Source organism: Dermacentor andersoni, unplaced genomic scaffold (genome assembly GCF_023375885.2).
Source record: "Dermacentor andersoni unplaced genomic scaffold, qqDerAnde1_hic_scaffold ctg00000039.1, whole genome shotgun sequence".
Lineage (NCBI taxonomy): Eukaryota > Metazoa > Arthropoda > Arachnida > Ixodida > Ixodidae > Dermacentor > Dermacentor andersoni.
In genome coordinates this window covers 23569277-23857634 of record NW_027314752.1, presented here as the reverse complement: position 1 = coordinate 23857634, position 288358 = coordinate 23569277, and the positions used below count along the sequence as shown (strand labels likewise).

General features: G+C 48.3%; 1 long non-coding RNA gene across 1 annotated transcript; it reads right to left on the bottom strand.

Annotated features, from left to right (window-relative positions):
• Nucleotides 1-72487: 72487 nt before the first annotated feature.
• Nucleotides 72488-257572, bottom strand: LOC140214346 (uncharacterized). Its single transcript, XR_011891296.1, has 3 exons — nucleotides 257489-257572; nucleotides 214045-214092; nucleotides 72488-72561 (listed from the first exon to the last, which is right to left on the bottom strand). It is a non-coding gene; the product is annotated as an uncharacterized lncRNA (long non-coding RNA).
• Between the last annotated feature and the right edge of the window lie 30786 nt (nucleotides 257573-288358).

Below are 288358 nucleotides of genomic sequence, written 5' to 3'. Positions count from 1 at the left end.
TGCCTTTCTTTAGTTTTAAGATATGTAGCAAATGAAGAATATATGCTTTTTTCATGGTCATAAAAAGTACTAAACTTCTTTGTATATGCTGAGCAATACTAAAACATATTCAACTGGTTCCTACTAGATACTGTGATTTATTAGCGGGCTCCCCGCTGCAACAACAAGTGAACCAGGTGGAACTGCTTACTTAGTGCAGGGAATTGACTAAAAAGCCAGTTGAACTGGGAAGTGATATAAATCTGAGTTCCCAACTCATATTGCAATACCAACCGTCTCAAGGCTCATTGCAAAGTGCAGTAATCATGTAGCCGAACAAGCTCTAGGCAACTACAGTGAAAATATTCTTTGACATTGCAATGAACACAAAGCAGTCCACAGCACAAGTGACTGAGAGGTTGTTGAACACAGTGCTTTGCTCACAATTTTGTTGTGTACCAGACTATCAGGAAATCGATTGCAAATTTATGCAACCTAAAGGGTGAACTGAAGCACACAGAATGCAACAGGCCAACAATTCAGGAGGGTACAACTGATTTTAATACTGGGTGTTCCAGCAAACACTTTAAAAAAAATTTAAAGATTGCCTGATGCAATAAGCACATTTCTAGTTCATGAGCTGGTCTACTCAAAGGCGGATATTATTTGCCCAAAAAAGTGAAATGCATAATCGACTAGTTAACAATAATCACTAATTAACTACTTTCTTAACAAAACATCGTTTTATGTATTCAAGCACAAAAGTATTTGGAACGCCAATGCATTTCTCCACAAATTTCGGGAATCAATATCTCGAAACTGGTGTCATCCTGAGAATTCATTCCAATTGAATCCGCCTTGCGAACTCCACGGCTACAATTTGTAAATTGCAATATGGCCCGTAAGGTAACTAGTTAAAAAAAACTGAATTAGTGCACTTCCGTCACTTTGTCGAATAGGCATTTCAATTTTTTTTGCATGCCCACCTCTTCGAGTAGACCAGCTCATGAACTAGAATTGTGCTGTCTGCCACAGGCAACCATTAAATGTGTTTGTAAGTGTTCACTAAAATACTCTGTATACTGCCTGCAGTAGCATTCCAATAGCAACAAAAAAGTGCTGAGCCCAGATAAGCAGAAGCACTTATTCTCAGGCTAGTTGGTTCATAACTTAAAAACAAAACAGCTTCACAAAAAACCCACACAAGGGGGAACATTTAAAGTGCCACTGATTTGATTACTGATGCCTTTCACTGCATAAAGAAAACGTGAAATACATCCGGCGTAGTCATTACAAATGTGCCAGCGTAGCTTCTTTTGTGCTTGCTAATGAATAAATTTAGTTTCTAGATGTATATTTGGGTGGCTCTTGTGTGCATTGCCTAGTCCAAGTGCTGCTATGTGGGTCTAGTTTTTGTAAGTATGTGTCAATGCTACTGCAGACAGCTGCATAATAATGCGGCTATATTGTTGTGAATAAAATAAGTTGGAAGGCGGCACCTTCTTGGTTCCACGTGTTCTTACACCACAATGTCATTTCACACATAAGTTCTGCTTCTGCAAGGTGGCTTGCAGGCACAATAGTCTCACTACCTTAGAAGGTTATAATGTAAATGCCAAAGAGTAGTAATTGAGTAACAAGTCATAGCCCCTTCAGTCACGAATAAGACTAGCAGAAATTACTTGTGCAAGTTAATTATAGGTTGCAAGCATTACTAGAAAGAAAAGAATTCCGCAATTGCTACAGAAACGTCCCCTGTTACAAGACCCGTCAAACACTATAGTGCATTCTCCAAAGCGACCTTCGGTGACGATAGATTTTCCCCAATACAACGGAGGTACTTGAGGTAAAAAAGAGTTCAATTTACCTTAAGCGTAATTTTTATGATCTATTCCTTCTCACAACTGCACAGATATGGCAAAAATAAGTCATGTCTACAAATGTGTACAGTGACCGAAGAGGATACGTTGCATGCCCTTTACAGAGGCGTAGCGCCACCTGCATCCTGCACTTTTATAAACAGCTTACTGCATTGCCTATGTATGTGTGCATGTGTGTATGTTTAAATGCTTGCATTCATGGGTGTAGGAAACTGAAGTTGTGTGGTGTATTTCCTGAGTTCCTTGAAAATGTAACTTTTTCTCTGACATCAATCTTTCTTTTAGCTTGGACATAGAATGGTTTGCAGGTTGGCCTATGTTGAGTCAGGGGCTGATAAGCAATTATCATTTCTTTAAGCATTTATATTATACCTAAAAATAATGATTGCGTTAAGTGGCTTTTTGAAGATTCTTTAAAACTTATCCCTACAGCATGAAAACATCTCAGGAAGCCACTAAACATATTGATACATCTCTTCTGAATAGGTATCCTTCTAAAGAGCTTCATTGCACTGCTGTGGAGCAACTAATTCAAAAATATCCGCACTTCTGTGACAATGTGAAGAAAAACAGTGGCATGGTGAATAAAACTTTCCCCATCTCTCCCTTCGCATTTTAGTACATAGCTGCAACATTGAGGTCTTATGCAGTGGTTGTGACAGCTGGATTGATGTGGTGTGGCAGAGCTCATTGCAGGGTCTTATAATCAGGCAAGGGCAATAAGGAAGATGGGCAGTTTATTAAATGCAATGATGAGATGAGGATAGGCATTAGTGATTCAGTATTTATGAAACTAGGAAGCCTAATTAAGAAACCTTGAATATCGTGCAACTTCACTCAGGCACCTGAAATAGCTGAGTCTTTTTATGTAATATGCAACAAGCTCAGATTATATCCAGGAAATGGATAGAATATATCCAAATCTGGGAAACTCATGCTACAAAGTTCAAAGCTCTGGTGGTGTGCTGATACCATACATCACTAAAAGCTTCATGGAGTTCTCTGTGTTATGTATCCTCTGTGCACTTACAGAAGTAAAAGAAGGAAGACCCAACAGAATTAAATGGTAGAAACAAAACTGGTATAGAACGACAGAAAGCTGAGCTAGTTGGTAAGGATTCATTATGCGAAAAAAGTCAGGCGTATTGTCCACTTCTCTTGTGTCCTGTCTGCAGGCCTCACTTTTTTTTTGCTCCACAGAACTAGTACTTAAAATGGTTTTTTTTTATGCACAGTAACATTATTATTTCTTTTGAAAGCATACCGGGTGTTTTAGCGAACACTCTAAAAAAATTTTATTGGTTGCCTGTGGCAAATAGCACAATTGTAGTTCATTCGAAAGGCGGATTCGCTTGGAAAGAATTTTCAGGATGACACCACTTTTGAGATATTGATTTCCTACCTTTGCGGAGAAATGCATTGGCATTCGAGGTACTTTCGTGATTTAATGCATATAACGACGTTTCTTGAGGAGAGTACCTGGAATGCGATTGCATTTTTCCGCAATGTTCGGGAATTAATGTATTGAAACTGGTGCCTCACTGTGAATATGCTCCAAATGGATCTGCCTTCCGAACACCACTGCTAAATTTGTAAATTGCAATACAGGCCTCAAGGTAATTAGTTCAAAAACGTTATTAGTGAATGGATAGTAATTATACGATTATGCATCTTGGGTACTAGTGGCAAACGCACAAGACACAAGGGAGGAGACGGGACAGGGCGCCACTTACAACTGCTTTATTTGGAGGCACACCACACACTTATATAGCCGTCTTAGACGCAAGGAACACAATCAGATCGAGACTGATATGGAACGGAACAGGTTAAATATTTCTTTTCAGCCATATATAAATATATTGATGGGTCGCTGACGCAAATGCTTCCTTTCTTTCTAATAAAAAAAAGCTTCAATAACTTCCCGAGCTTTTTTATCTTCACTCTTTGCTAGAATACGCGCCCCTGCAAAACATGGCTCCCAAGAGCGTGACGGGCAGGAGATAATGTGCTTGGATATGTTTGGCCCTTCTTTATCTTGCTCTACATTTATTTCATGTTCCGATTCGGTCGTTAACGCAGCGCCCTGTTTGCCCTATGTAGGAGCGGCCCCATAAGAGGGAGATTTCGTACACGACACCTTCGGCGCACTTCATAAACGGTTGCCCATGCTTGGTGCCGCAACCATTTTTATCTTCACATATTCTTCCGATACGAAAACAAAGGCTTCCTAGCTTTTGGGGGGCTGAAAACACAAGTGGTATCCCATGTCTGCTAGCAACTTTCTTTAAATTGTGGGCCATCTTGTGTACATAGGGCGCCACCACAGGCCTCACCACCTCATCTCGAGGGGCATCTTCCTCAGCTCTCACAGCCACACTCATTTTTTGGACTGCGCTTTTAGCGGTTGCCATCACAAAAGAATCGGGAAATGTAGCGGAAGACAGCCTGGCCAATTGGTTCTGGAAGCTAAACTGCATCATGTGAGGGCACGATTTTCCGAGGCCGGATTTCAGGCAAAGTGAAGCCATCCCCCTTTTTATTAACTTCAAATGGGCGGAGTCACATGGCAGCAGCCCTATTTTTTGCCCGAGGTGCATATGCCCAACAAATCTGATCTACACAAAACTAAATGTTTATATCTAGAAACTGTAGGCAGTTACCCTCAGGCACTTCCATGGTGAATTGTAAGCCATTTCTTTAACGGAAAGAAAGGAAGTATGGTACGTCAGCGACCCATCAATATATTGATATATGGCTGAAAATAAATATTTCATCAGTTCGCTTCCACATCAATCTTGATCTAATTCTGTTCCTTGCGTCTAAGACGGCTATATAGGTGTGTGGTGTGCCTCCGAATAAAGCAGTTTTAAGTGGCTCTCTGTTCTGTCTCCTCCCTTGTGTCCTGTGTGTATTCGCGCCTAGTACTCAAGATGAGTTGTGGTCAACTCGCCCAACAAGACGTCCTTTAAAGTCGATTATGCATTTCAACTTTTTCGCAAGTAATGTCTGCCTCTTTGACTAGACCAGCTCATGAACCGGAATTGCGCTATCTGCCACAGGCAACCTTTGAAAATTTTTTAATGTGCTTGCGGAAACACCCTGTATATATACTAGCGAGGAAAGGGATACGAAGAGCAGGCTGGCAGTGGCCACAGGAAGGGGCACAACGCCTGCCCACTCTTCAGAAAGCAGGAGACAGCAACAGAAATAGAAGATAGGAAGAAGGGGATGGAAGATAAAAGAAAGAGAAAGATTACATATCTCAAAGAATTAGGTAGAACGCCCACAATACATGTCACACACAGCAGGGCCGGTCACTGCAGGTCGCGCCACTAAATATTGTTAAAATAGAAAAAGATAGTGTCCAAGTTCCGGTCCCCCGAACACAAAAATAGGCTACAAATGTGAACCTAAGATAGATTCTTCTACAAAAGTAAGAGTGTGATGCACCTGATTGTGTCGAAACGCACAATCACTGGGATACAAATATTCGTTGAGTGTCGTACAATGCAGGCCAAAAAGGGGACAGTCTCTCTCAAGCGACGTGCGCTGTGCAATGGAAGAAGGCACTACAATATCAACGCACACGATGGGCCGGCCACATATCCTTGTCATTATAAGTGTTCGCACACGTTTACACAGCCAACCCTTAGCTTGAGTAGTAGTGCTATAGTGCGACAAGGCAAGCCTTGATCGCGAAGACGGGGTGGGAACATTCCATTTGCGAAACGTGTGTCTGGATGCTGCTTGAATAGGTATTGACAAATCAGCAGACGAGCTTCATCAAGCTTGCACAATATTTCATGGGCAGGCACAGCTGTTATGAGCGCAAGTGAAGCCAGCCGAACAGCCTCGTTATTTCTGGCGATCTTTATGTGTGAAGGTATTCGTTGGGTAACGAGACATATGTCATATGAGACAGATTTGTTGGCCGAGTCATTAATGCTGCGCACAACTGCACAGTCAATCTGACTGCGTTGTAATCTGCTAAGGGCAACGTGAGTCTGTAAAATGGCAATCTTACACTTATATAATTAAAACAACCAAGATCCAACAGAATGAAATGGTTTAAATAGAACAAGTACCTTTGAAAAATTTTGTTTGTGATGCACAGTAATAAGTAACGGGCGTTTGTTCTAGGTATGCATACACAGTTCCTTAGCCAACTGGACTTCGTGTGTGCTTTTATGCAGTAAAGTAGCGAAAGTTATGTCTTTTATGCATCTTTGTTCAAATAATCTACATGAATCATGGAACATTGCCTTCAAGAATAAGTTTAAGAACAACAGAAAGAAGGTGGTGAATGTGTCCACGTAAATGCAAGTGGTTCGCGCCCAGAGCTACCGCAAGAGTCCCAGGGATGCAGTGGTGGGGGTGTCAAAAAGAAGCTATTTCGCCTGTCTGTTAGTGTTTGGAAAATATTTATGTTTTGCTTTGCATGCCCCTCTGAAAAATGCAGGCAAAGTGTTGTCAGTGGTGCAAATCTTTTGGCTCTTTTTTGTTTCACTTATATTTTTTTTCTCTTACCTACCAAAGTTTTGCCACTGAGTTGCTGGTTTTACATATTGCAGGACAACAGTGACGTCATCATTTATGGGGAGACCCTGGAGTCACGGCAAAACATAATGAGTGGCTATAGGAAAATTTTGCAACTGCTGATCCCGAAGATTTGCGGCAATGTCTGCTCGCAACAGCCAAGGAACGGCACGAGTGTCTTCGGCGAATCACGTTATCGGAGGTGCTCCTGCAGTAACCGTTCCTAGCAATAGAACACTCGGTATGCTTATGTTCAACATTTTCATGCCATTCATGCTAATCATAATGGTCTCTGTTTTCAGCTGCTGATGGAGTTCAATATATTGTTGCAGGAAGAAAGCAGGCCCACTAGTGTAAAATAATGTATATTTACAACTGAGGGTATTGGCGTTCAGGTAACTGCCAGACTTCGTCTTCCTCTCGTCCTATCCAACTTCCTCCTTTCCTTCACCGTAACATCACCCTCCCAGTGGAGTAGCTCCGTCCCGGTGCTAGTTATAGAGCATCACTTAATGGAGGGTCATAGGGCTTCAGCCTGGTGACGTGAACAACATCGCTAGTGACGCTGTGAGGCACTGAAGGCTGACCGACTGGGGCGATCTCGTATGTCACGTCGGACAGTTAGCGTAAGCTCTGGTACGGACCAGAATAACGGCAAAGTAGTTTTTCCGACAAGCCGATGCGACGTGAAGGCATCCAGAGAAGGACAAGGGAACCAGGTGAAAAATGGGAGTCTTGGTGCCGAAGGTCGTAGCATCGCTTTTGAGAAGCTTGCGAGACGGTGAGCCGATGACGGGGGACTTCTCGGGCCTGGGCGGCTAAGCCAATAGTATCGCGAGCGTAACCAGTGCTGGGTCAATGTACTGCGGAAGGTAGCAACGTGTCAAAGGGCAAGGTGGGTCGCGGCTATACAACACGTAAAATGGTGAAAATCCGGCAGTGTCGTGACGGGACGAGTTGTATGTGAAAGTGTGGTATGGTAAAGCGACGTCCCAGTCGCGGTGATCGTCGGAAACGTACATGGCCAGCATTTAAGTCAGCGTGTGGTTGAGTCGCTCGGTGAGGGTGGTACGCGGTAGCAATCTGGATTTTTGTAGGACAGGAGTGGAGGAGATCGTCGACAACCTTCGACAGAAAGTAGCGGCCGCGATCCGTCAGCAGCTGGTGAGGGGCGCCGTGGTGCAGGATGATGTATAGTAAGACGTCGGTGGCATCTCTAGCGCAGCTGGTTGGTAGCGCTCGTGCGATGGCATATCTCGAGGCATAATCGGTTGCTAGAGCAATAAATTTGTTTAATTTGATGGAAATTGGAAAGGGGCCAAGGAGGTCTAGGCCCACCCGGAGGAAGGGCTCTGTAGGAATATCAATTGGTTGCAGCAAACCAGCGGGAGGCATAGCAGGCGTCTTCCGGCGCGGACACAGGTCGCAAGTAGGGACATAACGGCGCACAGAACGACAAATGCCGGGCCAGAAGAAACGTCGCCGCAGGCGGTCATATGTACGAGTGATGCCCAGATGTCCAGCAGTAGGAGCATCGTGAAGTTGCTGGAGCACGGCTAGTCGAAGGCGCTTGGGAACGACTAGGAGGAACTCCGGGCCGTCAGGACGAACGCTACGATGGTATAAAGTTTCATCGCGCAAGGTGAACATCTGAAGGGACGGGTCATTCGGCGAGGAGGTAAGGCGTTCCATAAGTGTTCGAATAACAGGATATTTGCGCTGCTCGTCGCCATTATGGAGGAAGCCGGAGAGGTATAGAACACTGATGTCCGAGTCTGCATCGGTATCGTCCGGTTGATCCACGGGATTGCGGGACAGGCAGTCAGCGTCTTCATGTAGGCGTCCTGATTTATACATAATAGAAAATGTATATTCTTGTAGACGCAAGGCTCAACGTGCAAGTCGTCCAGTTGGGTCCTTCAAGGAGGAGAGCTAGCAGAGGGCGTGATAACCAGTTACGACGCAGAAGCTCCAACCGGAAAGGTACGGCCGAAATTTCGCGACCGCCCATGCGAGCGCGAGACATTCTCTCTCAGTAATGGAGTAATTTCGTTCGGGCGTGGAAAGAAGGCGGCTAGCGTAAGTGATGACACGGTCTTGGTCCTGTTGACGCTGAGCGAGGACAGCGCTGATGCCATGACGACTCGCGTCAGTTCGTACTTCAGTGGGCGCAGAAGGGTCAAAGTGCGACTGAATTGGGGAAGTTGTAAGCCGCTCAGTCAATGTAGAGAACGCTTTCTCGTGCAGTGGACCCCAAGAGAAAGAGACGTCTTTCTTAAGAAGGCCAGTGAGAGGGTGAGCTATGTCGGCAAAATTTTGCACAAATTGCCGGAAATAAGTGCATAAGCCCAGAAAACTACGGACATCGTTTGTGGAATAAGGTACAGGAAAATTTCGCACGGCGTGAACTTTCTGTGTATCAGGTTGGATTCGGGCGGCGTTTACGAGGTGGCCGAGCTTGTTAATTTCAGGGCGACCGAAATGGCACTTGGAGGAGTTTAGCTGAAGGGCAGCCCTGCGAAACACGGAGAGTATCTTTGTGAGGCGCCGCAGATGGCTCTCAAAGTTCGGCGAAAACACAATCACATCGTCGAGGAGGTAACAGAGGCATGTAGGCCACTTCAAGCCGCGCAAGAGAGAGTCCATCAGCTGGTGCATTACATAATCCAAAGGGCATGACTTTAAATTGGTACAGACCGTCCGGTGTGACGAATGTGGTTTACTCGCGGTCCATCTCATTGACGCTAATCTGCCAATAACCGGAGCGAAGGTCAATTGATGAAAATTATTGGGATCCGTGAAGGCAGTCAAGAGCGTCATCAATGCGAGGCAGGGGATAAACATCCTTCTTTGTTATCCTGTTGGGGTGACGGTAGTAAACGCGGAAGCGCCACGAGTTGTGTTTCTTCTTCACAAAGACACCTGGTGATGCCCACGGGCTACTTGAAGGTTCAATGATGTCCTTGTCCATCACCCTGTCTACCACATTTTTTTATTATGGCCCTTTCTGTAGCGGAGGCACGATATGGCCGCCTATGCATGGGGCTGGCGTCACCGGTGTTGATACGATGCGTGACAACAGATGTCTGGACATTGATGCGCGGGCGCTACATAAAATTTAAAAATTAAAGCCAACACTTGATTTTCTCTCCTATTAATGGTCTTATTGCCACATTGTTCATGAATACAAAGTTCTGAAAGATTGTTTTATCAGTCTAAAAGGATTTACTGTTTCTATTTATGGCTCTATATTGGACCTGTAGCAACAAAATGTTAGTATACGACTGGTATTCTCAGCGGGGGCAAGAGCACGAGCATCATGCGCAGTGGTTCTGTACCAACTGAATATTTGAAGGATGCCCTGTGCCACCAGGGTTAGGCCAACGTGGCTCTGTGTTAATCACCACAAACGCATTGTGCAAAACTTAATGGGACAACTTCCCGCAGACAACTTCCCACAGGTGGAGAACGATCCCACCTCATCTCAATACGCGTGCCATACTCTGCCAATTGAGATAGTGCAGTCCATCATCCATCATCAGCCTGGTTACGCCCACTGCAGGGCAAAGGCCTCTCCCATATTTCTCCAACAAGCCCGGTCATGTACTAATTGTGGCCATGCCGTCCCTGCAAACTGCTTAATCTCATCCGCCCACCTAACTTGCTGCCGCCCCTGCTACGCTTCCCTTCCCTTGGAATCCAGTCCGTAACCCTTAGCGACCATCGGTTATCCTCGCTCCTCATTACATGTCCTGCCCATGCCCATTTCTTTTTCTTGATTTCAACTAAGATGTCATCAACTCGCGTTTGTTCCCTCATCCAATCTGCTCTTTTTTTATCCCTTAACGTTACACCTATCATTCTTCTTTCCATAGCTCGTTGCGTCATCCTCAATTTCAGTAGAACCCTTTCCGTAAGCCTCCAGGTTTGAGCCCCGTAGGTGAGTACTGCTAAGAGACAGCTATTATACACTTTTCTCTTGAGGGATAATTGCAACCTGCTGTTCATGATCTGAGAATGCCGGCCAAACGCACCCCAGCCCATTCCTATTCTTCTGATTATTTCCGTCTCATGATCCGGATCCGCAGTGAGTTGCTACTCTAAGTAGATGTATTCCCTTACGAATTCCAGTGCCTCGCTGCCTATTGTAAATTGCTGTTCTCTTCCGAGACTGTTAAACATTACTTTAGTTTTCTGTAGATTAATTTTTAGACCCACTCTTCTGCTTTGCCTCTCCAGGTCAGTGAGCATGCATTGCAGTTGGTCCCCTGAGTTACTAAGCAAGGCAATTTCATCAGCCAATCGCAAGTTACTAAGGTATTCTCCATTAACTTTTATCCTCATTTCTTCCCAATCCAGGTCTCTGAATACCTCCTGTAAACACGCTGTGAATAGCATATTAGCGATCGTATCTCCCTGCCTGACGCCTTTCTATATTGGGATTTTGTTGCTTTCTTTATGGAGGACTATGGTGGCTGTGGAGCCGCTATAGATATCTTTCAGTATTTTTACATACGGCACGTCTACACCCTGATTCCGTAATGCCTCCGTGACTGCTGAGGTTTCGAGAGAATCAAATGCTTTCTCGTAATCATTGAAAGCTATATATAAGGGTTGGTTATATCCCGCACATTTCTCTATCACCTGATTGATAGCATGAATATGATCTATAGTTGAGTAGCATTTACGGGATCCTGCCTGGTCCTTTGCTTGACAAAAGTCTAAAATGTTCCTGATTCTATTTGCGATTACCTTAGTATATAGTTTGTAGGCAACGGACAGTAAGCTGATCGGTCTATAGCTTTTCAAGTCTTTGGCGTCCCCTTTCATATGGATTAGGATTATGTTAGCGTTTTTTCCAAGAGTCTCGTACGCTCGATGTTATGAGGCATTGCGTATACAGTGTGGCCAGTTTCTCTAGAACAATTTGCCCACCATCCTTCAACAAATCTGCTGTTACCTGATCCTCCCCAGCTGCCTTCCGCCTTTGCAAATCTCCCAGTGCTTTTCTCCAAACCACTTTCTTGCGTAATTTGTGTTACTATTTGAAATTACCCTTGGAGTGTTAGCCAGGGCCGCCACTCGCAAACATGAGCGGTGGAGGTGGCACATTGATTCTGCTGCAAGTGTCACGAGTACGTGAACATTTTGGGTGAAATAAATTTGAGACCCTCGTTATGTTGTGAACGAGAGGAAACGTAGTTAAACGAGGCAACCGATATTTATTAATAATACCTAACGAGCCAACAGACACCAAGGTGAATGTAGGTTAAATTAGTTGTGGCTACCTAATCAAATGAATAAATAAGAAAATTGGAAATGAAAGTGGGTGAAGAAACAGCTTGGCCCAGGTTGAGAACTGTCACACCTCATCACAATTCGCGTGCGATACTCTACATATTGAGATAAAGCAGCGCTGTTTTCCAAACCAATTTCTAGTGTAATTTTGTGTTACTATTTGAAATTACCCTGGGTGTGTTAGCCAGGGCCGCCACTCGCAAACATTAGCGGTGGATGTGGCACATTCATTCTGCTGCAAGTTTTACGAGTACGTGACCTTTTTGCGTCCAAGGAATTGATCAATAAACACAAATGTGCTGCCTGAAAACATAAAAGTTGCCCAATTCGACACCCTTGTTATGTTGTGAATGAGAGAAAACGTAGTTATCCGAGGCACCCGATATTTACTAATCATACCTTCAGAAGCGAACAAAGACCCCAAGGAGAATGTAGGTTAAATTATTTGTAATTACTTAATGAAATGAAGAAATAAAAATATTCCAAATGAATGTAGATAAAGAGACAACTTCCCGCAGTTAGAGAATGACCACACCTCTTCTCAATACACGTGCGATACTCTACCAATTGAGATAGTGCAGTGCTGTTCTCCAAAACACTTCCTGTTGTAATGCTGTGTAAGTATTAGAAATTACCTTGGGAGTGTTAGCCAGGGCCGCCATTCGCAAACATTAGCGGTGGATGTGGCACATTGATTCTGCTGCAAGTGTCACGAGTAAGTGATCCTTTGGCGGGAAAGCAATTCATCAATAAACCCACACGTGTGACCTGAATACATCAAAGTTGCTGAATTCGAGACACTCGAGATGTTATGAACGAGAGGAAACGTAGTTAACCGAGGCACCTGATATTTATTTTTTGCAGCATTAGAAGTCAACAAAGAAACCAAGGCAGACGCAGGTGAAATAAGCTGTAGTTACTTACTGAAATGAAGAAATAAAAATATTGCAAATGAAAGTAGATGAAGAGACAACTTCCCGCAGGTGGAGAATGATCACACCTCATCTTAATACGCGTGCGATACTCTACCAATTAAAATAGTTCTGTGCTGTTCTCCTAACCACTTTCTAGTGTAATTTTTGTTACTATTATAAATTACCCTGGGAATGTTAGCCAGGGTCGCCACTGGCAAACATTAGCGGTGGATGTGGCACATTGATTCTGCTGCAGGTGTCACCAGTTGGTGATCTTTTTGCGTGAAAGCAATTGATGAAAAAACCCACACGTGCTACGTGAAAGCATCAGAGTTGCCCAATTCGAGAACCTCGTTATGTTATGAACGACAGGAAACGCAGTTAACTGAGGCAGCAGATATTTATTAATCACAGGATAAGAAGTCACCAAAAAAAAGAAGGCGAACGCCTGTGAAATTAGTTGTAGTTACTTAACGAAATAAAAAAATAAATATATTGGAATATATTGGAATTCGCCCATGTGGAGAACGATCACCCCTGATTTCAATACGCCCGCGATACTCTTCCAATTGAGATAGGGCAGTGCTGTTCTCCAAACCACTTTCTGGTATAATCTTGTGTTACTATTAGAAATTATCCTAGGAGTGTTAGCCAGGGTCGCCACTCGCAAACAATATAGGGGGATAGCAAATTTATTTTGCTGCAAGCGTCACGACTACGTGATCTTTTTGCATGCAAGCAATTCATGAATAAACCCACACGTGCTACCTGAAAACATCAAATGTTTCAATTCGAGACCCTCGTTATGTTATGAACGAGAGGATACGTAGTTAACCGAGGCACCCATTATTTATCAATCATACCATAAGAAGCCAACAAAGACACCAATGCGAATGGAGGTGTAGTTAGTTGTAGTTGCATACTGAAATGAAGTAATATATATATTACAAATGAAAGTGGATGCAGAAGCAGGTTTACCCATATGGAGAACGATCACAACTCATCTCACTGCGTGTGTGATTCTCTACCAATTGAGCTACTGCGGTGCTGTACTCCCCACCACTTTCTGGTGTACGTTTGCGTTACTGTTAGAAATTACCGTGGGAGTGTTAGCCATGGCGGGAAAACGCAAACCATCAATGGCGGATGTGGCACATTCAATCTGCTGCAAGTGTCACGAGGAGGTTCTCTTTTTGCGTGCAAGCAACTCATCAATAAACCCACACGTACTAGCTGAAAGCATCAAAGTTGCCCAATTCGAGACTCTCGTTATCTTGTGAACGAGAGGAAACGTAGTTAACCGAGGCACCCAATATTTATCAATCATACCATAAGAAGCAGACAAAGACACCAAGGCGAACGCTTGTGAAATTTGTTGTAGTTGCTTACTGAAATGAGGAAATAAATATATCGCAAGTCAAAGTGGATGCAGACGCAACTTGGCCTAGGTGGAGAACGATTACACCTCGTCTCACTACGCGGCGAAACTCTGCCAATTGAGCTGCTGCGGTGCTTTGCTCCCGACTACTTTCTGGTGTGCTGTTGTGTTAGGGTGAGAAATTACCCTGGGCGTATTAGCCATGGCCGCCACTCGCAAACATTGCCAGCGGATATGGCACCTTGATTCTGTTGCAAGTGTAACGAGTACGTGATATTTTGCGTGAAAGCAATTCATCAATATTCCCACACGTTCTACCTGAAAGACGCTAAGTTGCCCAAGTAGAGACCGTTGTTATGTTTTGAACGAGAGGAAACGTAGTTAACCGAGGCACCCAATATTTATCAGTCATACCGTAAGAAGCAGACAAAAACACCAAGGCGAACGCTTGTGAAATTTGTTGTAGTTACCCACTGAAATGAGGAAATAAATATATCGCAAGTCAAAGCGGATGCAGACACAACTTGGCCTAGGTGGAGAACGATTACACCTCGTCTCACTGCGCGGCGAAACTCTACCAATTGAGCTGCTGCGGTGCTTTACTCCCGACTACTTTCTGGTGTGCTGTTGTGTTAGGGTTAGAAATTACCCTGGGAGTATTAGCCATGGCTGCCACTCGCAACCATTGCCAGCGGATGTGGCACCTTTATTCTGCTGCAAATTTGACGAGTACGTGATATTTTCCGGGAAAGCAATTCATTAATAAACCCACACGAACTAGCTGAAAACATCAAGGTTGCCCAATTCGAGACCCTCGTTATGTTGTGAACGAGAGGAAACGTAGTTAACCGTGGATGCCGGTATTTATCAATCATACCATAAGAAGCAAACGAAGACACCATGGCGAACGCAGGTGAAATTAGTTGTAGTTACTTACTGAAATGACCAAATATATATGTATTGCAAACCAAAGTGGCCCAGGTGGCCCAGGTGGAGAACGATTACAATTCATGGCACTTCGCGGCGATACTCTACGAATTGAGGTGCTGCGGTGCTGTACTCCCCACCACTTTCTGGTGTACTTTTGCATTACTGTTAGAAATTACCCTGGGAGTGTGAGCCATGGCAGCTAAACACAAACATTAACGGCGGATGTGGCACCTTGATTCTGCTGGAGGTGTCACGAGTACGTGACATTTTGCGTGAAAGCAATTGATCAATAAACCCACACGTGCCACCTGAAAGCATCAAAGTTTCCCAATTCGAGACCCTCGTTATGTTGTGAACGAGAGGAAACGTAGTTAACGGAGGCACCCGATAATTATATATCATACCATAAGAAGTCAACAACGACACCAAGGCGAACGCAGGTGAAATTGTTTGCAGTTACTTACTGAAATGAAGGAATAAATATATTACAAATGAAAGTGGATAAACAAGCAGGTTTGCCCAGGTGGAGAACGATCACAACTCATCTCACTATGCGTGTGATACTCTACCGATAGAGCTGCTGCGGTGCTGTACTCCCGACTACTTTCTGATGTACTTTTGTGTTGCTGTTAGAAATTACCCTCGGAGTATTAGCCATGGCCACCACTCGCAAACATTACCGGTGGATGTGGCGCCTGTATTCGGCTGCAATTGCCACGAGTACGTGAACATTTTACGTGAAAGCAATTCATCAATATACCCACACGTCCTACCTTAAAGCATCAATATTGCCCAATTCGAGACCCTCGTTATGTTGTGAACGAGACGAAACGTAGTTAACCGAGGCACCCGATATTTATGAATCATGCAATAAGAAGCTAACAAAGACACCAAGGGGAACGCAGGTGAAATTAGTTGTAGCTACTTACGGAAATGAAGAAATGAGTATATTACAAATGAAAGTGGATGAAGAAGCAGGTTTGCCCAGGTGGAGAACGATCACAACTCATCTCACTACGTGTATAATACTCTACCAATTGAGCGGCTGCGGTGCTGTTCTCCCCACCACTTTCTCGTGTACTTTTGCGTTACTGTTAGAAATTACCCTGGGAGTGTTAGCCATGGCGGCCAAACGCAAACATTAACTGTGGATGTGGCAAATTTATTCTGCTGCAATTGCCACGAGTACGTGAACTTTTTGCGTGAAAGCAATTCATCAATAAACCCACACGTTCTACCTGAAAGCATCAATGTTGCCCAATTTGGCACCCTCGTTATGTTGTGAACGAGAGGAAACGTAGGTAACCGAGGCACCCGATAATTATCAATCATACGATAAGAAGCCAACAAAAGACACCAAGGTGAAGCCAGGTGAAATTAGTTGTAGTTACTTACGGAAATGAAGAAATAAATATATTGCAAATCAAAGTGGATGAAGACACAACTTGGCCTAGGTGGAGAACGATCACAACTCATCTCACTATGCGTGTGATACTCTATCAATAGTGCTGCTGCGGTGCTGTACTCCCGACTACTTTCTGGTGTACTTTGTGTTACTGTTAGAAATTACCCTGGGAGTATTAGCCATGGCCACCATTCGCAAACATTACCGGTGGATGTGGCGCCTGTATTCGGCTGCAATTGCCACGAGTACGTGAACTTTTTGCGTGAAAGCAATTCATCAATAAACCCACACGTTCTACCTGAAAGCATCAAACTTGCCCAATTCGAGACCCTCGTTATGTTGTGAACGAGAGGGAACATAATTAACCGAGGCACCCGATATTTATCAATCATTCCAAAAGAAGCCAACAACGACACCAAGGCGAACGCAGGTGAAATTAGTTGCAGTTACTTACTGAAATGAACAAATTAATATATTACAAATGAAAGTGGATGAAGAAGCAGGTTTGCCCAGGGGGAGACCGATCACAACTCATCTCACTACGTGTATGATACTCCACCAATTGAGCGGCTGCGGGGCTGTTCGTTCGACCACTTTATGGTGTACCTATGTGTTACTATTGCTACGGAACAGCCGCCACAGTGCGGCTGCACTGAGGAGAAGGAAGACGACGGGGCCACCGCTTTATATAGCGTCGCCATCATTGCCACCGTTTGTCTACGTGTAAATATATTGTAAATAGACTCGTACGTCAGCTACACGTAACATTATTTTGGCGGAGGTGGACATTCCCCGTACCCGTCATGGAGCTTCGCAGCGGTCTCAACGGTGACAGTGCAAATTCGGCTCCTGCTGGCGGCACTTCATCTAGGCAACCGTCTCCGCCTGCAGCCCCGACCTACGTCGCCATTACCCCACCTCGGGGTCCTGGTGTTTTCAACGGAGTCAGCAGTCCTGATGTTGACGACTGGCTCCGCTCATACGAACGTGTCAGCACCAGTCACAGGTGGGATTCGACTATTCTGCTGGCGAACGTTTTTTTCTACCTCGACGGAGCTCCACTTGCATGGTTCCAGACTCACGAAGAGGTAATCTCGAGCTGGGATCTCTTCAAAGAGAAGCTCCGTGACCTTTTTGGCAATCCCTTCGGTCGTCAAATCATTGCCAAGAAAGCCCTAGCCACACGTGTACAGACGTCGACCGAGTCCTACGTGTCCGACATCCTCGACGTCTTGGCCCTTTGTGCCAAGGCTGACCCGACCATGTCTGAGGACGATAAGGTAAATCACGTCCTCAAAGGGATTGCTGATGACGCCTTCAATTTACCGGTGCTTACCAATGTCACCAGCATCGATACGATCATCAAGGAGTGCCCCCGTCTTGAGCATGCTAAAAGCCGCCGGGTATAGCATCACATCACGCGACTTCCCAACACAGCTGCTATGTCATCCTGTGACGACCTCTTCCATCAGCAGTCGCGATGTGACAACTTGACCCGCATCATTCGTCATGAGGTCGACGCAGCACAACCGGTGGTCCCTTCATTTCCGTCACCTCATCATTCTCCGGTGACAATCTCCTTGATCCAGGCCATCGTCCGTCAAGTGTTATCCAACGTCGGCCTGCACTCCATTCGTTCCGCATGCTCTGAATCTCTCTCTCCACGCACAGCCCCACCGCGCCCTTCTTACTGTTATGGACAGCGCAACCCCTCCGAATGGCGAATCGTGGACGACAAGCCGATCTGTTTTAACTGCCGACGCATTGGACATGTCGCTCGCCACTGCCGCAGCAGCTGGACTTCTCCGACACGCTATTCTCCTAATTACCACCCTCGCCCCCTAGTGCATCCTTTTCCTTCGCCCCTTCTATGCCCACCCCATCATCTGAACCTGCGACGCCTTTGACACGACCCCGCTACTCCCACTTGCCTTCTCCCTCCCGTCGTCAATCTCGCTCGCCCCCCCCCCCCCCTTCGCCGTGCTCCTTCTCCTACCTACTCGCCGCACCCCCTACCGGAAAACTAGACAGCGCAGCTTCTGGAGGTGAAGCTGCAAAGACGACATTGGCTCAAAATCCTCGCTTCATCTTACCGAAGAACAAGAATCTTTTGGACGTTCTCGTCGACAATGTTCCTGTGTGTGCTTTGATTGACACCGGGGAGCATGTGTCCATTATGAGTGCTGCTCTTCGCCGTCGGCACAAGAAAGTTCTGACGCCTGCCCCGAACCGATTTGTACAAGTCGCCGACGGAGGGATGATGATGATGTGTGGTATTTTGTGGCGCAAGGGCCAGGTTTGGCCAAAGAGCGCCATGACCGATGGTGGTGTTAACGATGTATTATGGAAGATGTGACTTGGCCGTAAAGTGGCCTAAAAATAGTCGCTGTAAAATGCGTAAAATCTACGTGCTATAAAATTATGGCGATGACTAATGACGAAGACTGTGAAGATTAAAATCCATCGTAACAGAATGATGCATTGTTTAAAATATGCGAGACGTTAAATTGCTTACAGCCCTACTGCCTCGCCAGAGCCCTTGAACCACAAGGGCCTAGAGGCATGTGCTATTCAAAATAATTATCGCAGCGGCATCCTCTGAAGAGAGGAAGCGCTACGAACGTGTGGGGCTAATAAAATGCAACACAACATCTTTCAAAAAACCTAAGATGGCGTTGGTGTGAAAGAGTGGTTCTGGACCAAGTAACATCACATGATGAAGGGGGATGTGGTGCCTGTATGCTAAGAGAAAATGTTTTTTTCTTTCGTGTTCGGCTTCCCGACACTCCAGTAGGACGTGGAGGACGGTCAGCTTCTCCCCGCATCTACCACAGGTTGGAGGCTCGTTTCCCGTGAGTAAGAAGTTATGTGTGCCAAGAGTGTGTCCTATTCTTAGACGGCAGAACAGGACATCTGTCCGGCGGGATATTGTTACAGGAGGCCAGAAACCTAACTGTGGCTTTATTACATGCAGTTTATTATTTGTTTCCATGTCCCACGAGCGTTGCCAGTAGTTCCGCAGTTTTCTGCGCAAGTAGGGCCTCAGATCTGTGACAGAAACTGCTGCGGTAGGATTTACAGAATACGATGCAATTGATGTGGCCATCTGGTCCGCCAGAACATTGCCTTCGATGCCCCTATGACCGGGCACACAGCATATGATGACATGCTGGTTACATATATACGTTTTACATAGGACGGAATAGAGTTCGTTGATTGGGTTTTTGTGCTTAGAAAATGACATTAAGGCCTTCACAGCACTTACGCAGTACGTATATATAACTGATTTCTCGAGTTTTGATTTCCTGATATGCTTCACTGCCGACAATAGTGCGTAAGCCTCAGCCGCAAAGATGCTTGTTTCCGGATGCAGTACATCGGATTCCGAGAAGGATGGGCCGATGGCTGCATAGGACACCCCGTCATGTGACTTTGATGCGTCTGTGTAGAACTCCGCGCAGGAGTGTTTGTATTGGAGTTCCCGGAAATGCATTTGTATTTCAATCTCTGGAGCATGTTTTGTGACTTGCATGAAAGATATATCGCATTGTATCATCTGCCACTCCCAAGGAGGTGGCAGCTAAGCTGGAGGCATTAGGCGAAGCTCGAGCAGTGGAACATGCATTTCATGACTAAGCTCGTTAACACGCAGCGAGAAAGGCTGTCTTACGGAAGGACGATTACGAAACAGTGTAGCATATGTCATATCATTAATGGTGTTAAAACAGGGATGTTCGGGATTAGAGTGGACTTTCAAAAAATATGTTTGGCTGATGTATGTTCTCTGGATATGAAGTGACGACTCATTCGATTCTGCATATAAACTTTGTACGGGACTCATTCTGAAAGCTCCTGTGGCTAAACGGATACCCAGATGGTGAACAGGGTCTAGCATCTTTAGCGCGCTCGTGGCGGCAGAGTCATATACCACGGCACCGTAATCTAATCGTGACCGGATGAGGCTCTTATAGAGATTCATTAGGCACTTCCTGTCACTACCCCACGTAGTCTGGGATAGTAGTTTCATTATGTTCATTGTTTTTAGACACTTTTCTTTAAGATGTTTAATGTGTGGGACGAAAGTGAGTCTATTGTCGAGTATAACACCTAGAAATTTGTGCTCTTTGTTTACAGGTATTTGTTGTCCACACATTTCTAAGCAGGGATCCGGAACCAGGCCTCTCTTCCTTCTAAACAAAATACAGGAACACTTATGAGGATTGATTTTGAATCCATTTTTCTCTGCCCACCCTGACACCTGTTCAAACCATGCTGTACCTGTCTTTCGCACACTACGAGGTTACAGGATTTGAAACCTATTTGAATGTCGTCCACATAGACGGAATATAAAATAGCCGGTGGTAAGGAAGCATGAAGTGTTGTCATCGTAACAATACAGAGTGTGCAACTGAGCCCGCCACACTGGGGTACACCGGTTTCTTGTGTAACAGGACGTGACAGCACATTGCCTACTGTCACGCGGAAAGTACGATTGGACAAGTAGCTTTTTATTACGTTTGGCATATTACCATGAATGCCCATTTCTGACAAATCTCTCAAGATTCCGTAGCGCCAGGTCGTATCGTACGCCTTCTCCATATCGAGGAATATCGATAAGAAAAACTGTTTGCGTACAAACGCGTCACGAATATGTCCTTCAATACGCACAAGATGGTCGGTTGTGCAGCGCGCTTCCCAGAAGCCACACTGATAGGGATCAAGCATTTTGTTTTGTTCAAGGAAATGGATGAGTCGCCGATTTATCATTTTTTCAAAAACCTTACACAGGCAGCTTGTAAGAGCTATCGGACGATAGCTTGCCGCCATGGATGGGTCTTTCCCCTGCTTCAAAACAGGGACCACAATTGCTTCTTTCCATGCAGTTGGAAAGTATCCTGCAGCCGAAATAGTGTTGAAAATTGTGAGTAGTGTAACTTGGGTGTCATTGTGTAGGTTTTTGATCATTTCATACACGATTCAGTCAGAACCCGGTGCGGAGCTCTTGCATGATCTCAAGGTAGCTCTGAACTCGGCAATACTAAATGGACAGTTGTATGGTTCATTCTTTCGACATTTTCAATGAGTGGCTTACATTATTCTATTTGTTTGTATTTGAGAAAGGATTCTGAATAATTTGTTGAATTTGACACGCTTTCAAAGTGCTCCCCAAGTGAGCCTGCCTGGTCTTGCAGCATATCACCCTGTGTGTTTACCAGAGGGAGTGAACATGTTTGTCGCCCTCTAATTCTATTTACGTGGTTCCAGACTTTCGCCTCATCTGTAAACGAGTTAATACTTCATAAAAAGTTCTGCCAACTTTCTCTTGTGGCCTGCCTGCGGGTTCTCCTGCCTTGAGATTTTACTTCGTTAAAGTTGATAAGATTCTCTGCAGTGGGGGAATCGCGTAGCAACCCCCACGCTTTGTTCTGTTTCTTACGAGCAATCCTACATTCGTCGTTCCACCACGGAACACGCCGTCTGCATGCCAAACCACTTCCTTCAGATATGCATTTAGATGCGGTATCAATTATGAATGCTGTAAAATACTCCACAGCGGCATCGATTTCTAGAGAAGACATACCAGCCCATGAGATGCTAGATAGATTTCGAAATTTCTCCTAGTCGGCTGTATCTATCTTCCACCTAGTAGCTTGTGGGGGAAATTCATTTTCTTTAGATGCTCTTAGCAGTACGGGGAAGTCATCGCTCCCGTAAGGATTGCTCGTAACTTCCCATTTGAGTTCGGGCAGTATAGACGCGGAAACTATACTAAGATCTATTGACGAAAAGGATCTGTTTGCAAGAGAGTAATATGTGGGTTCTTTCTTATTTAGAAGGCACGCTCCAGAAGAAAAAAGGAACTGTTCAGCGAGGTGACCTTGCGCATCGATGCGAGAGTCTCCCCACAAGGTGCTATGCGCATTGAAATCGCCAAGAACAATATAAGGTTCTGGCAATTGATCTACATAGGATTGAAATTCATGTTTCGTTAATTTGTAATGTGGGGGTATGTAAAGAGAGCTAATGGTGATGAGTTTGTTCAGGAGAACAACTCGAACTGCCACTGCTTCGAGAGGCTTTTGTAGCTGTAAAAGTTGACACGCAATGCTCTTATGGATAACAATGGCGACGTCGCCCGATGATGCGACGGCATCATCGCGATCTTTGCGATAAGTTATTTACTGTCGGAGAAAGTATGTGTTTGGATTTTAGGTGTGTTTCCAGTAAACACAGCGCTTTTGGATTGTGTTTTTAGATGAGTTGCTGCACATCATCTAGGTTTCTAAGAATACCGCTGATGTTCCATTGAATTATTTGTGTATCCATATTGGAAGTGAATAGGTGCTGTGTGTAAGGAAACGGATGTTATGCCATAGATTACAGAGCTCTTTCGAGGCCCTATAATCGGGGTTTTGCCCTTTCTGGAGCGTTCGAGGGAGCCTCGCCGCTCCTTAGGCGCTTGGCGCGCCGTGAGGACAGGTGTAGTGTCCATTGCCTCTTGTGAGGCGCCGGACACATGCTCTTGTGAGCGAGTTTTCTGTGAGGGTCCTGCCTTGGAAGGCAAGACCCCTTCGCCCACCAGCCCGGAGGTCGATGGGGCTTCCTGAGGGATCTGGCTGCGCTGGCGGTTGTCAGCGCTGGATGGGGCCGGGGAGGTAGGGGTAGCCTCGGCTGCGCCCACCTTCGGGGTCGATGGCCCCGTCTGCTGTGTTGGCGTAGCAGCGCTAGCTGCAGCCGCCGGGGGGGGGGGCGGATGGCGTCACTGCCGCCTCACTGGGTGTGGGACGGTCAGCCACCAGAGACCGTTGTGGCACTGCCCCCTGACGCACCACTTCGGCAAAAGTGTTTTTAGGCAGGTATGCCACCCGCCTTCGTGCCTCCTTTAACGATATATTTTCTTTCACTTTGATCGTTACAATTTCTTTTTCTTTTTTTCCACGACGGGCACGACCGCGAGTACGCGGCGTGCTGGCCTTCACAGTTTACACAATGGGGAGATTTTTCACAAGATTCAGAGGTGTGCTCATGAGCACTGCATTTCGCGCAGGTTTGGCGGCCTCGGCATCTCTGTGAGCTGTGACCGAAACGCTGGCATTTAAAACAGCGCAGGGGATTAGGAACATACGGGCGAACACGGAGCTTGATGTACCCGGCCTCGATGGACTCGGGCAGAACACTTGTGCCAAAAGTAAGTATCAGATGTTTGGTCTGTATTTCCTTATTATCACGCCTCATCTTAATTCGCTTAACATTTATGACATTCTGCTCACTGAAGCCCTCCAAGAGCTCAGCCTCAGTCAGCTCCAAGAGATCATCATCGGAGACTACGCCACGGGTGGTATTCATGGTACCATGAGGAGTTGCGGTTACTTTGGCGTCACCAAATGAAACGAGATTGGGTAGCTTTTCATATTGTTTCTGGTTGCGGAGTTCCGAGAGGAGATCGCCGCTTGCCATCCTGGATGCTTTATAACCTGTACCAAACACTTGGGTAAGAGACTAGGAGACGAGGAATGCTGAGATTGCTCGCACGGGTTTGTCTGGTGTTTCGGAGTGCACTACGAGGAAACGAGGAAAAGTTTCTTTTTGACGGGCAAAGAATTCGAAGACATCATAGGTGCGCCCCCTCTTGAGGGAGCGATCAGGTAAGGGGGGAAAAGAAGAAGCCATAAGAGATTGTAATTTCGGCAGTAACGCCAGCCACCCACCGTGGAGTCCTACAAGGGGACGTTGCAGGACCTGTGAAACACGGCCTGCAAACGCCAGCTGTACATTACCACTATGACTAAATATGATATAACCTAGGCTGGCTATTCACACAAGGTTAACCCTTGCTGCCTGGAAAAATCGGAAGTAAGCGGAAGCTAGGAGAAGACAGGAAAGCTGAAAAGTGAGAGAAATACGAAGACTAGAGGTCGAGAGAGACAGGAAAAGGCAACTACTGATTTCCCCCGGGTGGGTCAGTCCGGGGGTGCCGTCTACGTGAAGCAGAGACCAAAGAGGTGTGTTGCCTCCGCCGGGGGCCTTAAAGGTCCGAGCACCCGGCATCGGCTCAACCTCCAGGATCCCCCTTTCCCCGGACACGGCTAAGCCGCGCACGGCTACACTCGGGAGGGTCCAACCCTCATGTGCTCGGGTCCGTGGTGTCGCAACGCACCAAACGCTTGCTGACGCAGACGCCCCTGTGGGGGACGGAGGGACTGTCGCTATTGTTGGAATGTGCTCTGCCCGACTCACCATTGCTGAGAGACACACCGTCGTTCTCTTCACCGTCATCGAGCATTGCCCTCTCGAACTCATTCTCGGTCTGGATTTTCTTGCCCATCATTCTGCCCTCATTGACTGTTTGGCCGGCTCACTTCGCCTTGACTTGCCCCTTCTTGCCGACCCTGTGGACCCGCCACCCAGCCATCTGAGCTGCATAGACTTTATTCGCTTACCACCTAACTCTATGACACACGTAGACTTGTCCTCACCAGCTGTACCTGACAGCAATTACGTAACCGCACCAATTCCGGCCGTTATGCTTACACATGGTGTTATCGTGCCGCACACTGTGCTGAAAATTACTGGCAACTGCACCTGCCTTCCACTCGTCAATTCCACTCGTCAGGGGATCTCCTTGGCTATAATTCGCGCTTTGCAGGATGATGAGGTCGAGCCATTCACAGTGGAAAATCGTTACAGCTCAGCCCCTACCGTGACGTCATCGCACAGTACTGACGTCGGCATTAAAAAGATGGTCTCCTCTGACCTTACACCTGCTCAAGCTGCAGCCCTTTGCCGCGTTCTTGAAGGCTATCGCGACATTTTTGACTTTGAAAATCGACCCTTAGGTCAAACGTCCGTCGTGACCCATCGAATAAACACTGGTGATGCGAACCCTATTCAGCGACGTCCGTATGGTGTTTCTGCGTCAGAACGAGCTGTTATCCAACAGGAAGTCAAAAAGATGCTTGCAAAGGACATTATCGAGCCTTCCTGTAGTCCCTGGGCTTCTCCCGTCGTACTTGTCAAAAAGAAGGATAGAACGTGGCGTTTTTGTGTAGATTATCGCCACCTGAACAAAATCACAAAAAAAGGACGTGTACCCTTTGCCACGTATTGATGACGCTCTAGACTGCCTGTACGGTGCCACCTATTTTTCGTCTATCGAATTACGGTCCGGATACTGGCAGATATCCGTTGACGACATGGGCAGAGAGAAGACTGCATTTGTTGCCGCTGACGGCCTTTATCAGTTCAAGGTGATGCCTTTCGGTCTCCGTAACGCGCCCGCCACCTTCGAACGAATGATGGACTCTTTGCTTGAGGGGTTCAAGTGGTCCACCTGTTTGTGCTATCTGGACGACGGCATCGTTTATTCACCCACATTTGACACGCATCTAGAGCGCCTTTCGGCGATTCTTGATGTGTTCCGCCGGGCCGGTCTCCAGTTCAACTCTTCAAAATGTCATTTCGCTCGCCGCCAAATCACCGTCCTTGAACACCTCGTGGACGCCAGAGGCGTGCGACCTGAGCCGGACAAAATTCGCGCCGTTACGGACTTTCCTGTTCCGAAGTCTACCAAGGACCTTCGTAGTTTGGCAGGGCTGTGATCATATTTCCGACGCTTTGTGAAGGATTTTGCAACCGTCGCCCGTCCCCTTACCGACCTCTTGAAGAAAGACGCTCTATTTCCTTGGGGACCTGACCATGCCGCATCTGTTTCGCAGCTCACTACTTTCCTTACCACGCCTCCAATTCTGGACCATTTTGACCCGTCTGCTTCAACGGAAGTTCGAACTGATTCCAGTGGTCACGGCATAGGAGCAGTATTAGCACAACACCAGCGTGGACATGATCGCGTTATAGCCTATGCCAGCCAACTTCTATCACCCGCCGAGCGCAATTATTCAATCACAGAGCGCGAGTGCCTCGCTCTTGTGTGGGCTGTTGCCAAGTTTCGTCCATACTTGTACGGACGCCCCTTCTGTGTCATCACTGATCACCACGCGTTCTGCTGGCTATCCTCGCTCAAGGACCCCATGGGACGACTCGCTCGCTGGGCGTTACGCCTGCAAGAATATACCTTCTCCGTGGTATACAAGACGGGACGCTTGCAACAAGATACAGACTGTTTGTCCCGCTACCCCATCGACGACACGGCTGATGCGGACACCATCACTTGCGTTTTCTCTGTGTCCCACTTGCTCGAAATCGGCAATGAGCAACGCCGCGATCCTTCATTACGAGCCCTCATCGACCATCTAGAGTCAACGCCTGGCGACGCCTCTCTCCGGATGTTTCGCCTTAAGGAAGGGACACTATACCGCCGCAGTCTCGATCCACACGGCCTAGACCTTCTGCTCGTAATTCTATCACACCCGCGTTCGACTGTCCTCGAAAGACTTCACGACGCTCCCGTGGCTCCACACTTGGGCGTCTCGCGCACATACGACCGTGTACGCTGTCGATTCTTTTGGCTGGGCCTCGCCTGCTCCGTGCGGCGCAACGTTGACGCTTGGGAGCCCTGTCAGCGCAGGAAGAAGCCCTCCACAGCCCCAGCTGGATGTCTTCAGCCGATCGACATCCCACCGGAACCCTTTTTCCGTGTTGGTATAGACCTTCTTGGACCGTTTCCCCACTCGGGCTCCAGAAATAAATGGGTCGCCGTCGCTACTGATTATTCTACGCGGTATGCAATCACCAGAGCCCACCCGACAAATTGTGCACTGACGTTCTGACTTTCTGCTCTATGACATCATTTTAGTGCACAGTGCCCAGCGCCAATTACTCACTGACCGTGGCCGCAGCTTTCTGGCGGCAGTCGTCGAGGACATCCTCCGCTCCTGCTCGACTAAGCACTAGTTCAGCACGTCCTACCACCCACAGACCAACGGCCTCACGGAGTGCCTCAACCGGACCATCACCGACATGCTATCCAAGTACGTCGCGACCGACCACCACGACTGGGATCTTCACTTACCATATGTGACGTTCGCTTATAATTCATCGCGTCACGACACCGCCGGCTATTCACCATTCTATCTCCTGTATGGCCGAGAACCCGCGTTGCCCTTGGAGACTTTGTTGCCCTCGGCCACACGTTCAACCACTGAATACGCCCGCGACGCGATCGCACACGCCGACCACGCGCGCCAGCTCGCCCGCACCCGTCTCGAGGCCTCGCAGTAGCATCAGAGACGCCTCTATGATTGGCACCATCACGACGTACAATTTACTCCGGATTCTCTGGTGCTTGTCTGGTCCCCCTTTCGACGTGTGGGCCTTTCCGAAAAGCTGCTGTCGCGCTACACTGGCCCATAGCGTGTGGTGCGACAAGTTACCGATGTTGCGTATGAAGTCATCCCCGCCAGCCACTCAGCGTCATCGTCGGCTGCAAGTGACATCGTTCACGTGGCGAGCCTAAAGGTATATCACACATCTTTCGCCGCGGATGTGTAGATTAAGCACCGGGACGGCGCTTCTACTACCGGGGGTGATGCTACAGAACAGCCGCCACAGTGTGGCTGCACTGAGGAGAAGGAAGACGACGTGGCCACCGCTTGATATAGCGTCGCCATCATTGCCACCATTTGTCTACGTGTAAATATATTGTAAATAGACTCGTAGGTCAGCTACACGTAACAATATTGCAAATAACCCGGGATTGATAGCCAGGACCGCCACTCGCAAACACTAACGGCGGATGTAGTACATTGATTCTGCTGCAAGCGCCTCGAGTACGTGAACTTCTTGTGTGTAAGCAATTCATCAATAAACCCACACGTGCTACATCAAAACATCAAAGTTGCCCAATTCGAGACCCTCGTTATGTTGTGAACGAGAGGAAACGTAGTTAACCGAGGCACCCGATATTCATCAATCATACTACAAGAAGCCAACAACGACACAAAGGCGAACGCAGGTGAAATTAGTTGTAGTCACTTACTGAAATTAATTCACATATATATTACAAATGAAAGTGGATAAAGAAGCAGGTTTGCCCAGGTGGAGAACGATCACAACTCATCTCACTACGTGTGTGTTACTCTACAAATTGAGCTGCTGTGGTGCCGTACTCCCCACCATTTTCTGGTGTACTTTTGCGTTACTGTTAGAAATTGCCCTGGGAGTGTTAGCCATGGCGGCCAAACGCAAACATTAACGGCGGATGTGGCACATTCAATCTGCTGCAACTGTTACGAGTACGTGACCTTTTGCACGAAAGCAATTCATAAAAAACCCACACGTGCTACCTGAAAACATCAAAGTTGCCCAATTCGAGACCCTCGTTATGTTATGAACGAGAGGATACGTAGTTAACCGAGGCACCCGATATTTATCAATCATACCATGAGAAGCCAACGACACCAAGGCAAATGCAGGTGAAGTTAGTTGTAGTTACTTACTGAAATGAAGAAATAAATATATTACAAATGAAAGTGGATAAAGAAGCAGGTTTGCCCAGGTGGAGAGCGATCACGACTCATCTCAGTACGTGTATGATACTCTACCAATTGAGCTTCTGCGGTGGTGTACTCCCCACCACTATCTGGTGTACGTATGTGTAACTGTTAGAAATTACCCTGGAAGTGTTAGCCATGGCGGCCAAACACAAACATTAACGGCGGATGTGTCACATTGAATCTGCTCCAGGTATCATGAGTACGTGATGTTTTGCGTGAACGCAATTCATCAATAAACCACACGTTCTACCTGAAAGCTTCAAAGTTGCCCAATTCGAGACCTTCGTTATGTTGTGAACGAGAGGAAACGTAGTTAACCGAGGCACCCGATGTTTATCAATCATACCATAAGAAGCCAACAACGACACCAAGGCGAACACAGGTGAAATTAGCTGCAGTTACTTACTGAAATGAACAAATAAATATATTACAAATGAAAGTGGATGAAGAAGCAGGTTTGCCCAGGTGGAGAACGATCACAACTCATCTCACTACGTGTATGATACTCCACCAAATGAGCGGCTGCGGGGCTGTTCTTTCGAACACTTTATGGTGTACCTATGTGTTACTATTGCTACGGAACAGCCGCCACAGTTTGGCTGCCCTGAGGAGAAGGAAGACGACGTGGCCACCGCTTGATATAGCGTCGCCATCATTGAAACCGTTTGTCTACGTGTAAATACCCTGTGTAATGGACTCGTACGTCAGCTACACGTAACAATAATTTGGTGGAGGTGGACGTTCCCCGTACCCGTCATGGAGCTTCGCAGCGGTCGCAACGGTGACAGTGCAACTTCGGCTCCTGCTGGCGGCACTTCATCTACGCAACCGTCTCCGCCTGCAGCCCCGGCCTACCTCGCCATTACCCCACCTCGGGGTCCTGGTGTTTTCAACAGAGTCAGCAGTCCTGATGCTGACGACTGGCTACGCTTATACGAACGTGTCAGCACCATTCACAGGTGGGATTCGACAATTATGCTCGCGAACGTTCTTTTCTACCTCGACGGAGCTCCACTTGCATGGTTCCAGACTCACGAAGAGGAGATCTCGAGCTGGGATCTCTTCAAAGAGAAGCTATGCGACCTTTTTGGCAATCCCTTCGGTCGTCAAATCAATGCCAAGAAATCCCTAGCCACACGTGTACAGACGTCGACCGATTCCTACGTGTCCGACATCCTCGACGTCTTGGCCCTTTGTGCCAAGGCTGACGCGACCATATCTGAGGACGATAAGGTAAATCACGTCCTCAAAGGGATTGCTGATGACGCCTTCAATTTACTGGTGCTTACCAACGTCACCAGCATCGATACGATCCTCAAGGAGTGCCGCCGTCTTGAGCATGCTAAAAGCCGCCGGGTATAGCAGCACGTCACGCGACTTCCCAACACAGCTGCTATGTCATCCTGTGACGACCTCTTCCACCAGCCGTCGCGATGTGACAACTTGACCCGCATCATTCGTCGTGAGGTCGAAGCGGCACAACCGGCGGCCCCTTCATTTCCGCCACCTGATGATTCTCCGGAGACAATCTTCTTGATCCAGGCCATCGTCCGTCAAGAGTTATGAGGTCGAGCCATTCACAGTGGAAGATCGTTAGAGCTCAGCCCATACGATGATGATGATGTGTGGTGTTTTATGGCACAAGGGCCAGGCTTGGCCAAAGAGCGCCATGACAAGTGGTGATGTTGACGATGTATTGTGGAAAATGTGACTTGGCTGTAAAGTGGCCTAAAAATAGTCGCTGTAGAGTGCGTAAAATCTATGTACTGTAAAAATATGGCGATGACTAATGACGAATACTATGAACATTAAAATCCATCGTAGAAGAATGATGCAGAATAAAAATATATAGGATGGTAAAATTACTTGGAGCACTGCTGCCTCGCCAGAGCCCTTGAAACACAAGGGCCTAGAGGCATGTGCTACACTAAAGAGCTATCGCAGCGGCATCCTCTGAAGAGAGGACCCGCTACGAACATGTAGGGCTAAAAACATGCAAGACAACATCTTTCAGAAAACATAGGACTGCGTTGGTGTCAAATAAAGGTTCTGGGCCGAGTAACATAACAGGATGAAGGGCGATGTGCTGCCGGTAAGCTAAGGGAAAATGTTTCTTTCTTTCATATTCGGCTTCCCGACACTCCAGGAGGACGTGGAGGACGGTCAGCCTCTCCCCGCATCTACCGCAGGCTGGAGGATCATTTTCAGTGAGTAAATAGTTATGCGTGCCAAATGTGTGTCCTATTCTGAGACGACAGAATAGGACATCTGTCCGGCGTGATCTTGTTACAGAGGGCCAGAATCCTAACTGTGGCTTTATCACGTGGAGCTTATTATTTGTTTCCGCGTCCCACAGGCGTTGCCAGTGGTTCCGTAGTTTCCTCCGTAAAAAGGGCTTCAGATCTGTGACGGGAACTGCAGCGGTGAGATTAGCAGAATGCCATGCAACTGACGTGGCCATCTTGTCCGCCAGAACATTACCTTCGATGGCCCTATGACCTGGCACCCAGCATATATTCTCATGCTGGTTAGATACATAAGCTTTACATAGGACGGAATAGAGCTCAATTATAACGGGATTTTTGTGCTTACAGAACGATATCAAAGCCTTCACAGCACTTAGGGAGTCCGTATATGCAACTGATTTTTTTAGTTTTGATTTCCTTATATGCTTCACTGTCAACAATATTGCGTAGGCCTCAGCTGTGAAGACACTAGTTTCCGGATGCAGTACGTCGGATTCCGAGAAGGATGGACCGACGGCTGCATAGGACACCCCGTCGTGTGACTTCGATGCGTCTGTGTAGAACTCGGTGCAGGAGTGTTTGTGCTGGAGTTCCCGAACATGCAATTGGATTTCAATGTCTGAAGCGTGTTTTGTAACCTGCATGAAAGATATATCGCATTGTATGAGCTGCCACTCCCAAGGAGGTAGCAGCTTGGTTGGATGCATTAGCTTGGCTGGAGCTCGAGGAGTGGGACATGCATTTGATCACTAAGCTTCCTCACACGCAACGAGAAAGGCTGTCTGGCGGGGGGACGATTATGGAAGAGTGTAGCATATGTCATGTCGTTAATGGTATTAAAACACGGATGTTGAGGATTAGAGTGGATTTTAAGAAAATATGTTTGGCTGATGTATGTTCTCTGCAGATGAAGTGACCACTCATTTGATTCTGCATATAAACTTTCAATGGGAATTGTTCTGAAAGCTCCAGTGGCTAGTCGGATTCCTAGATGGTGGACCGGATCTAGCATCTTTAGCGCGCTCGGGGCTGCAGAATGATAGATCACGGCACCGTAGTCCAACCGTGATCGAATGAGGCTCTTGTAAAGATTCATTAAACATTTCCTGTCGCAGCCCCATGTTGTGTGGTATAATACTTTACGTAAGTTCATTGTTTTTAAGCATTTGACCTTGAGGTACTTTATGTGTGGAATAAACGTTAATTTCAAATCAAGTATGATGCCTAGGAACTTGTGTTCTTTGTTCACAGGAATTCGCTGACCATACATTTCGATACTGGGTTCTGCAATGAGCCCTCTCTTTCTTGTGAAAAGCACACAAGAACTCTTGTTGGGGTTAACTTTAAATCCGTTTTCTTCTGCCCATCTAGACACTTTGTTCAAGCCCTGTTGAACTTGCCTCTCACATACAGTAAGGTTGCAAGATTTGAAACCCATCTGTATGTCGTCTACGTAAACAGAATAAAAAATGGCTGGCGGTAATGAAGAACGAAGGGTGTTCATTTTCACGATGAAGAGCGTGAAGCTAAGTACACCTCCTTGAGGTACACCAGTTTCCTGTATAAAAGGTCGCGACAATACATTGCCGACTTTCACGCGGAATGTACGGTTGGACAAATAGCTTTCTATTAGGACGAGCATATTGCCACGGATGCCAATTGCCGACAAGTCTCTCAAGATTCCATAGCGCCACGTAGTGTCGTACGCCTTCTCCATATCGAGGAATACGGATAGGAAATATTGTTTATGTAGAAAGGCGTCGCGAATGTTTCCCTCAATGCGCACAAGGTGATCGGTTGTGGACTGCCCTTCTCTGAAGCCATACTGAAAGGATCGAGGATATTGTTGAGTTCAAGGAAATGTACAAGTCTGCGGTTAATCATTTTCTCAAAAAGCTTACAAAGACAATTTATAAGAGCTATCGGATGGTAGCTTGCCACCAAGGAAGGGTCTTTACCCTGCTTAAGAACAGGGACCACAGTCGCTTCTTTCCATGCGGATGGGAGGTATCCCGTAGCCCAAATAGCGCTGAAAAGTGTGAGTAGTGTAAGTTTGGTGTCAGTGTGTAAGTTTCTGATCATTTCGTACATGACTCTATCAGGTCCCGGTGCAGAGCTTTTGCATGTGGTCAAAGCAGCTCTCAACTCTGCAATACTGAACGGCCGGTTATAAGGTTCATTCTGTCTCGATTTTTGTATTATTGGCTTACATTCTTCTATTTGTTTGTATTTCAAAAATGATTGCGAATAGTGGTTTGAACTCGACACGCTCTCAAAGTGTTCTCCAAGTGTGTCTGCCTGATCTTTCAGTGTTTCACCTTGTGTGTTCACCAAAGGAAGTGAATATGTTTGTCGCCCTTTTATTCTATTAACCCTGTTTCAGACTTTGGCCTCATCTGTATAGGAGTTGATACCAGATAAAAACATCTGCTAACTCTCTCTTCTGGCTTGTCGGCGGGTTCGCCTGCCTTGGGATTTTACTTTTTTTAAATTGATAAGATTCTCCGCAGTGGGGGAGGCGCGTAGCATCCCCCACGCTTTGTTTTGTATCTTACGAGCGATCCTACAATCGTCGTTCCACGACGGGACTCGCCGCTTGCATGCCAATCCATTTACTTGTGATATACATTTAGTTGCGGCATCTATTATAAAGGCTGTAAAATATTCCACGGCAGCATCAATTCCTAACGAGGACATGCCATCCCATGATATACTAGTTAAGTTTAGGAATTTCTCCCAGTCTGCTGTCTCAGTCTTCCACCTAGGAGCCTGTGGTGGATATTCTTCTTTAAGTGTTCTTAATAGTACGGGGAAGTGGTCACTTCCGTAAGCATCGTTCGTAACTTCCCATTCTAGTTCAGGCAGTATGGACGGAGAAACTATGCTCAGATTAATTGAAGAAAAGGTATTGTTTGCAAGACAGTAATATGTGGGTTTCTTCTTATTCAGAAGGCACGCACCAGAAGAGAAAAGGAACTGTTCAACAAGACGACCTCGCCCATCTATACGAGAGTCGCCCCACAGAGAGCTGTGCGCATTGAAATCGCCAAGAACAACGAAAGGCTCTGGCAATTGATCAATAAAGGATTGGAATTATTGCTTCGTTAATTTGTAATGTGGGGGTATGTAAAGAGAGCTAATGGTGATGAGTTTGTTTAGGAGTACAGCTCGAACCGCCACTGCTTCGAGAGGCGTTTGTAGCTGTAAAAGTTGACATGCAATGCTCTTATGGATAGCAATGGCAACACCGCCCGATGATGCGACAGCACCATCGCGATCTTTGCGAAAAGTTATATTCTGTCGGAGAAAGTTTGTGTGTTTGGGTTTTAAGTTTGTTTCTTGTAAACACAGCACTTTGGGATTGTGTTTGTGGATTAGTTCTTGAACATCATCAAGGTTTCTAAGGAGACCTCTGACGTTCCACTGAATTATCTGTGTATCCATATTGGAGGTCAATAAGTGCTGTGTGTACAGAAAGAGAAGTGGTGATTATGAAACTTACAGAGATTAAATTACAGAGCCCTTTCGAGGCCCTGTAACGGGAGTTTTGCCCTTTCTGGAGCGTTCGAGTGATCCTCGCCGCTCCTTAGGCGCTGGTTGCGCCTTGAGGATAGGTGTTGTGTCCATTGCCTCTAGTGAGGCTGCGGACACGTGCTCTTGCGAGCGAGAAGTTTTCAGAGGGAGTTCCGCCTTGGAGGGCAAGACCCCTGCGCCCACCACCCCGGAGGTCGGTGGGGCTCCCTGAGGGATTAGGCTGCGCCGGCTGTTGCCAGCGCTGGAAGGGGCCGGGGAGGTTGGGGCAGCCTCGGCTGCGCCCACCTTCGGGGTCGATGGTCCCTTCTGCTCGGTTGGCGGAGCAGCGCTAACTGCAGCCACCGTGGCGTCAGATGGCGTAACTGCCGACTCACTGCGTGTGGGTCGGACAGCCGCCGGATGCCGTTCTGACGCTGTCCCCTGACGCGCCACTTCGGCAACGCTTTATTTTGGCAGGTATGCTACCCGCCTGCGTGCCTCTTTGAACGATATATTTTCCTTAACTTTGATTGTAACTATTTCTTTTTCTTTTTTCCATGATGGACAGGACCGCGAGTACGCGGCGTGTTCCCCATCACAGTTCACGCAGTGTGGAGCATCCTCGCAATTGTCAGATGGGTGTTCTTGGGCACTACATTTCGCGCAAGTCTGGCGGCCTCGGCAGTTCTGTGAACTGTGGCCAAATATTTGACACTTAAAGCATCGGAGAGGATTGGGGATGTACGGTCTGACTCGGATCTTTATGTAGCCAGCCTCAATGGTCTCAGGTAGCATACATGATGCAATAGTTAGAATTAGGTGCTTTGTCTCAATCTCCTTGCCATCGCGCCTGATCTTTATTCTCTTGACATTGGTCACATTCTGATCGCTCCAGCCCTCCAGTAGTTCGGCTTCACTCAGTTCAATGAGATCGGCATCGGAAACGACTCCGCCAGTGGTGTTCGTTGTGCGGTGCGGTGTGACCGTCACTGGAAGATTCCCAAAGGATACTACATTAGAGAGTTCCTCGTGCTGTGTCTTATCACGCAGTTATAAGAGGAGGTCGCCACTTGCCAATTTAGAGACTTTATAACCTGGGCCAAAAGATTCACTAAGTGTCTTTGCAAGAAGAAAAGGTGAGATCATTCTCGCTGCCTTTTCTTTTTTCTCTGAAAGCACAACATAAAATCTTGGAAAATTGTCATTATTTCGGCCAAAAAACTTGAAAACTTCTTCGGTGCGCCCTCGTTTGTGAGGGCGATCAGGAAGTGTTGGAAAAGAACTTGCCATAGATATGTGTGAAAATTCGGCAGCGCCGCCAGCAACCCACCGTGGAGCCCAACAAGGGGACGCTGCCGGACCGTGAAAAGACGGCCTGCATGCGCCAGCTGTACGACACTACTATAACCAAATCTGTTATAACCAAGGTTGGCTATCCCACACAAGGTTAACCCTTGCCGCCGAGGAGAATGAAGTAAATGGAAGAGAGAAGACAGGAAAGGTGAAAAAGTAAGAGATAAAGACGAAGATTCGAGAGGAAGAGATAGGAAGAGGCGACTGCCGATTTCCCCCGGGTGGGTCAGTCCGGGGGTGCCGTCTACGTGAAGCAGAGGCCAAAGAGGTGTGTTGCTTCCGCCGCGGGGCCTTAAAGGTCCGTGCACCCGGCATCAGCTCAACCTCCAGGATCCCCTTTACCCGGGACACGGCTAAGCCGCACACGGCTACACGCGGAAGGGTCCAACCCTCGTGTGCTGGGGTACGTGGTGTCGCAACGCACCAAACGCCTGCTGACGCAGACGCCCCTGCGGGGCGCTCAGCCCATACCGTGACGCCATCGCACAGTACTGACGTCGGCATTAAAAAGATGGTCTCCTCTGTCCATACACCTGCTCAAGCTGCAGCCCTCTGCTGCGTTCTTGAAGGCTATTGCGACATTTTTGTCTTTGACAATCGACCCTAAGGTCAAACGTCCGTCGTGACCCATCGCATAAACACTGGTGATGCGAACCCTATTCACCGACGTCCATATGGTGTTTCTGCTTCAGAACGAGCTGTTATCCAACAGGAAGTCAAAAAGATGCTTGTAAAGGACATTATCGAGCCTTCCTGTAGTCCCTGGGCTTCTCCCGTCGTACTTATCAAAAATAAGGATGGAACGTGGCGTTTTTGTGTAGATTATCGCCACCTGAACAATATCACAAAAAGGGACGTGTACCCTTTGCCACGTATTGATAACGCTCTAGACTGCCTGTACGGTGTCACCTATTTTTCGTCTATGGACTTACGGTCCGAATACTGGCAGATATCCGTCAACGACATGGACAGAGAGAAGACTGCATTTGTTGCCCCTGACGGCGTTTATCAGTTCAAGGTGATGCCTTTCGGTCTCTGTAACGCGCCCGCCACCTTCGAACGAATGATGGACTCTTTGCTTCAGGGGTTCAAGTGCTCCACCTGTTTATGCTATCTTGACGACGTCATCGTTTATTCACCCACATTTTACACGCATCTAGACCGCCTTTCAGCGATTCTTGACGTGTTCCGCCGCACCGGTCTCCAGTTGAACTCGTCAAAATGTCACTTCGCTCACCGCCAAATCACCGTCCTTGGACACCTCGTGGATGCTTGAGGCGTGCGACCTGACCCGGACAAAATTCGCGCCGTTACGGACTTTCCTGTTCCGAAGTCTACCAAGGACGTTCGCAGTTTCGTAGGGCTGTGCTCATATTTCCGACGCTTTCTGAAGGATTTTGCGACTGTCGCCCGTCCCCTTACCGACCTCTTGAAGAAATACGCTCTATTTTCTTGGGGACCTGACCATGCCGCATCTTTTTCGCAGCTTACTACTCTCCTTACCACGCCTCCAATTCTGGCCCATTTTGACCCGTCTCCTTCAAAGGAAGTTCGAATGGATGCCAGTGGTCACGGCATAGGAGCGGTATTAGCACAACACCAGCGTGGACATGATCGCGTTATAGCCTATGCCAGTCAAGTTCTATCACCCGCCGAGCGCAATTATTCAATCACAGAGCGCGAGTGCCTCGCTCCTGTGTGGGCTGTTGCCAAGTTTCGTCCATACTTGTACGGACGCCCCTTCTGTGTCATCACTGATCACCACGCGTTCTGCTGGCTATCCTCGCTCAAGGACCCCACGGGACGACTCGCTCGCTGGGCGTTACGCCTGCAAGAATATACCTTCTCCGTGGTATACAAGACGGGACGCTTGCACCAGGATGCCGATTGTTTGTCCCGCTACCCCGTCGACAACCCGGCTGATACGGACACCATCACTTGCGTTTTCTCTGTGTCCCAGTTGCTCGAAATCGGCAATGAGCAACGCCGCGATCCTTCATTACGAGCCCTCATCGACCATCTAGAGTCAACGCCTGGCGACGCCTCTCTCCGGATGTTTCTCCTTTAGGAAGGGACAGTATACCACCGCAATCTCGATCCACACGGCCTAGACCTTCTGCTCGAAATTCCATCACACCAGCGTTCGACTGTCCTCCAACAACTTCATGACGCACCCGTGGCTGGACACTTGGGCGTCTCGCGCACATACGACCGTGTACGCCGTCGATTCTTTTAGCCGAGCCGAGCCCGCTCCATGCGGTGCTACGTTGCCGCTTGCGAGCCCTGTCAGCGCCGGAAGAAGCCCTCCACAGCCCCACCTGGATGTCTTCAGCAGATCGACATCCCACCGGAACCATTTTTCCGTGTTGGTATAGACCTTCTTGGACCGTTTCCTCTCTCGGGCTCCAGAAATAAATGGGTCGCCGTCGCTACTGATTATGCTACGCGGTACGCAATCACCAGAGCCCTCCCGACAAGTTGTGCGACGGACGTTGCTGACTTTCTCCTCTATGACATCATTTTAGTGCACGGTGCCCAGCGCCAATTACTCACTGACCGTGGCCGCAGCTTTCTGTCGGCAGTCGCCGAGGACATCCTCCGCTCCTGCTCGACTAAGCACTAGTTCAGCACGTCCTACCACCCATCGACAAACGGCCTCACGGAGCGCCTCAACCGGACCATCACCGACATGCTATCCAAGTACGTTGCGACCGACCACCACGACTGGGATCTTCACTTACCATATATGGCGTTCGCGTATAATTGATCGCGTCACGACACCGCCGGCTATTCACCATACTATCTCCTATATGGCCGAGAACCCGCGTTGCCCTTGGACACTTTGTTGCCCTCGGTCACACGTTCAACCACTGAATACGCCCGCGACGCGATCGCACACGCCGACCACGCGCGCCAGCTCGCCCGCACGCGTCTCGAGGCCTCGCAGTAGCATCAGAGTTGCCTCTATGATTGGCACCATCGCGACGTACAATTTACTCCGGATTCTCTGGAGCTTGTCTGGTCTCCCATTCGACGTGGGGGCCTTTCCGAAAAGCTGCTGTCGCGCTACACTGGCCCATACCGTGTGGTGCGACAAGTTACCGATGTTACGTATGAAGTCATCTCGCCAGCCACTCAGCGTCATCGTCGGATGCAAGTAACATCGTTCGCGTGGCGAGCCTAAAGCCATATCACACATCTTTCGCCGCGGATGTGTAGATTAAGCACCGGGACGGCGCTTCTACTGCCGGGGGTGATGTTACGGAACAGCCGCCACAGTGTGGCTGCGCTGGGGAGAAAGAAGACGACGTGGCCATCGCTTGATATAGCGTCGCCATCATTGCCACCATTTGTCTACGTGTAAATATATTGTAAATAGACTCCTACGTCAGCTACACGTAACACTAATACAAATAACCCTGGGATTGATAGCCAGGACCGCCACTCGCAAGCACTAACGGCGGTGGTAGTACATTGATTCTGCTGGTGTCATTGTACATTGGTACATTGATTCTGCAAGTGTCACGAGTACGTGACCTTTTGCGCGAAAACAATTCATCAATAAACCCACACGTGCTACCTGAAAACATCAAAGTTACCCAATTCGAGACCCTCATTATGTTATGAACGAGAGGAAACGTAGTTAACCGAAGCACCCGATATTTATCAATCATACCATAGGAAGCCAACAACGACCCCAGGGCGAACGCAGGTGAAATTACTTGCAGTTACTTACTGAAATGAAGAAATAAATATATGACAAATGAAAGTGGATGAAGGAGCAGGTTTGCCCAGGGGGAGAACGATCAGAACTCATCTCACTACGCGTGTGATACTCTACCAATTGAGCTGCTGTGGTGCTGTTCTCCCCTCCACTTTCTGGTGTACTTTGGCGTTACTGTTAGAAATTACACGGGGAGTGTTAGATATGGCGGCCAAACGCAAACACACACAGCGGGTGCGGCACATTCAATCTTCTGCAAGTGTCACGAGTACGTGATTTTTTGCGTGAAAGCAATTCATCAATAAACCCACACGTTCTACCTGAAAACATCAATGTTGCCCAATTCGAGACCCTCGTTATGTTATGAACAAGAGCTAACGTAGTTAACCGAAGCACCCGATATTTATCAATCATACCATAAGAAGCCAACAATGACACCAAGGCAAACGCAGGTGAAATTAGTTGTAGTTACTTATTGAAATGAACAAATAAATATATCAGCAATGAAACTGGATGAAGAAGCAGGTTTGCCAAGGTGGAGAACGATCACAACTCATCTCACTGCGTTTATGATACTCTGTCAATTGAGCAGCTGTGGTGCTGTACTCCCCACAACTTTTTGGCGTACTTTTGCGGTACTGTTAGAAATTACCCTGGGAGTGTAAGCCATGGCGGCCAAACGCAAACATTAACGCGGATGTGACACATTTTTTTAGCTGCAACTGCCACGAGTATGTGAACTTTTTGCGTGAAAGCCATTCATCAATATACCCACACGTTCTACCTGAAAGCATCAATGTTGCCCAATTCGAGACCCTCGTTATGTTGTGAACGACAGGAAACATAGTAACCGAGACACCCAATATTCATCAATCAAACCATAAGAAGCCAACAACGACACAAAGGTGAACGCAGGTAAAATTAGTTCTAGTTACTTACTGAAATGAAGAAATAAATATATTACAAATGAAAGTGGATGAAGAAGCCGGTTCGCCCAGGTGGAGAACGATCGCAACTCATCTCACTACGAGTGTGATACTCCACCAATTGAGCAGCTGGAGTGCTGTTCTCCCCATCACTTTCGGGTGTACTTTTGCGTTACTGTTAGAAATTACACTGGGAGTGTTAGCCATGGCGGCCAAACGCAAACATTACGGCGGGTGTGGCACAATCAATATTTTGCAAGTTTCACGAGTACGTGATCTTTTTGCGTGAAAGCAATTCATCGATAAACCCACACGTTCTACCTGAACGCATCCATGTTGCCCAATTCGAGACCCTCGTTATGTTGTGAACGAGAGGAAACATAGTTAGCGAGGCACCCGATATTCATCAGTCATACCATAAGAAGCTAACAAAGACACCAAGGCGAACGCAGGTGAAATCAGTTGTAGCTACTTACTGAAATGAAGAAATATATTACAAATGAAAGTGGATGAAGAAGCCGGTTTTCCCAGGTGAAGAACGATCACAGCTCATCTCACTACGCGAGTGATACTCCACCAATTGAGCTGCTGCGGTGCTGTTCTTCCGAGCACGTTCTGGTGTACTTTTGTGTTACTATTACAAATAACCCTGGGATTGATAGCCAGTGCCGCCACTCACAAACATTAACGACGGATGCGGCACATTCAATCTGCTACAAGTGTCACGAGTACGTGATCTTTTTGCTTGAAAGGAATTCATGAATAAACCCACACGCTCTACCTGAAAGCATCAATGTTGCCCAATTCGAGACCCTCGTTATGTTGCGAACGAGAGGAAACATTGTAACCGAGACACCCAATATTCATCAATCATACCATAAGAACCAACAACGACACAAAGGCGTACGCAGGTGAAATTAGTTGTAGTTACTTACTGAAATGAAGAAATATATTACAAATGAAAGTGGATGAAGAAGCCGGTTTTCCCAGGTGAAGAACGATCACAGCTCATCTCACTACGCGAGTGATACTCCACCAATTGAGCTGCTGCGGTGCTTTTCTTCCGAGCACGTTCTGGTGTACTTTTGTGTTACTATTACAAATAACCCTGGGATTGATAGCCAGTGCCGCCACTCACAAACATTAACGACGGATGCGGCACATTCAATCTGCTACAAGTGTGACGAGTACGTGATTTATTTGCGTTAAAGCAATTCATCAATAAACCCAAACGTGCTACCTCAAAACATCAAGGTTGCCCAATTCGAGACCCTCGTTATGTTGAGAATGAGAGGAAACGTAGTTAACCGAGGCACCCGATATTTATGAATCTTGCAATAAGAAGCAAACAAAGACACCAAGGTGAACGCAGGTGAAATTAGTTGTAGCTAATTACGGAAATGAAGAAATGAGTATATTACAAATGAAAGTGGATGTAGAAGCAGGTTTGTCCAGGTGGAGAACGATCACAACTCATCGCACTATGCGTGTGATACTCCACCAATTGAGCTGCTGTGGTGCTGTTCTCCCCACCACTTTCTGGTATACTTTGGCGTAACTGTTAGAAATCACTCTGAGAGTGTTAGCCATGGCGGCCAAACGCAAACATTAACGGTGGGTGTGGCACATTCAAACTTCCGCAAGTGTCACAAGTACGGGAACATTTTGCGTGAAAGCAATTCATCAATAAACCCACATGTGCTACCTCAAAACATCAAAGTTGCCCAATTGGAGACCCTCGTTATGTTTTGAACGAGAGGAAACGTAGTTAACCGAGGCACCCGATATTGATCAATCATACCATAAGAAGCAAACAACGACACCAAGGCGAACGCAGTTGAAATTAGTTGTAGTTACTTACTGAAATGAACAAATAAATACATTACAAATGAAAGTGGATGAAGAAGCAGGTTTGCTCAGGTGAAGAACGATCACAACTCATGTCACCACGAGTGCGATACTCCACCAATTGAGCTGCTGTGGTGCTGTTCTTCCCACCACTTTCTGATGTACTTTGGCGTTACTGTTAGAAATTACACTGGGAGTGTTAGCCATGGTGGCCAAACGCAAACACACACGGCGGGTGTGGCACATTCAATCTTCTGCAAGTGTCACGAGTACGTGATCTTTTTGCTTGAAAGAAATCGTCAATAAACCCACACGTTCTACCTGAAAGCATCAATGTTGCCCAATTCGAGACCCTCGTTATGTTATGAACAAGAGGTAACGTAGTTAACCGAAGCACCCGATATTTATCAATCATACCATAAGAAGCCAACAATGACACCAAGGCGAACGCAGGTGAAATTAGTTCTAGTTACTTATGAAATGAAGAAATAAATATATTACAAATCAAAGTGGATGAAGAAGCAGGTTTGCCCAGGTGGAGAACGATCACAACTCATCTCACTACGTGTGTGATAGTCCACCGATTGAGCTGCTGCGGTGCTGTTCTTCCGAGCACGTTCTGGTGTACTTTTGTGTTACTGTTACAAATAACCCTGGGATTGGTAGCCAGTGCCGCCACTCGCAAACATTAACGACGGATGTGGCACATTCAATCTGCTACAAGTGTGACGAGCACGAGATTTTTTTTGCGTGAAAGCAATTCATCAATAAACCCACACGTGCTACCTGAAAGCAACAAAGTTGCCAAATTCGAGACCCTCGTTATATTGTGAACGAGAGGAAACATAGTAAATGTAGCAACCGATATTCATCAATCATACCAAATGAAGCCAACAACGACACAAAGGCGAACGCAGGTGAAATTAGTTCTAGTTACTTATGAAATGAAGAAATAAATATATTACAAATCAAAGTGGATGAAGAAGCAGGTTTGCCCAGGTGGAGACCGATCACAACTCATCTCACTACGCGTGTGATACTCCACCAATCGAGCTGCTGTGGTGGCGTTCTCCCCACCACTTTCTGGTGTACTTTGGCGTTACTGTTACAAATTACACTGGGAGTGTTAGCCATGGCGACCAAACGCAAATATTAAGGGCGGGTGTGGCACATTCAATCTTCTGCAAGTGTCACGTGTACGTGATCTTTTTGCGTGAACGCAATTCATCAATAAACCCACAAGTGCTACCTGAAAGCACCAAAGTTGTCCAATTCGAGACCCTCATATGCTGTGAACCACAGGAAACTTTGTTATTCGACGCACCCGATTTTTAATAATCGTACCATAAGAAGCCAACAAAGACACCAAGGAGAATACAGTTCAAATTATATGTTGTTACTTATCAATGAAGTAAAAATATCGCAAATGAAAATGGATGAAGAGACAACTTCCCGCATGTCGACAACCATAACGCCTCATCTCAATGCGCGTGCGATACTCTATCAATTGAGACAGTACAGTGCTGTTCTGCAAACCACTTTTTGGTGTAATTTTGTGTTACTATTAGAAGTTACCCTGCTAGTACTAGCCATGGCCGGAAAACGCAAACATTACCGGCGGATGTGGCACATTCATTCTGCTGCATGTCTCACGAGCACGTCATCTTTTTACGTGCAAGCAATTGATCAATAAACCCACAGGTGCTACATGAAAGCACCAATGTTGTCGAATTCCAGACCTTCGTTATGATGTGAACGAGAGGAAACGCAGTTCACCGAGGCACACAAAATTCATTGAACACAGCATAAGAAACCAGCAAGGACACCAAGGCAAACGCAGGTAAAATTAGTTGTTGGTACTTCGTGAAATGAAGAATTAAATATATTGCAAATGAAAGTGGATGAAGAGGCAACTTCCCGCTGATAGAGAACGCTCACACCTCCTCTCACTACGCGTGCGATACTCTACCAATTGAGATATCGCAGTGCTGTTCTCCAAACCACCTTGTGGTAAAATTTTCGTTACTATTAGAAATTACCCAGGGATGAGCCAGGGCCGCCACACGCAAAGCTTAACGGCGGATGTGGCACATTCATTCTGCTGCAAGTGAACCGGGTACGTGAACTTTTTGCGTACAAGGAATTGATCAATAAACCCACAAGTGCTACATGAAAGCATGATTGTTGCCCAATTCGAGACCCTCGTTATGTTGTGAACGAGAGGAAACGTAGTTAACCGAGGCACCCGATATTTATGAATCATGCATTAAGAAGCAAACAAAGACACCAAGGCGAACGCAGGCGAAATTAGTTTTAGCTACTTACGGAAATGAAGAAATGAGTATGTTACAAATGACAGTGGATGAAGAAGCAGGTTTGCCCAGGTGGAGAACGATCACAACTCATCTCACTACTCGTGTGATACACCACCAATTGAGCTGCTGCGGTGCTGTTCTTCCGAGCACGTTCTGGTGTACTTTTGTGTTACTGTTACAAATAACCCTGGGATTGATAGCCAGTGCCGCCACTCGCAAACATTAACGACGGATGTGGCACATTCAATCTGCTGCAAGTGTGACGAGTACGTGATTTTTTTGCGTGAAAGCAATTCATCAATAAACTCACACGTGCTACCTCAAAACATCAAAGTTGCCCAATTCGCGACCCTAGTTATGTGGTGATCGAGAGGAAACGTAGTTAACCGAGGCACCTGATATTTATGAATCATGCAATAAGAAGCAAACAAAGACACCAAGGCGAACGCAGGTGAAATTAGTTGTAGCAACTTACGGAAATGAAGAAATCAGTATATTACAAATGAAAGTGGATGAAGAAGCAGGTTTGCCCAGGTGGAGAACGATCACAACTCGTCGCACTACGCGTGTGATACTCCACCAATTGAGCTGCTGTGGTGCTGTTCTCCCCACCACTTTCTGGTGTACTTTGGAGTGACTGTTAGAAATCACTCTGAGAGTGCTAGCCATGGCGGCCAAACGCAAACATTAACGGCGGGTGTGGCACATTCAAACTTCTGCAAGTGTCACGAGTACGTGATCTTTTTGCGTGAAAGCATTTCATCAGTGGGTGTGGACATGGAGCAGCGATACGATGTTGTTCACCAACGTCTTTCGTTTTTTCATCCTTCAGTGTCCGGTCTTCTTCACTGGCAGCATTGCTTCAGATCCAGTTCTGTGCTACGACGGAATCCCACCGGCGCTTTTCGACGGGAGTGCGCCTGCGTCAAGTGACAAATGCTCCGCCGGCCCATCGAATGCTTTCATGACGCTGCTGGTGACCGCTTCGCAAGATTTCTACCCCGGATCGGCATCGACGTCAACCATCGCACAAGATATAAATGGGCTGCACCGTCGCCGCCCCTTCAGTGGGCATGGGAGCAGCGATACGATGTTGTTCACCAACGTATTTCGTTTTTTCATCCTTCAGTGTCCGGTCTTCTTCACTGGCAGCATTGCTTCAGATCCAGTTCTGTGCTACGACGGAATCCCACCGGCGCTTTTCGACGGGAGTGCGCCTGCGTCAAGTGACAAATGCTCCGCCGGCCCATCGAATGCTTTCATGACGCTGCTGGTGACCGCTTCGCAAGATTTCTACCCCGGATCGGCATCGACGTCAACCATCGCACAAGATATAAATGGGCTGCACCGTCGCCGCCCCTTCAGTGGGCATGGGAGCAGCGATACGATGTTGTTCACCAACGTATTTCGTTTTTTCATCCTTCAGTGTCCGGTCTTCTTCACTGGCAGCATTGCTTCAGATCCAGTTCTGTGCTACGACGGAATCCCACCGGCGCTTTTCGACGGGAGTGCGCCTGCGTCAAGTGACAAATGCTCCGCCGGCCCATCGAATGCTTTCATGACGCAGCTGGTCACCGCTTCGCAAGATTTCTACCCCGGATCGGCATCGACGTCAACCATCGCACAAGATATAAATGGGCTGCACCGTCGCCGCCCCTTCAGTGGGCATGGGAGCAGCGATACGATGTTGTTCACCAGCGTATTTCGTTTTTTCATCCTTCAGGTTAGCCCAGTCTCATCCAAGCGTCCAAATGATATATTCCTCGTTATGCTCCCTTGCCCACAAGTGCTGTTAGAAATTGTATGCCAGTGTTATTGGGTGCTCAAATTGCTTTTGTCCGGTGATGTTGAATTAAACCCTGGCCCTGGCCATAGCAGTCGTAACAACCCTCAAAACCCGATGTCCGAATCTGACAGTGGCGCCATACGCGCCCTTTTAGAGGATCTAAGAACCCGCTCAACAAACATTGAACAAGGGCAGGTCGAAATATTGAACTCGGTTAAGTCTATTACATGCAGTCAAGAGGAACTAGACGTGAAGGTTTCTGATATTTCAAACCGGCTTATAAATGTTGAGGCCGAACTAGCGGGTCTTGAATCCGTCCGTCAGGACCTTAATGCTCTTAAGTCAACTGCTGAACGACTAGTCAAAGAAAATTATTCATTAAGGGCCCGAATGAACGACCTGGAAGATAGATCCCGTAGAGATAACCTCTTATTTTTCGGTATACCTGAAGTCGCTGGGAGCACCGAAACATGGTTGCAGTCAGCGGAAAAAATTGTGAATATAATACAGCAAAATATGTCAATTACCCTTTCTAGTACCGATATCGTCCGGGCCCACCGAATCGGTATTGCAGAGTCTACGAAAACGCGGCCAATAATAGTGAAATTTTCCAACTACAAAACAAAGGAAATGCTATTAAATGCTCAGTCTAAACTCAAAGATTCAGATGTTTCTATGTCTGAAGATTTTAGTCCATCTTCAAGACATGCCAGAAAAAGACTGGCGGATTTTGCGAAGGCAACGGCACCTAACACGCGCTTCAAACTGAGGCACGTAAGGTTATTCTTAAACAAGAAATGCTATACGTATTGTGCTCAAAGTGATAGCGTTTGTGAACAAACTAGCGTGCATGCTACTACTTCACGTGTTGATCCCAGTGCCGCAGGTGGTTCTGATGATTCGAGATAGCTGGCTGGGCGCCTCCGTCAGCGTGCGCAGCCGATCCCTGGACTTTCAGTGCTGTTCACAAATATACGCAGTGTTGTTCGCAATCGCGATGACCTTTGTTGTGCCGCCGATACCCCATCGGCCGACATTATTGTCCTAAACGAAACATGGCTGAATGATTCTGTTAGAAGCACGGAAATCCTCGCTACCCAAAAGCGGTATTCCATATTTCGCTGTGATCGCGCAGCCGCACGTGGTGGCGGTGTTTTGGTCGCTGTCTCTGATCATCTCGATAGCCTTCACATTGATATTCATACGACGCTAGTGTTTTTATGTCTGCAGATCACGACGAATATGAAAAGCTTCTATTATGTGCATGCTACGGTTCGCCCTCTACAGGGATTGGTTTTTGCAGTGACCTTCATGACGCGCTGAGCGCTGTGTGTGCCAAATTTCCGAATATTCCAGTTTTTTTATTTGGTGATTTTAATTTACCTAATATTAAATGGTCTAGCACTTCGTATACCACTATCAACTCTTCGACAGAATCGTCTAATTTTGTAAATCTTTGTTCCGAGTATTGTTTAACACAAGTAATAACGCAGCCTACGAGGGTCACATTTTCAACATCCAATGTATTAGACTTTTTGCTAACAACGGCTCCTGATGCTGTTTCCAATATTTCCTATTTATCAGGTATAAGCGATCATTCGTTACTACATGACATGTTGAACTTCCCTGCTCGAACGTCGCATAACAATATAAAAGTAATATATGATTATGCTAAAGGAAATTACACTGCAATTAATAAAACACTTGCAAACTTCCTTGACGAATTTCTGGTTAACTTCAACGAAAGATCCGTAAATACCAATTGGCAACTTTTCAGAAACAAGCTTTGTGAATTGGTCGACTTATATATTCCTCGAAAAAAAGCTTTTAACTAACTGCCACTATACATGGTACAACCGCTCATTAAAATTTCTTGCCAACAAAAAAGGAGGCTTTTCCGCAAAGCTAAGTCTTCAGGAAAGCGTGAGCACTGGTCAGCACTGAAAAAAACTGTTACTAGCTACAAGAAGTCTTTGAAGGAATCGAAGCACTACTACTTCAATGTGACGTTGCCAACGTTTTTAACAAGCAATCCAAAAAAAATTTGGAGTAGTGTCAATAAACGAGAGCAATCACTTATATCTCTCGTTGCCCCTCAGTCAAACCCTACTTCAAGCACAGATGTCGCCGAGATCCTTAACGAGACCTTTTGTGCCGCTTTTTCAAGTACCGTAACTAACATTACTAATGTTAGAGACTATGCATGTAACATAAGCTTTCCAATTGACCCTGTCAGGTTTAGCTATGACGGTATTATCAACATAATAACCAATTTGAAAATCTCCTCTTCTTGCGGGCCTGATAACATTAACACCAAAGTCCTGAAAAATACTGAAGTGTACTCCGCAATTTTTTTACTAAAGATATGTGAGCAATCGCTTGAAACAGGAGATATACCGCACGAATGTAAAGTGGCTAAAGTGATTCCACTCCATAAATCTGGCGACAGGCATTCACCCCTCAATTATTGTCCCATATCATTAACTTCCATTTCATGTAAAATCATGGAGCATTTAATCTTTTCTCAATTATCTCATTTTCTTGAATCATTTTCGTTTTTTACGCCTACACAACATGGTTTCAGGAAGCAGTGTTCCTGTGAAACAGTTATTTTCTTTCAGCAACGACATTTATTCCATTCTTGATGAAGGTTCAGAGGTCGACGTCATCTTCTTAGATTTTTGCAGGGCTTTCGATAATGTACCCCATAGTCTGCTGTTGTATAAGCTTGCTCATCTTCACATCGACCCGAATGTTCTAGCATGGATTCGTTGTTTTTGTCTAACCGCACGCAGTTTGTCCACATTATTGGTCTTCAATCATCTTCAATGCCGGTTAGGTCTGGGGTACCACAAGGATCGGTACTCGGACCCTTGTTATTCCTTGTGTACAATAGTGATCTGCCTAACAATATAAAATCTTCCATCAAACTCTTTGCAAATGATTGTATACTATACCGCGAAATTAAAAACACTAATGATTTCCACTTATTGCAAGCAGATCTTAACTGCGGTACTTATGGTGTGCTAAATGGAAAATGGTTTTAAACACATCAAAATGCAAATCCATGCGCTTTTCACGTCAAGGCGTGTCGCCACCAGCCTCTTACAGCATCAACAATGCTTCGTTAGCCCCGGTTACCTCGTATAAATACCTCGGTGTACATCTGACATCAAATTTGTCCTGGAATCAGCATATCACCTACATTACTGGTAACGCAAACCGCATGCTCGGCTACATAAAAAGAAACTTTTCTAATGCGCCCATTTCCATCAAACTCCTACTTTATAAAACACTGGTTCGTTCAAAGCTTGAATACGCCGCGTCGATATGGGACCCTCAAGCTAAGTCACTTATATCTGTGTTGGAAGCTGTTCAGAACCGTGCCGCTCGTTTTATCCTCCACAACTACGACCGCACATCAAGTGTAACACTAATGAAAAACACTTTGTCACTACCATTACTTTCATTGCGCAGGAAAATTTCACGAATCTGTCTTTTTTTTAAGATCTACAATCTGAATCCTGTTTTGAAAAACGCTTTGCTCCTTTCACCCGCCAATGTTTCATCGCGCATTGACCATCCACGCAAAGTGGGCGTTCCACTTTGTCACACTACCGCTCGCTTAACTTCTTTCATTCCAACTACGTCATCCGAGTAGAATCACTTGCCAGCAGATGTGGCACTCGCCGATGATCTCGAGCATTTTAATAATAAGTTAAGTGTCTACGTTTCTTCTTCATGACATGCGTGCCTTTCGTTTCGTGGTCCCTCACGAACTCTTTGTTGCTGATTTTCAAGTTTGCGTTGTTAGTTGTTTTTTTTCTCGTTTTTTTTAACCTTCAATGAATGTGCACAATTGCTGAAATCTGTGAAATCTGTAAAACTCAGTGCAGTGGGCTATGAAATGTTATGTATGCAATGCTATGCTATATTGCAATGACATGTATTGCTGTGACCCATGAATGTATTTACATATCTTGTTATCTGTATTATTGTATGTCTTGTTCCACTCCTCTCAATAATGCCCGCAGGGCCATGAGGGTACTTAAAATAAATAAATAAATAAATAAATAAATAAATAAATAAATAGATAAATACACCCACACGTTCTACCTGAAAGCATCAATGTTGCCCAATTCGAGACCCTCGTTATGTTGTGAACGAGAGGAAACGTAGTTAACCGAGGCACCCGATATTTATCAATCATACCATAAGAAGCCAAAAACGACACCAAGGCGAAAGCAGGTGAAATTAGTTGTAGTTACTTAGTGAAATGAACAAATAAATATATTACAAATGAAAGAGGATGAAGAAGCGGGTTTGCCCAGGTGGAGAACGATCACAACTCATCCCACTACGTTTATGATAATCTGCCAATTGAGCTGCTGCGGCGCTGTACTCCCAACCACTTTTCGGAATATTTTTGCGGTACTGTTAGAAATTACCCTGGGTGTGTAAGCCATGGCGGCCAAACGCAAACATTAACGCGGATGTGGCACATTTATTTCCCTGCAATTGCCACGAGTACGTGAACGTTTTGCGTGAAACCAATTCATCAATAAACCCACACGTTCTACCTGAAAGCATCAAAGTTGCCCAATTCGAGACCCTCGTTATGTTGTCAACGAGAGGAAACATAGTAACCGTAGCAACCGATATTCATCAATCATACCATAAGAAGCCAACAACGACACAAAGGCGAACGCAGGTGAAATTAGCTGTAGTTACTTACTGAAATGAACAAATAAATATATTACAAATGAAAGAGGATGAAGAAGCGGGTTTGCCCAGGTGGAGAACGATCACAACTCATCCCACTACGTTTATGATAATCTGCCAATTGAGCTGCTGCGGCGCTGTACTCCCAACCACTTTTCGGAATATTTTTGCGGTACTGTTAGAAATTACCCTGGGTGTGTAAGCCATGGCGGCCAAACGCAAACATTAACGCGGATGTGGCACATTTATTTCCCTGCAATTGCCACGAGTACGTGAACGTTTTGCGTGAAAGCAATTCATCAATAAACCCACACGTTCTACCTGAAAGCATCAAAGTTGCCCAATTCGAGACCCTCGTTATGTTGTCAACGAGAGGAAACATAGTAACCGTAGCAACCGATATTCATCAATCATACCATAAGAAGCCAACAACGACACAAAGGCGAACGTAGGTGAAATTAGTTGTAGTTACTTACTGAAATGAACAAATAAACATATTACAAATGAAAGAGGATGAAGAATCAGGTTTGCCCAGGCGGAGAATGATCGCAACTCATCTCACTACGTTTATGATACTCTGCCAATTGAGCTGCTTCGGTGCTGTACTCCACACAACTTTTTGGTGTATTTTTGCGGTACTGTTAGAAATTACCTTGGGAGTGTAAGCCATGGCGGCCAAACGCAAACATTAACGCGGATGTGGCACATTTCTTTTGCTGGAATTGCCACGAGTACGTGAACTTTTTGCGTGAAAGCAATTCATCGATAAACGCACACATTCTACCTGAAAGCATCAAAGTTGCCCAATTCGAGACCATCGTTATGTTGTCAATGAGAGGAAACATAGTAACCGAGGCACCCGATATTCATCAATCATAACATTAGCAGCCAACATTGACACAAAGGGGAACGTAGGTGAAATTAGTTGTAGTTACTTACTGAAATGAAGAAATAAATATATTACAAATGAAAGAGGATGAAGAAGCAGGTTTGCCCAGTTGGAGAACGATCGCAACTCATCTCACTACGCGTGTGATACTCCACCAATTGAGCTGCTGCGGTGCTGTTCTTCCGAGCACGTTCTGGTGTATTTTTGTGTTACTATGACAAATAACCCTGGGATGGAAAATCCAGTGCCGCCACTCACAAACATTAACGACGGATGTGGCACATTCAATCTGCTACAAGTGTGACGAGTAAGGGATTTTTTTGCGTGAACGCAATTCATCAATAAACCCACACGTGCTACCTCAAAACATCAAAGTTGCCCAATTCGAGACCCTCGTTATGTTGTGAACGAGAGGAAACTTAGTTAACCGAGGCAACCGATATTTATGAATCATGCAATAAGAAGCAAACAAAGACACCAAGGCGAACGCAGGTGAAATTAGTTGTAGCTACTTACGGAAATGAAGAAATGAGTATATTACAAATGAAAGTGGATGAAGAAGCAGGTTTGCACAGGCGGAGAACGATCACAACTCATGTCACCACGAGTGCGATACTCCACCAATTGAGCTGCTGTGGTGCCGTTCTCCCCACCACTTTCTGCTGTACATGGCGTTACTGTTAGAAATTACACTGGGAGTGTTAGCCATGGCGGCCAAACGCAAACACACACCGCGGGTGTGGCACATTCAATCTTCTACAAGTGTCACGAGTACGTGATCTTTTTGCTTGAAAGGAATTCATCAATAAACGCACACGTTCTACCTGAAAGCATCAATGTTGCCCAATTTGAGACCCTCGTTAGGTTATGAACGAGAGGAAACGTAGTTAACCGAAGCACCCGATATTTATCAGTCATACCATAGGTAGCCAACAACGACACCAAGGCGAACGCAGGTGAAATTAGTTGTAGTTACTTACTGAAATGAACAAATATATATATCACAAATGAAAGTCGATGAAGAAGCAGGTTTGCCAAGATGGAGAACGATCACAACTCGTCTCACTACGCGTGTGATACTCCACCAATTGAGCTCCTGTGGTGCTGTTCTCCCCACCACATTTATGTGTACTTTGGCGTTACTGTTAGAAATTACACTGGGAGTGTTAGCCATGGCGGCCAAACGCAAACATTAAGGGTGGGTGTGGCACATTCAATCTTCTGCAAGTGTCACGTGTAGGTGATCTTTTTGGGTGAAAGCAATTCATCAATAAACCCACAAGTGCTACCTGAAAGCACGAAAGTTGCCCATTTCGAGACCTTCGTTATGCTGTGAACCACAGGAAACTTAGTTATTCGAGGCACCCGATTTTTATTAATCATACCATAAGAAGCCAACAAAGACACCAAGGAGAATACAGTTCAAATTATATGTAGTTACTTATTGAAATGAAGAAAAAAATATCGCAAATGAAAATGGATGAAGAGACAACTTCCCGCATGTGGACAACGATAACACCTCATCTCAATGCGCGTGCGACACTCTATCAATTGAGACATTACAGTGCTGTTCTGCAAACCACTTCTTGGTGTAGTGTTGCGTTACTGTTAGAAATTACCCTGGGAGTGTTAGCCATGGCGGCCCTACGCAAACATTAACGTCGGATGTGGCACATTTATTCTGCTGCAATTGCCATGAGCACGTGAACTTTTTGCGTGAAAGCAATTCATCAATAAACCCACTCGTGCTAACTGAAAACATCAAAGTCGCCCTATTCGAGACCCTCGTTATGTTGTGAAGGAGCGGAAACGTAGTTAACCGAGGCACCCGATATTTATCTATCATACCAAACACTAAGAAAAAAAAGAGTACCTCTTATTCTTTTAGCAGAGTCTGTTCTCGCCACGTATACGACACACTTTGTGGGAGACTCCCGAACTCTCTTTCGGCAGAGAGTCCCGAGACTATCTGTGCTCAATACAAGGCGTTTGCGTGACTCCGCACACAATAGTCATGCACACTCTGTTGTAATAGTCGCCTATACCCTCTCAAGAGGGTTACAAGACTAGTGCTCAGGGAGTCCGTTAACAATTCTCAATGAGTCGAACGACTCAAGATAAAGGGTGACATGACCACTGCTGAAGGATTCGAGTAACTATTTTTGATGAGTCTGATGACTCCACCAGTGTGTGTCAAGTTACCCTTAGTGCGTGGTGCAGGACTCTTGTAAATGGAGTAAAATAACTATTCCATGTAAGTCGTTTGACTCTCGGATGGCAGTGTCGAGCCGCTTTTCAATATGTGTCACCAACTTTTGCTGTAAGTACACACGACTACGGCTAGTTCTCAAGATGGCTACTGTGAAAAGACAACATATAAGAAAGAACCCATAGCAAACTTGCCAAAAAGAACGTGGCAGGTTAGCAACAAAATGTTAACATTTCATCACCCTTTGTTGTCTTCTGGAAAATTCAAATGTATTAGTCAGCACAGAATGACCATGAAAGCAAGACAGTTCTCATTACTATTAAACTGGACTCAATAGCCAACCAAGCAAAACAGTCTTAAATAAACATCCAATATGTAGCCTGCAGGTGCATATGCATGACACTGCAATGCAACTCAGAACCATAATGAGACCCCAAAGTATTATGCAACTCATGTATAAGTTCAATTCAGCACTGCACAGGTCTTTAATGTCAAAACATTTATAAGTTAAACCTATTTCACTCTTCTTCGAGACGTTTTTTTATTTAGAACTTACGATTTAACGTTTTAAGCAAGTAAGCTACACATAACAAATAAAGAAGGCCGCACTTATGTACAAAGAGACCCAGATAATCAAGTGCAATAAAAAGAATATTCCAACTTAGATTACATAATCTATGCGTTATACTATGCTTGCTGAAAACAACTGGTTGGCAATTGATAATCCAACCTAACAGTAAGAAGAGCTGTCTTATCTTATGGTACTCTTGTTGGCACTTTTCCCCCACAACTTGTGCGTGTTAGCGTCAGTTGAAAATTGATCTGAAAAATACCACATTAAAAAGTTCTGCATCAATTTTATTGTCATACAACATGCAAAGTGTATAAAAGCTTCGCAACAGATAATATTACAAAAATAAATAGAGCAAAATTTATACTAATTGTTTATTTATGTTGACAAACATACTTTTCAAGACGAGGTATAATAGCTGACAGACAATTTTGCAGATCGCAATAACCACTAATACAAAACTTGCCATAATGCAAACATGCTGACAAAATATGTAGCACAGGTAGCTGTATTTTGTTACGGCAAAGATAGCACATGAATAATGAGGACAAGGGAGGTAGCAGAACACAAACTATACCCAGCTGCATGCATGCAGCTGTAACAATACACATGGTGCACCAAGGTCCAAAAGAAACAAAGAGGAAGATGTGAGGACGGCTTCTTTTACTCATCACAAGCTATCCTGTAAGAGCAGACATATTATGCACTGGCTGTAATGTACCCTCAGCAAATACGTAAATAAGTTCCATTAGGTGCCACATTTACAAATCACTCATACAATGTTCTTGTGATCGTCCTTATTCCGATTTTTAACTTGGAAAGCATGACTGAGTTATGTAATGCTTCCCTACGGTTTCGCACATATACAGAAAGAAGTGTTTCTATAAACACGGGAGATCATGGAAGGATGACTGACACATACTTCTTTTAATTCTTTTGTCTTGGCCTTTATGATTATCTACCACAGTAGTCTTTTGTAGAGTGAAACACATTCAGATAATACACTGTGGGCAACAAAGTGTGAATACCTGTTCTTGATTTCTACCTTTCTCAAGTCTCCCGCTAAGGTAAGATTGGTGCAAAAAATTGTCTTCCCAATGTATGCGTTCCCACAAAACAGGAGCAGATGATAAGCCACATTAATGGTGAGTGAAATAAAACATCTGTTCTTAACTTACCACTGCCATTTCAATCTGGTGCGATTTTCTGCTTTGTTGTGTACTCTAGCACAGGTGCTATGCAGTTCACTTGGTGGCCAAAGCAACTCTCACACTATAGCAGGATGTCAATATTGTTTTTCAAATACTAAGCGAAACTCAGGTTATGGGGGACAATTGTAAATTTATAGTTTTGCTTTGTATCTTCATAATGTTGTAGAGCAGGGTAGAAAGCAAGAACAGATATTTATAATTTGGGTTCCCACTGTGCATTGCATGAATATGTTTCAATGAATGATAAAACTACTTGGTAGAGAAGAGAATTAACTTCGAAGTCTACCATATCGGTAACTGGAAATTTTATGTGTAATTGAAATTTTGTGATTCCCAGTGATGAAGAAACAGTTTTGACAATATGTGCCAAGGCAACTAAGTCACTCATGCTCACAAAGGAAACAAGATAAAAACAACCAAGATTGCAATAAGTTCCAACTTGCAACCTAAAGTGAGACACCTCACATGACTGACTTATGAATTTACTGAGCATAATTTACATCTAGCGCATAATCTGCTTGTACAAGATGACGAACAATTAGTTACGGTTGCTTTCTCTCTGGGGCATTTGGCTCTTCTGAACACATGCACATTGTGTGGCAAAGCTGCGTTGATGTAGCTGGGCACAGCTGTTATTTAGCATCAGTCTGTTTTTATGGTCCTGTACTATTATCATTGTAATTTATAATTAGCAAATAGCCTAACTATTGGGTTGATCAGCTCCATTTTAAACAAAACATACTGGCAGGTTTTCCTGTTTATCGCTAACAAAATGATGGGTACATCATTTCAGATTTAAAGAAACAGCTGTGGAACAGAACAAATGCTGAAGACAGAAAATCTACAATGACCAGTACCTTCTTTATTAAATGCCATGTACTAGCTCTTTCTGCAATTAATACCATTATTACCAAAAATTGTAGCCTGAAACAATAAGTGGGAAATATTTACAAAGGCGACAGAGATTAGAACTGCATGTTAATTACATATGTCTTCTTAAACAAGATCACAATAATTGAAGTTTCATTAGTTTTAGCACAACACTGGCATCCCATTATTGAAGCTAGTCAGTGCTGAAGGTATTGTTAGTTTGTAGGAGTCCTCACACTGGCAGCTCTGAAATATATGTCACCATACTTGGTGGAACATGCTTTGCTCTTTCGGATATAACTTTGCCAAAAAGCCTTCTGTAAGCCTTGTTGGACAATTCTGTGTGGAAAAGAAATCTATTTGATCATTACTTTTTGGGTATGTGTATCTCAGAACTGGTGCTAGTCTGAGTTCTTACAAAGTAGACGTTATTGAGTACTCTAATTCTAATGCCTGCCACAGCTAAAATTTATGTTAGTGAAAATTGTCGCACTGTCATGAAGCAGTTATGTTCAATAATTAGTGGCAGTCACCGGTGAAACACTCAGTACAAAAGACAAATATATGGAGTCTAAATTTAAGTGTCCAACAAAGTCACGTCTCAAGTCTACATTTCACAGAACTGTCTTTTTTTTCTGTTAGTGTGCCAATACCAATTGCACATTCAAAAACATTTTAGTATTGCACTTCTGGTAAGTGCAGGAAAATTCACCGTCTTTAACAGAAGCCCTTAGGAAGACGGCCCATATTCGCTTCGACAAGAGGACATGCCTTAAGCTTTGCGTCGCTATGTTGTAGGTCACTGTAGCAAGGGGAACGTTTTGCTGATTGAATATTACTCGAAATATCTTTATTATTTGTACTAGAGGTTTCAAAAGAGAGCCAAATGTAGAGTTCTTCATGCAGATTTCATATATTCCATTAGTTTTTGTTTAGCTGCTTCTTGAGTTATGTCCTATACAACGGCAAAATACATAGTGATATTTGCGGGCACTTTCTTGAGTATTAAATTTTCACAAAAAAGCAGTGTGCTGCAGCTAACTCAGCTCCCTGTAGACTGCAAGGTGCCGATATCTATTCAAACGGCACGAAAAGTTACTAGAAGTATGCAAGATTAGTAGGCAGGCAGGCAGGCAGGCCTGCTACTGAAATTATTGAGAATACTTCAATAATTTTTTCTCACAATAGCGTGAGAATAACCTTGTGTTTTATAATTGTCCTTTACAAATTAAATTTGGCATACATACTCTCCAAGATAAGCAGAATACCAGTATCTAATTGAAATTGCAATCTAAAAATGATTTAAAGTTGCCTAATATTTTTTGCATAATTCCAGTAATTGTACAAGCTGTTTGGATAGGTATCGCCACTTTGCGGTATACACCTAGCTAAATAAGATACAGCATGAAACCATTTGCGAAAGTTTTACACACAAGTGCCCCCAAAAATATATTGCCACTATGTAGGACATAACTAAACAGCAGCTACACAAAAACCAATGACAATTCAAATCTACATAAAACTCCCTATGAATAGCAGTACATTCAAATTTCTAGTACAAATTAAAAAAGTTGTTTCGAGGAGCATTTCCCCTTAATAAGTGGGTGCCAGTGTTTCTACCAAAGGGTTACAAAATGCCTTGAGGCATACCATAGGGAGTTTTATAAATAGCACACGCATGCATCTGTCTAAAAAGTCCCATGCCCTGCTTGCATTCCTTAGACATTTTTCTGCATTCTGTTGTATGTCACCAATTTATGAACTCGCGGATTTTTTATCCGGTGCAAAATTGTGCGTAACCGAGATTTGAACCACAGTCCTCTTTCACACGAGGCGGATGTTCTACCTCTACGCCGCCGCTGTCCTTCTATATTAATGGAGAAGGAATCAAGTTGATAGAATGGCGAACGCAGTATCACGTCGGCTTTACGACAATGGAATAACGTTTCTGAAACGATGATGATGGTAAGACGACAGCGTGACGACGACGGCACGGTGACGATGACACTGTGGCAATAGTGTGACGTCGGCGGCATGCAGAGAATTAGGACAATAATTACAATAGCCTGACAACGGTATGAGAATGATATGATGAGAAGTGCAAGGCAACAATGGTGTGACAACAACAGCATGACGAGAGGGATGGTGAAGCTTGGGTGAGAACGATAACACGGCCACGACGACTGTATGACAATGTTTGTCTGCCGACTGCATTACAAGTATCGCTACCGCCATGACACGGCGTCAGTATGATAATGGAAGCTTGGCAGCGACTGTCTCATGACGATGCGATGAATACAATGAGCTTACAATGGTGGTATAATAACGACGGGATCACGACAGCTTTAGCACGGTAAGACAACGGAGATGTAATGACGTGGATGAAACACTGACAGCTAAACGACGGTGGGATGACGTTTCTGTAGGTATTACGATGATAAAACGAAAGCGTGACAATTAGGGAATGACAGAAATCGTATGATGACTCTGCGACGACAAACGCTGGCGAGTGTGGAAGCACGAAGTTACAACGGTCAGGATAAAATGACCACAACGGCCTGTAGGTGAACGTGAGACAATAAACTCATGGCGACAAGCGCAGGACGACGATCCCATGAAGACCACGCAATGACAATGACGGCACGATATTTGTGTGAAGACGACGAGCGGACGAGTGTATGACGACCGTGACATTATGTCTATGGTATCATTAATTGTGTATGACAACGCTGGTATGGCGAAAATAGCGCGATCACGAGAGCATGACTAGAGTGAGATGAAAGAGGAAGTGATGGCGGTATACTGACCATGATGGCATCACGGAGATGGCGTGACCAAGAATGCCTGACGACTGCATATTGACAATGGCGTGATGACAACGGCATGACCAGTGTCCAATGACAAACACAAACTGACGAGGATCCATGCAACGAAAAGGGTGGTATCACGACAACGAGCAGACACGCAGTGGCCGAAGCTATTATACAATTTTGGTCTCTGTAGGCGCAGTGGTAGTCACGATGACAGTATTGATCCAGTCAGACGAATAAGCTGGAACGATGACGACGCCTCATGACCGTGACCACTTACCTAAATGTTCAAGTTGGTAGACAGCTTGGCGCCACTGGAGGCTACGTAATACTATTATCATTCTTCGAACGTCGCTATCTAATTAGCATCATGCCGCCATCGTCATGCAGCTTTTGTCGTACAATTGACGTAATGTTTTGTCCTTCCATCGTCGTCGGTGCGTCGTCGTCATGCAGCCGTCGTCAAAGCTTCACCTTTATGGGTGACATCTGGTAGTGAGTGCCTCAGCGAATTGGGCCGATATAGGACACACTGTATGCCGCATGTAGCGCAGGCATTAGGAGTCTCAGAATGACCACTAGAGATTTTAAATTAACGTGACTTCAGCAATAGAGTGTGTCACTGCATTGCTTGAATGCTAATTGGCTTGCTGTCGACAGTCAGCGCAAGATGGATTCTGTGATAATTATGAGGAAAACTCGAAGCGGTACGAAGAAGACGAGAACAAAATCAGAAACGCACACACACAGCATGATATAAAAGAGGCCTAGGTCAGAAAAATGGTGACATATTCGTATATCCAACGATAGGCTTCAGTTATTGGTTCAGGAAGGTAAAGACCCCTTCATGGACTCCCGTTCTCAGCAAGGATAGATTGTTTGAAGGCAGTGAACCTAATTCTTGTGGCAGGGAGTAGCGCTTTCATTGGGGACGCCAAATCCGAAAGCTAGGCCGTCTAATAACGTCGCCATTCTTCGTGGAGTGGGTCTCTCTCATAGCATGAAGGTTGTTCTCGGCAAAGTGCGAAAATCAGCTCTGAACCAAAATTTCCTGCTGATCAGTTTCTATCCATGACAACAGATATGGCAGAGAAGGCCTGTGAACATGAACGGGATCACGCAACCAGATAAAGCGTTGACATTGTTATTAAGAATGTTCAACACAGGATGCAACGTATAGTACCATGTAAAAAAGTGTTATGCCGGATGAAGGACAACAGCATAAATGCCCCTCAGTCCCACAAAAAAGGCGTGTTCGTCCTTTTACCAGAACGCCTCTAAAGAGCGAAAATCTACGACGCAGTTACGAAGAATTTTAAAGCAGTCAAATTTGATCCGTAAAAGCAATGAAATGCTGCTCTCAATTGCCTGGAGATCTCAATGTTGAACCTATAAAGAAGATGACTAGCAAAGCAGAATTTCGGTATCTCGAAGGGTTTTTTCCGTTCAAAACAAATAAGGTGAGCCAAACTAGTCACTAAGGGTTATTGTACCTGAAAAGACTTGAAGGCAATTGCATGTCGGATGTTTTTTGCAAGGTCATGTAAAGAAGCTGCCGGTGAATGACCCCTACCAAGTGAGAAGTTCCGAAGAATTTGTGAGTGAACTGATGGTACCTTGTGGTGCAAATCTTGTAGGCGTCAACAGGTTTTCTGTCTATTTGGAAGATCTGCCTCATTCACTTCCTTGTAACAGTTTGCTGGTTGCCGGACGTGGAATAATAATGAAACATGTAAACAAGAAGTTCACAACTCAGTAGGCCTAAACGTGGATGATTTCATATTACTCCTAGGATTTTATCTTCAGTCAACAGCCATTAATTATCACGCAAATGTGTATATAATGGAAAGCGGTATTTCTATCAGTTCATCCATAGCACCCTTGCTTAGAAATGTATTTTTATGCAGCATTTACGAACGCATTTCCGATGCATTAGTTCACTCCCCATTTACGCGCATAAATGGCTACTTGGACGAGCACCTCGTTCTTCTAAAGCAGCGACCTGGTTATTTATTCGACGAAGAAACGGAAAATGCTCTGAGAACCTATAGTATGCACGGTGGTGAGTAGCGTTCACCTTTGAAGGGCTGAATAACGCTGACATACAATTCTTAGATAACATACTTTAATTTACTTCAAATCACAATGTTTACTCGGCTTATCAACCTAGGTCTAAGAAGGGCATGCTTCCCTGTAATAGTGCTCATTTAAAACTCGTGAAATGGGGAATAGCCGTCTCCTGTATACAAACTGCAATGAACAGACCCTGACAGCCTTAAATAAAACATAGCCTACTACTGCAGATAGAACGCCTATAAACAGTTATGTACCCGTCTTATTTCAGCATAGCAGTATGTGAAACACTCCTGCAAAAACAAAAGTGCTCTGGAAGAAAAACTGAAAAGCAGGAAAAAGAAAAGAGATCTTTTCATATTGTGACTCGCTGAGGAACATCTTGTCAGCTTGGTCGGAAGAAGACGACGCTCTTGACTTCGCGCACTGTCTACCATATTGTCAGCCGCTAGGATTATTGTAAATATCCTATAAATATGCGCCGCACTCTTTGTAACCCCGTAACATTTTTGGTGGAGGTTGCGGGATCATTATCATGATGGATTTACCAGCGGGCGCTCCTAGGCTGCGTCTACAATGCCAGCACAAGGCGAGGATGCTTCGGGCCCGTCGGCACCCACGCCCACCGTCATTCTAGCACAACCCCGCGACCCAGGAACCTTTTCTGGCACCGACGACACTGATGTTGAAGCCTGGCGTCAACTATATGAGCGGGTGAGCTCCAGCAATTACTGGCATCAGACCATCATGCTCGCTAATTTGATATTTTACCTCGCGGGCATAGCATGCGTCTGGTTTCAGACCCACGAGGCGGAACTTACCAGCTAGGACATTTGTAAAGAGAAGCTGAAAGATTTGTTTCGCAAGCCTGTTGGACGTCTGCGCGCCCCCCAAAAAAACCTCGGTTCTCTTGTCCAGACGTGCACTGAATCCTACCTCACGTACATCCAGGACGTGCTCGCTCTGTGCCGCAAAGTGGATCCGAGGATGTCCGAACCTGATAAAGTTGCACACGTCATTAAGGGCACAGCAGATGATGCCCTCCACCTCCTTGTTTTCAATAATTTTTCCACTGTGCAAGACAATATTACCGAATGCCGGTGGTTTGAAGAAGCTAAGAGTCGCCGCGTTGCCCAGCCATTTCCCCGCCTTCCCAGCACGGCTGCTACATCCACCTGCGACGGCCTCCGCAGTCCGCCTACACCCGATCACTCTGATGACGTCCTACACATCATCCGACGGGAAATAGAAGCCTCAGCTCCTATCTTAACCACAACGTGTAGCCCCTACAATTGCCAGGCGACCGTCTCACTCATACAGTGCGTCGTGAGCAAGGAATTGGCCAACATTGGCTTGACCACCTTGTGCTCAGTTAATCGGCCTCTCTACACTCCGTCCAGCACTGCCATACGCACCCGCAGCCTGAATGCCGCAACGCGGTATCGCAATCTGGCCGAATGGTGCACTCCAGACAAGTCTATATGCTTCACTTGTGGCCATATCGGCCACATTTTACGTCACTGCTGGTCTTCGTGGATTTTGCCCCCCTGGCCCTACCATCCATCCCACGGCCCTCAATTCTGGCGACACTTCTCGCCCTATCCGTTCTGGCCGCTCTCCTTCGCCACGTCACCACTTCTCCCGATCACCCCCATCTCGCCGATCACCGTCCCCTAGCTCCTTCCGGCGCACCCTTCCCGAAAACTAACGGGTGCAGCACCTGGAGGGGATGCTGCCAAACCGACCCGACGCAAAAATCCTCTTCTGACCCACACATTGGAATCTCATTAAAGTGAATGTGGATGGTGTACCTGTTACGGCTCTGATTGACACTGTCGCGCACATATCTGTGATGAATGCTCAGCTTCGGAATCCTCTCAAGTCCTTACTCCTGCTCCGTCGCCTGCGCTCCAAGTCGCCAACGGTGGAACACCAGCCGTTATTAGCATGTGTCCGGCTCGCGTGAGTGTCGCCGGACATCATACTTCTGTTTATTTTATGTTCTAGAGCACTGCCCTCGCAACCTTATTCTCGGCCTTGACTTTCTGTCTACACAATCCGCTTTGATAGACTGGTCTCCTTGTGTTGTGCAACTCGCTCTACCTGCTGCTATTGACCCTCCCGATAATGCTACGATACGGCTATGTTCCACAGAGCATGTTCGCCTCCCACGCCATGCCGTTACCTACACAGGTATCTCCCCTGTTCCACCTATACCAGACGGTGACTACGTCGTATCCCCTAATCTGGATGTGCTGCTCTCGCATAACGTCGCTTTTCTTCACACCGTCATTACCATTTCGGACAACGCCTCCTGCGTTCCAATTTTGAACTTTGGACTTTATACACAAGTACTACCGCGCGGAACATCCCCGGCGCAAATAACGCAGGCCAGAGACTACAACATTTCGGCTTTACCTTCTAACAGCTCCTCGTGTACAACTCTTGCTTCGCCCCCTGTCCCTTCAGACTTGAATGCCTTAACAAAAATGATTGCTCCCGACCTTCCGTCCCAGCGTGCTAATGAACTACGTTGCCTCCTTACCTCATGCTGGGACATATTCGGTCTTGGAGAGCGCCTTCTAGGACAAATAACTGTCGTAAAACATCGAATAAACACCAGTGATGCGAGCCCGATCCATCGGCGACCCTACCGGGTCTCACCTACTGAGCGACAATTCATCCAACATGAAGTTGACAAAATGCTTTCTCGAGACGTCATTGAACCTTCTTGCAGCCCATGGGCATCCCCTGTTGTACTAGTTAAAAAGAAGGACAACAGTTCGTGATTTTTAGTGTATTATCGACACCTTAACAAGGTAACCAAGTGGGATGTCTATCCACTACCACGCATTGACGATGCCCTGGATTGCCTGCATGGAGCACAATATTTTTCGTCCATCGACCTTTGCTCCGGATACTGGCAAATTGCCGTCGACGACATAGACCACGAGAAGACAGCATGTATTACTCCCATGGCCTGTATCAGTTCAAAGTGATGCCTTTCGGTTTATGTTGTGCGCCCTCCACATTTGAACGAATGATGGACGCCCTGCTAAATGGTTTCAAGTGGTCCATCTTCCTCTGTTACCTGGACGACGTGACCGGTTTTTCTCCGACTTTTGTGACACACCTCGAACGCCTATCAACGATCCTATCTCTTTTCTGTCAGGCGGGGCTACAATTCAATTCGTCCAAGTGCCACTTCGGTCGTCGGGAAATCTCTGTGCTCGGGCATCACGTCGATTCTTCTGGTGTACGCCCTGATCCCGATAAAATACGGGCAGTCGAAGACTTTCCCGTGCCAACATGTGCCGAGGATGTTCACAGTTTCTTGGGCCTTTGCCCCTACTTCCATCGGATTGTCCGAAATTTCGCCAACGTTGCGCGCCCTCGCACTCAGTTCCTCAAGAAAGACGCCGCATTCATTTGGGACCCTGAGCAAGCTGGTTCTTTCACTGAGCTGATTGAGCTGCTTACGTCCCCGCCCATTGTCGCTCATTTTCATGCGTCAGCTCCAACAGAAGTCCGTACCGATGCCAGTGGTCAAGGTATTGGCGCTATCTTGGCACAGAAACAAGGGCGAGAACGTGTTATTCCCTACGCCAGCCGCCTTCTTTTTTCTGCTGAGCGCAATTATTCCATCACCGAACGCGAGTGTCTGGCTCTCGCTTGGGCAGTGGGTAAATTCCGCCCCTAGTTGTACGACGACCAATTCGCAGTCCTCACTGATCACCACGCTCTGTGTTGGCTTTCGTCCCTCAAAGATCCTTCAGGGCGCCTTGGTCGCTGGCCTTTGCGCCTTCAAGAATACAACCATTCAATTGTGTACAACACCGGCCGGTTACATCAAGATGCGGAGTGCTTGTCGCGCCATCCCGTCGACCCTCCTGACATTTCTGCCACCGGCATACGTGTCACTGTTCTCTCTCTGGCAGCTTTTCGCGATATTGCAGCCGAACAACGTCGGGACGCCTCCCTACAAGACCTTATTCTACGGCTCATTTCAATGACGCCCGATGCTTCGCTTCGCATGTTTGAACTTCAAGATGGTATATTGTGCCGCTCTAACATGCGCCCGGATGGCCCTGCCCGACTCTTAGTTGTGCCTGAGCATCTGCGTCAGACTGTCCTCGCCCACCTTGATGATGTCCCGACTGCCGTTCACCTTGGCGTGTCACGGACCTATGACCGCGTTCGTCGGCGCTTCTATTGGCCTGGTCTCTACCGTGACGTCTGCCGTTATGTCGCGGCGTGTGAGCTTTGTCAACGAAGCAAAAAACCGACCAAACTCTCTGCTGGTCGCCTTCAGCCACTTGACGTACCATCAGAACCATTCTTTCGTGTAGGTGTTGATCTTGTAGGCCCTTTTCCTACGTCTGATTCGGGAAACAGGTGAATTGCTGTACCAATAGACTACACCACCCAGTATGTAATCACACAGACTCTTCCGACAAGCTGTGCAACCAATGTCGCCGACTTCCTCCTAGAGAACGCCAACCTTCACACGGCGCCCCTCGGCACCTCCTCACCGACCGCGGCCGCTACATTCTTTCTAAAGTTGTCAACGACCTTCTGCATTCGTGCGTGACTAAACACAAACTTGCTACTGCTTACCATCCAAAAACGAACGGTCTAACCGAGCGCCCTAACTGCACACTTACTGAGATGCTGTCCATGTATGTCTCCGCTGACCATCGTGACCATTATGCCTGCTGGCCTGAATTACATGTCCCTGTACGCCCGTGGAGCCATACTCAAAGCTCAAGAAGCACGCCATAGTGCCCGACGTAGCCTTGTGGAGTCGCAGGACAATCAGCGACGCTTATATGACGTCCACCATCATGACGTCCATTACACACCGGGCACCCTGGTTCTCCTTTGGTCGCCGTCGCGACGCGTTGGCCTCTCGGCGAAGTTACTTTCACGCTACTATGGCCCTTACCATATTTTGCGTAAAGTAACTGACGTCACGTACGAAATTACCCTTCTTGAGCCAACCGTGGCTCAGCATCGCTCCGACGTGGTCCATGTCGCGCGCCTTAAATTGTATCACTCGCCCGCGTCCTAACCAGCACCGAGCCAGTGCTTCGGCCACCGGGGGTCATTTGACACGCTGACGAAGAAGATGTCATCTTGGTCGGAAGAAGACGACGCTCTGGACTTCGCGCGCTCTCTACCATCTTGTCAGCCGCTACGATTATTGTAATTATCCTGTAAAGGTACGTCTAACTGTTTTCACCCCGTAACAATATATTAGCATATGTTCACAAGCTATCCCATATTCTAAAAAAAGCGGCCAATAGGCACCAAATCACCTTGTTGTTTTCCACTACCTGTCAACTCGCAAAATTATGTAATGGCATGAAAAATTGAAAACGCCAGGAATTCACGAATCGCGCAAATGAATTCACGAAATGTACATCTGACGTCATTTACGATATACCTTTAGATTGCGGAAAAGTGTACATTGGACCAAACGGTCAATGTTTTAATGACAAAGCTACGCAGCATAAAAACAATATAAAACAGGTACGATAGTCATTTAGCGTCGCATTGGAACAAATGCTCGACTGCTCCAATGTTCTATGGCGCTAGGATTATGAAGCACGCAAAGAATAAAAAATTAAGAGAAATTGTAGAAGCTTACAGCATTACCAAAGCAGGACATAAATGCGTTAGCACAGGGTCGCTCAGCCTAACAAAACATGAGAGCATTTTTAAAGCGAGAGCTTTACCGGCCGCAAATTTGGGATTTCGCCGTGACCGTGCTCAGAGGAGGCACATGACGTCACACCGTGTTCTTCGTTGTTGCGCTCGCCTCTGCTCGCTTTGCCAGCTGCGTCGCATGCTTGATAACGTGTCGGAGGACTGAAAATCAGAGCTCGCGTGCCGCAACAACAGTTGAGGTGGAAGTATAAACGGCAACAATTCTGATAAGCAGCAGGAGGCCTGAAATTGACATCGTAACGAGATGAAGAGGAAACGAATCGCCCAGGAAACAGACGAACAGAGCGCTGAACGTCTGGCTAAACGCCGCAACATATCTAGACAACCAGACTAACCTGGGCTTGCAATGAAGATTAACCAGGGCTAATCATGCTATGCCATTATATCCTGGTTATAGCCGAGCTAAGCCACTGCCATTTTTTTAGATAAGCACCAATACTTTGAAGAGTACGCATGCATTTCAGCCTTCTGTTTATTGATGGTTTTTGACATATAAAAGTTCTGTGAGCTTTAAATAAATTATCCAGTTAGCATTACAGCGCTCGTCCTGTTGCGCATGTTTGAGATTGCTGTCTTGGATTTTTTTTTTTGTGCCACTTCATGTTTTACTCAAGATGACCCAACTCGCCCAAATCAATTTTTTGCCGTAATTATATTCTCGCGCGCAACGCCATCATATGCTTCGCAATTTTTCCTGCACAGATTGTTTTCTTATACTTGTCAAAGCTTTCAATAAAGTACGCTATAAACTTTTTTTAGTAGCTTGGTAACCTGAATCTTGATCCGAACCATTTTTGATACCTTCAGCACTTTTTATTTCACCAGAAAACCCTTCTGTCTATTTAGCCCTCTTGAATAAGGTGCTCCCAAAGAATCCTTTATTGATGCACTTCCTTTTCAGGCGTATTGATTGCCAGATTTTATCGACGATTTGATGGCATGTTTTCATTTTTTTTAAATTGCGTTCTACAGTCACATTTGCTTTCCTTAAACGGTGCTGCAGTTAGCCCCCTTAGAATGTACGCTAGTTATTCTTTTCAGTGTTTAGAAAGTCAGCGCATCGGTAGGTTGCTTTGCAGCTTAGTAATAGAATAGGTCCGAGATTTGCCGGTTGCTCTGATAATGCCCTCATGTCATCGTCTACGCCCTTGAATCAAATTAAATCAAATCATATCAAATTTTCATTTCATCTGTCAAGAAAGAGAGGAAGAGGGTGGCTGGATAAAAGCAGCATTATTGCCGCTTCACTAAGCCAGGCCTCCTATGGTAAAATTCGCCAGTGTGAAGCAACAATATAGGTACATACCTACCGTAGAATATTCCATGGAGTCGGCATGTTAACATTTTAGAAAAGATAAAACGAAAGCGCTGACGCAAAGCCTATTAGCAATACTGCTGCGTCTGGTGGCAGACATGTGGAAAATAATGCTGTCAACACGAAAACCAAACACAGAAGGTCGGCGCAAGATTCAGATTTCTCTTGCATCTCTTTTATTAGCGGGATGATTGAGCGACTCGTGCTGGCGAAACCGATAAATAAACCATATGAGCATTGGGTTTCAGGTGGTATATTCTTGAAATGCAGCGCGTCTTTATTCTTTAAAGCTAACTGAATGCTCACATGCGCTATCGGTATTTCGTCATTAATTCGGTTGTTCCTGTACTGCTGAAATAATTGATGTGTTATGGAACTTGGTGACGCAGATCTGAAATGAAACAAGCATGACATTTTGCATTGGTACATTGAAATCAAAGAGGCGTTATCACCTTTTGTTTGCGTCACCTGTGTCAGTTTTTATTCTGGTCGTCCCTGCTTCATAGCACGGAATCAAGAAACTAAGTTTTCTCAGTTATGGACCCTGAAACATCCAGTGCAGGAACGTACCGACGCTGCCACCAACCGCAAAGTGCATGACAGGGCGCAAAGAATGCTTCCTTGCAAAAAATGATAACATGACATTAGGAGATTTTCATTTTTAGGGGTAAAATAAAATAATAGGTCTTTACCATATGGACATATGCTGTTTTCAGACATCCTAAATATTTCGCTGGAATACATTCCCTTAAACCACTTTCTATTTTTTCCTTCGGTAGTGTACTGTCATCACGTCATGGCGCACGTGCTGGTCAATTTAGTGCCGAGCTTAGTGATGTTTTGAAATGTTCATGGTCATACGTTCACCTCCTGTGCTGCTACATTGTGCTGCGTAAAAATGAAATAGCAATACGTGACTTAGCGAGCCGAAATAAGTGCCAAACGTTCATCGTGTGTACTTCGGTGGCGCCAACCTCTGCAAACTGATGTGATGACAGAAAAAATAACCAACAACGGAATTTGCATAATAATATATGCATAGTACAATTATTGATACAAGCTGCTCAATAAATGTAGTTTCTTTCTTTTTTTAGCACTAGTGCCTGCATCCGAAGCAAAATAAAACCGAGTCAATTCAATAAATACGTCAGCAGTCATAAACGTTCTTATATGTATTCTGGCAGCTGTTCTTTATTGGTAATGTGTTTTTTATATAATGTGATTTACGTTTCTCTGCTAAGACAAAATAGCAAACCGACATCGCAGCCCTTGTTGGGAGCATGGTTTTATTGGACGCTTGTCGATGGCATCATCCCGTTATCATTTTGGGAAATATATCTGTCTACATGATCAATAAGAACCTCACTTCGCGTAATGACCCCTACACAATCTGGCCGATGAAAAATTTTTATTGGTGTTCCATCAACTAACGTAAAGTGTAACATGTATTTTACGATACTAAAAGGAATGCCCTGGTAATTTAGCATATTTCTCACTCTTGATGGGAACAAAAACGTTTGCCTCATAATATCATAATTTTATTAACGCGGAACCTTATATGCGCCATTACGTGATAATCCGCAGCGATTGTGTGGCCGACGCCAAGAAGAGTAAAAACATACGTGGAGTGACCTCAAAGTTCTAAGGGTGGTTCCTGAAAAAAACATAAATTATTCGCTTCGAGAAAAATGTGGTATGTTTGGGCCTGAGTGGGAATCGAGCCCGTGCCTCCTAGGTGCGAGACGCGCATGCTTCGTTGGCCATATGGTGGCTCCATTGTTCCGCTTCCCTAAAGGTACGCCTAGTCCATGCGCCCTTGCACACTTCACATCGAAACCATTTAGCAGACTAAAGGTGTGGCCTAGTGCGTACCTCATTGAGCACGTGACGGCGCAGCGAATGGGAAAGAGGTGGCGCCACCTTATGAGTGCATGTAATAAGTGCCGAAAAGAAAAGCATTTAAGCAATGCGACTAAATTGCTTACGCATTCCCAAACGTAAGCAGTCCTAATTGTCTCTGTCATATTTATCTGCTCACATGAGAGGTCAGTTACCATGTCCAGAGACATGATCAGTGACGTTTGTCGGGTGAAGTACCATTGAAGGGTAGATCTGGTCGCTGCTATATCATCCGCACGAGGTCACATACACGGGGATTCATAAATAGGAGCGCCTTGTCTGTACACGTGAGAGTTAAGCTTATTGTCGGCTTGATTTCTATAGAAACTGTGCACAGGTTTGTTTGTTAGCAGTGGCTTTCGTTGAACGTTAGGTTTGGGAGTGTGAAATTATCAGAATTCACACAAAAATGAAAAAAAAATGGAGGACGCTTAAGCTTCGTCTTGAAGAGTGGAACGCGATAGCGTTATCGCACCCCGTTCGCACCGCCTACTCAAACGCGGTGCGCCAGCCAGACGTCGCCATCGGCACAGATAGCCGGGCCCCGACACGCCATGAAGGCGGAAGCGATCACGGGGCGAGTGGCGCGCCACGTGTCGGGGCAGCGCCGTACATTCCGAGGGGGGGGATCTTCTGTTTTTGCCGCAAGATGGCTCTGCGTGTGCGCAGAGCGCAGAAGAAATTTAGCGGAAACGTACTTCGCTACTCGTGAAACTGCGACTAGTGTAAGTTACATGGTCATAATTACCGATATAAACCGCAGTATAACTTTCTACTGCACGTTTCTAAGGCAACACTGCATTCACTAGAGGCGATTTTGTCCCGTTTTGAAGGAACGTGTGGTTAACAATGACGGGGGTGTGCCCTATGACATGTTCATGGTATTAGGCATGCACAGCATGTGGAAAACAAGAATGGCTGTCAGACATGCAGATCCTATTGTAAGATCGGTAAGAGAAAACTTCATTGAAAGCATTGCCTATATCTGAGATGTGTACCAGTCCCAGGACTAACAGCCAACGTGGTATCCTGTACTTAATGACCTAGTGTCATTAAAACGTTTTTAGCGATGTCGCATCACCAAGCTACTGGTTGGCGCTTTTAACATTTTTGTGGTGGTTTCTCTGTTTTGTGTTGTCATATTAGAAATAAAGAAAAAAAAAACTCCTGCCTGAGTGGTACCGTCTCCGTCTCAAACTCCGGAGACCCTGGTTCGATTCCCACCAGCCCATCTTGCAAGATGTTTTTTATTTATGAAGTGCCTTCTGGGATTTATCGCTCACGGCAAACGCCGCGGACGCTGACACCCGACGCCGACGACACCGGGTTTTCTGCGACACGAGCTCCTTAACGCTGTCGCGTTAATATTGCAGTGGTGGAGTGGTGCTCCCATCCCTCGTTGAATTGTTGCAAGGTACTTTTATCTTATTTTTCAGCATCATAAGAGGTATCGCAGGAGATGAACACTTCACTTTGTTTTTCTCATGAAACAAATAGAAAAAAAAATATTCACACATGTCACGAAAATCATCAATAGTGCGAAATCTCATCAGCAATCAGTCAGTAGTGCAACTGTTATTACTATGTAAGCATGGCGTTTATATTTATGGAAACTTCAGCAAATTGTTCAAAACATACTTAACTTTTTAACATGTTTATATATGCAAGGATCGACAACGTAGCTTTCGGGCAGCATCATTATATAAATTTTGAAACTATTGCGAACGTTAAACTCACCTCAATTTTCCGAATATGTGTCATGAGTTTTTGACTTTCATTCTGCAAAGCGTGCAAAAATAATAATGGCATTGTGTTAAGAATTACCACAGCAAAAGAATAAGGTTAAGGAAAAAAAGCCAAGCAAATATTTCACTTAATAGTGGTACACGTAATTTGCGACATTGCTTTCTATACGATTTCGAAAGCGGGGCTCTTTTGTACGGCGGGTGTCCTAAGGCTCAGATTCACATCATGCAGGCATGCAAAACACTTGATAGCGTCATGTTTTCAACATCATACATAAATCAAGAGCGCGGCTTGCTATTGCGACCCGATTCTACTCGGTGACGCCAAGCCAGAGGAGACGTGTAACAAGGCGGTTTCCATGTTTTTTTCTTCTTGAAGAATTTTACATGCAAATGAGTGTTTGCTCTGCTTACATAACTTTTTAGTATTGCTGGGCTCTCCCATTCTTATGGTTATAATAATTCTAATGACTAAATGCATGGCATGGCAGTAAAAAAAAGTGGCGCAGTTTCGCCCAAAACACGAAGCACCGACTGCAATTGGTCGGTAGCTACTATACTTACTAAACTATACTAAATTCGTAGATGGCCATATGAAATAAAGATTGTAGCTTTATCGGCCGTACAAACTTCAAACATTTCCTTAATTACTAAATTAACAAGCACGGTGGCACGGGCACACAGGTAAACATGAACACATCTCACTCGACGACCGTGCAAACTAGCAGTCAAAGTGCTGGAGTGAGACACCGTGGCACCAGCAGCCAGTGAATGGACCTCCGTACATCTGTCGCTTCGACGCAACGGAAACGTCCAAACCACAGCGCATACGAAGCTACCGGAACTGCACGCACTCTGCAAAAATCACAGATCGCATTGAAGATGAGGCCGGCGCGGGCGGGCACTGTGACTACGTCAAAGGTCGCTTTCAAGATATGGCGCCCGCACGGCCGCGCACTAAGGAGCAGCCGCTCAAGAAGAACGCCCCTCCTTAGTCGTCGCTGCTTCGTTTCCTATAAAACGTTGCAAATGAGGCGTAAACCAAGTTTAGCCGACCACAAATCGAAAATATTCATAGAGGCTTGCAAAACAAAATTATTAACTAATGCAAAGCCTTCACATGGAAACCGACCACCTAATGGGCGTCTTGCGCTGGAGTTTGAGGTATAGTAGCGGTGCCTGGTGGCGGCACGGGAAACGACATCTGGGTCGTACCTGCTTGGGTCGTATTGAACCCTGGCTGTGGCGAAGCACGTTTCTAGGCCGAGTTTTGCGTCGATTCGCACCTCTTTTTCTGCCCTGTTGCGAGTGCGAAAAGGCTTGTCACTTCTCACAGACGGCGCCGACCACGCTGCGAGCTCGCCGCAGCCTATAGTTTAACGAAAACGGACTCTCCGTGTGCCATGGGACGTAATGCTAGGAGCAGAAGGAATCGGTGACGCCGATCTGGAGAGGCCTAGCCCAGCCTCGAAAAGTCGTCACCGTCATTATTCTGCGTCGTGGGCTGCCATGAACAAGAATGCCTGAATCCCAACATCAGATTCTTCGGTTTCCTTCAAGGCCTCACGAAGTGGAGCGTCGGGCGCGCTGCATAGCTGCAGTTCGTCGCGCTCAGTAAGCGAAACTTCGCGCCTTGCTGACTGCTTCACCTGTCTTGAAGCTTGCTTGATTATCTGCGTTCTAATGTTCGCTCTTTTGCACATACAGTCCCAACAGCAGACCGACATAGCAGCAGGCATGGCTGGCAATTCACGATTCGAGACCCGGACGCAGCGACAATTAACAATTCAACCGATACGAAGTGGTGAAGTGACCAGGTGTGTGCAAATGAGCACAAATGGTCGGGCTCATTCGATGACAATTCACTACTCCACTACGAGCAGCACAGGTTAAGAGAGTTAAATGCGCTCATCCTTGATCTCAAGCTAGCACGTTGAGGCAGCGCAACAAGGCAGTATTGATTGCAGCACACCGTTGTTCGAGCGCTGTCATTAAAACCTACATCAAGCGAGCAGCGCACGAGCTCGCGCTGCAGCGCGATTCGCACGTACGCGCGAGCTCATACATTGCATCAGTTATTAGCAGTTACTAAAAGGGACAGATGGCCGCTACTACAACGCTGGCATAACTACTTGTTTAGCGGCATGCAGTCAACGAAGATTGCAGGAGGCCCGCCGTTTCGCGGCATGTCGAAAGACCACTGCCATCACGGCGCGTACGATCGTGCGCTCGAGCAGTTCGTACATCGCGGCGCGTACCGTCGTGTGCTCGAGCAGTTCCGTACCCATGATGCCTGCTTACCGCTGCTGTGGATTCATTTATAGGAAGCATTTCCTCACGTTTGTGCGCCTGAATCTAGCAGCTAGCGTGCAAACCTTACCTGAAGTTCCAATTCGTACGCGACTTGCTTCACTTGCGATTGACACGGTGCTAAAACTGCGCCGCCTAATTCTTGAACGGCGCACACGTATTCGGCACTGCATAATTTCTAGCTTTTACGCAGCTTGCCCACCTGAAAAAATATTCGGCGCCCGATATTCGCTGCAGCCGTGAAACAACACAACCGAAAGTGGCGGGTCCATATTGTAAACGTGCTTTCCGAAGCAGACGACCGAGCTTGGTACGACCCATTTGAGCACAGAGGGCGCTTTTTAGCACCTTTTTGCAGCGCCCCCTGGGCAATGCAAGAACACCATATCCAGTTCTCACCGCCGTAGTTTCTCGGCCGCAGGCGCATACGCTGTAATATGTTGGCGCTGTAAATTACTGCGCATTACTGCGAGAGTGGCGCTGACGAAGAATGTGTTAAGGGAGATATGTGGCGGTATTATCTGTACTTAAACGCATCAACAAGCAGTAATAGGCCTACACCGTCCATGTCTTCTATTTGGTCATTGTGCCACAATAAAAGCTTGGAGCGTTCACGCCTGAGCAGGTGAACAGCTGTATCGACCATGCTGATGTCGTCAAGGCTCCTCCATGCCCACTTTCGGAAGAAGGTATTCATTATCGACATGTTATTCAGTTCTGAAAACTCTACTAATAGCACTCCTCTGTTATTCCTAGAGCCTATACCATATCCCCCACGGACTTGTTTCCAGCCTGCTTCTTGCCTACCCTGGCACTGAAGTCGCCCATCGGTATAGTGTATTTTGCTTTGACTTTAACCATCGCCAATTCCACGTCTTCATGGAAGATTTCGACTTCCTGGTAATCAAAACTGGATGTAGGGGCGTAGAGCTGTAGTACCTTCAATATGTACCTCTCATTGAGTTTCACAACAAGACTTGCCACCCTCTTGTTAATGCTATACAATTCCCATATGTTAACAGCTATATCCTTATAATCAGGAATCCGACTCGTAGTTCTCGTCTCTCCGCTAAGCCCCTGTAGCACAGGACGTGCCCGCTTTTCAGAATTGTACATTCTTCTTTCTTCCTCCTAACTTCACTCAGCCCAATTATATCCCATTAACAGCCCTCTAATTTCTCCAACAGCACTGCTAGACTCGTCTCACTAGATTACGTTCTAGCGTTAAACGTTGCCAGGTTAAGATTCCAATGGCGGCCTGTAAGGAACCAGGGAGTCTTTGCATCCTCTGCTGCGTCACAGGTCCGACCGCCGCCGTGGTCAGTCGATTCGCAGCTGCTGGGGACTGAGGGCCGAGGTTTGATTTTTCAGTACATATAGGAGGTTGTGGCCAAGTACTGCACCAGTGTGGCCAATCCTTCTCTGGTATGAAAACATGTTACCGGTTCTCCTCACCGAAATCAGGCCACACTCCAGGCCTGTTTATGCAAATTTATGAACTCGCGGATTTTTTTATCCGGTGCAAAATTGCGCGTAACCGGGATTTGAACCACAGTCCTCTTTCACACGAGGCGGATGTTCTACCACTATACCGCCGCTGTCCTTCTATAGTAATGCAGAAGGAATCAAGTTGATAGAATGGCGAACGCAGTATCACGTCGGCTTTACGACAATGCAATACCGTTTCTGAAACGATGATGATGGTAAGACGACAGCGTGACGATGGCGGCACGGTGACGATGACACTGTGACAATAGTGTGACGTCGGCGGCATGCCGAGAATTAGGACAATAATTACAATAGCCTGACAACGGTATGAGAATGATATGATGAGAAGTGCAAGGCAACAATGGTGTGACAACAACAGCATGACGAGAGGGATGGTGAAGCTTGGGTGAGAACGATAACACGGCCACGACGACTGTATGACAATGATTGTCTGCGGACTGCATTACAAGAATCGCTACCGCCATGACACGGCGACAGTATGATAATGGAAGCTTGGCAGCGACTGTCTCATGACGATGCGATGAATACAATGAGCTTACAATGGTCGTATAATAACGACGGAATCACGACAGCTTTAGCACGGTAAGACAACGGAGATGTAATGACGTGGATGAAACACTGACAGATAAACGACGGTGGGATGATGTTTCTGTAGGTATTACGATGATAAAAGGAAAGCGTGACAATGAGGGAATGACAGAAATCGTATGATGACTCTGCGACGACAAACGCTGGCGAGTGTGGTAGCACGAAGTTACAACGGTCAGGATAAAATGACCACAACGGCCTGTAGGTGAACGTGAGACAATAAACTCATGGCGACAAGCGCAGGACGACGATCCCATGAAGACCACGCAATGACAATGACGGCACGATATTTGCGTGAAGACGACGAGCGGACGAGTGTATGATGACCGTGACATTATGTCTATGGTATCATTAATTGTGTATGACAACGCTGGCATGGCGAAAATAGCGCGATCACGAGAGCATGACTAGAGTGAGAGGAAAGAGGAAGTGATGGCGGTATACTGACCATGATGGCATCACGGAGACGGCGTGACCAAGAATGCCTGACGACTGCATATTGACAATGGCGTGATGACAACGGCATGACCAGTGTCCAATGACAAACACAAACTGACGAGGATCCATGCAACGAAAAGGGTGGTATCACGACAACGAGCAGACACGCAGTGGCCGAAACTATTATACAATTTTGGTCTCTATGTAGGCGCAGTGGTAGTCACGATGACAGTATTGATCCAGTAAGACGAATAAGCTGGAACGATGACGACGCCTCATGACCGTGACCACTTACCTAAATGTTCAAGTTGGTAGACAGCTTGGCGCCACTGGAGGCTACGTAATACTATTATCATTCTTCGAACGTCGCTATCTAATTAGCATCATGCCGCCATCGTCATGCAGCTTTTGTCGTACAATTGACGTAATGTTTTGTCCTTCCATCGTCGTCCGTGCGTCGTCGTCATGCAGCCGTCGTCAAAGCTTCACCTTTATGGGTGATGAGAGTGGCGATGACGTAGAATGTGTTAAGGGAGATATGTGGCGATATTGTCTGTACTTAAACGCATCAACAAGCAGTAATAGGCCTACACCGTCCATGTCTTCTATTTGGTCATTGTGCCACAATAAATGCTTGGAGCGTTCACGCCTGAGCAGGTGAACAGCTGTATCGACCATGCTGATGTCGTCAAGGCCCGTTGGCGCACAATTTTACTGCCACGTGGCAATTAAAGCAGCACGCGAGTGCTGACGACGTTGCGAGCTGGCGCCATAGCAAGCCTCATTGACTTCCCGAACAATGCACACAACACAGAGGGGTTGTCTGCGAATGCTCTCTCCTATAGTGCAGTAGTAGAGGGTCTTGCAGGATGACAGCTTGACCATGGCGGAATATTGACACGTGTTTATCTTTATCGAGTGACTATGTTTCATTCCTAACAAATGTTGTCGTACAAGGCATGACGCACCTTCATGTACAAGAAGTTTCTCGAATTTTATCAATGGTTCTATCCTCTGTGTGTTACCACCGAAACTTGTGTAATGTGATTTCATGCATGCACGACGTGACTGTTGTAGAACATTCTGGAAGAGGCGCAGGCATCAGCGATTACTCAGGAACATTCGATGACTGATGTACGAAAGCCGACGCGCTTAACCCACTGGTCAAATTTTCGACGATCGCCGCAATCGCCGTTCTTTGAGTGTAGCCCGTTTTTGAGGGCACAAGTTCGCCCGAATAAACGCTAGTTTCGTCATTTCCATTATTGCTGCTTTCTTCCGCATCACTACCACGTGACATCTGGTGTAGGTGCTAGTTCGTTCATGTACCGGACGCCCTCGACAAGCTGTGATCGAAGCCGGGACCACAAAGACAACGCCGACGTCATCCTGGAATATCGAGCAAGCCGCCTACTGCAACAGATGCCCCCGTAGCATGGAATTCTACCGAAGAAGACCAAAACGATCGTGTGTAAAACACACTCCAATGGCTCCCCAGCGTCCCCATTCGGCTGCAACACCCACGGGACCCACCATCTTTTCATGGATCGTCGATCTACGTGGGCATCGCGTCTTTCAACAACTGGGTCTCCAAAGACATGCTGCGGCATGTATACTTCGGCTTAGAAGGCGCCACCAGAACGTGGTTCGAGAACCGAGAGTCAACCCCAACAGTGTCGGAGCGTCTTCCTTCGGACCTTTACGAACATGGTGCGCAAGTGGTAGAAGCCCGCGTAGAATTACCCAAAGAAACCATATCGACCTTCACCGAGAAGATGACGCACCTGTTCCACCACGCCGAGCCTGATATGCCTGAGGAGAAGAAAATTCCGTTCCTCATGCGTGGAGTAAAACAGGAGCTCTTCGTCAGATTCATACGCAACCCCCCTCCCCCCCGCCCTCCAGGACAGTTTTGTTAAATTTGTTTCCGAATCAACAACCATTGGGAAGACGCTCGATATGCGGAGAAGGCAGTATAACCGCCAAAACTACACCGATGTTCAATCACTTGGAAGTGATGGCCTGCCATGAGAGCGGTCGTTCGCGGGGAACTGCAGAAGCTCTTCTCTAGGTCGCAGCGTTAAGTAGCCTCAATCACCGGCATCGTCAAAGAGGATGTTACGGTCACTTGGGATTGCCGAAGTGCAGCCGTCATCGCTAGAGCTCCAGTCGGAAACGATGACTTATGCAGCCGCCGCCCGCCATCAAGGTCTCCCTCCGTGATCAGGCCAGGGCCTGTAACACCGCAATTCCGTCGTCCACCGCCGCCGCCGCCATCGCGCCCACCCACCCCCCAGCGAAGCTACGCGAGCAAGACGGACAAATGGCGAGCCCCAGACCACCGCGCGCTCCGCTGTCACTGCAGAGAAGGCGGTCAAGTGTACCGCCAATGCACATACCACGACTTGGGACGCCGAGGGTTCGCCGTCAAGGCGCCGCCTCCACAGCTTGGGTAGCGTCCACATGACATCGCCGACTACCCCGCCGCCACTCAGTAGAATTCTCTACGACCGTCCCGTTCACCCTCACCAGGCCACTTCCTGTCGCCGCAACACCAATTATACACTGGCCCAGCCTGGTGCCGGTCTGCGAGCCTATATCCGAAAAACTAAAAACAGCAAACCAAAAAGGTGTGGTCACTGTTCTTCGAACTGATGAAGATCTTCGGCCGCCGATAAGTCACTGAAAATTCTGCGTCGAGGACATACCAACAACACGCCGCCATCCCGATCTGGAAGCAAAGAATACGCCAACGAAAGTCGACCTGACGACGCCACGTGCCAGTCACAGATCAACGCGAAGCAGCCGTGATCCCACGCCAAGCATGGACGCCATTTGCACGGACAAATATTGTCCATGCAAGTATGTCACGAGGGCTTGGTATCATATGTAAATTGCGAAGCTTGATTCCAGTGTGGTTAAAGAAACAGTTATACTACACTTTGGTAACTCACACATTCATTACTGTCTACTTGGGTGGGGCACCACGACAAAACCTAACATGGAAAGTATACTTCTACTCCAAAAAAGAGTATTACGTATTATGGAAGGTCAACCATACCATTGTCACACAGCTACAATATTTGAAAAGCAACGAATCCTGACCATTCGTGATATCTTCAAACGGAAATTAGCTACTATAATATACAACAAAAGAGTATCTGATCCACCTGGTTTTGTAAATAAATACCTTCAAACAGAACACTGCCACAACTTGCGACAAACGTTTAATAAAAAGAAAAGCTGCGCACAAACTACGGCAGCCACAAGCTTGACTACCTAATACAAGATTTCTTGCACAAACGCCCTATTGCATTGTCCATTATCGAACCAAGCACTTCTGTCCGCGCCCTGAAACAACTACAAATTATCATTTCAGTAGGGACGGACTCTGTAGGCAAGTGATCACCTTTATTGTACGGAATTGTTGTTGTCATCGTTTCCTTGTTGTTCATTATATCGTCTAGTCTTTGTGTAATTTCTCTTGAAGTCACCATATTTTACATATATTGCGTATCCTTGCAGTTACATGTGGTTTCCACTACTTTCTTAACTATTAATTCCTGTTTTTTTACTGTTCTCTTTTTTCTTATTCTAGCTGAGTGTTTGTGCTAATGGGTAGCTAGCGCTTTGTCAGACATTTATTTCCCTTTTCGCCAGAGTCCACGGTAAATCTGCACATGATTGCCAAAAAATAAAAACTTCCAACTTCCAACTTCAGACTGCAATGCACGACAAAGAACCACCGACCTTGACCTACTTTTCGAAGGCGCACGCACTCACTACCATAGTGGACACAGGAGCTGATTACTCATTCACAAGTGGACCCATCGCCAGCCCAGTTGAAGAAAGTTAGGATTGCATGGGAATGCCCTCAAATTCGGACAGCTGGAGGAAACTAATAACGCCGACTGGAATCTGCACGGCGAGAATTACGGTTCATGACCACACGTACCCTGCCACCTTCGTTAATCTCCAATTGTGTTCACGAGACATCATTCTCGGCATGCACTTCCTGAACTAACACGGAGCAATCATCGACCTGAAGTGTAAGTTGATAACGCTGTCGGAAGGTCAAGCGATACCATCGCAGAGCTGTCGTAGTCACCACGCCATCAGTGTGCTCGAATATCAAGTAAGCGTCCAGCCTCGCTCCAGCAGTGTTATTTCCGTCGGCACAGAAGCACCCGATGACGTGGAAGGCGTCATCGAGGGCGACCAGCATCTACTGCTCAACCGTGAAATTTGCGCCTCAAGAGGGATCGCTGGACTGCACGGATGGAAACCGAAAGCGATGCTGACAAACTTGAGCCAGGAGTTCAAGTACATAAACAAGGGCACGACGATCGCGTACATCGGGGAAATTGTGGAAACCAGCAATGCGTTTGTCTTCTCGGATTCTGCCGCATCTACCCGACGAATGTAGTTCCCGAACCAGGCCTCAACATAAGTACAAGTTTCCCCATGAAACAGCTCAGAAGTCTCCTCTGACAATACGAAGACTCCTGTTCGACGTCACCAAGGATTCGACAAACACCAGTCGCAAAGCATCTCATTATAGCCGAAGAGTGCACTGAAACAGTCCGCCAGAGCTCTTACCGTGTTTAGACGCGAGAACGTGAAGCTATAAGACAACAAATCGGCGAAATGCTGCTCGACGACGTCATCCAACTGTCGGAAAACTCGTGGGCATCTGCTGTAGGTTTGGTGAAGCAAAAGGATTGAACCCTACATTGCTGCGTGGATTATCGTCGATTGAACAAGATCACGAAGGCGGACGTATACCTTGACCCAAGAATAGATGACGCATTGGATCAGCTCTGCAATGATAAATACTTCTCGTCGATGGATCTAAATTCTGGCTACGGCTAACTAGAACTCGACTAGAAAGAGGGCGAAAAAGCCGCCTTCATCACGCCAGACAGCCTCAATGAATTTAGGGTCATGCAATTCGTACTGTGCTCAGCGCCTGCAACGTTCCAGTGGGTCATGGACACGTTGTTAGGAGGATTGAAGTGGTAGACCTGTCTTGTTTCCTTGAATGACGTCGTCGACCTTGCCAGAAACTTCGAAGGTCGAGTACTAGACGGCATGAAGTCATCTGGGCTCGCTCTGAAACCAGAAAAGTGCCGCTTCGCTTACGATTAGCTTCTGTTCCTGGGCCACGCCATCATCAAATCTGGAGTACGCCCTGAAACGCAGCAGACGCCTGCCATCGCAAATTTCCAGTAGCCCATCGACAAGAAAGCAGTGCGTAGATTCATTGTAATGTGTGCCTACTACCGGCGTTTTGTCAAGGACATTTCACGCATCACTGCACCGCTGACGCATCTAACTAAATGTAATGTCGCTTTCAAGTGTGAAACGCCGCAGGCCGACATATTTCAAGAACTCAAAGGAAGCATGCACTCGCAACCGGTATTTGCACACTTCGACGAGGACGCCGATTCAGAAATGCACACGGAAGCCTGTACTCTATGCCTCAGTGCCGTCCTAGTTCAGAGAAATGAGTTACATGAATGGGCCATTGCTTACGCTAGCCGGTCGCTGTCTAAAGCGGAAGACAATTATTCTGCAACCGAAGAGGAATGCCTGGCCATCAGTCAGTGTGAGGCTAGATAGAAGGTCTTGCTGTTTTTGTGTTGCCAAGTTTTGGCGAATACAGCAAAGTGCATGACGATTCCACACGCTGCTGTGTCGGCCAATAACCGGAAACGAAGGATGCAAGTGAGTTCCGCGAAGAGGGTACGGGGGAAATATCCACGCATAGGAAGAAATAGTATTAGCGGCTTGCTTTACCAACACTTAGCCGGCTACGACCAATGGATGCTTTTGTGGACGATCGCCATCGGGTCCCAATTGTGATCTTTGGATTACAAGCGATGCGACCCACAGCTGCACGTTGGACAGTGTTTTCTCACTAATGTTCAGTGCAACCCACCATCTGGCAGAGATGCCATCAAAAAGCCATGGTTTCAAGGAAACATTTTCATAACTTGCATGGCGGCCGCTTGCAGGAGAAAAGGGGACGACTTGGAGCATAACGTAGAGGAGAGGGAAATGACATGCGTCTTTGAGCCATTCTATCCCCTGGCATGCTGTAAAGAGTGCCGCTATTTCCACCAATGCGTGGGCGGCACGAAGGGGGTTGTGCTATTGGTTGCAATGATGTGAACTCGCATGTGTGAATGGCTGGTTTGAGACTGCTTCATGCAACTCAGGGTTCAAAAGGCGATGTTTTGGTTCTGTGCGTGGGAGTAGAGCTTCGGGCTTAGACTCAGAGAGATGCATCGGGTTTGAATAAAGCGTCTCTTTACCGGACAACGGCTCTGCCTTCGCGCTGCACCGTGGGGCGCCGACTTCGGACCACAAACACATTCCCTCCTTAAAGGGATGGTGAATAAAAAAATTTGTCGCCGAGATTTTTGTCTCCAGTGATAGCTGTCGCACCGAGAGCTACCAAAAGAACACTCTTTCTGAGGAGAATCGAGCGAAAAATAATTAATTTAATGAATATTTCTCAAATCACAGCACCTACCGGCCTCCTCTGAAAGCTCTGGCAAAACCGGATGTCACGTCACGCTTACCCACCTCGAGGCCCATTGCGAGCGATCGTCCACACTGAGCGCGCGAAGGGGTGAGTTGACGTTTGCAGCAACACGCTTTCTTTGTTCGACTGCCCTGTTCGTACCGCTTCCTCGTGTCAGCTGTTCGAAAACCTCGTCTTTCATCTCGTGGATTTGTGGTTTGATGTGTGGAACAGCTGTGTCAACGCCGCAAAATGCCGAGGGTCTGCTGCGCGCAGGTGAAAACGGCAGGCAGCGGTAGTCTTTTTCTCGCATACTTGTTCACGCTGTAGTTTTGTGCAGAGGTGCCGTTTGACCGTAATTTCTCATTTGTACGACGTTCTGAGCCACATGTTTTGCCAATTCTGCCATAATGAACCGAAAAAAAAAATTCGTCGACATGAGACTGGTGGCGCCATCTCGTGTGCACCAAGGGAAGGAGTGCTCGACTGCGATGCAACAACGGGACGCTGAAACCGCTGCGCATGTACTCGTTCACTTCGTGAAAACAAGACGTTCCCTGCTTACAGAGGCGTGTTTAAATCACTGCACATGCCTGGCTTCAATCCTCACCCGTTGCTTCATCGCACCTATTCTCAATAACAGCTACTTGCGCGCATCAAGCAACTGCCGCGTGAGAGTCGGCAGCCGACTGTTATGCTCACGCCGCCGGACACACCTGCTCCGATGGCGTAGGTACAGGGAGGTCAACACGCGTCAATACCTTCAGCGATTTCTACGTTTTTTTTGTACAGTGTGTACTCACGGCCTCTGTATTGTGCATTGGTGGCTTTCATGTTTTACGCGCTAGCAGCTACCCATCCAAGCGGGCGGAGCAAAACGCTTTGCGCAGAACGCAGAGTAAATTCCTTACGTCGCCTAACATTGCATAGCCTGAGGCATAGGCGTCCTCGCTCTGTTGAAGCCAAACATGGCAAAGCGTTTGCGTGAGTGAATCACACTGGGCGCACCGCCACGGATGCAACACTGTCAATGAGGCATGCGCCTCTGGTCTCGTAATTCATTCGTGACAGGTGCGAGCTTGCGATCCGAGCCGCAGGAACCGCGTTTATATCTGGCTTCCACCTATGATGCCACCCCTGATCTCTCGAGGCCAACGCGTGTACATGGAATACACAGTGTAAACACCACTTTGCTGGTCCAGACTCTCGGCACCGCGGAAGGGGACTGCTGCGGCGGGTCGTCGTCAATTTCGCTTGATGACGCGGACGGATCGTACGCATACGCCTTTATCGCTCGTGGTCGTTCAGTAGGCCGCTCATCCAAGTCGGAGTCATAAGTTCCGCTCATGCTATCGCTCTCACTAGAACTTTTCATTTTGCACTGCGCAGCGCGAGGAAAACAACACTGCGCAGCCGGCCAGCTCGCTCCGCGGCTGCTGAAGGTAGGTGTGACGTCAGATCCGCCGGCTTGTTGTCGGGAGCGCTTTGCGAGTGACGCGGTGGCCGCTCATAGAGAGTCAAAAATAAAGCCATCCGCTCAAAAGTAACCCGAATAATGACTATATACTATAGCAATCGTGTCTTAGGAATGCAATTGTGGGGCTTTCTCTATATTCTTCGACTTTTATTCTGTATCCCTTATAGGGGTATTACTCAGGCTCGAGCGCGCGCACCTGACCCTTCTCTGGATCGCACAGCGTCGGCGGACCGGCAGTCGCTCCCTAGCACTTTCGCAGCAGCCCTAGCAGTCAGAGCTGTGACCCCTAACCCGCGGTTCGCAGTGAGTTGCGACCACGGCGGGTTCAGGCCAGTGGGGACAGGGCGAATCTCGACCTAAGGTGTTTATTCACCTTAGAGTACAAATATTCCAACAGACCACAACAGCCACAACACATACAAATACAACACAACACAAAACCTCAGCGGCGGAGCATTCCGCACGTCTGGGGTGAAACAAACCGCACAATGTGGGAACCACAAAAGAGGCTGATAAGCGTTCAGCTCACCCAAAGTGGATCCGCGCTCGGGCCCTGGGGCGGTGAGTCGCACACAAAGGCCGGGCGCAACAGGCGGACGGCGTGCGGCTGTCTCAGCGGCTGAATTGAGATGCGGCCTTTCGCAAGCTCTTCCACCGTGAGACAAAGATGCATCGGGGGAATAGCGCTTCTCCCCGAGCGGCGGAGAGGAGTCTCCCCGGTTCCAAGAAAGGGAAAGGAGGGAACGGGGTGCCTTGGCTGCAGCGTCGCGGCCAGGCGCGAAGAGCAGCGGGAGCGGCGAAGGTGCCCTCTCCCCGCTACCCTCCGCGAGCGAGCACGTGATTATCGCGTGATAACCGCGTGGCCGCTCCGGAGATATCGGGATGCGCGTGCGATCCCCACACCCTTTAAGTAGTATTGAAGCTGCCAGAGGATAAAGGTAAATGAAATTAATCGATGCAGTTGACCCTAGGATTGGACAGCCCGCAGTGTAGAAAGTGCTTAAGTCCGGTGAATCTGACGCTCGCTGCAACTTGGACCGGCCTGTACGCTGCGAGGAGCAGTACTTGCAAGGGAGCAAGGAACGTTGACGCGACCGAGAGACGCATGGCCAGTGGTGGTCAAGTGGAGCATTTGGAGCACCGAAGTACTCCATCACGACGAGCCTCGGGGACAAGACTAACGCAGCTAACAGCAGCACTGGGTGACGCATCATGGCAGGGTGTGGCTCATTTTGTCCTCTCTCGAGATCGTTTTCACTGAATGCAGTTGCATGCAGGCACACTCTGGGAGGAATTGGATTGCACCCGCGCATTGATGCTTGAGATAGAGGCGTTAAAGCTCAAGCTAGAGCCGGACAAGATGAGGTCGTCGCGTGTCTCGTCAAAGGAACCGGAGAACCGCAATCAACAGCGGAATGGCATGATACGCAACAGAGTTGAAAGCAGTCCTTGCCCCCATGCACACTAATGAGCCAATTACTCTCCCCTTGTTCCAGAACGTGGACGCTCTTTTTGCGGCATTGAGTGTATCTAAAGAAGTACAGGTCACTATTATATTACCATTCTTAAATGAGAACATGTGAACATTCGTTGACAATCATTCGGAGCCTGGTGTAATGCATTACTGAGACCTAAACTCTAGAGTATAGAAGGAACTGCAGATGACTGCAACTGAGCACCGGCGATTGTTTCTCGAAATGAAGAGGAAAGCAGACGAGTTTTGGAGCCAAGTTGCGGCAGGCCTTGAGACAATGTTCACGTAGAGAGGTGTATAGGCGTGTGAGAAGTAGAGATGTGCTGTCGTTTGAGAGACTGGAGGAACTACTGACAGCTGATATGCCAAAGCAGTTAATGCCGAATGATCTCCGCTCAATAATCACCCCGCAGGAAGTAGAGGGTTCGTGAAAGCCAAAGACATAGCAGAGTTAGCCGCAAATATAGAAGAAAGCATTGACATTAGCAGGCAAGACCGTTTCCATGGTACTGAATCCGGAAATTGCTATAGACTGCAAGCTAAACAAATTACTGGGTCGAGCATCAGCCCTACTTCTATGGTGGGTTTAGGATGTGGGCAACAGGGTCCCCTTAAAATAGATTATGACGCTTCACATCACACTACTGCCAAGAAAGCACAAGTTTGGCGTGCAGCACCCCAGAATGAGATGTCAGTTGAGAGCCCTGCCACACGACCGCGACACACTGCCTTTGGAAAAAACGCAATGACGGGTGACCCGAGAATCGAGATTTTAGTGGGAGGCGAATCCTGCGTCGCGCGCATTGATTCAGGTGCAGATATCAGGGTGATACGAGTGAACGCGGTAAAAGCAGAGATTCTGAGTGAGAGCAGCGGCAGAATAAAGCTAACTGGTGCTTTTAGACAAGGTGTCACCATACACCTAATGTATGTGCCTCTCAGTATTCCGCGCTCATCAGTGAGCGCGACTCAGCGTGTGTCATTGCGTTACACAGTAACTGATGAGGTAACACCATGGCGGCAGTTTTACTCACTCCGGAAGATTACGAATGCCTTCGTCACTACCGGTAAGAGCTACTGAATGATCTCAAGCAATGTGGTTGCCGTACAGATTTTCAAGTGAAGGAATTGGGACCAGTTCAGTATTATCCGATGAGAGAGCAAGAGAAGGTTACTGTATGCCGTAATGCTAACAGCGTGCAGCGCGCATTTGAAGAACCATCGAGCAATGAGCGCCAGACGACTAGCACTGAGAGTGGGGCAAACGCCTTATTAGAACATGAAGCAGAGAAGGTAGAGGGCGCACAAGCATTCGAGCCGCGAAATTCTAATCCCACGTCAATTCAGGAGCAGCAGCAATCGGAAAGTCGGGATGCTGTAGGGACGGATAATATAGGCGACAGCGAGCAACTTCAGCCAGTCACAGAACGTTATTTCGCGGAAGAGCAGAAAGATCAATCATTGGCCGATCGTCGGCGCCAGACGAAAGAGGGGTCGCACGCCATGGTAACCTATAATCCCCTGCTTTATCACTGGGAGAGAAATTAGATGGGAGACATTGCCTGCAGTTGGTAATACAAAAATCGCGCCGAGCTGAAGCGTTAGAGTTAGCGCACGACAGTACTTCGGTGCTCACTTCTTAAAAAAGGACAAAAAAGCGTATTAAAGGGGCCTTCTTTTTGCCATCATTGGCGTCAGATGTGAAGCGAATTGTCGGAGTTGCGATGGGTGTCAGGTTCATGCACGTAAGTTGAAAACTGATCGGGTGCCCATAACTCCCCTGAACAGACCGCAGACACATTTTCATATGAGTTACCTTGACTGGACAGGCCCCCTTCAGCAAGGTTCGTCATAAGGTCATAAGTATGCTTTAAGTGTGGTGGATCTTCGTGCTCAACGGGCAGAAGTGATTCCACTGCGAGCTTTGACAGCCAAGGCAACTTAATAGGCGGACTTTATTAAGCGGGATTCTTCGATGCGGAACGCCAGAAGTGATATGTAGTGACCAAGGGACAAATTTCACCGCTAAATCACCACGACGCTGATGGATATATTAGGCATAAAAATGAGGTTCGCGACTCCTGACCACCCGCAAAGTAACGGTATCGTTGAACGATGGAATGATACTTTCCAAGGTATACTGCGTCACCTATTCTGGACGCACGAAAGACATTGGCACCGCTACGTACCTTGCTTGCTGGGGCGTATAGCGGAGTGGCACACGATGTCACTGGGAAGTCACCATTTGAACTAATGCATGCTAGCGCACCACATTTATTTATTTATTTTATTTATACAATATTGCAGGCCCAAATGGGGGCCCAAACAGGAGGGGCAGAATATATAAATATTCACATATGCACGTATATATAGACTTAAACACATGAAATGAAAATACAAAAGCAATGCTACATATGTAAATATAAGAAAAAATATCAAAGCGACCACTCATAAGATTAAGAGAAGGTACACTGAAGGAAGACAGGTTGACAAGCAATAGAGCAGCATCACATGCATATATGATTACTTGCAACCACTATCGAGTGAGGGAAAAAAACAAGTAGCAGAAGTTCAACCAGCGCCCATTACAAAATACTGAAAATATTATACACGTGCAAAAAAAGAAAAAAAAACTGTAACAAGGCTTGCCGACATGGTGATACCCTTAGTATTAAAGACACATGCACTCAACAAAATCGGCGTTTATCAATGTGACAATGACAGGCTGTTACAATCTGTTACAGTGCGCGGGAAAAGAAATTTCAGTCGTATTTTCCTGCGTAGTTGTAGCATTTGAATATCATGTTGATTTATTAGGCAACTAGTAGAGTCACTCAGTCTATATACAGAAAAAATAAACCTGACAGCTTTATCTTGGACCATCTCTAAAGCCTTTGTTAATTTTCTGATAGGGATCCGACACAATGCATGCATATTCTAGTTGTGGTCGGATGAGGGAAGTATAGGCCAGTAATCTAGTACTAGAGGAGGCGTGCTTTACTTTGTTCCTGAGGAGACAAAGCTTCCTGAAAGACGAGTTACATACGTTAGAAATGTGGCTATTACAGCTAAAGTCACTGGTAACTGCAATTCCAAGATATTTATATTGGCTGAATTTCATCAACGGTTCGGAGTCGAGGTTACGAACAAAAATGTTATTTGTTTCTTTATATGTGCATTTAAACAGTGTTTTCTCTGTTCAATCTTATGCCTCACCGACTGCACGAGCAAAGAAGGTTTTCAAGGTCAGAGTTAAGCATTAATTAATCTTCGTGGCAAGTAACCTCGTCAAACAGCACACAATCGTCTGCAAATCGTCTAACTTGAACAGGATGGGAAATTTCGTTAGTTATGTCGTTTGTGTTGTGAGGACCCCTTTTGGGACCCCTGTCTCCTGCTCACGCGCGACTTGGGCCATTCGCCCGCGCGATCGCTGGGGACACGCAGTTCCAAGCCTTATATTGGATAGCGTACATTCCCCGCGGCCGCGGGCGCCGGCGCGACGCGGAGCCTGCTGCTTGCGCGCGCGGCTCACGTTACGCCGTGCGCCGCGCGTAATAACAGTGCCCGAGGAGCGGGCCCCTCTCGCCCTCCCTTCGGCTTCTCTCTCCTTCAGCATCGGAGGTGGGCGGGCGCTTTCGCCTGGACAGATTGACTTTCGGTTTTCTTGGCTGTCGGACGTGCGGATCCTCTTCGTCCCGCGCCCCTCTGAGCAAGGCGGCCCCCGTTGGTGTGGCGAACCTGCTCGGAAGAGCCAGCGTGGCGGAGCAGACTTCCCGGGAGCTTTCACCCGTAGTCTGCGATTGCCACCTCAGGGCCGTATTCCTGTATTGTACTCGCATTTTGTACATAGCAGGGAATAAACCCCTATTCGTTGGTGCCACGGCTGGAGTCGTCTCTACGCCTTGCCGGTGAGTCAGCGAACCCGCCGCGGCGCCCCTTTGCGTGCGCTGCGGAGTGGGGACGACTAACGTGTCTCCTTAGACCTTAGCTAGCCGGGTCCGGGCACGTTAGCCCGAAGCGCCACATATCTGGCGCCTAACTAGGTTTCGGCATGGCGTCGGAGAAAGCCCCTTTGCGGCCCCCGTCGCAGCCTGGCTCCTTGGTTGCGGACCTTCTGTCGTTTGAGGCAGTGGACAATGCTGTAAGCTTCAGGTATGCTCTTCGTGGCAACCCCATGCTATCAGATGCCAAGTGTGACCCCCTAGGGACGCCCATTGGTCAGTCCGCTCGCCCAGGGGCACCTTACGGTCCAAGCAGCGTGAGCCCTTTAACTGCTCAGCTGCTTCCGCGTTCTGCCGAGCAGAAGCCATCCTGCTCCGCCGGCTACTGCGATCCACTATCCGGCCTCAGTAGGCCTGGAGGGCAACCTTTTCGCAGCACCGTCGGCCGGCCTCCCATAGGCCCGCACGACATTTCTCCGCCGTTCGCGGGTCCCTTAGGGCCACGAGCGGGCACATCCCGGCAGGCACCCTGTGAGCCTCGCCCGGACCAATCGCCGCTGCACAACGCAGCCGCGCAGTTGCTATCATCGCTGATGGAAATGGCGCAATCACCACGGGAGGCTAGCGTCAGGCCTCCCGTGGTGGACCCTAGTCCCCCTAGGCCTGCCCTGCCGAGCAACTTCAAGGTACATAATCCGACGTACAGTGGTTATTCAGACCGCATTAATGCTACGGAAAACCTGGAGTCTCTATGCCAATACCAGAAAGCGATGAGGCTGGAAGACAGCGTGATTATGGGCACCATACTGCCTGTCTCGCTGACCGCCCAAGCTGCGCGGTGGTACCGTCTAGTCGGACAGCGCACTCATAGCATGGAGAAATTTAGGACGCTGTTCAGCCATGAATTCCTCCCTCCTGACTATGAGCGACGCATGCGGCACGAGTTGGAGCTTCGAACCCAACACAGCGATGAATCTCTGCTCGAGTACGTGAGAGCCATGCAGGAGTTTTATCTCCTAGCAGAGCACTCGGCGTCGAACTCTGAGAAGGTGGAGCGGGTGATTCGGCAAGCCCATCCAACCTTCGCCGCTTACCTTCGAAACGGCCGGTTCCACGACCTGGAAGATTTGGCCGCTGAAGCGAAGCGTATTCGGGGTGACATTCTGGCCGCGCGGGCCTACCGCCCGCCGCCGCCAACGTCGTTGTCCCTTGAACCCCGGTGCGCTTGGAACGGCGGCAACGTGCTTACGCCCACCCCCTTCCGGCTAACCGACGCAACGGCAGCCCTCGGAGAAACAGAGCGAGGCGCGTGGGAGCTCTCTGACCGCGCTCTTGACCCGTACTCGTATGCCAGGCGGGCGCACAAAGTCGCCCAGCCCTGCCAAGCACAAAACTGGGACCGCCGAAGCAGCCCGGCGGTGGAAACTGATAGCAATGCCCACGCGGTGCAACAGAAACCACCGCCGGCGCGCAGCGCGCCGCGAGCAGCTCCGCCTGCACGCAGCGTCGTCTGCTACAAGTGCAATGAAACGGGCCATATTGCCCGGGAGTGCACAAACCGCCGCGCTACCGAAGGGCACAATCGCCCGACGGGAAACGGCGTGCGCCGCCGGTGACTCTGCCTTCGCCGGCGGTGCCTGTAACGAGGGGTTCCTTAACCCCGATGGCGTGTAGGGTCGGAATTGATGACCCGTCACCAGCCCCCTTCCTTGCGCTCATGATCGCTGGTCGAACGTTCGCAGCGCTACTCGACAGCGGCGCCACAGCCTCGCTGTTCGGGGAGGAAGTTTTGGCTCACTTTTGCCGGCACTCAGTCCGGCTGCGAGCCTGCAACACCGCCTTACATCTCGCGAGTGGTGCGGGTACCTCGTGTGGCTCGGCGAGATTGGTTGTGCGCTGGGATGAGCGTGTACGCCGTCACAGGTTCGTTTACCTCCCTGGTCTGTCCATTCCCGTGATAGTAGGCCGATACTTTCTGGCCCGCACTGGGATCATGATAGACATTGCGAACAAAGGATACAGGGAGGACCCTGGTGCGCCCTTGAGACCTTTTGCGCATTTCCCTGTCACTTCGGTGGCACCTAGAGCCCCAGGCGCGACACCATGGCAGGAGGAGGGGCGAGTCCCGTTGACCCCCCAGACTCCGGCTGCCACAAAACCCGCTGTACGCGGCCCCTCGTCGGCCAGCGAAGCGGGCAGAGCTCGTTGCGAGACTCATTCTCCCGAGCCGAGCGCAGTGCTAGCGGATCGGATTTCATGTAATCCTATGATCGCAAGCGCGCGCGGCGAAACGAACCACTCGCTGCCGCCTTTCCCTGGCAGTTTGTCGGAACGTGCGAAGGCGCGCCTGTCATCGCTGCTGAACCAATTTCACGCGATGTTTACAGATCGGCCAGGACGCACCATTCTTGCGCGACACCGGATAGACACAGGCGACGCGCTAGCGTGGAAATGCAATCCTAGGCCCGTGAGTGTGGCCAAAAGGAAAGCTATCGACCTCGCAATGGACGAACTGATCGAGACTGGCGTAATCCGCCGATCTAATAGTCCGTGGGGTTCTCCGGTAGTGCTGGTCCCGAAAAAAGACGGCTCCCCTCGTCTTTGCGTGGACTACCGCCGACTCAATGAAGTCACTCGGAAGGATGCTTACCCTATGCCGAGCATTGACTCAATCCTGGCGAGCCTAGGTGGTGGACATTATTTTACCAATCTAGATGCTAGCCGCGGTTACCTGCAAGTGCAGATGGAGCCAAGGGTCGCGGAGAAAACCGCTTTCACCTCACATAGAGGCTTGTACGAGTTCACTCGCATGCCCTTTGGCTGCTCGGGCGCTCCAGCGACTTTCCAGAGATTGATGGACAGAGTTCTGGGAAGGGCAAAATGGCAATGCGCCCTAGCCTACCAAGACGATATTGTCCTCTTCTCTCACACCTTTGGGGAACACCTCCGCCACTTGGAGGACATCCTCAGAAGGCTGCACGCTGCCGGGATCACTCTGAACCCGAAGAAAGCTCAGATCGCAGAGACCCGTGTCTCACGGCTGGGCTTTACAATAGAGCGAGGCCGTGTTTTGCCGAGCGAGGACAACGTCCGAGCTATCCTCGAGTACCCAACGCCGGCGAACATACAGACCTTCAGACGCTTTTTGGGCATGGTGAATTACTACCGGCAATTTGTGCCCAACTGCGCCGCTCTACAGGCTCCCTTGACCTCGTTGTTGAGGAAGTCTACAAACTGGAGCTGGGGTCCGGAGCAAGATGATGCATTCAGGGCTCTCTCTAAAGCTCTTGTGGACACAGCCGAGCTGAAGCTGCCCGACCTGAACAGGGAGTTCGTAGTCCAAGCTGACGCGAGCGACCTAGGTATAGGTGCGGTGCTGCTCCAAGAATATGAGGACGTTCTTCGGCCAGTGGCCTTTGCCAGCCGGTCGTTGACACCCGCAGAGCGTAACTATTCCGTCACCGAACGTGAGTGTCTAGCGATAGTGTTCGCTCTGCGTAAGTTCGATCACTATGTCGATGGAGTGCCTTTTGTTGTTGAAACGGATCACATGGCGCTCACCTGGCTGAAGCGCTTGCGCGAGCCCTCAGACCGCCTCGCGCGCTGGGCATTGACGTTACAGTGCTACAACTTTGTTGTTCGCTATCGGAAGGGGAGCACAAACGTGGTGGCCGACGCCTTGTCATGCGCCCCCGTTTCAGACCCGGACACCTTTGACCGGCACCCTTCCGCGACAACGCTTCTGAACGAAGCCGGAGTCCTTGTCTCCAATGGCACGGAAGGAGCGAGTTCAGGCGGCTGTGCGGCCAATAAGCCGCCGTCGCCGGGCGAAAGTGCGTACCTGCTAGACCCTGTAACGTCCATGGGTATCACATTCAGCAGACGGGAGCTGCTGGAAGCTCAGCGGAATAACCCATTTTTTCAGCAAATCGCTGACGAGCTCGAAAAAGAGCACAGCTCTGAAAGGGAGCGAGGCGGCAACGCCGATGGGCGCAAATTGACAGCTGGTATTGCTGATGGCGCCGGGTGTGACGCAGCTGGTATTGCTGCAGGCACGTTGGATTCGTATCTGCTGGATGCTGATGGAGTGCTCCTGCGCTATCTCCCATCTGAAGAGGGTCCTAATGAGTCCTTTAAGGTGGTGATCCCCCGCAGTCTACGGAGGGCGACGTTGGGCTATTTCCATGACTCGCGGTTGGCCGGACACGCGAGTGGCCGTAAGACTTATCTTAAGTTGTGCCGCTCCGCAACCTGGCCAGGCATGAAGCGGGATGTACTTCAATATTCTCGCTCATGTCGCGTGTGTCAGAATGTGAAGCCCCCTGGTGGCAAACCCCCCGGCCTCATGCAGCCGATCGACAGCCAGCTACCCTGGCAAATCGCGGCCTGTGACGGTATGGGACCTTTCCCAAGAAGCCGGCAAGGTCACACATTCCTGCTGGCCGTCACAGATCATTTCACAAAGTGGGTGGAATTATTTCCCCTTCGGAAGCTAACGGTACGCGTCATATGGGACAAGTTGCTCGAGGTATGCACCCACTTGGGCTTTCCGGCGGAGTTGATCATGGACAACGCGCCCTATTTCACGGCCAAGCTGTTCGTCGATGTCTGTGCAGCCTTTGGCACAACGCACCGCAAAACAATGACTTATCACCCTCAGGCCAATCCCACCGAGCGGATGAACCGAAATGTGAAGCCCTTGCTCGCGGCCTTTGCCCGGCAACACAGGGACTGGGACGCCTGTCTCCGCGAGATAGGTTTCTCTTTGCGCACATCGGTGAACCGCTCGACTGGGTACACGCCCGCTTTCCTCAATTTTGGGAGAGAGCTGCCGAGAGAGCTGCGAACCGGCAGCGGGGCGAGCGCCGTTGCGTCGGGTCTCTCCGACTACGCGGTGCAAGTGCGCGCTAGGATGAGCGAGGCCCTTTCTCATGCCCGCACCAACCTGGCGAAAGCACGCGCTGGACAAAAAGCACAATACGACCAGTCGCATAGAGAGGTACATTATCAAGTAGGTGACGTCGTCCTCAGGCGCAATCATGTGTGGAGTGACGCAACAAAGGGCATCTCAGCCTCTCTGTCAGCCAAGTGGTCGGGCCCATACCGAGTGGAGACCAAAATGTCGCCTCTTGTGTATAAGCTGGTGGACTCAAACGGTAGACCATCCGGCGGTCCAGTGAACGTTTCTGACCTCAAACCTTTCGTTGCCAGAACCAGCAACTGGGAAGAGGAAGAGACACAGCAAGCGCAACCGAGCAAGACGGCGGATCTCAATCCTCGCACTAACCGGTATAACTTGCGAAAACGCTCTTAGTCGCCGCTTCTCGCTGGTAGGCAGAGGGACCTTATTCCCCGCCGAGCTGGCAAGCGGAGAGGTGTGACTATAGCGTGAATGCACGCTTTAAAGCGGAAAAAATTCACTCATTAGCCGAATAAGACGCTTCTTCGTAGTGCGCACCTTCTGCTGAAGGCCGTGGTAGACCAAAGCGATCCGCGAGCCCGCCGGCGTGAGCTGTGAAAGCGGACCTAGCCGTTGCCTTACTGCTCGCGCCCGGGGAATTTATCCTCCGGTGGTACTCGAGTGCCATGAAAGCCATGGTTAGCGTTTCAGCGCTGGCCGGAGGGTGATGAGGCTACCATAAGCCCAATATGCCCCTTTCCGTGAGCCTCCTCCGCCCTCTGGCAGCCGCCTGCAAAGGTGAATTCGCCAGAACGATGCGTGATTGGCAAGCTGACGGATGCAGTGTGAGCTTCGTGTTCTGTGTGTGAACATTGTCGTCGGACTGTGAGATTTGCTTGTAGTGTTGTTATTATAATCGGGGTGCGGATTAGTTGTGTGAAGTGTTGATTGTCAGGCTGGTGCTACATGAACGCCAACAATGAACCCATCCCAACACGCCTCGAGGACGACGACCGACTCGCCCAGGTCTCACGGGAGCCGTCGCCGCCGCCGCGGGCGCCTCCAGTCGCAAGCCGTTCGAGAAGCCACTGCGGTCGCACTCACTCCTGAGACCGCAGCATGACCCATGGTCCAAGCTGGCGCTGTTACCACCTCCGCATCCTTCCAGGTGCGGTCGTTGCCTGTGTCTCCACAGCCAGCTGCCCGTTTGCCTTCACGCCGCCATGTCGCTACCTGGGCCTTCCAATCCGGTTCCGAAGCACCACTTTGCTTCGTGTCGACGAAACGGTGGAAGGAACAAAGAAAGGTGGAGAACCACATGAGCGGGCGAGAGATACCACGCACTTTTCGCGGCCGCACGGTATCAGCCATGGTCGAGGCCTCGGGGGAAGCCGTCATGGCCCCGGACCCTTCGGCAGTGTACTGTGGCGTGTGCGGCGTGCTGCGGCTGTGTGCTGCCCATGACTCCAGCGGGGTGCACAAGCTTCACGTGAGGGGGACAGAGCCAGCTGCCAAAGAGCCCGGGACGGATCCAGCCCCACAGGTGCTGCAGAACACGGACCCGGACGTCAACCCTGCCCTGCTGCGTTCCATTGTCGGCGCTCTCGCCTTGGACCCTGTGTTCGCGGCGACCATCGCGGCAGCCGTGCAGCAGGCGATGGCGCTGGCGCCCCTTCACAACTCCGTCCTTTCTCCGGAAGCCGGAGGCATCGACCCTGCGAGAGAGACTCTCGACTTCGATATTTTCGCTTGAGAAAATAAAACAGGTCACACGTCAGCTTCGTCATTGATTCTGGTCGGCTTCCTCATGGGCCGGCCCGAGTCTTCAGGAGGGGGGCGGGGATGTGGGGACCCCTTTTGGAACCCCTGTCTCCTGTTCACGCGCTACTTGGGCCATTCGCCCGCGCGATCGCTGGGGACAGGCAGTTCCAAGCCTTATATTGGATAGCGTACGTTTCTCGCGGCCGCTGGCGCCGGCGCGACGCGGAGCCTCCTGCTTGCGCGCGCGGCTCACGTTACGCCGTGCGCCGCGCGTAATAGCAGTGCCTGAGGAGCGGGCCCCTCTCGCTCTCTCTTCGGCTTCTCTCTCCTTCAGCATCGGAGGTGCGCGGGCGCTTTCGCCCGGACAGATAGACTTTCGGTGCTCTTGGCTGTCGGACGTGCGGACCCTCTTGGTCCCGCGCCCCTCTGAGCAAGGCGGCCCCCTTTTGTGTGGCGAACCTGCTCGGAAGAGCCAGCGTGGTGGAGCAGACTTCCCGGGAGCTTTCACCCGTAGTCTGCGACTGCCACCCCAGTGCCGTATTCCTGTATTGTACTCGCATTTTGTACGTAGCAGGGATTGAACCCCCATTCGTTGGTGCCATGGCTGGAGTCGTCTCTACGCCTTGCCGGTGAGCCAGCGAACCCGCCGCGGCGCCCCTTTGCGTGCGCTGCGGAGTGGGGACGAGCTACGTGTCTCCTTAGACCTTAGCTATACGGGTCCGGGCACGTTAGCCCGAAGCCCCACAATGTATATTATGTGACGAAGAAGATCGGCAGGCTGAAAAGCCCCGTTGCCATCGTGTGGCTCGTACCCAGTTCGGTCGCTGGCTGCGCCCTACCTGCTGTTCCCACGTTGGTCGCTGCTGCTCTACGATCCGAATAAAGCCGCTTTACAATTGGTGGAGGTGCTGCGTACAACCGGAATTCTGGAACTTCGCAACCGGACACTGCAGCCTGTCTTAATTATGCCGGAAGAAGGACCACCGCAACCACAACCCGCTGCCCCAATGACTACCGTGGTCTGCCCCGGCCCGTTGCGTCAACGCGACCCACACATCTTCAGCGGTACCGAAGGCCATGACGTAGAATACTGGCTCGCTGACTACGACCGGGTGAGCATCCACAACCACTGGGATGACACCAAAAAAGTTGAATTAGGTATCCTTTTATTTGAGCGGTGTCGCCAGCGTGTTGCACCGCAACCATGAACGTGATCTCACGACGTGGTCAGCCTTCAAAACTAACGTGACGGAGGTATTCGGGCGCCCCGCCGTTCGCAAGCTTCGCGCCGAGCAACGTTTGCGCAGTCGTGCGCAACAATGCAGGGAGACATTTAGAAGTTATATAGAAGATGTTGTCGACCTCTGCAACCGCGTTGACGTCACAATGGCTGATGCCGAGAAGATCCGCCATATGTCAAAAGGCATTGAAGACGATGCCTTCCAGATGCTGTTGGCGAAAAATCCGGCGACATTCTCTGAACTCGTCAGTCTCTGCCAAAGCTTCGACGAACTCCGCAAACAACGCCTAGCCACCCGCCAATCTCCTCCTCAGGCGACTTCAATGTCGAGCTTGGCTGTATCCCCAGAAAACACGTCGCTACTGCTACAGATCAAGGAGCTCGTCCGTGAAGAGGTGGCTCGTCAGCTTTCTCTGATTCCCCTTACACACGGCGAGTTGAATTCTCCGTTGGCGGCCCCTCTCCAATCAGTCATCAAGGAGCAGGTAGCCGACCACATTCCACCTTCTCTCCAGCAGGCTCCGGTTGCCGCTCCCCTGACGTACGCCGATGTCGCTTCGAGGCCTGCACCACAGACCTACGTTCCCCTTCGCCCGCCTTTGCGCCCACCCGTATCCGCTCAGCCCGGCCACTGGTGCAGTATGCACGACCTCAAGATCATTGGCGCACGGAAGACAATCGCCCGATTTGTTTTTATCGTGGCCGTGCTGGACACGTAGCACGTCACTGTCGCCTCCTTACACCGAACGTCCCCAACAATGTGCGTCCATATGCGGCACGTTTCCAACAACGCCGCAACTATTCGGACACCTTTGAATCTCCTCCTGTTGTCGACACCACATTCTCCGCCGCTCGCTGTTCACCTTCTCCTCGCCGCCGTTCGCTTTCCCCAATGCACCGGCGTCGGAGCCCTTTGCGCCAGGAAAACTAAATATCGCAGTTCAGGAAGCGAGAACTGTGGTGCCAGCGAAATGTATGAGGCCTCACACTTCCCGAAAGAACGTTATTGAAGTCACAGTAGAAGGAACAGTGACGCTAGCACTTGTCGACACCGGCGCTGCACTTTCAGCGATAGATGCCCGTATTTGCCGCAATATAGGAAAAGTGACGATGCCGCTTTCTGGACTGTCTCTTCGAACTGCGAACGCGCAGCACGTGGAGCCATCCGGCGCCTGCACTGCTCGTGTCGTAATTCAGGACGTCCTCTATATCATAGAAATCATCGTGTTGCCATCATGTTCACACGACGTCATATTGGGTTGGGACTTTCTCTCCACACATCATGCGATCATTGACTGCGCCCGCGCCGAAATCGAGCTGTTTCAGTTTTCGACCGATATTATCACTGACCATAAGGACCATTGCCGCAAGATCTCTGTTTCAGAAGACACCGTTACACCTGCCTGGTCTTCCACTCTTGTCAGTATCTCTTGTGACTGCGTAGATGACGGCACAGTACTCTTCGCTCCATCTGAAATCTTAGTTCGCCGCCGTTCACTACCACTGCCGTTCGCCGTCCTCGAGTTCCAAGCTGGCACCTCTCTCATGTGCGTCTCAAACCCAACGGCTGAACCAATTACTTTACGCCGCCGTGAAAGCCTTGGCAGAGGAGAGCCACTGACCTCATCTTCAATATTTGACACGATGAACGACTCCACTTATATTGCTGCTCTCGAGGCATCGCGTCCACAGTCACTACCGCGTTCTTTTACGCCAGCTATTGCCAGTAACCTTACGACGACACAGCGCGACGAACGTCTTCGCTTGCTCGAAGGCTTCTCTTCTTCCTTTTGATTGCCAAGCAACATCACTCGGCCGCACAACGACTGTTTCGCACACTATCGACACAGGGAGCCATGCACCAATTCGACAGCGTCCCTACCGAGTATCGGTGACTGAAAGACGCGTTATCAATGACCACGTGAACGATATGCTCAATCGCGGTGTCATGCAGCCTTCTAGTAGTCCTTGGGCATCACCAGTCGTCCTAGTCAAAAAGAAAGACGGCACCATACGATTTTGCGTCGACTATCGGAGGCTTAACAAGATTAGCCGAAAGGATGTATACCCGTTGCCACGTATTGACGACGCACTTGACTGTTTGCAAGAAACGGAGATTTTTTCCTCCGTAGATCTCCGCTCTGGCTACTGGCAGGTGCCCATGGCTGACGCTGACTGTTCTAAAACCGCGTTTGTAACACCAGACGGCTTGTATGAATTCACTGTGATGCCGTTCGGTCTGTGCAATGCGCCCGCCACCTTCGAACGCATGATGGACGGCATCCTACGTGGCCTGAAGTGGCATACTTGCCTCTGCTACCTCGACGACGTTGTCGTCTTTTCCCCTGATTTTCCGACCCATCTTCGGCGTTTACATCAAGTTTTGACCTGTCTCCGGAATGCTGGTCTCCAGCTTAACTTAAGAAAGTGTCGATTCGCAGCTCGAAAACTGACTATATTAGGCCACGTTGTCTCCAAAGAAGGCATTCTTCCTGATCCTGATAAACTTCGCGCCGCATCCGAATTTCCGAAGCCCGCTAACTTGAAAACACTACGCAGCTTCATTGGCCTCTGCTCCTATTTTCGACGTTTCGTTCGCAATTTTGCTACAGTGATCGCACCACTTAACCAACTTCTTCAAGGCGACAATGAACTTTCTGCTTGGTCGGAAGCCTCTGATTATGCCTTTGCGACCCTTCGTCACCTCCTCACGTCTCCACCAGTCTTGCGCCATTTTGATCCAAGCGCACCTACAGAACTTCACACTGACGCCAGTGGTGTCGGCCTTGGTGCCGTGCTCGCACAACGCAAGAGCACTAATGCCGAATACGCAGTCGCTTATGCTAGTCGTGCCCTCACGAAACCTGAGGCCAATTACTCAGTCACAGAAAAAGAGTGCCTGGCTATCGTATGGGCTCTTCAAAAATTTCGTCCATATATCTACGGTCGACGCTTTGACGTGGTGACGGATCATCACGCTCTTTGCTGGTTGTCCAACCTAAAAGACCCATCGGGCCGCCTCGCTCGGTGGGCCCTCCGAATCCAGGAATATGATATCCGTGTCGTCTATCGTTCTGGACGCAAACACTCTGACGCCGATGCCCTCTCGCGCTCCCCAGTTACTTCAGACAGCAGCACTTCTACTTATAGACATGCCATCTCACCACTTGACATCCTGGACATGGCATCGGAGCAACGAAAAGACCCATGGATCGTCATGATATTCGACTTTTTGTCCAATCCTCCGGCAACTTCGGCACCTCGAGCGTTACGCCGACAGGCGCAGCATTTCACACTCCGCAACGGACTTTTATACCGCCGGAACTACCACCATGACGGCCGCAAATGGCTCTTAGTAGTGCCTCACCACCTACGACAAGATTTATGCGCCGCTTTTCATTCTGAGCCGCAGTGTGGTCACGGTGGAGCGTCAAAAACCTACACACGGCTTCGCCTACGATATTATTGGCGAGGGATGTACATCTTCGTTCACAAATACGTGCGCTCCTGCATTTCCTGCCAGTGACCCAAATGTGTCCCACATCTCTCCACCCCACCTCTCCAACCATTTCCCTGCCCAGCTCAGCCATTCGACCGCGTCGGCATTGATATATACGGGCCTCTTCCATCTACTGGCGCTGGCAACCGATGGATTCTTGTGGCCGTAGATCATTTGACACGGTATGCTGAAACCGCCGCCTTGCCTGCTGCATCATCAAAAGACATCGCCTCGTTCATACTAAACAACTTCGTTCTCCGCCATGGCGCCCCTCGTGAACTGTTGAGGGATCGGGGCCGCGTGTTCCTCTCAGGCGTCCTGCAGTCACTCCTATCTGAATGCCCAATTATTCACCGCTCTACTGCTGCTTATCATCCACAGACCAATGGCTTAACAGAAAGATTCAAGAGAACTCTTGGTGACATGCTATCAATGTATGTTGCATCTGACCACTCCAACTGGGATCTTGTACTTCCGTTCATAACTTACGCGTATAACACTGCCTCCCAAGCCACTACTGGACTCTAGCCGTTCTTTCTGCTTTACGGCCGCCATCCCTCCAGCACCATTGATACTGTTCTCCCATACCGGCCGGACCCTGCTGAATGCTCACCTGTTTCTGCGATTGCTCAGCACGCCGAGAAATGCCGACAACTGGCCCGTTCTTTGACGTATGCTCAACAGTGCCGCCAAAAAGTGCGCCATGACCTCAATCCTCCCCCTCACCCCTTCCCCGTCGACTCACACGTGTGGCTTTGGGTCCCGCCTGTTGCTGCTCCTGGCCTTTCGTCCAAGCTCCTCCCGAAGTACCACGGGCCCTACCGGGTGGTTGCACAAACATCACCAGTGAACTACGTGGTCGAACCCGTACCGCCATTTCCCGATTTCCGTCGACGAGGGCGAGAGACCGTCCACATTGACCGGCTGAGGCAATGCTAAGATCTGCCCACCTCTTCCTAGGTTGCCAGGATGGCTACTCTTCAATTCCGGGGGTGACTGTGACGAAGAAGATCGGCAGGCTGAAAAGCCCCGTTGCCATCGTGTGGCTCGTACCCAGTTCGATCGCTGGCTGCGCCCTACCTGCTGTTGCCGCGTTGGTCGCTGCTGCTCTACGACCCGAATAGACCCCCTCTACAATTAGAACAATCAAAGCTTCTTTAAAGTACACCAGAGTTTACTGAAAGTTCGTTAGAAGAGTAGTCATCAATTGAAACAAACTGCTTGCGATTAGACAGAGAAGCTGCCACCCAGTTAATAATATAGGCTGGAAGGTCTATCGACTGTAGTTTTCCTATAAGTGTATTGTGAAGAACAAGGCCAAAGGGTTTCTTAAAGTCTGAAAATATTAGGTCAATTTGGCTTGACTTGTAGAGGGCCCTTGCAAAGTTGTGAATAATTGTGGGTAATTATGTCACAGTAGAGAGACCCTTCCGAAAACTATGCTGATCAGGAGGCAGTACGTTGCTGTCACTTAGGAATTTGCTTACTTCATTAGCTATAATACGTTTGATTACCTTGCAACATGATGTAGGGAATTATATCGGACGGTAACTCTTTACTAGGGTTTTGTCCCCTTTCTTTGGTATGGGAATGACACGTGCAGTTAGCCGGTCTGTAGGAAGATTAACCGAAGGTAACGCGGAACGAAAGATAACAACATGAAAACGGGCTAGCGCTTCAGCATATCTGCGCAGAAAAACGTTCGGTATTTTGTCTGGTCCTCGAGATGATTTAGCTTTGAGGTTCAGCAGCATCGACACTACATCCGGTTGTGGAACAATATCAGAGGTCTAGTTACATGGAATGTGGTTAAGGTTTTTACTATCGGCAAAATTTGCTAAAATAACATTCTGAAGATAAATATTAAAGTGCTCCGCGATACGTTGTTTTCGACAACAACGTGGCCCACGTGAAGAATTTGGTCAGTTGACTTGGTTTTTGTGCTTAGAAAAGCCCAAAAATTTTGGGATGCCATTTGAATGAAATGTTGCAGCGTATGGTGAAAATACCAGCGCTTAGCTTACCGTACTTCTTGGTTTAGTTTATTTTGGATTTCGTGAATTGAAGAACGTGAGGCACATTGTTGCCTTAAGTGCTTTACTTTTCTTTTAAAGTGCAAGATCTCCCTCGTTATCCAGGCAGTAGCATTGGAAGTTGTTAGTTTTATTAGGAATAAAGTTGCTAATGCAGTGAGTGATGGTTTTTTTTTTAATTTATTCCAAAGCGCAGTTGCATTGTTACTGTGAAAGTTATCATGGCATTGTTCAACATAATCCAAGACACTTTCATCTCTGGAACGAGAAAAATCTTTAACTGTAGTTATTTTAAATTTTTTCGGTGTTAAGCCATTCCAAAGAACAAGAAAGATATACCAGACTATGATCAGAAATTCCAGGCTAAACCGAAACAAAAATGTTTTCTAATGAACGACTTACAAGAACGAGGGCGAGTATGGTTGCTGACGTACCATAGGTGCGCGCTGGCTGTTTTACAACCTGTTGTAGATTGTGAGACAGAATGATGTCATGCAAGTACAATAAGTTTGAATTATTACCGGTGCAGGGACACCGGTTCTCCCAATAAATATCTGGTAGGCTTAGTCGCCTATCACTAGTAGCTTCTCGCTTATGAATAAACCCATGTGATCAAAAAGATCACGAAAGAATTCTGGGGCGAGTCAGGTGCTCGATAAACTTCAAATAGCAAAAAATAGCAAAAATGGGCCCCCTTAGCATTCTTCGTAAATCGTGGACTGGTGAGTGGACCCTCGGATAGGTCTAAACAAACCAGCAGTGGTGTATCTAAACGATCTCCGAAAACAGATGACCAAGGCTGTAAAAGTCCTAAATGAGCCTTGCAGCGAAATGCAGAAACTTTATACACAGAGGTATAACCAGCGCTCTACCTGGAAAGAGTTTGCGGCAGGGGATCAGGTCCTAGTCAGGCAAAGTGAAGGCGGCAGGAAACTGAAAACGAAGTGACAAGGGCCGGTAGTAGTGAAAGAATGAACGTGGACCGACAGTTACGTTGTGATGGATAATGCGCGTACTGAGAGGCTAGTCCATGCCAATAAGCTCCGATATTATTGCTCGCGAGCTAGTATGTAGGTGTGGTATTCGAGGCCGACGCAGAGTTTGCGAACATTGAGGTGACAGCGCACGCTACCAAGCCATGTGACCAATATACTGTAGCTGCATAGAGAAGATACCTGAGTCCAGGCCTAAGGCAAGAACAGCGTGATTCTGGATGAGTATAGCGAGAAGATGTCGGACTGGCCTGGTCGAAGTGTGTTTCATGAGGACAAAGTTATATTAGCACTCGGTACTAAGCAGACACATCCACATATGCATAGAGTACCAATGGCGTTGACGGAGGAAGTTGAAAGGCAAATGCAAGAGTTACTGGCGTGGAACTTTCTCTACACAGTACAGAGCACGTTTGCAAATCCTGCGGTGTGTGCGTCCTGACAATAAGGATCCATCAGAATATGTGTATATTACAGGAACTTAAGCGCCGAAACAGAACCTGACCAATTACTACATGGGAAATGTGACCGAGCTCTTATGCTCTATAGCCAGAGCAAAGTACAGATCAGTTTTGGGTATGACCCGCGGGTATTGGCAAAGACCACTTGACAAAAAATCGCAAAGGCTGGCAGTGTTCGCCACAACCGGTGGCCTGTATACATCGAAGGTTATGTCTAATGGACTATGCAATTCTGCGGCAACATTCCAGCGACTATTCAACGAGTTACTCGGCAATTGTCAGTTGGCCTATGCATACATTGACGACATAGTCATATTTTCTGAGACATGGCAAGACCACATTCATCATTTTCCGGTAGTATTACGAGCAATTCAGGATGCAGACCGCATGGTAAACGCAGTAAAATGCAAATTTGCCCAGCCGCAGGGTAAAGATCTCGGGAATGTAGTGAGATCAGGTGAACATGCTGCAGACCCTGAGAAGGTACGTGAACTTAGCAGTGTCCTCGCGCTTGTAAACTACTATCGAGTCTATGTGCCTAACTATTCAAGATTCGTCTTGCCAGTGACAGGGCTGGCAAATAAGAGGGCTCCCAACACACTACCGTTGATCTCGGAGGCACAGGTTGCGTTCGATTCAGTTAAAAAGGCCTTCGAATAAATTCCTGGGTTGACAGCACCAGACTCTGGCAAAGGTTTTTGTTTGGCCACGCATGCATCGGAACTGGCAGTTGGCGCTTGCTCATGCGAAAAAGTAGGTGAAATCGAGTGTCCAGTTGCATTTCTTTGTAGGAAGTTGAGCCCATCGAAAGAAAATTGGTACACAATTGAGCGGGACGCATTTGCAATTGTGGGGGTGCTAGACTGTTTGGGTACATGGCTATTCGACACAAAGATCAAAATAATGACTGACCATGATCCGCTCACTTTCCTGACTCGCGTGTCTCCATCCAGTGCTAGGCTGACGCGTTGGAAATTCTGCAATCCAAAAGCATGACATAGAAATTGTTTACATCAAGGGGTGTGCGGAACAAGGCTGCTGATGCACTTTTGCGTCTCGGACGATCATTCTCGATGGATTATCTATTTGTTTAGTCATCATCATCATCAGCCAGTTTTATGTCCACTGCAGGACGAAGGCCTCTCTGTGTGATCTGCAAATTCCCTTGGCATGCGCCAACCGATTCCAACAAGCGCCAGCGAATTTCCTAACTTCATCGCTACACCTATTCTTTTGTTGTCATTGATTGCGTTGTGCCCATTCTGTAACCTTAATGGTGAAACGGTTATCTAACTATTACATTACATGATCTGCCAAGCTTCATTTTTTCGTTTTGATGTCAATTAGGATGTCGTCTATAGAGTTTTCTCTCTGATCCAAATCGCTCTGTTTCTATATCTTAACGTTATGCCAAGCACTCCTCGTTCCATCGCTCTTAGCGCTGTCCTTAACTTGTTCTGAAGCTTCCTTGTCAGTCTCCAAGTCTCTGCCCCATATGTCAGCACTGGTAAAGTGCACTGATTGTACACCTTCCTTTTCAATGTTAATGGTATGCTTCCTGTCAGGAGCTAGAAATGTCTGCCGTACGTGATCCAACTCATTTTTCTTCTTCTGTGAATTTCCTTCTCATGATCAGAGTTCCCTGTGATTAAATGACCTAGGTAAACATACTCTTTCACAGACTCTAGAGGCCGGCTGGCGATCCTGAACTCTTGTTCCGTTGCCCGACTATTTCTCATTATCTTTCTCTTCTACATATTATTCTTCAAACACACTCTTACGCACTCTCTGTTAAGGTCCTCAATGATTTGTTGTTATTGGTCTGCATTGTTTCTCAATAAAACAATGTCATCGGTAAACCGAAGGTTGCTGAGATATTCGCCGTCGATCTTTACTCCTAAGCCTTCCCAGTTTAATAGCTTGAATACTTCTAAGCATGCACTGAATAGCGTTGGAGAAATTGTGGCTCCCTGTCTGACCCCTTCCGTTATAGGTATAGTTAAGTTTTTCTGTTCTTTTCTCCTTGAAGTAGATGAAAGTCTCTTCAAGGCGATTATCGGCGTTGATGAAGCAGGAGGCAGGTTGGAGGTAACAAAACTTGAAGATATATTGCAACGGAAATATTTACACAGTCAAATACAGAGTTAGCAAAAGAACACTGATACAAAACTCACAAGTAAACAGCGCCTTACTCTTCTACTTTTCTTAACTTAGAGCCTAGGACAACTGTCACTACATACGACCAACCGAACTCAAACCTGCCCAGCAGGTTTGAGTTCCGATGTTTGGCATACGCGCGCACCTTCTGAGAATGACTGTGAAAACGTCGGTAGCTTTACCACCACTTAGCCGGCTACGACCGATGGATGTTCTTTTGGGCGATCGCTATCGGGTCCCAATTAGGATGTTTGAATTTCAAGCGAACCGGCCCACGGCTTCACGGGGGACAGCGTTTTCTCAGTACTGGCAGGGCAGCCCACTATCCGGCTAGCATGCCGTCAATAAGCCGCGGTGTCACGGAAACATTCTCGGGGGGAGCTTGCGTGGCAGCCGCTTGCAGGAGAAAAGGGGAGGACATCAAGGACCGATACTCTGAGCTTTTTTTTTATTTGATACTGCAAACCAAGAAGAAGTCCAAGCAGGGTGGTTAAACATAACAATATTAAAATGCGTTATTTAGTCAATGAGTCAATCAATTGAAACAGGCGACAACGAGTTATTCCACTGTTATAGTTCGGGGAAAAAATACTTGAATACATCCGTCCAAGCAAAATAAGGTTTTAGTGAATTTGGATGATGGAGTGGAGTAAGCCTACACGTTGTACTGGACAGATACGATGCAGGATTAATTGATAAGTCTCCATTAGTAAGCATGGAAACAAATCGAATTCTTAAGTGTTGCCTTCGCTGCTCAAGGGCTTCGATGCCATTATCACGCATTATTTGTGAGGGGGAATCATAGCGAGAGAATTTTGAATACATGAATCGTACGGTTCTTTCTGTACCCTTCCCAGACATTTCATATTTTCTTTAGTAAACGGTTCCCAAACAACACACGCACATTCAAGTTTCGGTCTAATTAGTGAATAATAAGCCAGCAGTATTACGTGGCTTAGTTTTAGGTGGGGAATTTCTAAGTTTAGGTCGCGAAATATATAATTTACGCAAGGCTGAAGAACAGATATTATCAATGTGTAAATTCCATGATAGGTTGTTAGTAATTGTGATGCCCAAATACTTATATTTTGTTTCTTCCTGCAAAGGCAACGAACCTAACGTGTAATTAAACTTTAGTGGAACTTTCTGGCGAGTGAAGCGAAGAAAGACTGTCTTTTCAGCGTTAAGCCGCATTCCCCACGTTTTGCACCATTCAATATTGCCAGATAGAAAAGCATTTAAATCAGTTTCGTCGTTGGTTGAAGGGATTTCTCTGAAAAACGCACAGTCGTCCGCAAATAACCTAACTTGCACGCTTGGATAGATTGAAGTACTAATATCATTTATATAGAGTAAAAAACTGCAGTGGCCCTAGGTCACTTCCTTGAAGAACTCCCGAGGTGACCGGAATAAAGCCAGATTGTTGCTTATCAACTTCCACGAACTGGCGGTGATTTGTTAAGTAGTTTGTTATCCACGTGGTCATTATTTCAGGGAGTTCAAGGTGCCTAAGTTTTAGTAGTAATTTGTCATGTGGAACTGTATCAAAGGCTTTGATAAATACTCATCAATGAGTCGAGTGAATGACTTACGGTGACAAGCTGTGTAACAGTTGAATAGCCTTTCCGAAATCCGTGTTGAAAATTAGACAGTATTGAATGTTTATCTAGAAATTCGTTAATCTGATTGGCAACAATATGTTCAATTAGTTTGCTACATGAGGATGTCAATGATATTGGCCTGTAATTTTCTAACATTGAATAGTCGCCCTTCTTGAATACGAGTACAACTCTGCCTACCCTCCAGTCATCCGGTAATCTTCCAGCAAGTAACGAAGCATGAAATATAATAAGAAGGAACCTTGCAATACTTTCAGCATAACGTTTCAAAAAATGTTCGGATGGTGGTCAGGACCGCAAGAAGATTTAATTTTTAAGTTAACTAGCTTCGAAACTAAGACAGGGTATGAAATAATATTAGCTTCGGGTGGTTGAAACGTTTTGTCGTTAGATGAACTAATGCCAGAATTAGAAAATACACTACGGAAATAATAATTGAAGTGACTCGCAAGTTCCCTGGCGTCGGTTATGATTGAACCATCGATGCAGATTTGTGCTACTGGCTTCTTTTTTTTCGCTTTAGTAATTCCAGAGCTTTTCGGGCTGTTCAACAATAAAGTTTTGTAGTACTATATTGAAATAGTGTTCCTTCGAGGTGATTACTGCACGCGCAAGGTTTGTTTGTTTTTTTTTCATTTTTTTAACTCGATCAGGCTGTAATCGTGTTTTCTTTAACCTTTTTATCTTGCGGATCATGTGGATAATATCACGTGTCATCCACGGTGTTCCTTTGTGGACTAGTTTGTATTTATCAGGCACAAATGTATCAATACAGAAGTTACACATGTTTTTAAAACGATGCCAGAGCGCTATCACATCACTGTCGTTAAAGTCCGTAAGACATGTTTCCATATGTTCTATTATGGCTGCATCATTTGCGCGTGAGTAGTCCTTGAAGGAACGCTTCACATGTTCTTCAGATGGGGTGGAATGAGACTTTAGATATATCGATACTGACAAGTAGGTTATCAGATATACCTTCTACAACTGCAACAATATATTCAGTTAACATTCTGGGCAAAAATACCAGATCAAGCAAAGATTGGCAAGGTCGTTGCACACGCGTTGGCTCCTGAAGGACTTGAATTAAGTCATGCGTTAGCATTAAATTAAGCATGCTGTTTAAATGTTAATTGTTCCGTGAAAGTGCTTGCAAACGCTCCCAAATGACGTCAGGTAAGTTCAGGTCACCTACAAGTAACAATTAGTTTGAGTGAAATTGGGACTTGCTTTCTTGTAGCTAGACTAGATATACAGGTGATGCATGGGGAGTCTGTAAATTGAGTAGAAAAAGGAATTTGTGACCCATACACGTGATTTTTATGCTTAAGCATTCGAGACTTTTATCGTCTTCCAGTAGAACAGCTTCTGTATGGTATTGTATTAGGACTGCAACACCGCCTCCCCTAGAATTCCTATCCTTGCGGAATACTTGATGCCAGGGTGGGAACACATCCTCGTCACCTATTTCGGGCCGCAGCCACGTCTCCGTTATATATGCAATGTGTGGGCTGGGTTCTTATAAAGTAAATTCAAGATTTTCTGTATTGTTTAGGACGCTGCGAGCGTTTAGGTTAATAACACGCAAGTGTTTGCCGCATTCTTGGGAGGAGCGTCAGGTTTCTTGCTGCGAGGAGTGTTTATTCATTATTTTTACGCGCATGTTCTTTGCCTCATTCCAGAAAAAAATATCTTTATCAATCTTAAGTTTATCATTTATCAGTTTACTTTCTTGCCCACAAGTTTCTCAGCTTGCGCGCTGTCCCACAAAAGCTTCATTTTTTATAGTGTAGCTTGTGAGTAATCGTTCCTAATGCTTATGCTCGTTCCTTTACGTTTCGTACAGTCATCAAATATCAGTTTATTTTCATGGAAATCCTGGAGATATATAACTGGACGGTCAGTGCCTTTTCGGCCAAGTCTGTGAATGCGGCTGATGGAATGGCACTCCACTTTCAACTTATCTTTCATTACCTCAGTCATAATGTTTTCCTTAAGCAGCGCTTCAGTTTCATCTGGGATGTCAATTATGCCATAAATAATTATATTTGACCACCTGTTTAGGTCTTCCAGATCTGTTAATTTTTTTGTCTGTTGTTGTCCCTTGTTGTTTTTGTGTGTTGTTGACATGTTGTCCCGGCAAAACTCTTAATTTTATCTGTCCACCTAACTTTCTGCCATCCCTTGCAACGCTGCCACTTTATTGGAATCCAGTCCGAAACCCTTAATGATCGCCTGTTATCCCTCCTCATTACATGCCTTGCCCATGCCCATTCCTTTTTCTTTATTTCCCTCACCAAATCGGCTCTCTTCTTATCCCTTAATGTTACATCCATAATTCGTGTTTCCGTAGCTCCTTGCGGCTTCCTCAATTCAAACAGCACTCTTTTCATAAGCTTCCAGGTTTCTGCCCCGTAGGTCGATACTGGTAAGACACAGGTGTTATATACTTTTCTCTTGGGGGATAATAGCAACCTACTGCTCATGATCTGAGAATGCCTGCCAAACGCACTCCAACCCACTCTTATTTTCTGATTATTTTGGTCTCATGATGCGTATCCGCGGTCACTACCTGCCCTAAGTGGACGTGTTCCCTTACTACTTCCAGTGCCTCACTACCTATCGTAAACTGCTGTTCTCTTCCGAGACTGTTAAACTTTAGTTTAGCCTACTGCAGATAAATTTTTAGACCCTCCCTTCTGCTTTGCCTCTCCAGGTCAGTGAGCATGCATTGCAATTGGCCCCCTGAGTTACTAAGCGAAGCAATATCATCAGCTAATCGCAAGTTACTTAGGAAATCTCCATTAACCCTTATCCCCAATTACCCCCGATCCAGGTCTTTGAATAGCTCCTGTAAACAAGCTGTGAATAGCATTGCAGAGATTGTATCTCTCTGCCTGACGCCCTTCTTTATTGGGATTTTGTGGCTTTCTTTATGGAGGATTTTTTATAATTGAGGGTTTGAAAAGTCATGCTTTGTTTGCGTGGGAGAGAGTGGAGTTTTGGGCTTACACTTGCACCGACGCCTGGGATTTGAATAAAGCCTCTCTTTACCGGACAACGGCTCTTACTTCGCGTTGCCACCGTCCACGCGAATCATCGAGGGGCGCCAAATTCGGACCTCAAACACCTTCCTTCTCTAACTAGTGTTAAAGCTTCCACAGTATAAAGGGAAATGAAATTAACTGCATTGCTAGGGCTACAGCAGAATTTCATCCTTACCTATTCGCATTTTCAAGCACCTATAGGTGGCGTGGAGAACGTTTCAAATATGGTGGGACTAGAGCTGATGGAGGCGACACGAAAGCGTGCGCATCTGCTGGGCAGGTGGCTTAGGGGCCTCTCATATCTCTAAGAGCGATCCTTGACCTTGTTAAGGAAAGGCCGAGGTGTATTGTAGAACGAGAGGCTACAGTTAACGCTGGCCATTTAATATGCCGTGGAATACGAGAGCGACAAGCGCGGCTGTCCCGGTCGAGTCATTTTGCCTGTAGACAACCGCCGTAAGAGGCCCCCCGCATGCTATAAAAGTCTAAGTCTGCACAGTAAAGGGGGCCGTAATGGTCAGTATTTCTCCTTACGTTTTGTAATCTATACGTGATGTACAACGATTGACACCAAGCACTTAATCGGTAGCGCTCGGATGTACACAAAGCGAAGTTCCGCAATGCGGCTTCGTAAAATAAGCGTTGTGCGTATTTACGATCAGATGCATGGCTCCCTGCACTGGCTTCGTTGCGGAATGCTTCTTAAAAATGCCAGGCAACACGGAAACATTTCAGTGGTTCTGATTTAGAAGTTATGATTGAGACGATGAGGTGTGCCGGCACGCCCCGTTTCAAGCACGATTAGCGTTTTAGCGTGCTGTACGGAGACGTTGCGATAGTGGAACGTGGTAAAGCAAATTTGGTTACTAACTTTCCGGGCTTACACTGCGCTACTTCGTCGTTCAAGGGCCCTATAACGTAAAACTATTCAAATATGTTTCCATTCCATTCTCCTGACGTCAAATTTGCGTAATCACCGACGCAAGCACCGGGCGGTGACCCACAGGGTTGTCTGTACAGACCAATCAAACATTCTCCTCGTTCATAGCAGGTGACTTTTGTTTGCTTGAAAAACGAATAACATTGCCTACACTGAGCGGCTTGTCGTATATAAGTGGCTGACAAGAGGCGAGGAGGACGCTCAAGTGGAAAGGGATTCGCTGGGGCAGAGCCAGCGCACTGAAAATCGATGACCGGATGAAGAGGGTGGTGTCGGCGTCGGCTATTGGTCGGCTTTCCCTTACTTAGCTTGTGGTGGCTGGTCGAAAATCACGGCGGCATGCAGCGAAAGCTTAAGAATGATGCTAAAACTGACCCTCAGCAAAGAAGAATTGGCAGAATGAGGTGGTAAACGTGCCGAAAGAGCTCGAAAACGTTAGAAGGCCGCGCAAAAAGTTTTATTATACGCAAATACACCCATGCTCTCCGGCAGGTGCGAGTAGCCAGCGTCTCAGCCATCGGTGGCAGCCATCTTTTATTCCTTTCGGAACGGGGCAGCCTGCGGCTATTCCGAAGAAAATTCAATTTTGTTCGGCATATTAATGCATCTTTATCGCGTACACGTCACTTTGACGCGGTGAGTTTGTGCGGTTTTGTAACGTCGCGTGACAGGCAAGTGAAGTGGGTGCAGCCCGAAAACATTTCACCAATAGCCGAGGGCTAATGGCGAAAAGGGTTCGAATCAGAAATGACTGCTTTTCTTTTTTCTTTCAAATCATGCATAATCAGTGTATACACATCATATCAGATGGGGAGCTAACGCGGTTTTCGTGACGTCGTGTGACAGACAGGTGAAGTGGGGGTGGTCAAAAAAAAAGGTTTTGACCAATCGTGGAGGGCTGATAGCAGAATTGGAATAGAAAAGTTTGGAATAGTTATACGTTATAGCGCCCCTAGTGTCATAAACGCACCAATGTGTTGTTTACCGCTCCCAAGATTTAATTCGCATGTGAAAGTCTACACGTTTACCTTGTGAATAGGCAGCGCGGTTTTACGGTCGTTTGCATGCTTAACATTGGTTTGATTGTTTTCACGGAGAATGCTAGTACAAGGCCGATCTATCAGGTCAATGCAAACATGCGTTGGCCACTTTGGTATATTTTATCATGTAAACTATTTACATCGTGTGTTTGATCAGTCTCGTTTTTTGTCTTGCCTGTTGTGTACCAAGTGAAAGTGGATGTGATTATTATATGTCGAATGAAAAGCCACATTGTAAGAGGCATGGCACCTGGCTGACCAACAAGATGCCTAAGCCACTGCTACTGCTTCTGCAGTCAAGTGCTATGGGCAATATAGTTGTTTATCGTAGCGATAACCGCTTTTTGATTGTCTTGCCATGCCCTCGCAAGTGTTGTGATATTTTGTATGACTGCTGGTCAATGCTTCTCCTGTTATTAATGGCGGGAGGTGTTGAGGAGAATCCCGGGCCAAACGCAAACAAAATGCTAGAAGAAATTATCCTAATTCAGACTACATTCGCTCGTAATATGGATGATATTAAAGGTGATATGGTGACACTGAGCGCAAAGACAGAGAGTATATAGAGCCTCTTTGATGCAGTTTATACAATGAACAGCAGGATTTGGAATTTAGGAAGTATAGTCCAACAACAGGCTGCAAAGCTAGTCGATTGCGAGAACAGAAGCCGGCATAATAATTTGTTTGTCTTTGCTGTCACTGAAATGGGGACTGACTCTGGTGTAGAAACAGAGTCAAAACAAAAGAACTTGTCCTGGAGAATATAATAAAAAAAGCATGTGTGTACCGATTCGTACAGTTGAGCAAATTCATCACCATGTTAAACCTAACCAACAACATGGCTTGGCATATTAGCTCTGACTATGCAAAAGAAACATATAAACGCAGAAAACTATAAGAAAGCGCTGCCTCAGACAGGGACAAGAAAGCAAAGATCCTCCTCGTTCATGATAAACTTCGGCTAAACTACGAAACATGTTTTAGGGATAGCATCTGTAATGAACGCCGCCTGCTGTCTAAAAGGTTAGGGCATAGGGCTGTTAACAGAAAACAGCACAGGTCTGATTGGTCAAGCACCAATGATAATCCTGATAGCATACGAAACACCTCGGGCTCATCATCAGAGATATAGCTATGCCTTTTACGCTTGAACACGCGAAGTATTGTATATAAGACTACGCTGTTTCAATATCTGCTCCTTTCATAAAGCCTATCTGTTGTGGTAAGAAGAGAAACGTGGTTACAGAAAAATAGATCTGACGACTGCACTATTCCTCCCGCCTATAGAATGTTTAAGAAAGACAAGGACACACATGGTGGGGTTGTTTGTACAATAGTAAAAAAACTGTGTCTGTTGTATTCCTTGATCGCGATGTTGCTGAAACGGTTTGGTGCAAAATTACCTTTAATGGTATTGCCTACATCGTTGGAGCAGTATATCGCGCACCCTTTGCCTCACCTGGGTCGCTGGAAGGCCTAAACACTTTGCTACGCGCAAATGTCCAAGCAGACGCGAGAATAATAATGACTGGCGAGTTTATTCTTCATCACACAGATTGGCAAAACCCATGTTGGCTCCGATTCATCCAGAGTAGAGTAGCTATTGGCACTTATGTTCATATATAATCGAAAACAAATTGCACAAAAAGACACAAGAGTAACGGCCACATCGCGGTCATTGGTGGATCTGCTGTTTGTGTCAGATAAAATAGGGGCTTATACTGTTAATGTTGAGAATGGTATCTCTGGACGCAAGATGATTATTGTTACAACCACAATTGGAACAAGTGTTTGTTTCAGGCCCTACATCCCTGTACGCATAAAGGATGATGGATGCGTGGATGGTGTTTCCATCCTTGACTACCCGGACCCTGCGTTTGGTGACTTCGAAATTGATTTCCCTACTAAAATGGTAGAAGAGTTGTGGCAGAACTTTAAGGTAATCGTACAGCACTGCGAGGACAGCTATATCCCTAAATGCCTAACGAAGACAAAGCACCGAAGCTCCTCGTTAACCGGGAAGGTAATTCATAGGAAAAGAAAAATAAAAACACTATGTAAAAGCCAAAATAAATCTACCCAGGTTTCGCGACTTCGAACTTAGTTGAAGCAAGCCTCTCAGGATTCTAAAAAAAATTCTTCAATGACATGCTTAGCCGCTTCCTGAAAACATCACCGCAAAAGTTTTGGCTTTACTTCAGTGATAGGAAGGATCAGGTACAAAAATCAGGAAAGAAGATCAGGTTCCGACAAACAAAAAAAGATATTGTAGAACACGTTAATCACTTCATTCAGTCCGTATTCACCGCGACCGATGATTACGTCGATGTTACTTCGAAAAGCACAGTGACTAGGCAAAGCATGACATCATAATTATACAGGAGGGCGTATTTCAGCGGCTAATGAATGTAGATGGGAAATGGCGTACGGACCAGATGACATACCTAACCAGTTTCTTCAGAAATATGCTGAATGGGCGTCGCGTTTCTTGACACCTACATTTCAAAAATCATTCGAAACTCATTCTGTAGCGCAAGACTGGCGCAGTGCAATAGCTATTCCGTTGTTTAAAGGCGGCAATCGAAGGATAGTGAATAATTACCAGCCTATATCTCTTACAACAATTTATCGTAATGTTTCGGAACGCACAATATCTAAGCATATCATTCGCCATTTAGAAAATAATTATTTACTTTACCCATTCCAGCATGGGTTCAGAACAGGCCTTTCTACGACCACCCGAATTGTAGAGGATATAATGATTTTGCAATAGCGATTGATTCTAGGGAGCAGATTGACGTAATCGCCATAGATTTTTCCCAGGCTTTTGACAAGCTGCCACTCAAAAAGCTGATTTACAAACAGGGAACAACCGGCCTCAATGGCACTATAATAAAATGGAATAAAGGACACTTAACGAATTGAAACCAGGTGGTCAGAATGGATGTTCATGTATCCGGCTCACTGGCAGTGCTCTCAGGTGTCCCGCAGGGATTAGTCCTTGGACCGCTTTTATTTTTGGTGTATTTTAATGACATTTATGGTGTGATATAACGAGACGTACATCTTAAACTGTTTGCGGATGACTGTTTATTGTATTCTACAGTACGAAACACGGCCGAGCAACGTAAACTTAATAACATTCTGAAGGCGTTAAGCGGATGGTGCAAGAAATGGAGTATGGAAATAAATTATTCTAAATCAAGATATACACATATTACCGCAAAAAAGCCTTTGTTTCCATATACTAATGGTGATAAGTGTTTGATAAATACTAGTCAGTTTAAGTACCTGGAAAAAACGATAACAGAAAACTTATCGTTGAATGTACATGTAGATAATCTTTGTTCGAAGGCATACGAGAGATTATTTTTCTTGCGAAAAATATTGGAGGGGGCTACATGTGATGTAAGACTCTCCGCTTACAAAACTTTTGTAAGGCTACTTCTTGAGTACGCGTCAGAGGTATGGAGCCCACAACAAAGTTATTTGAAGAAAGAATGAGACAAAATTTAGAGATACGCGGTGCGCTCTACATGCACCCTATATCGACAGACTGATTCAGACCCAGAATTGCTCCATTTTTCTAAACTGGAACAGCTTGAAACGCGTGGACCAAAAATTAACAGAAATTAATATTCGAAATACTAAAAGGCCAAATATATATTAGGAAGGGAACATACATACTGGCACCTGGCAAACGGAGCTCCTGAACTAATCATAATTGATCTATCCAAGCTTATACTGCTCACACTGATACGTTCAGTTACTCCTTCTTACCTAACGTAATTGAAATGTGAAACAAGTTACCGATGTGTGTTGTGGAATATACTGATCGGTCTCAATTCAATGAAACTGTGGGCGACCATCTGTGCGAGTGCGCCGCTTGATTCCTCTGTATTCCGTGTTTGTCATTATTCCAGGTGTTCTTTTTTTATATTTCTTCATAACCCTATCTGTAAGAACCCTCGCAATAGGGTTGACAGTATTGTTAAATAAAGAAAGAAAAAAATAAAACGCCAACATAGAGGCCAATGGCAGTAATGCCTTTTCAATGCCATCTGGTATTTGCTGTTGCACTCAAAACTGAGTTTCAAGAACATGTTTCTACATAGCAATCGCCCACGTCTTGCTTCAGGCACTTCAGATAGGCACAGGCTGTATTAATAACCACAGAAGGTCCAGAAATGTTTTAAAATCTCGAGGCTTTTTTTAATTTTATACTGTAGGGCTTTCAATCTGGTTGTGCTGTAAAATTTTGTTGATCTAATTTATTACCACGAAAACAAAGGACGAAACAAAATGTAACCAAAATACACAAGTGCTAACGCAAAACTGAAATAGTTCCCGTCTGTGTCATTTTTTACGCACTACCAAGGTGCATCATACAATTCCAACTATAGCTCCATCTGCAAGATTGTTAGGAAACATTTTCTTGAATCATATGAAAGATGCACAAACAAGCCAAAACAGAGAGTATTTCAGCAAGGTATGTTTATTTTGATGTGCAGGACAAGTGCCACTTCCCTGAATTCATTGTCATGCATGTATGTGCTACTACAGTGGAGACGTACAAATGCTACCAGCCTCTACAACCCAAGGCCGATTAGTTTCTTTGCCACGTCGAGCAGCTTCAACCAAAATGTTTCCTTGAAGATGTTCAAACAATGATTGGGAAAGAACCTATTGATGCAGCCCCACATTCTGCACTGGCAAAACACACAACTAGTGCAAGAAAGTCAACCCCATTCATTAGCAATTGGAACACAGTCCATGCTATCAAAACAGTTTTCACACAAGGATGCTAATTGGGAGAGTATATAAAATTTTAATTTTGTATATCACTGCTAGGTGGTGAAAAAGCAGTCTTAAAAAGATATGCGGTTGAATAAGTAAATGAAAATAGAAAGACTTTCTATATTCAAAATATGTGCATCTACTATGCGAAAGCTAGGCAAATATGGCGGGATACAACTGATCAGTCATCCACTCGGTCGCACAGCGAAAGAAAAAAGAATTAGTGCAAGCATCTGCACAGAGCTTTAGACGTTTGTAGAAAGGGGTACGCGCAGTTGAAAAGCAAAGCTTGACAGGCTGTACTGCAGGGAGCCTTTCAAGAGAAATGAAGCAACAACATATGGAAAAGACAATGAGCCTCTTGCACTTCAAGAGCACGGTAAGACTCATGAGAAATGCGTGATCAAGCTGGGACTCGTTTTCATTCCATATGTTCCTTGGCTTGGCTACAGCGCGGATGGAATAAGTCAGCAGAGGCGAACAAATGTCTTGCTGAAATGGAAGTATCCGGTTCAAAGCAAGCACTCTAGCATACAAGACCTGGCAAATGCTACAAGGCTGCCATTTATTGTGTGTATTGAAGAAAATATGCACTGAGACGTGCGGACAAGTAATATTCCCAGGTTCAACTGGGTATGCTCCTCCTTAACATGAACGTGTGTCATTATATAGTATATTCAAAAGTCAAGAGCCTAGTCATTCATGTGCGGGGAGACTACAAACATATGCAGACACCTGAAGACAGACTGCAGTATGTCTAATTCAAAAGGGTGCTACCTAAGCCTTACATATCAGCAAGGCTTGAAATACGTTGTTCAGTCTTTTTCTCCTTATTGATCACTTCCACTGAGTGGGAGGGGGATAATTAGAAGAAAAGCTATTCGCTACGCTGTAATATTTAAGAATTGCAATATATGTACCAGGAATTTAAAATGACTGTTCACTGTCTGCTAAAGAACGTATAACAAATTGTCAGAAATGAATTGGCAAGAGTTTCTGAAGCACTGCAGAAGCAAAATCAGGAGTTCAAGTTGGGTTTTAGGTTTCGCAACAGAAGCATGGGAATTTTTGCTTGTATTATGCTATTTAGTGCTTTTGGATGTCTAGCCACCAAGTTTCATATTTTATGCTACAACCTGTGATGCTTTCCCTGTAAATGACGCTTTTACAAGTGTCTACAGCGTACATGTTGCAGAAAAGAGAAAATAAAGCTGTTATCTTTTTCTTTTGAGCAACTATTTATTTTACATTCTTCGGAAAGCTAGCCACACACCAGCTCATAATTCTTATGGTTTGTTTGCAGTCACATTGTAAAGTGGTTGAGCGAATTTAAGTATAGGCTTTTTACTTGCGAATTAGTGTTTTTGTGCTTAAATCTTGTCCTTTATACCTGCTATAGTTGGCAGCTTTTTTTTTTACATGTCAGTACACATATTATACCTATGAACATGCCATAATAAACATCCCTGCTGCAAATATGTCTGCGCTTTGCTATTTGATATTCAATATTAACTATGTATGTTACAAAATATTGATATTCGCCCACTTCTCAACTTTCATATGTACCTTACCTTCATGTGTAGAAATCATCTGTTGACATCGCTTTCATGTGTATAGGCTCTCAGAAAATATATGTATGCCACATGCGAATACACGTGTGGTATAGTTCGGGCAGTTGTCAGTTTGTGTCATGTGACATTAAAGGACGCCGGAGAGGTTCAAAGCAAAAAAAAAAATACAATCTGCTACAACTTAAGCGCAAAGAAGTCGATGGACACACTACAAAGGGTGTTTAGTGTGACATGTCATGCAAGAAAGTAAAAGCAAACTACATCGAGAGCGCGAAGTGTCCAAAAGCTGGGAATGTCGTTCCTCAGTTTCCCACTTGACGTTATAGAAGTGGTGGGTCAGTGGTCCCGGTGGTGTGCCTCTCGTTGGAGGTGAACCGAGGCACTGGTGGCACTGTTTTAAAGCTGTCTTTCACGGCCAACAAATCGTAACTGTGATACCGCGTGCAATACCTGTCCACGTTGCACTCGAGAACATTGGCCGCCAGCAGCACCTCTGGTGGGCCTCAACCCAGACACAAGATCTGCGGCCAGTACTTATGGTTATTCTCCAAGACACGTGCGTAACGGCACTCCAAAAACTGATGCTATGCAGGAATAACCCTTGGTCCCAAGAATGGCCTAAACAGCTGCATTGGGTTGGCTTCCCCCAGTACAAGCCCATGGCTGGAATGGCAACAGTAGCTCTAGTCCTGGGACGGCGCAGTGGTCCTGTGGCTTGGGTGGCTTCGCAGCTAGAACTCCCTCACGTTCGCCATGCAGTCTCACTCTTCCTCCTCTTGTTTTCTTCTCGCATGCTTGTGTATTTGCCACCTGCTCTGGGTTCAAATTCTTCAGGTCTTTGTGGTTGCAATGCCCGCGAGTTCACAGCTGTACTTAATCACACATTGAAATGCAAAGAATAAAGTGAAGAAAAAAAAATAAAAAACAAACATCACGCCCATTTGCCCCAACAGCATGTACAACAACCAATATTTATAACGGAACAGCTGATCATGTTACTAAGGTCAAGTGCAATACAAACCAAACTAGATTGCTCTGTTAAGGTAGCATTAACGCTCGCCAGTTTGTGTTGCGTGAACAGTAGCAATATGTCTGATCGACACTGATAGGTTAGTGAGGGCTAGGATTAACCTTAAGTTGAAGAGAGAAAGAGAAAGATTGGTCAAGAAGAAACAAGCCAGTATAGACGCAGTAAGAGCATAAAAAGGCCAATTCACGCTGGTACTTTCAAATATGCAGCCTTAGAACAGAGAGAAGAAGGTCACATAGAGATAATGAATGAAACCGCAGCCGGTCCGGCTTCAGAGGCACTCACTGAAATTGGAGGTAAGACACCGAGGCAACCAGTAGGTAAGCTCTCCCTAGTAACAGAGCGCCTAAGAAAGAAACGAAAGAGGTTAAAGTGTCCAACTCAAGAGATCAGATAGAATTCGCAGAACTGTCAAAACTGATAAACAAGGAGAAAATAGAGGATATTCGAAACTGTAATGTGAAAAAGACTGAAGCAGTAACAGATGGACGCAGCATGAAATCAGTGAGAAGGAAACTTGGTGTGGGTTAAACCAAGATGTATGCACTGAAAGACAAGCAATGTCGAAGATATTGTAAAGCAGGGAGAGAAGTCTGTAATGACCTATACAGCATCCAGAGCAGCTACGATACCTCCATTCGAAGTAGTTGAACAACTTGTAAATTCTGATTGTTTAACTAGCGAAGACGTTAGAAGGGCCTGACAAGACATGAAATGCGGCGACGCGGCTGGGCAAGATGGAATAACAGTCGATTTATTCAAACATGGAGGAGGCATATAGCTTGAAAAACTGGCGCCCCTTAATACGAACTGTCTGTCGACTTCACGGGTCCCAGAAGACCGGAACAATGCCAACGGTATAGTAATCCAGAAAAAGGAAGACGGTAAAATATTTAAAAATTATAGGCCCATTAGCCTACTTCCAGCATTATATAAAATATTCACCAAGATAATCTCGAATAGAATAAGGGCAACCTTGGACTTCAGTCAACGAAGTGAACAGGCTGGTTTCTAAGGGGTACTCTACAATGGAACACAACTATGCCCTGAGTCAGGTAATCGAGAAATCGGCAGAGTGCAATTAGCCTCTCTGTACGGTTTTCAGAGATTACAAAAAGGCATTTCATTCAGTAGAGATAACAGTAGTCATAGAGGCATTGGGTAGTGAAGGAATACAGGACACTTGCGTAAATATCTTAGAAACAGAGATTCCATAGCTTCCTTAAACCTCCATTAGTTGGAGGATGTCTATAAAGGGGCCAGATAAAGAGAGACAATTTCTCGAATGCTATTCACTGAATGCTTGGAAGAAGTGTTGAAGTTATTAAAATAGAAAGGCTTACGAGTGAGGATCAACGGCGGATACCTTAGCAACCTTTGATTTGCAGATCCTGCTCAGCACCGCTAGGGAGGAGTTACAACAAATGATTGAGGATCGTAGCAGAGAGAGTGGAAGAGTGGGGATTAATTAGAGTGTAAGTATAATATGCCGAAGACAAATGAAAGATTATGATCAACTGATGGGTGAGAAAGCAAGAGTTCAGGATGGCCAGACACCCTCTAGAGTCTGTGAATGAGTACGTTTACCTACGTCAATTACCCACAGGGGACCCTGCTCATGAGAAGAACATTGACAAAATAATACAGATGAGTTGCAACGCATACGGCAGACATTGCCAGATCCTGACTGGAAGCTTGCCATTATTATTAACAATAAAGGTGCACAGTCAGTGCATTCTGGCGGTGCTAACAGTTGGGGAAGAACCTTGAAGACTGACAAAGAAGCTCGAAAACAAGTTAAGGAACGCGCCAAGAGCTATGGATTGAAGAATGCTAGGCGTATCGTTAAGAGACAGGAAGAGAGTGGTTTGCATCAGAGAGCTAATGGGTATAGCGCTATTCTATTAGACATTAACAGAAAAAAATGGAGCTGGGCAAGTCACGTATAGCGTAGGTTAGATAAGCGATAGACCATTAGGGTTACAGAATGGGTGCTAAAAGAAGGGAAGCACAGTCGAAGACAGGAGAATAGCTGGGGTGATGAAACTGAGAAAGTCGCAGGGACTAGTTGGAATCGATTGGCACATGACCGGGGTAATTGGAGGTCGCAGGGGGAGGCATTCATCCTCAAGTAGACATAAAATGGGGTAATGATGATGATGATGATGATAAATTGTGTAAACTTTGCAAGCGCGCTTACTGAAATTTATCATCAGACAATATTGATGCGCGCAAGTTTATTATCCCGCATACAACTGTGAACAGGTCATTGATATAAGGCAGCATTTCCCAGGACAGAGCTGAGTTGAAGAGCTTCCATATTTTAAATCAGATTTCCCGTTCTACATGAACCCGTGCTCTAGCAATATGAGCTGTCCTAAAGGCATCATTGCGGTCAAACTGGCAGTCTTTAGTAAAAGGTGGCCGAGTGACTCCAGTTGCACGAATATTGCGCAAGTCATCAACGGACAAACCCATGTCAACCATAGTGTCATCAACGAATGACTCAAACTTGTGCAATATTCCTCACTCAGCTGTAATGCCTGTCTGAGGCTCGTCCACCAAATGCTTCTATTGACTTCTATTTGAATATGTCAGTAGCTGACATTTCACGCACCAAGACCATTCAACTGGAATTTCTGTGCGATCAACAATACATCGCAGTCTTGGATACTGCTTAAAGTTCAAAGGTATATAATTAGAAATTTGTCTCTTTGAAGGCCACTCAATGGCAGCTTTCAGCACTGCAGCAACAAGAGGCAGTGTGTGCACAAAATGTCTGTCTATGGACCAAATGCTACACTGAAGAAATACATTCAGACAGGAAAACGACATATCCTGTTTGAGAACTATGAACACCAAAATAACTTCGTCCCGCACAGAAACCTCCACCTATTCACCGCTTCATACTTCTCTCTGAGTGAAACCATATTGTTTAGAAGTATATGGCAAGGTGTACCAGTAAAGCTTTTAGGTGAGCGTCAGAAAGGAGCATTACCAAAGTCCTAAATTTTTATGTGAAGTCTAGTGAGTTCACTTGAATGGATTTGTTTAGCTCGGGTGTGTGGCCCAGCTCTTGAAGTTCAACGAAGGCCTTTGTAGCGTCTTGTTCTGTAACGCAAAGAAAAAAGTTAGACCCAAATTAGTGCAGTTTTCAACAACAAGTTACTTGTTGTTTGTGAGCAAGAGCTTCAAAGGGGGGAAGCCAATCCTGCACAGGTGGGTCGGCGATACAATGCAGGGGAACGAATTTATTCATAAAACAATGCGAAGTATCCTACAACACGGTGTATTTAGTCCTACAGCGAAATAAAGTGTGCTGTATTGCACTTGGTTTTGTTTGTTCAAACATTCAAGAGCAAAGAGGGAGAGAGGGAGATCAGTCAGATGCGATAAGTAGGGAGGTTACCTAGAAGGTAAACGTTTGGTTTGCTAACCTGGTGCGTAGCGAAAGGCGGTGCTGAAATATTACACAAAAAATCATGGAGACTGAAATATTAATAGAAAACAAAAAAAACACATGCACGCGTATGAAAGAACACTATTGGTCATAGTCACTCCACTGGGTTACTTGCCTAAAGTGGCATCAGAAGAGCCTTAGTCGCCTAACAGTAGGAGGTGTATTTTCTAGGTGCCCAAAATCTTTCGACTACGCCACTTTAGATATAGTGCTCTTTACAATAGCACAACCTGGCTTGCCTTGCTTGGGTGAAACTGCAAACTTAGGCCAGTGGCAACGCCTATACATCATCAAAACTGGGGCACGAGGGTCGGACAAAAATAATTCTCACCATTGTATTGACTTTGTTCCTAATTATCAGGAAGCTCGCATGCGCAGTCTTCAATGACCTCTTCAGGTACGTAGTCATGTTGGCCCTTGTTTCCTGCAACATTGTTAGGTCAATAAAAGAGATGCTTTAAGACCAAGTAAAATCACAAATGCGCGCGCACGACCTCCGATGGGCACAGAACTTCCGCTACGGCAAAAAAAAATGCAGTGAACGCTTTGTGCGTTCATCGCCTGTTTCATTCTCCCACAGAACGACTAAGAAATGTTGCGGAGTACGTTCCCTAGTTTTCAGTGCTCACGACGCAGCGGCAGGCACTGCTGCGGAATATTCACCGAAACAGCGCGAGTGCAGGCCGAAAATTTATTAAACGGTGACACTTGCGTACTTCAACTTACCTTGGAAATCTGTGGAGGGATTTCTTCGGCCAACCCTACGCCTCACTCTTGCTTCGTGGGAGCAAGGCGCAGCGTTTTTCTTCAGCCGCTTTCGTAAGAGCTTCAACTCGTCTTTAAGTCAGAATGTAACAATCAGCACGACACAAAAATCAAATGAAATCATTTAGAGCAGCGTAACAGTGAATTACACTTACCAAGGTGGCCCCAAAAGAAGTCCCCTTTGCTGAAATGCTCGCTAGATACGACCATTTCTTCGCTCACTTGCTTCCCGACGTGGAGCTTCATCGCCCACAACTTCCTCAGTTTTTTTTTCTCTTTTCGAAAGTGATGCAGGCTTACTTTTCCTAATATGGCACGATTTGTGCATTGCGGCACTCTGCACATGGGGTTGCCCTTCGCTCGTCGACTGCTTTCTTCCATATCGAAAAGTACCAAAACCCCAACGCAGCTGCAAAAACCGCGTGAACGTGAAATCCATCGCCCTCTAGCGGCTTCTGGAAACATCCGCGCTGCGGTGCTAGCGCATTTGGAAAGCGCGAATATGGCAGGCGATTGAAAATTGTCAGCGACCACCACTCATTGTGTTGGCCAGCGAAATTATAGGACCCATCAGGAGGGCTGGCGCCATGGAGCCTAAGTTTGCAAGAATATGATGCCATTGTAACCCACAAGTGCGGACAAAAACATTCTGATGCTGATAGCCTATCAGGCACCCCCATTGACCGGTCACCACTAGATGACGAGGATGACGACAACTTCCTTGGAATAATAAGCGCGGTAGACTTCGCTGAAGAGCGACGAGCAGACCCGGAGCTGAAAAACCTCGTCGAGTATTTCGAAGCAGACACAGACGTTGGTTGTCCCTAGGGAATATAAGCGAGTATTGTCTTCGTTCTCGCTTCAAAACAACCTGCTCGTACAGACGACTTCGCACCGATCCGCGCCAACTACCTTCTTGTTGTTCCCTCAGCGCTGCGTATGGCACGCCCTACACGACGATCCGACCGCAGGGCACTTCGGATTCTTCCGGACACTGTCGAGGATACAAGAAAGGTATTACTGGCCGCGCTTGACTGCCGACATTGCCCGTTACGTAAAGACATGCCGAGACTGTCAGCGGTGCAAGACACTACCGACAAGGCCAGCTGGATTACTGCAGCCAATCGATCCTCCTTACCGACCTTTTCAGCAGAACGGAATGATTTCTTGGGACCGTTCCCGAAGTCAATATTCGGATATACGTGGATCGCCGTGGTGACGGAGTACTTCACCCCGCTTCGCTGAAACTAACGCTCTGCCGAAAGGTAGAGCAGCCGAAGTGGTGAAGTGGCGCACGTCTCCGATGAAGAGAATCTCGTCATCGGTGCCTATCTCCAGCACGCCGAAGAAGCCCGACAGCTCGCCCGCCTGCGGAGCAAGAACCAGCAGGGGAGCGGGAGAAGACACTACAACTTTCGGCGACGTTATGTGGAGTACCAGCCCGGTGACTGTGTTTGGGTTTGGACCGCGATACGCCTACGATGACTCAGTGAGCAACTTTCGCGGCGCTATTTAGGACCCTACAAGGTCATTCGACCTATTGGCGCACTGCACTGTGAGGTCGTGCAACACGGCACAGCGGTGCCGCGTACGATCTGAAGTGGTCCAAGTGGTGCATCTTAAGCCCTTTTACGCACGCTGTCGAATTTCCTTATTATATTGTTTCCTTATTACGGGTGTTTTATTTATTACTTAGGTTTGTTTGCAGCCTCGGGTCGACGCTTTTAAGAAGAGGGTATTGACACGTGTTTATCTTTATCGTGTGGCTACGTTTCACGGCCTAACAAATGTTATCGCACAGCGCATGACGCGCCTGCACGAATGAAAAGTTTCTCGGATGTTATCGATGGTTCAATGCGCTGTCTCTTGTCACCGAACCATGTATAACCTGATTTTATGTATGGGCGATGCGAATGTTGTAGAACATTCTAGAAGACACGCGGTGACCAGCGATTACTCTGGAACCTTCCATGACTGATATATAAAAGGTGACGCGCTTGACTCGCTGATCAGATTCTCGACAATCGTCGACTGTATACGCCGCTACCGCTGTGATTTGAGTGTAGCCTGTTTTGGGGGCACAGGTTCGCCAAATAAAACACTAGTTTCGCCTTTCACAGTTTTGTTGCTTTCTTCACCATCACTACCGCGTGATAACCCGGATGTTGTCGAATCTAGCTGAGCGGAAGCAATTGCCGACATAAGGCTGATAATTATTCTTATAGCATGAGTACCAGCCCATGGGATGGTGCTAGTCTTCACGATAGTCAAGGTGGCGACGCCTTTGGTTGGTCGTCAGGGCCTGTGCATTCAGTGTTGTCGACGTTTCTGGTGAGCTGACAGGAACCGGTGCCTCCGATGGCACGAAAGCGTTGCATGACACGGCGCTTGCTCTTCCGAGAGTATATTTTGCGCAGGTGTGACCACAACATCCCTAACAAAAACAAGCCAAATAAAAAAATCCTTTATATCATCTATTTGTACGTGTATACACAAAATTGCAATATCCTACGCAAAGTTTGAATGTACGAACCTTCATCGGTGGCTGATTCCTGAGAGCGGTGAAAATCAAGGTAAGACAAAAAATCATAAAGACAAAAAAACAATACGCGAGAAAAGCAGACACCACTCTCCTGCAACTCTCTTTGCGTTACCGATGGTGCAGGTTGTACCGCTACGTCGACATCATCGCTGAGCCAATCTCAAGACTCTCGTCTGCTGCACTGGTGATTGCTCAAGATCAGCATCTCCTGGACAAAAAAAAGCTCTTAAGGTCTAATTCTACTGTGTCTATTGAACGGCGTCTCCTGACTTCTTCTCCAGGTAATCGGCGAATTTAGCTTGGGGTTTGCATGTAGCGCATTTTGCAGTATGAGTAGCATACATCGGTCTATATTTAATATTGCATGCAGAAGGAAAACAAGTTGATTGATTAGCAATAGTTGGGGTAGCAAAGTCTCTGCTTATGAAATAAGGGGTACTTATGCATACAAACTGTACACAAAAACTGTATACAAACTGTATACAAAAAAAATCAAAACCCATCTCATGATGACGGTCAGCAGCAACACACTTACAGCTGAATGATTATACCGACACAGCCTGTTATCGCCACCGAAACTCGTTGTTAATGACGCGCTTACTGCAGCATCACACTTATACTGCTCTTATTTAACACTCGCTGCCATGCAGCGGAGTCGCCACGAGGCCTGCGTTTGGCTGCCGGAATGCATGGCGCGTTCATGCATAGAGACGCTAAGAAACACCTGAAGCGCCAAACACACTTATTTCTGCAGACTATGCGCCATCTGGTGACGCTGCAGCGAAGTTCGCGCATGGCGTCCTAAACAATCGTGGTGCCCGGTTGCTGAGATTATTTAGAATTCTTGCATCGCTTGCCCCCCACCCAGTGGCATATACTTAGTTGCCCAAGTTGGTGAGATATTCATTGACGATATATTCGTACACAGAACACTCATGGTGCACCTCGATAAAGCGTTGGAGTGAAAGACGCTTCTTGAAAAGGGGCGCATACCAAGCACCTTTGTGGTGCCGCATGATAAATAATCTGGTTGTGGTCCTTGAGGAGCCCTTGTGAGGTGGGGCCGACACGCGGTGGAGCAGAAGGAGGCGTTAAGCACTCTCCATACCTTGGACGATCCCGGAGATAGTGCAAAGCCGGGCCGACATGTGGTAAAGCTGAAGCAGGCGTTAAGAGGAAGTTTTAGCTCGGGTGCACCTATCAAAATACATGTAAAAGGAGAATCCGCATTTCTCGGCAACCACTGCCCAAATTTGTCGAGGTTTGTTGTATATAAAATAAAAACTTAAACTCTGTTGACTGTTGGTTTCAAATTTTTGATTTATGTCGTCACCTTTTAGTGAAATTTGGCAAAAATTGAACATATTAAAAAAAATCGATACTATCAAGTTTACAACTGCGTAACTAAGCAACGAAAAATAATAAACAATTTTAAGAATCGCATCTAATAATACATCTAACGCGGACAAAATTGATATGTTACACATGAGTTTCAAAAAATTTATTAGCATGGATATACAGGTTTTGCAGAACCATTGCAAACAACCTAACAAATTCACGTAAGGTGTAAAATGACATATCGAATTCGTCCGCTTTCACTGATCTAATGGATGCCATTGGCAGAACCACGATATCTATTCTTTATGCAGAGCTATGAATTTGCAAACTTCGTGCTTCTATAATTTTCAAGCTTTCGAATGTTTGAAAATACTTGTAACAAAATTCAGGACCTAAATCTAAAATCCGCTCCCAACAGTCACTACAATTCAATTTTCTCTCTCAAATTCAACAAGTTTCATTAAAATCGGTGCAGGGGTTATCTCAGAAAAACCGTTTTCTCGTTTAACATGTATTTGAATAGGCCGCGTTGGAGTTGGGCGCGAGCGAAAGCTTCCTCTTAAACACTCTCCATGCGTGTACCGATCCCGAATATTGTATAAGGCCGGGGTGACCCGCAGTGAAGCTGAAGCTGGTGTTAAGCCCTCTCCATACGTGGGCCGATCCCGAAGATGGTGCGATGCCGGGCGGCCCGCGGCGGAGCTTAAGCACGAGTTAAGCACTCCCCATAGGTGGGATGATCCCGAAGTTAGTGCGATGCCGGGCCGACTAGTTGCGGAGCTAGAGCAGGCGTTAAGCACTCGCCATACGTGGACTAATCCCGAAGATAGTATAACGCCGGGCCGACACGCGATGGAGCTCAAGCAGGCGTTAAGCACTCCCCATACGCGGGCCTATCCCGAAGATTGTACAAAGCCGGGCCAAGCACGGTGGAGCTGAAGCAGGCATTATGCACTCTCCATACGCTGGCCGATCCCAAAGATAGTGTAACGCCGGCCCGACCCGCAGTGGAGCTGAATAAGCCGTTAAGCACTCCCTATACGTGGGCCCATCACGGAGATAGTCCGTTGCCGGGCCGCCCCGCACGGAGCTTAAGCAGGCGTTAAGAAAAAGGATAGGAGCACCCGAGCTTATGCTCGGGTGCTCCTATATAAATGCATGTAAAAGGAGAATTCGTATTTCTCGGCAACCACTGCCCCAAATTTGTCGAGGTTTCTCGTATTTAAAAGAAAAATCTTAAAATCTATTGACTGTTCTTTTCTAATTTATTTTTTATCATCAATTTTTTAATGAAGATTAGCAAAAATCGAAAATATTCAAAAAATGATATTACTACGTTTACAACTGCGCAACCCAGCAACGAAAAATGGTAATAGAATTCTGCGAATTGCATCTAATACTACATCTAAAGAGGCCAAACTGATATGTTACGCAGGAGTTTCAAAGAATCTATTAGCATGGAACTAGAGCTTTTTCAGAACCATTATAAACAACACAACAAATTCAAGTAAGATGTAAACTGACACATAGAAGTTGTCCGGTTTCAATAATCTAAAGGATAAAGTTGACAGAACTGCGATATCTATTCATGATGGAGAGCTATGAATTTGTAAACTTCGTGCTTCTATATTTTTCAAACTTTCGAATGTTTGAAAATATTTGTAACAAAATTCAGGCCGTAAACCTAAAACCCGCTTACAACAGTCGCTAGAATTGAACTTTTCCATCAAGTTCAGCAAGTTTCGTTAAAATCAGTCCAGGGGTCAACTCAGAAAAACGTTTTCTCGGTTTACATGCATTGAATAGGCCACGTTAGAGTTGGGCCCGAGCTAAAGCTTGCTTTTGTATGTGTGAAGTGATTTTTAAAGAGAAATGGAAGAGATAAGTGCAGTGCCGTAACTGTCTCTCACAGGAGGACACCTCAACAGCACTGCACGTGGAAGGGGTATGGGGAGAAAAAGATGAAGGAGATAGAGATCTGAAGTAAAAAAGAGAGACCAGAGTAGTAAAAAAAAGCAATGCAGCTAAGCGTTTGCAGGGCCTACAGCCGTGCTCTGAGGTGTGCTACTTCACAGAATTCCATCAATGCCGAAAATTCAAGCTTGGCGATGGAACTGTGAGCATTGGGGAAGAGTAGGCACTGCAGGGTGGTGGATGACAAGCCACATTGGCGGTAGGATGCGCACAGAGCCTCCCTCTCGGTCCCGAAGGCCGGGAAGTGACGCAGAAGATGCTCGAGTGTCTCCACACCGTCACAGCTACCACACACGGGGCTGCCGGTTCCCGTGAGCCTGTGTGTGCGCGCCGCTGTTTTGTAGCAGCCGATGCGCAGGCGGCGAAGGAAGGCGCAGTCAGCCCGAGAGAGGCCCGCACGCGAGAGCTGGCGCGAGGGCATTCCCGCCGTGACACGCCGATCGGGGTGTTGCGCAGTGAGGCAGCGCAGAACCGCTGTCTTGGCCGCGTCGAAGCTCGTCACCAAATGGGTGAGGGGAAAGCGCTCACCGTGCGCCGCCTTGGCGAGGGAGTCAGCCTCCTCGTTGCCTGGCGATCCGATGTGTGCGGGTTTCCATTGGAGCACCAGGTCGCAGCCTTGATTGACGATGTGTCGCATCTTGCAGCCAACTCGAACAACAAGGGGCACTCCGGCGTAATCCCTGGCTAGCATGCAAAGTGCCGCATGAGAGTCAGTGAGAATGGCCGCTGACACAACGTTCGTATGCTCCAAAAGGAGGTCAGCAGCGAGATCGATGGCGGCGAGTTCGGCCACTGTCGAAGACACGTCAAAGCGCAGTCGGCACTGGCACGTTTCTGAGATGTCTGGTGCCGTGCAATACGCAGCGCCGGACCCGTCCGGCGTCACCGAGCCATCGGTGTAGACGAGTAGTCGTCCTGCCAGTCTCTCGTGCAGTAGGGAGGCGGTCTGCTCTCTCATTGTGCACACCGCAGTTCAGCGCTTTGATGTGACGCCAGGCACCGCCATGGTCACGTCGAGCAGAATGTAGTAGTATGGCAGGGAGGCGAACTGTGGCGACGACCCGATGAGCTTTGAGAACTCGGTGGCGCGCTTGCCCATACCCGAGTTCGGCAGGGAGTGGAGTCTGGAGATGAGCCGCTGGCCATGTGTGGTGAGCGCTGCAGGCGCTCAATGTGGCGGAGCGCCTGCTTTCGTGCACGAAGGGATGGCGGCCAGTAGCCCACTTCCGCGAGTGTCGCCCCTACTTGGGAGGAGCGAGGGAGGCCGTATAGTTATCGCACCGCAGTAGGGTGCGCCAAGTTCAATAGCCTTCCAATTCGCCGCTCGAGCGTTGGTGGTGGGGAGGGTGTAGTGTGCCCTCGATGTGGCCACACAGTTGTACACGCGCAGTGCGAGTTGCGGCGTGCATCCGTGTCCACGCACGAGAAGGGAGCGCGTGGCGCTCGCGACTTTCCTTGATTGCTTGCAGATGTGGGAGACGGCCGCATTAAAGTTGTAGCGGCAGTCGATCTGCAGGCCGAGGTAACGGGTGCTCTTGCCCCACGGGAGAGAGCAATGGCGCAGAGTGAGCGGTGGCGCTTCGGAACGTGCTCGCGTGCCTCGTGGGTGTACCAGCAGTGGCTCTGTTTTGGTCACCAACAGCTAGAGGCCGATGCTTCCCGTGTACTGGTCCAGCGCGTCGATTGAAATCTGGACGGACGCACGCACCTGATAGCCGACTTCAGTAGGGATAGTCGCAAAGAGGGCGATGTCGTCAGCGTAAATGGCCAACCGTAGTTCGTGCGGCATCGCTTTCGGTATATAGTCCGGAAGTCGCGCGAGGGCAAGATTAAACAAAAGGGGCTCAAAACATTGTCCTGCGAAACACCTGAAAAAAAACTGCGCGGCCGGCTGAGTGCTCCCCCAACCCGCACCCGAAGCCTGCGATCAGACAAGAAGGCTCGCGCGTAGTCGAGTAGCCGGTCGGGGATGCCGAGCTCATACAGCGCACTGACGATTGTGGAATGCGGCTGTCCATTGAAGGCGCCCTGTACATCAAGCAGGACGAGGTAGCTGCCCTCGCGACGGCCCGCCGCCTCCTCGAGCGCAGCGACAACCTCGGCCAGGGCGTCAGCCGTTGCCCGCAGCCGGCGGACAACGGCTGACGCATACGAAGCATACGCTCCCGAGCCGCTCTGCTCGGGAGCGTATGCGTCGAGTGCCGCTGCAATCCACTCCAGACGACGAAGTGCCATGGCTTCGAATGTCTTACCGGCGACAGACATGAGTGAAAACGGCGGTAGGAGCTCACGCTGCTTCGCGGTTTGCCAATTTTGAGGAGAGGTACCACGATTGCTTCTTTCCACTCTGGAGGGACGACGCCGGTGCGCCAGACACGGTTGTACACCTCCAACAGCGATGGGAGCTGCTCGTCGTCAATGTTTCGCAGCGTCTGGTAGATAATTCCATCCGCGCCCGGCGCAGAACGTCGCCTCCGAGCGTTGAGCACGATGTGAAGCTCGCTCACGGTGAAGTCCTCCGTGCAAAGCACCTTCAGCTGCTGCAGAATTACATTCGTCAGGAAGTAACGCAGCGGCGCGAGGAGAGCGGCTTTCTTGTGTTCAGGAAGCTCGAAAACTGGGCCATCGGGCAGAAGCAACGGCGGCGGCGGTGCAAAGGCGGCGGCGGGTGCTTCCGCGAGCTGCTCTGCGCTCAAGCCATGTGCGACCGCGATGGAAAGCGCAGGACAGCGAGGGATCTTTGGTCGAAGGAGAGCACCGAGAATGCGCCACGGGCGCTATCTGTTGCGCGTATCGCAGAGCGACACACACAAACTGCTCCAGCTCTGGTTGCGCTGCTGTCTGGAATGACGGTGGCGCACCGCATCGAGGCGATTGTAGAGAGTTCAATCCTCTTTCCTGTCGCTCTTGATGGCTCGATGTTCAGCGCGGCGCCGGACAGCTCGAAGGTTAGGCAGCTTGGTGTCGGGAACCAGCATTCCCGCAGGCACAGAACAGTATATCGTGGTGGCGTCGACACAACGTGTCACGTGAGTCAGGAAATCCGCGTTCGCAGTAGGGGGCGTGGCACAATGTTTCCGAAACTGTGTCCAGTCGGTGACACGGTAGGAGCGCCGCGGCCCATGGGCTGCAGCGTGTGGCTCGAGGGTGATCGGCTAATGATCGGAGCCCTGAGTGTCGGGGCTGCGTTGCCACTCGTAGTGGCAACCCTCGCTCACAAGCGACAAGTTGATGGCGCTCTTCCGTGCGCCCCAGGACACGAATGTGGGACTACCGGTGTGGAGAAGTAGGAGGTCCGCAGAGAGGATGGAGTTGAGCAAGTCCCTACCTGGCGGCTCGGTGTTCGGGCCCCTCCATGTTGTGTGGTGACTGTTGAAGTCACCCAATGCTACACAGTCACCCCCGATGCGAGCGACAAGCGCAACCACGAACGAACTGTCCCACCGACGCACGGGCCTAACATAAACACTGGCGACACAGGTGTCGGCACCCCCAACACGCACAGTCACGACAACGCACTTGATGCCACTGGTCACGATGTCGGTGACATTTATGTCAGCTTGCGCGAAACATGCGCGAGCATACAGAGATGCGCGGGAGCGTCCAAGCGAATGCAGCGGGTCGCAGCAATGAGCCTTGCTACAGGTCTGCGACTGGCATTCGGTGGCACTGTAATAGGCCACAAATCCGGGGAGGTTAAACTCGCCGGGACGCGCGTAAGTTTCTTGTAGCGCGAGCACGTCGTATTCGTGTAGTGAGAGGTGTTGGGCGAGTTCAGCGTCGCAGCAGCGCATCGAGTGGACATTCCACTGGAGGATGCGCGGCCGACGTTTCGGAGATCACCTATCCATGCTGGGGCAAGGCTTGCTGAGCTGCGAGGGCCGCGGCGCACATTTGCCGAGTGGTGTCGTCCATCGCTGCTGTCTCTAGGAGGACGCGCAGTGCTGCTGCGAGGGCCGCACTTACTGCATCTTTGGATCGGAGGTGGCGGGGCTAGTGGGCTGTTGCGTTTGCGCTTGCTCTGCCGGCTGGGCTCTGCGACCGCTGAGCGCATCTCTGAATGAGAACCCAGGTTGTACGATCACGGAAGGACGGGTAGCTGCTCCTTGCTTCCGTCGGTTGGTGCCTGATGAGGGGCGAGCTTTCGCGATCGCCTGCTTTCGCGTGAGAGGCTCTGGCGAAAGTAACAACAGCACGGCAGCCTTCCTCTCCATTTGCCAGTTGGGGCAGCGCGGCCTCTGCGCGGTGCAGTCGGCGGTGGCGTGCGACTCCCCGCAACGGAGGCAGCGGGCATCGCGCGAACATGTTGCACCAGCGTGACCAAACAAGGCGCATCAATCGCACTGGAGTGGCCGCGGGAGTCGGGGGCGAACCGTGCGACGCTGCTTGAAGATGAGCACTTCGGCCGGAACGGCGTTGCCGACGAATCGCACCGCTATGTTGTGGCCCCTGCGTTCGCATGAGAGGACGGTCACGGGGGCTTCAAGCAGGTCTCTTATTGTGAGCGCGCCGATCGAGCTGTCGACACCGAAGATGGTGCAACCGCAGGTGTTTTTGTGAGATATTTCGCCCTCACGGGCACATCGCCGCCGGTGTGGACTTGTAGGAGATGTGACAGTTCTGCCCCCGGGAGCGCATCGATGGCGACAACATTCCGTCTAATGTTCACCCGCACGCGGTGTGCTCCCTGAATAGCTGAAAACTGTGCGGCGATAGTTTCTTGCGTCAGTGTCAGGAAGTTGCCTTTATGCCCTTGGGGACGAAACAGGACCGTGTCAGCGTGTTCTCCTAGAGCTGGGCCGTCGACCGAGGGTGTATGTGATCATCTCGAGAGGCCTGTAGCGCGGCCCTATTTTCCCGGCCCTCTTGGGTAGTGAGGGATGATTAGTGCTGTGTTGGGTAGCCTGCTTGGTTGAATCCGAGGCGGAGAGGAGTGCGAGTCCCCATGTTCAGGCTCGGTGTGGGGCTGCTGCTGCTGCTGCTGCTGGCTGCTTTGCGGAGCGAGTGGCTGGAGCGGCCCGAGAACACAGCTGGGGTGATTCGAGCTGGCTGGGTTGGTTGAGGAGTGCATTCCTTTTTCCCCTGTTGCCTTTTTACCGTCGGCGCCGTCGTTGCTCGTACCTTGAGAGGTTGTCACAGCTACGGCCCCGGCATGAGTCATTGGAGAGGGAGACTGACCCTCTATCTCTCGCTCTGTCGGGTGCGGACGAGTGGGTGGGTTGGCCAGTGGGGCTTTTGTTGTTCCCCGTTTGAATTGTCGGCGCTTTCTTGGGGAGCTGGCCCGTTCTGCGAATGCTCGGCAACCGCTGCCACGTGGAACGGTGGGGAAGGTGACTGCGGGTGGCTGTCATGGCGACGGCGGTGGTCGTTCACTTGTTGTTCGCCATGTTGCAGACCTTCGACGAATGGCAGTCGGCTGCTTTCCGCCGCGGCTACGGTTGTAGTTTCGTTGTCAACGCGAGTCAGCGGTAAGGCAGGCAATAATGCAGACGACGACGAGCGATCAAACCTCGTGGATTTAGAGGCCTGTGACCCGCTACACGAGGCGCTGAGCGATGGAGACGACTCCGTGCTATCAGAGCTGGTGGCCGGCGAGGAGGGAATGGTGCTCCTACTCGGAGACGTAGGCGCTGAGGCATTGCAGTCGCTTTCCATATCGGCGAAAGATGCTGCGGCGAAAGTGATGTTGGCGGCCTCTTGTCGATAGCGGTTGCCACGTGCGTGGCAGTTGGCGTTCTTGTGGCCGGCGTTCTTACGGGTTGTCGGTGACAGGCGCTTTGGCTGTCCTTCAATACCGAGCTTATGGCGGGCCTCGAAAATCAGCAAGTCCAGTGCTCGCAAGCGAAGCTGTGGCGTGCCGAGACGCAATTCAGGAACTGTGTCCTGGGTGTCCTCCACGTCAAGGTCCAACCAAGGGCCGAAGCCGCCGGCTACAGGTAAATACTTTCTCCCCTGGGAGCCCTAAAAAGGGCTACGCTCTGAGCGCTGTCTTGGGAGAAGGTTAACGTCTAGCTAGAGTTAGGTGGTTAAAAAAAAACACCTCTCACAATGAGGGCTGTAGCGAGTGCCGTCGTCGTCGGAGCGAGGGGGAATGCGACCACAGCGTCCGGGAGCGTCCCCTCCTCTGAAACACTCTCCATACGTGTGCGAATCCCGAAGATTGTGTAACGCCGCGCTGACCCGCAGTGAAGGTGAAGCTGGTGTTAAGCACTCTCTATACGTTGGCCGATGCCGAAGATAATGCGATGCCGGACCGACCCGCGGCGCGTCAGAAGCAGGCATTCAGCACGCCCCATACGTTGGCCGATCCCCAAGAAAGTGCGATGCCACGCAGACCCGTGGTGGAGTTGAAGCTGGCGTTAAACACTCCCAATACGTGGGCCGATCCCGAAGATAGTGCGATGCCGGGCAGACCAGCGGCCGGGCTGAAGAAGGCGTTGAGTACTCCATACCCGTGGGCCGATCCCAAAGATAGTGCGATGCCGGGCCAACCCGCGGCGGAGCTGAATCAGGCTTTAAGCACTCCCCATACGTCGGCCGATCCCGGAGATTGTGCAATGCCAGGCCGACCCGCAGCGGAGCTTAAGCAGGCGTCAAGAGGAAGTTTTAGTTCGGGTGCTCCTATCTAAATACATTGAAAAGGAGAATTCATATTTCTCGTCAACCACTGCCCCAAATTTGTCGAGGTTTCTTGTATTTAAAAGAAACAAAACTTAAAATGATGCGACTGTTGGTTGCGAATTTTATATTTTTATCATCAATACTTTATGGAAAATTAGCAAAAATAGAAAATTTTAAATAAACGATATTACTAAGTTTACAACTGTGTAACCCAGCAACGAAAAATGATAATACAATTCTGCGAATCGCATCTAATATTATATCTAAAGATGACAAAACTGATATGTTAGACAGGAGTTTCAAAGAATCTGCTAGCATGGAAATACAGCTTCTGCAGAACCATTAAAAAGAACGTAACAAATTCACGTAAGATGCAAAATGACATACTGAATTTGTCCGGTTTCAATGATCTAATGGATTCTTTTGACAGAACCACGATATCTATTCTTGATGCAGGGCTATGAATTTGTAAACGCCGTACTTCTATATTTTTCGCACTTTCGAATGTTTGAAAATTATTGTGCCAGAACTCAGGCCCTAAACCTAAATACCTATCCCAACAGAAATTAGAATTGAACTTTCTCTCTCAAACGCAACGCATTTTATTAAAATAGGTCCAGGGGTTATCTCAAGAAAAAACGTTTTCGCGTTTTACATGTATTTGAATAGGCCGCGTTGGAGTTCGGCTCGAGCTAAAGCTTCCTCTTAACCACTCTCCATGCGTGTGCCGATCCCGCATATTGTTGAACGCCGGGCTGACCGGCGGTGGAGCTGAAGCAGGCGTTAAGAGGAAGTTCTAGCTCGGGTGCTCCTATCTAAATAGATTTAAAAAGAGAATTCGTATTTCTCGGCAAACACTGCCCAAATTTGTTGAGGTTTGTTGTATTTAAAACGACAACTGAAAATCTGTTCACTGTTGGCTTCGAATGTTTGATTTTTATCATCAATGTTTTATTGAAAATTTGTAAAAATCAAAAATATTCCAAAAACGATATTACTAAGCTTACAACTGCGTAACCCAGCAACGAAAAATGAAAATACAATTCAGTCAATCGCATCTAATACTACATCTAAAGAGGACAAAATTGAAATGTTACACATGAGTCTCAAAAATATATTAGCATGGGAACACAGCTTTTGCAGAGCCATAATTAACGATGTAAGAAATTCATATATGATGTAAAATGACATATCTAATTTTTCCGCTTTCAATGATCTAATGGATGCCATTAACAGAACCGCGATATCTATTCTTGATGCAGAGCTGTGTTAGGCACTGCCCATACGTGGGATGATAACGAAGATAGTGCGATGCCGGGCAGACCCGCGGCGGAACTGAAGCAGGAGTTAAGGACACCCTTGCGTGTGATGTTCCCGAAGATAGTGCGATGCCGGGCTGACACGCGGCTGAGCTGAAGCAGGAGTTAGGCAGCCCGCTTACGTGGGCTGATTGCGAAATTAGTGCGATGCCAGGCCGACTAGCGGTGGAGCTGATACAGACGTTAAACGCTCCCGATACGTGGGCATTTCCCGAAGTTAGTACGATGCTGGGCCGAGCAGCGGCGGAGCTGAAGCAGTTGTTAAAGACTCCCCATACGTGGCCCGATCCCGAAGACAGTGTGATGCCGGGTCGACCAGCAACGGAGCTGAAGCAGGCGTTAAAGGTTCCCCATACGTGGCCCGATACCGAAGATAGTGCGATGCCGGGACGACCAGCGGCGGAGCTGAAGCAGCAGTTACGGACTCCCCATACGTGGGATGACCCCGAAGTTATTGCGATGCCGGGCCGACCCGTGGTGGAGCTGAAGCGGCAGTTAAGCACTCCCCACACGTGGGTCGATACCGAAGATAGTGCGATGCCGCGCCGACGCGCGGTGGAGCTGAAGCAGGCGTTAAACACACGCCATACGTGGGCTGATCCCGAAGATAGTGCGGTGCCGGGCCGACCAGTGGCGGGGCTGAAGAAGGCGTTAAACACTCCCCATATGTGGGCCGATCCAGGAAAGAGTGCTATGCCGGGTGGACCAGCGGCGGGGCTGAAGGAGGCGTTAAGCACTCCCCACACGTCGGCCGATCCCAAAGATTGTGCGATGGCGGGCCGACCTGCGGCGGAACTGAATCAGGCGTTAAACACTCCCCATACGTGAGCCGATCCATAATATCGTGCAATGCCGGGCCGACCCGGGGCGCAGCTGAAGCAGCAGTTAAGCACTGCCCATATGTGGGATGTTCCCAAATTTAGTGCGATGCTGGGCCGACACGCGGCTGAGCTGAAGCAGGAGTTATGCACTCCCCTTTCGTGGGCTGATCGCGAAGATAGTGCGATGCCAGGCCGACGAGCGGCGGGCTGATGCAGACGTTAAACACTCCCCATACGTGGGCATTTACAGAATTTATTACGATGCTTGGCCGACAAGCGGTGGAGCTGAAGCAGGCGTTAAAGACTCCCCATACGTGGCCCCATCCCGAAGATAGTGCGATGCCGGGTCGACCAGCGGCGGAGCTGAAGCGGGAGTTGAGCACCCCCCATACGTGGGATGATCCCGAAGATAATGCGATGCCGAGCCGACCATGGCGGAGTTAGAGCAGGCGTTAAGCATGCGCAATACGTTGGCCCATCCCGTTGCTGGGCCGACCCGCGGTGGAGCTGAAGCAGGCATTCAGCACTCTCAATAAGTGGGCGGATCCCGAAGATAGTGCGATGCCGGGCCGACCTGTGGTGGAGCTGAAGCAGGTGTTAAGCACTCTCCATACGTGGGCCGATCCCAAATATTGTGCAATGCCGGGCCGACCCGCGGCGGAGCTGAAGCAAGAGTTGGGCACTGCCCATACGTGGGATGATGCCGAAGATAGTGCGATGACGGATTCACCCGACACGGCACTGAAGCAGAAGTTAGGAATACCCCTTGCGTGGTAGTTGACGCAGGCGTTAAGCACTCCAGATACGTGTGCTGATCGCAGAGCTAGTGCGATGCCAGGCCGACTAGCGGTGGAGCTGAAGCAGACGTTAAACGCTCCCCATACCTGGGCGATTGCCGAAGTTAATGCGATGGCTGGCCTACCAGCGGCGGAGCTGAAGGAGGACTTAGGCACTAGCCATACGTGGGATGATCCGGAAGATAGTGCGATGCCGTGCCGGCCCGCGGCGGAGCTGAAGCAGGAGTTAAGCACTGCCTATACGTGTGCTGATCGCGAAGATAGTGGGATGCCAGGCCGACTAGCGGCGGAGCTGACGGAGACGTTAAACGCTCCCTATATTTCCCGAAGTTAGTACGATGCTGTGCCGACCAGCGGCAGGCCTGAAGCAGGCGGAAAACACCATACGTGGCCCTATCGCGAAGATAGTGCAATGCCAGGTCGACCAACGCTGGACCTGAGGCAGGCGTTAAGCACTCTCCATACGTGGCCCGATCCCGAAGATAGTGCGATGCCGGGTCGACCAGCGGCGGAGCTGAAGCAGGAGTTAAATTCTCCCAATACCTGGGATGATCCATAAGTTAGTGCTTTGCCGGGCTGACCCGCCGCGGAGCTGAAACGGGAGTTACGCACTCCCCACACGTGGACCGATAGCGAAGATAGTGCGATGCCGCGCCGACCCGCGGTGGAGCTGAAGCAGGCGGTAAACACTCCTGCTTCACGCCTGCGGGATCGGCCCCATACGTGGGCCGATCCCGAAGATAGGTGCTGAAGAAGGCGTTCAGCAATCCCCGCACGTGGGCTGACACCCAAAGATAGTGCGATGCCGGGCCGACCCGCGGCGGAGATGAAGCAGGCGGTAAAGCCTCCCCATATGTGGCCCGATCCAGAAGATACTGCGATGCTGCCTCGGCCAGCGGCGGTGCTGCAGCAGGAGTTAAGGACTTCCCATACGTGGGATGATCCCTGAGTTAGTACGAAGCCGGCTCCACCCGCGGCGAGGCTGAAGCGGGCGTTAAACGTGGGCCGATCCCGAAGATTGTGCGGTGCCGGTTCTAGCAGCGGTGGGGCTCAAGAAGGCGATAAACACTCCCCATATATTGACACGTGTATTTGCCTTTATCGGGCAACCAAGTTTCGCCGCCGAACAAATGTTATCGCACAGCGCGGGACGCGCCTGCATGTATCCGAAGTTTCTGGAAAGTTATCGATGCTTCTATCCGGTTGTCTGTTGTCGCCGAACCGTGTGCTATCGGATTTCATCGCGTGACGCGAATATCTTAGAACTTTGTGGAATGCACGCGGGTCCCATCGGTTAATCTGGAACATTCCACGACTGATCTATAAAAGCCGACGCGCTTGACCCGCTGATGAGATTTACGACGATCGCCGACTGTGTTCGCCGCTATCGTTGTGCTATAAGTGTAGCCTGTTTTGTGGGCAAATGTTCGCCCAATAAAATTTAGTTTTGTCGTTCACACTGGTGCTACTGTGTACTTTAACGTCACTACTACGTGACATCTGGTGGAGGTGCTTGTGCGTTCATGTACCGAACGCCCCCGCAAAGCCGCGATCCAAGCCCGAAGCCCGAGGACCAAACCAACATCGCCCAAGACCAGCTTGCTAGCCGCAGACTGCAAGGACTGCCCCTAGAGCACGGACTTCTACCTGAGTTGACAAAAAAGATCGTGGTCAGAACAACGCCAATGGCTGCCCCAGCGTCCCCCGTTATCCTACAACAACCTCGGGACCCACCGGCCTTCCATGGATCAGCGACTGAAGACCCAGAATTCTGGCTGGAGACCTACGAGCGAATCGCGAGTTTTAACAACTGGGACTCCGACGACAAGCTGCGGCATGTATACTTCCCCTTAGAAGATGCCGCCAGAACGTGGTTTGAGAACCGGGAGTCGACCTTGACGACATGGGACCTGTTCCGTAGCGGCTTCCTGCGCACCTTTACGAGCGTCGTGCGCAAGGAAAGGGCCGAAGCCATGCTGGACTCCCGAGTGCAGCTACCTAACGAGAACGTTGCCATCTTCACGGAAGAAATGAACCGTCTCTTCCGCCACGCCGACCCGTATATGCCCGAGGAGAAGAAAGTCCGCCTTCTCATGCGTGGTGTGAAGGAAGAACTTTTCGGCGCAATGGTACGAAGCCCACCGAAGACAGTAGAAGAGTTCCTTCGCGAGGCCACCAGCATCGAGAAGACACTCGAAATGTGGAACCCACAATTCAACCGCCGTACAAGCTCTACCCATTACGCAGGAATTCAATCACTGGCCACGGACGATCTGCGCGAGACCACCAGGGCCATAGTGCGCGAAGAACTGCGCAAGGTCTTGCCTTCATCGCAGCCTCAAGTGGCCTCGATCGCTGACATCGTGAAAGAAGAGGTGCACCGATCGCTTGGCGTTCCTGAGGTGCAACCAGAATCACCAAAGCCCCAGCCGGAAGCGATGACCTACGCCGCCGTCGCATGCCGTCAAAGCCCGCATCCGCGACCGCGCCAGGGCGCTGTGACGCCGCAATTCCGTCGTCCGCCGCCGCCGCCGCCAGAACGCCCACCCGTCACCCAGTGCACCTAGCCGAGGAAGACGGACATTTGGCGAGCACCCGACCACCGCCCGCTCTGCTATCACTGCGGAGAAGCCGGCCATGTTTATCGCCGATGCCCATACCAAGAGATGGGACTGCGAGGTTTCGCCGTCAACGCCCCGCGCCCGCAGCAAGGTGAACTCCCTCGCGATATCGCCGACTATCTCGCCACTGCTCAGTGGAGCTCTCGACGATTGTCGCGTTCGCCATCACCAGGCCGCTACCTCTCGCCGCAGCGCCGACCATACACTGGCCCAGCCCGGGGTCGGTGAGCGAGCCCATATCCGGAAAACTAAAAGCAGCAACCGATGGAGGTGCGGTTCCTGTTCGTCGAACTGACGAAGATCCTCCGCCGCCGTCGAAGACAACGAAGAGACCATCTCGACGACATAATAACGACCCGCCGCCGTCCCGACGAAATCAGGAAGCCAAGACTACACCGACGAAAGACGACTTGACGACGCGACGTTCCAGCTTCAGTTCAACACGACGCAGTCGTGATCCGATGCCAAGACCTAATTGCAACGCCAGACAAAGAACCACCGACCTCGACGTGATTCTTGACGACCACGCAGTTACCGCCTTAGTTGACACAGGGGCTGATTACTCCGTCATGAGTGGACACATCGCCGCCCAGTTGAAGAAGGTTAAGACTGCATGGGAAGGCCCTCAAATTCACACCGCTGGAGGACACCTGATTACGCCGACTGGAATCTCCACGGCAAGAATAACCATTCATGGCCGGACTTACCCTGCCACCTTAGTCATCTTCCAACAGCGTTCACGACACGTCATTCTCGGTATGGACTTCCTGAACCAACACGGCGCAATCATCGACCTGAAATCGAAGTCAATAACGCTGTCGGAAGATAAAGCGATACCACCGGAGAGCCCTCGTAGTCACCATGCCTTGAGTGTGCTCGAAGATCAAGTGAGCCTCCCGCCTCGCTCCAGCATTGTTATTTCCGTCGGCACCGAAATACACGCTGACGTAGAAGGTATCATCGAAGGCGACCAACGTCTACTGCTAGACCGTGAAATTTGCGTCGCAAGAGGGATCGCTCGACTGCATGGAGGGAAAACTGAAGTGTTGCTGACAAACTTCAGCCAGGAGTTCAAGCACATCAACAAGGGCACGACGATCGCTTACATCGAGGAAATTCTGGAAACCAGTGATGCGTTTGTCCTCTCGGATTCCGCCACATCTACCCCGACAACCATGGTTCCCGAACCAGACTACGACATTAATCCATGTCTCCCCGTGATTAAGCAACAGCAGCTCAGAAGTCTGCTCCGACGATACAAAGCCTGCTTTTCGACGTCATCGAGGATTCGACAAACACCAGTCGCCAAGAATCGCATAATCGCCGAGGAGTACGCTCGACCACTCCGCCAAAACCCTTACCGAGTTTCGCCGCGAGAACGTGAAGCTATAAGAGAACAAGTCGACGAAATGCTGCGCGACGACTGCATCCAGCCGTCGAAAAGCCCGTGGGCATCCCCTGTTGTCCTGGTAAAGAAAAAGGACGGAACCCTACGTTTCTGCGTCGATTATCGCCGTCTGAACAAGATCGCAAAGAAGGACGTATACCCCCTCCCACGGATAGACGACGCATTGGATCGGCCCTGCAACGCTAAGTACGTCTCCTCGATGGACCTGAAGTCTGGCTATTGGCAAATAGAAGTCGACGAAAGAGATCAGGAAAAGACCGCCTTTATCACCCCAGACGGCCTCTACTAGTTCAAGGTTATGCCATTTGTACTGTGCTCGGCGCCTGCAACGTTCCAGCGCGTGATGGACACGGTTTTAGCGGGATTGAAGTGGCAGGCCTGTCTCGTTTACTTGGATGACGTCGTTGTATTCGCCGGAAATTTCTACGATCACCTTAGGCAGCTTGCCACAGTACTGCAGGCCATCAAGTCATCAGGGCTCACTCTGAAGCCAGAAAAATACCGCTTCGCTTACGATGAGCTTTTGTTCCAAGGCCACGTCATCAGTAAATCCGGAGTACGCCCCGACCCCCAGAAAACAGCTGCCATCGCAAAGTTCCCGCAGCCCACCGACAAGAAGGCAGTGCGTAGATTCCTTGGCATGTGTGCCTACTACAGGCGCTTTGTCAAGGACTTTTCACGCATCGCCGAGCCGTTGACACGTCTAACTAAATGTGATGTTGAGTTCAAGTGGGAAACGCCGCAGGCCGACGCATTTGAGGAAATCAAACGACGCATGCAGTCGCCGCCGGTACTTGCGCACTTCGACGAGTACGCCGATACAGAAATCCATAGTGACGCCAGTAGCTTAGGCCTCGGTGCCGTTCTTGTCCAGAGGAAAAACGGAGTTGAACAGGTGATAGCTTACGATAGCCGGTCGCTGTCAAAAGCGGACGGCAACTATTCTACGACCGAAAAGGAATGCCTCGCCATCGTTTGGGCTACAGCTAAATTTCGCCCTTATGTTTATAGCAGGCCATTCAAAGTCGTCAGTGACCATCACGCGTTGTGTTGGCTAGCGAGTATAATGGATCCTTCAGGACGGCTGGCGCAGTGGAGCCTCAGACTACAAGAATACGACATCACTGTAACCTACAAGTCCGGACGAAAACACTCCGATGCCGATTGCCTATCACGCGCCCCCATTGACCCGTCGCCGCAAGACGACGAGAATGACGACGCTTTCCTTGGAATGATAAGCCTGGAAGACTTCTCTGAACAGCAACGGGCAGACCTGGAGGTAAAAGGCCTCGTCGAATATTTGGAAGGGCACACCGACGTTGTCCCTAGGGCATTTAGGCGCCGATTATCTTCCTTCACGCTTCAAAACAATCTAGTCGTGAAGAAGAACTTCTCCCCAGTCCGCACCAACTACCTTCTTGTTGTCCCGTTAGGAATTCGTCTAGAAGTATTGCACGCCCTACATGACGATCCGACCGCTGGACGCCTCGGATTTTCCCGGACACTATCGAGATACAAGAAAAGTATTATTGGCCGCGCCTGACCGCTGACGTCACCCGTTATGTCAGAACATGCCGAGACTCTCAGCGACGCAAGACACCGCCGACAAGGCCAGCCGGATTACTACAGCCAATCGAGCCTCCTTGCCGACCATTCCAGCAGATCGGCATGGACTTGCTGGGACCCTTTCCGACGTCAACAACCGGAAATAAGTGAATCGTCATGGCGACGGACTACCTCACCCGCTTCGCTGAACCTAAAGCACTGCCGAAAGGTAGCGCAGCCAAATGGCGAAATTCTTTGTCGAAAACTTCCTGCTGCGACATGGCGCCCCAGAAGTCCTCATCACCGACAGAGGAACGGCCTTTGCAGCGGAGCTCACCCAAGCCATTATGAAATACAGTTAAACAAGGCACAGGAGGACAACGGCCTACCACCTGCAGACGAATGGTCTTACGCAACGGCTGAATAAGACCCTCGCCGACATGCTAGCGATGTACGTCGACGTCGAACACAAGGCCTGGGATGCCGTCCTGTCGTAAGTAACATTCGCTTACAACACGGCGGTGCAAGAAACAACACAGATCACGCCGTTCAAGCTGGTCTACGGCAGGAACCCGACGACGACGCTCGACGCCATGCTGCCGCACGCCGCTGACGAGGAGAACCTTGACGTCGCTACCTATCTCCATCGCGCCGAAGAAGCCCGACAGCTCGCCCGCCTGCGGATCAAGAACCAGCAGAGGACCGACAGTCGACACTACAACCTCCGACGACGCTTCGTCGAGTACCAGCCCGGCGACCGTGTTTGGGTATGGACCCCGATACGCCGACGAAGACTCAGTGAGTACTACATCGACGCTATTTCGGACCCTACAAGGTCATCCGACGTATTGGCGCACTGGACTATGAGGTCGTGCCAACGGCATTTCGCATTCACAGCGGCGCCGTGCACGATCTGAAGTGGTTCACGTGTGCCGATACCTAGGACAGTGCGATGCCGGGCCGACCCGAGGCGGCACTGAAGCAGGAGTTTAGCACTCCCCATACGTGGCCCGATCCTGAAGATAGTGCAATGCCGGGTCGACCAACGGTGGACCTGAAGCAGGAGTTAGGCACTCTCCATACGTGGCCCAATCCCGAAGGTAGTGCGATGCCGGGTCGACCAGCGGTGGAGCTGAAGCAGGAGTGAAGGACTCCCCATACCTGGGATAATCGATAATTTGGTGCGATGCCGGGGCGACCCGCCGCGGAGCTGAAGTGGAAGTAAGCACTCGCCCCACGCGGACCGATAGCGATGATAGTGCGATGCCACGCTGACCCGCGGTGGAGCTGAAGCAGCCGGTAAACACAACTGCTTCACGCCTGCGGGATCGGTCCCATACGTGGGCCCATACCGAAGAGAGTGCGATGCCAGGCCGACTAGCAGCGGGGCTGAAAAAGGCGTTAAGCACTCGCCACACGTGGGCCGACCCTAAAGATAGTGCGATGCCGGGCCGACCCGCGGCGGAGCTGAAGAAGGAGTTAAGGACTCCCCATACGTGGGATGATCCCGAAGTAAGTACGATGCCTGGCCGACACGCGGCGCAGCTGAAGCGGGAGTTTAGCACTCCCCATACGTGGGATGATGCCGAAGATAGCGCGATGTCACGCCGACCCGTGGAGACATTAAACACTCCCCGTACGGGACCCGATCCCGAAGATACTGCGATGCCGGGTCGCCCAGCGGCGGAGCTGAAGCAGGAGTTAAGGACTTCCCATACGTGGCATGATCCCGAAGTAAGTACGATGCCGGGCCCACCCGCGGCGCAGCTCAAGTGGGCGTTAAACACACGCCATACGTGGGCCGATCCCGAAGATAGTGCGGTGCCGGGCCCACCAGCGGCGGGGCTCAAGAAGGCGTTAAACACTCCCCATATATGGGCCCATCCCGGAGATAGTGTAATGCCGGGCTCACCCGCGGTGGTACTGAAGCAGGAGTTAAGCACTCCCCTTGCGTGTGATGTTCCCGAAGAGAGTGCGATGCCGGGCCGACCCGCGGCTGAGCTGAAGCAGGAGTTAAGCACAGCCCATACGTGGGATGATCCCGAAGTTGTGCGGTGCCGGGCCGACCAGCGGCGGGGCAGAAGAAGGCGTTATGCACTCCGCACACGTCGCGCGATCCCAAAGATAGTGCGATGGCGGGCCCACCCACGGCGCAGCTGAATCAGGCGTTAAACACTCCCGATACGTGGGATGATCCCGAAGATCGTGCGATGCCGGGCTCACCCGCGGTGGTACTGAAGCAGGATTTAAGCACTGTCCTTGCGTGTGATGTTCCCAAAGATGGTGCGATGCCGGGCCGACCCGCGGTGGAGCAGAAGCAGGCGATAAAGACTACCCATACGTGGCCCAATTTCGAAGATAGTGCGATACCGGGTCGACTAGCGGCGGAGCTGAAGGAGGAGTTAAGCGCTCTCCATACGTGTGATGATTCCGAAGTTTGTGCGATGCTGGGCCGACCCGCGGCGGTGCTGAAGCAGGCGTTAAAGACTCCCTATACGTGGCCCGATCCCGACGATAGTGCGATGCCGGGTCGACCAGCAGCAGAGCTGAATCAGGAGTTAAGGACTCCTGACTCCCATACGTGGGAGGATCCCGAAGTTAGTGCGATGCCCGGCCGACTAGCGGTGTAGCTGATGCAGACGATAAACGCTCCCCATACGTGTCCCGATCCGGAAGGTAATGCGATGCCGGGTCGAGCAGCGGTGGAGCTGAAGCAGACGTTAAAGACTCCCCATCCGTGGCCCGATCCCGAAGATACTGTGATGCCTGGTCGACCAGCGGCGGAGCTGAAGCAGCACTTAAGGACTCCCCACACGTGGGCCGATACCAAAGATAGTGCGATGCCGCGCCGACCCACGGTGGTGCTGAAGCAGGCGTTAAACACTCCCCATACACGGGCCGATCCCGAAGATGGTGCGATGGGGGGCCGACCCGCAGCGGAGCCGAATCAGGTGTTAAACACTCCACATACGTGGGCCGATGCCGAAGTTAGGGCGATGCCGGCCCGACTCTGGGCGGAGCTGAACAAGGGCTAAGTACTCCCTATAGATGGGATGATTCCGAACATAGTGCGATGCCGTCCGACCCACGGCGGAGCTGAAGCAGTGGTTAAGCACTGCCCTTGCGTTGTATGTTCCCAAAGGTGTGCGATGCAAGGCCGACCAGCGGCGGGGCTCAAGAAGGCTTTAAGCACTCCCCACACGTGGGCCGATCCCATAGATAGTGCGATGGCGGGCTGACCAGCGGCGGAGCTGAATCAGGTGTTAAACACTCCCCATACGTGGGCCGATCCCGGATATCGTGCAATGTCGCGCCGACCAGCGGCCGAGCTGAAGCAGGAGTTAAGCACTCACCTTGCGTGTGGTGTTCCCGTAGATAGTGCGACGCCATGCCGACTAGCGGCGGAGCTGAAGCAGACGTTAAACGCTCCCCATACGTGGGCATTTCCCGAAGTTAGTATGATGCTGGGCCGACCAGCAGCGGAGCTGAAGCAGGCGTTAGAGATTCCTCATACGTGGCCCAACCCGAAGATTGTGCGGTGCCGGGTCGGCCAGCCGCCGAGCTGAAGCACTAGTTAAGGACTACGTGGGATGAACCCGAAGTTAGTGCGATGCCGGGCCGACCCGCAGCGGAACTGAACCGGGAGTTAAGCACTCCCCGCACGTGGGCCGATACCGAAGATACTGCGATGCCGCGCCAACCCGCGGTGCTGCGAGATCGGTCCCATATGTGGGCCGATCCCGAAGATAGTGTGATGCCAGGCCGACCCGCGGCGCCGCATTACCAGGCGTCCAGCACTCCTCATATGTGGACCCATACCGAAGATACTGCGATGCCGCGCCGGCCCGCGGTATAGCTGAAGCAGGCGTTAAAGGTTCCTCATACGTGGAATGATCCCGAACGTAGTGCGATGCCGGGCCGTCCCGCGGCAGAGCTGAAGCAGAAGTTAGGCACTACACATACGTGGGATGATCCCGAAGTTAGTGCGATGCCGGACCGACCAGCGGCACTGCAGTAGCAGGCGTTCAGCACTCCCCATACGTGGGCCGATCCCGAAGATGGTGCGATGCCGCGCCGACCCGCGGCGAACCTGAATTAGGCGTTAAACACTCCCCATACGTGGGCCGATCCCAAAGATAGTGCGATGCCGCGCCGACCCGTGGTTGAGCTGAATCAGGCGGTAAACACCCCCAATACGTGGGCCGATCCCGAATATCTTGCAATGCCGGGCCGACCCGTGCCGGAGCTGGAGCCGGAGATAAGCACTCCCCATACGTGTTCTGATCGCGAAGTAAGTGCGATGCCAGGCCGACTAGCGGCGGAGCTGTAGCAGACTGTAAACGCACGCATACGTGGGCATTTCCCGAAGTTAGTACGATGCTTGGCCGACCAGCGGCGGAGCTGAAGCAGGCGTTAAAGAATCTCCATACGTGGCCCGATCCCGAAGATAGTGCGATGCCGAGTCGACTAGCGGTGGAGCTGATGCAGACGCTAAACGCTCCCCATACGTGGCCCAATCCAGAAGGTAGTGTGATCCCGGGTCTACCAGTGGCGGAGCTGAAGCAGGTGTTAAGCACTCCCCATACGTGCGCAGATCCCGGAAATTTAGCGATGCCGGGCCGACCCGCGGTGGCGCATTTGCAGGAGTTAAGCACTCCCCATACGTGGGATGATCTCGAAGTTAGTGCGATGCCGGGCCGACCCGTGGCGGTGCTCAAGCTGGAGTTCGGCACCGCCCATACGTGGGATGATCCCGAAGATTGTGCGATGCCGGGCACACCCGCGAGGGTACTGAAGCAGGCGTTAAGCGCTCACTTTGCGTGGGATGTTCCCGAAGATAGCGCGATGCCGTGCAGACCCGCGGCTGAGATGAAGTAGGAGTTAAGCACTGCCCTTACGTGTGCTGATCGCGAAGATAGTGCGATGCCAGGCCGACTAGCAGTGGAGCTGAAGCACGTGTTAAGGACTCCCCATACGTGGGATGATCGCGAAGATGGTACGATGACGGGGCGACCCGCGGCGGAGCTGAAACGGGGGTTAAGCACTCCCCACACGTGGGCCGATGCCGAAGTTAGGGCGATGCCGGCCCGACCCGGGGTGGAGCTGAAGCAAGGGTTAAGTACTCTCTACAGATGGGATGATCCCGAACATAGTGCGATGCCGGGCCGACCCACGGCGGAGCTGAAGAACGAGTTAAGCACTGCCCTTGCGTGGGATGTTCCCAAAGGTGTGCGATGCCAGGCCGACCAGCGGCGGGGCTCAAGAAGGCTTTAAGCACTCCCCACACGTGGGCCCATCCCATAGATAGTGCGATGGGGGGCTGACCAGCGGCGGAGCTGAATCAGGTGTTAAACACTCCCCATACGTGGGCCGATCCCGGATATCGTGCAATGCCGCGCCGACCCGCGGCCGAGCTGAAGCAGGAGTTAAGCACTCACCTTCCGTGTGGTGTTCCCGAAGATAGTGCGATGCGATGCCGACTAGCGGCGGAGCTGAAGCAGAGGTTAAACGCTCCCCATACGTGGGCATTTCCCGAAGTTAGTCTGATGCTGGGCCGGCCAGCGGCGGAGCTGAAGCAGGTGTTAGAGATTCCTCATACGTGGCCCGATCCCGAAGATTGTGCGGTGCTGGGCCGGCCAGCCGCCGAGCTGAAGCACTAGTTAAGGACTCCCCATACGTGGGATGAACCCGAAGTTAGTGCGATGCCGGGCCGACGCGCAGCGGAACTGAACCGGGAGTTAAGCACTCCCCGCACATGGGCCGATACCGAAGATACTGCGATGCCAGGCCGACCCGCGGCGCCGCAATACCAGGCGTTCAGCACTCCTCATATGTGTACCCATACCGAAGATACTGCGATGCCGCGCTGACCCGCGTTATAGCTGAAGCAGGCGTTAAAGACTCCTCATACGTGGGATGATCCCGAACATAGTGCGATGCCGGGCCGTCCCGCGGCAGAGCTGAAGCAGGAGTTAGGCACTACACATACGTGGGATGATCCCGAAGTTAGTGCGATGCCGGACCGACCAGCGTAACTGCAGTAGCAGGCGTTCAGCACTCCCCATACGTGGGCCGATCCCGAAGATGGTGCGATGCCGCGCCGACCCACGGCGGACCTGATTCAGGCGTTAAACACTCCCCATACGTGGGCCGATCCCGAAGATAGTGCGGTGCTGGGCCGACCAGCGGCGGTGATGAAGAAAGCGTTAAGCACTCCCTAAACGTGGGCCGATCCCAAAGATTGTGCGGTGCCGGGCCGAACCGCGACGCCGCAGTAGCAGGCGTTCAGCACTCCCCATACGTGAGCCGATCCCGAAGATAGTGCGATGCCGCGCCGATCCGCGGTTGAGCTGAATCAGGCGTTAAACACACCCAATACGTGGGCCGATCCCGAATATCTTGCAATGCCGGGCCGACCCGTGCCGGAGCTGGAGCCGGAGATAAGCACTCCCCATACGTGTTCTGATCGCGAAGTTAGTGCGATGCCAGGCCGACTAGCGGCGGAGCTGTAGCAGACTGTAAACGCACCCATACGTGGGCATTTCCCGAAGTTAGTACGATGCTTGGGCGACCAGCGGCGGAGCTGAAGCAGGCGTTAAAGAATCTCCATACGTGGCCCGATCCCGAAGATAGTGCGATGCCGGGTCAACCAGCGGCGGAGCTGAAGCAGGGGTTAAGGGCTCCCCATACGTGGGGTGATCCCGATGTTGGTGCAATGCTGGGCCGACCCGCGGCGGTGCTGAAGCAGGCGTTAAAGACTCTCTATACGTGGCCCGATCCCGACCATAGTGCGATGCCGGGTCGACCAGCGGCGGAGCTGAATCAGGAGTTAAGGACTCCCCTTACGTGGGATGATCCCGAAGTTAGTGCGATGCCGGGCCGACTAGCGGTGTAGCTGATGCACACGCTAAACGCTCCCCATACGTGTCCCAATCCGGAAGGTAGTGCGATGCCGGGTCGAGCAGCGGTGGGGCTGAAGCAGACGTTAAAGACTCCCCATGCGTGGCCCGATCCCGAAGATACTGTGATGCCTGGTCGACTAGCGGCGGAGCTGTAGCAGGAGTTTAGGACTCCCCATATATGGGCCCATCCCGGAGATATTGCGATGCCGGGCCGACCAGCGGCTGGGCTGAATCAGGCGTTAAACACTCCCCATAGGTGGGCCCATCCCGAATGTCGCGCAATGCCGGGCCAACCCACGGCGGAGCTGAAGCAGGAGTTAAGCACTCCCCATGCGAGGGATGATCCCGAAGTTAGTGCGATGCCGCGCCGACCCACGCTGGAGCTGAAGCATGCGTTAAAGACTCCTCATACGTGGGATGATCCCGAAGTTAGTGCCATGCCGGGCCGACCAGCGGCACTGCAGTAGCAGGCGTTCAGCACTCCCCATACGTGGGCATTTCCCGAATTTAGTATGATGCTGGGCCGACCAGCGGCGGAGCTGAAGCAGGCGTTAGAGATTGCTCATACGAGGCCCGATCCCGAAGATTGTACGATGCCGGGTCCACCAGCCGCCGAGCTGAAGCACTAGTCAAGGACTCTCCATACGTGGGATGAACCCGAACTTAGTGCGATGCCGGGCCGACCCGCAGCGGAACTGAACCAGTAGTTATGCACTCCCCGCACGTGGGCCGATACCAAAGATACTGCGATGCCGCGCCAACCCGCGATGCTGCGAGATTGGTCCCATATGTGGGCCGATCCCGAAGATAGTGCGATGCCGGGCCGACCCGCGGCGCCGCAATAGCAGGCGTTCAGCACTCCTCATATGTGGACCCATACCGGAGATACTGCTATGCCGCGCTGACCTGCAGTAGAGCTGAAGAAAGCGTTAAACACTCCCCATACGTGGGCCGATCCCGGAGATAGTGCGTTGCCGGGCCGACCAGCGGCGGGGCTGAAGAAGGCGTTAAAGGGAAGCTGAAAGGTTTTCCAGAAAAAATAAGTGAACATCTGTACATAATGGTTTTCAACCCTCCGAATTCGAATATCGTATCGAAATTGAGGAAAATAAAGCGCAAATATATATATATTTTTTCAAAGAACAGTGCAGCAGCGGACACGACCAGCTCGCACGTCTCGTTTCCGCCTGTGATTGCTCGGTGCGCCTCGTGACGTCAACTCTAGTAACCGACCGCTGCCACTACACATGAAGCGCGGTGCCAGATAGTTTGGTGCTGTTTTTCTGGGACGGTAATGGAAAATTTAGAGAGACTGCGTTTTTCTGTGGAGTTCGGCGTTACTTCCTACATGTACGAGCCGATTGCGAAGAGCCGACCTCTCGAAGTAGCAAACGATGCTGGTGCGAGTAGTGCTTTCGACCCAAACGAAAGCAAAGTCTTGGGATCTCCTTGTGTTGGAAATGCTCTTTGGTGAGCATGTTTTTTGCAAAGCGATCTAGTGATCTCGCCGATATTTCGCCGATTTAGTGAGCTCGTATCGGGTCAAACAATTGTAGTGTTGTGTTCCTGCATGCCTCCTCATGGAACGTAAGCAGGGATGCGATCGTCGGCATTTTTGCGCTGTCCAAAGCTGTCGGAAATCTACAAAGACGGTTTAAAAGCGTGAAGAGCTTCCCGGTTCATGCAATACGTGTAGTGACCTTCATCTGTTGACTACCACTCACGTTGATTACCACTCAAAAAAAGTTATGGGGTTTTACTTGCCAAAACCACTTTCTGATTATGAGGCACGCCGTAGTGCAGGACTCCGGAAATTTCGACCACCTGGGGTTCTTTAACGTGCACCTAAATCTAAGTACACGTGTGTTTTCGCATTTCGCTCCCATCGAAATGCGGCCACCGTGGGCGGGATTCGATCCCGCGACCTCGTGTTCAGCAGCCTAACACCACAGCCACTGAGCAACCGCGGCGGGTGATTACCACACACGTTGACTACCACGCACGATGGCTACCACACTACATACACGCAGACGCACCAACAAAAGAATGTAGGGTCGATCGAAGCAATTTACGATGGCACGCACGCAGAAACAAGCGCGGTGAGGCACGGTCGCGGACGCTGCGAAGGAACGAACCACTAGAGTTGACCTCACAACACCGCGGTTTCTGGTCTCCGCTCCGCTTGCTCACCAAACGGGGGGCGGAGCTACAGCGCAATTTCAACCGACGATTACGTCGCTCCTAATTTAAAAAATCCCCCAAATTTTACCTACATGATTTATAAGGTTCCCGCATCCGTATATCAGCGTCTTATTGAATTCGACAGACTCTTAAGCTTCTCTTTAGCACTCCCCACATGTGGGCCGATCCCAAAGATAGTGCGATGCCGGCCGACCCTCGGCGCCGCAATAGCAGGCGTTCAGCGATCCTCATATGTGGACCGATACCGAAGATACTGCGATACCGCGCCGACCCGCGGTGCAGCTGAAGCAGGCGTTAAACACTCCCATTACGTGGGCATTTCCCGAAGTTAGAATGATGCTGGGCTGACCAGCGGCGAAGCTGAAGCAGGCGTTAGAGATTCCTCATGCGTGGCCCGATCCCGAAGATTGTGCGGTGCCGGGTCGACCAGCCGCCGAGCTGAAGCACTAGTTAAGGACTCCCCATACGTGGGATGAACCCGAAGTTAGTGCGATGCCGGGCCGACCCGCAGCGGAACTAACCGGGAGTTAAGCACTCCCCGCACGTGGGCCGATACCGAAGATACTGCGATGCCGCGCCAACCCGCGGTGCTGCGAGATCGGTCCCATATGTGGGCCGATCCCGAAGATAGTGCGATGCCGGGCCGACCCGCGGCGCCCTAATATCAGGCGTTCAGCACTCCTCATATGTGGACCCATGCCGAAGATACTGCGATGCCGCGCCGACCCGCGGTATAGCTGAAGCAGGCGTTAAACACTCCCTTTACGTGGGCCGATCCCGGAGATAGTGCGTTGCCGGGCCGACCAGCGGCGGGGCTGAAGAAGGCGTTAAAGGGAAGCTGAAAGGTTTTCCAGAAAAAATGAGTGAACATCTGTACATAATGGTTTTCAACCCTCCGAATTCGAATATCGTATAGAAATTGAGCAAAATAAAGCGCAAATATATTTTTTTTTCAAAGAACAGTGCAGCAGCGGACACGACCAGCTCGCACGTCTCGTTTCCGCCTGTGATTAGTCGGTGCACCTCGTGACGTCAACTCTAGTAACCGACCGCTGCCACTACACATGAAGCGCGGTGCCAGATAGTTTGGTGCTGTTTTTCTGGGACGGTAATGGAAAATTTAGAGAGACTGCGTTTTTCTGTGGAGTTCGGCGTTACTTCCTACATGTACGAGCCGATTGCGAAGAGCCGACCTCTCGAAGTAGCAAACGATGCTGGTGCGAGTAGTGCTTTCGACCCGAACGAAAGCAAATTCTTCGGATCTCCTTGTGTTGGAAATGCTCTTTGGAGAGTATGTTTTTTGGAAAGCGATCTAGTGATCTCGCCGATATTTTGCCGATCTGGTGAGCTCGTTTCGGGTCAGACAATTGTAGTGTTGTGTTCCTGCATGCCTCCTCATGGAACGTAAGCGGGGATGCGATTGTCGGCATTTGAGCGCTGTCCAAAGCTCTCGGAAATCTACAAAGACGGTTTAAACGCGTGAAAAGCTTCCTGGTTCATGCAGTACGTGTAGCGACCTTCATCTGTTGACTACCACTCACGTTGACTACCACTCACGTTGATTACCACTCGAAAAAATTATGGGGTTTTACGTGCCAAAACCACTTTCTGATTATGAGGCACGCCGTAGTGGAGGACTCCGGAAATTTCGACCACCTGGGGTTCTTTACCGTGCACCTAAATCTAAGTACACGGGTGTTTTCGCATTTCGCCCCCATCGAAATGCGGCCACCGTGGCCGGGATTCGATCCCGCGACCTCGTGTTCAGCAGCCTAACACCATAGCCACTGAGCAACCGCGGCGGGTGATTACCACACACGTTGACTACCACGCACGATGGCTACCACACTACATACACGCAGACGCACCAACAAAAGAATGTAGGGTCGATCGAAGCAATTTACGATGGCACGCACGCAGAAACAAGCGCGGTGAGGCACGGTCGCGGACGCTGCGAAGGAACGAACCACTAGAGTTGACCTCACAACACCGCGGTTTCTGGTCTCCGCTCCGCTTGCTCACCAAACGGGGGGCGGAGCTACAGCGCAATTTCAACCGACGATTACGTCGCTCCTAATTTAAAAAATCCCCCAAATTTTACCTACATGATTTATAAGGTTCCCGCATCCGTATATGAGCGTCTTATTGAATACGACAGAGTCTTAAGCTTCTCTTTAGCACTCCCCATATGTGGGCCGATCCCAAAGATAGTGCGATGCGGGCCGACCCTCGGCGCCGCAGTAGCAGGCGTTCAGCGTTCATTTGTGGACCGATACCGAAGATACTGCGAAACCGCGCCGACCCGCGGTGGAGCTGAAGCAGGCGTTAAACACTCCCCTTACGTTGGCCGATCCCGAAGATAGTGCGGTGCCGGGCCGGCCAGCGGCGGGGCTGAAGAAGGCGTTAAACACGCCCCACATATGGGCCAATCACGGAGATAATGTGATGCAGGGCCGACCAGCGGTGGGGCCGAAGCAGGAGTTAAGGACTCCCCATACGTGGGATGATATCGAAGTTAGTGCGATGCCGGGCTGACTTCCGGCGGAGCTGAATCGGTAATTAAGCGCTCCCCACACGTGGCCCGATACCGAAGATAGTGCGATGCCCGCCCGGCCCACGGCGGAGCTGAAGCAGGAGTTAAGCACTTCCCATACGTGGGATCATCCCGAAGATAGTGCGATGCCGGGCCGACCCGCGGCGGAGCTGAAGCGGGAGTTAGGCACTACCCATACGTGGGATGATCCCGAAGATACTGCGATGCCGGGCTGACGCGCGGCGGAGCTGAAATTGGAGTTAAGCACTCCCCATAGGCGTGCCGATCCCGAAGATAGTTCGATGCCGGGCCGACCAGCGGTGGGGCTGAAAAAGGCGTTAAGCACTCCCGACACTTGGGCCGATCCCAACGATAGTGCGATGCCGGGTCGACCAGCGGCGGAGCAGAAGCAGGAGTTAAGGACTCCCCATACGTGGGATGATCCCGAAGTAAGTACGATGCCTGGCCGACACGCGGCGCAGCTGAAGCGAGAGTTTAGCACTCCCCATACGTGGGATGATGTAGAAGTTGTGCGGTGCCGGGCCGACCAGCGGCAGGGCAGAAGAAGGCGTTATGCACTCCCCACACGTCAGCCGATACCAAAGATAGTGCGATGGCGGGCCTACCCACGGCGGAGCTGAATCAGGCGTTAAACACTCCCGATACGTGGTATGATCCCGAAGATCGTGCGATGCCGGGCTCACCCGCGCCGGTACTGAAGCAGGATTTAAGCACTCCGCTTGCGTGTGATGTTCCCGGAGTTTGTGCGATGCCGGGCCGACCCGCGGTGGAGCTGAAGCAGGCGAAAAGGACTCCCCATACGTGGCCCAATCACGAAGCTAGTGCGATACCGGGTCGACCAGCGGCGGAGCTGAAGCAGGAGTTAAGCGCTCTCCATACGGGGGAAGATTCCGAAGTTTGTGCGATGCCGGGCCGACCCGCGGCGGAGCTGAACCCGGTGTTAAAGACTCCGTATACGTGGCCCGATCCCGACGATAGTGCGATGCCGGGTCGACCAGTGGCGGAACTGAGCAGGAGTTAAGCGCTCTCCATACGTGTGATGATTCCGAAGTTTGTGCGATGCTGGGCCGACCCACGGCGGTGCTGAAGCAGGCGTTCAGGACTCCACAAACGTAGTATGATCCCGAAGTTAGTGCGATGCCGGGCCGACTAGCGGTGTAGCTGATGCAGACGCTAAACGCTTCCCATACGTGTCCCGATTCGGAAGTTAGTGCGATGCCGGGTCGAGATGCGGTGGAGCTGAAGCAGACGTTAAAGACACCCCATGTGTTGTCCGATCTCGAAGATACTGTGATGCCTGGTCGACCAGCGGCGGATCTGAAGCAGGAGTTAAGGACTCCCCACAGGTGGGCCGATACCGAAGATAGTGCGATGCCGCGCCGACCCACGGTGGTGCTGAAGCAGGCGTTAAACTCTCCCCATACATGGGCCGATACCGAAGATTGTGCGGTGCCGGGCCAACCAGCGGCGGAGCTGAAGAAGGCGTTAAACACTCCTCATATATGGGTCCATCCCGGAGATATTGCGATGCCGGGCCGAGCAACAGCGGAGCTGAATCAGGCGTTAAACACTCCCCATACGTGGGCCGATCCCGAATGTCCTGCAATGCCGGGCCAACCCACGGCGGAGCGGAAGCAGGAGTTAAGCACTCCCCTTACGAGGGATGATCCCGAAGTTAGTGCGATGCCGCGCCGACCCATGGTGGAGCTGAAGCAGGCGTTAAAGTCTCCTCATATGTGGGATGATCCGGAACATAGTGCGATGCCGGGCCGTCCCGCGGCAGAGCTGAAGCAGGAGTTAGGCACTACACATACGTGGGATGATCCTGAAGTTAGTGCGATGCCGGGCCGGCCAGCGGCACTGCAGTAGCAGGCGTTCAGCACTCCCCATACGCGGGCCGATCCCGAACACGGTGCGATGCCGCGCCGACCCGCGGCGGACCTGAATCAGGCGTTAAACACTCCCCATACGTGGGCCGATCCCGAAGATTGTGCGGTGCTGGGCCGACCAGCGGCGGGGATGAAGAAAGCGTTAAGCACTCCCTAAACGTGGGCCGATCCCAAAGATAGTTCGGTGCCGGGCCTAACCGCGACGCCGCAGTAGCAGGCGTTCAGCACTCCCCATACGTGAGCCGATCCCGAAGATAGTGCGATGCCGCGCCGACCCGCGGTGGAGCTGAATCAGGCATTAAACACTCCCAATACGTGGGCCAATCAGGAATATCTTGCAATGACGGGCCGACCCATGCCGGAGCTGGAGTCGGAGTTAAGCACTCCCCATACGTGTTCTGATCGCGAAGTTAGTGCGATGCCAGGTCGACTAGCGGCGGAGCTGAAGCAGACTGTAAACGCACCCATACGTGGGCATTTCTCGAAGTTAGCACGATGCTTGGCCGACCAGCGGTGCAGCTGAAGCAGGCGTTAAAGACTCTCCATACGTGGCCCGATCCCGAAGATAGTGCGATGCCGGATGAACCAGCGGCGAAGCTGAAGCAAGAGTTAAGCGCTCTCCATACGTGTGATGATTCCAAAGTTTGTGCGATGCCGGGTCGACTCGCGGCGGAGCTGAAGCAGGCGTTAAAGACTCCCTATACGTGCCCCGATCCCGACGATAGCGCGATGCCGGGTCGACCAGCGGCGGAGCTGAAGCAGGCATTAAGGACTACCCATACGTGGGATGATCGCAAAGTTAGTGCGATGCCGTGCTGACTAGCGGTGGAGCTGATGCAGACGCTAAACGCTCCCCATACGTGGCCCGATCCGGAAGGTTGTGCGATGCCGGGTCGACCAGCGGCGGAGCTGAAGCAGGCGTTAAACACTCCCCATTCGTGCGCAGATCCCGGAGATTTAGCGATGCCGGGCCGACCCGCGGCGGAGCTTTTGCAGGAGTTAAGCACTCCCCATGCGTGGTATGATCTGGAAGTTAGTGCGATGCCGGGCCGACCCGCGGCGGTGCTTAACCTGGAGTTCGGCACTGCCCATACGTGGGATGCTCCCGAAGATTGTGCGATGCCGGGCACACCCGCGAGGGTACTGAAGCAGGAGTTAAGCACTCACCTTGCCTGGGATGTTCCCGAAGATAGCGCGATGCCGTGCCGACCCGCGGCTGACATGAAGTAGGAGTTAAGCACTGCCCATACGTGTGCTGATCGCGAAGTTAGTGCGATGCCAGGCCGACTAGCGGTGGAGCTGAAGCAGGGGTTAAAGACTCCCCATATTGGCCCGACTAGCCTAGACCTGAGGAGGGAACGGAAGAAACTGGTACATAAGAAGCCGATAAATGAGTTAGCGGTAAGAGGGAAAATAGAGGAATTCCAGATCAAGCTACAGAACAGGTATTCAGCTTTAACTCAGGAAGAGGACCTTAGTGTTGAAGCAATGAACGACAATCTTGTGGGCATCATAAGGAGTGTGCAATGGAAGTCGGTGGTAACTCCGTTAGGCAGGATACCAGCAAACTATTGCAGGAGACGAAAGATCTGATCAAGAAACGCCAATATAAGAAAGCATCTAACCCTACAGCTAGAATAGAACTGGCAGAACTTTCGAAGTTAATCAACAAGCGTAAGACAGCTGACATAAGGAAGTATAATATGGATAGAATTTAACATGCTCTCATGAACGGAGGAAGCGTAAAAACAGTGAAGAAGAAACTAGGAATTGGCAAGAATCAGATGTATGCGTTAAGAGACAAAGCCGGCAATATCATTACTAATATGGATGAGATAGTTCAAGTGGCTGAGGAGTTCTATAGAGATTTATACAGTACTAGTGGCACTCACGACGATAATGGAAGAGAAAATAGTCTAGAGGAATTCGAAATTCCGAAGGTAACGCCGGAAGAAGTAAAGAAAGCCTTAGGAGATATGCAAAGGGGGAAGGCAGTTGGGGAGGATCAGGTAACAGCAGATTTGTTGAAGGATGGTGGACAGATTGTTCTAGAGAAACTGGCCACCCTGTATACGCAATGCCTCATGACCTCGAGCGAACCGGAATCTTGGAAGAACGATAAAATTATCCTAATCCATAAGAAAGGGGACGCCAAAGACTTGAAAAATTATAGAACGATCAGCTTACTGTCCGTTGCCTACAATGTATTTACTAAGGTAATTGCGAATAGAATCAGGAACACCTTAGACTTCTGTCAACCAAAGGACCAGGCAGGATTCCGTAAAGGCTACTCAACAATAGACCATATTCACACTATCAATCAAGTGATAGAGAAATGTGCAGAATATAACCAACCCTTATATATAGCTTTCATTGATTACGAGAAAGCGTTTGATTCAGTCGAAACCTCAGCAGTCATGGAGGCATTACGGAATCAGGGTGTAGATGAGCCATATGTAAAAATACTGGAAGATATCTATAGCGGCTCCACAGCCACCGTAGTCCTCCATAAAGCAAGCAACAAAATCCCAATAAACAAAGGCGTCAGGCAGGGAGATACGATATCTCCAATGCTATTCACAGCGTGTTTACAGGAGGTATTCAGAGACCTGGATTGGGAAGAATTGGGGATAAAAGGTAATGGAGAATACCTTAGTAACTTGCGATTCGCTGATGATATTGCCTTGCTTAGTAACTCAGGGGACCAATTGCAATGCATGCTCACTGATCTGGAGAGGCAAAGCAGAAGAGTGGGTCTAAAAATTAATCTGCAGAAAACTAAAGTAATGCTTAACAGTCTCGGGAGAGAACAGCAATTTACAATAGGCAGCGAGGCACTGGAAGTCGTAAGGGAATACATCTACTTAGGGCAGGTAGTGACGGCGGATCCGGATCATGAGACGGAAATAATCAGAAGAATAAGAATGGGCTGGGGTGCGTTTGGCAGGCATTCCCAAATCATGAACAGCAGGTTGCCATTATCCATCAAGAGAAAAGTATATAATAGCTATGTCTTACCAGTACTCACCTACGGGGCAGAAACCTGGAGGCTTACGAAAAGGGTTCTACTCAAATTGAGGACGACACAACGAGCTATGGAAAGAAGAATGATAGGTGTAACGTTAGGGGATAAGAAAAGGGCAGATTGGGTGAGGGAACAAACGCGAGTTAATGACATCTTAGTTGAAATCAAGAAAAAGAAATGGGCATGGGCAGGACATGTAATGTGGAGGGAAGATAACCGATGGTCATTAAGGGTTATGGACTGGATCCCAAGGGAAGGGAAGCGCAGCAGGGGGCGGCAGAAAGGTGGGCGGATGAGATTAAGAAGTTTGCAGGCACGGCATGGCCACAGTTAGTACATGACCGGGGTTGTTGGAGAAGCATGGGAGAGGCCTTTGCCCTGCAGTGGGCGCAACCAGGCTGATGATGATGATGATGATGATACTGGCGCGATCCCGAAGTTAGTGCGATGCCGGGTCGACCAGCGGCGGAGCTGAAGCACGCGTTAAGGACTCCCCATACGTGGGATGATCCCGAAGACGGTACGATGCCGGGGCGACCCGCGGCGGAGCTGAAGTGGGAGTTAAGCACTCCCAACACATGGGCCGATACCGAAGCTAGTGCGATGCTGCGCCGACCCGCGGTGGAGCTGTAGCAGGCGGTAAACACGCCTGCTTCAGGCCGGCGGGATCGATCCCATACGTATGCCGATCCCGAAGCTAGTGCGAGGCCGCGCCGGCCAGCGGCATGGCTGAAGAAGGCGTTAAGCACTGCCCACACGTGGGCCGATCCGAAAGATAGTGCGATGCCGGGTCGACCAGCGGCGGAGCTGAAGCGGGGGTTAAGCACTCCCCACACGTGGGCCGATGCCGAAGTTAGGGCGATGCCGGGCTGACCCGGGGAGGACCTGAAGCAAGGGTTAAGTACTCCCCATAGTTGGGATGATCCCGAACATAATGCGATGCCGGGCAGACCCACGGCGGAGCTGAAGCAGGAGTTAAGCACCGCCCTTGCGTGGTATGTTTCCAAAGGTGTGCGATGCCAGGCCGACCAGCGGCGGGGCTCAAGAAGGCTTTGAGCACTCCCCACACGTGGGCCGATCCCATAGATAGTGCGATGGCGGGCTGGGCAGTGGCGGAGCTGAATCAGGTGTTAAACACTCCCCATACGTGGGCCGATCCCGGATATCGTGCAATGCTGGGCCGACCCGCGACCGAGCTGAAGCAGATGTTATGCACCCCCATTCGTAGGATGATCCCGGAGATAGTGCGATGCCGGGCCGACCCGCGCTGGAGCTGAAGCAGGTGTTAAACACTCCCCATACGTGGGCCGATACCGAGGAGTGCGATGTCGGGCTCACCCGCGGTGGTACTGAAGCAGGAGTTAAGCACTCCCCTTGCGTGTGGTGTTCCCGAAGATAGTGCGATGCCATGCCGACTAACGGCGGAGCTGAAGCAGACGTTAAATGCTCCCCATACGTGGTCATTTCCCGAAGTTAGTATGATGCTGGGCCGACCAGCGGCGGAGCTGAAGCAGGCGTTACGCGCTCCCCCTAAGTGCGCAGATCCCGGAGATTGTGCGATGCCGGGCGGAGCCGCGGCGGAACTGAAGCAGGAGTTAAGCACTCGCCATACGTGGGATGATCCCGAAGTTAGTGCGATGCCGGGTCGACCCGCGGCCGATGTGAAGCAGGAGTTAGGCACTGCCCATACGTGTGCCGATTCCGAAGATTGTGTAACGCGGAGCTGACCCACGGGGGAGCTGAAGCAGGCGTTAAGCACTCCCCATACGTGGGCAGATTCCGAAGCTGTGCGATGTCGGGCCGTTCCGCGGCGGAGTTGAAGCAGGAGTTAAGAACTCCCCTTGTCTGGGATGTTCCCGAAGATAGTCCAATGCCGGGTCGACCAGTGGCGGAGCTGAAGCAGGAGTTCAGCACTCTCCATACATGGGTTGATACCGAAGTTAGTGCAATGTCGGGCGACCCGTGGTGGAGCTGAAGCAGGCGGTACAGACGTGGCCCGATCCTGGCCCGATACGTGGCCCGATCCTGAAGAGAGTGCGATGCCGGATTGACCAGCGGCGGAGCTGAAGCAGGAGTTAAGGACTCCCCATACGTGGGATGATCCTGAAGAGTGCGATGTTGGGCTCACCCGCGGTGGTACTGAAGCAGGCGTTAAGCACTCCCCTTGCGTGTGGTGTTCCCGAAGATAGTGCGACGCCGGGCCGACCCGCGGCTGAGCTCAAGCAGGAGTTAAGCACTCCCCATACGTGTGCTGATAGCGAAGATAGTGTGATGCCATGCCGACTAGCGGCGGAGCTGAAGCAGACGTTAAATACTCCCCGTACGTGGGCATTTCCCGAAGTTAGTAGGATGATGGGCCGACCAGCGGCGGAGCTGAAGCTGGAGTTAAAGACTCCGCCATACATGGCCCGATCCCGAAGATAGTGCGATGCCGCGTCGAGCAGCTGTGGAGCTGAAGCAGGCGTTACGCACTCCCCCTACGTGCGCAGATTCCGGAGATTGTGCGATGCCGGGCCGAGCCGCGGCGGAACTGAAGCGGGAGATAAGGACTCCCCATACGTGGGATGATCCCGAAGTTAGTGCGATGCCGGGCCGACTAGCGGTGTAGCTGATGCACACGCTAAACGCTACCCATACGTGTCCCAATCCGGAAGGTAGTGCGATGCCGGGTCGAGCAGCGGTGGAGCTGAAGCAGACGTAAAAGACTCCCAATGCGTGGCCCGATCCCGAAGATTCTGTGAAGCCTGGTCGACCAGCGGTGGAGCTGTAGCAGGAGTTAAGGACTCCCCATATATGGGCCCATCCCGGAGATATTGCGATGCCGGGCCGACCAGCGGCTGGGCTGAATAAGGCGTTAAGCACTCCCCACACGTCGGCCGATCCCGAAGATAGTGCGATGGGGAGCCGACCCGCGGCGGAGCTGAATCAGGCGTTAAACACTGCCCATAGGTGGGCCGATCCCGAATGTCGTGCAATGTCGGGCCAACCCACGGCGGAGCTGAAGCAGGAGTTAAGCACTCCCCATACCAGGGTAGATACCGAAGTTAGTGCGATGCCGCGCAAACGCACGCGGGAGCTGAATCATGCGTTAAAGACTCCTCATAAGTGGGATGATCCCGAACAAAGTGCGATGCCGGGCCATCCCGCGACAGAGCTGAAGCAGGAGTTAAGAACTGCCCATACGTGTGCCGATTCCGAAGATTGTGTAACGCCGAGCTGACCCACGGCGGAGCTGAAGCAGGCGTTAAGCACTCCCCATACGTGGGCAGATTCCGAAGCTGTGCGATGTCGGGCCGTCCCGCGGCGGAGCTGAAGCAGGAGTTAAGCACTCCCCTTGCCTGGGATGTTCCCGAAGATAGTCCAATGCCGGGTCGACCAGTGGCGGAGCTGAAGCAGGAGTTCAGCACTCTCCATACATGGGTCGATACCGAAGTTAGTGCAATGTCGGGCGACCCACGGTGGAGCTGAAGCAGGCGGTAAAGACGTGGCCCGATCCTGGCCCGGTACGTGGCCCGATCCTGAAGAGAGTGCGATGCCGGGTTGACCAGCGGCGGAGCTGAAGCAGGAGTTAAGGACTCCCCATACGTGGTATGATCCTGAAGAGTGCGATGTCGGGCTCAGCCGCGGTGGTACTGAAGCAGGCGTTAAGCACTTCCCTTGCGTGTGGTGTTCCCGAAGATAGTGCGATGCCGGGCCGACCCACGGCTGAGCTCAAGCAGGAGTTAAGCACTCCCCATACGTGTGCTGATCGTGAAGATAGTGTGATGCCATGCCGACTAGCGGCGGAGCTGAAGCAGACGTTAAACGCTCCCCATACGTGGGCATTTCCCGAAGTTAGTACGATGCTGGGTCGACCAGCGGCGGAGCTGAAGCAGGCGTTAGAGACTCTTCATACGTGGCCCGATCCCGAAGATAGTGCGATGCCGGTTCGACCAGCCGCGGAGCTGAAGCAGGAGTTAATGACTCCCATACGTCGGATGAACCCGAAGCTAGTGCGAGGCCGGACCGACCCGCAGCGGAGCAGAAGCGGGAGTTAAGCACTCCCCGCACGTGGGCCGATACCGAAGAAACTCCGATGCCGCGCCAACCCGCGCTGGAGCTGAAGCAGGCGGTAAAAGCGCCTGCTTCACGCCTGCGGGATCGGTCCCATACGTGGGCCGATCCCGAAGATAGTGCGATGCCAGGCCGACCCGCAGCGCCACAATAGCACGCGTTCAGCTCTCCTCATATGTGGACCGATACCCAAGATTCTGCGATGCCAGGCCGACCAGCGGCGGGGCTGAAGAAGGCGTCAAGCACTCCCCACACGTGGGCCGATCCCAAAGATAGTGCGATGCCTGGCCGACCCACGGCGCCGCAATAGCAGACGTTCAGCACTCATATGTGGCCCGATACCGAAGATACTGCGATGCCGCGGCGACCCTCGGCGGAGCTGAATCAGGCTTTAAGCACTCCCCATACGTGGGCCGATCCCGGAGATTGTGCATGCAAGGCCGACCCGCGGCGGAGCTTAAGCCGGCGTTAAGAGGAAGCTTTAGCTCGGGTTCTCCTATCTAAATACATTTCAAAGGAGAATTCGCATTTCTCGGTAACCATAGCCCCAAATTTGTCGAGGTTTCTTCTATTTAAAAGAAAAGCTTAAAATCATGCGACTGCTGGTTTAGAAGTTTCGATTTTTATTATCAATTTTTTTATTGAAATTGAGCAAATTTGGAAAATTGTCAAAAAACGATGCTATCAAGTTTTCAACTGCGTAACACAGCAACGAAAAGGGATAAAACAATTCTGCCAATTACATCTAATACTACATCTAAAAACGACAAAATTGATATGTTACACATGGTTTCAAAAAAATATACTAGCATGGGAATACAGCGTTTGCAGAACGATCCTAAACAACGTAACAAATTCATATAACATGTAAAATGACATATCTAATTTGTCCGCTTTCAATGACCTAGTGGATGCCGTGGACAGAACCGTGATATCTATTCATGATGCACAGCTATGAATTTGTAAAATTCGTACTTCTATAGTTTTCGAACTTTCGAATGTTTGAAAATTGTTGTAACAACATTCGGAACCTAAACCTAAATACCGCTCCCAGCTTTCACTAGAATTAAACTTTTTGTCTCAAACGCAACATCTTTCATTAAAATCGGTCCAGGGGTTATTTCAAAAAACGTTTTCTCCTTTTACATGTATTTGAATAGGCCACGTAGGTGTTGGGCTCGAGCTAAAGCCTTCCTTTTAACCACTCTCCATACGTGTGCCGATCCTTAGGATTGTGTAACCCTGCGCTGACCCGCGGCGGAGCTGATGCAGGCGCTAAGCACTCCGCATACGTGGGCAGATACAGAAGATAGTGTAACGCCGGGCCGACACGCGGTGGAGCTGAAGCAGGCGTTAAGTGCTCCTCATACGTGGGCCAATCACGAAGATAGTGCAAAGCCGGGCCGATCCGTGGTGTAACTGAAGCAGGCATTAGGCACTCTCCATACGTGGGCCGATCCCGAAGATAGTGTAACGCCGGCCCGACCTGCAGTGGAGCGGATTAAGGCGTTAAGCAGTCCCCATACGTGGGCCCATCCCGGAGATTGTGCAAAGCCGGGCCGGCATGCGGCGGGGCTGAAGCAGGCGTTAAGAGGAAGCTTTAGCTCGGATACTCCTATCTAAATACAAGTAAAAAGAGAATTCGTATGTCTCGGCGACCAATGCCCGAATTCGCCGAGGTTTGTTGTATAAAAATTTAAAATCTGTTCACTGTTGGTTTCATATTTTTTATTTAAATCATCAATTTTTTATTGAGATTTGGCAAAAATCGAAAATTTTGAAAAACGATACTATCAAGTTTTGAACTGCGTAACTCAGCAACGATAAATGATAAGACAATTCTGCGTATTGCATCTAATACTACATCTAAAGTGGACAAAATTGATATGTTACACAGGAGTTTCAAAAAAGCTGTTAGCAAGGAAATACAGCTCTTGCAGAACTGTTATAAACAACGTACGAAATTCATGTAAGATGTAAAATGACATATCTAATTTATCCGCTTTCAATGATCTAATGGATGCCGTTGACAGAACCGTGATATCTATTCATGATGCACAGCTATGAATTTGTGAAATTCGTACTTCTATATTTTTCGAACTTTCGAATGTTTGAAAATTTTTGTAACAAATCTCAGGCCCTAAACCTAAATATCGCTCCCAACAGTCACTAGAATTGAACCTTCTCTCTCAAACGCAACACATTTCATTAAAATCAAACCAGGAGTTATCTCAGAAAAACGTTTCCGCGTTTAGATCTCTTTGAATAGGCCGCGCAGGAGTTGGGCTCGAGCTAAAGCTTCCTATTTATCACTCTCCCTACGTGTGGCGATCCCGAAGATTGTGTAACGCCGGGCTGACCCACGGCGGAGCTGAAGCTGGCGTTAAGCACCCCCCATACGTGGGATGATCCCGAAGATAGTGCGATGCCGGACCGTCCGGTGGCGGAGCTGAAGCAGGAGTTAGGGACTGCCCATACGTGGGATGATCCCGAAGATAGTGCGATGCCGGGCCTACCCGCGGCGGAGCTGAAGCAAGAGTTAGGCACTGCCCATACGTGGGATGATCCCGAAGGTAGTGCGATGCCGGGCTCACCCGCGGCTGTACTGAAGCAGGAGTTAAGCATTCCCCTTGCGTGGGATGTTACCGAAGATAGTCCGATGCCGGGTCGACCATTGGCGGAGCTGAAGCAGGAGTTAAGCACTCTCCATACGTGGGATGATACCGAAGTTAGTGCGATGTCGGGCCACCCACGGTGGAGCTGAAGCAGGCGGTAAAGACTCCCCATACGTGGCCCGATTCTGAAGAGAGTGCGATGAGGGGTCGACCAGCGGCGGAGCTGAAGCAGGAGTTAAGGCCTCCCCATACGTGGAATTATCCCGAAGAGTGCGATGTCGGGCTCACCCGCGGTGGTACTGAGGCAGGAGTTAAGCACTCCCCATACGTGTGCTGATCGCGAAGATAGTGCGATGCCATGCCGACTAGCGGCGGAGCTGAAGCAGACGTTAAACGCTCCCCACACGTGGGCCTATCCCAAAGATGGGCGATGCCGGGCCGATCCGCGGTGGAGCTGAAGTAGGCGTTAAGCACTCTTCATACGTGGGCGGATCCCGAAGTTAGTGCGATGCCGCGCCGACCCGCAGCGGAGCTGAAGCGGGAGTTAAGCACTCCCCGCACGTGGGCCGACACCGAAGAAAGTGTAGTGCCGAGCTGATCCGCGGTGGAGGTGGAAGTATAATGCTGCTTGATCATTATATTCCCAGGTGGGAGTATAATGCTCGTCGTGTAGCGACCCCATGGTTGGGAGTTGATCATACTCCGTATCATCACAGTATACTTTTTATTCCGTGTGAGCGGAATCTTTACGTGAAGTCATGCGAGTTTCTTCTTCTGTCTTTTTGTTTATTTTGCACTGGACAGAGTTTCTTCGAGATGCAACGAGAGTATAAAAGAACTATTTATTTTCATTATTTATTGCTACTGCAACGCCAATATCGTGATTTTCGCAGGGTGGCAAAAAGGACTACGCAGGTTCACAAAACAGGCACAAGGTTAAAAAAAAAAGAAACGAGGCTGCAGGTAGAAGGTCTGCCGCTCCAGCGTTTGCACGTTACTTTGCGGGCAGATCTTTATCTGCGGAAGCTACTGGTCAAATTTCGAAAAACACACGGTCGCGTCACATTCAACGAAACGAATTAATCAAAGCACGCAAATGGTGATATACAGCAACATTTGAGAAACGCCAATGCAGAACTCTGGAAAACGTCCAACGTACACGCGACACTCAAGAAGCAACGCTGCCAGTATATACAGCCGCAATACTGTGTGCCTCGAAACTGCCTGAGCATCTGTGCTGTTTTCAGAATTTCAACTCCCATGCTTGCTCATACGACGCCTACCTTTCTGAAATTAACAGAAGACCTCATTCAACACGAAACGGTTAATTCAGAATAGTAAGAAAACAAGTTATTATTATAATTTTTTTATCATTAACATTCCATTCTGTGAGCGCTGAAGCGACTTCGCACGCTGCAGGCGTTGGCGGCCAAAAATTAGTGCGTTAGTCACAACAAACAAGCAAATGTAAGTTCGTGAGCTTTATGGCAAAATTCAGTTTGTCCGATATAGTGGTAGCATGGCAAGAATTTATTACTAAAGGGAAAATCACACATCCACCCGTTCATTGCAATTGCTACAAAGGCAACCCATACGGGTTCCTCGAAAGAAAAGCCTCAGAGTTGAATAAAAATTTGTCCTGGTCCGGGCACGTTCCTGGTCCCCGGACCAGGACGATATTTTTTTAACTCTAAGGCTTTTTTTCAAGGAACTCATAAGGCTTTCCTTTGTAGCAATGGCTACGAACGGGTGGATGCCTGATTTTCTCCTTAATTAATTACTTCTTTCCACCTTGTGGGTTTCCGTAGAACTACTACGTTAAGAATTTATTACTTGTTTGCGTGACCCGCAGCAGCCGACTCAAACCGAAAATTGCGTAGTGATATATTTTTTTTACTGCACTACTTGCTCAGCGGCCAAGCAATTTCGGTTGTGAAAAGGAGCTACGTCGCTGTTACTGCAATACAGGAAGCAATGAGATGATCAAAACAAAAATGCGCGATAACCATTCGATTCGCATTGGTTAGTAAGAGGCTTTATTTACAGTACACATATTTATGTTCTATTGGGTTTCTAGAACGAAGATATCCGCACACAGATAGACAAAAACAGTTGTTTGCACACTGGTCTTTCTCACGGGCCTCACAGCTCCGCAACGAACTCGTAATATGCCCTTCATGTGCACTAGCATGGACGTCATCGCTCTAACAGTGGCTGCTGTTGGCATTGCTACACGGTGCTTTCAAACATTACACCAGCCGTTGTCAGCATGTACTCACAAGGATATAAATGACGCATTCCACGTACTGAAGAACACAAGCCACAGTCACGCAGCACGAAAGCACTGTCAGATAGCCGAGCCGAACCCACGAGTAAATTAGCAGCATCAAGATATACCTAAGCCTTTTTGCGCACTTGGCAACGTTGTTATTGCATTCACCGCTGTCAGCAAAGTGATCAGAACTAACGTACTTGAATCTGAGATACAGTGAGCCTAATTCAGGCAAGCCTATAACGCTTTCTGGAAGCAAATACTGGAAACAAATTGACGATTATCACAGAACGCCCCTTCCCAGATGTAAACCCGCCGTCAGCCAAGAGCACTGCCACCTCCGCTGAACGCGGCCGGTCGCTGGCGCGACGCACAGCCTCATGGGAAACGCCACGTGACCAACCTGTTTCGGCGGTGGGAGTTTTTTAGAACTGCTGTGCGGAGTTTTCACAGGAGAACAAGATTTTGAAGCGGAGTGAAATCACATCCTCTCGCCTTAATCCTCCCGCAGCTAGCCAACAGAGTGATACGAAGGAGTGCCGCGGTTCTGCTCCAATACATCGGAGTAAATATTCAAGGATGGGTAGATTTTAGGGCACATTAACTGTTAAGAACTCCCCGGAGTGTTTAATTTCGTTTACAATTTACCTAGATTATGCTTTAGCGCATTTTTCTGACCAAGTGAGTTTTACAGTTGGGGTTTCGTCTTACAAGGAACAAGGTCCCTTAGGAATTCTGCAAGAGCCACCTTCACAACCTACCCCCTCATCCAAATTATGCACAGCTGCCCTAGCTCCTTCTCTAGCATTCCATTGGCGCAATATCTTGTCACACGCAATCCGCTCATCATCCATGGCCTGTTCAGCAAATATGCTATGGTCTACGGATCTCGCATCACCTATGAATGTACAGTTAGGCCCACAGGGAAAGCCACTCTTCCAACACCATGATCTGCGGAACTGGCAGCACTTATGGACCTAGGCTCACGGAGATTAGCCTTTCTTTCTGCCAAAGGTAGAACCATGCGTGCTAATTTTTCACACCTTCTGTGCGCCACTTATACGGGTGCCTAACATTTCTGTTGCTTCAATTGCTTCTTCTTGATTTCTAATACACTCTTTCCTTTTGAAATGCTTCTCCTACTCTAATTGCTTTCCATCCCTGTTCATTTAAAGATAGGTTGCCGAAATATTCCCAAGATAGGTTGCCGAAATCTCGGCTTCTGACTTGTCATCCTCTATTGCCATGACTAGCTCTTCACGCAACCGCGACAAGCTAGTTCTCGTTAAACTCGCGAAGTCCACGGTCACTACTACTATTCCACAATACTTGCTGCGAAACAAGCACAAATTGCAATGCACGTAAAGAAAGAACTACGAGCGGTTTCATTCTGTTTTACGAAGTCGACTTGAAGGTTGGAGGATATAGGAGAAACCAAACGCCTATTCAGCGAAGTCTCGCCAAATCCCTAAGTTCTCTAGCGCATCGAATCAAATGCAAGAAGACGTAAATCCTGACTCTCCTAAAATTGATTAGAATTCCGGTAGATTTCTACGTCCGAATTGCTCCCCCATAAGTAAGAGTTTTGGATTTGTTGCTGGTTGACATCTTTGCTCAAAGCTGCTTTCATCTGAGATGCGCTACAACCACCTTATCACAATAGGCCGCTGTGTATGATCTATTGGTTTTTAGTTCAGTCTAGGCTAAACAAGCCGATGGCTAAAGCTCAAAGCAAGGCACTCACATTGTACAGTGAAGTCATGATGCGCTGCGTTGGTCCAGTCACTCTCGAAACAGTTATTGGCGATTGACGTGGCTCGATCATACATCTTGTCGCTGTCATATAGTCATTCGCGAATCAGATCACAGTGACTGACACCGGCCACCGGTTCCATCCCAAAGGCTGTCCTCCATTCGTTGGGACTCGGAATGGCGTTCAGGCCGGCTATTCTGCAGGCATAGGGATGAGTTTGTCCGTGCGTAGGAGCGATAGAAACAGTTTATTCGCATATTGAAATAATCTAGATTGTAGCCAGAGTTCTCTTTATCCCCCTCGAGATGTCCTTTTAATCCATTCTTCTTCCTTAGTTTCCTAGACAAGGAAATTCAAGGACCCTGTTGGGGCTTATCAGATGGATCGTACAGTGCACTAAACTCCGCCTCAGATACACACGCCTCACCTGGAAACAGATGTCGTTTGTGCTCCTTGCACGAAACAGTTCACGCTCCCTGCATGAAAGTCACCAACTGGGTGCCTTGCTCTCCATGACGGTCATCTTGTCAAGGTCAATAGGTTAGTTTTTACGCTCGTTACCGCTTGCAAGGAGGGCGGCGGATGCGATCGCTTCTAATAGAGCTTCTTGTTTGGCCATCTCGGTCAATATTTGGTCCCGTCGCCAGTTAGCCGTGCGCGGATGATGGGGGCGGCGTTGGTCGAAGCGCCCAAAGAATGCACACTGCCGATGTGGGGTACTTGTTTGCGCGTCACAGCCGCTGTCGAGCATTGTCGGCGTCCATGCTATGCTGCTGCCTCGGGAGAAGCACTCAAAGAACGCGCGCGACCACTTTTGCGCATAACAGCACTGAACCCCAGAAACTGCATTTGCGCAGTCAAAGCAAATTAAAACTTCAAAATGTCTTTAAACTACAAAACACGCGTATTATTCGCTCAAAATAAAGCTAGGTCAACAATATTATTACGTACATGCTTCTTTTGCCCTTTAATAAAACAACTATGGGGCATATGCCCCAAAACCTAGTAGCGAGCAACACTGAGCGACGCAGCAGTCGCATTGCTGTAATATCAACCTTGTGAAATGAGCCACTAAAAATCGCTTTGCGGCATATGCGACTGCACCAATTTTTTGTGGGCCCAATCACAGCGTGTGAAACAGCCTTTACTCGAGAGAGATAGAGAGAATAAACATTTTTATTGGGTAAATGCAGATTTGGAGAGGCGTCCTCATTCCTGAATGCCTTTAGCTCTGGCCGCGTGCTGGGCCCTCACAATCAGCCATTGCTGATCTTCGAGGTCGGAGCTGGCCAAGGATCTCTTCCAAAGATCCTTAGTGGGGTAAGGGTTTGGAGGATTTATTGGTTCGCTCTGCAACCCCCTACTATGTGCCTGAGGGACCCGGGCCCTGCGCAGAAGCTGCATTGCGGAGGAAATTGTGTAGGGGCTATGAGGTGATTTCTGGTTGGGTGGGGGAATGTATTAAGCTGTAGCACCGGGAAGAATCGCTCCTGCTCTTTGGTAGTGACGTGTGTGGGGGTGCATTTGCTCGGCGGGTTAGTTTGTAGTGTTGTGCGATGTCTTGGTGCGAGATTAAAGGGTGCATGCGCTCGGGATCAGATTCGTCGGTGTCGGCTTGGCGGGTCAGATCTCGTGCCACATGGTTGGCGACCTCGCTGCCAGGAATGCCTTGATGAGCTGGCGCCCAGAAGATCATGACTGATCTCGTTGGCGGCTTTTGATTTATGTTCAGGAGCGTAGTGGTATGAATTCTGCCGCTAGCAATGTTGCGGCACGCTTGTTGGGAGTCGGTCACCGTGACTTCAACCTCTGTTTGGGAGAGCGCGAGGGCTATGGCCACTTCCTCGTCTTGGAGGGGATTGTTTCGTGTGAGCAAAATGCTGCTACGATGTTCTTTGTTGCCGACTACGGTGGCTGTTCTGGTTGCGCGTCAGGGGTAAGAAGCGGCGTCCGTGTAGGCTGTAGGCGGTAAAGTCCCGTATCGCTTGTGTATGGCCAGGGCGTGGGCCTCCCTTCGCTCTGCGTGATGCGCTGGGTGAACCACGGTGGCTGTGTGAGGTAGAGGACGAACGGTGATGTTGCTTCCGATGGCATGGGGTAAGCTCACAGTCTGAGGTGGCGGATGGCTCAGAGGGGCAGAGAGCCCGAGGCGTAAGCGAATGAACCTCCCCGCTTCCGTAACCTCCAGCCTTGTTCGCTGACTGGATAAATGTGCCTCGATCAGCTCCTCGGCCGTATTGTGCGCACCTAGTTGTAGTAGGCGTTCTGTGGGCGTACTGATCGGCAGGCCCATCGCCTGCTCATATGCCTTTCTGACCATTGTGTTGATTTTCTTGAGTTCCGTCACGTTGAGTAGTGCGTATGGAATAGCGTAAGTCGAGAAACGACGAAGGCTTGGACAAGCCGAAGCGTGTCCGCCTTCCCCATGCCTCTTGTCTTGGTTGTTATTCGCCGCATTATGTGGGTAACTTGAGCTGTTGTATTCTTAAGCTTTTGAATTATTATTGTATTGGTGTGATCTTAATGGAAAATCATTACGAATATCTTTACGCAATGAGGTGGAACGATGGTTTGTCCCTCCAGGTGTATATTGATAGCGGGCGAGTTGGATGTGTGCTTCTTTCGCGGTGAGACCAGGAGTAGCTCTGACTTTTGGGGGGCGCAGCTGAGCCCGCATGACTTAGCCTAGTCACTCACCACGCCTGCAGATTCCTGCAAGCGGTTCTCTATTTCCCCGATGGACCCCGTGGTCCACCAGTTGGTAATGTCATCGGCATATAGGCGATGCTGGATCCCTGGGATGTTATCGAGGAGCGGCGGAAGGCCTATTAGGGCGATAATGAAAAGGAGAGGGGATAACACTGCGCCCTGTGGTGTGCCACGCCTGCCCAGTAGGAAGGGGTTTGTGGCTTTGTTCCCGATCTTTAGGATGGCTTTTCTATCTGAGAGGAAATTTCTGACATAGGAGTACGTCCTGGCCCCACAACCCAGCGCGTTTAGCCTCTGTAAGCTTGCTGTATGCTAGACGTTATTGAACGGCCCTTTAAGATCTAAGGCGAAAATAGCCGTGGGGGAGTTGCGTGTCGCTGGTACAATCACCTCCTCTTTCAGCTGAAGTAGGAAAGTAGGATGTCTTGAGTTGAGAGGTGTGGACGGAATCCTGTCGTCGTTGTTGGAAGTGTCCCTGCGTCCTCCAGGAATGGTTGTAGCCAGTTGAGAACGATTTGCTCCAGGAGCTTTCCTACACACGAATTGAGGGAGGCTTGTGAATTGAGGGAGCCCTCGCGCTCTCCCAAACAGAGGTTGAAGTCACGGTGACCGACTCCCAACAGGCGTGCCGCAACATTGCTAGCGGCAGAATTCATACCACTACGCTCCTGAACATCAATCAAAAGCCGCCAACGAGATCAGTCATGATCTTCTGGGCGCCAGCTCATCAAGGCATTCCTGGCAACGAGGTCGCCAACCACGTGGCACGAGATCTGACCCACCAAGCCGACACCGACGAATCTGATCCCGAGCGCATGCACCCCATAATCTCGCACCAAGACATCACACAACACTACAAACTAACCCGCCGAGCAAATGCACCCCCACACACGTCACTACCTAAAGAGCAGGAGCGATTCTTCCCGGTGCTACAGCTTAATACATTCCCCCACCCAACCAGAAATCACCTCATAGCCCCTACACAATTTCCCCCGCAATGCAGCTTCTGCACAGGGCCCGGGTCCCTCAGGCACATAGTAGGGGGTTGCAGAGCGAACGAATAAATCCTCCAAACCCTTACCCCACTAAGGATCTTTGGAAGAGATCCTTGGCCAGCTCCGACCTCGAAGATCAGCAATGGCTGATTGTGAGGGCCCAGCACGCGGCCAGAGGTAAAGGCATTCAGGAATGAGGACGCCTCTCCAAATCTGCATTTACCCAATAAAAATGTTTATTCTCTCTATCTCTCTCGAGTAAAGGCTGTTTCACACGCTGTGACTGGGCCCACAACAAATTGGTGCAGTCGCATACGCCGCAAAGCGATTTTTAGTGGCTCATTTCACAAGGCTGATATTACAGCAATGCGACTGCTGCGTCGCTCAGTGTTGCTCGCTACTAGGTTTTGGGGCATATGCCCCATAGTTGTTTTATTATAGTGCAAAAGAAGCATGTACGTAATAATATTGTTGACCTAGCTTTATTTTGAGCGAATAATACGCGTGTTTTGTAGTTTAAAGACATTTTGAAGTTTTAATTTGCTTTGACTGCGCAAAAGCAGTTTCTGGGGTTCAGTGCTGTTATGCGCAAAAGTGGTCGCGCGCATTCTTTGAGTGCTTCTCCCGAGGCAGCAGCATAGCATGGACGCCGACAATGCTCGACAGCGGCTGTGACGCGCAAACAAGTACCCCACATCGGCAGTGTGCATTCTTTGGGCGCTTCGACCAACGCCGCCCCCATCATCCGCGCACGGCTAACTGGCGACGGGACCAAATATTGACCGAGATGGCCAAACAAGAAGCTCTATTAGAAGCGATCGCATCCGCCGCCCTCCGTGCAAGCGGTAACGAGCGTAAAGACTAACCTATTGACCTTGACAAGATGACCGTCATGGAGAGCAAGGCACCCAGTTGGTGACTTTCATGCAGGGAGCGTGAACTGTTTCGTGCAAGGAGCACAAACGACATCTGTTTCCAGGTGAGGCGTGTGTATCTGAGGCGGAGTTTAGTGCACTGTACGATCCATCTGATAAGCCCCAACAGGGTCCTTGAATTTCCTTGTGTAGAAAACTAAGGAGGAAGAATGGATTAAAATGACAACTCGAGGGGGACTAAGAGAACTCTGGCTACAATCTAGATTATTTCAATATGCGAATAAACTGTTTCTATCGCTCCTACTCCCGGACGCACTCATCCCTATGCCTGCAGAATAGCCGGCCTGACCGCCATTCCGAGTCCCAACGAATGGAGGACAGCCTTTGGGATGGAACCGGTGGCCGGTGTCAGTCACTGTTATCTGATTCGCGAATGACTATATGACAGCGACAAGATGTATGATCGAGCCACGCCAATCGCCAATAACTGTTTCGAGAGTGACTGGACCAACGCAGCGCATCATGACTTCACTGTACAATGTGAGTGCCTGGCTTTGAGCTTTAGCCATCGGCTTGTTTAGCCTAGACTGAACTAAAGACCAATAGATCTTATACAACGGCCTATTGTGATAAGGTGGTCGTTGCGCATCTCAGATGAAAGTAGCTTTGAGCAAAGATGTGAACCAGCAACAAAGCGAAATCTCTTACTTCTGGGGGAGCAATTCGGACGTAGAAATCTACCGGAATTCTAATCAATTTTAGGCGAGTCAGGATTTACGTCTTCGTGCATTTGATTCGATGCGCTAGAGAACTTAGGGATTTGGCGAGACTTCGCTGAATAGGCGTTTGGTTTCTCCTATATCCTCCAACCTTCAAGTCGACTTCGCAAAACAGAATGAAACCGCTCGTAGTTCTTTCTTTACGTGCATTGCGATTTGTGCTTGTTTCGCAGCAAGTATTGTGGAATAGCAAGGTCAAAGCTTAAAAAAGTGACCATGGACTTCGCGAGTTTAACGAGAACTAGCTTGTCGCGGTTGCGTGAAGAGCTAGTCATGGCAATAGAGGATGACAAGTCAGAAGCCGATATTTCGGCAACCTAGCTTGGGAATATTTCGGCAACCTATCTTTAAATGAACAGGGATGGAAAGCAATTAGAGTAGGAGAAGCATTTCAAAAGGAAAGAGTGTATTAGAAATCAAGACGAAGCATTCGAAGCAACAGAAATGTTAGGCACCCGTATATGTGGCGCACAGAAGGTGCGAAAAATTAGCATGGATGGTTCTACCATTGGCAGAAAGAAAGGCTATTCACTGTGAGCCTAGGTCCATAAGTGCTGCCAGTTCCGCAGACAATGGTGTTGGAAGAGTGGCTTTCCCTGTGGGCCTAACTGTACATTCATAGGTGATGCCAGATCCGTAGACCATAGCATATTTGCTGAACAGGCCATGGATGATGAGCGGATTGTGTGTGACAAGATATTGCGCCAATGGAATGCTAGAGAAGGAGCTAGGGCAGCTGTGCATAATTTGGATGAGGGAGTAGGTTATGAAGGTGGCTCTTGCAGAATTCCTAAGGAACCTTGTTCCTAGTTAGACAAAAGCCCAACTGTAAAACTCACTTGGTCAGAAAAATGCGCTAAAGCATAATGTAGGTACATTGCAAACGAAATAAACACTCCTGGGAGTTCTTAACAGTTAATGTGCCTAAAATCTACCCATCCTTGAATATTTACTCCGATGTATTGGAGCAGAACCGCGGCACTCCTTCGTATCACTCTGTTGGCTAGCTGCGGGAGGATTAAGGCGAGAGGATGTGATTTCACTCCGCTTCAAAATCTTGTTCTCCTGTGAAAACTCCGCACAGCGGTTCTAAAAAACTCCCACCGCCGAAACAGGTTGGTCACGTGGCGTTTCCCATGAGGCTGTGCGTCGCGCCAGCGACCGGCCGCGTTCGGCGGAGGTGGCAGTGCACATGGCTGACGGCGGGTTTACATCTGGGAAGGGGCGTTCTGTGACAATCGTCAATTTGTTTCCAGTATTTGCTTCCAAAAAGCGTTATAGGCATGCCTGAATTAGGCTCACTGTATGTCAGATTGAAGTACGTTAGTGCTGATCACTTTGCTGACAGCGGTGAATGCAATAACAACGTTTCCAAGTGCGCAAAAAGGCTTAGGTATATCTTGATGCTGCTAATTTACTCGTGGGTTCGGCTCGGCTATCTGACAGTGCTTTCGTGCTGCGTGACTGTGGCTTGTGTTCTTCAGTACGTCGAATTCGGCTTTTATATCCTTGTGAGTACATGCTGACAACGGCTGGTGTAATCTTTGAAAGCACCGTGTAGCAATGCCAACAGCAGCCACTGTTCGAGCGATGACGTCCATGCTAGATGCACATGAAAGGCATATTACGAGTTCGTTGCGGTGCTGTAAGGCCCATGAGAAAGACCAGTGTGCAAACAACTGTTTTTGTGTATCTGTGTGCCGATATCTTCGCTCTAGAAACCCAATAGAACATAAATATGTGTACTGTAAATAAAGCCTCTTACTGACCAATGCGAATCGAATGGTTATCGCGCATTTTTGTTTTGATCATCTCATTGCTTCCTCTATTGCAGTAACAGCGACGTAGCTCCTTTTCACCACCGAAATTGCTTGGCCCCTGAGCAAGCAGTGCGGTAAAAAAAAATATATGACTACGCAATTTTCGGTTTGAGTCGGCTGCTGCGGGTCACGCAAACACGTAATAAATTCTTAACGTAGTAGTTCTACGGAAACCCACAAGGTGGAAAGAAGTAATTAATTAAGGAGAAAATCAGGCATCCACCCGTTCGTAGCCATTGCTACAAAGGAAAGCCTTATGAGTTCCTTGAAAGAAAAGCCTTAGAGTTGAAAAAAAATTGTCCCGGTCCGGGGACCAGGACAAATTTTTATTCAACTCTGAGGCTTTTCTTTCAAGGAACCCATATGGGTTGCCTTTGTAGCAATTGCAATGAACGGGTGGATGTGTGATTTTCCCTATAATAAAAAATTCTTGCTATGCTACCACTATATCGGACAAACTGAATTTTGCCATAAAGCTCACGCACTTACATTTGATTGTTTGTTGTGACTAACGCACTAATTTTGGCCGCCAACGCCGGCAGCGTGCGAAGCCGCTTCAGCGCTTACAGAATGGAATGTTAATGATAAAAAAATTATAATATTAACTTCTTTTCTTACTATTCTGAATTAACAGCTTCGTGTTGAATGAGGTCTTCTGTTAATTTCAGAAAGGCAGGCGTCGTATGATCAAGCATGGGAGTTGAAATTCTGAAAACAGCACAGATGCTCAGGCGGTTTCGAGGCAGACAGTATTGCGGCTGTATATACTGGCAGCGTTGCTTCTTGTGTGTGGCGTGTACGTTGGACGTTTTCCAGAGTTCTGCATTGGCGTTTCTCAAATGTTGATGTATATCACCATTGGCGTGCTTTGATTAATTCGTTTCGTTGAATGTGACGCGACCGTGTGTGTATTTCGAAATTTGACCAGTAGCTTCCGCACATAAAAATCTGCCCGCAAAGTAACGTGCAAACGCTGGAGCTGCAGACCTTCTACCTGCAGCCTCGTTTCCTTTTTTTTAACCTTGTGCCTGTTTTGTGACACTGCGTAGTCGTTTTTACCACCCTGCGATAATCACGACATTGGCGTTGCAGTAGCAATAAATAATGAAAATAAATAGTTCTTTTATACTCTCCTTGCACCTCGAAGAAACTCTGTCCAGTGCAAAATAAACAAAAAGACAGAAGAAGAAACTCACATGACTTCACGTAAAGATTCCGCTCACACGGAATAAAAATTATACTGTGATGATACGGAGTATGATCAACTCCCAACCATGGGGTCGCTACACGACGAGCATTATACTCCCACCTGGGAATATAATGATCAAGCAGCATTATAGTTCCACCTCCACCGCGGATCAGCTCGGCATTACACTATCTTCGGGATCGGCCCACGTTTGGGGATGCTTAACTGCTGCTTCAGATCCGCCACGGGTCGGCCTGACAACGCCCTAACTTCGGGATCCGCCCACGTATGGAGAGTGCTTAACGCCTGCTTCAGCTCCACCGCGGGTCGGCCCGGCATCGCCCATCTTTGGGATCGGCCCACGTATGGGGAGTACTTAAGGCCTGCTTCAGCTCCGCCGCGGGTCAGCCCGGCATCGCCCATCTTCGGGATCGACCCACGTATGGGGAGAAAATAACGTACAGCGCGAAGGACAAGGACAACAATAGACGACATGCACAGCGCTGACTTCCAACAATATTTTATTGCGTTGCCACATCGTGTGTATATATGCAAGAAGAGGCATGCGCAGAAAATATACGACAGTCACATGGGGTGTTCTAACAGCAAGTCATTGAACTGAGAGCATGATCACCTGAAAAAATAAAATAAGCAATTAAGCATTACCATTTCTATATGTTTAGATACGCGACTTCACCAGGGGTCAGGGCGATTGAGAGCGCACTAACGCAAATATTACCAAGTTTTCTGAAGAAATCAGCTTCCACAATTTCCTGGGTGAGCTGTGAGCTCTGTCTCGCTAAAACTTCAGTATCTTCAAAGAAGGGCACGCAGCCGCAGTCCAGGCAATGGATGCCCAAGTGGCCTTGTACAGTGCTGCGGACGTTGTTACAATGCTCTCTTAGTCGATCGCTTAAGCACCTGCCTGTATGTCCTACATATTTACTGCCGCGAAACCGGGGAATTTGGTAGACTACATTCGTTGTGCACGTCACAAACCGTTTTCTCTGCCCTACAGAACAACAACTCGGATGTGATTTAGGCGCGTTTACACGCTTACAGAGCCTTGCCAATTTTTCCGGGGCGGAGAAAAAGACTGTGATTACTGCACGCTGCACAATTTTCTTTAGCCTCTGATTTACATCATGCACATATGGCAGCACTGCAAACCTGCGTCTTTCAGCCCGCTGGTTCCCTGATTGAGCGGGATCATCACGTTTTGAGCGCCTCAGGAGCTGTTCCACTATGGCTGAAATTAAGGCCAAAGGGTAACCAGCCCAAGAAAGGCGATCAACCTGAGCAGCAAGACTATGCTGCATCTGGTGTGGGCACGATTTACTGAGGCTGTTAACGAGACACAAGTTTATAATACCTTGGTTAACGAGTTTTGAGTGTGCGGAGTTAAAGGGCAAGAGTGGCTTCTTACTTCTCGGTTCGAAGCCCACATGATTGTTAGCAAGGCTCAGCCTTAGATCCAGAAAGCGCAAGGAATCATCCATGGGGACCTCATGCGTAAGTTCTAGAGGCTCCAGCTCTTTCTTAAAGATCTCCAAGACTTCAGAAACAGCAGGCTCAAAAGCGGGATTAGGGCAATCAATAAATATCAGGTAGTCGTCCACAAACCTGCACACCTCGACAACAGGGGACGCGGGTAGGTGACCATGAATATTGCGATCACCATGAGCTAGATAAATATCACTTAGTATGGGCGCCAGACATGATCCTGTGCAAACACCATTCCTTTGTGTGTAATTTTGTTCATTCCATGAGATGTAAGTTGATATCAAGTAGAAGGTGAGCAATTCAAAAAAGCCGCTAACAAGAACACCTGCCGCATTCTGAAAGCCAACTGATCCAAAGTCATCAATGCATTCTTCAACAACCAGAAGCAACTTGTCACGCGGAAGTGAATACCACAGATCTTTAACGTCGATCGAGAACATCTTGAGTCCCTTTTATTCTCTTTTAAAAAACTAATAACTTCACCAGAATGTCTAACGAGAAAGGATCATAAATGATTAGAAGGTTTGGTTTATCTTGCAAAAACAAGCCAACAGCTTTCTGCCAAGTGGCTGCTTCAGTTACGATTACCCGCAGACGGCAGTCATTCTTATGCCTCTTCGCTGAATAGTACAGATCTTCCGCATGACAAGTTGCTTCTGGTTGTTGAAGAATGCATTGATGACTTTGGATCAGTTGGCTTTCAGAATGCTGCAGGTGTTTCTGTTTGCGGCTTTCTTGAATTACTCAGTTTCTACTTGAAATCAACTCACATCTCTTGGAATGAACAAAATTACATACAAAGGAATGGTGTTTGTATAGGATCATGTCTGGCGCCCATACTATGTGATATTTATCTAGCTCATCATTATTGCACTATTCATGGTAACGTGGCCGCGTCCCCTGTTGTCAAGGTGTGCAGGTTTGTGGACGACTACCTGATATTTATTGATTGCACTAATCCCGCTTGTGAGCCTGCTGTTTCTGAAGTCTAGGAGATATTTAAAAAAGAGCTGGAGCCTCTAGAACTTACGCCTGAGGTCCCCATGGATGATTCCTTGCGCTTTCTAGATCTAAGGCTGAGCCTTGCTAACAAACATGTGTGGTGGTGCTTCGAACCTAGAATTAAGAAGCCACTCTTGCCCTTTAACTCCGCATGCTCAAAACTCGTTAAACGAGGTATTATAAACTTGTCTCGTTAACAGCCTCAATAATTCGTTCCCACACCAGATGCAACATACCTTTGCTGCTCAGGTTGATCGCCTTTCTTGGGCTGGTTACCCTTTGGCATTAATTTCAACCATCGCGGAACAGCTTCTGAGGCGCACAAAACGTGATGATCCTGCTCAATCAGGGAACCAGCGGGCTGAAAGACGCAGGTTTGCAGTGCTGCCATATGTGCATGATGTAAATCAGAGGCTAAAGAAAATTGTGCAGCGTGCAGGAATCACAGTCGTTTTCTCAGCCCCGGAAAAATTGACAAGGCTCTATGAGCGTGTAAACGCGCCTAAATCACATCAGAGTTGTTGTTCTGTCGGGCACAGAAAACGGTTTGTGACGTGCACAACGAATGTAGTCTACCACATTCCCCTGTCTTGCGGCAGTAAATATGTAGGATAAACAGGCAGGTGCTTAAACGATCGACTAAGAGAGCATTGTAACAACGTCCGCAGCACTGTACAAGGCCATTTGGGCTTCCATTACCGGGACTGCGGCTGCGTGCCATTCTTTGAAGATACTGAAGTTTTAGCGAGACACAGCTCACAGCTCACCCGGGAAATTGTGGAAGCTGATTTCATCAGAAAACTTGGTAATATTTGCGTTAGTGCGCCCTCAATCGCGTTCACCCCTGGTGAAGTCGCGTATCTAAACAGATAGAAATCATAATGCTTAATTGTTTATTTTATTTTTTCAGGTGACCATACTCTTAGTTCAATGACTTGCTGTTAGAACACCCCATGTGACTGTCGTCCATTTTCTGCGCATGCCTGTTCTTGTATGTATACACACGATGTGGCAACGCAATAAAATATTTTTGGAAGTATTGTTGGAAGTCAGCGCTGTGTATGTCGTCTATCGTTGTCCTTGTCCTTCGCGCTGTACGTTATTTTTTTATCATGAATTACCAACTAGCCCAAGCAACCACCCTAGTATGGGGAGTGCATTAACGCCTGCTTCAGCTCCCCTGCTAGCTGGCGTGGCATCTCACTATCCTCGGGATCATCCCACGTATGGGGAGTGCTTAACTCCTGCTTCAGCTCTGCCGCGGGACGGCCCGACATCGCACTATCGTCGGAATCTGCCCAGGTATGGGGTGTGCTTAACGCCTACTTCAGCTCCGCCGTGGGTCAGCCCGGCGTTACACAATCTTCGGGATCGGCACACGTAGGGAGAGTGATTAAGAGGAAGCTTTAGCTCGAGCCCAACTTCTACGCGGCCTATTCAAAGAGATCTAAAACGCGAAAACGTTTTTCTGAGATAACTCCTGGACCGATTCTAATGAAATGTGTTGCGTTTGAGAGAAAAGGTTCAAGTCTAGTGACCGTTGGGAGCGGTATTTATGTTTAGGGCCTGAGATTTGTTACAAAAATTGCGAAACATTCGAAAGTTCGAAAAATATAGAAGTACGAAGTTAACAAATTGTTAGCTCTGCATCAAGAAGAAATATCGCAGTTCTGTCAACGGCATCATTTAGATCACTGAAAGAGAATAAATTTGATTTGTCATTTTACATCTTACATGAATTTTATACGCTGTTTATAATGGTTCTGCAAGAGCTGTATTTCCATGCTGACAGATTTTTTGAAACTCCTGTGGAAATATCAATTTTGTCCTCTTTAGATGTAGTATTAGATGCAATTCACAGAATTGTCTTATCGTTTATTTTTGCTGAGTTACGCAGTTCAAAATTTGCCCAAGCCCAAGTGGTGGTGAGGCATTCCTTTTTAGTTGTAAATCATTTGCCTTCCGCTTTTGACAACGACCGGATAGGCCAGGCTATAACGCGTTCAAATCTGCCTTTCCTCTGGACTAGGAAGGCACCGAGGCCTATGCTACTGGCCTCAGTGTGAATTTCAGTATCGGCGTCCTCGTCGGAGTGCGCAAGTACCGCTGGCGACTGAATGCCTTGATTGAGTTCTTAAAATGCGTCGGCGTGCGATATTTCTCACTTATACGCGACACCACATTTAACTAGATGTGTCAGCGGCTCAGCGATTCGTGAAAAGTCCTTTCTAAAGCCCCTGTATTAGGCACACCTACCAAGGAATCAACGCAATGCCTTTATGTCGATGGGCTGTTGGAACTTTGCGCTAGCAGCTGTCTTCTGCGGTTCAGGGCGGATTCCAGATTTGCTGATGGCATTGCCCTGGAACGGAAGCTCATCATAAGCGAAGTGGCACTTTTCGGCTTCAGAATGAGCCCTGGTGAATAATTGCCTCTACTATTGTCGAAAGCAGCCTAAGGTGATCGTCGAAATTTCCGGCGAAGACGACGACGTCATCCAAGTAAACAAAAGAGATCCGCTCATTCAATTCTACTAACGCCGTGTCCATGAGGCGCTAAGAACTTGGTGGTGCAGAGCAGCCCTAATGGCATGACCTTGAACTCATACAGGCTGTCTGGTATGATGAAGGCGGTGTTTTCGCGATATCTATGGTCGACTTCTGTTTGCCAGTTGCCAGACTTGAGATCCATCGAAGAGAAGTATTTAGCGTTGCAGAGTCGATCCAGTGCGTCGTCTATCCATAAGTGGAAGTATACGTCGTTCTTAGTAATATTTAGCCGACGATAATCGGCGCAGAAACGTATCAATTCGTCTTTTTGCTTCACCAAGACAACAGGTGATGCCGCCGGTGTTTTCGACGGCTAGATGATGTCATCGCGCAGTATTTCGTCGACATGTTTTGTTATAGCTTCACGTTATCGTGTCTAAACTCGGTAAGGGCTCCGGTGGACGGCGCGAGCGCAATCTTTGGTTATTATGCGATGCTTCACGATTGGCGTATGTTGAGTTTCCTATGACGTCAAAAAGCAGTCTTTGTATCGTCGGAAAAGACTTCTGAGCTGTTGATGCTTACTCCTCGGGAAACTTGGGATTATGTTGGGAACTGGTTAGGAAACTATAGTCATCGGAGTAGATGCATGAGAAAGCGAGCTTCCGTAAGTGCTGCCGACGTGCCAATTGCTCTTTGGTCTTCATCGGTGCTGTACCTACTGTAATGTACTCTCAAAGACGAATGATGAGTCTATAAATAAGGTGTGCCTAGTGCGTGGGTCATTGCACACGTCACGTCGCTGCCTCCAGCGCATCACCTGCATTTCGGGTTATAACAGCACTTTGTCTGCAGGGATGTACTCCTAAGCGTGTACCTCAAAGGCCGATGTAAAACGTGGCCACCCACGGAATAACGCCTCAGAGAACGATGCAAGGGAACACAAAAAAATTCAGCATTCTGCAGAAAAATGGCCCAAATATTTGCGGTCTGTTAACAACATATACGCAAACACACCCACCTATTCAGCAGACAGAACATTAGCGCATGTCGAAAACCTAAATGAAGATATTTCACCTAAGCGATCTTAATGCTTTCACATTCCCACACATAAGCTGTCTTCAGTGAATTTTTTATCTATACAATAGAATTGTGGAATGCTTTACCCCCTCATGTTTCTTCGTTGTCGACTGCTTGACTCCTCTTGTGCAATTAAACCACTCATATTGTATTGCATCTTCTTTTTTTGTTTCCCCCTTTCTGTTTTCTTTGCTTAATATGTACTTTGAACTCCCTATTCCTTCAATGGCCCTTCAGTGCTACTGTATCTTGAAATAAATTAATAAGGTTCAATACGATGGCTGTGCTAACTTGAAAGCCTGTTTTGCGAATTTAAAAAATTTTAGTCATAAAGAAATTATAAAAGCTTTGCAAAATAAGGTGCTAGTGTTGTGAGCCAATATGAAGTTTACATCACAGCACAATGGCATGCCCGCCAGACGGCACCACACTAGTTACGTGCACTCCAAGTAAGAATAGACTACTGTGGTGGGCACGCGAGAAAACTCTGGTGTGCACACGAGGTAGCACTAAACCATCCTGGTGTGCAGACCACATGACGCCAGATCACTCGGGTGCGCACATCAGAACAGACCAAGCTACGCTGCTGTACATACCAGAACAGACCATGGTACTGTGGAGTGCAGACCAGGTAGGACCAGGTCGTGCTCGTGTTTGCAATAGAAAAGACCTGAACGTACGAAACCGGTCTGGTGTACTTTTCAACTCGGCGCAATCGTTACGCAATTGATAACCAACTTCTCGCTCTTTATTAGTATTGCATGGACATCAGCTATTACAGCGCAGCTCTTAGGCGCCCTTTACTGCTTTGAGTACCTTCGTTGTAATACCGCGTAATCGAGCGAACACCGAGCGCAGCGGCGGATGACTGTAGTGCGCGCGAGGGGGAAAGTGCAGGAGGAGGCTACAATGAGTGCATGAGAAGGGAGCGATGATCAGTGGAAGCGGCACAGCCAGCGCATGCGCTGAGTTTACGCTGGTCATGGCTTCATCAGCTGCGTGGGCGATCTCATTTGGGCTTCCAGGGGAGCCAGTCGGGCGTAAGGTGGGCACGGGCTACGCTCGTAAGCTTTGACAGCTGCCGAGGGCAATTCGTGCTACCAGCGTGTGTGCCTCTGTCATTGCTCCTGCAACGGGCGATGACGAGCTATTATAGAGTAAAGGCTGAGAAGACGACGAAGTGTGGCGACTGGTCGGATGGGCTGCCCATCTACTCCGCACAGAAGCAACATTTTTGGGGAAATCACCTAGGCACCCTGATTATACGTATTAACCGTGTGCCTGAAGTCAGCCAGAGCACGGCAACCTCATACTTGAGGGTGTAAGTGGTATATTTTGCATTTTACGCCCACATCAAGTTTCGAAGCGGGGCCGCCCCACTCAACCCACTTCGCTAGTGGCGAGACCTAGCAAAGCCTTCGGCCGCCGCACCGCTACAGATGGCTAACGCGCTGCTCAATACCGACGCCAACAAAGCCCACTAATCGTCCACTGGGGCCCTGGAGGACGTGGACATGGAAATTTGCGAATCCCAAGGACTTCTTCCGGCCGTCAAAGAAAAAGAAGACAAGGAGCCTTGGATCAATGTTATCAGTCGTGCCCGTGGTCGTCGGCTGCAGACATGCTCGACCACGCCCCAACTTTCCCGAACGCCACCGAAGCCCGTTCTCCGCCAAAGCGGACCGGCGATGCGCAAGCCCCGACAACCCCCTTTCCTGCCGATGATTACAAGCTGGTGGTTCGTCCACGGAACTGCCTGCAGCTCAACAAGCTGAAACCAGGGAAGTTAGTTGACGCCATCACAAATGAGGCAAAGCTACAAATCGGCTCCACTGGATTCAAAATACGCATCGACGAAGACCAAAACATTCTTGTTCTGACCAATGCCTCAGAAGCTACGGCCTCAGCACTAAGCAAGATGCAAAAAATTACAATTGTTGCAGCAACATATGATATTGCAACATACGGAATTTCCTACGATAACTCTTGCAACATCGATCAACATCGATCAAGACACCACGCCCGAAATGTTACTTAAATGCATTCAATCTCCAGGATACGATGCACTAACATGTAGAAGACTAGGAAAAACAACCACCATGGTGATCCCATTCCTGGGAAAAACAGTACCAAATTACATCAAATTTTCCAGCCTTCTTCTTCGCTGCTACCTCTGCAAGAGAACCGTGCCACATTGCCGAACATGCAACGAGACAGGCCACAGAGAGGACGTCTGCCCGAGGCCCCCCTCCTCACCCAAATGCAGAGTGTGCGCCACTTGGCCAGCAACGGAGGAGCACGAGTGCCACCTTCGGTGCTCTCTGTGCAGCAAGAATCACTCGACAGCAGCGAAAACCTGCCCGAACAGGTTCCTGCCGGCCGTCAACCGACAGAAACCGCAGCAGATCTCGAGAGCCGGCTCCCCAGCTCCGAGGCCACGTGGCGAGCGCTCAGCATCCCACAAGGCGCGGTCCCCGCAACGACGCGGAACTGTCCAGGGGAGGAGCAGTTCCAGGCCGCATTCCGGCTCTTGTCCCAGGCGCAGGATCTAATCGGGACCAAGGTCGCCATCCCATGGCAGGACCTCGAGGCGTGGTCCTTCCGCAAGCGGCAGAAGGGGAAGCATGGGAGCAGCGCAGGTCACGCAACAGGTTGTTTCTCCCAAAGCTCGTCCCCCCCTCCCACTGTTGACAAACATCTGGCACAGGTACAGGCCAAGATTAGGCGTCTCACTGAAGAAAACGCAACACTCAAAGCAGAAATCACGAGCGTACACGCAGAATTTGTAGAACTTAAACGTGAATTGCTTGGAAGAAATAGCACTACCCCTACACAAAACACTTCAACCTCACCAACGGAGAAGCGGAAAGGGGAAGAGCAGCCAGCTCACACACTCACCTCAAATACGACAACGAGTAACCACGCAGCCCACTGAACCGCAGGAAGTCATACCCGTCCAATATGCCACTCTTTAGTAAGTAGAAGAGGTAGTAGCAAAGGCAATTCAGAGCCTTCAGACATCTCTAAAAGCTACTATGCAGCAAACACTCACAGCTATACAACAGTCAGCGGCACAACGACAACAATTCGCTACTCACAACATTCTAACACTCAGTTGGCGGAACGCATCAAGAGAATAGAGGAACGCATACTAGCATTGGAAGCTCGTCAGAGCCGGCGCCCCAAAAACAACAGCTCATCAGACCCTACCACAATTACCAGATTCTCTGGGCTCCCCAGAACCCCATCTTGTGAACGCATCACCACCCCTTGATAACCGAGATGGCTCCTCCTCAACATATATGCAGTAAGCGCGGGGGCTCCCCAGGCGAAACAACGTTGTGGCGGTGGAATTGCCACGAATACAAGGACAACTATGGATCACTAATACAATACTTTGCTACATCAACACGACCACCTGAAATCATCGCACTGCAAGAAACGAACACACGCGTCCGCCTACCCGGATACGACAAGTATGGCACCGATACAGGCGACAGCCTTTACACCCTGGTCAGTAAGAAGCTAGTGGCCGTTCAGCACCATCTCCAGCAATCCGAACCGCTTGCCATTCTGCTCGAAATTATCCGACAGGCAACAAAGAAGAAGGGTCCCATGTTTGTTCTAAACGTCTGCTGTCGGCCGAAAAGCGCGCCATCGGCCCTCAAACTGGTTTTGGAACAAGCCAGGCACACAGCATGCAGCCATCCGCTTCTAGTAGAGGGCGATTTTAATGCAGCCCACCCCCTCTGGGCTTATACGTACACCAACCCCAGGGGAAACATGCTTCACAAAGTTATTGACAACATGGACGTCACACTCGTGAACGATCCAAGGAATAGCACGAGGCTCGGCACAAGTGTTCAAAGAGACACGAACCCCGACTGAACCCTCACCATAAGCATTCCCCAAGCTTGCTGGATCAATCTGGAGGAGCACCTAGGCAGCGACCACGCGCTGCTAGCCACCACTCTCCATGGGCTTGAATTGAAAGCCAGGATAAGCACTGCTCGCCTCACAGACTGGGCCAAGCTGCGGGAGATAAGAGAAGAAAGAGCTGTGACCGAACAGAGCCAACAGGTTCAGTCAATTAGGGACTCGATCACTCAGCTTCAGCAGGATGTTAAGCCGCACACCAAAATGATTGAAACATCCACCACCACTCCGAGCATCGACACTCGCTTGCTCCACATGTGGGAAGCCCGGCGTAGCCTGCTGAAGCGTTGGAAAATTCAAAGAATAAATCGCAAGCTCAACAGGCGAATTCCGCTGCCTCACACAAGAGGCAGCGGAATACGCTACCACGCTACGCCGAGAGAATTGGCGATCCCTCGCCGACAGCTTGAGAGGAACACTGAGTACTTCCAAGACGGGAAGTTATTGAGGTATTTAATCAACCCAGCCAGCAACAAAACGGAATGACACCACAATATGGCCAGAGTAATTCACCCATTCTCTGGAAACGAGGCTGACCTCCTTTTGACTCTCAAAGCCCAGTACTTCCCCACACAGTCATCGGAGCCTCTGCCACCCTACACCGCCCCCCCTAACGAGCTCCTAGTTGAGGACATTCATTTACATGAAGTAACAGCGGCGATAATGGGCTTGAGACGCCACACAGCCCCGGGAATGGACCAAATTACCCATAAGGCCCTTGTAAATCTTGACAGCCCCTCCATACTAGAGCTTACCACTCATCTTAACAAAGTATACAAGGAAGGAAACCTTCCCGAAGGCGGGAAAATGGCCGAGGTTCATCTGATACCGAAGCCAGGCAAGCCACAAGCCTAAGCCAGGATAAGCAGTGCTTATCCTGGCTTTGAATTCAAGCCCATGGATAGTGGTGGCTAGCAGCGCGTGCTCGCTGCCTAGGTACTCCTCCAGATTGATCAAGCAAGCTTGGGGAATACTTATGGCGAGGGTTAAGTCGGGGTTCGTGTCTCTTTGAACACTTGTGCCGAGCCTCGTGCTATTCCTTGGATCGTTCACGAGTGTGACGTCCATGTTGTCAATAACTTTGTGAAGCATGTTTCCCCTGGGGTTGGTTACGTATAACCCCAGAGGGGGTGGGCTGCATTAAAATCGCCCTCTATTAGAAGCGGATGGCTGCATGCTGTGTGCCTGGCTTGTTCCAAAACCAGTCTGAGGGCCGATGGCGCGCTTTTCGGCCGACAGCAGACGTTTAGAACAAACATGGAACCCTTCTTCTTTGTTGCCTGTCGGATAATTTCGAGCAGAATGGCAAGCGGTTCGGATTGCTGGAGATGGTGCTGAACGGCCACTAGCTTCTTACTGACCAGGGTGTAAAGGCTGTCGCCTGTATCGGTGCCATACTTGTCGTATCCGGGTAGGCGGACGCGTGTGTTCGTTTCTTGCAGTGCGATGATTTCAGGTGGTCGTGTTGATGTAGCAAAGTATTGTATTAGTGATCCATAGTTGTCTTTGTATTCGTGGCAATTCCACCGCCACAACGTTGTTTCGCCTGGGGAGCCCCCGCGCTTACTGCATATATGTTGAGGAGGAGCAATCTCGGTTATCAAGGGGTGGTGATGCGTTCACAAGATGGGGTTCTGGGGAGCCCAGAGAATCTGGTAATTGTGGTAGGGTCTGATGAGCTGTTGTTTTTGGGGCGCCGGCTCTGACGAGCTTCCAATGCTAGTAGGCGTTCCTCTATTCTCTTGATGCGTTCCGCCAACTGAGTGTTAGAATGTTGTGAGTAGCGAATTGTTGTCGTTGTGCCACTGACTGTTGTATAGCTGTGAGTTTTTGCTGCATAGTAGCTTGTAGAGATGTCTGAAGGCTCTGAATTGCCTTTGCTACTACCTCTTCTACCTTCTAAAGAGTGGCATATTGGACGGGTATGACTTCCTGCGGTTCAGTGGGCTGCGCGGTTACTCGTTGTGGTGTCGTATTTGAGGTGAGTGTGTAAGCTGGCTGCTCTTCCCCTTTCCGCTTCTCCGGTGGTGAGGTTGAAGTGTTTTGTGTACGGGTAGTGCTATTTCTTCCAAGCAATTCACGTTTAAGTTCGACAAATTCTGCGTGTACGCTCGTGATTCCTGCTTTGAGTGTTGCGTTTTCTTCAGTGAGACGCCTAATCTTGGCGTGTACCTGTGCCAGATGTTTGTCAACAGTGGGGGGGGGGGGGGGCGAGCTTTGGGAGAAACAACCTGTTGCGTGACATGCGCTGCTCCCATGCTTCCCCTTCTGCCGCTGGCGGAAGGACCACGGCTCGAGGTCCTGCCATGGGATGGCGTCCTTGGTCCCGATGATATCCTGCGCCTGGGACAAGAACCGGAATGCGGCCTGGAACTGCTCTACCCCTGGACAGTTCCGCGTCGTTGCGGTGACCGCGCCTTGTGGGATGCTGAGCGCTCGCCACGTGGCCTCGGAGATGAGGAGTCTGCTCTCGAGATCTGCTGCGGTTTCCGGTGGTTGACGGCCGGCAGGAACCTGTTGGGGCAGGTTTTCGCTGCTGTCGAGTGATCCTTGCTGCACAGAGAGCACCGAAGGTGGCACTCGTGCTCCTCCGTTGCTAGCCAAGTGGCGCACTCTCTGCATTTGGGTGCGGTGGGGGGCCTCGGGCAGACGTCCTCTCTGTGGCCTGTCTCGTTGCATGTTCGGCAATGTGGCACGGTTCTCTTGCAGAGGTAGCACCGAAGGAGAAGGCCGGAAAATTCGATGTAATATGGTACAGTTTTTTCCAGGAATGGGATCACCATGGTGGTTGTGTTTCCTAGTCTTCTACATGTTAGTGCATCGTATCCTGGAGATTGAATGCATTTAAGTAACATTTCGGGCGTGGTGTCTTGATCGATGTTGATCGATGTTGCAAGAGTTATCGGAGGAAATTCCGTATGTTGCAATATCATATGTTGCTGCAACAATTGTAATTTTTTGCATCTTGCTTAGTGCTGAGGCCGTAGCTTCTGAGGCATTGGTCAGAACAAGAATGTTTTGGTCTTCGTCGATGCGTATTTTGAATCCAGTGGAGCCGATTTGTAGCTTTGCCTCATTTGTGATGGCGTCAACAAACTTCCCTGGTCTCAGCTTGTTGAGCTGCAGGCAGTTCCGTGGACGAACCACCAACTTGTAATCATCGGCAGGAAAGGGGGTTGCCGGGGCTTGCGCATCGCTGGTCCGCTTTGGCGGAGAACGGGCTTCGGTGGCGTTCGGGAAAGTTGGGGCGTCGTCGAGCATGTCTGCAGCCGACGACGACGGGCACGACTGATAACATTGATCCAAGGCTCCTTGTCTTCTTTTTCCTTGGCGGCCGGAAGGAGTCCTTGGGTTTCGCAAATTTCCATGTCCACGTCCTCCAGGGCCCCGGTGGACGATTAGTGGGCTTTGTTGGCGTCAGTATTGAGCAGCGCGTTAGCCATCTGCAGCGGTTCGGCGGCCGAAGCCTTTGCTAGGTCTCGCCACTAGCGAAGTGGGTTGAGTGGGGCGGCCCCGCTTCGAAACTTGATGTGGCCGTAAAATGCAAAATATACCACTTACACCCTCAAGTTCGGTGTTGCCGTGCTCTGGCTGACTTCACGCACACGGTTAATACGTATAATCTGGATGCCTAGGTGATTTCCCCAAAAATGTTGCTTCTGTGCGGAGTAGATGCGTAGCCCATCCGACCAGTCGCCACACTTCGTCGTCTTCTCAGCCTTTACTCCATAATAGCTCGTCATCGCCCGTTGCAGGAGCAATGACAGAGGCACACACGCTGGTAGCATGAACTGCCCTCGGCAGCTGTCAAAGCTTACGAGCGTAGCCTGTGCCCACCTTACGCCAGACTGGCTCCCCTGGAAGCCCAGATGAGATCGCCCACGCAGCTGATGAAGCCATGACCAGCGTAAACTCAGCGCATGCGCTGGCTGTGCCGCTTCCACTGATCATCGCTCCCTTCTCATGCACTCATTGTAGCCTCCTCCTGCACTTTCCTCCTCGCGCGCACTACAGTCATCCGCCGCTGCGCTCGGTGTTCGCTCGATTACGCGGTGTTGCAACGAAGATACTCAAAGCAGGAAAGGGCGCCTAAGAGCTGCGCTGTAATAGCTCATGTCCATGCAATACTAATAAAGAGCGAGAAGTTGGTTATCAATTGCGTAACGATTGCGCCGAGTTGAAAAGTACACCAGACCAGTTTCGTACGTTCAGGTCTTTCTAGTGCAAACACGAGCACGGCCTGGTCCTACCTGGTCTGCACTCCACAGTACCCTGGTCTGTTCTGGTATGTACAGCAGCGTAGCTTGGTCTGTTCTCATGTGCGCACCCGAGTGATCTGGCGTCATGTGGTCTGCACACCAGGATGGTTTAGTGCTACCTCGTGTGCACATCAGAGTTGTCTAGCGTGCCCACCACAGTAGTCTATTCTTACTTGGAGTGCACGTAACTAGTGTGGTGCCGTCTGGCGGGCATGCCATTGTGCTGTGATGTAAACTTCATATTGGCTCACAACACTAGTACCCTATCTTGCAAAGGTTTTATGATTTCTTTGTGACTAAATTTTTTTAAATTCGCAAAACAGGCTTTCAAGCTAGCACAGCCATCGTATTGAAACTTATTAATTTATTTCAACATACCGTAGCACTGAAGGGCCATTGAAGGAATAGGGAGTTCAAAGTACATATTTAGCAAAGAAAACAGAAAGGCGAAAACAAAAGAAAAGAAGATGCAATACAAGATGAGTGGTTTAATTGCACAAGAGGAGTCGAGCAGTCGACAACGAAGAAACATGAGGGGGTAAAGCATTCCACAATTCTATTGTGTAGATAAAAAAATCTCTTAGGACAGCTTATGTGTGGGAATGTGAAAGCATTAGGATCGCTTAGGTGAAATATCTTCATTTAGGTTTTCGACATGCGCTAATGTTCTGTCTGCTGAATTGGTGGGTGTGTTTGCGTATATATTGTTAACAGACGGCAAACATTTGGGCCATTTTTCCGCAGAACGGTGAATTTTTTTGTGTTCCCTTGAATCGTTCTCTGAGACGTGCTTCCGTGGGTGGCCACGTTTTACATCGGCCTTTGAGGTACACGCTTAGGAGTACATCCCTGCAGACAAAGTGCTGTTATAACCCGAAATGCAGGTGATGCGCTGGAGGCAGCGACGTGACGTGTGGAATGTCCCACGCACTAGGCACACCTTATTTATAGACTCATCATTCGTCTTTGAGAGTACATTACAGTAGGTACAGCACCCATGAAGACCAAAGAGCAATTCGCACGTCGGCAGCACTTACGGAAGCTCGCTTTCTCATGCATCTACTCCGATGACCATAGTTTCCTAACCAGTTCCCAACATAAGCCCAAGTTTCCCGAGGAGTAAGCATGAACAGCTCAGAAGTCTTTTCCGACGATACAAAGACTGCTTTTTGACGTCATATGAGACTCAACATACGCCAATCGTGAAGCATCGCATAATAATCAAAGATTGCGCTCGACCCCTCCACCGGAGCCCTTACCGAGTTTAGACACGATAACGTGAAGCTATAACAAAACATGTCGACGAAATGCTGCGCGATGACATCATCTAGCCGTCGAAAACACCGGCGGCATCACCTGTTGTCTTGGTGAAGCAAAAGGACGAATTGATACGTTTCTGCACCGATTATCGTCGGCCAAATATTACTAAGAACGACGTATACTCCCACCCATGGATAGACGACGCACTGGATCGACTCTGCAACACTAAATACTTCTCTTCGATGGATCTCAAGTCTGGCAACTGGCAAACAGAAGTCGACCATAGATATCGCGAAAACACCGCCTTCATCATACCAGACAGCATGTATGAGTTCAAGGTCAAACCATCAGGACTGCTCTGCACCACCAAGTTCTTAGCGCGTCATGGACACGGCGTTAGTAGAATTGAATGAGCGGATCTCTTTTGTTTACTTGGATGACGTCGTCGTCTTCGCCGGAAATTTCGACGATCACCTTAGGCTGCTTTCGACAATACTAGAGGCCATTAATTCACCAGGGCTCATTCTGAAGCCGGTAAGGTGCCACTTCGCTTACGATGAGCTTCCGTTCCAGGGCAATATCATCAGCAAATCTGGAATCCGCCCTGACCCGCAGAAGACAGCTGCTAGCGCAATGTTCCAACAGCCCATCGACATAAAGGCATAGCGTTGATTCCTTGGTAGGTGTGCCTAATACAGGGGCTTTAGAAAGGGCTTTTCACAAATCGCTGAGCCGCTGACACATCTAGTTAAATGTGGTGTCCAGTATAAGTGGGAAATATCGCACGCCGACGCATTTCAAGAACTCCATCAAGGCATTCAGTCGCCAGCGGTACTTGCGCACTCCGACGAGGACGCCGATACTGAAATTCACACTGAGGCCAGTAGCGTAGGCCTCGGTGCCTTCCTAGTCCAGAGGAAAGGCAGATTTGAACGCGTGATAGCCTGGCCTATCCGGTCGTTGTCAAAAGCGGAAGGCAAATGATTTACAACTAAAAAGGAATGCCTCACCATCACTTGGGCTACAGCGAAATGCCACCCTTACCTATGTGACCCGCCGTTCAAAGAGGTCAGCGACTATCACGCGTTGTTATAGTCGCTGATTTAAGGGACCCTTCATGATGGCTGGCGTGGTGGAGCCTCAGGCTGCAAGAATATTACATCGCAGTAATCTACAAGTATGGACTCAAACACTCTAAGGCCGATTGGCTATCACGCAAATTACGAGCATGACGACGCCTTCCTTGGAATAATATGCGTGGAACACTTCGCTGAACAACAATGTGCAGATCGGGAGCTAAAATGCCTCGTCGAGTATATGGAAAGGATCAGCGACATAATCGCCAGGGCATTTAGGCGGTGGTTCTATTGGTAAAGAATCTACTCGTAAAGCACAATATCTCGCCAGTCCACGCCATCTACCTTCTTGTTGTTCTCTAAGCGCTGCGCCGTGAAGTACTACACGTCCTACATGATGATCCGACCGCTGGACATCTCAGATTATTCTGCACACTATCAGGAATACAGGAAAATTATTACTGGCTACGCCTGACCGCTGACGTCCCCCGTTATGTGAAGACATGCCGAGAGTATCAGCGACGCAAGACACCCCCGACAAGGCCAGCAGGATTACAACAGCCGATCAAGCCTCCTTGCCGACGTTTTCAGAAGATCGGAATAGATTTGTTGGAACCGTTTCCACATGTCAACATTCGGAAAAAGATGGATCGTTGCAGCGATGGACAACTTACCCGCTTCATTGAAAGTCAAGCTCTGTCGAAAATTAGCGCAGCCGATGTGGCGAAACTCTTTGTCGAGAATATACTGCCGCGACATGGCACCCCAGAATTCGTCATCACCAACGCAGGAACAGCCTTTACAGCATAGCTAACCAAAGCCATTCTGCAATACAGACAGACAAGTCACAGGAGGACAACTGCCCACCACCCGCAGACAAATGGTCTTACGGAGCGCCTGAATAAGACCCTCGCTGATATGCTAGCAATGCACGTCGACGTCGAACACAACACCTGGCATACCGTCCTGCGTATGTAACGTTTGCTTATAACACGGCGGTTCAAGAAACTGCACAGATCACGCCTTTCAATCTGACTTCTGGCAGGAACCCGACCACGGCTCTCCACGCCTTGCTACCGCACGTCTCTGAGGAAAAAACTCTTGACGTCACCGCCTATCTCCTGGGCGCCGAAGCGCGACAGCTCTCCCACCTACCGACAAAGAACAAGCAGTGGACCGACAGCCGACACTACAAACTTCGGCGGCGCTCCGACGAGTGGCGTCGCCACTTCGGCGACGCTACGTCGTGTTCGGGTGTGGACCCCAATATGTCGACGAGGGCTAAGCGAGAAGCTTTTTCGCCGCAGATTCGGACCCTACAAGGTAATCCAACGCATTGGCTCACTCGACTATGGGGTCGTACAAGACAGCGTTTCGCTATCACAGCGGCGCCGCTCACGACATGAAGTATTCCACGTTGCGCGCCTTAAGCCGTTCTATGTGCGCTAATGAACTTTGGAACTTTGAGTAGCTGTTCTTTGGACTTTCTCTTTTTTTGGACAGTGCTAATTTGGGCTTTGTTTCTTTGATAAGTGTGATCTTGTGTTTTGCCCTTCTGTTGTGTTGTCGGGACAATGCTTTTTGAGAGGGGGCCTTGACACATGGACTTGACACGTGGGTGAGCGCATTTCACCGCCTAACAAATGCTATTGCTCGGCGCGGAACGTACATGCATGTATCGGAAGTTTCTGGAATGGTATAGATGGTTCGATCCGCTGTCTGTTGTCAACTAACCTTGTGTAACAGTCGGGGCTCCAGGTTGCGCTTCGTCTTTCGAGGCTGCTTTGCGCGCCGAGGAGCACGTCTCTAAAAAGAAAACAGACTAAACGAACCAGGCAAACAAGACACAAAAGAAGTACGCACAAGTAACGCCGCACAAGACGTGGTAACCCCACCACGAAAACTAGTACAACAGCTGCCGGAAAAGTGCCAAAGACACCAGCCATCAAACCAGAAGCCTTAAAGGTTATCTGCGAGAACCGGCAGCTAGCCCCAAGTTATGGGCGCGAAATGTGGCCTCAGGGCCGTGCCTTCCCAGACAGCGGACAGTTGAGGTTCTCAACGATGACACAGAGTGCGGCAGACATGCAAAAACAAAATTTACTGTCCGGGGCCCTACCAACTGAGACCCAGATTCTTTATCGCCGCTCCCCGTACCAGGCTCGCGTCGCGGGGGCCGAGCGCATGAACCCCGCTCCGATGATGAGGATGGTGGCACAGTGGTTCTGTGTTCTTCCACAACGGTTAGACATACAAGAAAACTTTTTGTGTCTTCTGTAGCGCAAGTGATGCCTGGCTGCCGCACCTGTCACCACATATACTGACCATGTATGCCTCTGAAATGAGCCGGACCTTTTCATTATCATTTGCCTAGAGTATGTGTTCAGTCAAACGTCGGCTTGATGCGGCGCGTCAGGTCGCCTAATGTGATAGACTTCTATTCTTTAATATGGAAGAATGTTCTTGCTAACTTTCATTTTATTTCCCTTCATTTATTATAACTTAAAGGCCCCAGTTGCAGTATTACTAGAGGGATGGGTTTTAATTACAATGAAAGAGTAATTCCAGTGCCGCCTTGAATTGATGTGCATGGGAGCGGTACGTGGCAGTTGTAGGTAGATGGTTCAACTGCCGAGCGGTCGTCACAAAAAGGGAGTGAAGATGAGTGCTAATTTGCGCTCGGTGAGGGTAAATCACTCTTGCGTGTTTTGTGCGGCTGGCCAAGCCATGAACTGGTAAGATAGCTGGAACTTTAAGAGAAGCATTATAAAATTTGTGCTAATGGCATAGCTTTGATATGGGACGTCGCAATTCAAGGTCCGCAAGCTGACGACAAACCTTAATCTCGGAAACGTTGGAATGGTAAGAATACAGAGATATCTTGGCTGATTTGAGAATTTTAGATTGGTTACATTGATGAGGATCCCAAACAGAGCATGCTTATTCTAACTTAGAATGTACAAATATCAGATAAGTTTTTTTTTTCACTAAGGGGGGGAGGGAGTGATTCCTAAGTGCCTACGAAAAAAGCTTAAAGTACAATTCGGGGAGTTAGCAATGCTAGGTACATGGGTTGACCAGGAGAGATTCCTTGACTATGTTATCTCAAGATATTTATAAGATTGAGTGGATGATACTGCGAAGCCGGAAATGAGATAATGTGCTGGCTGGTATTGTGGCCTGTGGTGGAAAGATAATAATAAACGTTTTTTTTTATATCTAAAGACAATAGCCATTTCCTACTCCAGGACTCAATAAGGTTGAGGTTGTTTCGAAGAGCTTTAATATCTGCGCTGTTACTAATGAAACGATATACGAAGCAGTCATATGCAAATAGACGAGCAGTATAACAGATATTAGCTGGGAGGTCATTCCTATAATGAGAAAAATTTCGCGTCCAAGTACAGTACCTTGTGGCACACCAGGGATTGTGGGAGATCGGTTAGATGAGTGGGCGTTAGCATAGACAAATTGTTATCCATTAGCGAGAAAAATGCGAATCCATTTGTATACACGTGTATAAATGTTTAGTCGAGAAAGTTTTAGGCGCAGCCGTAATTGCAATGCTTTGGATATCGCTTTTTCAAAGTCTACGTAAGCATCGACTGGTTGGTTTAAGTCAAGGATGGAACTAATATTGTATGAAGTAAAGCTAGCTGGGTGCCACATGAGAGACCTGAGTCAAAGTTGTGTTGGCCAGAACGAAAGAAATATTGCAGTCTAAGAAGTTGGCAATGTCTGAGGAGATCACATGTTCTATTACTTTATTACAAATACTAGTAAGTGAAATAGGGCGATAGCTGCTACGCAAAGACTAGGGACATTTTTTGGGTACAGAGACGACCTTTCCCACTTCCTAGTCCACAGGTACCACTCCTGTTGATAGTGAGTACTGGAAAATCTGCCATACATTAGTGCATTATCAGTCGATTTCATGTTTTTCATCATTTTCACAGTTATACCATCCACGCAACATGGAGATGTTAGTTTTAACGAGTCGATTAGCTTTACAATTCTTTCGAACAAAATTGGATGACATGCATCATGGTATGGCGAAGATAATGAAAGGGAAGCAAGTTGTCGACCCGTTCTGCCGTAAACATGGAAGAAAAAAAATTGGCTGGGCTGCTCGGCATCCTTTGATCGGAAATTGGATGGTTTTCTGCATCGCACCATGCTAATGACTGGAGGATATTAGGGTTTATGGAACTCCAGAATTTTCACGAGCTCATTTGGTAACATAGGGTAGATAACATATGTGTGCAAAAAGGAATAATTTTCTCTGTTTCCGAGTGTTTCGAAATCTTTTCCTGAGGTGCAGAAGTTGCTCCACGCACATGCGTCATTGTAGCGCTTTGCGGAATGCAAAATCCTTTACTTTTTGTTCTTCCAGAACTTCAATATGACGTTGAACCATTGCGATGGCTTGCTTTTGGTTATGACAATGTTTAGCACATTCTCAGTTAGCCGGCCTAGTATTTCGTTCTAAAGAGTAGGGAGTTAGTCTCGACTGAACGCTTTGAAAAGTCAGAAGAAAAGTAGTAAATTCTTTAAGCACAACGGTTATAGCATAAAAATTAGTCTTATCATACACTCTTATTGTTTTAGTTACCTTTGTGGGATGTGAAAGTTGACAGGAGTAGTATGCATAAATTACTGAATGGTCACTAAGCCCTGGCAAAAATGTCGTTGTTGATACCTTGTCGTACAGACAAGCAACAAGAAGATCTAGTATATTAAAAATATCGCTGTAGCGTGTAGCTTCGTTGATGAGCTGGGTTAGCCGAAAGGTTAGGCATGAGTTGACATCGCTCTCAATACTGCCTTTAGCGGAAAATAAGGTCGCCGAACAGCAGTGTCGGAAGATGTCGATAACATTCGGTTAGGGAGTGAAAAGCGTCGTGGTATTCCGGTACCAAAAAAGCGTTACTACCAGTGGGCCGATAACAAACACCAGTTATCGTGGGGGGATAAGGAACTTTACCGAGAAGTAACGTAATTTCCAAGCATGATGATGTCCTAATTTCGTTGCAGTGAAGTCTTTCAGGACTACCTATTAATAAATCGCCACCACGTTTGTTAGTGCAGTCACGTCGGAAAATATTGTAATCCGGGAAATGTTATAGCATCTGGGATTCCGTTATAGCAGGGTTAAGTCATCACTCTCGGATTCTGTTGTGTTAACTAGGTTTTGAAGAGCATATACTTTAGGAAGAACACTTGTTATGTTCGTATTGTCACGTGATAGTGACTAAGACGGACACAGTAGCAGAACTCTAAATGGCGAAACTAAATCTTTATTGGGCGAGCTTGTGCGCTCAAAGGCAAGTTACACTTAAAGCGCAACGACATCGGCAAACACAGTCGGCGATCGTCAAAAATCTGATCAGCGGGTCAAGCACGTCGGCTTTTATACATCAATCGCCGAATGTTCCAGAGTAATCACAGCGACCCGCGTGCCTTCCACAAAGTTTTACATGATTCGCGTCGCGCACACATGCAATCAGATTACGCAAGGTTCGGTCAAAGACAGCGCATGGAATCATCAATAACACTTCAGGAACTTCCAATACATGCAAGGCCGTCCTGCGCTGTGCAATAACATTTGTTAGGAGGTAAAACGTATCGCCCGATAAAGACAAAAAAGTGCACGTGTGAATATCCCCCCCATAGAAAGCATCGACCCATTGCTGCAAATGAACGAAAGTAATAAAGAAAAACACCCGTAGCATAGAAAGGAACAAAATAGGAAGTTCGTCAGCCTGCGTAAAAGGGTTTAGGATGCAGTACGTGGACCACTACACATCGTGCGCAGCGCTGCTGTGAAATGCGAAATGCCGTCTGGTGCGACCTCATAGTCCAGTATGCCAAGACGTCGGATGACATTGTAGGGTCCAAAATAGCGTCGGAATAGTTTCTCACTCAGTCCTCGTTCGCGTATCGGGTTCTTGTACCAACACAGCGCAATCATCGACCTGAAGTCGAAGTCGAGAACCCTGTCGGAAGATCGAGCGATACCACCGGAGAGCTATAGTAGTCATCATGCCTTGAGCGTGCTCGAAAGTCAAGTAAGCATCCCACCCCCCTTCAGCATTGTCATTTCCGTTGGCACCAGAATAGCTACCGACGTAGAAGGCGTCTTCGAGGGGGACCAACGTCTACTGCTAGACCGTGAAATTTGCGTCGCAAGAGGGATCGTTTGTCTGCGTGGAGGAAAAACTAAAGTGTTGCTGACCAACTTCAGCCAGCAGTTCAAGGACGTCAATAAGGGCACGCTGATCGCTTAGATCGAGGAAATTCTGGAAAGCAGCGATATGTTTCTCCTATCGGATTCTGCCACATCTACCCCGACGACCATAGTTTCCGAACCAGACTTAAACATAAATCCAAATCTTCCCGTGATTAGGCAGCAACAGCTCAGATGTCTGCTCCAACAATACAAAGACTGCTTTTGGACGTCATCGAAGATTTGACATACACCACTCGCAAAGCATCGCTTAATCACCGAAGAGTGGGTTCGACCCCTCCGCCAGAGTCCTTATCGACTTTGAACGTGAGAACGCGTAGCTATATGAAAACAAGTCCACGAAATGCTGCGAGACGATATCATCCAGCCATCAAAGAGCCTGTGGGCATGCCCTGTTGTCATGGTGAAGAAAAAGGCCGGAACCTTACGTTTCTGCGTCGATTATTGTCGACTGAACAAGATCACTAAGAAGGATTTATACCCCCTACCACGGATAGACGACGCATTAGATCGGCTCTGCAACGCAATATACCTCTGTTCGATGGATGTCAAGTCTGTCTACTTGCTAATAGAAGTCGACGAGAGAGATCGTGAAAGACCGCCTTCGTCACGCCAGACAGCCTTTACGAGTTCAAGGTCATGTAATTCGGGCTGTGCTCGGCGCCTGCAACATTCCAGCGCGTCATAGACATGGTGTTAGCAAGACTGAAGTCGCAGACCTGTCTTGTTTACTTGGATGACATCGTCGCCTTCGCGGGAAATTTTGACGATCACCTTAGGCGGCTTGTGACAATACTACAGGGCAGCAAGTCATCAGAGCTCACTTTGAAGCCAGAAAAGTGCCGCTTCGCTTACGATGAACTTCTCTTCCTAAGCCTCGTCATCAGCAAGTCTAGAATCCTCCCCGACCCGCAGAAGGCTGCTGCCATCGCACAGTTCCCACAACCCATCTACAAGAAGGCAGTGCGTCAAATCCTTGGCATGTGTGCCTACTACAGGCGCTTTGTCAAGGTGTTTTCACGCATCGCTGAGAAGCTGACACATCCAACTGAATGCGATGTCGAGTTTAAGTGGGAAACGCCACAGAACGTCGCATTTAAAGAACTCAACCGACGCACGCAGTCGGCCCCAGTACTTGCTCACTTCGACGAGGACGCCGATACCGAAAGCCACACTGACTCCAGTAGCCTAGTGCCGTCCTAATCAATAGAAAAGACGGAATTGAATGCGTGATAGCTTACGCTAACCAGTCGTTGTCAAAAGCAGAAGGCAATTATTCTACAACCGAAAAGGAATGCCTCAGAATCGTTTGGGCTACAGCGAAATTTCGCCCTTACCTATATGGCAGGCCATTCAAGGTCGTTAGCGACCATCAGGCCTTGTGTTGGCTAGCGAATTTAAAGGACCCTTCAGGACAGCTGGCGCGGTGGAGCCTAACACTACAAGAATGTGTTATTACTGTAACCTACAAGTCCGGATGAAAACACTCTGGGGCCGTTTGCCTCTCACGCGCCCCCGTTGACTCACCGGCGCAAGATGACGATGATGACGACGCCTTCCTTGGCATATTGTCTCGTAGTGGTGACGTTGAAGAACACAGCAGCAATACTGTGAACGACAAAACCAACTTTTATTGAGCGAACATGGGCCCCAAAAACAGGCTACACATATAGCACAACGATAGCGGCGAACACGGTCGGCGATCGTCGTAAATCTGATCAGTGAGTCAAGTGCGTCGGCTTTTTAGATCAGTCGTCGAATGTTCCAGATTAACCACTGGGACCCGCGTGCCTTCCACAAAGTTCCACACTATTCGCGTCGCGCATACATGCAATCAGATTACACAAGTTACGGTGAAAGACAGTGCACGGAACCATCGATAACATTCCAGAAACTTCCTTTACATGCAGGCGCATCCTGCGCTGTGCGACAACATTCGTTAGGCGGCGAAACGTGGTCGCCCGATAAAGATAAGTACATGTGTCAATAATAAGCGCAGAAGGCTTCGCTGAACAGCAAGCAGCAGACCCGGAGTTGAAAAACCTCGTCGATTATTTGGAAGGGCACACCGACGTCGTCCTTAGGGCATTTAGGTGAGGATTGTCTTCGTTCTGGCTTCAAAACAACCTACTGGTAAAGAAGAACTCACTCCTCCACGACAACTACCTTCTTGTTGTTCCGTCAGGGCTGCATCCAGAAGCATTGCATGCCCTACATGAACACACTAGCACCTCCACCAGATATCACGTGGTAGTTACTGGGACGAACACCGTAGCAGAACTCCAAATGGCGAAACTAAATCTTTATTGGACGAGCTTGTGCGCTGAAAAGCCAGTTACACTTATGGCTCATTCACACGGGCGACTTTAGGAGATCTCGTGACTATTTGCGACTCGCGACAAAACGGCGACCAAAGGCGACTGCTGTTAACACCGGCAAGCCCTGCTGAGCGCGACCCGCAAGTCGCAATCCCGGAGATTATCGGCGAAAACTCTCGGAATCTACGTGGAATTTCCCTCTACGCGGCAGGAAGCCGGATGTAGACACATGAAAGATCACTTCTGGTGCACCACTGATTCGTTTATACGTTTTGCGACCCCGGTCGCGCGACTGAGATATCGAGCAGCGAGCGACTGGCCCAAAACGGTCGCTTTTCGAGAAAAGCGACAACTTGTGACCATTTGCGACTGGTCGCTTGGCGACCAACTTGGTCGCGTGACCACTGTCAGTCGCCGGTGTGAATGAACCCTTAAAGCACCGAGACAGCTGCGAACACAGTCGAGGATCGTGGAAAATATGATCAGTGGAACAAGCGCATCGGATTTTATACATCAGTCGTCGAATGTGCCAGAGTAAACACCCGGACCCGCATGCCTTCCACAAAGTTCTACATTATTCGCGTCGCGCATACATGTAATCAGATTACACAATGTTCGGTCACAGACAGCGGATGGAACCATTGTTATCATTTCGAAAACTTCCAATACATTCAGGCGCGTCCTGCGCTGTGCGATAGCATTTGTTAGGCGGGGAAAGGTGTCACCCGATAAAGACAATCAAGTACACGTGTCAGTACGCAGAAGCGAAAATAATTTTGCTCTTGGAATAATTCTGCGGGAGCGTAAGTGTTTAAAGTGGGCGAAACAGCATTTCTCAGTGTTGTGGTCATAAGTATAGCTATTGGTACCAATGATGAGTTTTTGATGTAATTTTTTGGATTGCTGATCTGCCTTGCCGATCACAGGGGGGTGCTTACTTGCTTTAGGTGTGATGGCGGAGTAATCTTCCGAGATTCGATACTGGGAATACTTCATCACATATCTATATGACAGAACTTTGTACTTAGTATCGAAATGTGCAAATTTAGCAATGATTGGTCGGTTTTTGCTTGTGCTGCATTTCCCTAACCGATGGGCTTTTTCGATATACCTTGTCTCAGTTGTTGCGTTTAGCTCTTTACTGAAAACTTTGACACTGAGATTTCATATTTGCACCAGGTTTCACAATTTCTATCCAAAAAACAGAAGAATAATAGGTTTGAAAGGAGTGTTTGGTCTTCCAAGTTGTCCCATTTTGCTTTGACTATCGCTTTATCTTTCGTGTTTTATCACAAAGCGCTCGTATATCACAGATTTGTTTTTTTATACCCACTATCAATTTGCTAACTTTTCTATTTCAGTAAGTCACTCATCGATAATTTAGATGGCACTTTGATTCTGGGATAGCTTGTGCTGGACGTATTTAAGTTCTTGCAGCATGAAAGTTTTACTAGATTGAATTTTTTGAGCACCGTAATTATATCACATGATGCTTGCGTCGCATTAGAAAGGAAGGTGGGTCCTGGGCTAATTTCTATGCCGCCTCATAACGCTATATCTGTTTGATGACCTGCGCACATGCACCTGCTACTTTGAATCAACACTGCTGGCTTGGAAACAGCAGGAGCGCCGGATCACGAGTGCTACGTGCGTGTATGAATATTGATTATTTACTCACACGACTAAAAAGTGCTGCAAGAAAGTGGCTGTGTAGTTAACTGCGGTGTTGTCAAGCGCATTGAAATGCGCGCTGGGTCCAGACGTATATATGCATTGCGGTGGCAAAGAGGATGTACTCCGCAAATCAGCACTCGTTGGGGTCACCTGAGGTGGTAGTGATGGCGGAGGCATTGGCTCGTCGCTGGTCATTTGGGCTGTGAAGATGAGGGCACCTTTGCTCGTGGGTGCTTTAGTTGAAGGAGCGGGTCCGAACCGTGTTCATCGTGTGACCGTTCTGGGAAAAACAGCGCCTTCGTGAAATGACCACGTTGCACGTCGTCGCAATGTAGGGTGCGGGACCACCTCAGTGCCTATGCTCATAGGTGTTTCACCGGCGCGTTTGGCCGATGTAGAAGACGTGATCGGGAGTGGAATCGCCACCTCCATCGGAGAACCAAGCCCACCTCCGAACACGAAGTGCGATCCCAGCAATGAGTAGACCTGCACTTACCGCGCAATGCAGGTTCCCAAAGCCTGGAACCATGTGCCGGCCAATAAATAGTGCGCTCCAAGAGGTCGGAGTCGCCGACACGGGCCGACAAACTGAAGTCGCCACACGTGACTACAGGGCTGCCAGGCAACACCCCGCTTGTCCCTGAACCCTGTGACCAGGAGCTTTGGGCTCTGCGTGTGGAAATAAGCCGCCTCACAACACATTTAACATACAACCCTGTTCTCCCCTCCTCCCCAACCAAACGTTTCTCCCCAAAACGCCTCCTCTCGCCCACTGTGGAGTCGCCCAACACACCTGCCATACCAGCCTCAACCACCCATAAAAAGCAACGTACATCGGACTCTTGAGGGATAATCGCAACCTGTTGTTCATGATCTGAGAATGCCTGGGCTGGGGTGCGTTTGGCAGGCATTCTCAGAGCATGAACAGCAGGTTGCCATTATCCCTCAAGAGAAAAGTGCATAATAGCTGTGTCTTACCAGTACTCACCTACGGGGCAGAAACCTGGAGGCTTACGAAAAGGGTTCTACTCAAATTGAGGACGACGCAACGAGCTATGGAAAAAAGAATGATAGGTGTAACCTTAAGGGATAAGAAAAGAGCAGATTGGGTGAGGTAACAAACGCGAGTTAATGACATCTTAGTTGAAATCAAGAAAAAGAAATGGGCATGGGCAGGATATGTAATGAGGAGGGAAGATAACCGATGGTCATTAAGGGTTACGGACTGGATTCCAAGGGAGGGGAAGCGTAGCAGGGGGCGGCAGAAAGTTAGGTGGGCGGATGAGATTAAGAAGTTTGCAGGGACGGCATGGCCACAATTAGTACATGACCGGGGTTGTTGGAGAAATATGGGAGAGGCCTATGCCCTGCAGTGGGTGTAAACAGGCTGATGATGATGGTGATGATGATGATGATGATGATGATGACGACGACGACGACGACGACATCGGACTCACATGACGTTTATCAGGCTGATCTCAAAGACTTGGAATTGAAATTTGGCACTCAATTGGTAGCTCTGGAGGTGTGCCTCGACGTCAATTTCAAAACACTCGCCGAGCACCTATCTTTTTGCCTTGAGCAACAGATGGACACACTTTTCACACGCTTAAGCCTAGCTCTCGAACCTGCTTTTGCAAAACTTGAGATGCGCCTTCAGAGGCTAGAGACAAATATCAGGTATTCACATGAGGGGTCCCCTACCTACACCCTACACCCATCAACTCCTCCTATCTCACTTCCACTACCACCTAAGAGCCTATCCTCGCCCTACCCACGCTTCATAATGGTGGGCCGGGATAACTCTGCGCACCTACCACTAATCCAATGGAACTGCCGCGGATTTCGGGGCAAGCAAGCGCCGCTGCTAGTCTTAATACCTTCCCTCCCTGCCATACTTAAGCTTCTTGTGTTACAGGAACACAAAATCAAGCCAAACTTCTCAGCTGCCACGCAGTACACTCACACACCACCGGCCACCCTCGGGCGTACCGACTCATATATCGCACTATTACATACCATGAACACACAATCACCTCCACCTCTCCGTGTGTGCTCACGCAGTGGTGGAGTTTGTGTGTACGACCCGTGCTGTGCCTGTTTCCTATACCACAAAAGTGCAGGTGCTGGGCTGTGAATATTGTTTGCTTGGCTGTGACAGTCCAAACATTGCAGTCGTCCATAGCTTGAAAAGAGCGCCGGAAGCTGGCTTCTCAAGTGTGAGTTGGCCACGCATGCAGAAGTAGTACCTAAACACGCGCCAGCAAAAAGGCTCCCAAGACGTACAACGCCCCAAGCAAACAGGTCTCCACGTGTGTTATGTGGACTACGCGGAGAAACACAAGTGGTGCACGCAAGATCACGTGCACCATCAAGTCAGCAATCTCATATTCGACTAAACAATGAAGAAAAAACATATTCGCCACCAACATCACCGCTAATTATCATGAATTGAAGCAAACAGCATACAAAATTCTCTTACTTCGATTTCCACTGTGCGTGGGATCTCTAATACGTTTTATCATATCTTCTTTTATTCGAAATGTTTTTGTTTGACTCTTCCATGACCGCCCCGGAAAAGCGATGGTCCTGATTTCGGATGCTGTTCCAAGATTAATTTTTCCTCAACTGTGAAACGTTCTTTTGGAGAAACCCATATAAGTTTCTTTTGTAGCATCGTGCTACATTTGGGTAGATGACAATTTTTTTCCTTTCATGATATTTCCTCCACCTTGTGGGATTCCGCAGAACTGATTTGCTTTATTATGTGCCCCTGTGCTACGAGTTCTTGAATAATTCGCCCTCGTGCTGCGATCTGCTAGGCTCCTGATTAGCCCGAATGCTAGAGCGACCGCCCCGGAAAGGCGTTGGTCCTGGGTTCAAATCCCAGACCAGGGCAATTTTTTTCCTGAACTGCGAAGCGTCTTTTTCGGAGAAACCCGTACGTGTTTCTTTTGTAACTTCACGCTGCATTTTCATGGATGACAATTTTTCCTTTCATAATTACTCTTCCATTTTCCGGAATCCCATAGAACTGATGTATTATTTTTATTAGGCGTGTAGGTGAACTGAACACGCCTCGCGACAGCTGAAAGACTTGAATACGAGTATTGAAGAAACAGAGCTGCCACGTCCAATATTCCTTGTGTGCAAAGTACGAAGATGAATGCAATTCAGGTGAATGACGCGAGGAACTCCATGCACTCCAGCACTATTTGCATTGTCCCATGCAATAATGTGTTGACTCTAACAATTACGATATATCCTAGTCGTGTTTTACACCGCCTGGGCCAATTTTAACTTTTTTGTGGACCTCATATATAGCACACACACGCATTGACTACATGCCCCGCGTGTTTACTACACGAGTAATGTTCACGTGGGTCCATTGAATTTTGAAACTTCTGCTGTGCCGGGCTTAGAATAAACACAAAGCTTTTTGTGCTCCTCGTCGTATTGCAAGAGCTGCCAGTAAGTTATATGACATTAATTGCGAAATTTCAGATCTTCACTAAAGGTATTGTCCCTATAAAGGGAGCTCATAGAGCAACTCGACATCCGCCTACAAGGATGTCGTCTACAAAGATGCCTGTATGTTCCCCTAGTGTGTTGACGCTGATGACGTTACTAAAAGCACAGCGTCTCCTACAATTTGGCTAATGATGCCCACCAAAGTTCGCCGCTTTAGTACAGTTTGTGTTTTCATATCGATCACTTCCACGACATTGTTAGAGGTCGTATAGCTTCTCTGTTGTATGGGGTCTGCATCCATGCATGGAGTAGCTACATCGACAGTTATGAGGCCAAGGACTAGAGCTCATTTAACAGTTTCAATGTTCACAGCGTGCAGTACAATCTTGGGTTTCATACGGGCCTCGCTTGCGCCTTTTTGTGACGCCATCAGTCCTCGCTGCGCCCTAGCACAAAAATAAGCCTCATGCTCCAGTGAATCGTTTGGACGAGCACTGGGTTCGGAGTCCAGCAGCCCTTTCACAATACTTGGGAAACCAGCAGGAGAACCGAAAACCGTTGCAGTGTCCGGAGAACATTATCTTCAATAGGCTGGGGTTACCGACCAGCGGTGGCCACATGCCTGCCTTTTCAGTTGGTATATCCGCTGCCCGCCTGGTGATTGAAATCTGTTACAGTTGTGAGGGGGGAGGGTGCATCATGGTTTGTTCTTGCGATCTCTAGTTGGCTCAGCCCATGAAAACTACAGAACTGTAAGAAAATAAACACCGCGACTTGAACAAGTCTGCTCACTTGGCCACATAATGGTTATCCTGAACATTTCACAGATGCCTTCCATTACGGTACTTGCGACAATCTTCCAGGAAGAGCTTTGGTTCCTGTACAATATGCAAAACCAATTTGTGCATGAATGATTGGCTCATTGATGCACGTAGCAGCCTTGATACGATTGATCAATACATTTAGGAAAGCGAGGAATAAGTAGGCACATAACAAAGTGGCTCACAGTGTGCTTTGAAAGGTTTTCTTGTGCACAGCCCATTACGGCATCCACCTAGGGAAGAACAATTGAGAAAAGGGAAGGGCGGAAAAAAATAGAAACGATGGTCAATAGAGGTAAAATCCAGCAAAATAATTGTTATAACGGTATCGGCTGCACTTTTAACTTTTAGAGTAAAGAAGGCCTAATAAAAGACGCTCCAACCTAGAATCACTGTTTGGAGATGATTTCTGACGAAGAGAGCTCGCCACACCGGGACGATAGCTCTCGGCTGATCAACGTCTTCACAGCACATTACAGCACACTGGCATGCACTCTGGACAGCACTAAACTACAGTGACGTGCCCACCAAGTAGCACTAAACTACTGTGGTGTACAAACAGATGATGCCTGACCACTCCGATATGTACGCCAGTACACACCTGGACACCCGAGTGGGTGCACTAGGTGCTCCAGACCACGCTTGTGTTTACACTAGAAAACACCGGAAAACACCCTATCGGTCTGACAGATTTTTCAACTGGGATATTTGTTGTCAAACTGAACAGCAAATCAGCTGCTGAAGTCGGGTGTCGCACTCAACGTGAATCCTGTAATGGTTGCTACTAGGCCAATGGCGAAAAAACAATACTGAAGCGCACCCGGAGCACCCTTCTACCGGACATCGCTCACAGCGCTAGGGAACTACGGCGCGGTCTGCCGGAAAACAACGGCCTTGCAAGAATTCCTCGACAAAAAAAGCGAACTTAAAATCATTTGCATTGTGTGAGCCTTCCGGCGGCATTTATGCCGGATGAAAAGCTTTCTTCACCGTTGAGCGTCGTGTTTCCCACTCGGCTGGGAGTCGTGGTCTGCCAAAGTTAAAACGACGTATAAAACCAGCGTATATCCGGTTTTTATGGCACAGTATTGCAATGTTCAAGCACCTACCCACCTAACGCGCTTACTGCGTGGCGTTGGAGCTTACTTTCAAATAGAAGTTATTCAAAATTATGGAAGAGCGTTCCTTACGCAAATCAATAATAATTGTCAATAATGAGGTAGTATGTGTTCTATAGGCTTCTTCCTTTTTTATTCAAATCTGATTCAACGAGAGCTGATCTGACGGCCTTACCAACGCGACGAGTCAGTCGTGCACTCGTCACTGTACACAAATCAACACATTCTTGCATAGGAAGGGTGCTCGTCTACTATCTTTTCTTCATGCTGTCACTCAGCACCGTGACATGGTGAAGTAGGAGTAGGAGCACTCACAATTTTAGGGCGATATCCTTATGGGCCCCATGAATGAACAATCCGGCGTCCACTTTTATCATTCGAGAGTACAAAAATCCACGTAACGAAGTGATCACATCACATTCTCTGCGCTGGATCTGCTGCGGCTTGCACTGCGAAATGAGCTACGGCGTACGTTGGAAGCCGTTGCCTACACCCAAAAACCAATCTGGCCCACTCTGAAAATTTTGTTATGGTTGATTAAAGTATATTAAGCCGGATTAATGTGGAATAAATTGAGTACATGGATAATAAAGTTCATTAAGTTGGAATAATAGCTGGAATAAGGTGGATTAAGCTTGTTAAAATGAGAGCAAGGTGAAATAATGGGCCTAAAGCAAAGTTTTATTCGAAGGTAATAACTTAAACAAGTCCTCATGCTTCCGCCTTCAAATCACGTAAAGATATTTAAAGGGCAATTGTACAAATGTATGCCGCCAAGATTTTTAGATAAAATAAAAGCTTTGGAGGTGAAAGTGGTTGACGCAACCGTGTTTTCAGGCAGAAACTAGCGGAAACTAATTCTTTTAGTGCAATTTTCGCAAAATACCTCGTCTAGCAGCCGCACCATGAACTAGTGGAAGTGAAGTTCCTGTGACATTATGTTTATCGGATACCGACGTGCCAGCTATCGCCCGCGTCTTCCCAACCGCATAGACGGCGCCGGACGGCAGCGAACGACATCTGAACTGCACATTTGCATGAGGCCGCATAATTGTTTTCGCATACAGAGGTTGTGCGCAAGTCTTCAAAATCCACGTTTGTGTTGTGTCCTGCTTTGTAATTTGATGAGTGGAGCATCTGGCACAACGGTGCGCGCAAGGGGATGACAGAAGTATAATCGGGCGAGACAAGCCGTGTGATACCTTGCTACGAAGGATGTGGATCAGAGCTCAGATCATAGCAGAACATGGATACCGCCAAAGAGTGACTTTCTGTACTCCGAACATTTCGAGGAGAGTGGCTATAATACGAGCGCTGCTTTGCAGCAGAAGTGTGGCATGTCAGCGAAGGGGCGCTGGTGCATTGTAATAAGAGCGCCCTTGAATACTTTTTTTCGGTTCCGATAGTGAGTGATATAAAGAAGGAAAAGAAGCTTGATTATGGAACCCCTGAGCGACCACGGCCATCTGGTCATGAATCTACCGCGTAGCGCTATGGGAAAGCTTCATATAGAGTCCGCAGTGGACGCACCACAGCGCTTGCACAAGTGGAAGGTATACTGGAGCAGACGACGAACGGATGCCACAGACGTTCCATGCATAGGCTTGCTATTTCACAATGGTCGACTGCCTGTATCGGCCTGTGAGATTGTCGACACAGCGTGCAAATGGCCACGCTGTGCCTGTACAGTGTTCAGAAACTTAAGCGCGAACAATTTCGAAACAACTTCAACGCCTTGCTGAACGCCCGCTGCTGCTGCTGGAAGTTGGAACACATCAAGCTACAGCGGTCGGAGTGGAGTACCGCGCGTACCGGCACTCACAAGCCTCTAAAAATGCATTTATCCTTTTAAGAATATGTGATAATAGCACCGCCTTTCGTAAGAATTGCGTCTAACGAGTCTAATTTTAATGCCACCCTCATTTTTTTCCAGATTTTTGTTCAGTATGCCTTTAGGTGACTCAAATTTTTAGCTCCTATGCCCCGGCGGCAGGTTTGGGAGCCGATGGCGAAAGCCCAGCGTCCGCTTGTTATGCACCTTAAGAGTTGCCAAAACCAAGAAATGACGCGGGCCGCAAACTTGCTTGCCGTCTCATCAGATGTCCGAAAGGTAAATTATAGACTGAGCGATGGAAAAGATTCTGTGAATCATTGGACCCTCGCAAGCCGCTTTCACATATCTGGAGGACATTGCGTGGTCTTTGTTTATCCGCACAGCGGCACCCATTTGCCGATTTAACCCTCCATCTTGGCGAAGGAGACCTTACTGTGTCGGAGTAATTCTGTGTAACATTCACTGGCTGACCTGTCAACACTAATGTCGATCTAAATGACTTCCTTACAGCTCGCTTACCATAGAAGGATGTGCCCTTTACCATGGAAGCATTCAAAAACACAATTAACGAAGGCCTTCACAGAAATTTCCAATAATTCCCCAGCTAAAGCACAACCCACAAGCAGCGCTGGTTGGTGTTCCCCACATCGGCGTTCAATGATCAGCGAAAGCTGGTCGTCTTAGCTGAAAGTGCTGCCACTGCCGATGGAGCCATAGACTGAAGGCACCACCCACAAAAGGGACCCCCCGCTCTCTGTGCTAAATAAAAGTAAAGCTTTTTGTTGATCCCTTCTTCTTCCTTACTCAAACCCTACGTGTAGGGTAGCCATTCTGGTACACTTTTGGTTTGTTTCCTTGTTTGTCTCAAGAAACCAACAAACAAACATGTGCTCACAGGTGCTGACAAACTGTGCGGTTCATTGACGCAGAATTCCAAGAACAACGCTACGTACCAGTCTGGGACAGGCGTTGATCCAAGGCTTGAGGTCCCCTAGAGCACCGCGTTTGTTGGTTCCCGGTGGGGCTCGAGAGCTTAAGCACTCGCCGGGCAGGATCATTTTGCAGGCAGCAAGCCTCAACGTGCTCAAAGGTTCTGCGGCTGTTTCATGTAGGTCTGTTCTATTGACGTATTTCTTTATTCTTTATTCATTAGACTGCTGCTGTCGCCTGCCGCTGCTGTCACTGTGCGTTTTCCGTGCTATGTGGAAGGACAACGAAAACTTTAGTCTATTTTTGAAGATATTATACGTGAAATTTAAGCCCAATTGAAGAAATTCAAGAACGCTTATGAGAGCTTACAAAAGAGAAATGAGAGCTTCCTCGCGCTCCGACATGAATTAGGAGTGCGAGGAACTGAAAGCCCCTAATGAGAGACGAGAGGAAAATTTTGAGCCACTTGCACGCCAAGTGAAATCACATGAGGCTAGCATTCTTCAATCTGTGCAGAATTCTCGCAATAGGAACCTATAAGTTGAAGAGGTTCTGTACGTAAGCAGCAAGAAATTACCTAGCCTTGTAGCTGAAATTGCTGAAAGTTTCTTTTTGTTCACGTTCCAGTGTTCACGGTGTGCGAGTGCCTGATACTGCAACTGTGGTGCTTATACTTGTCGAATTCACCTTTACGCCGAAGGGCGACGTCTTGCTAGAAAAAGCTCGTACAATGAAAGTGAAGTGCTGCGGCCTCCGCGTAGACTCACGTGACTGAGTATCTGAGCATCTTTGTCCAGAATGTGAACGTCTTTTGGGTCGCGCCCCAGCATGTGAACATGATGCTGAGTGCATGTACGTCTAGGTACATAGTGGGACGTTTTTCGCGATAAAATAGGAAGCAGCAGCGGCCATTAGGATCGCCAGCAGCTATGATGCTTCAAAGTTTACCTAACCCAGAAACTATATGTAGATACGGTTGGTGCGTTCATGAGGTAGTCGCCTTTGGCATCACGGTGCATTTGAGCTCGTGTCAGTTCATTTCGCTTGGCATATTTACTAGTTTATGATGACATTTTTAGTTAGGACGCGTTATGGCTCGTCCAACATAAGGTACAGCATATTGCCCCTATTTTTTCTCCGTTTTTGTACTTCGGCTTTCGTGTCCTGTTTCGCCTGCGCGGTTCTGCAATGAATGCACATCTGTTGTTCACCGACATTTAACAATAGCTTTTATGGATACTACTGCTATTTTGGCCTATCAGCGTATAGCTTTGACTTTTTTCATACCTGCTGCACGATATTTTCAATGCGTTTTTCCTTGTTTGTTTCCAAATTTCTTGAAAGAAGGCTGCATCTCAACTATAAAAGCAAATATTGGTTCCGCTAGACACAAGCTTCACACAGCAACCTTTTTTAAATGTTGATTGTTTCGATTTGAGTGAAACTTGACAGCATCAAGAAATAGATACTGTTAGCCTTGACTCGTTTCCACTATCTTGCATAAAGAGAGAACCACGAGGTGGGGGAGCAGCTACATGGGTTAAGACTTTTTACAAATGTACGATTTGTGAGGAATTCCCAATCATTACAAATCACTATGAAGCTTTCACATAGCACTATGACGAAGAAATTATTTCCATGATTTGCTGACCAAATGAAAATTCTGAACCTTTCTTTGAATACACGTAAGATATTTCAAAATAAAGCTCTACTAAGTGCTGCTCTTTAACGAAGGATGATACGTTAATACCAACAAAGGTGTAAATTATTCAACATCATTAATATATCATAACATTGCGTATGTGAATGGTTTCATTACCGTAATCTCATCTAATATAGAACTACGTCTGGGTTCAGCACCATCAATTTGTTTATAATCTACACAGGCACTACGATTGATTGTGCATGCACCATATCATATGAACTTAGTGATCATTGTCCAATGTTTGTCGGAAAAGGTGTCTTTATATATCATACCCCCACAAATTCTAACTTTGCAATCATATTACAAAACCAATCTTGTCACTTTTATGTAAGCCATTCGAACTACAAAATTGGCTAATATATGTAACCGTATTGACATAGATGATGCATGCCGTGCTTTCATCTGAAAATTAATGAACATATACAATCCACATTTTGCACGGGTAACATGGCAATTGCCTAAAGAATAGAAAACCTATGGTGACGCTCACGCTCTTTCGCCAAATTAAACACGAAGATACGTTTTATCAAAAGTTCTTCAGAGAATAGAACTTGGATCATATATTTAGACAAAAAAAATGAAATATACTAAGCCGTGAGCTACGCAAGCTACAGAAAGAATATTACAGATATTTACTTGAACATAACTGTCCTGGTAATAGACGCCTCATGTGGAGAACAGTGCGGGAGGTAAGCCGAAAACGCGAACAAAAATGGAATAGGAGGACAATAAATTGATGCAACTTTATCTGGCACTGAGCGATGCATTGTTTCCACCGACGTTTCAATAATCTTCCAGAAACAAGTTATGACAAAATACAGCTTCTATTTCAAAGGAAATAACTGATTCTCTGTATTTCGCCCACTAATCTATCTGAATTGTTCGCCATATTTACGGCACTCAAGAACAGTTCTAGCATAGACACGGAATGTCTTTCCATCCAAGCATATCTCCTTGCACCATATATATATATATATATATATATATATATATATATATATATATATATATATATATATATATATATTGCAAGATTCCAAGAGAAGGGCAGTGTAGCAGGGGGAGGCAGAAAGTTAGGTGGGCGGAGGAGCTTAAGAAGTTTGCAGGGACAAGGCCACAATTAGCACATGACCAGGGTAGTTCGAGAAGTATGGGAGAGGCCTTTGCCTTGTAGTAGGTGTAGCCAGGCTGATAATGAAAATGATGATGATGATGATGTACTAAGGGCGTAGCCAGGGGGGGGGGGCTTCAGCGCCCCTACCCCCGACATTTTTTGCGTGCGGTTGTGCACCGATGATTGAAACAAACCCTAGCGCCCGAAACCATGCTGGATTTTGCCTAGAATGTCCTTTTCACACTCTAAAAAACATTTCAGCGTGAACATATGGAAACCGAGCTGGATTTTGCGGTAAGGCCTATGCACCAGGAGTCCCATATTGTAATGCAAGGAACCGCATCCGAGAACGAAGTTTCAAGGTTGTTTTGATGGAGTGCGGGATCGGCGCGGCAACTCGCAAAGGCCACCGGATCTACGGAACGCATGGATTTCCATTCTAAAACTTTGCAAGTATAAAGCTCTCAGAAACTTTTGATGTGAAAGATGCATTGACATTTCCAAAGTCATGCTTTAGATATTCAACTCCGGAACTTTTTGAGTTTAATCGTGTTATAAACATTTGACGCCAAAGGTGCATTGACTTTTGTAAAGTTGTTCATCGGATCATACAACGAGAAAAGCCAAATCAACACACTATCAGACAAGTTCACAAAGCACGCAGCGAGGTCTGATGAGACGTAGCGCTGTGGTGGTTCATTTGTGCCGTTATATCACAGAAAAAAAAGATACCAGCATTTTTTTTCACCAGCGCCAAAGCATCCATGTCACGAGACTATAGCCCTCAAAGATAACTATGGTCTTATTATTTATTTTTCTACTTCGACTTTTATTATCGAGGACACACTGATCCTCTATTTATTTATTTTTTTGTCTTCGCTGCCCGCGGGCTACCGGAACTAGCCAGAGCGCATGAGTTTTCCTCGTGCTGGGCCAACCTTCCGCGGTGCACTTCGACGTGCGTTCGTTTTTCTCTCGTCGAGAGAATTTTCTCCTTGCAGAGCTTTGGACACTTTCTGGCTAGCAGACGACGCAAAAAAACTGCCTGGTCCCTCGCCGCAATCAGTGCGGGGACTCGAGGGATTGCAACGCGTTCACTTGGGCGCAACCTCTCAGAAAAATTTTGTATCGCCGGTGGAGAATGCCTAGCAGTATGCCTATGGTTCTCTGTGGACCAAGCGTCTCACGTCTTTTTAGATAATCCTTCGGTAGCCACATTAGGTGACCAAAGTAGGCATTTGATTATGGTCAATATGCTTTCCTTGTGTTTTTTCTTGCATTTCCGTGCCCCCGCTCCACAAAAAAAGAATGCATTGTGGCGGCACATCAAATGGTCGCATGGTGAAACTTCAATTTTGCTACTTCTTATTTTCCGGAAAGTAATAGGCCACGGGATGCTACAGTTGCCGGAGAATCCTGTTATATTATTGTGATAGCAATTATATGGACGCTCTTGGTGCATTCCTGAGGGCCAGTGAAGTGAAAGTGAGCCAACCCAACTCGCGCTATAGAGGTTCGGTTCATTATCGGCGAGGCATGCGCGTCGCACGCTGGCATCTCTCATTTACGAAAGTGACACGCAGGTGGTAGGATAAATGTTCTTTAACACTCGCACACACTGGGTTGAACTTGGTTTCGTGGTATAATAGGCACTCCAAAAGTTTAATAGCGCGGCGTCGTGAGATTTTTGACAGGTAAATTTGTTTCCAAAAAAGAAATTAGTCCCCGTATGGGTGCCGTGTACGTTGAACATTGCATTTTATTGGCTACTGGGCGTCCAACGTCCTAATAGGCGTGTGCGCCTGACTTCCGCGGTGCTCTGGTGGGTGACCTTGGAGTATGGGTGGTTCGGGTCTGGACGCGGGCAGCGGGGATCACACAGCCTCAACCGGGCGCGCAAGCTTCATTACTTTTTATGGGTTTGTATCGCACGCTGACCGGCGCGTCGAGTCTTAGAACCGCATAAGAGCCTACGGCTTTGTCTCCGTTCCGAGGCGCTAAAGGAATGTTGTGTTCGGCTTCACCTCAGCGGGTGGACAATTATCCCGTGCTCCTGAATGGCAGTTTGGCTCGCCGATAAGTGGTTCTTTATGGTGCCACATGGCCTTCGGATCCTTGGAATCTGGTGGCGTCGCGCACATGTTCGAGGACTGACAATACGATCCCGATGTTTCCTGGCTTTTAGATTTTGCGCATGTTTTGTTAGTCAGCGCTTGTAGCGCCAGCTGTGCTCTAGTGCCGTTTCTCGGAACTTGCGACGAGTACAGCTTGCGTTACCCTCACCCCTTTGTTGTTCTATACTGTGTATTTTGAGTGAGGATTCTGCACTGTGAACTTTACTAAAAAGTGTTCGTTGATTGATGGTTTTTCAACTGGCCAATCACTCATGCAAGTTCTGCTAAACGCATTGATTGGTGAACAGATTGTGCAGGTTGTAGGCAACCGGCTGTATTTCACCAGCAATTATGGCAGGAGCGTTGCGTTTAGAAAAGGCGGCTGCAGCGCTCCGATTTTAGTTCTGGACTTGGCTTCGGTGCGAAGCACCATTGCCTCTGCCGAAATAGGGTCTCCCCATGTGGCCCAAACCAGTGCAGCTCTTTGCAACTGATGTACTGTGGAAACTATGGAATCTTAGAACTGAACTTCATAATTTTATCTGTAAATACAACGTTTTCTTCGTTCGTACTTCAGGCTCTTTGTCCTTCGAGCGAAGTCACCCATTGAGCCACCGGAGCAGACCGTATCTGACGGTGCGTCTCTGACCCTGACGGTGGGGGTGCATTTCAACGGATCAGTCGATCGATCGTGGCATTGAATTCTTACTACCATGAATACCTTTAGACAAGCTATACAAATATGAAGTGTATGGAGAGGTACTTAAACTAATTATGCTTACCGAAGGCATTGGGCAGTTGGCATGGTACTGGTGAAAAGAAGACGACGACGAGAATTGCTTGATTGACCATTAACAATTTTCTTCGAGTGAAGACAAAAAAGCCTTGTCATTAGCCAAATCTACAGATCTTTGTACCTAAATTACTCTTGGAACCGCCAATGGTGTCCTAACCGGAAATTCGAAGTTGCATTTACTAGGCTGCCCCCTCCACCGTTGCCGTTCCCCAACACTTAATTTTTAATGGCACAGATGTGGTCTGCTGGTAACCCCCCTATGCTACTTCTGCAATTAGCCAGAATCTATACATCATTTTTACATCGTGTCGGCGGTTTTCTACTCATCTAGAACGATGTCTATAAATTCCGATTCAAATTCTACGATGGCCTTTAACAAGAACTGCATTACTCTCCTTGGAGAAACAATATTGGAACACAGCCAGACCAACGTTTGCGTAGTCGTGTATAATTTTCTATCTGGCACAAAGAAGAGTGCCTTAGAAATATTTCTTAGTTTCCACAATTGATTTACTTCTACTTCAATTCGAAAATTTAGATTCTTGTCAGCGACGGTTGCGGCCGGCCTATGGGCAAACTTCCGCTTGACGTATACGTTCGGCTTCCATGTGGCCTCCTGGCCGGCGTTTCTCACACATCTGCAGCGGCTGCAGCCTGAGCTCACAGGTACACTCAAGCGTCTGATTCACATTTTCAGCAAACTGATGGCCGAAACGCAGCGGCGATGGACGTACATGTGGTCGCTGCGATTATTATCACCGACTATCGTGGCCGCCCTGTCGGCATACTTCCGTGTGACGTATACGTTCGGCTTCCATGCTGGCTCCTGGCCGGCGTTTCTCACATATCTGCAGCTGCGGCAGCCTGTGCTCACATGTACAGTCAAGCTTCGGAATCGCGTTTTTCAGCAAAATGATGGCTGCAACGCAGCGGCGACGGACGTACATGCGGTCGCTGCGATTATAATCACCGATGGTGGCTGCCGTGCTCTCTGCAGAGTTCCATGTGACGTATACATTCGGCTTCCATGCTGCCTCCTGGCAGGCGTTTCTGCCACATCTGCAGTGGCGGCAGCCTGTGCTCACATGTACAATCAAGCATTTGAATCCCGTTTTTAAGCAAACTGATGACCGAAACGCAGCGGCGATGAACGTACACGCGGTCGCTGCGATTGTTGTCACCGAAGGTCGCGGCCGCCTTATTGGCATACTTCCTTGCGACGTATACGTTCGGCTTCCATGTTGCCTCTTGTACGGCGTTTCTCTCAAACGTGCAGCGGCGGCAGTCTGCGCTCAATGTACAATCAAGCTTCTGTATGGCATTATTCAGGAAACTGATGGCCGAAACGCAGCGCCGATGGACGTACATGCGGTCGCTGGGATTATTGTCACCGACGGTAGCGTCCGCCCTACTGACATAGTTCCGTGTGACGTATACGTTCTCCTTCCGTGTTACCTCCTGGCAGGCGTTTCTCGCAAATCTGCAGCGGCTGCAGCTGGCCTCATCAAAATCATACCAACTGCGGGAATGGCTGCGTATCCGTTTTACTTTATTTGGTAAAATGTGGCACACAGGCCTATGGACTTACATGTGCCGTTACACTGACACATTAGTTAATTTCCCAGAAATATTGCGCAAGCTTTTGCGAAGCAAGAAGGAAGTCTTGGGTTGTTCCTCAAAGTTGCGTGAAAGGTTGTTTCGCTCTAGTCTCATTATTCTGCTACAGCGCTGCGGTGTGAAACCAGTATGCTGTCAGAAAGAACACTCATCCACGAATGTTTATGTAGCTATTTTGCATTGAACACACGAATTATGTGCGCGCTCAAATGTGTAAAGAAGGAGAGACAACTGTCGAAATTAGCAGTAACAACCCCAACAGTCACCGTTGTCTATTTCTGAATTTCTTATTTAATATGGACATCGTACATCAATATTGATGTTCTAGCATTCCACGATGTACCTGTCGATGGTAACAACACTTATGCTCATCTAGAGATGCGGCAGTGGACGCGGTGGAGTTATAGCGGATCCTGGCTCTTAATATGCAAATGTAAACATCAGTGCATGGTACTATTGACATGGCCAAAATGTACGCTTGAAACACATGGGAGGAGTGGTGTAGTTCAATAAAGAAAAAAAAAGAGGAGTGGTGCAGTTGTAAGATGCCGGGCTCGTAATCGTGAGGTCGCAAGTTCGAGTCCTCGACGGGCACGTTTTTTAAATTTTATTACTTTTATTTTTTCGATTATTGTACTAACAAATTTACATAGCCTTGAGGAGGTTTTCGTCACTTTTTAATAAAATTTTGATGAAGACCTACAGAACTTTCTACTACAGGACGTCACACTACAGACAACAGAACTGCAGACAACAGAACTACAGGCAACAGAACTACAGAAACAACGTCCCAAAATACGACAGACTGAAATTTCCTGTTGTGTTTTTCAACTGGGTACACATGGACAGAACGCACTGGTGAAGTTTCTACCTGCAGTCGTAGCGATTTTTATCACCGACGGTGGCCGGCGCTTAATCGGCACGTTTCCGCGTGACTTATTACATCCTCTCCCGTGCTGGCACATTGGCAGGCGTTTCTGCCAATTTGAAAGTGGCGCGAGCGTTTTTGCACTTGCTAACAGAAGGTCTTCTCACCCTTATTTCAGTCCTCACATCGCCAGAACGCACTGGTCACGCTCATAGCTGCTGTCCTTGCGATTATCATCAGAGACGGTGTCTGGCGCCGAATCGGCATACTTCCGCGTTACCTATTACATCTTCTCCCGTCCTGGCAGATTGGCGGGCGCTTCCGCCAATTTGGCAGTGGCGGCGGCGCTTTCGCAGTCACTAACTCAAGGTCTTTTCATCATTATTTCAGCCCTCACATCCACAGAACGCACAGGTGATGCCCCTACCTGCAGTCCTTGCGATTATTATCACCGTTGGTGGCTGGCGCTTTATCGCCATACTTCCGAGTGACCTCTCACTCGCCAACTAGCCCGTACCCAAACCTTGCTTCACACCTCTCACCCTCTCCCGTGCTCGCACATTGGCGGGCGCTTCTGCCAATTTGGTAGTGGCGGCAGGGTTTTCGCACTCGCTAACTCAAGGTCATTGCGTCATTATTTCAGCCTACATATCCACAGAACGCTCTAGTGACGCTCATACCTGCAGTCCTTGCGATTAGCATTACCGATGGTGCCTGGCGCTTAATCGGCATATTTCCGCGCGACCTATTACATCCTCTCCCGTGCTGGCACATTGGCGGGCGTTTCAGCCAATTTGGAAGTGGCGGCAGCGTTTTCTCACTCGTTAACTCAAGCTCTCTTCATCATAATTTGAGCCTACACATGGACAGAACGCACTGGTGACGCTCCTACCTGCAGTCATTGCGTTTGTTATCACCGTCGGTGGCTGGCACTTTATCGGCAAACTTGACAGTGACCTGTTACACCGTCTACCGTCCTGGCACATATGCGGGCGCTTCTGCCAATTTGGCAGTGGCGGCGGCGTTTTCGCAGTCGCTAACTCCAGGTCATTGCATCATTATTTCAGCCTACACATCCACAGAACGCTCTAGTGACGCTCATACCTGCAGTCCTTGCGATTAGCATTACCGCGGTGGCTGACGCTTAATCGGCATATTTCCGCGCGACCTATTACATCCTCTCCCGTGCTGGCACATTGGCGGGCGTTTCTGCCAATTTGGAAGTGGCGGCAGCGTTTTCTAACTCGCTAATTCAAGCTTTTTTATCATTATTTGAGCCTACACATGAACAGAACGCACTAGTGACTCTCCTACCTGCAGTCATTGCGATTATTATCACCAAGGGTGGCTGGCGCTTTATCGGCAAACTTCACAGTGACCTGTTACACCCTCTACCGTCCTGGCACATATGCGGGCGTTTCTGCCAATTTGGCAGTGGCGACAACGTTTTCGCACTCGCTAACTCAAGCTCTTTTCATCATTATTTCAGCCTACACACTGATAGAACGCATGGGTGAAGTTTCTACCAGCAGTCGTAGGGATTATTTTCACCGACGGTGGCTGGCGTTTTATTGGCATACTTCCGTGGGACCTATAACTTCCTTTCCCGTCCTGGCACATTTGCGGGCGTTTCTGCCAATTTGGCAGTGGCGACAACGTTTTCGCACTCGCTAACTCAAGCTCTTTTCATCATTATTTCAGCCTACACACTGATAGAACGCATGGGTGAAGTTTCTACCAGCAGTCGCAGGGATTATTGTCACCGATGGTGGCTGGCGTTTTATTGGCATACTTCCGTGGGACCTATAACTTCCTTTCCCGTCCTGGCACATTTGCGGGCGTTTCTGAGAACTTGGCATTGGCGGCAGCCTTTTAGCACTCGACAACTAAAGCTCTTTGCATTATTATTTGAGCCTACACATGGACAGAACGCACTGGTGACGCTCCTACCTGCTGTCCTTGCGATTAGCATCACCGACGGTGGCTGGCGCTTTATCGGCATACTTACGCGTGACCTATTACATTCTCTCCCGTGCTGGCACATCTGCGGGCGTTTCTGCCAATTTGGAAGTGGCGGCAGTGTTGTCGCACTCTAACTCAACCTCTTTCATCATCATTTGAGCTTACACATGGACAGAACGCGCTGGTGATGCTCATACCTGCAGTCCTTGCGATTATTATCACCATCGGTGGCTGGCGCTTTGTCGGCATACTTCCGCGTGACCAATTACATTCTCTGCCATGCTGGCACATTTTGCGGGCGTTTCTGCCAATTCGGAAGTGGCGGCAGCGTATTCCCACTCGCTAACTCAAGCTTTTTTCATCATTATTTGAGCCTACACATGGACAGAACGCGCTGGTGACGCTGATACCTGCAGTCCTTGCGATTATGATCACCGACGGTGGCTCGCGCTTAATCGGCATATTTCCGCGTGACGTATTAAATCATTTCCCGTGCTGGCGCATTGGCGGGCGTTTCTTTCAATTTGGAAGTGGCGGCAGCGTTTTGGCGCTCACTAATTGAAGCTCTTTTCATAATTGTTAGAGCCTACGCATCCACAGATCGCTCTGGTGACGCTCATCCTGCAGTCCTTGCAATTAGCATCACCGACGGTGGCTGGCGCTTTATAGGCATACTTCCGCGTGACCTATTACATTCTCTACCGTGCTGGCGCATTGGCGCGTGTTTCTGACAATTTGGCAGTTTTGGCTACGTGTTCGCACTCGTTAACTCAAGGTCCTTTCACCATTTTTTCCAGCCCTAACATCGACAGAACGCACTGTTCACGCCCATACACTCAGTCCATGCGATTATCATCGCCAACGGTGGCTGGCGCTTATCTGGCATACTTCCGCGTGACCTATTACAACCTCTCCCATCCTGGCACATTGGCGGGCGCTTCTGCCAATTTGGCAGTGGCGGCAATGCTTTCGAACTCGCTAACTCAAGGTCTTTTCATCATTATTTCAGCCTACACATCCACAGGACGCACTGGTGACGCTCATACCTGCAGTCCTTGCGATTAGCATCACCGACGGTGGCTGGCGCCTATTCGGCATACTTCCGCTTGACCTATAACATCCTCACCCGTCCTGGCACATTGGCGGGCGTTTCTGACAATTTGGCAGTGGCGGTAGCCTTTTATCACTCGATAGCTCAAGGCCCTTTCATCATTATTTCAGCATACAGATCCATAGAACGCACCGGTGAAGCTCCTACGTGTAGCACTTGCGAATATTAACACCGACGGTGGCTGGCGCTTTATCAGCATCAATCCGGGTGACCTATTCCTTCCCATCACGTCCTGAACCATTGGCGGGCGTTTCTGGAAATTTGGCCGTAGTGGTAGCCTATTTGCACTCACTACCTCAAGCTCCGTTGATCAATATTTCAACGCAAACATCGACAAAACGCACCAGTGAGGCTCCTGCCTAAAGCCCTTGCGATTATTATCACCGACGGTGGCTGGCGCTTTATCAGCATCAATCAGCGTAACGTAGTCCTTACCCTTCGGTCATGGCACACTGGCGGGCGTTTCTGCCATTTTGAAAGTGGCGGCAGCCTTTTCGTACTCGCTAACACAAGCTCTTTTCATCAATGTTTCAGGCCACACATCGACAGAATGTACCGGTGATGCTGCTAATGGCAGTCCTTGTGATTAATATCCCCGACTATGGCTGGCAGTTTATTGGCATACTTCCGCGTGACCTATTACATCCTCTCCCGTCTTGGCACATTGGCAGTCGTTTCTGCCAATTTGGCAGTGGCGGCAGCGTTTTCGCATTCGCTAACTCAAGCTCTTTTCATCAAAATTTCAGCTCACACATCGACATAACGCACCGGGGCTTCTCCTACCAGTACTATTTGCGATTATTATGACCCACGGTGGCTGGCGCTTTGTCGGCAAACTTCCGCATGACCTATTCCTTACCCTCCCGTCTTCGCACATTGGCCGGCGTTTCTGCCAATTTGGCCGTAGCGGTGGCCTGTTTGCGCTCGCTAACTCAAGCTTCTTTCATCATTTTTTCAGCCCACGCATCGACAGAATGCACAGGTGAGGCTCCTAATTGCAGTATTTGCGTTTAATATCATTGACGGTGGCTGGCGCTTTGTCGGCAAATTTCCGCGTGACCTACATCTTCCCCTCCCGGCCTGGGTTAGTGGCGGGCGTTTCCACCAAGTTGGCTGCGGCGGCAGCCTGGTCGCACTCGCTAAATCAAGTTCGTTCCTTCATTTTTTCAGCCCACACATCGACATAACGCACCGGTGTCGGTCGTACCTGAAGTCCTTGCGATTATTATCACTGACTGTGGCTGGCGCTTTATTAGAATCAATCCGCGTGGCGTAGTCCTTACCCTTCCGTCTGGGGTTATTGGTGGGCTTTTCTGCCAATTTAGCAGTGGCGGCAGCGTTCTCGCGCTCGCTAATTCAAGCTCTTTGCATCAATATTTCAGCCTACACATCCACAGAACGCATTGGTGACGCTCCTACCTGCAGTCCTTGCGATTATTATTACCGACGATGGGTGGCGCTTTATCGGCATACTTCCGAGTGACATATAACATCCGCTCTCGTCCCGGCACATTGGCGGGCATTACTATTTAATATTTTATTTTGTTTTTTATTTAATAATACTGTCAGCCCATGAAGGGCCATTACAGGAGTGGAAAACACAAACACATACAAGGATACAGTATGACAGCAAAAAGCAAGTATATGAACAACTGCAGACATTTCAGCAGGGACGCGAATCAGTTTAGATTCTATGCACCTTACAACTTCCCCCCAAAAATAAGAAACAAATTGAACAGATACACCTTTGGCAAGGTTATGGTATACATGTTTGTTAGCGGCAAAAAGAATAACGAGTATATATTGCAAAAATTCCTCAACGCATGAGGCCGACATGACAGAGTCGGGAAGCGCATTCCATTCCGCAATACCTCTCGGGACAAAGCTGTACTTAAAACTGTCATTTCTGACTTGAAGGGGTGTGATGTACTGGTTATGACGATGTCTGGGTATTTCATTTGTCGAGATTTTGAATAATTTGTGTTTGTCGACAAGCAAGCGACCATTAATGATTAGGTAAATTACTTTCAGTCGCTCATACCTGGTACGCAAATCTAGCGGAGGTAAGTCGGCAAGCTTACAAAGTTCAGTGGGGGAATGGCAGCAGCGATACTTGTTAAATATGAACCTTGATGCTAACCTCTGGATTCTATCAATCTTTTTGTTGGTTGGATTTAGTGTAGGGATCCCATACAGTTTTAGCATACTCCAAGATAGGACGTATTAACTATTTATAGGCTAAAATTTTGACCTCAGGTGTCGACGCACTTATATTCCGTCTTAAGCTATGTTCACACTACGGTCGTAACGCGCGTAACAGCTCTTTCGGCGTATCTAACGCAACGGCTGTAAAAAACGTTACGGCAGTTAAGCCGGCACCTTTGTTCACATTTACTGCTGCGTAAATACGGCTTTTACAACAGGCCAATCAAATTCGGAGCTGCAGAATCGACGTCACCAGCGGTCCAATATGGCTCCTGTCAATATGCGAGCGCTGGCCGAGATCGAAGAAATTCACGCTCAAAAAGTCATGTATTCAATCGCCCAAAGAAGATGAATGCGACTTGAAAACCTAATGAGACCACTCATCGAAGTTCGAAGCACGCATCTGCGGCCATCGATTTCCTCGGCGGATAAACCACATGAATTGAAAACAGTCTCGCAAGGCGCACTGCACAAGTTTACACGAACACAGCCAACCTAATCGTGCGCACGGAATGGCGGGATGACACTGCCGCGCCCGGAGCTGTCTGCAGGCGGGAGGATGGAGGTGTCGTCACCGGTTGCTGAACCGAAAGCTTATCGGTAATTGGCTGGGTCGCAACGGTCGTAATATCGCAGTCGTAAATGTTGCCGACCCTTTAACACTCTCACCCACAATTTTCGCGTGAATTGCGCACGTTGGTAACTTTAAGTTCACAGTCTGAACTAGACGTATACGCTTGTTGCGCTTTCGCTTACGCATGTTACAAAAAATCGGCGCCTTACGAACGTAGTCTGAACATAGCATTAGGCTCCAGAGCGTTTTGCTGGCCTTACCACATACAGCATCAATGTGTTGATTCCATCTGAGGTCAGAAGTGAACGTTATTCCTAGATACCTATGTTTATCGGCTCTGCTAATAGTTATACTATTTATATTGTAAGGGTAATGCAAATTTTTTTTCTTTCTCGTTATGGACGTAACATAAGACTTAGCTGCGTTTAGTTCCATCTGCCAGTCATCGCACCATTTTTAATTATTTGCAGACTAGACTGTAAATGGGCCTGACCATTACTGTTTCGAATTTCATTATACATCACACAATCATCAGCAAACAGTCTGACAGGGACACTAATATTACTGGGCAAGTCATTTATAAAGATCCGAAATAAAACAGGACCTAGGACACTTCCTTGCGGAACTCCCGACAGAACACGGGAAGGGCGTGATGTGCACCCTCCGAAATCAACGTATTGTTCTCTTGAAGAAAGTTAAGATGAAAACCACTGAGTGATTGCGGGGCTCTGAAACACAGAATTAATTTTTATTATTAACTTCGGATGGGACACTTTGTCGAATGCTTTCGCAAAGTCGAGGAAGACTATGAGTTGGGTGGTTGTTGAGAGCTGTTTTCGGAAACCATGCTGTCCATGAAAAAACAAGTTGTATTTGTCCAAGTAAGAAACTAATTGTTTATAAATATTGTGCTCAAGGAGCTCAGAACACGCGCTTGTAATATAAATTGGTCTATAATTGGCCACTTCCGCAGTACTGCCACTTTTGTGTATAGGTATAATTTTTGCGCGTTTCCATGCTACCGGGAAGCAACCACTATCAACAGAGGACTGAAAAATTTTAGTTAGGTGTTTAGAGTTCCATTCTGCATACCTACGTAAAAATTAATTTGGAATGCCGTCAGAACCAGGGCTCTTCTTAACATCAGTATTCAGCAAAATATTTAAAACACCTTGTTCATTGATTTAAATGGCTGCAATGAGTAGTCTAGCAGCTGTGTAGGCTACATGAAGTGTATGACCATTATCTTTAGTAAAAACGGATGCAAAGTAAGCAATAAAATTATCAGCTTGCATTGCAGCAGTACTGCAGGATTCTGAGGATAAGGGTTTTGTGGATCGGTTGACATACCGCCAGAAGTTCTGCGGCGCCTCTTTAAGGAACTTCGTAGGTGTCACATTATAAAACTTGTCTTTAGATTCTTTTATAAGGCATTTCAGGTCATGGCTTATGTGTTGAATTGAGATCTTCTTATCGGGGGTTGATTCCTCAAACAGTCCCCACGTTTTCGCCCTAATCTTCTCTTTAGATGTATAACTTCCCTTGCAATCCAAGGATTTTTCCTTTTAATTCTTTTATAGCATTTGGCATGCAGTTTTGAATACAATCCATGGCCGTTGCAAGTAATAGTCCCATAAATTATCTGTACTAGTATTTGACTCAAAGAGATGAACAAAATGGTCGAAAGAACGCTCTAAAAAGTCTAACACACCAACATCATTAGCAGAGGAAAACTTCAAAAATATTTTATGAAGAGCACTTGGATATGGTACAGGTCCTAAGATTAGAAATGCTTGCACCATTTTATGGTCCGAAAGACCATCCTCAGTTTTACATATTTCTAGATATAGTAATAAAGAATTTGACAGAAAAATTAAATCAAGTATTGATGACTTAGTCTCACAAATTCTTGTATAATCTGTCACTACCTGGGTTAGGCCTAAAGAGAAAGCTAGCTCCGAAAGCTGGTCACAACTTGAAACCTCAGTCTGTCCTGGTGAAAGTGTTGGCCAATCAATGCCGGCCAAGTTAAAATCACCTAAAAGAATGATGTTGTTGCCTTGATGCATGTTAGACTCGATAAATTTTCTTAAATACAAAATAACATCTACGGGTGAGTTAGGAGCCCTGTAAATACAACCTATAAGGACTTGATGTTCACCCAACTTTGTTTTGATCCAGACCGTTTCTATCGCTTTCTCGGTCTCGAGAATATCATATGGTACACCAAGAATGCTACGCCACCACCTCGACCTTCCCGATCGCTTCTGACAATTGAACACCCAGGCGGTGTGACGTCTGAATCACTTACATCCTTACGCAGCCTCTGCTATACCCATACCATCTGATTCATGCTCCAAGACAATGCTCTCTAGGGATTCCAACTTATTTAGGTCACTTCTGGCGTTCACTTTATTAATACTAAACTTTGCCTATTTTGTACGGGGTTGTCAGGTGTTTGTTGTGCGAAGTGGTTGCACAACTTTGACCCTTTCCTGTTTACCTTCATCCCAACTGAACATTACATTGCTAACTTTAAATTTATCGAACATCAATGCCACTTTTGCTCCACCTTTCCTTTCCTCAGAGCAAGAATTCCACAGCTTCTTTCGTAATTCAACAATCCTTTTAGAACAATCTTCGCTAATACCAAAATTGGTTCCTTTGAGCTTGGAACAATTTTTTAGAATTCTTTTCTTATCCTTGAAATCTACGAACTTTAGTATGATCGGTCGGTTCACACCAGGAATCCTCTTTCCGAGCCTGTGAATCCTCTCGGTGGAGCCTAACTTAAGCTGGAGTATACCTTCGAATATGTCCTGGTTTAGTTTTTTCATTAGTAGTTCCTCACATTCTTGCCCTTCTTCCACAACTCCGCTTACAATTATGTTGTTTCGTCGAGATCGGTTTCCTAAATCATCAACTTTATGGCCGAGCTCAGCCAAATTAGTATCATTCCTGATAACTAAGTTCTCAATTTAGTGAGCCTGTCACGTGTTTCATCCAGAGACAGCAATTTATTTTCTATCGTTGATAGCCTGTTTTCAACAAGTTGCAAACTAGTATCAGAGGAAGCTTGCTTGTCTTGTATGTCATTAAGCCTAAGCAGGATTTTGTTTTGCGTTTCAATTAATTCCTTAAACATCTCGACAGTCAGAGCACCAGGGGTTTCTTCAACGTCTACGGATATTAACAGCAACATTCTCACCACTGACAAACAATTACATAAGCAATTCCAAAGGATGTGTGGACACGGCAACTCGACCAAACAAAGGAAATTGCTCCGGAAACCAATATTTTTTTGCTAACCTGCACGAACAACGGTATGTCACTCGACATAGTCACAGCCGGGTTGCCGTGTCTACTGAAGGAAGGAGCCTGTGAAGATCATTTTATAAGTGGTGGGCGTGTTCCGACGTCAGAGTCCATTGGCGTCATCATGTGCCCAAACGTTGCGTGGTAGCTGAGGTACACGTGCGACAGCAGTGGTACCATCCAGATATCAGGATCCGGACGGGATGCGCCGTCTTCACTTTCCAAAACAGGGAAGCATGGTGCATGAACGGATGCGAACTCCAGCGGGCAGGAGCCATGGTCCGCGCGATGTAGATTGCCAGCTGCAGTGAAGAGCACGCAGGCCGAGAAGACCTGCACGAACAACGGTATGCCAGTCGACATAGTCACGGCTGGGTTGCCGTGTCAACTGAAGGAAGGAGCCGGTGAAGATCCTTTTATAAGCGGTGGGCGTGTTCCGACGTCAGAGTCCATTGGCGTCATCGTGTGCCCAAACGTTGCGTGGTAGCCGAGGTACACGTGCGACAGCAGTGGTACCATCCAGATATCAGGATCCAAACGGGATGCGCCGTCTTCACTTTCCAAAACAGGGAAGCATGGTGCATGAACGGACGCGAACTCCAGCGGGCAGGAGCCATGGTCCGCGCGATGTAGATTGCCAGCTGCAGTGAAGAGCACGCAGGCCGAAAAGACCTGCACGAACAACGGTATGCCAGTCGACATAGTCACGGCTGGGTTGCCGTGTCCACTGAAGGAAGCAGCCGGTGAAGATCCTTTTATAAGCGGTGGGCGTGTTCCGACGTCAGAGTCCATTGGCGTCATCGTGTGCCCAAACGTTGCGTGGTAGCTGAGGTACACGTGCGACAGCAGTGGTACCATCCAGATATCAGGATCCGGACGGGATGCGCCGTCTTCACTTTCCAAAACAGGGAAGCATGGTGCATGAACGGACGCGAACTCCAGCGGGCAGGAGCCATGGTCCGCGCGATGTAGATTGCCAGCTGCAGTGAAGAGCACGCAGGCCGAAAAGACCTGCACGAACAACGGTATGCCAGTCGACATAGTCACGGCTGGGTTGCCGTGTCCACTGAAGGAAGGAGCCGGTGAAGATCCTTTTATAAGCGGTGGGCGTGTTCTGACGTCATAGTCCTTTGGCGTCATCGTGCGGCCAAAAGTTGCGTGGTAGCTGAGGTACACGTGCGACAGCAGTGGTACCATCCAGATATCAGGATCCGGACGGGATGCGCCGTCTTCACTTTCCAGAGCAGGGAAGCACGGTGCATGAACGGACGCGAACTCCAGCGGGCAGGAGCCATGGTCCGCGCGATGTAGATGGCCAGCTGTAGTGAAGAGCACGCAGGCCGAAAAGACCTGTGCGAACAACGGTAAGTCAGTCGACATAGTCACGGCCGGGTTGCCGTGTCCACTGCCAATTCGGCAGTGGTGGCAGCGTTTTCGCACTCGCTAACTCAAGGCCCTTTAATTATTATTCTAGCCTGCACATCCATAGAACACACCGGTGACGCTCCTACATGCAGTGCTTGCGAATATTATCACTGACAGGGGCTGGCGCTTTATCAGCATCAATCCGCGTGACCTATTCCTTCCCATCACGTCCTGGACCATTGGCGGGCGTTTCTGCCAATTTTTTATTGACGGCAGCCTGTCGGACTCACTGTGTGAAGCTCCTTTCATCATTTTTGCAGCCCACACATTGACAAAACGCAACAGTGACGCTCCCACTTGCAGTCCTTGCGATTATTATCACCGATGGTGTCTGGCGCTTCATCGGCATAATTCCGCTTGATCTATTATTTTTTCTCCCATCCTCGCAGATTGGCGGGCATTTCTGCCAATTTGGCATTGACGGCAGCCTGTTCGGACTCACTAACTCAAGCTCCTTTCATCAATGTTTAAGCCCACGCTTCGACAGAACGCACCGGTGAAGCTGCTACCTGCAGTCCGTGCGATAATTGTTACCGACTGTGGCTGGCGCTTTATTGGCATACTTCCGCGGGACCTATTCCTCCCCAACCCGTCCTGGACCGTTGGGGGGGCGTTTCTGCCAATTTGGCAGTACCGGTAGCCAATTTGCACTCTCCAACTCAAGCTCCTTTCATCAATATTGTTACGTGTGGAAAGACACAGATGAAGGATGCTATTTACACGCCATTTAACTAGAGCCAGGCAGCCAGTCTGACAATCGCTCGTGCCAAGGGAACCGACTGACTCCTTCGTCGTTCTCGCAGCGGCTCGTCCCTTGAGCATCGCTCCTTGATATCGTAATATTACCCTCCCCTCCCCCCCCCCCCCCCCCCGGTGGCAAATGCACCGTCATGGTGCTGTTAAATATCCAAGGTGCATGGAGAGTTGTAGGGCATGATTCGGGCAACGTGGACAACGTCACTGGTTGTCACAGCGGAGGACGTGGTGGGCGTGGCTAGAGTGATTTCATAGGTGACATCGGTCACTTTGCGTATCACGCGATATGGGCGTGTGTAACAGGAAAGCAGTTTTTCACAAAGGCCGACTTTACGCGATGGTGACCAAAGCAACACGAGGGCGCCGGGCATAAAACAGACATCAAAGTGACGGAGCTCGTAGCGTTGTTTCTGCTTGTCTTGAGACACTTCTAGACGAGCACGCGTAAGTTGGCGAGAATGGTCAGCATGGGCGATTGCATCACGGGCATAATCGCTATTTGAAGCTATGGCGGACGAAAGCACAGTGTCCAGTGGTAGCGTCGGTTCGCGGTCATACAACAGGTAAAACGGGAAAAGCCAGCAGTTTCGAGACGGGAAGAGTTGTATGCAAAGGTAATGTAAAACAGAGCCAGGTCCCAGTCCGGTGGTCGTCTGAAACGTATTTGGATGGCACGTCTGTAAGGGTGCGGTTCAAACGCTCAGTGAGGCCGTTCGTTTGAGGGTGGTAGGAGGTAGTAAATTTGTGCTGTATTGAGAAGGCGCGCATTATGTCGCCAATGACATCGGCCAAAAAGGTGGGGCCGCGGTCTGTAAGGAATTGACGTGGAGCACCATGCATCAAAATGATATCATGTAGCAGGAAGTCCACAACATCAGTTGCGCAACTGGTCGGAAGAGCACGGGTTACGGCGTAGCGGGTCGCGTAGTCCGCCGCGACTGCAACCCACTTGTTGCCTGATGTGGACTCCGGAAATGGGCCGAGATGGTCCAAGCCGACACGATGGAAGGGCTCGGAAGGGTTGTCGAGTGGCTGCAGGTAACCAGCGGGGAGCTGGGAAGGCTTCTTGCGTCATTGGCAAAGTTCACAAGCGGCGACGTAACGTCGTACGGAACGGGCAAGATCCGGCCAGAAAAAAAACGGGGACGTTCATGGTCAAAGGTTCGAGACACGCCGAGGTGTCTGCCATTGGTGCGTCCTGAAGCTCTTCTAGAACGAAGTTTAGGTATTACAAGCAGGAACTCGGAGCCGTCCGGATGAAGGTTACGAGGGCACAGAGTGCCGTCGCGGAGGACGAAAAGACGTAGAGCAGCATCGGCCGGAGTGTTCAAAACGGTCGATGAATGCTCTGATGCAGGCGTCACGGCGTTGCTCGTCGGCAAAATGAAGCAGCTGGGATACACAGAATACGCAAGAAGCACTGGCAGTGTTGGAGCAGTCAGAGTCGTCAACTGGGTAACGCGACAAACTGTCAGCGTCTTGGTGAAGGTTGCCAGATTTGTACACCACGGAAAATGAAAATTCCTGTAGCCTCAAAGCCCATCGACCAAGCCAGCCTGTACGATCTTTTAGCGATGAGAGCCAGCAGAGAGCATGATGGTCAGTGACGACGGAAAAAGGGCGACCTTAAAGATATGGGCGGATCTTCTCAACCGCCCAGACAACAGCAAGGCATTCGCGCTACGTAATGGAATAGTTGCGCTCCGATGGTGCTAGGAGGCGGCTCGCATAAACAATAACGTGATTCTTGCCACGCTGACGCTGGGCAAAAATGGCACCCACGCCATGACCGCTGGCATCTGTACGCAATTCTGTAGGGGTATCAGGGTCGAAGTAGGCGAGAATGGGGGGTGAGGAGAGAAGAGTAAAGAGACGAGAGAAGGCGGTGGCTTCTGCAGTACCCCGCGAAAATTGTACGTCTTTCTTCAAAAGATTAGTGAGGGGTCTTGCAATTACCGCAAAATCTTGAATAAAACGACGAAAGTACGAGCACAGCCCTACAAAACTTCGAACGTCTGCGGCTGTCTTCGGAACAGGAAACTCTCTGACAGCACGAGTTTTGTAGGGCTCAGGCTGTACTCCAGAAGCGTCAACGAGATGGCCCAGAAGAGTAATTTGTCGGTGGCCAAAACGACATTTGGATGAGTTAAGTTGCAGCTTCGCCTTTCGAAATACTGTAAGCCTCTCAAGGCTTACAGTATTGATAAATAAAAAAAGTATATTTGTGAGACGCTCAAGGTGAGTGTCGAACGTTGGCGAGAAGATGATGACGTCGTCGAGGTAGCAGAGGCATGTGGACCATTTGTAACCTTGGAGCAAGGAGTCCATCATACGCTCAAAGGGGACAGGGGCGTTTCATAATCCAAACAGCATTACCTTAAATTGGTATAGGCTATCAGGTGTGAAGAACGCGGTTTTTTCACTGTCCCTATCGTCAACAGCAATCTGCCAATATCCCGAACGAAGATCAATAGACGAGAAATAGCTGGAACCATGCAGGCAGTCAAGGGCGTCGTGCATACGTGGGAAGGGGTAGACTTCCTTCTTTGTAATGCTGTTGAGATGAGGGTAGTCTACACAGAAGAGCCACATGCCGTCCTTCTTCTTTGCCAACACCACAGGTGACGCCCAGGGACTCGATGAAGGCTCAATGATGTTTTTATGGAGCATTTTGTTCACTTCATCTTGAATTACCCTGCGTTGCGACGCAGAAACTCGAAACGGTCGTCGGTGAATAGGCGCAGCATCGCCAGTAAGAATCCGATGCTTGACCGCGAGCGTCTGGCCTAAAGGGTGATCGTCGAAGTCGAAAATATCGTGCAAGGACAATAATACTTCGCAAAGGTCTTCAGCCCGCATAGAGGACAGGTCCATCGCAAACATTTTCTTTATGTTGGGATCAACACCCGAGGCTGGCGCGAGGGGCATGCTAAGCTCGCGAAAACCATCGGGCGATAACGCTGCCACGTATTGGTCGCTGAGACAATCAACGGTGGCAAGGCAAATACCTTGCGGTATAATTTGCTTTGCCAATCCAAAGTTACAGACAGGCATGCGAGTGTGGGTAGCAGTAATTGTAAGTATACTGTGAGGCACGGTGAGGTCATACTGTATCGGTGGGAAAGGCAACAGTTCAATGTAGGCTATGGACTTTGGCGGCAGGCGAAGAAAGCCGGTGGAGCGTAAGCGGCAATGGGGTGCGTTAGAAGGTTCTCCTAGCATTGGCAACTCAAGGCGAATAGCATTGGAAGAGCAGTCAATAAGGGCAGAATGGGCGGAGAGAAAATCGAGACCGAGAATGAGGTCGTGGGGGCAATGAGCAATTACGATGAAGAGGATAAGGAGTGTGGCGGCCGGCGATGCTGACACGTGCCGTACACACGCCGATGTTAGGCACAGTGCCACCATACGCAACGCGGATGACGCGTGCCGACGCTGGGGGGAGGAGCTTGTTCAGTCGTCGTCGGAAGGCTGCACTCATAAAAGAAATATGTGTTCCTGCATCGATGAGTGCCGTGACAGGATAGCCGTCAACGTCAAGAAGGTCTCGGTTCGTGGGTAACGCGAGCAGAGCACTTGAGGGCAGGGTCGACAACGCAGCTTCACCTCGAGAAGCTGCAGTGCCTAGTTTTCCGGCTGGGTCCGGGAGGCGATTGTCGACGAAGAGAAGTGGCGGAGTTGGGGCGAACGAGACTGGTGGCGTCGAGGTGAGGGCGAGCGGCTGTTGCGAAGGTTCGGAGCAGGGGCATCAGCGGTATTGGGTTCATGGCGGGTGGCATAGGGTACAGGAGGTACAAAGGTGCGGGAATAAGTGGCGGCGTACGTCTGAGGAGGTAGTGGCCATCGGTTTCGGCAGTGACGGGCGACGTGGCCGATGCGACAGCACTGGAAGCAGATTAGCCTGTCATCATAGGTACGCCATTCTGACGGGTTGCGGCGAGATGGGGCAGAAAAGGACTGACGGGGACGAGGGGTACCGCTAGATAACTGGGGAACGCTGGGTCGAGACGTGGAACACACGGTGTTCAGACCCATGTTTTCAAATTCCTGTCTGACGACAGCCTGAATAATCGCAATGGTGGTTGCTGGCGGTTCAGGAGGCGTCGTGGAGAAGGCTGGCGAACAGGCGGCCTCGAGTTCGCGGCGAACAATAAGGGTTGACGTCGTCACATATGGTGGTCTGACGCGGTCGACACTCACATGTCGACGTAGCAGCTGTGTTGGGTAGCCGCGCAATGTGGTGTGAGATACGGCGGTTCTTAGCCTGTTGAAGGCGACGGCATTCTTTTATAATGACGTCTATAGTCAAGACGTCGACGAAAACAAGCAAATTGAAAGCGTCGTCGGCGATGCCTTTCAGCACATGTGCCACTTTATGTGCTTCGGACATATTCTCGTCAGCATTACGGTATAGAGCCAAGACGTCGAGGATGTAGGAAACGTATGGTCTGTAGATGACTGAACAGGAGATGCTAGAGCCTTTCTCGCGGCAGCCTTGCGCCCAATGGGGTCGCCGAACAGTTCCCGCAGCTTTTCTTTGGAACTGCCCCAACTGGTTATTTCGTCATCATGCGTTTGGTGCCACACGCGTGGGGTGCTGCCGAGATAAAAGATGACATTGGCGAGCATAATAGTTGGGTCCCACCTGTTATTAGCACTGGCGTGTTCACACAGCTTAATCCAATCGTCGACATCCTGTCCCTCCAGGCCAGAGAACACACTGGGTCATGATGTGGGACAACGGTGACGATTGAAGCCGTCGGAAAAGCCGAAGCCGTTGCAGAGGCGGGCTCGTCACCGGGAGGCATGGTGACAAGTTCGGTGTGCTGACCAATTCGGAGTTCCGTGGTGAGGACGGGGATCGCTGACCTCCACCAGAAATGTTACGTGTGGAAAGACACAGACGAAGGATGCTATTTACAGGCTATTTACACTGGAGCAAGGCAGCCAGGCTGACACTCGCTCATGCCAAGGGCACCGACCAACTTCTTCATCGTTCTCGCGGCGGCTCGTCTCTTGAGCATAGCTCCATGATATCCTAAGAATATTTCAGCGCACACATTGACATAACGCACCGGTGATGCTCCTACCTGCAGTCCTTACGATTATTATCGCCGACGGTGGCTGGCACTTTATTGGCATACATCCGCGTGACGTATTCCCCTCCCGTCCTGGCTTAGTGGCGGGCGCATCTGACAATTTGTTTGTGGCGGCAGCCTGGTCGCACTCGCTAAATCACGCTCCTTTGACAATTTTTCAGCCAACACATCTACAGAACGGACCGGTGACGCTCCTACCTGCAGTCCTTGCGATTATTATCACCAACCGTGGCTGGCGCTTTATCGGCATACATCCGGGTGACGTATTCCCCTTCCGTGTTGGCTTATTGGCGGGCGCTTCTGCAATTCTTCAGCAGCGGCATCCTTTTCGGACTTGCTAACTCAAGCATGTGAGGCGTCGCAAAGCTCATGAAGGACAGTGAAGCACAGATGGGCTGATACAACTAGGAGCTGATCAGGACCGTCGTAGTGCACGTTACGCCGAGATAAGGTACCGTCCTGCTGGGTACCTTATCTGACGGTACCTTAGATAAGGTATCGTCCGTAATATGGCCAAGAATTGCAATGCGGTATGAGCAAAAGCTCAGGTGAATTCAGGCGAAGTCAGGGACGTACGAGAGGCGATCATGTGTGTATTAAACGTAGGCGAAAACACAATTACGTCGTTTAAATAAAAGCACCTTGAATACCGCTTGAACCTATAAAGCACACAGTCTGCAATTCGCTCGATTGTGACTGGAGCGTTAACAGACTGAATGGCAGCAGCTTGAACTGGTAAAGCCTATCAGGTGTTACAAAAGCGTTCATAATGGTAACAGCACGAACAAAATAGTCATGGTGTGAAAGTATACAAGTTTCCTGAAACACACATATCAATAAATATAAGCGACACAGGCGATCACATTGTCAACCAAGGAACGCAGAACCAAGCTACGTGGATACAGGACATCTGTTACCGTATCGAGATGTCTAGGCAAAAAATTCCTTCTGAGAAAGCGAATGTGGGCAGCTTCCGTGAATAATCTGGCGGATACATCAGCATGCTTAAACAAAGTTGTTCTCTCTTTCAGTAAAGGCTTACACTTACTTTGTTAGCAACAGGCAGACACGTCGTTTAATCGTTCTTGTCCAAGGACGGTTCAAGGTCCCTAAGTCTTACAATAATACACCGGCCGGTTTTCCCTGGGTACATGCACTCGAACTTGAGTGCGAAAGAGTACATCACATTGCTAGTCAAGCCTACATGCTTATTACCATGATTCACTTGGCACGTTACATTAGAATGACGTTCTGCTCCACTAGCTCACCTTTCAGCCGCCGGACAAATGGCACAAGGAGCCGAAAAGACAACCTGCACCTCATAGCGACCTGCAACGTTATTGAGACCATGGGAAAAGCGATGCGCCTAGGGTAAAACTACACTGTTGTTCATCCTGATTTTTCCTTCGGCCTCCTGCCTGATCGAGCTTTTCACCCATTTATTCTATTTCTCAAAGCTGCCGTTATTACGCTACGCCGGTACCCAGCTTCTTCCAGCCTGACTGCGAATGCATCATAGACGTCGTTTTGTTCGGTCTGCTACCATACAACTGCATACAACTGCAACAACTGCAACAACTGCAACTACTGCAACTGCAACAACTGCAACTGCAACAACTGCAACTGCAACTGCAACATGCAACTGCAACATACAACTGCAACATGCATACCAACTCGCCCAACGTTCCACTTTAATATATTTACAAAAGCAGTTTTCTTTTCGACCGTGGTGTCAACAGCAATCTGGCAGTATACAGATCAAAGGTCGTAGAAGCGGCACAGCAAACACAATCGAGGACATCATCAATTCGCGGCAGCTGGTAAGTGTTTTTCTTGGTAATGTTTTCCAGGTGGCGATAGTCCCCACAAATGCGTCACGGTTTGTCCTTTATTCGAAAAACAATAGTGGACCCCCATTGTTTGGAGAATGGCTTGATAATGTCCTACCCAAGCATCTTCTGTATGACGCTTTGCTCAACCGCAGGCACATAATAGGGGCTTGGTGAACAGGGCTGGCGTCGCCTGTGCGTATGCGAAACGCAACAACAGAAGTGTGGCCCAAAGGTGCATTACTGTAATCGAAATTGTTTAGATTTTCGCCTATAATAAGTGTAAGGGCTTCAGTGTGCTCAGGCGGAAGGCCACTGGTGATCATACTGCGAAGTTTACGACTGCGATAAGTTGTCGGCGTCGGCTTCACCTTATCAGGAAATGTAGCATCCAGTGCAACAGCTTGCAACATCCATTGCTTATCGCCGCAACGCAACTCCTTTCGTCTACCAGTACACGACGTCGTCATCCCACCTCGATCATGCACCATTGTTACGGTAGCATGTGACACACCGTTTCATTGCGAGGGAGTTGCCAACCAAATAACCACGTTGTTGCTTACTCACGGTATCTCGGTCGCACGAGGAATCGTAAATGTCACCGACGGGCGCACTAACTTGTTACTAACCAATTTTAGCACAGAGCAACGGTACCTTCCAAAGGGCACGGCTGTAGCTTATTTTGATGGTGTTGCGGATGTTCGAGGCTGCTGTTCGCTACTCGAAGAAGCACCTACGCAAGGCCCAGCTTCTGCACTCGACGTCAGCATTGCTTTGTCGCAGCACAAACGAGAGCGCCTTTTCACAGTACTGTCGAAGTTGAATGACTGCTTTGCGTCGATGTCCAGCATCGGACGGACGCCTCTAACGAAGCATCGGATAATTACAGAGGATACGGCAAGACCAATTCACTAAAATATTTATCGTGTGGCTCTCAGAGAACGTGAAGCCATACAACATCAAGTGACAAAAATGCTGGAAGACGAAGTGATTCAGCCATCAACGAGTCCCTGGGCATCTCCTATAGTACTAGTTAAGAAAAAATACGGCAGCTTCCGTTTCTGCGTGGACTACCGAAAATTAAATCAAATGACAAAGAAAGACGTGTACTCCCTTCCCCGTATAGATCATTCACTCGACAGGCTTCGTCACGCGCGTTACTTCTCTTCAATGGACTTAAAAAGCGGATATTGGCAAATCGAGGTAGATCCGAGAGACTGTGAAAAAACTGCTTTTGTGACGTCAGACAGCTTATAAGAATTTATAGTCTTGCCTTTCTGCTTCTGCTCTGCCCCTGCTACATTCCAACGCCTCATGGACACTGTGCTTTCGGGTCTGAAGTGGAAAACCTGCTTACTGTACCTGGAAGACGCAATCGGGTTATCCGCAACTTCTGAAGAACACCTCCAACGGCTTGAAGCAGTTCTGCAGTCCATCCCGTCCGCCGGCCTCACCCTGAAGCCGGAGAAGTGCCACTTTGGCTTCGGGGAACTACAGTTTCTCGCTCCCGTCGTCAGCCACGTAGGTGTTCACCCAGATCCTGAGAACATTGCGGCCGTAGCACAGTTTCCAGTACCAACCGATAAAAAGGCTGTCAGGCGCTTTCTGGGCCTCTGTGCCTATTACCGCCGGCTTATTGCGTACTTTGCTCGCATTGCGTCGCCGTTAACTCGCCTGACGAGAGATGACGTTGCTTTTGTATGGGGCGACGAAGAGCAAGGGGCATTCACTGACTTGCGGGAACGTCTCCAGACACCTCTATTGCTTGCTCACTTTGACGAGACCGCTCCTACATTGCTCCACACTGATGCCAGCAATGTTGGCTTGGGAGCTGTTCTTGTGCAGTGGCAGGAGGGCACAGAAAGAGTACTTGCCTATGCAAGCAGAACACTCTCGCGCACAGAGGCCAATTACTCCACAACTGAGAAGGAATGCCTTGCCGTAGTATGGGCTGTTGTGAAATTTCGGCCATATTTGTATGGCCACCACTTCACAGTTATCAGCGACCACCATTCACTGTGTTGGTTGACAAACCTTAAAGACCCTTCGGGACGACTGGCGCTTTGGAGCCTATGGCTGCAAGAGTTTGACATGACTGTCAAGTACAAGTCGGCAAAACGACACACGGATGCTGACTGCCTGTCTCAATCGCCGATAGAGTCGTCTGCTCCACCCGAAGAAGACTCGGCATTTCTTTGTGTCCTGGACACATCCACCATCGCCGAACAACAACGGGACGACCCTGAGTTGCTTGAGCTCATCACTTACTCAGAGGGCAGATCTGCCAAACCGCCTAGGGTTTTCGCAAGAGGCCTGTTGTAATCTGATTTGCAGGCCAAAGTCCTCTACAAAAGAAACTATACTTCGACCGAGCTCCCCTATCTGCTCGTCCTTCCTGCAGCTCTTCGCACGGAAGTTCTTCAAGCCTGTCACAACGAGGTGACTTCTGGTCACTTAGGCTACACGAGAACGTTGGCCAGATTGAAGCAGAGGTACTACTGGCCGAGACTTAACACCACCGTGAAACATCACGTCCGCACTTGCCTCGACTGCCAGAGGCGCAAGTCGCCTCCGTCGAAACCAGCCGTCCTCCTGCAACCCGTCCAGGCTCCTCGAAGACCATTTGACCAAATCGGAATGGATATGTTGGGTCCACTTCCTACTTCTACTGCCGGGAATCGCTTTGTTATCGTAGCAACCGACTATCTCACACGTTACGCTGAAACAAAGGCAATCCAGAGAAGCACAACGGAAGAGGAGGCGCGCTTTTTTATTAAGCACATTGTGTTGCCACACGGCGCACAAACCGTCGTAATAACAGACCGAGGAACCGAATTCACTGCAGCGCTTTTACATCATGTTTTGCTGCTAAGTGGAACGGCGCATCGGAAATCAACCGCCTACCATCCACAAACCAGCGGATTAACAGAACGCCTAAACAAAACAATTGAAGACATGCTCTCCATGTACGTGGATGTTGAACATAAAATTGGGACGACATCCTACCGTATATCCCCTTTGCATATAACACGGCGAAACAAGACATGACGCGCATGACAACGTTCACCCTTGTTCATGGGCGGGATGTACAAACGATGTTGGATGCTATGCTTCCACATGACTTTGACGACACTGATATGGACGCCGTTGTGTTTACGCAATGCGCAGAAGAGGCTCGGCAACTCGCGCGCTTCGGATCTGCCGACAGCAAGACTACGACGCAGGGCGCTATGACCTTCACCATCGAATAGTAATCTATGACGTCGGCGACACAGTGTGGGTTTCGACTCCCATACGAAAACGAGGCCTCTCCGAGAAGCTGTTAAGGCGATACTTCGGACTATATCGAGTATTGCGCCGACTCAGTGACGTCACGTACGAGGTCGTCCCCGATAGTCCCAATTGTACGCGGCGCCGCACGCACCGTCCTGAATTTGTGCACGTTGTCCGCATGAAGCCGTATGTGAGCGAATAACTATGCGAGAGACCCTTAATTCCGCAAGTGACACTGCTGGTCAAGCATCGGGACGATGCTCTCATCATCATCATCATCATCATCATATTCATCATTCTAGTTACGCGCACTGCAGGGCAAAGGCCTCTCCCATACTTCTCCAACTACCCCAGTCATGTACTAATTGTAGCCATGTTGTCCCTGCAAACGTCTTAATGTCATCCGCCCACCTAACTTTCTGCCACCCCCTACTGCGCTTCCATTCCCTTGGAATCCAGTCCGTAACCCTTAATGACCATCGGTCATCTTCCCTCCTCATAACGTGTCCGGCCCAGGCCCAATTAAGATATCATTCAACTAAGATATCATTTACCCGAGTTTGTTCCCTCACCCAATCTGCTCTTTTCTTATCCCTTAACGCTACACCAATCATTCTTCGTTCCATAGTTCGTTGCGTCGTCCCCAATTTCAGCTGAACCCTTTTCGTAAGCCTCCAGCTTTCTGCCCCATACGTGAGTACTGGTAACACACAGCTGTTATACACTTTCCTCTTGAGGGATAGTGGTAACCTGCTGTTCATGATTTGAGAATGCCTGCCAAACGCACCCCAGCCAATTCTTATTCTTCTGGTTATTCATCCTCATGATCCGGATCCGTGGTCACTACGTGCCCTAAGTAGATGTATTCTCTTACCACTTGCAGTGCCTCGCTACCTATCGTAAACTGCTGTTCTCTTCCGAGACTGTTAAACATTACCTTAGCTTTCTGTAGATTAATTTTCAGACCCACCCTTCTGCTTTGCCTCTCCAGGTCAGTGAGCATGCATTGCAATTGGTCTCCTGAGTTACTAAGCGAGGCAATATCATCAGCGAATCGCAAGTTGCTAAGGTATTCTCCATAAACTTTTATCCTCAATTCTTCCCACGCCAGGTCTCTCAATACCTCCTGTAAAGATGCTGTGAATAGCATTGGAAAGATCATATCTCCCTGTCTGACGCCTTTCTTTATCGGGATTTTGTTGCTTTCTTTGTGGAGGACTACGGTGGCTGTGGAACCGCTATAGATATCTTCCAGTATCTTTACATATGGCTCATCTACACCCTGATTCCGTAGCGTCTTCATGACCGCTGAGGTTTCGACTGAATCAAATGCTTTCTCTTAATCAATGAAGGCTATATATAAGGGTTGGTCATATTCCGCACAATTCTTTTTCACCTGATTGATAGTGTGAATATGGTCTATTGTTGAGTAGCCTTTACGGAATCCTGCCTGGTTCTTTGGTTGACAGAAGTCTAATGTATTCCGGATTCTATTTGCGATTACCTTAGTAAATACTTTGTAGGCAATGGACAGTAAGCTGATCGGTCTATAATTTTTCAAGTCTTTGGCGTCCCCTTTCTTATGGATTAGTATTATGTTAGCGTTCTTCCAAGATTCCGGTAAGTTCAAGGTCGTGAGGCATTGTGTATATAGGGCGGCCAATCTTTCTAGGACAGTGTTCCCAGCATCGTTAAACAAATCTGCTGCTACCTGATCCTCCCCAGCTGTCTTCCCCCTTTGCATTGCTCCCAAGGCGTTCTTTACCTCTTCCGGCGTTACTTGTGGGATTTCAAGTTCCTCTAGACTATTCTCTCTCACCTTATCGTCGTCGGTGTTACTGGTGCTGTATAAATCTCTATAAAAATCTTCAGCCACTTCAACTATCTCATCCATATTAGTAACGATATTGCCGGCTTTATCACTTAACGCACACATCTGATTCTTGCCCATTCCTAGTTTATTCTTCACTGATTTTAGGCTTCCTCCGTTCCTGAGAGCCTGCTCAATTTTATCCATAATATAGTTCCTTATGCCCGCTGTCTTACGCTTGTTGATTAAGTTAGAAAGTTCTGCGAGTTCTATTCTAGCTCTAGGGTTAGAGGCTTTCATAAATTGGCGTTTCTTGATCACATCTTTCGTCTCCTGTGATAGCTTACTGGTTTCCTGTTTAACGGCGTTACCACCTACTTCTATTGCGCACTCCTTAATGATGCCCATAAGACTATCGTTCATTGCTTCAACACTATGGTCCTCTTCCTGGGTTAAAGCCGAATACCTGTTCTGTAGCTTGATCCGGAATTCCTCTAGTTTCCCTCTTACCGCTAACTCATTGATTGGCTTCTTATGTACAACTTTCTTCCGTTCCCTCCTCCAGTCAAGGCTAATTCAAGTTCTTACCATCCTATGGTCACTGCAGCGGACCTTGCCGAGCACGTCTACATCTTGTATGATGCTAGGGTTATCACAGAGTGTAAAGTCGATTTCATTTCTAGTCTCACCATTCGGGCTCCTGCACGTCCACTTTCGGCTAACCCGCTTGCGGAAAAAGGTATTCATTATCCGCATATTATTCTGTTCTGCGAACTCTACTAATAACTCTCCTCTGCTATTCCTGGAGCCTATGCCATATTCCCCCACTGACTTATCTCCAGCCTGCTTCTTGCCTACCCTGGCATTGAAGTCGCCCATCAGTATAGTGTATTTTGTTTTGACTTTACCCATCGCCGATTCCACGTCTTCATAAAAGCTTTCGACTCCCTGGTCATCATGACTGGATGTAGGGGCGTAGATTTGTATTAGCTTCAATTTGTACCTCTTATTAAGTTTCACAACAAGACCTGCCACCCTCTCGCTAATGCTATGGAATTCCTGTATGTTACCAGCTATTTCCTTATTAATCAGGAATCCGACTCCTAGTTCTTGTCTCTCCGCTAAGCCCCGGTAGCACAGTACGTGCCCGATTTTTAGCACTGTATATGCTTCTTTTGTCGTCCTAACCTCACTGAGCCCTATTATATCCCATTTACTACCGTCTAATTCCTCCAATAACTCTGCTAGACTCACCTCACTAGATAACGTCCTAAGGTTAAACGTTGCCAGGTTCAGGTTCCGATGGCTGCCTGTCCGGAGCCAGGTATTCTTAGCACCCTCTGCTGCGTAACAGATCTGACCGCCACCGCGGTCAGTTGCTTCGCGGCTGCTGGAGACTGAGGGCCGGGGTTTGATTGTTGTTTTCCTATAGGAGGTTGTGGCCATGTACTGCTCCAGGGGAGCGAATCCTGCTCTGGTGAGAGAGTGCGTTACCCGTTCTGGTCACCGGAATCAGGCCTTACTTCAGGCCTGTTTGTGCAATTTTTCAACACAAGGTTTTTTTTTATTTTCCGGTGGAGAATTGTGCGGCACCGGGATTTGAATCACGGTCCTCTTACACGGGAGGCGGATACCCTACCGTTCCTGCAGGAGTTAAATTAAAAATTAAATAATGGGGTTTTACGTGAAAAAACCACTTTCTGATCATGAGCCACGCCGTAGAAGAGGACTCCGGAAATTTCGACCACCTGGGGTTCTTTAACGTGTACCTAACTCTAAGTACACGGGTGTATTCGCATTTCGCCCCTATCGAAATGCGGCCGCCGTGGCCGGGATCCGATCCCGCGACCTCGGGCTCAACAGTCGTGCTCTGAGTAACCACGGCGGATCCCAGAGGTGTTGTACGCCTCATTTAACCTGCAGTGGTGCCTTATTTGATCAGTCAACGTGGACCAACCTGAGCTCGGTTATACCGCACGAATGGCACTCGGCTAGAGAACCTGGATTTATGGCCTGCACATGTGTGGCCATACATAATTGAGCATATATATCTTTTTTTTTAAGAGGGTTCCCGTATAATGATAAAATAAAAGAAAGTACATTAAAAAGAAAAAAAAAAGAAAAAAAGGAACATAACAGGTGATTGAACCGTGGTAGAGAAACGGAAGACGATATAAGCGTGCGTGGCCATCATACGCCAACGACAAACTGCCTTAAAATATTTAGACTTGAGGGAAACCTTCGTTAACAAACGATAGCACGGCAATCAGCACTCGAATATAATTATAACCCTTATAATAATTGCAAAAATTCATCTCATCTATGGGATCTAATGCGTGTGCTGTTGCTTTGTCTCTGCGTGTATTAGTTAAAAGAGCCAGTTTAAGGGAGGAGAAGAAGGAAGGATGGGAAAATCTCTGGAGAAAAACTGGAGCGCCGTGGTTTTAATGCGCACCCGTGGTAGTGAAACGGAAGACGATATAAGCGTACGTGGCCAAGATACGCACACGACAAACTGCCCTAAAATATTTAGACTTGAGGGAAAGCTTCGTTAACAAAGTATAACACCGCAATCAGCGGTCGAATAAGACGAGAGAAATTATTGAGACGTGGAAAATTCCCTTGAAATAAATGGTTTGCGAGGCAAATGCTTGTAAGTATTGAACCTCTCAAAAGATGAGGGGGAAAATGCGCTCACCGAGAGGGCATCGTCCGCACGAGACCACCACCAGGCACCTTACTGAGACGTGGAGTGCTCTGCGGCCGGAACAAAGCCTGCCTTCTCCGCTGGCCAAGAGGAGAAAACGTGCTTTCCGATTACGCGTGCGTCTATTCTTCTATGCAGACGACAACGAAGATGGGGACATTAACGGATTTCGTCTAGTGGGTCAGTGAGATTCGGCTAGGACGAAGAAGACGTGTCTCTGGCCTGTTTGTTATTCGAACAAGTTGTCCTGCGGCGCTTGAACGTCTCCCTGTCTACAGTCCGCGTTGTACTGCGACAATATAAATGAAAGTCATTTGCGGCAGAAAGGTGGACTGCGTGAAACTCAGGTGGATGTACTCGCTTGATGAAGCTGAAATTCACCTTGGGAGGTGGGTTCTGTTAACCATAATAGAGCTGTGTAGACTGCAGCGACACCGTATGTGAGCAAAATATCAGTAAGAGCCGTCATGTAATAGTTGCCATCTGGGACAGCTGCCGAACATGACAATTCGAGATACATTACGATTTTGGAAGGTACGCGAGTAGAGTATCTGCAGTGTAAGAGAGTCGGAGGAGGTTGGTCACAGAGCAGAATTGGCAGAAAAAACATCAACTCGAAGTATGAAGCCACGAGGGCGCTGCGCAAGGAGCGCAAAAATAACAACCACAGGGTCACTACCGACGGTAATTTAAACTCTTGAAATCCCTACAACAGCCACCGTCTTGCAGTCAGTGACACGTACGATTGAGGTCGCGGGAGGTGTAAGGACTTGTTGGTTTCCTGAGGAAAACTGGCACTCATGGCAGGCACGTGCACCCCAGTAACAACCGTAACTTGTGAGAGGGACGCCTTCGACGTAGGCTTTACGTGGTCTGGCGTGCACGTAAGGGCAACAGAGGGTTTCGGGTCAAGGTCGACCATGCAGCTTCACCTCCAGGAGCTGCGCAGTCTAGTTTTCCGGCGAAACGCGACGGCTTAAGGACGATGAAGCAGAGCGGTGGCAAGTCGGTGAATGACATGGACGCCGATGCGGCGGATGCGACTGGGTTAGCGAGTACTTTCTTCAGGGACACTGGGTGCAGATGATTTGATGCGGGGCGAATAGCGGCATCTGGTACGCAAGGGACAAGAGTAAGTGGAAAATGGACTACGGGACTGAAAGCGCCTCTGACTACGGTGATAGCAAGCAATGAGTCCAGCTCGGGTGCAGCGAAAACAGATAAATTTATCATCAGCTGTTGGCTTTCGCGGCAGGTTGCAAGAACGGTGAAGTGCGCACGGTGCACGACAAAGCCTACCCGAGAAGGCTAGGGCGGCGTCAGGAGTGTTCATGGTACAGGCGGTACAGAAGAGGCAAAGGTTCATACATTTCTGTCGAACAACGGCCTGCACCATTGAAACAGCCGGCTTTGAGGTGTCGTAAAACATGGGTTAATAAAAAACCGGATAAGCGGCCTAAAATTCTGGGTGCACGGTGCGCGTCACGACATCTGCTGCGGGTGGCTGACGAGGACAGTTGGAGCAGCATTCGGTAGACACACGAACTGAGGTGAAATTCGGAGGCACTTCCCTTCCTCTATGTGACGGCACTATTTGAGAACATAGTAGAACCACAGTGAAAATAGTAGAAAAACATAGTACAAGAACTCCGCCATTGAAACTCCTCCCTGCTCTCACCCCCGTGCCTCGCGCGAGATAGAAGAGGCCACACTTCCACCTCGCCATCCTCAATCGCGCACGCGAACTTGAGTCGCGTTGGCCTGCTCAACGTCGCGCGCGTTCTTTCGCACATGCAGCATACGGCGCGCGGTGACGATGTTGTCGCTGTTGGACTTTATACAGAACTTCACGGCTATGCCGAAGGCATAAATGCGTGAATTTAATTGATATCGCAATAAAATAAACACAGTTGTTTGTAGTGTACTTTTTAAGGCACCCGTATATTCTGCAAAAAGAGCAGACAGGAGGGGTACACGATTCATTTTTACTTGTAGCAAACATGGACGTCAAGGTTGTAGTTGCTGTTATTTTGATCAAAAAGCTATGCTTGCTTTGTCTACCATGCTTGCCTTGTCATTCTGTGGACTCAGAAGGATAATTATGAAGAATGAAATGTAATTATATAAAAACATCCAACATGGACGCCTTGTCCTGTCGTCTTTCTTGTCTCTGTCGTTTTGCGCTAAACAAAGATATTCATGTTTACCGCATTTGTTGCCACGATTATGGGGTATTTTTCGTAAGGCAATGCAATAATTGAAAGGCGCCTCCCGAGTAGTCGTTGCTGCGGAGCTCGTCAAAGTTTCGGCAAAGCTCGATGACCCTGAGTAACTGTAAAACCTGAGTTCTTCTAAAGCTTTGTGACCCTGAGTTTTTGTAAAATAGCATCTATAAGGCATAGTCGAAAATCTCCTTCATAATGTGGCTTGTGCTGCCCGCCTACATCATCGCGGGATTGGCTCGCTTACACAGGTCGACAGTATCCTATACATCAAGTTAGTAAGTTGGGCCAGTTGGTTAGAACTCGTCGTTAGGCTCATAACAGCTCAAAACATAGCTGGTGAACGTTTCGCCAAGTTGCTGGGAACAGCTTCAGAGACGTTCTGCGCGAATTTCCCGCACGCCAGAAGGGTCAAGCACTTCTGATAAGCTTGGCTTCAAGCCGGCCCATGTGTGAGGATTTTCTTTGTGGTTTCTAGACCATACATTGCCCACCATCATTAAATTTTGACGTTGGTGAGCGAAGTGTTATATCCCAAGTATTGTGGGCGCTCGCACATTCATATGATTAAATGCAATATACGACGTCATTGTCGTCGGTACCGCTCAGTATCGCTCGACACAGAGCACCCGTGCAATCCAGCGCTGGCGAAGCCAGTGGGCATAGCAGCGGCAGCACGTTTTCACAAAACCAGTCTAGACTCTCGAAACACGAGCACTGCTCCCAGCGGGGACATTGTGATGCAGCTGCAGTAGGAGGCAATCGTTTAATGCAGTAATACTAGTACAGTTTAAACATAAAATCATAACAATTCTACTCGATTACGACTTCACCTTCTTATTTTCGTAGATTGCTTTCTTTCCAAGGCATTCTTAGGTTGTAAAAGTTGTCTGAGTTTATTTTCAACACAATCAATATACATTGCTTTGACACATCAGTCTTCAAATCTCGCCATTCAGGGGCTCGAACATCATCAAAACTTGGAATCCCCTTGGTTACGCATCCTACCGCATGTAGCACATCGTTCGCAAGCTGCTCTTACGTGATAAACTATAAATCACTTTATCACTTTGTGACATTTAAGGTGTACTTTCCTGTGTATAGAAAGAACGCCCTTTCATTATAGGGAAAATAAATATACACAAAACAAAACACGTACACAATGGATGTCTTAAGCTGCCATAACATTTTTCTCGAAAGCGTGCAAGACAAGGCATTGCACCTATTGCCTAAAAGCCATACGTGCACGCCCTGCTAGTTGCTGCATCTTGCCATGCCAATGAGTATTCGCTATGCTAAGCAAGCAACATGCAGAAAGGTGCATTGTTTACACGACCTCCGTACTTCGATTCCCTTTATATATAAAGGATCGAACCTTGTTCTACTAGACAGTAATGCCGGTGTCAGTTGTATTCGTCCTTCTCCAGAGCAATTATTTTCCTCTTGTATACGAGGAATGGTTCTTCCCTCCGTAAAAGCAAATGACCGACCTAAAGAAATCACTGTCATACCTTTGCGGAAACCTGGAGGTTGCTTTTGTAATTTGTGTGCCCCTATACCAGCATTTTGTTGAAATTTTGTTTGGTAAAAAGAGGTATTAGATTAGAGCTCCAAACCCCCTGAAGGATGCAAAGTGGTCTACAGTCTAAGATCTATGATTTTGATGTTCACAAGCGAAAACAAGCATCTATTGACGGTGGTCATTTCAGTGACGCATACCTATTCCTAATATTCACTGTAGTGTACGTACATTATAGGAGTATTGAGTTACTTCAGTGTGGTAGTTTATAAGTTACAAGATACAAGATACTGCTTACTGCATCGTACACTCTTTAACCATAGTTGGATATAACCTGCTGAATAACGCTCATTTTATTATTTTTGCTTCATTTTCTTTGTTCAAGCAGTACTTCTCGTGGTTCTATGAAGTTATGCATTTAAATACCTATCCTAGTAAACGTGTATCCATGGCGTGCCATTGGCAATGTCTATCCATCTACTTTGAGCTGCACGACATTCAATACTACGCAATACTCTAAGAAAATGGCGTACATCAGGAAGAAAAGCTCAGTGCATTTTTACAAACTTTTTGCATTAGTAAAAATGTGAATATGTATATTCTGTGCATTTTTCAAAGCGTTCGTTTTTAGAACGTTCTATAAAAATGCTATTCTTCAACCGCACACGCAATCTGCTCCACGATTCCTATAACTAGTAAGTTTTAGGCTCCTGAGTTTGCGAGCGTGATTGTTTTACAAAATGACGGCAAAAGAAAAGATAGTGGTCCTCACTGTGAGCGCACGCTGCAGTAAAAAAAAATTAGAACAGGAGGAAAATAATTATTAAGTCTGCCACCTTGTTTATTGCGTACAAACTCAATTGAATACTGTCAGGCTTTAGAACCCGCAAGCTCGTGCGCTCAAGCACAAGCCATGCCCACTGAGCAATCAGGCTGACAGGCAGATAATTCCAAGCAAGTCATGACATTATTTTGCGACCCTGCACCTAAATTTGAAAGTTTTGAGCCGCGTACTGTTGGCTGTTACCATTTATACTGGTTCATTCATCTTTCATTGAAACACATCTACCACGCAAATTAAAAATCTAATCCAGGAATCAGTGGCAGCTTAGTTCTGAATTCAGAAATACTAGTGCTGAAATGGCACAGTGCCGTATTATATACAGTTTGGATCTAAGAGCGAAATAAAGACAACGATAGGATGTCAGGCCTGCCTTATTGCGCAGCTGAAACAGTGGCTGGGAGGCTTTTAGGCGGCGTTCCTATATCTGAAGCAATGGTGAGTGCATATGACGCGAAAGTTCAACACAGCTCCAGCCACATGGCGCACGCATGTTTATACACATATTTATTGGCAACCAGACGCGCCAGACACGTGATAATGCCGTGAGCCATTGTGGTGTAACTAAGCGGTGACGGTAGTCTATGATAACTTTCGAAAGAGCCCGAAAAACACCGTCGCCTGTTGACGATAACTGAAGTAGGCAGCAAAATTCGTTCAACCATTAGCGTCTTATTACTATTACTGTGCCCAGGCTGCCAGTCGCATTGTCTACAAACATACTATGTGATAAAACAAATGATACCTAATTAATAATTAGGTTTCACTGCTGCTTAAGGTGGCTGTGTCGCCCAATGTGCCTGTACGTGTTTTCGCGTCACAGCGGGCTGTTACATGAGCACACACACACACAAAACAACAGCAAGTAGGTGAGCCACAACTTACGGAATCTTTGTCAGTACAGTAGAAACCATATGGCAGTGTCGGGGATTTTTCGGCCAAGCAGAGTCGGAGATCGCTGTGGTAAGTGGTATTTTCCAACTAGCCAAGTGGCAGGATAAAGAGAACAAATGCGCGGTAGCTATATAAAAATGCAACGTTTCGTAGTATATATACCCTACCAAATTTCGTACGTGCATGCGGAAAAGCAGTTTTCACTTTATTTTAAGTAAGGTTAACAGTACAATCACGGTGGTGATCAGCAATCTAGGCAAACAAAGACAAAAGAAGGTAATGAAGCCACAGCATTGTTTATCATGCCCTTTCTATCGTAAAGCAGTAGGGTTTTTTACGGGGGAGCAAGTACTTAAATCAAACATCATAAACCGACAAAGATGTTAAACAGTGACGCAGGCATGAGGAAACACGTGCCGGGAAGAATTCAAAACGTAACCTCACCCAGAGACACCGTGCAAACTTTCCTATCTAGAGCACGTCAGATGTGAACGTTGCCTACAGGAAAGGATCACAGAAGGCATGTTCGCACGTATGTGACTAGAGCGCACAATATCCTCCGCATTCAATATTTTTCACTCTAACGGCTCCGTACTTAGTGCAACGGTCCGCGGTGTTCAAGTGCGTGCTTGCCATTGCAGTCCCGCGCATGAATGCGAAGATTTACAGACAGTTCTCTTATTACTGCAACTATTCCCACGACTCCTACCGTTAAGACAAACTTCTGTGTCCTATCGTTTAGATATACCACGTACCACACCACAAAAGAATTGCGTGTGCTACGCCAGTCACCTAAGGCTCAAATGTTTCCGTGTGATCCACATTGCAGCCGTTTCCCTTGTTCTACAATATGGCAGATCTGCACAGGCTTGGTATTATTTTCAGGGCCAGAAACGTAAACCGTATCCCAATATATTTTTGATTATTTTAGTTAGTATGTGCGAGCCCTCACGAACGCAGGGTAGAAGAGCAACTTTTTCTTATCCCCACATTTTCACCAGGACTCGCAGTGCTCTCTACGACTATGTTGCTTTATAACCCTCAGCAGACCCTCAGCAGCACACAAGGCAATGTGCTCAGAGAAAACGACATTATTTTGCACGAGCAATTGTGTTGAAAATGTGTCATTCCCCACGTGGTGCCAAAAACTGCACATATAATCCTGCAGTACTAACAGCCTAACCGTTCTCTCCACCAGCTTGGAGTGCTCCTAAATGAAATGTAGCAATGGTTTCTGACGACGAAGCTTCCACTACCAGCAAACGTGCCGTCCCGTCAGGAACAACGCCACGTGAATGAACCTGATGGCATCACCATCAGGAAGCTCGTGCGTAACCTCAAGACATAAAAGGTCGTTCCCAAAACTCATTTTGGAGACAGCGCTGTCATCTTTTTACATTCTGGGTTTCCTGTTTTCTGGGTATTGCGTTGGTAAGGGGCCTTGAACGGATTTGGCACGAAATAATGAAAATACAATAAAGACAAGTAGGTATATCTCCAAAATACTTTCCTATTTCAGAAATTACCTAATCTGTTGAGCAGAGGCGGAGTAATTGGCAATTAGTCTGGCCGTTTGCAGCACTTCTGCTCCTTCTTCAATTTCTTGCACTGCGATGGATAGGGCGGAGTGGGGTGTGGCCACAAAGCTGCGCCTAGTGAGCGTCACTGCGTTGCACTAATCAACTTTAAATTGGGCTGTTGACGTAAACGTGACTGATTCCAACACTTCATTCTCGATAGGAAAACGCGGTTCTGTTCGGCGAGCGACATTGCGCTCGGCCAGTGGAGTTGTTGCAGCACTCCACGGTGGTTGAAGCATCTACGCTGAGTAGCAGAGCGCAGATACATGCAAATGCAGTGCGTATGCACTGCGTTTTAATTTTTGGAGCAGGTCCTTGCTTGACTGCCCGCACACTCTCATTTTATCACGTTGTAGTGACGTTCAATACCACAGTGGAAAAAACTGAATCACAGAAGTAACTCACTTTTTCGCGAATATGTGCAGAGAAAAACATGTTACACTCAAAGTACACGGACCGCAGTCGGCGGTTGCGGAAATCTTGTGTGCGGGTCAACCGTGTAGACTTTCATACATAACCAACCAAACTTCCAGCGTCCGGGTTGTCTTGTGGTGGAGCATCAATATGAGCGCGGCAGAGGCTGTAGGCTCAGAATGTTTTCGTCCGCACTTCTATATCATGGTGGCACCGCATTTTTGCAACCAGAGGCTCTACCATGCTTGACTTCCTGAATGGTTCCTCATATTGACTAGCCTACACACTACCTGATGGTCGCTTGGGACATTGAACGACCTGCCAGATTGTTTATAGGCCTAATTTTACGGCCGCGCAAATTATGTCAGGCATTCCTTTTCCGTACTTGAATAATTTGGGGCCCTAAAACGTAAAACTATCCCAATGTGTCTTTATTCGAATCTCCGGACGTCAGATTTGCGTAGCCGCCGACGCAAGTATTGGGCGGTCACCAGCAGGTTTGTCTGAACAGACCAATCAAACGCTGTCCTCGTTCATAGGAAGTCACTTTTGTTTGCTTGAAAAACGAATAACATTGCCTACACTGAGCGGCTTCTCTTATCTAATTGGTTGACAAGAGGCGAGGAGCACGCTCAAGTGGAGAGGGATTCGACGGGGCCGAGCCACTGCACTGAAAATCGATAACCGGATGAAGAGGTTGACGATGGCGTTTGCTGCGATTGGTTCACTTTCCCTTACTTAGCTTGCGGTTTCTCGTCAACAATCGCGGCGACATGCAACGGCAGCTTAATAATGACGCTAAAACGGATCTTCAGCAAAGAAGAGTTGGCAGAGCGAGGTCTTATACCTGCCGAAAGTGCTTAAAAAGGGTTCACGGCCACGCAAAAAGTTTTATTGTACAAAAATATACCCATGCTCTCCGGCAGGTGCGAGTAGCCAGTGCCTGAGCGATCGGTGGCAGTCATCTTACATTCCTTTCGGAACGGGGCAACCTTCGGGCATTCAAAAGAAAATTCTGTTTTGTTCGGTATATTAATGCTTCTTTAACACGTACCCGTCACTTTGACGCAGTGGGTTTTTGCTGTTTTGTGGCGTCGCATGACAGGCAGGTGAATTTGGTGCAGCCCGAAAACTTTTTACCAATAGCCGAGGCCTAATAACTAAAAGGCGTCGAATCCGAAATAACTATATTTCTTTTGTTCAGTCAAATCATGCATTATAAGCGTGTGCACGTCATATCAAATGGGGAGCTATTGCAGTTTTCGCGTCGCCGCATGCTGTACAGGTGAAGCGGGGATGGTCCAAAAAACTTTTTACTCCAGTATTTCTCCAGTATTTCTGACGACATGAAATACTCTAGTATTTCTGACGACATGAGCTAACTACAGCTTTCTTCGTAAGCGTAGTGGCATTTCTGCGGCTTCAGCAGGAGGCCAGATGACTTGATTACATTTAGTACTGTCACAATGCGCGAAGCGTGATTGTCGAAATTTGAGGCAGAGACGTCGACGGCATGAAGGTATACTAAATAGGTCTGCAATTTCAAGCCAGTAAATATCATGTACATCACACGTTGGAAAGCTGTGTGTGCCCAGAAAACACCAAACGAAATGACCTTGAACTTACAGCAATTCCCACCGGATTAAAAGAATTCCGCGGTTTGATCAAATTGCATAAACAGGCCTGGAGTGCGGCCTGATCCCAGTGACCAGAACGGGTAGCGTACTTCCTCACCAGACCAGGATTGGCCACCCGGGTGCGTTAGTCGGCCACAACCTCCTATATCTACACAACAATCGACCCACGGCCCTCAGTACCCCGCAGCTGACCACGGCGGCGGTCAGACCTGTGACGCAGCAGGGGGTGCTAAGAATCCTTTGTTCCGGACAGGTCGCCATTGGGATCTGAACCTGGCAACGTTTAACGCTAGAACGTTGTCTAGTGAGGCGAGTCTATCAGTGCCATTGAAGGAATTAGAGGTCAGTGAATTGGATAAAATAGGGCTCAGTGCAGTTAGGAGGACGAAAGAAGCATATATAGTGCAGAAAAGTGGGCACGTCCTGTGCTACCGGGGCTTAGCGGAGAGACGAGAACCAGGAGTCGGATTCCTGATTAATAAGGATATACCTGGTAACATACACGAATTCTATAGCATTAACTAGAGGGTGGCAGGTCTTGTAGTGAAACATAATAAGAGGTACAAATTGAAGGTCGTACATGTCTATGCCCCTACATCCAGTCATGATGACCAGGAAGTCGAAAGCTTCTATGAAGACGAGGAATCGGCGGTGAGTAAAGTCACAACAAAATACACTATACTGATGGGCGACTTCAATGCCAGGGTAGGCAAGAAGCAGGCTGGAGACGAGTCAGTGGGGGAATGTGGCACATAGGCTCTAGGAATAGCAGGGGAAAATTATTAGTAGAGTTTGGAGAACAGAATAATATGCGGATAATGAATACATTCTTTCGCAAGCGGGATAGCCGAAAATGGACGTGGACGAGCCCGAATGGCGAGACCCGAAATGAAATAGACTTTACACTCTGTGATAACCCTAGCATCATACAAGATGTGGATGTGCTTGGCAAGGTGCGCTGCAGTGACCACAGGATGGTAAGCACTCGAATTAGCCTAGACTTGAGGAGACAACGGAAGAAACTGGTACATAAGACGCCGATGAACGAGTTAGTGGTAAGAGGGAAAATAGAGGAATTCCGGATCAAGCTACAGAACAGGTATTTTGCCTTAACTCAGGAAGAGGACCTAAGTGTTGAAGATATGAACGACAACCTTATGGGATCTATAAGGAATGTGCAAAAGAATTTGGTGGTAACTCCGGCAGACAGGATACCAGTAAGCTATCGCAGGAGACGAAACATCTGATGAAGAAACGCCAATGTATGAAAGCCTCTAAGCCTACATCAAGAATGGAACAGGCAGAACTTTACAAGTTAATCAACAAGCGTAAGACAGCTTAGATAAGGAAATATATTATGGATAGCATTGAACATGCTCTCAGGAACGGAGCAAGCCTAAAAGCAGTAAAGAAGAAACTAGGAATAGGCAAGAATCAGATGTATTCCTTAAGAGACAGAGCCGGCAATATCATTACTAATATGAATGAAATCGTTCAGGTGGCTGTAGAGATATATAGAGATATATACATACCTGTACACCCGCGGCAATAATGGAAGAGAGAATAGTCTAGAGGAATTTGAAATTCAACATGTAACGCCGGAAGAAGTAAAGAAAGCCTTGGGAGCAATGCAAAGGGCGAAGTCAGCTGGGGAGGATCAGGTAACAGCAGAATTGTTGAAGGACGGTGCGCAGATTGTTCTAGAAAAACCGGCCACCCTGTATACGCATTGCCTCATTATTTCGAGCGTGCCGGAATCTTGGAAAAAGACTAAGATAATCCTAGTCCGTAAGAAAGGGGACGCGAAAGACGAAAAATTATAGACCGATCAGCTTACTGTCCGTTGCCTACAAAGTATTTACTAAGGTAATTGCAAATAGAATCAGTACCACCTTAGACTTCCGTCAACCAAAGGACCATGCAGTATTTCGTAAAGGTTACTCAACAATAGACCATATTAACACTATCAATCAGGTGATAGAGAAAAGTGCGGAATATAACCAACCCTTAAATATAGTTGAAGAAAACAACCAGTCAAAAACACAAGGGGCAAGAAGAGAAGTTCACAACACGACGACTGGACTATAAACTGAGCTTTATTAGAATCGGTGTAGTCCCAGCAACGCCCGCAGAGCATGCACAACGACATCATCGATAATATCAGAGCATGAAAAGTCAAGGATCGCTTTTATCGTGATGGACCTAGAAATGCAAATTCTGTTTCAAGTAAGCGCACTGAGGTCGTAATAACGCAGTGGTCACCTAATAAACTGATGTAGTACGCTTCCAGGCTTTCTCGCTCTTCTTTGCCTTTGTCCCTACCAAGAATCGTTACATTGCTTAACAAAGGATAACAACCACATTCATTGTAATGGCGAGGCAAGTTTGCACAGTTATCTGATACCAGAGAGCAGTGGTGCTCACGCAGGCGGTGATTATTACATTGACCGGTTTGGCCTATGTGAAATCTTTCGCATGTGAGAGGGAACTTATAGACAACCCCTGCAGCACAAGCCGTAAAACGGTTTTCATGCTGTGTTGTGCAAACGTGGTTCCTTGCACTGCCTCGAGAAATGCGCGAGCACAGACCCGAAAGCTTACAAGGGGAAGAAAATAGCTTTCATTGATTACGAGAAAGCGTTTTATTCAGTCAAAACCCCAGAAGTCATGGATGCGTTGCGGTATCAAGGTGTAGACGAGGCGTGTGTAAAAATACTGAAATATATCTATAGCGGCTCCACAGCCACCGAAGTCCTCCATAAAGAAAGCCACAAAGTCCCAATACAGAAAGGCGTCAGGCAGGGAGACAGCGGCTTTACAGGAGGTATTCAGAGACCTAGATTGGGAAGAATTGGGGATAAGAGCTAACGGAGCATACCTTAGTAACATGCAATTCGCTGATGATATTGACTTCCTTAGCTACTCAGGGCACCAACTGCAATGCATGCTCACTGATCTGGAGAGGCAAAAAGAATGGTGGGTCTTAAAAGTAATCTGCAAAAAACTAAAATAATGTTTAACAGTCTCTGACGAGAACAGCAGTTTACGATAGGTAGCGAGGCACTAAAAGTGGTAACGGAATACATTTACTTAGGACTGGTAGTGACGGCGGATACGGATCATGAGACTGAAATAATCAGAAAAATAAGAATGGGCTGGGGTGCGTTTGGCAGGCATTCTGAGATCATAAATAGCAGGCTGTCATTATCCCTCAAGAGAAAAGTGTTAACAGCTGTGTCTTGCCAGTACACACGTGTAGGGGAGAAACCTGTAGGCTTACGAAAAGGGTTCTACTTAAATTGAGGACGACGCAACGCGCTATGGAAAGAAGAATGAAGGGTGAAACGTTAAGGGAAAAGAAAAGAGCAGATTGGGCGAGAGAACAAACACGAGTTAATGACATCTTAGTTGAAATCAACAAAAAGTGGGCATGGGCAGGACATGTAATGAGGAGGGAAGATAATCGATGGTCATTAAGGGTTACGGACTAGATTCCAAGGGAAACGAAGTGCAGCAGGGGACGGCAGAAAGTTAGGTGGGCGGATAAGTATACGTTTGCAGGGACAACATGGGCACAATTAGTACATGACCGGGCAGTTTAAGAAATATCTGGGAGAGGCCTTTGCCCTGCAGTGGGTGTAACCAGGCTGATGATGATGATGATGATGATGATGATGATGATGATGATGATGACGACTACAGGAGACGCCTCCGGGCTTCTCGACGGCTCGATGATATCGGAGCGCAGCATTTTCTCGACTTGTTCTTTCATAGCTTCACGTTTTCACGCCGACACTCTGTAAGGTCGATGGCGCCGTCGTCGAACGCACTCTTCGGTTATTCTGCGATGCTTAGGTGTCAGACTTTGATGAATCCTTCACGACGGCGAGGAGCAACTCTTGTATTGCTTATACAGACATTTGTACTGTGCTTGGTTGTGCCTTGGAAGACTTGCATTATTATCGAAGTCTGGTTCGGTTACAAAGGTTCCACTGAATGCAAGAAGACTAACGTATTGCTGATGGCTGTTACTTCTTCAATGAAGGCAATGTTCGTGCTTTCAGGTGCTTTTTTCTCAGCATTATTTTAGCTTTTTTTAGCTTTAGTTTCTCAGCATTTCTTTAGATGTTCTTCTGTGCAGAAGAGCGATTTCTCTTGTGATGCAAATTTGATAGCCGAACAGTAGATACTGGTTGCCCTCTATGACACAATAATGCCTCTGGGTCTTTCGGTGCCGACGGAAGGAATGATACTGGAAAGAGGCCGGATGCTCCCTTGGTCTTCAAGCACACTGAAGATATGCTGATTCAGTGATCTTTGCGGCCGTATCGCTTGGTCTTGGGAGAGCTTTAGCTACTTGGACTTTAGGCAGATGACAATGCTGTCTTGGCTGAGGGAGTCAATATCTTCATTTACGTGGAGTGAGCATTGCTGCAGGATACAAAGGCTGCGGGGTCTCTCTGGTCATTAACTCTATCTATTGGCCTGCAGATTCTGGTCGGCGTTATAAGTCATCGCCTTGTTGTGCGGACTTAATGGCCTTCACCTGCTGTTTTGACTTTACTAAACTACGCAACCAAGCCTCGATTGGCGGCAGATTAGAAGGCTCTCACCTCGATTTTAGCAGTGATACTTAGGCCATGATTCAGAACATGAAGCTCGGTAGTTCTTGGCCTTGCATTACAAGTAGGTCTTCACGTCGTATCACGGCTGCGTCGCGTCGAGCTGTGACTGGTATGTCGTGTCGTCAGGGCTTTCGTTGTGTGCGCATTTTTGGCTTCCAGGCTTTCTCCGTATGCCGGCGTGCTGTTGCTATGTCGTCGGTATAAATTTTGAAAGGTAGCTTTCATCGGCGAAGGATCTTCGTTATCTTGATGTACACCCACCACATCTTCCTTAGTTGTTGCTTTTGACGTGTCCTGAATATGCGCTTAGGGACCGGCGCCAAGCGGGGCCAACGTATGGTCGGCGCTGGGGCAATAGGCAGCGTAGTGGCAACAGCAAACGGGATGGTCGTTGAAGGCTCTGCTGCGTGGCGCAGAAGTAGTCGGCGATGTCACACAGCCTCCACCATGCTGTGGGCGCGGTGCGTCCACGGCAAACACTCATAGTCCCATGTAGGGGTATGGGCAGCGGGGGTAGACGTGGCCCGCTTTTCTACAGTGAGAACAGAGTGGGCGCTGGTCGGGAACGCTCCACACGTCCGTCTTTCCTCGATCGTTGCAAGGGCTAATAGGTGGGCAGGCTGGTGGAGGAACTGCGGTTTTACCGGGCCCCACCCTGGACATTGAAGAGGAAGCTGATGGTGGGCGACGGTGGCGTAAGCATTTGCTTGAGGCTGCGGCTACGGCGATTCGGAGTGCACGTTGGGAACTGACGTTGTGGCCGGTGAAATATTGTATGGCAAAGTCGGTGACCGGGGCTACTTGAGGCGGCGACAAAGGGGACATTTTACGCAGTTATTCGTGCATGCCGGCCCCAATGGTTTCTCAGGGCGCTTTGTAGTCAAATAAGTGGATTAATAGTTCTGCGTAAAGACATATCGGTTATATTGCCTACTTCGCATCTCGAGCATTTTCCCGGTGGCTGTCGCTTCCGTTTCGAAATCCGTAGCTGTATTTGGGTCCTTTTGTATCAATGGAGCAAAACCTTCTTTGCTTAAACGCACAGCACGAAACGAACTTTCTTTTACTTACACACGTTCGGGCCCAGATGGCCTAACAGACGGGTGATTTCGTCCCCTATAAATTGCAAAGTTGCCCTTTGGGAGCTTCAGTCGGATATATAGGAGCGCTTCTACCCTTGATTTTTCGGAGCCCCTGCTAGAAGTCCTTGCTCCGGCAGCAATTTTTGTAGCTTGTGGTGATCTAGATTGTCCATGGCGACGTTGACGACGCCTTTATGGTCTTGGGCTTGCTGGGGTTTAACGTTACACAAAGAAAAACTTCGTAGAGTTGTCACATCATGGTGACGGTAACCATTCTCAAATTCTATTCCGTGTTTAAAATCGGATATATGTCGGGGCCGGAAGTTTACCGAAGATTGGTAGTCCAGCTGGCTTTGGGAGCTGACGGAAAAACCAAAAGCAAGGCAGTTCAAGGGAAATGCGCTGGACCTTGTTTGAAATCAGATGAGCGCAGAACAAAATTAGCCTCGAAGGAGGGCTGAGGAACTTGGATAAAAGTGCAAAAGTATCTCTACCTGAAAAGCGTGCACTCAGGACGGAGGATCAGGTCAAGGAAGTTGGCAAACAAGAAGAGAGTAATTAAAAGTAAGAGGTTCCATCAGAAAGAAGGTGAGAGAAACAGAGACAGTGAATTGGATGCCAAGACTGGAAACAAGAAAGGCTATGGATTTAGAAGAATGAAAATAAAGAAATTAAAAGGGTAAATGTATACGAATACCAGAACGGAAGTGCTTAATACTTCAGGCTCGAGTTGGTTGCCTAAAATGGCAACGATTCTGCTCTGTGCAGATGAAGTAATATCGAAAGCTAACGGCAGTCAAAGCTCTCAAACGAAACACAAAGTGATTTCGCTGCCATTCCTCATCACACAGTGAAATGGTTGTGACTTTTTGCGTTGCCAGTCTGCCGTCCTTGCTAGTTCGTAGTTCCCCGGGCTCGCGATTGTCGTTTTCGTTAAGCACTTCGTCGGTGTTCCTTTCGCGCCAGTGCCGTTCACATTCGCTTTGCTGTTCTCTTCGGTGCTCCTCGTACCACATTGTTCTTCGGGTATACGAACTATGCGTGTTCGCCCCATCGATAACGAAGCTGTAACGCCTCATCGATAACGCAGCGATACCTTGACGTCACACTCTTGTTCACGTTGGGCGTTCTAATCTGCTCCACATTTTGACATTTGCACCGCCGCACTTCAGCCGTATCGGTTTGTTAGAAATCGCTAAGTCGGTTTCTGTTTCCGGATGGTGAAAATACTACGGAACGCTCGTCATATACAGCTTTCGCTGCAAAAAGAAAAAGAAACAAACCGGTGCAAATATTCGCAATTAGGTGAGTCACGTTTATGCTGTACCATAAACCCGCAGACCATTCTGCACATGCAAATAGAATGCGAAAAAATTCACCCATCGAGGCCAGTAGGCAACGCACACATTCCATAAATGCTTGTATTGAAACTGGAAGGAAGTATCAAATGGTCAGCACTCGAGATAAGCAAGAGCGTTTTCAGTATTGGTGGACAAAAAAGCATAGAATATAGCATGGAATACAAGCGGATCTCGTAGGCGTAGGTAGTGATACGAGGTAGATAGGAAAGTTATGAGAAAGCAAAAAATCTATAAAGAGATGTGTACGAATCAAATTCACGTATGAAAAAGATGTAAAGCATAACTTAGTAACTCAATCAGGCTAAGTACCTAATTGGCACCGCCCTGATTCAAACAGGCCACCTATAAATAATCACCATCATCGAATAATACAGTATCAAAAACTGTTAATAACGAAACTAACATTTACTTGGGGAAACGTCTGACAACGTATATGTGCACGTGCAACGAAGCTGCCATGGAAGCCCACATCTCAAGAAAATGGCGGCTGGTTGAAGCCGTTACCATTGAGATCTCACTGGGACAACTAGAAGCGCAGAAAAATAAACAAATTAAAGAGACATTACATCCGTGAAGAGCAGTGAAGTCAAGATCTGAGCTGCTTGGTGCAAATTTTTGAATTTCGTTAGCGTCCGGCAGTTCCACCGCAACGCTAGTTACTTGATTTTCGTGCTGATGCGAGCTTTCGACTCACCTCAGTTGAAGCGCCATCGTGTCTTTAAGCTATAGGAGTGTTGTGTGTCTTAATGGGAACATAATTAGGATATTAGTGGCGGCAACGTCTCCTGTAGGTTATTAGGAAACTCACCGAAACGGATGGAAATAAATGTGAGTGCCACAGAAGTTTGAGAAACCATACCACTTTTATTTGTCTAGAATAACGCTACCAATATATCTGAGAAAATTAAACTTAGGTTTAAATGGATGAAAACTATCTTGCAAGCACACAGTCGTAATGTACAGCAGCATGTGCGAAAGCTTTTCACAGACTGATTCACCAATTCGTGCGACAACATGTATTCATATCCAACTGTTATGAGACAAGAGAAGATAGCTCCACACTAACGTTTTGAAGATATTTGACTTACTGATGTGCCTACCCGTTTGACACTGAGAGCATTTGTTAAGGAGAGAGAATGAACATAGCGCGAAGTTGCTTCGCGGTGTGTTCCGCATTTATCATCACGGTGAGACACAGCGCGTCCGGTGCCGCAGGGTGAACTTTCACGATAAGAAACGGCTTGCACTCGCACCTATCATGAATGAATACGGTGAGCAAGGTCACGCAAATTTTGAAATAAAGGGCCCGCCACACTTTGGACAAACACGCAAGGAAATAAAAAAACTCAGACGGAACCGGCGTGTTCAAATGAGCAGCGCCATTCCGCAATAATAGCTTGCTTGCGCAGTCTTGCAAAGTCCTGCGCCCAAATCACTGGTTGGTAGGGGACACCAAGAACTAATTATAAATTACGAAACACAAGAAACATACATATATTCTTATAGTACAGTTGGAATATTTCAAAGGGAATAATTATTCGTACAAAAATATTCTTACGCTAAAGCTACAGGAAGGACGGAGAAATAGGAGAACGAAGTACGCTTGTCATCGCGGCCGCCAGTGCCGACGTGGCCGCTTTTCATCAATTCATCTTTAAATAGGCGCACCACATCGTAACACTCTTGGGGGAGGTGCGGGGTGAAACAACGGTGCCCCCGAAGACCGACGATGAACCGCCCACAGAAGCAAGCGCAATCCGTGGAGCTTCGGCGATGTCGCGGAATTGCCGGTCTACCACCACAGAAGACTTCCGACGGCGACAACCCGCCAACTTCTTCCAGCTGCCCAAGGCAGCCTTACATCGAACCACGAACATTTCCCGGAAAAGCAGAGGAAGACGTGGACAGATGACTCAGGTCTTACTAACTCGCAAGTGGGTTCCATGGCTGGTATGCCACCGCCCAGCTTAACACCGTTGCCCTCTTCCTCAAGGGAAAGGCGTCTGTGTGGCTTAAAAACTCTGAAGAAAGCATGACAACGTGGGTAAAGTACGTAGACGTAATCAGGAAGTGCTTCGGAGATCCGGCAGGTAAAAAGAAGCGCGCAGAGCAAACCCTTATGCAGTAAGCCCAATTTCGCGGAGAAACCTGCACGACGTACATCGAGGAAGTGCTGAAGTTGTGCAAGGCCTTGGAGCCTCAGATGACAGAAGAGGACAAAATTTGTAATTTTTTAAAGGGGATCGCCGATGATGCGTAGCAGTTCCTCATCGGAAACGGCAGTCTTCACTCCGTAAATGACGTCATTCGGAACTGCCGTACATTTGAAGCCTTGAAAGTTCGGCGTATCACACTGAAGTTCGGCCACCTGGCCAACGTAAGTACCGTCACCGGTGTTGACGTGGTCGCCGCTATATCCAACCTTGCGTGAGTTATTAGGCAAGTGGTGCGCATATAGCTTGCCCGGCGTGAGGCGGCTTCCCTCTCGACTCCGCAGGCTCGAGAGCCACTTTCTCGCTGCGACTTCCGTGAGACATGTATCAACACCGCCTACGTAGACGCCTATAACTTTGCTCCTCGTTCATGAGTGCGACACCTTGCTATGAACGCGTATCCCAGTTATCAGTTAAGACCATCTGCAGTTTCTCAAGAGTCGGCCGTGCCAGTTATCCTGCTACTGACACTTTCGGCGCGTCCGGTCAGCGCCCCATCAACGTTTAATGCGGTATTCGCGGTCATGTCGCCGAATTTTGCCCTCATTGTTGTCGCACATCACCACCGTCCCATGAGCGACCGCGCGTTTTTATCGGCGTAGCAAGCGTCACGGTGACGGGACACGCTCGCGTTCTGACTCCGATAGCAAGACAAACCACCACGCGAATTACCGTTGTGACCCACCACCTTCTGTGCTGAACTTGACGCCACCGCCTTCACGCCAGCGCCGATCTCCATCTCTACGTCCACGTCTTACGTCACCACCGTCTGCAAACTAGTCGGCGTGACCAATGGAGGCGAGGACACCAGTCATCAGCAACTACGCGCCCCTAAGCCTCCGCCAGTCACCGTGTGTGATAAAAAGATATGTGTTTAGAGGACAATGTTGCTACCTTGGCTTTAGTGGACACCGGAGTGAGCGTCTGCGTTATCAGCCTGCATTTAAAAACCTGACTAGGCCGTAAGGTGCTGTTTCGCCGGAATACGCTAATGCGTTGCGTGATGTGAGTGTAGAGTTGCTTCGACCTATTGGAATGTGCACAGCGAACGTTTGTTTCTCCGATAACGCGTATCAAGATGAGTTAGCAGCGCCTGCTAAATCCATTCACAACTTAAGGCTGGGCCTCTATTTACTACAAGAGTTCTGTACCATTGTTGAGTGCTGTACTGGCGAGCTTTTTCTGCCTCCTCCTGCCGACCAACCTGCTACCTGTTCACGCACCCTTACCGTCATAGAAAATGCTGTCTTACCGCACTTTCCTTATGCAGAGTTCAAGTTGCTGCTTGTGGTGTCAACACCAATACATTTGATGCAATTACTGAGCCTGCAACTGTTGAGTTGTGCCTTCAATTATTGTGAAAAAAAGTGGGATCTTACCTCAATGCATCCTCTCTGTGGCCTGCGGAACAGCTACACTGTGGGTGTCAAATTTAGCCTCCGAGTGTGTTCTGTGGCACTGCGGTATTGGACTTGCCTCAGCATAGGCGCTGTAACAGATGACACGTCACACGAATCCCGAGATCCCGAAGCTGGCGGCGGCGACCCTGAAGACTCGTTGTTTTTGTTTAAAAGTGATCTACAAGTCACTGCCTTCAGAGGAGCGTGAAGCTTTTGTGAGCGTTCTCAGCAACCATGCGTCACTGTATCATTTTTCATAGAATGCTAACAAAGTTCGCGTTCCAACTACGCGGGCTCGTCACAGGATCGACACGGAATCCGCGCATTCTATCAGGCCTCATCAGTCCTCATATGGCGTGTCTGCGTCAGAGCCCCAGATCATTGCTCAACAGGTATACGACATGATAGCCAAGGGCGTCATCCAAGATTCCTCTAGCCCTTCAGCTGCACCGGTCATCCTCGTGAAAAAGATGGGTCCTGGAGGCTTTGTGGCGATTACCGGTGCCTCAGTTCTGTGTCGAAAAAGGATGTGTATCCAGTTCCCCGGATTGATGACGTTATTGATTGCCTTTTTTCCGCATCCTACTTTTCATCTGTGGACCTTCGATCAGGCTACTGGCAGATACCCCTGCATTCAGCTGACAAAGAGAAAACAGCTTTTGTCGACCCAGACGGCTTGTTTGAATTCCACGTGATTATGTTTTGTGGTGCAAAGCATCTGCAACATTTTAAAGGGTTATGGACACGGTACTGCACGGCCTGAAATGGGAGGTTTGTTTGTATTATCCAGAAGACGTCGTCATTTTTGACGCACTTTTGTAGAGCCCAACCATCGACTGGACGTTGTTCTCACGTGCTTTGAACAAGCTGCCCTTACCCTCAACTCCAAGAAATGTCAGTTTGATCAACAAGAGGCACTAGTAATTCGACATCTAGTAGAAAAGCAGGGGTTGCGACCAGACGCACAGAAGGTCTCTGCAGTTAGCGCCTTTAAACAACCACAATCACAACGTGAGCTGAGGAGCTTCTTGTGTGTTTGCTCGTACTTCCGACGTTTTATGCTCGATTTTGCCGATAATTCCAACCCTTACTTTATTGCTTTGCAATGATAACCTTTTCGCATGGACAGCAGATTGTGATTCCCCGTTTCGTGAACTGGAGTTACTGCTCTCTTCCGGACCAATACTTCGCCATTTTGACTCCTCTTGCGCAGCAGAATCGCACCTCGACGCGAGTAGAATCGGCCTCAGCGCCGTCCTCGTCCGGCGTTTTGGTAGCATGCCATTGCCTATGCCAGCACTTCGTTGCGCAAGGCCAAGTAGAATTATACCGTCACTGAGCAAGCGTGTATCGCTGTTGTCTTTTCAGTCCAGAGGTACCGCCCATATCTCTACGGGCGCCGCTTCAGGATCGTTACTGATCACCATTCACTTTGTTGATTGGTTGGTCTCTGCGTCCCGTGTGGCGGCCTTGCTCGATGGGTGCTACGTTTGCAGGAATTTGACCTTGCAGTCCGTTACAAAAGTGGCCGGCATCATGAGTTTGCCGACTGTCTTTCCAGGCTTCAAGCGTAATGCTCTAATCTCCTGAAGGAACACTGCGATGAACAAACCAAAACTTTTAGCCACAGACTTCTGCTCATAGCTCTGACACAGCATGAAAAGACAGAATTAGAGCAATACGACGAAAAAAAATTCTAAATGATTTGTTCAAAAAAGGAAAAAAAGCAAACTTTAATAAAAAAATAACGCTGACGCGGAATCGTCAGCCCTAGGAGAGCATACAGTCGAGCGGCAGCTCAGAAAACCATGTGCCATAGAGAGGTGCTACCTCAAAGGCAACATGTGAACGTGACACCATCTCTGACACATCTGACTTGTTAGTGACCTCTAGTTTTTAGGTGATTCCAAGAAAATGCCTCCAAAATGCGTTAAATAGGAGGATGGTTCCTGAATAGCGCATTGTGGTATCGTCTTCGTTAAGCCCTTGTTCGCTGGCGCTAAATGTGCTTGCTAAGTCAGTTTACGAACACGCCCAACAGATGGCAATGCTAGGATTCCTAAACTCTGCTTGAACTGCTTTAGAAGATGACGTTTCGTCACGCAGTGTCGTCTACCGCTAACTGCCAAATTTGTGATGCCTCAAGATGAATTTGAGTCCACCACGCCAAAGGAGCCGGGAAACGATCAACTGGCGAGGCCCGCGCCCGTGAGCAGCCCTCTGTGATTGAGCAGGTGTCTTGTGCTACTGAAGTGGTTATTTTCTTCGTTCCTGTCGTCATGAACGGCTAAGCGTTTAAAGGCAACTTGGGCTCAAGATGTGTTAAACGTTTGATAACTGAACCACCAGTTCAGAGACTGAAACGAACGATTTTGCTTTCGTCCCTGCCTTTGTTAGGAGCAAGCGCCCATCACTTGGAAAACTCTTGTGACAGTCGACGGCCAGAAGTTGCAGCATGAATTTGTCGTGGTTATGCTGTTACATAATGACGGAGTACATCTAGGCGAGTACTTCCTACGGGCCTCTAGAGACATCATTCACTGGGATTCACAAATCTGCGTCCTCTGTTTTTCACATGTTACTAAAGATCCACCTCAATAGGGAGCAAGCACTACGTGCGTTTTCACGGAAGTTAGTTCCAGTGGACTGGAATCGCGTGTCCAGCGAGCAAGATTGTGCAATGGTCATCACAAGGACAAAGCTCTTGTATGATCGCTATTCAGTTATTGTGGAGCCTATTTGTTACAGTTTCATCAGAAAAGAGTTCTCAAGGTTTTGCTATGTGTTCATGTCAAGCCATACTGCTTCCATCTGAGATGACAATTGGAGTTGCACAAAAAGCAAATTGAATAGAGGACACTGAACTCTCTTTGGAGGAATCTCAACAATCCTCCAAATGTCATACCTGCCTTCTCCTGAGGACGTTTATAAACCACCAGATTATGATGTTCTTGACTTGCAGCATCGCTCAAACCAAATTGGCGACGTCAACTTTAACACTGAAATTACATTATCCTCAACTGACCTGCAGGCCGTCAAAGATTTGTTAGCGCAACATGTTGTTTGCTTTCAATAGTGAAGTACGGATGTACGCTCGTGCAATGTTTAGCAAAAGTGCACTTCAACAGCGAAAGGAAATCGGATCTCACAATGGCCTCGCAGATTGTATCCTGCGGAGGGTGACCTCGTGAAGAGTCTGATCCAAGACCTGATTGAGGACAACATAGGCCGCCTAATCGGAATCGTTCAGATTTGCCGCTGGTTCTAGTGGTGAAGAAAGATTGGACATTGCGTATGTGGATCGATTGTCGACAGCTAAACGCATTGACGTAAGTTATTGTTCACCCCTTCCCCAGTATTGAAGATAACCTGCAGGCGCTTACTAGCAACAAGTACGTTTCTGTTATGAATTTGATGTCTGGCTTTTACCAGATAGCCATGCATCCAAAAGAAACAGAGAAGTTGACTTTTGTAACTCCTTGGGGTCTATAGGAATCCCTACGAATGTCATTTGGCCTAAAGGTGCTCATTTCACGTGTCAACGAGCCGTGGATAAAATTATTGAGGGAATTAGGTACCACAACGCCCTCATCTACATGGATAATCGCATAGTCTTCAGTCGGACGTTTCCAGACCGCGCTTCGCACCTGAGTGAATACTTTTGAAGGTTTCAGAAAGCAGCTTTGAAATTTAAACCACAGAGGTGTTTCTTCTTTCGCATTGCTATTATTTACTTTGGGCATGTTGATGCAAAAGACGGTGTAAGTACTGACCCACCGAAATTGGCATATGTTCAGATGTTCCGGCCCCCTCGAATGGGGCAGGAACTCCAGTCATTTATGGAGCATACGTCAAACTTCAGGAATTTTACCCTATGTACAGTATCATCGCTGCACTTCTAGGATACCTCCTAAAGAAGAATTCCGCTTTTCCTTGGATGAGTATAAGCAAGTGGTGTTTAAGACATCAAAGTGCTCTTTTTGTGTCAGCCGCCTGTCCTTAAGCTGTTCTCGGAGAAGCCAGAATTAAGTGTGCAAGTATACACTGATGCATCTCGTCTCGGCTTAGGAAGCATGCTGCTGCAAGAGCATGAAGAGTGGCGATATTGCCCTGCACTATACCAGAGCAGCGCACTTAAAGGCGCAGAGTTTAATTACTCTTCGACGGAACTAGAAGCTCTTGTCGTGAAATGGGCATTGGAGCAGTTGCGACCATACTGCATAGGCCACGAATTCCAAGTTAAGGAGTACATGTGGCTGGACTTGTCGGTTCATATTGCAGAGCAGACTATAACTATTTCCACATCCAATATGTGGCACGTAGATGAAGACGAAGATCTCGCACATAACGGAAAAGAAGACGAGGTGCCTGCGCGATCATTTTCAGTTTGCATGCAATTAAAATGTGCTGCCCTGTTTTATCAGTTCTTGCTGCTTGTGAGTATTGACACTGGTGGAAGTCTGCGGTCAATGTTTGGCACGCTTGTCAACACCCCCACATCACCCAAGTGAAGAAAATGCTCGACGACGACGTTATCCACTCATCCGAGAGCCCTTGCGCAGCGCCGGTAGTGATGGTCATAAAGAAAGGCGGCAGTCTGCATTTTTGTGTCAACTACCGTAAGCTGAACTGGGCGACAAAGAAAGACGTATACGCATTACCGCGTATTGACGATTCTCTCGACAGGCTGAGGCATGCTCGCTTCGTCTCGCCGATGTACCTCAAATGTGGCTATAGATAAATCGAGGTTGACGAGAGAGACAGAGGAAAGACTCATTTCTTAACGCCTGATGAGCTTTACGAATTGAAGGTCCTGTCTTTCGGCTTATGCTCAGCTCCAGCAACATTTCAGCGACTCATGATTATGTTTCTGTCAGGCGAGAATGTATACAATAGAATTTTTGGCAGGAAAGAGAGGGGTCGACCTGAGCTAGTGCGCTCTAGTCTGCTACTCTACACTGTCGAAGAGGAAAGGGGAGTGAAATTGCTGGGTAGGGTGATGATGATAAGAGAAGTGGTGAGTGCCTATGTGTATAAGAAAATCGCATTGCTGGAGCCGCTCGTTGAGCTTGGTGTTCTGCAGCAACTTCAGCAACACTCCCATTGCATGCATTGAAGTTGCACTGTCAGGCGATGCACCGAGGATTGCTTCCTCTGACAGTGGTTGCCTGCCAACGCTGGCTAGGAAACTTTCCAGCGTCCATCACTCCAGCATAAATGCAGGGGGACAGCACACTTCTCAGGCCTGAAGTGGATGACATGCCTGTATACCTAGAGAAGGACAGGCCTTTTTGAAAAACGTTCGAGGAACACCTGAGAGAGCTCCTGGCGGTTCTACAAACAATACAGTCCACCGGCTTAACAGCGAAAGCAGAAATGCGTCACTTTGGTTTCGAGGAACTGTATCTCTTAGGGCATGTTGCGAGTCATCAAGGCGTCCGCCCTGACCCCAACAAGATCACGGCCGTCGCAAGATTTCAAATGCCAACGAACAAAAAAAAACGTGGAGGCGTTTCCTAGGTCTCTGATCGTATTACCGAAGATTTACACCCAATTTTTCATACAGCTTCACCATTAACGCGCATTACAAGAGAAGACGTTGCCTTCGTATGCGGCGAAACAAAGAAGTAGCGTTTAAACATCTCCGACAACGCCTGCCTACACCTCCTGCACTGGCTCACTTTGACGAAGATGCTCCTACAATGATTCAGGTGGACGTTCGCACCGTAGGTCTATGCGCTGTGCTTGTGCAGTGGCAAGACTCAGCCGAGAGAGTCATTGCATACGCAAGGAGGAGCTCTCATTCGCTGAATCTAATTGCTCAACCACAGAAAAGGAATGCCCAGCGGTGGTATGGGCAGTTGTGAAGTTTCGCCCGTATCTCTATGGCCATCCCTTCAGCGTTGTCAGCGATCATAACTCAATATACTGGCTGACGAACTTAAAGGATTCGTCAAGTCAACTAGCGCGTTGGACCCGAAGGCTTGAAGAATTCGATATGACAGTGGTGAAAAGTCTCGACGAAAGCACTCCGACGCCGACTGCCTTTCAAGCTCACCAACTGAGCAAGAAGTCAGAGAAAATGACGCACACATGGCGTTTATAGGTGTTCATAACAGGGACAGGATTGCTCTTCAGCAGCGGGAAGACAGAAAACTGATTCCGCTTATTGATTTTCTAGAAGACCGGATTACAAGCGCGCCCGAAACATTTGCAAGAAGCTTGGCATCATTCTGCTTCGCTAATGATGTTCTGTACAAGAAGAACTTCTCTCCAAGCGGAAGCAGCCACCTACTTAACATGCCAACGTACCTCCGTCATGAGGTCTTGCAAGCCTGCCACGAGGAACCGACATCTGGCCATCTCGGCTACACGCGAAGACTGGCGCAAAACAAACAGTAAGATTACAGGCCAAGAAATTCCACCTTTGTGAAACATTACGGCCACACGTGCCTCAAGTGTCAGCGGCGAAAACCACCACACATGAAACCAGCTGGGCTGCAACAACCAGTCCAAGTGCCCACTACCCTATTTCTCTAACTCGGGATGGACGTTCTCGGACCATTCCCCACTCCCAATACTGGGAATAAGTAGGTAATTGTTGCCATCGATTACCTGTCACGCTATGCAGACACCAAGGTACTTCCAAGCGGCACCGCCATCGAAGCAGCGCAATTCTTTTTTGATAACGTAGTTCTGAGGCACTGCGAACCAGCGGTGATAATACCGGACAGAGAGACTGCCCTTACGGCTACACTCCTAAAGACAGCGCTTAGCATCAGCGGCACTGCTCACCGAAAGACCACAACCTATCATCCACAAACGAAATGCCCAAGAGAACTTTCGCCGTCATGCTGAGTATGAACGTAGACGTCCAGCACAAAAATTGGAATGATATTCTATCTCACATCATATTCGCTTACAACACTGCTCAATAGGAAACGACACAAAAGACACCATCTCTCCTTTTCATGGCCGTGAAGTGACGACGATTATCGATGCGATGTTGCCGCATGACTGCGGTCATACACGCACAGACGCTGAAGCTTTCGCTCAACGTGCTGAAGAAGCGACACAACTTGCCCGCGTAACAATCGCCCGGCAACAGGACTACGACGCTCGACGCCACAATCCATGGTACCAATACATCACATATCAGCTAGGCGGAAAAGTGTGGATTTGGAGTCCCCTTCACCGGCGAGGGCTTTCAGAAAAGCTACTTAGGTGGTACTTTGGTCCGTAGAAGGCCTTACGTTGCCTGAGCGACCTGAACTATGAGGTTATCCATGACAGTCTTGCTTCCTCCACGGCGAAGCAGCGTCCGCCAGCAGTAGTGCACATTGTGCGCATGAATCCCAATGGTTCGGAATGAAGTGCTCACACATCGTCTGACACATCTTCCTGCCTCTAGGTGAGCATTGGGATGAGGCTCTCTCTTGTGGGAGGCAAATGCCACATCCAATACGCTGCACATAGAGGGAGACGAAGATCTCGCGCATTGCGGAAGGGAAGACTATCTTTGCGCTATCGTTTTTCATTTTGCCCGCAATGAAAGTGTCCTGCCCTATTTTACCAGTGCCGGCTGCTCGTGAATCGTGACAATATGATCAATTTGGCGCAAACAAGAAAACAATGAACGGAACAAGGGGAGGGACATCTTTCGACTATTTATGATCTATGTTATCACATGCAATATATACACGCCGGTGAACTCGCAACAAACAAAATAGGTTCAACTGCGCAACGCCCTAATCACAGCCGGTTATGACTAAATCTTAATTCACTTGTTGGTGACCCGCTTGCGACGGATAAATTTTTGTGTGTTAAGCAGTTTCCGCAGACGAATACACGAAAATGGTACGTGTTTTCTGCGGACGTTGTGTGATTTGTTTTATTCTGTCCCGGCACAAAGAATAGTTATGTACCAGAAGTTGCGACGACGAGCGGGGTGCCGTTGCCTTCCAGAATGCTACATGTGTGTCTGTTCGCGTTTTTTATCTGTTCTGGAGTTTTATCCTACAGTGACCTTGATCACGTTTCATGACTAAGTTATGTATAAAATTGTCATGAAATTATTCCTATACAATTTTATGTTTTTTGCATATTCGCCGCTTGCACAGGCCGTGAAGAGCCTCCAGTATGTTGAAATTGTAAAAGAATATGAAGGCATGGTATTTTGATTGGCTGCTGTGTTGCTCCTGTGTTTGTAAGTTGTTTTTATCTACGATTGACCGTGTCATGCACCGGCATATTATTAGGGGGGGGGGCTATGGAAGGTTTTCAGGTATGTTGACAATTTTTAACTGTTTTAAAGCAAATATTTATTGCGTGATATCTGCCCGTTGTTGACAACATGTACGCTACATTTTGTCGTCTCGGGAAGGGAATCGTTTTTACTCACGGTGTACCTTCCAGCGATGCTTTGCAATTTTATACATCTTAAAAAACCTTGCAAACGGGTTACACCTTCTGGCTTTATTCGCCTTGGACAGCAAAGGAATTACTGCCATACGAGACGGAACATTCCAAGACAGGTAAGAGAACCAGTTCTAAATATTGCCTTGAATCCACTCTTGACGGTCGTTCCCTCACGCAATGCAGGCAAGCTTTAGTAATCAAATGGTTCGACTGTGTTCCGCTGGGTTTCCCCACACGCTCGTTAGTACTGTTGCCGAGTCGCTTCTCCAAACGTTCAACAGCGACAAACTCAGGAGAAGGGCCGATCAAGTGCAGAGGACGGTGAGGCCGGAGATCTTATTTTATATACACCGTATAACCCACAACTTAAAGACGGTTGGAGACTGACATGAGGTGACAGTCGTTTTCTCTGCGACACGCAAGCTCGCCCGGCTGTGTCCTCGCATTCTTTCTGATGTGAGCAAGAAACGTGGATGTAGTAAAAAGCATGCCAATCCATGCACACTATGGGCTACCGGAGTCGTGTATGAGTTCGCGCTGTCCTGCGGTAAGACATATGTCAGGCAGGCTGGGCTATGCGCAAATGAGCTGCACGGAAACATGAGTTCTCACTGAAAGGTAATTATGGAGCGCATTTGCATGAGCACGGCAATTCATATCAGTGAGAGTCGCGATTGGACAAGAGAAGAATTCTTGAAAGGAGCGGGGACACCACGGCATGTGGATTGGTGGAGGCGTTTCATAATAAAGAGCGAGGTGCGTCTTTAATTAGCTACACATCAGTCTTACTTTTTTTATTCAGAAAGTACGCTTGTTGGTGCTCGGCTGTAAATAAGTGGTTGCCTATTTTATAAGCTGCGCATTCGCCCACGTGGATATATTGCATGTGAGAAAATGGAAAATAAACAGTCGAAAGTTGGCGCTCCCCTGGTCCCCTTACGCACTTCCTTGTTTGCGCGAAAGTGATCATATTTATTGTCTACTGAGGGAAATTCCAAGCTGTCAGTGGCCACCATGACCTATACTGGGTTTCGCACTACAAAGAAGGTAACCAGCGTCTCTTTCCCTGTTCGCTGGTTCTACAGGAATTCGACATTGTGTCACCTACAAATCAGGAATCCTGCACAGAGCACCGGACAATATCTCAAGGTTACCTTGCATTCTTCCGGAGAAACTCCAAATCTTTACAGTATCCCATCCATCATTGCGATACTGTGGCAACGTGAGTGACTAACAGCGTCAGGACGAGTTTTGCGCTAAGGTCCTGGTTCTGCTGAAGAGTGCGTGAACACAAAGAAGCAACAGAAACGGGCATAAAAGTTCTGGTTGCGCTATGTGGTGTTGTGCAGGAGAGATCGGGGTCTGGTCAGCAGTCGATTTCTCCTCTGCCTTCCTTCAATGCGGCAGGCTGAGGCAGTTTCAGAAATGCATGAAGGTAGGTACAGTAGCCTCATGGGCATCAGAAGAACATTCGAAGCGCTGAGGTCCAAATACTACAGGCGAAACATTATGCGGATATTTAACGGTATGTGAGTCACTGTGGCCTTTTTCAGAGGGTGAAGATGTCGACATCGGTGCCTTATGCATTACTGCAACCAATAAACAAGCACATCCCTTTCCACACAGTTCCAGTGGACATTATAGGACTATTCAGCAGCTCGACAGAATACAAATATATCATCATTGCCATTGACTACACCACATAGTTCATTGAGGCAAAACCGTTGAGGAATATAGACACTTCGACAGTTAAAAAGTTCATTGAGTGTAGAATCATCTTGAAACACGGATGCCCCGTCACGATTATTACAGACCGCGATACTCAAATGATGGCTCATTCTACTGAAGCTTACCTCACGCATGGTGGTATGACATATGCTGCGACTACTGCATATCATCCTGCTGAAAATGGATTGTGCGAAAGGGCCAACAAGACAATCAGCCATATGATTACCATGACAACAGCCAGAGAAGAAAAGTGGGCTGATGTACTCCCATATGTTGTATTTTGCTAAAACGCCTGGTACCAAGATACGGTTAACCAAATTACCTTCTTCTTGGTGCATGGCAGAGATTAAGTGATTCCACTAGACGTTGTGTGCAGCACAGGATAACTTGAAGAACTGAAAGAAGAGGCAAGTTCGAGCGCGGTAGCGCGCTAAAGTGTGCAAGAACCAAAACAGCTTGCTGCTGCGTACGTCAGAGTGGGGCGAGAAAAACAGGAGTACATCAACAAGCGCCGCGAGGACGTTGTGTTCGAAAGAGGACGGCTAGTAATCTTTAACACTCCAGCATCCGGTGTTAAATTGTCCACGTGCTATAACGGCCCTCACGAGATAGCTAACATGCTGTCTCCCGTTAACTACGACATCAAACTCGCCGATAACAAGCGAACGGACATTTCGCATGTGCAAAACATGAAGCCTTCATCATCATCATCATCATCATCATCATCATTAGCCTGGATACGCCCACTGCAAGGAATAGTCCTCTACCATACCTCTCCAACAACCCTAGTCGGGCTAATTGTGGCCATGTGGTCCATGCAAACTTCTTCATTTCACCCACACACCTAACATTCTATCTCTCATGCTACGATTTTTTTCCCTTGGAATCTAGTCCGTAACCTTGAATGACTATCGGTTATGTTCCCTCCTCATTACATGCCTTGCCAAGTTTAAACTAAGATGTCGTTAACTGGCATTTCTTCCCTTACCGAATCTGCTCTCTTGTTATCCCCCCTTAACATTACGCCCATCAATTTTATTTCGATAGCTGGTTGCATCCTCCTCAAGCTTCAAGCTAAGTAGAACCCGTTTCGTAAGCCTCCAGGTTTCTGCCCGGTAAATGAGTACTGGTATGACACCGCTGTTATGGACTTTTCTCTTGAAGGACACTGAGAACCTGCAGTTCATGATCGGAGAATGCTTGCCCAACGCACATCTGGCCATTATTATTCTTCCGATTATTTCAGTCTCATCGTCCGGATCCGTAGTCACTACATGCCCTAAGTATATGTATTACCTTACCACTTCCAGTGCGTCGCTACCTATCCTAAACTGCTTTTCTCTTTCGAGACTGTTAAAGGTTACTTCAGTTTTCTGCAACTTAAATTTTAGACCCACCCTTCTGCTTTGCCTGTCCAGAGCAGTAATCATGCATTGCAATTGGTCCCCTGAGTTACTAAGCAAGGCTATATATAAGCGAATTTCAAGTTACTAAAGTATTCTCCATTAACTGTTATCCCGAATTCTTCCCAATCCAGGTCTCTGAATACCTCCTTTAAACACGCTATGTTGAATCTGGAGGGTGATCCCAATTGCAGTCCCCCAGATTTTTGGGCTTTGCCGTTGTGTGTGGTAGTTGGCTGAAGTTGAGGAAGATATCGGGATGAAAAACTGGAGGTTTATTTACATTATTTACAGTGAGAGTACAAAGAAATTAACAGTCATGAAGTCATTACGGGCCGGCAGCAACTCGGACGCTGCGACCCATAGCAAGAAGCTCGACAAAGATGAATGAAGGAATGCTCTCCTGCTGCTCCCGATCTCTGGCTTTTAAGCCTTTCGGTGTCTCGAAGTCACGTCACGTTCGGCCAATCGGCGAGCCCTCTCAAGTGACGCCATTTTCGGTCAATCGGCGAGCCCGCTCAGGTGTCGTCACTTTAGTCAATGGTAGGGGCCCGTGCGATTGTGTCACACCCAGCGCAGAGGGTCGCTCCTTGGGCCTCAATTGTTCGAGTGCTTACTTCTCTCTACGGTATTACCTCCTGACTTGCAAGCGCCGTCACAATAGGCGGAAAGGGGCGACGTTTCAGTGCTACAAAGCACTGCGGAGCACGAGGCGGGAGACGTCAACTCCTTTGCATGTGCCGCGCCTCGGGAACGGGGTAGATGCGCTTCTGCGCTCCTTAATTAGCTGTGGCACGATTCGACGTCGTCTGGTGAAGTCGAAGTAGGCTCAGGAAGAAGTCCCGTACCTAACAGCTGTGAGTGGCATTGGAAAGATCGTGTCTCACTGACTGACGCGCTTCTTCATTGAGATTTTGTTGCTTTCTTTATGGAGGATTGCCGTGGTGGTGGAGCCTCTATAGATATCTTTCGGTATTTTTACGTACGGCTTGTCTACAACCTCATTCCGTAATGCCTGCTTGACTGCTAAGGTGTCGACTGAATGAAACGCTTTGTCTTATTCAATAATATATATATATATATATATATATATATATATATATATATATATATATATATAAGGGTTGGTTCTGAACTGCAGTATCTGCAAGGGACTGTCACATTACTGACAGCTTGATCCACAGGCTCACCAAATTGCAGTCCCATATGTTCTTTTTGGTTTATAACCTGCCTCTAAAGGCACCCACTCCAGCACAGGAACTTCGCTCTGGAAATTGTTAGCAAACTGGTGCACCATGTTCATAATGCAATTTTACAGGACTATGTAAAGCTAATTAGACTCTTGCAGCATCTTGGTTGTCTCACCAGCCATGAAATAATGCCTCTGTCTTGGCCCATAACTTTTTCTTTCCTTTTGTATGCATTACGTCCTACGGTGAAGCATAACCAGCGGCCTCGGTTTCAGCAGCACTGTAGAGAGCAGCGTCTAGGCGTTTCGAGAGAAGGCAGGTAGAAGTACAAGTGCATAGTATGTCGTTACATACGTGTTTGCAGTTTAATGTTATTTTGTACGAAATTGTAAACATTTGTGCCATGGACCACTGCATAACATGATTAAAGCCACTTGCACATATCCCGGGAGGGGGCATAAACAGCAAGTTTCCACATACTGGGCACTGTGTGGACACTATGTGTCCACCACACCATCTTAACTTTTGCACCTTGTGTAGAAAATTTGAGACCACTTAAAGGCTACTGAGGCTTTTTTTAAGTTAGTACCAGCGCAAAAGTAAACAAGATATGACACAAATGTTTTTTTGTGTTATGCATGCAGTTTTTCGGCAAATTCAATGAGTTACTGGTCTGAACTATTATATATAAACGTATGTCTGCTTGTGCATTCCGCCACCAAACAGAATGTGTGCTGTATGAAATGCTTTACATTCGTCAGTAGCTACTCACGCTGAAACTCCAAGCATATACATGGACTTGCCAACTTTTATTTAGTCATCTATATGGTATACATCTTTGTACAGCTGTCATTCACTGTTCCTAGATTTAGTTTTTTTATTTATTACACTATCTTCAAGTGGAGCATAACCTATGTTCTCGTTCATATTCATGGTCGGCCTACAGGCCAGTACCCACATCTCTTGCTGAAGGTGCGCGGTCATACTCGAATCCATACGTGATTTGTGTGTAATTCATATGAAATGTTATGTTTTTTTATGTTGCTGCACTTCGACGTTTTCTTTTTGCTTATCAATTCTGTGGCCAGGTGGAGTGTAACTTTTGCTGTTCTTGCTTTAAATGCTTTGCACAAGTCGGAAGCTGCCGGCTGATTAACATAATCGCAAACTCGTAGTATGTCATTTATGTTATATACATCATTATGTTGCTGTCATTGATTCTTTCAATTTTATAGTTTTTATATGCTTATTTCACTGTTGTGAAATGTCCATGGCCTGTTTTATTTTCAGATTCGTTGTAAATACCAGGGGTCCTATAACGTAAAACCATTCCAATATATTTTTATTCCCATCTCCTGACGTCAAATTTGCGTGACCGCCGATGCAAGCAACGGGCGGTCACTCTCAGGGTTGTCTGAACAGACGAATGAAACGCTCTCCTCGTTCATAGAAGGTCATTTTTGATTGCTTGAACAACAATTAACAATGCCTACACTGAGCGGCTTGTCTTATCTCATTGGCTGACGAGAGGCGAGGAGCACGCTAAAGTGGAGGGGGATTCGAAGGGGCCTAGCCACTGCACTGAAAATGGATAACCGTATGAAGATAGTGGTGACGGCGTCTACCATTGGTCCACTTTCCCTTACTTAGCTTGCGGTGGCTGGTTGAAAATAACGGTGGCATGCAATAGAAGCTTAAGAATGACGTCAAAACGCATTCTATCCAAAGAAGACTTGGCAGAACGAGGTCGTAAACGTGCCCAAAGTGTTCGAAAACGTTGCACGGCCACGCAGAATGCTTTATTATATACAAATAAACCCATTCTCTCCAGCAGGTGCGAGTAGCCAGCGCCTGAATGACTGGTGGCAGCCAGCTTTTATTTCTTTGAGAACGGCGCAGGCTGCGGCTATTCAGAAGGAAATTCACTTTTTTTCGACATAATAATGCATCTTTGCCACGTACACGTCACTTTGACGCGGTTAGTTTTTGCGGTTTTGCGAAGTCACGTGACTGGCAGGTGAAGTTGGTGCAGCCCGAAAACTTGTTACCAATACCCGAGGGTTAATGGCGAAAAGGCGTTGAATCAGAAATAACAGTGTTTTTTTTTTTTGTTCTGTCAAATCATGCATAATCGGTATGTACGTCATATATGATGGGGAGGTGTCGTTGTCTTTGTGACGTCGTGTAACAGAGAGGTGAAGTGGGGGTGCTCCAAAAAAGTTTTTGACCGATCGCGGAGGGGTGATTGCAGAATTGGAACAGAAAAATTTGAAATAGTTTTACGTTGTAGCATCCCAATATCCGCATCGCTTGGTGAAGCTACAAGACCCCACACGTATCCAGATGTGCTTGATGTGTTTTCTGATGTGAGATTGTTTGTTAAGTTGCTGCAGTTATTGACATTTAGCTTTTAACATTCCAAGCCTACATTAGTTTTTCGAGCCTATCTAAGTATTGTCTTTCATTTTTGTGTCAGATACGTTATACAGGTCTGCTTCGACAGTATCTTCTTACGTCTTTGTTTGAGATGCTTTATACAGGCCTGCTCCGACACATGCTGAACTTGCCAGCCACACAGAGCGGCAACGTCTTGGTATGCCAGACATATAATAAAAATATTTATGCTGGTTTTGTCGTTCTAATTTTGCACCACTGTATTTTTGTTTTCGGACATTTAATGCGATATTGTCATGCAGAGCATAACCTGTCGTATTCTGTATTCTGTCGTGTCGACTATCTTCAGAGTCATCCTAGTGGCCCGTATCCTTGTATTTGACTGGAGCCACAAGTTTATACCTGTTCGCCATGTCCTCTACCTTCTATAATGGCTATAGATAATACGGTTCAGTGTTGTTGGACTTTAGCGCTTCTAAGGCGTAGTTTTCAGTATTTTATCTGCCAACACCGATTTGTGTTGTTCTCTCGCTTCATATATATTTGAGCCTAGTCATTTTTTATATTCTACATTTGACCATTCACGTTTGTGATGATACGTGCCAGAATTGTAGCAGTAATTGTTACAGTAACAGGCAACACCTTGTATTTGTGTTTCCCAAATAAAATGAAAATGAAAAAAAATATTCCATTAGAACTAACCTAGACGGTTCTTCATTGTCGCTAATTGGAAACAGAAGGTGATACCCTTACACTTGATCAGCTTTGTTTTTAGTTATTTTGCTGGCATCGTGATGGAAAGAATTATGGCAAGACCCATCTCACAAAGAACGTAGATGGTAATTGGATTACCATTCAAACAATTAGCAACACACCAAATTGCTGAAGCCACGTTTATATAAAATCTGCAGTGGCAATTCTGAGACTTTCCTTGCTTTTGCTTTAGGTGGTATGTGGTGTCTTAAGTATCAGCTCACTTTGTTATAGCACTCGCTTGGCAAAGTTATCCATGATCATGAGTGCATGCTGAAGACTATGTGACGACGATGTAATGACGAAGAAAGAATGACGTCGATGCAATGACGAAGACATGATGTCGACAACGGCGTGGTGACAAGAAAATGACAATTTTGAAGTCATGACTGTGGTATAGGAATGACAGCGTGACAACTACGCCATGAGGGCAATGGGATGATGCATGTACATTGTGACGACTGTGTGAGAAAAACGGCACTGCTACAACCGTATGATGCCCACGGCAAGACAACGATAATAAAATGGCATGCTTGAAGTGATGACTTCTCTGTGCCGACAGCGGCACAGAGAAACAGGTCACGTGCGAGAGGCCACCACAATGAAATTGAACTTTTGCGTAAAATTGCAAGAAATTTTCTGCAAGATTTTCTCCAATAATTT